The following is a 288,358-nucleotide window of genomic DNA, read 5'->3' as shown; positions in this document are numbered from 1 at the left end:
AATTTTTGCCAAGGCTCTTCCTAGAGCTCCCCATTTCAAAGTAAAAGCCATGTTCTTGCAATAGCCTACAAAGACTAGAAGTCTCTCTTTATTTCTCTAATCTCACTCTGCCTCCAACCACTCCAGCCACTCTGGTCTCCTTTCTGTCCCTCTAACAGCCAACCTTGCTTTCCTCGGGACATTTGCACTGGCTATTCCCTCTTCCTGTTGTGCTCTTTCCTCAGATAGCTGCACAGATACATGTTCACCTCTTCCACATCCCAGCTCAAGTATCATCTTCTTAATAAGCCCTGACCACTATGCGTGAAATTCTAACACTTCACCTTTATAGCCTGCTTGATTTTCATCCAGAGAATAAAATAAAGATCACCTTCTAATCTTTTAAGCATATGTTCAGTTTATCACTTCTCTTCTTCCACTAGAAAGTAATGTCCATAAAAGCAGGGATTTTTGTCTTTTTTTATTAGCTCCCATATCTTCAGCAACTAGCACAGTGCAAGTACTTGGCATACTGGAAGCACTCAATAAATATATAATGATTGATTGAACAAGTGACTGACAGTTTCACGTATATACAGAATCCAAACAAGGCTAAAATGGTGCTAGTCTAATCTAGTGTATGTTGGTGAAACAGGCAGTCAGTTTTATTACCTCATTTGTCTCCCAGAATCCTCTGGCCTAGAGCTGCCATCTGCCCCGCAGCCTTCCAGGACCTGAAGATACTACCAAGATTCCCAGGACGCAGTGGTTTCATGCTGCCCTCCCTGCCTGAGAGTCCCAGTACTAGATTTGATTCCTGTGGATGCTGGTGCTCTGGACCAGCCTGCCTTGCCCCCAGCACAGATTTTCATCATTGCCAAGATGCTTGTGCTAAGTTACAGTCTTATACAAGATGACAAAGTGTGTAAAATTACTCTCTAGGAGCCTAGGATATCATTTCTTGGCATAGCTACCCTTTCAGAGTTCCTCCACTTTCTTTCTTATCCTCCTTCAAAACTCATTCAGAAATACTCTAATAATTATGTGCATTTTACATGCAAGAATTGATCTAGGCACTGCAGGTGAAGTAGAGATTAATAAGACACTATTCCTAGACTTATGGGTTGTCAACACAGTGAGTAGCATAAGACAAGCATAGATACGTTGGCACTATTTAGTAAGTCGGGGCACAGCAATGGCCATGGGAGTTCCATGATGAGATGATCACATCCAGCTGGGAGAGCCAGAAAGATGTAGTGAAGAAAGTAAAACCTGAAGTTGACCTTGAAGATACCTATCTTGGCTGGAAATGGGGAATGGGTGAAATGTGGAGGAAACAATTTGAGGAAAGCCACGTAGGCTGGAAAGCAAAGGGAATCTTTGAGAGGAGTGAGTGTTCTGGTTAACTAGTGGGTACATGAAAGTAAAAGTGTATCGTAATATAGTGTATGATAATACAGTGTATATTACATAACACAGTGTATCAAATATGCTATTAATATTGTATTATGAATATACATAATTCAGTGTATCATAATATACACTGAAAAGCAAGATGAGTTTGATCTGAATTTAATAAGCAGTGGGGAACATTAAAGTTTTCAAACTGGAGAATGATATGATTGAAGCTGAGCTTTAGGAAGAGTAACGTGCAGTGGGGAGCGGTGCTGGGCATTGTGAGTAAGAAGCTCTTTTGGCAGTCTAGGGAGGAAAAGTGCAGGTCTGCATGAAACACGGGGCCTCTGAATGAGAGCCCTTTCAAGTGTGAGGTATCGCTGAGTTGGAATCCTCAGGATATAATCACTGACTGCGGGGAAGAGAAGAAGGAAAGATACCTCTGACGTTACTACTTGAGTGACGTTACTACTACTGTGTGGCTAAGTAAACCCATAACAAATGAGAAGCAGATATGAAGAGAATAGCATGTGTTGGTTCTGGGTATTTTGAGGATGAAGTGTAGACAGGGATGTCCACTTGTTAGCTGAATATTCCATTCTAGGTGTGGACATAATATGAGAGCAAATTACAAAAATTTGTGATTATTTCAATAAACATCTCTTAGGACTTCAAAAAATTATTGAAGACATTTCAGAGAATTAAACAGTAAAGGGTTTGGGTCAGCATCTTGAAGAATCTGATAAATGCATTTGTTCAGAGATGGAAAAAAACCATTTTGGGCTTAATGTGTGACTTCTTTCAGGAATGTCTGTATTTAATAGTATACAAAGACCCTTTTGGCTAAAATGTAAAATAAAAAATTTGAGAAGTGATGGTGGAGTTTGGGTAGCAGGCAGTCTCTTCTAACTGCCCCGATATCATGACACAGAAGTAGTTATGTGCTGGGCTTCCTCATGTGGTTGCATTTACTTATTTGCCATCACAGGTGGAAAGTGATTTGATATTTCATAAATAATCCTGCAATAATTCCTGAAAAGATGTAAATCATTGACAATGAACTTGGAGTGTTATCTCTCTCAGGGACATTTGTATGTTAATAGGAGTCTCATAATGCTATAAAAACTTTAATCAAAGCAATTAATAACTAATGACATGATTTCAGATGTAATACAAGTATTATTTCTGAATGGAAATCACTATATATTTATATATGTTTGTATATATATATAGAGAGAGTCCCTTGCTCAAGGTACTATTTTGGAAAACCTATATTAGTAAATAGGTAGGAGTGGTTTACAGTAAACATATCAATCCTTTTTTAATTGAAAAATAATTAGAGTTAAGGTGTCACTCTGTTGCCCAGGCTAGAATGCAATAGAGTGATCAAAACTCACTGCAGCTTTGAACTCCTTGGCTCAAGCAGTCCTCCCGCCTCAACCTCCTAAGTTGCTGGGACTACACACACACAAACCACAACTCCTGGCTGTTTTTTTATTTTTTTGTAAAGATGGAGGTCTTGCTTTGTTTCCCAGGCTGGTCTCAAACTCCTGGATTCCAGTGATCCTCCCGCTCCCAAAGTGCTGGTCCAAAGTGCTGGGATTACAGGTATGAGCCACCACACCTGGCCCTGGCCCATACCAATTATTTGTAAAGAGATGTCATTCTAACATCCTTGGTAACTTTTTCAATTAAAATTTTTCAGTTGAAATACTTTTAATGCTATTAATATTGTATTAGCTAAAAGAGTATGGTAGCCTGCTGGGCACTGTGGCTCACACCTGTAATCCCAATACTTTAGGAAGCCAAGGCGGGGGAATTGCTTCAGTTCAGGAGTTCAAGACCAACCTGGGCAAAATAGTGAGACTCCCCTCTCTATATTAGGAACAATAATAGTAATAATAAAAAGAGTGTGGCAATCATGTGTACATCAACCTCAATATTCATCCCAAGTCTTCAGGGAGAATATGGGTCCTAAGTTAGGCATGAAACTTGGATGGGACCTGGATAACCAGAGGGGAGGAGGAAGAGAACCTTCTTGTGGGTTAAGGAATAACATTCATGAGTTCCACAGGTAAGAGAACAGAATGCTCCAGGCATGAGGGCACTGGATGAGTCAAAGCCAACTTTAAAAATAGTTATATTAAGGAAGATGGCATTGCTATTGGAGGAAAAACATAGAAAGTGGAAGGAAGTTATTTAAGCAAAAGATGGCAAAAGAGTGTGTGGGGTATGTATGTGTATTGGAGGTGGGGGAGTTCAAACTTTTTACACAATGAACTGAGATAGTAAGTAAATAAGAAAAATGGTGACACATCTATCTTCTGGGAGTATTACCTTTCTTTGTTCCCTTTTCCTTTTCTTCTTCCAAGAAGAATGTTCCTCATTTATCCTCTTCCTTCCTTTGGCAGTAAGGGTCTGTACAGTTTTTTGTTGACCAGAAACCTAAACACATGGGTCCGCATGGTGCCAGAACACAAATTCAGAAGTATGAATGACTGAAGAAGTCGAGTATTTCATCCAAAACCTGAAGGCAGATTTTGGTGAGGCCTGGGAGAGGCTGTGCAGGGCTGTGTGAGGGCCCCCACAGCTGGACAGCAGAGTGTACCCCAGCTTACACCTAAATATAACTGGCCATGCAACAGGAGGAGGTTCCAAAAATCATATTAGGGTCAATCTGTTAAAAAAAAAATAGGGCAGGCACAGTGGCTCACGCCTGTAATCCCAGCACTTTGGGAGGCCAAGGCAGGCAGATGACGAGGTCAGGAGATCAAGACCATTCTGGCTAACACAGTGAAACTCCATCTCTACTAAAAATACAAAAAATTAGCCGGGCATGGAGGTGGGCGCCTGTAGACCCAGCTACTCTGGAGGCTGAGGCAGGAGAATGGTGTGAACCTGGGAGGCGGAGCTTGCAGTGAACCAAGATCATGCCACTGCACTCCAGTCTGGGCGACACAGCAAGACTTTGTCTCAAAAAAAAAAAAAAAAAAAAAAAAAAAATATATATATATATATATATATATATATATGCGCTGTGTTCATCCATTTGTGTTATGAAGGGATACCTGTGACTGGGTAATTTATGAAGAAGAGAGGTTTATTTGGCTCACAGTTCTGCAGGCTGTACAAGAAGCATAGTGCCAGCATCTGCTTCTGGTGATGGACTCAGGGAGCTTACAATCATGGTGGAAGGCAAAGGAGGAGACTGTATCACATAGAGAGAAAGGAAACAAGAGAGAGGGGAGGGGTGCCACGCTGTTTTCAATAACTAGCTCTCACACGAATTCACAGACTGAGAACTCACTCATTACCATGAGGATGGCACCAGATTCATGAGGAATCTGTCCCATTCCCAACAATGAGAGTCACATTTCATCTTAAGATTCAGAGGGACATATTCGAACCATATCATAAGCCAAAGAAAACAAGAGCCAAAAAACGGGCAGTCTGGAGAGAAACTGAAGCTACTTATAATCTGATTTGAAGAGTCCTTTCCTTCTCTATTTGCCCCTTCTGCACATTGTTATAAAAAAGATAGGCTAAATATTTTATGAAGCTTAATATTCGTTCATGGGTTATATTCATGATACTGCAATGTCATCACAATCAAGGAGCATTTATTAAGTGACTAATAGTCACACTGGCACATAGAGAATTAATCCAACATGGTTTTCTCAGGAACTGGAGGATTTGTAGATATTGGAGTATTTTCTCAAGCTTACTCTTCACCTTATTTTTTAAAATTTGTAATTATTTTTTAGAGATAGGGTCTCACTGTGTCACCTGGGCTGGAATGTAATGGTGGGATCATAGCTCATGTAACCTTAAACTCCTGGTCTCAAGTAATCCTACCTCCTTGGACTCCCAAGGAATTGGGATTACAGATGTGAGCCACTGCACCTGGCCCCTTCACTTTATACATATGGAATTTCTAAAAGTCTTTTCATCTTAGTGTATAGCTAGTCTATTTTGTTTTTAGCATTTTTAAAAGATTATAAAAACCTCAAAGAAAAGTTTTGGTAATTGACAAGGGCAAGGATATATTCCAATTAAGTAAACATATGAGCTATATAAGAAAGTATAGAGATTTAAGTGTGGCACTAATTATATGTATTAAATATAATTAAATTTATTTTAGGTAGTGTGCTTTTTCTTGACTAAAATAATTATTACTTGGTTTAAGTGAAATGTGTGTACTTGTCACAAGCATTGATTTTCCTAGGTCAAACATTTTACAATAGGGAACTGGGGTAAGTAAGCCAGTATTATGAAGGCATAAATTCCTAATTAGGATGAATATATAAGGGAAACAGCATTTGCTCATCATTCTTCCTATTTGTAGGCATTAGCCTGGACTTGGTTTAGAGTTTTTTGATATAACATCCATGTTTAGAATGCATGTAGAGTAAACTGACTGTATCAATAACTAGTGTCAGGAGAGGGGAACTAAGGAATCATGTTCTGGCAGAGAAATACCTGGAGACAAATTAATTTTTGAACATTTCATTTTATATTACTACTTTCTGTGTAGTATAAAATGTGTAGGCATATCAAAGTTTGTAACAAAAACTGCTTATACCATCAGGAAGATGTATTTATTTTCAACAATGTAAAGGGAAAAGCATACAATTGGGGTGGGAGAGGGACAGAGAGAGAAAGAGAGAGAAAGACAACCTGCAGCAGACATCACCTGAGCGGGAAATTACACATCCTGCACACACAGGCAAGCTCTGCACACACATGCACAGAATTCATCTCTGACAATTTAATTGTTTAATGGTAGGACTAACAAGGAATCCTTTCTAAAGTAATGGCATATAAAGGCTTCCTAGTGAAGTTAATATTCCTGCTGCATTTGATGGGTGTTTCCCATTTGTGCAGTTCTGCCCCACCAGACTCCTGGTGTTTGATGGTGGGGAGACAGGAGGGGCGGTAGTGTCTGTATTCAATAGCAGAATCTGGAGAATGCCTTAGCTTGTGACCTTAGCCATTAAAGCAATAAATCCAAGGCCACGATAGGCACCAGAGCAATTGCTCGCATCGGTTGTAATGTCTTGGCTTGCACTCCTAGGATCTGGGCTTCCTGAACTGGAGAATATTCTGAGTACAAAGTCCTGCTTGCCTCGCTGTCTGTTTTCTCTTAGTTCACTAGAATGGAGATTTGGCAGCCATTTGTGCTGAGGCTGCAGGACCTCAGTTTGACCAGCCTTCTAGATAATGCATGCATGATGCCTCTGATGCTATGGTTTACACTTTCATCCTGAGCTGAAGTCTCTTATCATATTTCCTTATGGTTCACCTTGCTCATATCTGTGTTTTAATTGAATCAAATAACTAAGAATAACTATCTTAAGAACCATAAAGTTCTCAGAGCAAAGCCTAATGTGTTCTCATTTTGTAGTTTCCATTCTAAAATCAATACATTTTACATTTTTTACTCAGGTTACCAGGCTTTGGGGAGAAAAGTTTCATTGCCTACATCAGAGAAACCCAGGGGACGTGGTTTGACCACAATAGAAACTTGCTTTGCTCGGGAGTACGGTTTTCCTTGGGTTGTGGATTGACTCCCGCCATGCTGTGTTGGCTCAGCTCGTGGAAGCACGATCTGTGTCTTTCAGTCTAGGAAAAGGCTTAGTAGGCAGAGTGGAAAATGACAGACTATTTTTAACAGAAGCTTTCTATCCCACAGTTCTTGGTCTTACTTCTATTATCATTACTTATTCATAGACTTTCATTCCCAAATATCATTACCCTTTACAGTAATAAGATCAGCAAAGCAACCACTTAAAACAAAACAAACAAATGCAGGAATCCAAGTCCTGTACACAGAAACATTTTCTCCACTCTTGCCAGCTCGCTGCCTCTCCCTGATTACCTGGGGGAGAAGCGGTTCTTATCAGTCACTAAGAAACTCAGCTGCTTGACAAATGCCAGAGTAACAAAAGGGCTTGGCAGTGGGGAATGGTATGAAGGCACCAGCCACTGAGAGAGCAGGGAAGAGGTAATGAAATCCCAGAACAAACAAGGGAGAAAGTAGGGAGTGGAGGAAGCTGGGAAGCGGGAAGAAAACTAAGGAGAAATATCCACAATGTGTATTCCTGCAGCAGAAAGCCCTTCTAAAACACACTCTATTTAATTTACAGTGCCATGTAACTATTATGATACCATGTAATAGAATGATTACAGGGTCATATAATTATTCCCTGCTTAATAACAATAGCTACAATGTGTTGAGGACCTACTATGTGCCAGATGCTTTCGATATGTTACTTGATTTGCACAACTTTTGATAATAGGTACGAATTATCCCCATTTTATAGCTAAGGAGATTGAGGCTTAGAAAGGCCTTAGTGTCTTGTCGAAAATGGCATGCCTTCATTCAGTGGACCTGGAATGTAAATTTAGACCTTATGAGTCCAAAAACTGTGTTTATAACCACACTTTTTTTTGTACTGTTTCCCACTGTTACACTGCCTTTTTGTTTTCAGTTATTTGTATCTTCACTCATACACCACCTTGTTCCAGAAATGATTTCAGATGGTAAAAGTGCCTTGGAGTTACACACATATCTAAGCAGTTTGCATACGGTTGCAGCACTCTACATTGCATATTTGTTGATTGATTGAGCCAGAGAACCTCATTTGTCAAGAGTTCAGAATTCTTTCACTGTGGAGTCCCTTTCCCTTTCTATATTTATTATTATTATTATTTTGAGACAGAGTCTCACTGTCACCCAGGCTGGAGTGCAGTGGCTCAATCACAGCTCACTGCAACCTTGACCTCCTGGGCTCAGGTCATCCTCCCACTTCAGTCTCCTGAGTATGTAGGACTACAGTTGCACTCCACCTCACCCGGCTAATTTTTGTATTTTTTGTAGAGACAGAGTTTCACTATGTTACCCACACTGGTCTCAAACTCCTGGGCTCAAGTGATCTGCCTGCCTCAGCCTCCCAAAGTGTTAGGATTACAGGCATGAGCTACCACGCCCAGCCACTTTCTATCTTTAAAAATAGGCCTACCACAAACTTATCTGTGCAGGATGGCTCGAATACAGGGACAAGAGACTGGACCACTTAATCTGTCAAAATCTCTTCTAGATCTATGATTCTGTAAAGGACGAAGTTATCATGTATAGTAAGAATTATTTTCTCTTTAGTAGTTAATTACAGAAAAGTGAATTTGCAGGGGATCCAGACAAACACTACCTCAGTCACTTGATCATCAACAGTGATAACTTAAGGTCATCATTCTTAAGTTGATAGCTTGTACCCTTGATATGCGGTCTTGAAAATGAAACCTTACTTCTGTGATAGTCCTCCCCAAAACCCATAACTTCAGTCTAATCATGACAAAAATATCACACCAATCCCAATTGAGAGACATTCTACAAAATACCTGACCAGTCCTCCTTCAAACAGTCAAGGTCAACAGAAACAAGGAAAATCTGAGAAACTGTCACAGTCAAGAAAAGTCTAAGAGTAGAAGTCTAAGGAGGCAGGATGACAGTAATGTAGCATCCCTGGGACAGGAAAAAGACATGGAGTGAAAACTAAAAAATCTGGATAAAGTATGGACTTTAATTAAAATGTATAAATATTATATCATTAAGTGTAACAAATGTACCATACTAATGTAAGATATTAATAATAAGAAAAATTGAGTTTAGGGGGTACGAGAACCCTCTGTACTATCTTCTCAATTTTTCTGTAAACTTACAACTGTTCTAAAAACATAAAGTCTGTAAAAATATTTTGGCACACACACACAAAAGGGAATGGGCCAAGATTACTGAGAGAACCAGGGGAATGGCAAGATGTAAGCTACGTGTTCCTGTCTTGAAACTCAATCCAATCAAGATGAATAGCTTTTTCTTGAATTAATGCCATTTTGTTTCCCATTGATCTCTGGATTTTTTATGACTGGCTTTCGAATATCAGCAGATAGGACCAAGTTGCTGAGGAAGTGTCCACTCAGTTCCTGGTTCCCAGAAGGTAATTGTTGAATGAATGAATGTCATTGCAATTTAACTTATAGAGCTTTCCTGGCTCTGGGATGCATATAACTCAGATTGGGTTTTAGACCTTTCGGTGACAGCACCCCTCTGCCCCTACACCTGGTTTAATGTCGAGCTACTCCAAGGTGTTAGTTTCATTCATAAGAACCCAACAACTGATTAAATAACTATCTCGGCCAGGGGCAGTGGCTTACACCTGTAATCCCAGCACTTTGGGAGGCCAAGGCAGGGGTATCACCTGAGGCCAGGAGTTCGAGACCAGCCTGGCCAACATGGTGAAACCCTGTTTCTATTAAAAATACAAAAATTAGCTGGGCATGGTGGCACATGCCTGTAATCCCAGCTACTCTGGAGGCGGAGGCAGGAGAATCGCTTGAACCTGGGAGGTTGAGGCTGCAGTGAGCCGAGATTGCGCCACTGCACTCCAGCCTGGGCAACAGAGTGAGACTCTGTCTCAAAAAAATTAGTTAGTTAATTAATTAAATAATTATCTGAATTCAAAACTCTAATGCCACATCCTGTTTGGATTACTGGTTATCGATAACTCCCAATGTCTTGTATGCAGCAATATCAGTGACTTTGTTACCAACAGAAATCACAGTTATTTGCATGTTACAATTGTTGTAAATACCTTGAATTATTGTTTATACTTGTCATTACTTTGAAATTATGACATTTATTAGATTTACTACTGTATCTTGATATTTAGTGTGTTAATAAAGAGGCACACGTACTACAGTGTCACAAATTTTAAGATATTTTGAAAATTACATTTTAATATAATTGGTTTTCTTTATAAACCTATGATGTTTTAGAAATACATTTGAAAACATTTTTCTAAGAAGGTGTTCAAATGCTTCTGCCAATTCCTAAGGAGGTTCATGGCACATAAAAGGCTAAGCACCCCTGAAATACAGCCTGGTCAACAAAGTGAGACCCCATGTCTACAAAAATCTAATTTTAAAAAATTAACCAGGAGTGGTGATATGTGCCTGTAGTCCCAGCTAGGAGGCTGAGGTAGGAGCATCGCTTAAGCCCAGAAGGCTGAGGCTGCAATGAATTTTGATGGCACCACTGCACTCCCTGTCTCAAAAACAGAAACAAAACAAAACAAAAAAACAAAGAACCTTGAAGCAGTGGAAGGAACACTGAACTATGACCCATGAGTTCTAAATTTTGTAATCTCCATCAAATCCCTTGATGGAGACATCTCACCAGTGTCAACCCTGTAAGTGTAAGAAATCATTGTTATTATATTTGTTACGTTTGGCCATTAGATAAAAATGACTTTTTTACCAGAGTTTTAAATGCAGTTCATTGCTAACAATATTTTTCACTCAATGATTTAGACCATGCTTACATGAGCAAAGTGAAATGGAAAATTGAGCCAACTCTCTGGATAATAATTCATGCTAATAGGTTCCTACATTTGCCTGCAACATCCAGATAATCAAAGAAAATGTGTTTTTAACTTGAATTATCAGCATAGCTGTATCACGATTCTCAACTCTACTATGAATGCATAGATTAAAGTGCCAGAATTGAAGTTCTTAATAAGATGAAGAACAATAGGACTTTTTCAGGTCCTTATTCTAGAGATACTCCCAATGTGCACATTGAAATAGCATGTATCTTCTGGGGACATTTGTGTTTAATTGTGCATCAAGATATATACACACCACTGATTAAAACATCTGTGTTAGATAAAAATTGTCAGTTCTATTTGTTTTTACAGATCCCTAAACCAATTGAACTTCTGTGTAATACATAGGTTTTAGGACAGTGTTGTCTAGTTCAGACCCTCAGTAGTTTGCCAGCAGGGAACAATGTATTTTTCTTCTTATTTTTCGAGACAGTCTCACTCTGTTGCCCAGGTTGGAGTATAGTGGCATGATCTCAACTCACTGCAATCTCTGCCTCCCAGGTTCAAGTGATTCTCATGCCTCAGCCTCCCAAGTAGCTGGGATCACAGGTGAGCACCACCACACCTGGCTAATTTCTGTATTTTTCATAGAAGCAAGGTTTCACCATGTTGGCCAGGCTGGTCTCGAACTCCTGGTCTCAAGTAATCGCCAACCTCAGCCTCCCAAAGTGCTGTGATTACAGGCATGAGCCACTGTGTCCTGCTGCAAGGAATGTTATAAATGGAAACGTTCTTGCCTTACAGTATATAGATCCTAAGCAACGTAAATACAACTATGTGCATTCACTCATCTTTTAAGAAAACATACAAACCAAATCTAAACTGAAAGGACTTGAATTAGTTAGAAAATCAAATAAGGAATGCAACTGGAAAGTGTTACTCTGATCCCTTCCACCCTCTGACAGAAAAGTAAATGTATTTATTCAGTCTAAAGAAATAAATAATCACATTTTCTTTCTCTGCTATCTCCCCCAACAACTTTTCATTCATAACTATACAAATGTAGCTCAAAAGAAGAATTTAATTCAATTGATGATATAAATATGTTGAGAAGATATTTATAAGTATATTGACTCTCTGGATAATATTTACAACAAAAAGAAAATCTGGGGACCAGACCACCACTTAATAGAAAAAGCACATTAAACACTGTATTAGTTTTCTGGGGTTGCTATAATGAAATACTACAAACTGGGTGGCTTCAATAACAGAAATGTTTCACATTGTTTCATAGTTCTGGAGGCTAGAAGCCTGAGATCAGGGTGTAGGCAAGGTTGGTTTCTTTCCAGAGCTGTGAGGAAGAGGCTGTTCCCTACCATCCCCTTAGTATCTGGTAGTTTGTAGGCGATCCCTGGTGTTCCTTGGCTTGTAGAAGCATCATCCCCATCTCTGCCTTCATCTTTGCCTTCATCTTTCAATGGCATTGTCTGTGTGTGTGTGTCCAAATTTTCCTTTTTTGTAAAGACACCAGTATTATTGAATTAGGGTCCATCATGAAGATTTCATCTTAACTATATGTGCTGCGAACTTATTTCTAAAGAAGGTCGCATTCTGAGATGCTGGGGGTTGGCACTTTAACATATAAATATTGGGGGAACACGATTCAACCCATAACATATACATTAAGTGTTCCATTCATACTTGAAGAACCGAATGGGAAGGTAATATACCTGTGAAAAGCTAGAGGGGCTTGCACTTCTTGAGAGGAAACAACATCTGAAAAGCCCTGATGTCAGTGTAACCATTAACTTAGCATCAAAATTAATCCAAATTTCTTTCCTTCTTTAAAGCTCCACTGTCTTCCATAACATAGATATGTTTTCTTTTCTTTTTCCTTTTTTTTTTTTTTTTTTTTGACAGGGTCTCACTCTGTTGCCCAGGCTGGAGTGCAGTGGCACGATCATGGCTCGCTGCAGCCTCGACCTCCCCAGGCTCAAGCAATCCTCCCACCTTAACCTCTGCAGTAGCTGGGACTACAGGTGTGCACCACCACTCCCAGCTAATTTTTGGTTTTCTTTTGTTTGTGTGTTTGTTTCGGTAGAGACAGGGTTTCAACAGGTTGGCCAAGCTAGTCTTGAACTCCTGGGCTCAAGCGATCCATCCACCTCAACCTCCCAAAATGCTGGGATTACAGGCATGCACCACAGTGCCTGGCCTGATATGTTTTCTAAGACAAGAAAAGAAGCTTTCTGCGATTACCCTTGGATAAAATTGACTCTCTCCTCTAGAGGTAGGCCATGCTTACACTGTAGTTTCTCACGCCCCCTGGCACACTGTGGTTTTGCACCTCATGTAATTTGAGGGGAGCATCCTTATTGCCAAAGACTTTATGCTTCTGAGAATATGTCCAAAGCAGGGAATTATGCCCTGGAACCAACTTTTAATTGAAATAAATTGAAGAAATGTGTTTAATGCAGACCTACGTTCCAATTCAAACTTAAGAAATAAATTCTGTTTTGATTTTTCCTCAATTTTTATTGAAGATATCCATATGCATAGTTAAAAATGTTTAAATTCTATAATTCTTATAACTTAAACCAACAATTTCCATCCCACTTCACCTTACCCTCAATTACTGCTATCCAGAAACAACCGCTTAGGATACATTTTGGTCTTTCATTTGGTAGTCACCTTCATATTTTTAATAACATTTTCGTAATGTTGCTTTCTTACATTTTTACATGTTGGTTATCATCTGTTATTGCCTTCCTGCTAGGTAAGATGAGGCTTCCGTTCTTTTATACCTCCTGATTCTTCACCTATTCTCACTTCATCTTCCTAATATAGTTGTACCATGATTTTTGATCAGTTGAATATTCATTGAATTTTGAACACTGTGTAAATATTTTTCACAACTAGACATGTAGTGAACTACAATTATATATATTTTTTGTAAAACCTTTTTTTCTCTCTGGGATTAATAATTGTCAGTTTCTTGTTCACTTAATTTTCTAGGTATCTATCATTAAGACACTGATAGAGCATAAAACTCCTTTCAATGTATTCAAACATATTCTCTTTTCTTTTCTTCCTTTTTTTATTTCTCCTGCTCTTTTTCTCCCTCCTCCTCCCTACTCCATTTCTTCCTTCTACACACACACACACACACACACACACACACACACACACACACACAGTCTCTTTTGAGTCATCCCTCCTGGAATCATCTCTTTTCTTGCTCCAGTCAGAGATACTGGTTGCTCACTAGTCCTGCTGTATCCACTGTCATCCTGGATCTTCCATTGTCATCATCCTGGGATTCACTTTTCCTCGTTCTTGGGATCAGTCCTCTATCTCTTGTTTCTTGGATCTCATATATTATTCTTTCCTAGTTTGCTTCCTTTTGGTGGATCATTTTTGAGTCACTTTCCAGGGAAAGGCACAAAGGAAGCAGATTTTTCTGAGACTTTGTGTGCCAGTTATTAATTTATTGCATCTCAGCTCTATTGTGCTTCTTTATGATACTGGAGCTGGACCCAATAAACATTTCTTCTTTGCCAGCTGGAGCAATGGTAGGCTTTGTCAATAGAGGGCCCTGGAAAAACACCGCACAGCATGGCAGACAAAAGGGCTTTTCTTCCAAGTTCTCATGTGCAGTTGTCAACAGATGTGCAGGGGGCTCAGTGGCACTTGCCTTCAAACAAGTTTCTCCACTCAACTTCCAGTAAGTTCCTCCAACTCTCCAGCAAGCAACTTCTCATGAGCCAGCCCTAGCTTGCTCTAGCGGGTGACCTCCTGCCCACTGGCTCTGGTTGGCACACCCCAGTGGACAGCTTCTGTCCACAGTACCCCAGTGAACTTCTCCACTATTACATGGGCCTCAGTCACACCCTCTACAATGAGGTCTGAATCTCAGCCTTTGCAGGTCCTTCTGAGCTTATTTCTTTCTTGATTATGGATACTCTGTCTCCGCCTTAAAGGAAGTAGTCGTTCCCTACAGTTGGTATTCCTGTCTTCTTTGGGCTTTCTTTTACATCTTTTAGTAATTAATCATCTTTTACTAGCTGAGCATGGTGATTCATGCCTGTAATTCCAGCACTTTGGGAGGCCAAGCGGGAGGATCACTTGAGCTCAGAAGTTTGAGGCCAGTCTGCCCAACATAGGGAGATCCCATCTTGACAAAAAATAAAAAAATTAGTCAGGTGCATTGGCTTATGACTGTAGTCCCAGCTACTTGGGAGGATGGGGTGAGAAGATCACTTGAGCCCGGGAGGTCAAGGCCGCAGTGACCTGTGATCCCACCACTGCATTCCAGCTTGGGCAACAGAGTGAGACCCTCTCTCAAAAAAATCATATTTTTTTACTAACTAATAATTCTTCATATTAAATTTTCCCTGTATCAGAATACTAACTGGAATCTCACCGATACACTTTGCACATCTGGAAATGTCTTTATCCTTTTGTTTAATTGAATGCTTGGCCAGATAGATAATTCTGGGTTGAATATAATTTCCTTCTGATTTTTGAATACTGTTAAATTTTTTTTAGTTTCCATTGTTAGGTATTGAGTAATTTGATGCTAATCGGAGTTCTAATCCATTGTACATGATATTTGGAAAAAAATTTCAAGGCTTTTAAGGTCTTTATTTTAGGGGTTCCAAAATTTCATGATGTGTCTTGGCATGGTTTTCATATGTGTCTTGGTGTCGTGCTGGGCATAATCTGAAAACTTATGTCATCGGGTTTAGGACATTCCCTTGAATTATTTATTTTAAAACACCCTCCCTTCATTTTCCTGACTCATTCTTTCTGGAATTCCTATTATATGGATAGTCTACAGTGGTCCTCTAATTTTCTAAATTTTATCTCCCATTTTCTGTCTCTGTCTTTTTCCCCCCTAGGAGATTAACTTAATTTTATTTCACAATTTTTCTCCATTATTGCATATTTAATTTCAGAGTGAGGCACTAAAAAGTTGGATGGAACATTTGTGTGAGTGGTGGGGGCTTTTGGAATGATGACCACCATCACAGGGTGGCTGGGCTGGACAGTGTCATAGTGTCCTCCGACGTGAGTTGTCTGTGAGTGTCTGTGAGTCTTTCCTCTTGCATTGGTCAACTGACCCAGAGAGAAATCTTCCAATCCACTTGGAGGTATCAAAGCAGTTTGTTGTCTGGGAAAATACCCGAGGTTCATCGTCTCACGTCGAGAGGATTAACGACAGGGACACACACACATGGAGTGGGTTAAGGAGCGGAAAGTTTAACAGGCGGGAAAGAAGAGAACAGCTCCCCTGTGCAGAGGAAGGGCTCTGAATGGAAAACCCGCCCTTGGCAGGAAGCAGTAGGTTATATAGGGAGGCTTGAGGAGGTGGTATCTGATTTACATAGGGCCCAGGGGATTGGTTTGACCAGGTGTGTCATTTACATAGCCCAAGAAGAACCTGGCCATCTCACCTTAATCTTTTATTATGTAAATTTTTATTACGTGGCCGGCTCCATGACATGCACACGCATGGCGACCAAGAAAAGGGAGGGGGAATTGCCATACTGTGTGAACCTGGCTTTTAGTACAGCTGCTGGCACTCATCTATCCCTGCTTCCAGCTTGCTTATTTATGCTTGCAGCTTGACTTTTCAGGCTGCTTTCTGTTAGAAAAGAAATGGTTTTGGGGCTGCTTTTTATTGAGAGAAAAGACTTACTGAGGACTCCTGTACCCTCACTATCTGCCTAAATAATTTATTTTTATTTTTATTTTTATTTTTATTTTATTTTATTTTATTTTTTGAGACGGAGTCTCGCTCTGTCCCCTAGACTGGAGAGCAGTGGCGCGAACACGGCTCACTGCAAGCTCCGCCTCCCGGGTTCACGTGTTAGCCAGAATGGTCTCCATCTCCTGACCTCGTGATCCGCCCGCCTCGGCCTCCCAAAGTGCTGGGATTACAGGCCGGAGCCACCGCGCCCGGCCAATAATTTATTTTTAACTCCTATATTAGTATCAGCCTGCATGCCAGCATTCTTAGGAGCTATGTCAAAAAGCGCAATGCGATTCTCACCTTTCACGTGTAGATTTTCATTTTTAGTACGGTATCCCTGTCTCCCACTTCCTGATGTCCTATGACCTGAGCCATTATGGTGCAGCTTGTTCAGAGAGTCATCCAGTCTTACACCGGGTGGGAAAAGGGTAGTCATTATTTGGGGTGAAAGAGGGGATCTGGGGATTCTATTTCCTATACAGATTTACCCTATCCTGTTTGTATTTATTTATTTATTTATTTTGAGACAGAGTCTCACTCTGTCGCCCAGGCTGGAGTACTGTGGTGTGATCTCGGCTCACTACAACCTCTGCCTCCCAGGTTCAAGCCATTCTTCTGCCTCAGTCTCCTGAGTAGCTGGGACTACAGGTGCACACCACTATGCCTGGCTAATTTTTTGTAGTTTTAGTAGAGGTGGGGTTTCACCATGTTGCTCAGGCTGGTCTCCATCTCCTGAGCTCAGGCAATCTGCCCGCCTCGGTCTCCTAAAAAGGTAGGATTACAGGCATGAACAACCGTGCCTGGCCTCGCCCAGCTAATTTTTGTATTTTTAGTAGAGGTGAGGTTTCACCATGTTGGCCAGAGTGGTCTCAAACTCTTGACCTGAGGTGATCTGCCTGCCTTGGCTTCCCAAAGTGCTAGGATTACAGGCGTGAGCCACTGCACCCGGCCCTGCCCTTCTGTTTTTAGGCCCACCCGATCAGCACCTTGAGATATGTGATACCTATGATTTTTTAGCTTTTCTGGGGTTCTGTAAAATCAATTGTCTTGTTTCTAGACCACCTCCCTTTTCCTTATGGTCAGCTTAAAGTTTCAGCTTTCTCTTACCTAGTAACTTCCCACTCATGTATGTATCTATACGTTCTATCGTGCTGTAGTGTCATCTCTTCTTTCTTTGTCATTGCCTTTATGGGTTTATGTCTTTTAGGTAATCTTTTTACTTTCATGTTAGTGAGGTTGTGGAAGGAAATGGAGGCAAACATGTGTATTCAATCTGTCATATTTAATCAGAAGCCCCCCCACCTTTTTTTGCTTCTTAAAATTTCATTGTAAGAGGTATGAGAGGAAATAATTTCTTCCACTAGGCCTGTAGGGTAGATCTAGATGGAAATGCAACGTTTTCCAAATGCAAAGCTTCAGCTAGAGCACACATTCCTCCTCCTGTGTGTGGGGCAGATCCCTCTCTAGAATGGGGTCTTATGACCTATAGTCAAACAAGGTAGGTTGGATAATTTCTTTGTGGCCAGTCTTTACACAGAAAGATGGAGGGAAAATTGAGTAATATATTTAGGTTTTGTGGCTACCTTTGGGGAAGAGGGGTTCTGGTTTCTATGACCTGCCTTGGGGAAGAGGGATTCCAGCTTTATGGCTAGGCTCAGGGGAGAATGGAACTGAGAGACAACAGGACAAGAGAAAATCAAAGGAAAACTTGCTTCTGAGGCTTTTATTTTGGGGTACTTGGAGTGTGATAGATTAATGTCCCTGTACCTGGAGAGGAGTGGATGGCACTTGGACAGCTGACACATGGAGGAGGGGAAGGAGGAAGATTCCAGAGGTGCAAGATTAGGGTGAAGACATCCCTAGATCCTTGAGAAAGGCCCCAGCAGACCTTCTCTACCTGGTTAATGGTAGGCCTCATTACCTTATTAGGGGAAACCAGATCTACCCACCTTCATTGTGTTTTTATAATGTTAGATTTTCATTGATGTTATTTTAATTAGAAAAGTCACCAGTTACATGGAGTTTCTAAGAAGGCAATTTTTTTAGTACTTTTCATTCATCCAGTAGTCAGAGCTGTGGGCACACAGGCTCAAGCCACTCTGAAAGTCAGTCAGTTTTAGAAACCACACATAGTAGTACACTGAATCAATATAGAAATGTTATAGGTTTGGCCGGGCACCGTGGCCCACGTCTGTAATCTCAGCACTTTGGGAGGCAGAGGTGGGCGGATCGCTTGACTTCAGGAATTTGAGACCACCCTGGGCAACATGGCAAAACCCTGTCTCTACCAAAAAAAGAAATGTTACAGATGTAATCTTTTACAAATAAAGTAACTTTTAGTATCAAGAGAAAAGATAGGAAAAAGGGTTAACAAACTAGTCTAAGGAGAGTGATGAAGGCTGATAAAAGAAAAACTTCAGCTGAATTAAATTTAAAAGAGTTTAATCGAGCCATGAACATCAGGAATCGGGCAGCCCCCAGAATCACAGCAGATTCACAGTGATTTCAGCATCCAGCATGGCCACGTGGTGGAAGAAGATTAATAGACAAAAAAAGGGAAATGACATACAGAAATCGGAAGTGAGGTACAGAACGGCTAGATTGTCACAGCTCGGCGTTTACCTTATTTGAACACAGTGTGAACACTCAGTAGTGAATGAATGGTTGAAGTATGGCCGCTGGGATTGGCCAAGATTAGCTCTTGTGACAGGCACATACTCCTAATTTAGGTTTTCAATTTTGTCTGTTAAGCTAGGTTACAGTTCCTCCAAAAGGACTCAAATATAGAGGTACGGAGTCCTTCTCAGGCCATATTTAGTTTGCTTTAACAAGACAAAAAGAATCTCCTGGGCTAGGCCAGGGAGGTCTGTCGGTTTTGTAATGAAGGGTCTTTGATGTGGCACAGCCTTCAGCCTTTGGCTCAGTAGATGCCAAACTCTTTTTTTTCTTTTTTTTAAATCATGAGTGACAGTAAGTTTTTATGACCATTGAGTCCCCTGGTGAGGACTGATAGTGGAAGAGTATGTTTGTTTATGTTCTTGTCTTGTTGGGTATAGTCTTTGTTATTTGTTTATTAAGCAAAACGTCTTATTCTTGTTGGCAAAGTGTCCGACGAAATGTAAAATGGAGTCTTTTTCTAAGGGAGTTATTTCAAGGATGCACTATACAGTAGTGGTGTACATGTGACATCATAGACAGCCCCAGAGAAACTCCGGATGGGTTGAAGGAGACTCTGATAATATCTAGGCTTGCACTTTGGGTTGTAAAGGATAAAGATCAATCTCTCTCTTTCCGGTTGAGGGTAAATAAGAACTACCCATGCAAATTCGTGGCACCTTGCTGTTTTGCCTTCTATTTTAAAAACTGCTATTTTAAATAATAATAGTTCATTTAAAAATTATTGTTATGGGCCTGGCACTATGCTAAGTACTTTACATAAATTATCTCTGTTTTTTCACACTGTCCTATGAGAGACACTATTTCACAGAGAGGTAATAGACATTAAAAGAAGATTAATATCTGCTCACTTGACCTGTTAGTAAGTGGTAGAGCCAGCATAGGAACCAAGATCTGGCTATCCAAGTTCTTAATGTCTCTGCAAGGCTGCCTCGCCCCTCTGTCCTTCCATTTTCCTCCCACACTCACTCCAGTCCCTTCTACTATCCTTGTCTTCTCCCTGAGCCCTGCGGAGTAAACTCTATAACTAACCATTTATATTAGTTTAAAGAGAGAATAATTGTAGCATACTTGAAGTTCATTCACACTACACTGTTACCTCAGCCAGGCACTTGAATTTTAAAAATTTTATTGAGGTATAATTTACATATCATAAAATTCACCCATTTAAAGAATACAGTTCAATGACTTTTCATGTTTATTGAGTTGTGGCAACCATCCCCATAATCCAGTTTTAGAATATTTTCCTCAACTCAGTAAATTCCCTCATGCTGAGTTACAGTATTTCATGTTCCCACCTTCAGCCCCAGACAACTACTAATCTACTTTTTGTCTCTATAGACTTTTCTTTCTTTTTTTCTTCTTCTTTTCTTTTCTTTTTCTTTCTTTCTTTCTTTTGTTTCTCTTTCTCTTCTTTTTTCTTCTTTCCTCTTTCTTTCTTGCTTTCTTTTCTTCTTTCTTTCCTCTTTTTTCTTACTTTCTTTTCTTTTTTCTTCTTTCTTTCCTCTTTCTTTCTTTCTTTTTCTTTCTTTTTTCTTTCTCCTTTCTCTCTCCCTCCTTCCTTCGTTCCTTCCTTCCTTCCTTCCTTTTTTCATTCCTCCCTCCCTCCTTCTCTCCCTCTGTCTCTCTCTCTCTTGCTTGCTTGCTTCAGGGTCTCATTCTGTCACCCAAACTGGAGTACAGGGACAGGATCACAGTTCATTACAGCCTTGACCTTCCTGGGTTCAGGTGATCCCCCCACCTCAGCCTCCTGAGTAGTTGGGACTACAGGTGCATAACACCACCATGCCTGGCTAATTTTTCTATTTTTTTGTGGAGACAAGTTTTACCGTGTTGCCCAGGCTGCTCTCAAACTCATGGCAATCCACCTGCCTGGATCTCCAAAAGTGCTGGGATTACAGACGTGGGCCACCATTTCTGGCCTAGATTTGTCTTTTTAGGATACATGAAATCATACAGTATGTAACATTTTGCATCTGGCTTCTTTCACTTAGCACAATTATTCCTGAGATGTTGTAGCAGTTTCTGCTCATTCCTTTTAAGTGCTGAATAGTATTCTGTTGTGGATATACCACATTTCATCTGTCCAAATGATAAACAAAATGATATTTGGGTTGCTTCCACTTTTTGACTATTACAAATAATGCTGCTATGAACATTGGTGTGTGAGTCTTTGTGTGGGCACATATTTTCGTTTTTTTCTTAAATAAATATCCAGGAGTGGATACTGGGTCATATGGTAAGTTTATGTTCAACTTTTTAACAAACAGTCTCATTGCATTTAAACCTCATATCTGAATGTGAATTTAAAGTCTTTTTCCTCAACTAAGCAAGCATCAGTAAGCAATGGAGAGGTTCATAAAGTTGGAAGAAATTTTATGGGGACTATGAGTTCTTTCTTAAACGGCATTCGTAAAGTTTCTCTGTGTATTAGTCTGTTTTCACACTGCTATAAAGAATTACCTGAGACTGGGTAATTTGTAAAGAAAAAAGGTTTAATTGACTCACAGTTTCACATGGCTGGGGAGGCCTCAGGAAACCTACAATCATGGTGGAAGGCACAGGTGAGCCAAGCATGTCTTACACGACAGCAGAAGAGAGAGCGAAGAGGGAAGTGCCATCCTTTTAAACCATCAGATGTCATGAGAACTCACTAACATGAGAACAGCAAGGGGGAAGCCTGTCCCCACGATCCAGTCACCTACCCCCAGGGTCCTCTTCTGGCATAGACAAGGGGATTACATTTCTTTTTTCTCTCTCTCTTTATTTATTTATTTTTGAGACAGAGTCTCGCTCTGTCACCCAGACTGGAGTACAGTGGCACAATCTCATCTCACTGCAACCTCTGCATCCTGGGTTCAAGCAATTCTCCTGGCTCAGCCTCCTGAGTAGCTGGGACTACAGGCACGTGCCACCATGCTCCGCTTTTTTTTTTTTTTCTTTTTAGTAGACACAGGGTTTCACCATGTTGGCCAGGCTGGTCTTGAACTCCTGACCTCAGGTGATCCACCCGCCTCGGCCTCCCAAAGTGCTGGGATTGCAGGGGTGAGCCGTCGCACACAGCCCACAAAGTTTTAAAGATTAAATTGGAATGTTTATAGGTTGGTCATGCATTCTCCATTTTACCCACGTTTCCCCCACTTGCTATTGACAAACATAACAAAGTTAGAGGATTCACACTATCTGACTTCAAAACTTACTGTCAAGTCACAGCAATTAAGGCAGTGGTACTGGCCGGGCGCGGTGGCTCATGCCTGTAATCTTAGAACTTTGGGAGGCTGAGGCAGGGGGATCACAAGGTCAGAAGATCAAGACCATCCTGGCTAACACGGTGAAACCCCGTCTCTACTAAAAATACAAAAAATTAGCCAGTCGTGGTGGCAGGCACCTATAGTCCCAGCTACTTGGGAGGCTGAGGCAGAAGAATAGTGTGAACCCGGGAAGCAGAGATTGCAGCGAGCTGAGATGGCACCACTGCACTCTAGCCTGGGCGACAGAGTGAGACTCCATCTCAAAAAAAAAAAAAAAAAAAAAAAAGACAGTGTGGTATTTGGTGAACATGTAGATCAATGGAAATGAATAGAGAGACCAGAAACAGACCCATTCTTATGTGGTCATTTGTATTTTGATGGCAGTGCAAAGGCAATTTAACAGAGAAATAACAGTCTTTTCAAGGAATGGTATGAGAACTATTGGACACTCATATGCAAAAAACTTTACAGAAACACTGCTCTTCATAAACACTGTTGAGGAAAGGAAAAGAAATCCATAGTCTGGAATTAAATATTTGCAAAACACATATCTCCTAAAGAACTGGTAACCACATTACGTATCGAAAGAATTCTTTTAAAAAACCTTCAATAATAAAGAAACAAATAGGCTGGATGTGGCAGCCCATGCCTGTAATCCCAGCACTTTGGGAAGCGAGGCAAGTGGATTACTTGAGGTCAGGAGTTCAAGACCAGGCTGGCCAACATGGTTAAACCCCATCTCTACTAAAAATACTTTTAAAAAAATTAGCTGGGCATCATGGCGAGTGTCTGTAATCCCAGCTGCTGTGGAGGCTGAGGCAGGAGAATCATTTGAACCCCGGAGGCGGAGGTTGCAGTGAACCAAGATCACGCCACTGCACTCCAGCCTGGGCGACGGAGTGAGAATCTGTCAAAAAAGGAAAGAAACAAATAACCCAATAAGAAAATGGCAAAAATTTGAACATACACTACACCAAAGATCATATACAGATGGTAAATAAGCACATTAAAAGATGCTAAGCATTATTGGACATTAAGGAAATGCAAATTAAAATCATAATGTGTTACCACTGCATCTATTAGAATGGCTTACTTTTAAAAAACAACAAAAACAACTTTCCATATCAAGTGCTGATGAAAATGCAAAGCAACTTAAGGTTTTATGTATTTGGTGGGAATGCAAAATGTTATAGCCCCTTTGGAAAACAGTTTGGAATTTTCTAATAAAGTTAAACATAAGTTACCATATAACCCAGAAATCCCACTCTTAGATATTTATCCAAGAGAAATAAAAACTTATGTTAATACAGAAAATTGTACATCAATGTTTCTAGTTGTTTTATTCATAATCACCAAAAACTGGAAACAAAACCAATGTCTGTCAGTTGCTGAGTGGGTATATTAACTGGGGATGCTACTCAGCAATAAAAAGGAACAGATTGGCCGGGTGCTGTGGCTCACTCCTATAGTCCCAGAACTTTGGGAGGCCAAAGTGGGTGGATCACGAGGTCAAGAGATCGAGATCATCCTAGCCAACATGGTGAAACTCCATCTCCACTAAAAATATAAAAATTAGCTGGGAATGGTGGCGTGCAACTGTAGTCCCAGCTACTCGGGAGGCTGAGGCAGGAGAATCTCTTGAATCTGGGAGGCAGAGGTTGCAGTGAGCCGAGATCACACCACTGCACTCCAGACTAGCGACAGAGTGACATTCTGTCTCAAAAAAAAAAAAAAAAAAGGAACAGATTTACTAATAAACATAAATAGATGAATCACAAACGCATTATGCAAAGTGAAAGAACCCAGAGCCAAAAGGTTACGTATTGTTTTATTCCATTTATATGACATTCTCAAAAAGGCAAAACCAAAGAAAAAAGACTGATGGTTACTGGGGATTAAAAGCAGGGCAAGAAGTTGAAAACCAAGGCGCATGAGACTTTTGGGTAGAGAAAGCTGTTCCATATCCTGATTGTAGTGATGGTTATGACTGTATGCATTGAAACTCATAGGATTTTACACTGAAAATGAACTCATGTGCAAATTATATCTCAATGAGCCTGAAAGAAAAGCCAATAGGGCCACTCTTGACATTAGCACTTATGAGATAGTAATCTAAGCTAACCTAAAAATATGGAGAAAGTTTCTCTTTCTTTGGATAATTATTAAGGATTCAATATGGGAAAAGGCAGTTCACCAAATTTAGCTTGTATAGAAGACGCTCAAAATTGTGGAGTATTCCTTTAGCACAAATCTAAATAAAGCTTTTCTGGTCATATTTATAGGCATGCTCACATTTTTACCTCTCTAATATAGCTGTTAAGAATGTGATATCTTTTCAGTTTCCACTTCAACTATAAGCATTTTTCGTTTACGTTTTCTGGTGTGCATACAGTATAAATTCTGTTACATCACTTTACACCTTTTGTTGTTTCTGACTGCAGCACTTGCAAATCATGTTTAATTTTGTTTGCCCAGAATAACGATGAAATGCTAAAATATATATATATTCTATTCACACTTCACACTCTTACAGTAACAGAAGAGTCTTAATGCACTTCTGTCCTCTGAGGTAGCTTGTGGTAAAACAGGAGAAACATTATGAATAATTAAAAATATGATATTTACTCCAGGAGAAAGATAAATCTTTGAAAAATCTCTGCCGGCAGAAAGCTTCACAATCAGGTACCATATTCTTATAAATAAATTGCCAGTCTTTTCAGGTGTCAAGGGATTTCACAGTCAGATGTTAATGAGATAAAGATGCTCAACTTGATCATGAAGGGTGGGAAGAATGAGGATTGAGTTGCTTCTCGTTAATTCTTATCATTCTTCATTGTTAGGTAACAAGTAGGTAGCAGATGCCAGTACTGTGCCAAACCTACAGCTGTAAAAGGGTAAGGCAGATCCTAGACAGAAGAGTTTATTCTGAAATATTTGATTTCAAAATATTCAGACTTTAGGCAATTAACTTAGTTTTTCCTCATCATAGAGACAGGACTCTATGTCTTTTATGTAATTGGCCATTTGACCTATTTTTGTTTTTCATGTTATTACAGAAAAACTCAGTTCTCTAAGTGAGGAATTAAGGTCAACTGAAAAAAAAAAATAAATAAAAAAAAGAAGTGGTCTGTTAGTCAATCTGTCCAATCAATGGATATGGTGTTTGGCTGGGATTCAGTAGACCTGGGTCCCAGCTCCACTGTGACATTAACTAGTGTGACTCTGGATAAGTCCACCTGCCTGGGGCCTCAGTTTTCTTATGTGTACAACGATGCATTTGAATTTGATAATCTCTAAAATCAACTACAGCTCTAAAACCATTGCTGATTCTTAATGCACCATCAATTTTTAAATTACTTGAAAACAATGTCTAAATCTATATTACATATAATTAAATCCTTGATAATTTCAGAATGCATTTCAAAACACTGCATACTTTATAGAGTCATTACTGTGAACAGCCTAGCAAAGTTCTGGTTAAATAGAAGTTTCAGGCTAATGGAATCCTCATTAGATTCGCTTTTACAACTGTTTTTCACAAATATAAAATTCTAATTGTAAAGAAAAATTTACCTTCATTTTAACAAAATAAAACCCAATTCTGCAATTAAGCAGGAAATAAAGAGATGTAACTCACTTATACATGGGTTGAGGTCGTTCACACAGAGCATTCTGGCATTGTCAACAAGCCCAGACTCTTTCACTAATATGCAATGCAGACTATCCACTGGAGTTTATAAAAAATTTGGACAAGAGAGGATATTCGAGTACAGGGGTGCAATTTCAGCTCACTGCAACCTCCGCCTCCTGGGTTCAAGCAATTCTTCTGCCTTAGCCTCCCAAGTAGCTGGAACTACAGATGTGCACCACCATGCCCTGCTAATTTTTGTATTTTTGTGTAGAGATAGGGTTTTGCCATGTTACCCAGGCTGGTCTCAAACTCTTTGGCCTCCCAAAGTGCAGGGATTACAGGAGTGAGCTACCATGCCCAGTCTTCAGACTTTTAATACAGTCAATTGATTTAGAAGCCAACAAATTAATTTTTACAAACAGTGAATACAGTTAACCATCTTTAACATGATTATGTGAATTGGAATTTGTGCTATTTGAATAAGGACAACATAAGGAGAACCCAGATCTACAAAAAATAAAAAAATAATTAGCCAGGCACGGTGGCACGTGCCTGTAGTCTTAGCTATTCGAGAGGCTGAGGTGGGAGGATCCCTTGAGCCTGGGAGGTCCAGGCTGCCGGCAGCGGTGAGTGCACCATTGCCTTTCAGGCTAAGCAGCAGAGCAAGACTTTATCAAAAAATAATAATAACGTGACAATTTAGTGATAAAGATGTATACAAATGTTACTAGAGGAGAATTGACTTACACACACACATACACATACACACAAGTTTGTGTAAAATGACCATTCCATATCAAATTTCAAATAAAGCCTTTGAACAATTCGTAAGCATTTTGAAGCACTAGGTTTACATATAAATAGCATCATAACTCAGTTGTTATTGAAAGCAGGTATGAGAATGTATACTTTTTAAAATCCCTATGCTTTTATAGTTGCCATTAGTAGGAGAAATGGGAAAGAAGCAAAACAACGTCTGAAAACTATTTTAGATGGAATGGTCATCTGGTTTTGGTGAAAATGAAGAGAGGAGGCTTTTTTCACATATCCTGGCTAAGGGTAGAAATTAGAGCAACCTTTCTGGAGGGCATTATAGCATGATTTGTCAGAAGGCTTAGAGATGTACATACTTGGATCTAGCAAATTTAACAAAAAAACAAAACAAAACAAAACAAAAAAAACTGAGGAAGAAAGATTCAGCTTTGAGTGCATACACGTTTTGGACTATTATGTCTTTTGGGTGAATTGGCCCTTTTATCATTACGTAATATCCTGATTTATTCCCAAGCACTGTGGACAGGAGTAATATTCTGAAAGTCAGTTAATGGAGGAACACAAATAAATGAAACACCTGTGATAAGAAGTGGAAATCTAGAAAATATATTCATTAACTTATTATTGGAAACAGTTTATTGGATTCTGCTTGGGCCTGAGCAGGTACATGTTAGTGATTACATGTATTTGTAGACTTGGCTTTCTATTGTTAATAGTCTGAGATACATGACCTCTAATTAGGCATGAAACAAACAATAGTAAACTTTACACATTTTTCATGATCATATTAGGGGTTTATTGCCATATAAATTGTTTATGTAAAATCTATATGATTTATTACATAATCCCATTAGATACATTTTATTGCTTTCCTGTGGTTTTGTGCTTTGCCTTAATATTATATTTGAGCACCCCTTGGAGTTTATATTAGAGCATTTAAAAATCATCAGTACTAAATAACCAAGGAGAATGCCTAATACAAGAGAGAAACAAAGCTACATTGCCGTCTTTAGACCAAGTCTTCCTTACCTGATTATCTGGATATTGTGATGAGAATTAATTGAGCTCAAGGTTGTGCTGACACCTTGTGTCTAAATATATTTGAGAGAAATTTTGCAAAGTTGAAAGAATTCAAATATAAAACCGAATGGGTAGCTCTATCTACTTCACCATTCCTATGGTTTAAATTATTTTCTTGATTATGCTTGATCACCCATTTCACTTTCCATTTGCTACCATACTATGTGCTGTTGTTTGGTGTTGCAATATAAAAAAATATTTATGTCCCGTCGGGCGCGGTGGCTCATGCCTGGAATCCTAGCACTTTGGGAAGTCGAGGCAGGTGGATCACCTGAGGTCAGGAGTTCGAGACCAGCCTGGCCAACATGGTGGAACCCTGTCTCTACTAAAAATACAAAAATTAGCTGGGCGTGTTGGCGGGCACCTGTAATCCCAGCTACGCAGACTGCTGAGGCAGGAGAATCACTTGAATCCAGGAAGCAGAGGTTGCAGTGAGCCAAGATTGCACCACTGCACTCCAACCTGGGAGACAGAGCAAGACTCCATCTCAAAAAAAAAAAAAAAAAAAAAAAAAAAGTCCCAAGTAATGTAATCATATTATAATAGTAGATTTTTCTTTTGAAAATCAATATCCCTTCGTCTTAGTAAGAAGGTCTCTTTAAAACAAAAGGTGTTACTTTTGTGTGTGTGTGTGTGTGTGTTTTCTGTCTCTCTTTAATTCATTAACTATTTAGGAAATAACCATTTTAAATGTTTATCTGTTGGTTTAGAAAATCATTGAAAGTAGAAACCACATCTTTTATTGTAATTATTTACAAAATTTAGCAAAGTTTTACATGTACATAGTTACTTTCGTAAAAAGGACTTTTTAAAAAGCTAATATTTGCTGAACACTTACCATATGCCAGATGCTCGTCCATGTATTTTGCACACTTTATCCATAGTAAACAAGATTAATAACACATAGAACCATCATGTGCAGGTTCCACTCATCAATCCTCTGTCAGGTACCAGAACCTGTATGTACCTTTCTGCCATTTTGAGCCAGCCCAGAAGGATCAACGAGGTCTGACCCATCTCTGTTTGAGGTCTTTGACACCGCCTAAATCTTTGATGAGGACTCTATTCTCTAAATATTCTTGAAAATTCTTAAGAGTAAATGTATATATATATGTATCTGCAACTTGTACTTATCTGCATGTAGAGGGAGAATGACTGGGTCCTTCTGGAAGTTTAACTTTATACATATTACTTACCTGATGCCCTCTTCCAAGATCATTGGTTATTGGCCGAATTCAGTAGAACCCTGTCAATGTCTTTGCGTCATTGAATTCATTGATCACGTGGTCATCAATAGCTGATGTGATGAAAACTAGAATACTCTCTGTTTTGTTATTCTGAGACAGTTTCCTACAGCAAAGTGGCTTCTGTGCTGAAGAATAAGTCTTTAATGATACAGATCTTTCAGTTCATAATTACATAGATACATTTGCCCCAAGATGGGATCAAGCATCAAGCAAAATTGGTTTGGGATGAATTCCTTTGCCAGCTGTAGGAAACAAAGCCCTTCCATTAAACTTTAGGTCTAGGAGCTGAGTCTGCCTTGTGGGTTCAAACAAAACTCTACTAGTCAAATGCAGAAAACAGAACTTACTGTTGCTATTGAGTGCTTGAAAAAAACTCTAGGCTAGTTTAGGAATGACTACTAAATCCACCACAAACTTGCTGCCATTGGACCACCAGCCTCTGCCCTGGTCTAGAAATTGTAGAATCAGGAATCTTTTGTGCTACATTTTTTGACTCTAGAATCACTCTGCATTGTGACAATCAAGAAGCTACCAGCCAAACTGCAATGCTGCCTGTATTAGTTTTCTATTGCTATTTACTATGGTCTGAATGTTTTTAATCTCTTCAAAATTTATATATTGAAACTTTATCCTCAATGTGATAGTATGAGAAGCCTTCTGGGAGGTGATTAGCTCATGAAGGCTCTCCCTGCATGAATGGGACTAGTGCCCTTATAAAAGAGACCCCAGAGAGCTAGTTGGCTCCTTCTACCATGTAAGGATGCAGTGAGAAGTTGCCATCCTTGAGGACACAGGCGCTCACCAAATGTCCCCAGTACCTTGATTTGGATTTCCCAGTCTCCAGAACTGTGAGAAATAAATTTCTGTTGTCTATAAGTTACCCAGGCTAAGATATTTTGTTATAGTAGCTTGAACAGACTAAAACACTATTTAGCAAAGTATCACAAACTTAGTGGCTTAAAACAACAGCCATTTGTTTTCTTACAGTTCTGCAGATCAGAAGTCAAGGCACAGATCAACTGGGTTCTCTGGTCAGGGTCTCGCCAGGCTGAAATCAAGGTGTCATCTGGGACAATAATCTCCTCTGAGGCTTGAGGTCCTCTTCCAAGCTCCCTGGCTGTTGGCAGAGTTCAACTCCTTGCAGTTGTAGGATCAAGGTTCCTGCTTGATTATTGGCTGTCAACCTGAGCTGTTCTCAGCTCTAGAGGCTGCCTGCCATTCTCTGTCACAACAAGGCAGTTTGTTCCTTCAAGGTCAGCAGGAGAGTGTCTCTTTGACTTCTTTTAGGGACTCACTTGATTATCATGTCAGGCTCACACAGGATAATATCCATAACTTAAAGGCAACTGAAGAAGGACTTCAATTGCTTCTGCAAAACTCTTCACAGCAGCACCTAGATTAGTGTCTTATTCAATAACTGGGATATGGTGTGTAAGGGAAAGGGGATCTTAGAGGTCATCTTAGAATTCTGCCTACCACTGCATAGCACTAAAATAGCATACTGCTGTTTTAGATGCAAACTGTATAACCTCTGTCTCTCTCTGCAATATTGTATACCAGAAAAGGAGAGGCCCATGCCTTGTCTCTCCACTTACTAAAGTTGGTTCACACCTCTAAACCCAACTGCAAGAGAGTGGAAGAAATAAAGCTTTTAGCTTTAGGTTAAAGAAGCTTTAGGTTAAAAGAACCTTTCTAACCTCTGCAGTAATAAAATGAAGTTGAAATGGATGTGGAGCAAACTAATTCTTGCTATCTACAATACTCTTTATAATTAATTAAAGATGGTTGCAAATTCTTTGCTACTTCTCTCATTAAGAGATGAAGTCTAATTTTACTCCCTTTGAATCTGGGCCGGCTATGGTAACTTGCCCGACAAATAGAATGTGGCAGAAGTGACAGTCTAGGACTTCTGAAGCTAAATTATAAGAAGTTTTGCAGCTTCTGCCCAGGCCCCTGGTTACACTCATTCTTGGAGCTCTGAGCTACCAATTTAAAGTCTAACAACATTGAGGACCTGTTGTGGGAAGTCAGGGACCCCAAATGGAAGGACTGGCTGGAGCCATGGTGGGGGAACATGAATTATGAAAATTTCATGGACATTTACCAGTTCCCAAATAATACTTTTATAATTTCTTATGCCTGTCTTTACTTTAATCTCTTAATCCTGTTATCTTCATAAGCTGAGAATGTATATCACCTCAGGATCACTGTGATAATTGAGTTAACTGTACAAATTGATTGTAAAACATGTGTGTTTGAACAATATGAAATTAGTGCACCTTGAAAAAGAACAGAATAACAGCGATTTTTAGGGAACAAGGGAAGACAACCATAAGGTCTTACTGCCTGCATGGTTGGGCAAAAAGAGCCATATTTTTCTTCTTGCAGAGAGCCTATAAATGGACATGCAAGTAGGAGAGATATCACTAAATTCTTTTCCTAGCAAGGAATATTAATAATTAATACCCTGGGAAAGGAATGCATTCCTGGGGGTAGGTCTATAAATGGCCGCTCTGGGAGTGTCTGTCTTATGCGGTTGAGATAAGGACTGAGATACGCCCTGGTCTCCTGCAGTACCCTCAGGCTTATTAGGGTGGGGAAAAACTCTGCCCTGGTAAATTTGTGGCCAGACCGGTTCTCTGCTCTCAGACCCTGTTTTCTGTTTTCAAAGATGTTTTTCAAGACAATACGTGCACAACTGAACATAGACCCTTATCAGTAGTTCTGTTTTGCCTTTTGTTCTGTTCCCTCAGAAGCATGTGATCTTTGTTCTGCTTTTTGCCCTTTGAAGCATGTGATCTTTGTACCTACTCCCTGTTTTACACCCCCTCCCCTTTTGAAACCCTTAATAAAAATTTGCTGTCTGAGACTCAGGCGGGCATCACAGTCCTACTGATATGTGATGTCACCCCTGACAGCCCACCTGTAAAAGTCCTCTCTTGGTACTCTTTCTCTTTATTTCTCAGCTGGCTGACACTTATGGAAAATAGAAAGAACCTATGTTGAAATATTGGGGGTGGGCTCCCCCAATAAGGACCATACTATTAGAAACCTCAATATAGCTAATTTCCTGTTCTAGCACCAAGTCATTCAAGTCATAACAGTTGAGGCCCCAGACATTACGGGGCAAAGGTGAACTGTCTCCATTGTGCAATGCCTGAATTCCAGATTCATGGATTTGTGAGGAAAAAAAAAGTTGTTTTGAGTAGTTATTTACACAGGGTAGATAACTGGAACATAATTTGGTGCCAAGAGTGGGGTGCTACCTTAAGAAAATTTAAAACATATGATATTGGTTTGGGGACTAGGTAGCAGGTGGAAACTGGGCCTTAAGAAGACTGTATGTGAAATCTGTAATGGCCTTATGAGTGACGCCTTACAGGACAGTGAAGAAATAGAGACTGGAAGAAAGGGTATTGTCACAGACGTCCATTTGAAGAGACCAACAAACAGGCTTTGTGTGAGCAACAAGGCTGTTTATTTCACCTGGGTGCTGCCCAGCTGAGTCCAAAAAGAGAGTCAGCAAAGGGTGGTGGGATTATCATTAGTTCTTATAGGTTTGGGATAGGCGTACAAAGTACCTTCTTAAGGGCAGGGGAGAATATATGTGTCAGTTAGGGTGGGACAGGAAGAGATCACAATGGTGGAATGTCATCAGTTAAGGCTGTTTTCACTTCTTTTTTGATCTTCGATTGTTTCAGGCCATCTGGATGTATATGTGCAGGTCACAGGGGATTTGATGGCTTAGCTTGGGCTCAGAGGCCTGACAGGCATGTGAGATATGTCCTAGCAGAACAGTTAGCCAAATTGTTGCTTGGTGTAATGAGGTAAAGAAAGATCTTGAGGATCTTGCTAAACAGATTTTCAGGCAGAATGCTGAAAGTGCTACTTAGCTTTTTCTAATAATTTTATTATTTCTACAATAAAATACGGGAAGTGAGGAAAAAATTAAAGATGGAACTGTTCACTTTTTGAGAATTTATAGGATATATTAAGAATAAAGAAATTGTTGCTTTTGAAAATAAAAGTCCTTACCTCCATCTCTTTCAGAAAAATATTATCAAGGTAAGAAATGGCTTCAGAGCAAAGGAACTATTGATATGGGTCTGGTTGGGTTTCATAACTATTATAGACTAGTGGCTGCTCTGAACCTTTGATTCTGTCCTCCTCTTTTTTGAATGACTGTGTTGACTGCAGTAACCCTATCCCTGTGTCACTACTGGATATTGGGTTTATAGACAAGGAAGATAACTTACATCTTCATTTCATGGTCTTCAGATCAAGAGGAATTCTCCTCAAGGAACTACATTGAGAAACCTCATCCCAATTTACATAATGAGATGCTGGCCTTTGGACTAGTGCTGAAATGGGATGAGACTTTTGGGAGCCTTGGGAGGGAGTATGTGTATTTTGCATGTAGGATGAATGTAAATTATTGGTGGGCAGAGAATGAACTGGAAGGAAGGACAAACAAAGAAAGACTGAAGATGGCTGCAAATTTGTTGCTATTCCTCCCCCTGATAGGTGGAGTCTAATTTTCTTTCCCTTGAATCTGGCTGGTCTTAATGACATATTTGACCAATAGGATGTGGCAGAATTGATGTTCTGGATTTCTGAGGCTAGGTCATAAGAGGCTTGCAGCTTTCACCCAGGCCTCATAGAGCACTCATTCTTAGAGCCCTGACTGCCATACAAAATGTCTGACAATGGTAAGACTGCCATGTTTTGAGGATGCTCAAGCTAGCCATGTAGATAGGCTGTGTGTGAGAGAGAAGGGTTTGGGGTGGCTGGGTAGCTTCAGGTGTTCCAGCATTGAAATGTTGAGACCATCCCATCTGAGACCCCAGATATCACAGAGCATGGGTAAGCTGTTCTCTTCTCACCTATCTCGATTCCTGACTCACAGATTAATGAGCAAAATAAATTATTGTTTTCGTTTTAAGCCACTTAGTTTGGAAGTGTTTATTATTTATCAGTAAATAATTCAATCTTCCCTCTTCCGTCTTAGGGATCTTGTTGCCATATCCTGGGATCCAGACTTGGTTTGATCCTATTCCAGTTCATCAGAAATGTTATTTTGTTAAACCTCACTGGATGGTAGAATCATATTCTCACCCCTTCTTCTGTTAAAGGGGGTCTCTTCAGTCCATTTGCAAATGAGTAGATGCAAAATGATACAATGGAAGTTAAACTGACTGAACCCACACTTTAGAATCTCTGAACTTCAACTCAGCCCAAAGCAAATTCTAGCAATGCCAAGGGTAAAGAGAAGTTCCTGTGCAAATAAAATGTCTTGTTATCCAACTATATTCAATGAACACAGGAATTACTGAAGCAACTTTTAAACAATAGTCAATGCATACTAAATATATTTGGGGTTGTAATAAACATTAAAGCCATACAACAGTTTTTTTTTGTTTTGTTTTTGTTTGTTTGTTTTTTGAGATGGAGTTTTGCTCTTGTTGCCCAGGCTAGAGTGCAATGGTATGACCTCGGCTCACCGCAACCTCTGCCTTCTGGGTTCAAGGGATTCTCCTGCCTCAGCCTCTGGAAAGTAGCTGGGATTATAGGCATGTGCCACCATGCCTGGCCAATTTTCTTGTATTTTTAGTAGAGACGGGGTTTCTCCGTGTTGGTCAGGCTGGTCTTGAACTCCCAACCTCAGGTGATCCACCTGCCTTGGTCTCCCAAAGTGCTGAGATTACAGGTGTGACACTGCATTCAGCCAACATAACAGTTTTTAGACCTCCAGGGCCACACATTCATTCGAAGTCTGAAGATGTTTTAGAGTAGATTCTGCACCTTAAGTTTCTACGTGACATTGGTATTTGGCCCCAAGTGTAGGTTATTTCAGAAGAAACATGTAGAGTGGCATTTTCAGAGGAGGGAACCAGGGGTATTTCTGTAATGTTGAGAAAAACTGATATATATATCCAGTCATGAGTTACTCAGTGGGCCATAGGGGTAAATCTAATTGATATTTGGGGTGCCTTAGAATGCATCTGTGAGGATAAGGCCTGAAAAATATGTATTTGTACTATGCTTCCCTCCCCAGATAATTCCTAAACATCTGGAAGTTTGAGAACCACCAATATGAGAACAGGGAAGCATGAGTCCTTTTCCTTTCTCTTCATTCACCCCCCAACTTCCCAAATGCTATTTGAGACATTTCACTCTGTTTCTATCAACAACAAAATCAAATTCAAAGAGAGAATCAGAAATAGCTTTATTGAGAACAAAGAATGTATATAGTGGCAATGAGAAGGCAATGATGACTATCCACTAATGGGTTTCAAGAAAAAGACTAAAGATCTTGTACTATCCAAATGATAGTTTTGTCTGTTTTGTACCTCAAGACCTAGGCACATTTCTCTCATTTCTATTGCACCTGGCATTACTTTAGTTAGTATTTTATTTTCATACCATGAACTACCATTTGACATCTTGAAATATAGCTCTGTAACTCATGTATTGCTTCACCCAAAGGTTTTTATGAAATATGCAGTTTTCACTTAATATTAATATTGCTGCATTCAGAGCTCCTCCAATCAATCCAATTTGGCAGGCATTTTATTTTAATACTACCATATGGAGAAATTTCCCCTTCAAGTCATTTCACTCTGTGGCTGTCAAAGAAAGATCCATTTAGAAAAAAATCAAAATTAAGAGGGAATCAGCATAACTTTACTGGGAAAAAAGTGATTGTGTTTGTAGTGGGAACGAGAAGGCCAGATGGCCATCCATTCATGGATTCCAAGAAAAAAGACTAAAATCTTTGAATAATATGAATAATCAAGTCCATTTTCACCTTTTAAGATTTCCTATGGACTACTGAAAATTTATACCCTGTGAAAGAATGTTTCTTAACTAGAAAATGTTCCCAATAACAAAATAGAGTCAACTAAAGTTCAATGACAAGAGAAGAGCATTTGACTTTGAAGAATAGGTTAATGTTTAAAGCTAGGAGGGAAGGCCAGGAGTGGTGGCTCACTCCTGTAATCCCAGCACTTTGGGAGGCTGAGGTGGGTGGATCACCTGAGGTCAGGAGTTCGAGACCAGCCTGGGCAACATGGCAAAATCCTGTCTCTAATAAAAATACAAAAATTAGCCAGGTGTGGTGGCCCACGCCTGTAATCCCAGCTACTCAAGGGGCTGAGGCAAAAGAATGGCTTGAACCCAGGAGGCAGAGGTTGCAGTGAGCCGAGATTGTGCCACTGCACTCCAGCCTTGGTGACAGAATGAGACTCCATCTCAAAAACAAAAAACAAACAAACAAACCCAAGATAAAGCTAATAAAGCTAGGAGGGGAGGCTGAGGATGCCTCACGTGATATAAATAGGAAAAAATTCTTCTGCCATTTTTTTCTTTAAAATCATACTTAAATTATCTTCTAAAAAAAGAGCTATCTATGAATCTTTCTATGATTATATTTGCAAATGCAGTATTCAAAATGTTATGTTTCCTTCCTTCTGTAATTGGAGTACAGTGACACTGGATGGTGGTGAGGCCCTGATAATGGCCACATGGTCCCAGCCAAAGGCTGTCATTCTAGGCATGTTTATTTGACATGCAATTGTGCAATTTTTCTTTTAATATCTATTTTAAAAGTTGAACCTGTTACTGACATGATTTAAAATGTTATACCTATATAGTAAGCATGTAAAGAGACATCTAAGTAAAACCTGCTATTTTATCACTAATACATAACTCATCACTTAGAAATCACCTTTGAGTGGGAAGGTTTTTAGTGACTCACTCTCCTTCTCTTACATTGAAGTCAAAAGCCCGATTCAGGCTGAGTGCAAGCTGCCTGGGTATTTACCTCCCTGTGCTCATTTTTATTCTAAAGCCTTGTGCCATGCACTCTTAGCAAATAAGATTATCCTTTTCCAACTGGTCCCAACCAATGAGATTAAATGATCATGACTGACATTTATATATATATATGGTTTTTTTGGTTTTTTTTTGTTTTTCTTTTTTGCCTTTCCCCCTATAAATGGCGGTAGTGGGGCAGTGGTGTGACAAGAATGTATATACTCAGTAATTGATAGTTTATTTATAGTTAGAAGGTTTCAAAAGAAACATCTTTCCATATCTATGGAATATTCCTGATACAATTGGGTACAATTGAGTGTCTCAAATATAGCAGGGAAGATTATATATTAAATATTTCTCAGGGGATTTCATTGTTTGTTTTTTTGAGACAGGATCTCACTATGTCACCCAGGCTGGAGTGCAGTGGTGCGATCCTGGATCACTGAAGTCTCAACTTCCTGGGCTAAAATGATTCTCCCATCTCAGCCTCCTTAGTAGCTGGGACCATAGGCATGCACCATCACGCTGGGCTAAGTTTTGTAGTTTTGGTAGAGATGGGATTTTCCCATGTTTCCCAGGTTGGTCTTGAACTCCTGAGTTCAAGTGATCTGCCTGTCTCGGCCTCCCAAAGTGCTGGGATTACAGGAATGAGTCACTGCACGTGGCCTAGGGGTTTTCTTAAAAGTCTGTGTCAATTCTGGCCTCCTTTGGATACAGGGTTTAGCAAAAGAGATCCTTAGGACCAACTTTTAAAAGATAACTTGAAATAATTAGGCATACAATTAGATTGCTATATGCCCTTAAGTTATATTCACAAAAAATATATAGGAGTTAATTTTCTTCATAGAAATGTGCTAGTGGGAAAAGAAGAATCAGGCATGTTAATAATTGACAATACCAAAGGTCTCATAATATTTTATAAGATTGTTGTCAGGTGTTGAAGAGCTTGAGAAATTAGTCTATCTTTTGCCAGCTAAATTTAATTCTCCTTGATAGTGATAATCTAATGGTTGTAGTTTACAGTCAGAGTGTGCAATGCATTCAACTACAAGTATAAATCATCTGTGATAAAGGGCTGATAATTAGAATTGCACATAGATTCAAACAGTACTTGCAATGATGATGGTTCTGTTGATTTTAAAAACTCTTTTGGAATTGAAAGCCTCCATGCGTTCTCAATATCTCAATCATGAATAATCATGAATAATCAAGTCAATCATGGCACCTTAAAAATGGGTTTTATCATCAGAAATATAAAAACATTGTTTGGAATCTAGACTTATAAATAAGATACAGGTTTGGAATGTAGACTTATAAATAAGATACAGGTTAAACCTAAGTAATAGCAACAGGACTATGGCAGATTTCATTTCTCTAAGATGGCCACCACCTTATATCACGTCTCCTATATTCCCTCTACTTGTACTTAGGCAGATCTTTGTGACTGTGTCAATCAACCAAGAATGGAGGAAGCTTCACTATGAGACTTACGAGGCTGGGTCGTACAGATGCCACACACTTCTGTCTTATTCTTTTGGGATGCTTGTTCCTGGAATCCAGCACGGTGCTGCAAGGAGACTAACCAGGAGAGTTCATGCCTCGGTGTCCCAGATGGCAACCTTTGTTGACTCCCAGACAGGTAAGTGAGCCTTCCGATGACTTCAAAGCCTAACTGTGGAGTCATTTCCAGCCTGTGAATTATTTCAGTTGATGCTGCATTGAGCAGAGATGAGGTGTCTCTGTCAAGCTCTGCCCAATTGCAGATTCGTGAGTAAAATAAATGACTTGGTGTTTTAAGCCATTAAGTGTGGGGTGATTTGTCACTCAGAAACAGAGAACTGGAACAGATTTTGGTACCTGGAGATGGGGTAATGCCAAAACAAAAACCTAAAACATGTGGCATTGGCTTTGGGACTGGATAGTAGGTGAAGTTGGAAGGGCCTTGAGGAGACAAGGTGTTAGCAGGGGCTTAAAGGATCTTGAGGAGGATGTCAGTGAGTACCAAAGAGAAAGTAAGGAAAATGTTATTGGAAGCTGCAGGGGAAAGAGACCTTCATTTTATAGTGGTGGAGAATTGTCCCTGAAGTCCCCTGCAGTAATATGGAAAAGAGGCAATGTCCTGAATGCAGACAATAATCTAGTTAAGAAGATTTTCAGGTAGAATATTGAAAATGTCACCTGACTTCTCACTGGCAATGCATTAGAAGAGAGATAAGAGAACGGACAGTTAAATATAAGGAGCCAGGACTTGCTGGGTACGAAAATTACATGGTTTCTCATTTCCAGCCTCTCCAGATGGTAAATGATGCCTGAGTTAAGAAATGGCTTATAGCAAATCAATGGTGTTGCAGAAATATGTCCACATATAAGCCAAGGGCATGACTGGAAATCCTTTTGTTAAGACCTCAGAAAGACTTAAAGTGGTGTTAAAAAATGTGGGTTTTTTGTTTTTTTGTTGTTGTTGTTGTTGTTTTTTGAGACAGTGTCTCACTCTGTTGCCCAGGCTGGAGTGCAGTGGTACAACTATGGTTCACTGTAGCCTCAGCCTCCCAGGCTCAAGGAAGTAGCTGAGACTATAGTTGCATGTCACCAGGACCAGCTAATTAAAAAAATTTTTTTTGTAGAGACGGGGTCTCACTGTTGCCAAGGCTGGTCTTGAACTCCTGAGCTCAAGCCATCCATCTGCCTTGGCCTCCCAAAGTACTGGGATTACAGGCGTGAGCCACTGTGCCTGGCCATAAGGTGGTATTTTATATGCCTTTTCAGATAGACAGAAGTTCTTCTAAGGATCTTAAGGAAATGCCTCACAGATCTTCCCTGCTAAACAATGGGGCATCTAAAGATTTTAAAAGAGTTGTCCCATAGCAATCTCATAGATATTTCTAGGTAGAGTAGGACTTCTCTTGAAGAGATTGTGGGTATGGCTTTTCTCTAATAGGGTGGATTGGAAATTAATACACATAAAGCTCACAAGGTTTAAAGAAAAAGTAGATTGCCTGGACTGAAAGGAACAAAGACAGTACAAAAATAAAAGAGTTCATTGGATCCACAAACTTCTGCAGCAGAGAGTAGTCTGATAAAATGTATTAGTTGCAAACATGAGCTACATTTTATCAAAAGGAAGAAATCCCAGGGAGTGGACATGTTTTTGAGCAGTAGGGCTTACAGTGGTTATCCTCTGCCTGTTCCCCTGTTGTCTGTTGGGTGTGTCTCAAGCATGTAACTTCTCTCTTTGGTTCACAACTCTTCAGAATGCTACTGAAGGAACTGAATGCAGAAGCTGCTCCCAAGGAGTCTCATCCATACTCAGACCTAAATGACATGAGGAGATCCTGGACTGTGTGCTATTACCATAATGGTAAGTGACTTAGGGCTCTTGGAAGACAGAGTTGAGTGTATTTTGTATGTGGGAAAGATGTGAACTCTTGTGGCCAGAAGGGAGACTATGGCAGACAGCGTTATCCAAAGATGGCCACAACAACATGTGTTATCCCATGTGTTCTTAGAATGTGACATTGACAACCCTCTCACCAAGTCGTGGAGTCTCTGCTCTATTCCTCTGAACCTGGATAGAACTCTGTGACTGTGTTGGCGAATAGAGTACAAAGAAAGTGATGCTTTGTGGCTTCTTAAGATAGGTTATAAAAATGCCACCTACAATTGCCTTGCTCTCTTGAGATCTTATTCTTGGAGCCCAGCTTCCAGACTGTGAGGAATGCAAGCAGCCATGTGCAGAGGCTCCAGCTAAGGTTCCAGCTGACAGCCAGCATCCACCACCAGGTACATGAGTGAGTCTTTGGATGATTCCTGTCTCTGACCATCAAGTCACCTTCAGCCTTTGTGCCACCCTGGGGGTGACATGCAGAACGGAGAAAAGCTGCCCCTGCTATGCCATGCACAAAGTGCTGATTCATGAGCAAAATATATGATTGCCAGTTTTTCAAAGCCACTTAGTTTGGGATAGTTTGTGGTGCAGCAATAGAAAACTGGGACAAGGAGAATGGAAAACAAATTGTGGTATACACACACAATGAAACTCAGCCATATAAAGGAATGAAGTATTGGTAAATGCAACAACATGGATGAATCTAAAGATCCTATGCTTAGCAAAAGAAGCTGGGAACAAAGAGTACATATGTTTCCATTTATTTGAAGTTCTAGAATAAGCAAAGTTAATCTAAATGAATACATGGACCCATGATTGCCTTTGGGTGCAAACGACTAGTAAATAATATAATGAAACATTCTTGGTAGATGAAAATGGTCTATAACAGAGGTGACGGTTACAAAGGTGCATCTGTTTGTCAATATTGTGCAAGGTAACATTTGTGGATTTCAATCTAAGGTACATGAAAGTATAAAAAATTTACCTTAAAACTTTTTGAAAGTAATAAAAATTAAGTGGGGATGGGGAGTACATGAAGCTATAGATCATACAAGAATGACAAAATGTTAGTTAACTACTCAAGCTCGGTGAGTAGTACATGAAAGTTCATTATTCTATTCTGTTTATTTTGTAGATGTTTTAAATTTCCCATAATAAAAAGTTTAAAAAGAAAAAAGTACTGATTTTTGTCAAAAATGAGTTTTGACTACAAATCATTGGAATGTTTTTCTTACATGACTGCTAGATGGGCTCTGAAAATAATACCAAAAGAATATGTTTCTAAAATGTTTTGAATTAGGCACTATTGTTTAAATAGATGAATAGCATACCATGTTTTAAGACCACCAAAGTACAACATTCATTGCAATGTATAAATATTTGTTTCTAAAATCAGTTTTATTGTTTGATATGGTTCAAGCTTTCCCTTTAAGCAGTGCATACATTTTTTTTTTTTTTTTTGATACCGAGTCTCACTCTGTTGCCCAGGCTGGAATGCAGTGGCGCCATCTTGGCTCACTGCAAGCTCCACCTCCTGGGTTCATGCGATTCTCCTGCCTCAGCCTCCTGAGTAGCTGGGACTATAGGCACCCACCACCACGCCTGGCTAATTTTTTGTATTTTTAGTAGAGATGGGGTTTCACCATGTTAGCCAGGATGGTCTCGATCTCCTGACCTTATGATCCACCCGCCTTGGCCTCCCAAAGTGCTGGGATTACAGGCGTGAGCCACTGTGCCCAGCCACATTTTTCATTATTTATTTAGTAGTTACTATCCATCCAAGATTCGTGAAACATCAGTGGTAGAAACTAGTTACAAAAACAAGAACAAAAAAACAAACAAAGAAAAAGAACCACTTCCCAATAATGATTAAATTGCTGTTTAATAATTCTTAAACAGCAACTAGAGTAAGCATAACATTCATTATGGTGGCTCTTTACATTCTATTTATTTATTTGAAATCTCTTCTAATTATTTTATAATAGTCCTTGTTAATGAGTGGTAGGAGTGCTAGAGTCTAATATGCCATCTTCCCATTGGGTTTAGCATTACCTAAATGATTTTTTAAATGTTCATCTACATAACATATATTGGTTAAACTATATGCCATCAATCAGCATATAACAAATCCCATTTATGTAGACTCCAACCGATTTGAAATTTGATAAATTCTAAATCCATACGTTTCATTCAGGTTTTTCTTCTGAGCTTCGGACCTGCATATGCAACAACCTATTAGAAATCTTTGGGGGATCACCACAGGGAAACTGATTCAGTATCTCTTCCTTCAGAGAGTCTCACTTTATTCTTCCCTCTTAGTAGACAGCAACATCCTCTATTCCACTGTCCAAGCCAGAAACAGTGTCTTCCTAGACATCTCCCTCTGTCTAATCCTCCACAACTAGTCAGTCATCAAGGCCTGTTTAGTCTTCTTCCTTTTTTTTTTTTTTTCCTGAGATAGAGTCTTGTTCTGTGGCCCAGGCTAGAGTGCAATGGCTCGATCTCAGCTCACTGCAGCCTCTGCCTCCTGGGTTCAAGCGATTCTCCTGCCTTGGCCTCCTGAGTAGCTGGGACTACAGGCGTGAGCCACCACGCCTGGCTAATCTTTGTATTTTTAGCAGAGACAGGGTTTCACCATGTTGGCCAGGCTGGTCTCAAACTCCGTATCTTAAGTGATCTATCTGCCTTGGCCGTCCTGAAGTGCTGGGACTACAAGCATGAGCCACCGTGCCTGGCCTCCTTGAGTATTTTTTCTTTCTCCTTTTCTATATTCCCTCTGCTACTACCTTAGTTTGAGCCCTCACACATTTCTCACCTAGATGACTGCAATGGCCTCTTTATAGGCCATATGCTTTCAGTTTTTCCTTTTGCTCCAGCCTATCTTCCAAATTGCTGCAAGAATAGTCTTAATAAAATGAAAATCTCATCATGTCACTGTCTGGCTTAAAACTCTTCAGGGGTTCTCTGTTGTCTACTGATAAATGTGAGATTCTTTGCAAGGCAAACAAAGCTCCCTCTGCTCTGTTCTCTGCCTGTGTCTACAGCATTATCTTTCATGCTACTGTCCTCACATACTATGCTCCAGCCATGACTAATGACTTGCGGTACTCATCAAGAAGCACTCGGCCTTGTATCTCCATTCCTGTGTTCATGTGCTATTTCCCTCATCCCAGTTCACTAGAAAGTATGTACAGTCCTCCTTTTTCTACACCATATTCAGGTATTAACTTCTCGTTGAATACTTTTTGATGCAACCCCCTACCCCAAAGAAGAACCAACCCCATGATATTTGTGAGCCCTTGGACTATTTGCAAACTTGTATCATTGAATATTTACACTTTTGTTGGCCTTGTTTTGTTTTCAGGTCTGTCTTCCTCTACTAGATCACAGGCTTCATTTGGGAAAAAACTATATCTCATTTGTATTTACAGCTCTAAGCCAAATAAGTCTTGAACACATAGTAGTCATTGAAAACTCTTTGCTAAGTAAATTGAAGCCCAAGCAAAAGTGGTTTTGTTTAATATTTTACTCTTATAGAAGAGGCAAAATTTTTTTTTTTTTTTTTTTTTTGAGACGGAGTCTCGCTCTGTCGCCCAGGCTGGAGTGCAGTGGCGCAATCTCGGCTCACTGCAAGCTCCGCCTCCCGGGTTCACGCCATTCTCCTGCCTCAGCCTCCCGAGTAGCTGGGACTACAGGCGCCCACAACCGCGCCCGGCTAATTTTTTGTATTTTTAGTAGAGACGGGGTTTCACCGTGGTCTCGATCTCCTGACCTTGTGATCCGCCCACCTCGGCCTCCCAAAGTGCTGGGATTACAGGCGTGAGCCACCGCGCCCGGCAGAAGAGGCAAAATTTTTAAAAATCACAAAATTGATAGTATAAATGTTTAAAATCTTCTGAAAAGTATGAAGATTTCTACAAAGATTTTACACACAAACACAATTTAATTTGAAATCCAATTACCTGTAAGCTTGAAAAAAATTGACATTCATAATAAAGATAGAATACTGTTTCTGATTCATTTAAAAAATATGTTCACTGAAGTTTAACATATTTTTTCTTGCTTTCAAAATCTCTGGATATCTATATGCATGTATGGTATGTAACATATGGTAACATCCTATAAAGACTGAAACTATCTTGGGTGAACAAAAATCATCTGTATTGTACAGTTTAAGAGCTACTGTAGCAAAATATTGCCCAGTGGTTAAAAATAATTATCAAAGTAATACAGGGTGAATAAGTTTTGACAGTTTACAAATAATTAAAATAGAATCCTTATACTTGTGTTGTGACTAAAAAATAAAAAACAAGTAAGTGGTATAAAATGTAAAACCATATTGTAAGTCTTCATTGTGTTTGAACCCCTGATAAATAAGTGAATAGAGGCTCAGATTTCATGGATTAAGGGATGTCAAGCTAGTTAGAAAGGATCTAGAGAATAGAAAATCTGGAAAATAAAATTTATTAAAGGTATTAATATTATTTAGAAAAATGATAGTTGATTTAGTAATGCCCCCCAAGCATATGAAGTGACTATTTGTGCCAAAGATAATGAGTGTACTTTCATTAATCACGAAAAGATGAAAATAAAACTACATGAACACTTATTAAGTGTTGGATAACTTGCCTCAGTCAACCCATTTAAAACTCATAACTCTATGCTGAGCGGAGTAATATTTCCAGATGGGAAAATAGGTTTGTAAACCAAAAACATCAGAGAAATCCCAATTAAGGGACAGTCTACAAAATACCTGTTCTGTCCTCCTCAAAACTGTCAAAGTCATCAAAAACAAGGAGCGTTTGAGAAACTGTCATAGTCATGAGAAGCCTAAGGAGACTTATAAATAAATGCAGTGTAAGATCCTAAACAGGATCCTGGAACAGCGAAAGGATATTAGATAAGCAAGGAGAGAGGACTAAGAAAATCTGATTAAACCAGCGATTTCATTTAATTATAATGAAGCAAATTGGATATTAGTTGTAAAAAATGTACCAGTGTAAGATATTATTAATAGGGGGAACTGGGTGTGTGGGAACTCTCTGTAGTATCAACCGAATTTTTCTGTAAATCTACAACTGTCCTAAAATGAAGTTTATTGAAAAAAAAAAGCTTGGTGTTAGCTTAGTATTATTTTCCTATTAACAGTTATAGCTACGTCAGAAATAGAGGTTTTTTAAAAAATCAACTAATGAACCAGAAATGATAGAGGACATGGGGTTTCATAAATCAGTTTCTTTTTGTTGAACAAGTATTCTTTTCATCTCAGGTATTATTGAATATATTTCTCAAATGTATTTGTATATTTTTATTGCCTTGGCAAATAATGTACATTAACATAATCTAACCATTCTTGGCTGATTCTATTCAATTAAAACACACAAATAGCTGCCTAAAAAGACACCCCCCCAAAAACCTCTCAAGCCCCCTCAAACTTCCCAATGTCCCAACGTCCATCAGAAATAAAGATTCATTAAATACTCATTCACTTTATGCCCTAGATACTGCTCAGGCACTGGGAACACAGTTGTGAAAAGTTTCTGCCATTGGGGAACGTATATTCTAATGAGAGGATGTCAGCTCTTGATTCCTGTGACTTGGTCATTCCAGTGCTTTGCACGACTGCACTGAATTGGTCATCAATTCCCAGAATTCACATGATATAGGATACAGGATATATTCACATGATATCGATTACTAGTATTACCTTATATCTAATCACTTATGATTTTAAACATCTGAATTTAAAAAAATAGCTTCCAGCCAGGCGCGTTAGCTCACACCTGTAGTCTTAGCACTTTGGGAGGCCGAGGCAGGCAGATACCTAAGGTCAGGAGTTTGAGACCGGCCTGGCCGATATGCTGAAAAACCCCATCTCTACTAAAAATACAAAAATTAGCCATGTGTGGTGGTATGTACTTGTCATCCAGCTACTTGGGAGGCTGAGGCAGGAGAATCACTTGAACCCTGGAGGCAGAGGTTGCAGTGAGCCGAGATTGTGCCATTGCACTCCAGCCTGGGCGACAGAGTGAGACCCCGTCTTAAATAAATAAATAAATTTTTTTTTAAAACAGCTTCCAACGGACCTCTTTCTGATTCTTATCCCCTATTAAACTTGCCTTCTTAAAATCACTCTTCTACTCTAAACCTTATGGGGTTAGCTATACAAGTCTCTCATCTGGATTCAAGGGTTTTGACCACCTGGTTTTCATTTGCCCCTCATGACGTTTCTGGTGTCCTTGCCTTAACTCTGGTTCACTGCTTGGGTTCTTTCTCTATTCACCCTACAAATGTGTTCCTCCAACATTCTTATTGCTTCAGTTATGTCTCTAGGTTTGACGCTCAGGTTTTAGTTGTTCCTCTGGCTTTCCACCTATCACTTCATTTCATCCCTTGGGTCACAGTTAAATTCATTTCTTGTAGTTTGGTGAAGTTGGAGAGTCATGCATTTTTAATCTTTACAAAAACCTTACAATCAATTCCTAAAATAACTCCTTCCAGTACTGCTGGCAGGCAATGTTCTGGAGACTTACCTTATTATTTGGTTTTTGCCCCCAACAATTAAGTGTTAGACCTTGTCTTTCCGAATATTGTTTGGAACTTTTATTTTGCTACAGTGCTATCTAGTTTTTCCTCAGTTGCTGTGAGTTTACTTATCAGTCTATGCTAGTGCTGCAGGGATAAAATAGACCCCAAATGAGTAACAGCTCAAATACACAGTGGAAGTTTTTTTTCTCATGTAACACTAGATGACCTTCAAGCAGTGAATCAAGGACCCAGGCTCCTTTCATCTGTGGCTTCACCATCCCTTAGCATACTAGCCATCTTCTGTAACCAGCTAATGCATGGGGAGAGAGACCATGAAGGCACTGGGCCTAGAAATGGTACATATCACTTCCACTCACATTCCAGTTGACTAGGACTCAGTCACATAGCCACAGATACTTGCAAGAGAGGCTGGGAAGTATAGTTTAGCGTGTGTCCAGGAACAGAACAGAACTTTAGTTAAATAGCTTACTTTCTCCCTAAGGAAGACCACCTCAAGTCCCATCCAGTTATTGCAGTCTTCTCCAAGTCCTCTATCTCTGGTGATACACTCTCCTTTCCATCAAGTCCAGTGACCTGGGAATTTAAAGATATCTGCCCCCGCAACTTCCACCAAATACATAATGCGGAGCAGGAAGAAGATAACTGCCATTAAAATTTCCATCTGAAAGAGGGAAGAATGAGAAACATATAGCAGTCATTGATTCATAGCAGTGAAACCCCGGCTCCCAATTCTCTCAGCAGAGGCAGTTTTTAAATGTTTATTTTTGTTTCCTGTTTTTTAGAGACAGGGTCTTGCTCTGTCGACCACGCTGGAGTGCAAGAGTGCAGTGAAATGATCATAGCTCACTGCAGCTTCGAACTCCTAGGTTGAAGTGATCCTCCCAGTTCAACCTCCTGAGTAGCTGGGAGTATACCATGCCCAACTTATTTATTGGTAGAGATTGGGTCTCCCTGTGTTGCCCAGGCTAGTCTCTAACTCCTGGCATCCTTCTGCCCCAGCCTCCCAAAGTGTTGGGATTATAGGTGTGAGCTGCCACGCCTGACCTAGGGGCAGTTTTTTATTTGGCTCCATCTGTTTTCTAAGAGGAATTCTCTTATTCATTGTTCTCAGTGGTCCACTGCTCTGACTTCTGAGGAGTTAGAAGACTGTTACATGCTATGGTTTCATCTGAAGTAGATATTGAGAATTGTTTCCTTCTTGGAGGCCACACAACTTTCATAGCTTGCTTCATGAGGATGAAAGTTTGCCTGGAGTTCCTCTGATACAGGAGGGAACACTAAAACAATTCTGATATTTGCCATGAGGTTGAGTCCCTGTGTTTGGTTGAGCAGTCTCAATGGACTTTTCTTATTCAACACTTTTTTCAATTTTCTATCTTAATACTTGGGATCTAGAAGCGGTAGACTTTTCCATCTCCAAGGCAGTTAATCTCAGGGCTCTTTTCCATTCCCTTCAATCTCTCCGTGAAAGCCATGGAACTCCTGCTTGAGTTTACTGCTTTCTTTTAATATATTTTAGCAAGGAACATCTCAAACACACCGCTACTCTGGCTCTTTCCATCCATTTCCCCTGAACTACAGTTTTAGCAGTCACACTGACCACCTTCATTATACAGGCAACTGGTTTATTTGTGCTTTGCCACAGCAAAATACGGCTACAGGTTTCCAGGCTGCTGTATCTATTTCCTCACCACTGGCTGCTTGACTGCTAAGTTAATGTAAAGTATTTTAGGTTTTCATTCTCACAGAACCCCACTGGAAGGTTATCAATAGTTTTTTAGTTTTGGTTGTTTACAGTAACAAATGTACTCCAAAATAAGTAATGGCTCAAATATAATAGAAGTTTTTTTTCCTTATTTATGCTGTCATTCCAAGGCATGCATACCTGGTTGTCTGTTTTCTGTGAGGTGACTCAGTGACCCAGAATCTCTCCAACTTGGGGCTTTGCCATTCCTGAAAGCTTTGTTTTCTCTGTATCCAGCCAGTGGAAACTGAAAAGAACGCACGGAAAAGGCACATTTGATTCTTTTTTTTTTTTTTTGAGACAGGAACTCCCTTTGTTGCCTAGGCTGGAGTGCAATGGCACAATCTCGGCTCATTGCAACCTCCACATCCTGGGTTCAAATGATCCTCCTGCCTCAGCCTCCCATGTAACTGGGGCTACAGGTATGTGCCACCATGCCTGGCCATATTTGATTCTTAAAAAGCCTCCTGGGCTGGGTGTGGTGGCTCACACCTGTAATCCCAGCACTTTGGGAGACCCACGCAGGCAGAGAGCTTGAGCCTACGAGTTCAGGACCAGCCTGGGCACCACAGTGAGACCTTGTCTCTACAAAAAAAATAAAAATATAAGCCGAGTGTGGCAGCATGCACCTGTAGTCCCAGCTACTGGGGAGGCTGAAGTGGGAGGATTTCTTGAGTTTGGGACATCAAAGCTGCAGTGAACTATGATCGTGCCGCTGCACCCCAGCCTGGGCAAAAGAACAAGACTCTGTCTCAAAAAAAAAAAAAAAAAAAAAAAAAAAAAGAACCTCCTAGAAATTGGTACACATCATCTCTGGTTGTATTCAATTGGCTAGAACTCAGTCACATGGCCATGCCTAATTTCAAGGGAAGGCGAGAAACATAAGCTAGCCATATGACCAAGAAAAAGAGAAATACATGGGTTTTGGCGAAGAATTGGCAGTTTCTACCACATATTAAAAGTATTCTTTGGAAGGTTTTCCTTTAGATATATTTTCTTCATGCTGAGTAGATGTTTTCATTTTTTCTCTTACTAATCAATATAAGTTTATGAGATCCTCACATAATTTGCCCCATTTATTTGGTACTTAATTTCATAAAAACAAGTATTATATTTTAATAATTCATTATAAATTACTAATAAAATATTCCATATATACCTTTACTGAGACCATTTATTTTAAAATTGGGAATGACTTTATTTTCAAATGGGAAACATCACGAAATATTTTGATATCTATGGAAAGAAAAAGTTGATTTAAATATTATTTTGCATACTGGAGATCAAAGGAGTTATAATCAATTTGCAATTAAAATATAATGTTTGGTGAGGTTTTGGCTTAAAAAAGAGAGAAACAAACAAAAAACATACCTTAAATATAGTAACCTGTTATAATGAATAACTACTAAATCCATTTTATAACAATAGAAAATGACAATTTCATGATTTGTTAGCAAGAATGCAGATGTGCCAACTTTTTGCTGGAATTTCACTTTATATTAATTGTAATTCTCTGAAAGACCCAAACAAAAATAATTTTTTTTCAAAGTATTAAATAATAAATTATCCCTAAGTAAGATATTGCTTACAATTCAGAAAAAAAATTTTGTCAACACTCAAGCAAATCTGTTACTTTTGGCTTAATCTTAAATGTCTTTTTTTTTTTTTCTGAGACAGAGTCTTGCTTTGTCACCCAGGCTGCAGTGCAGTGGCGTGATCTCGGCTCACTGCAACCTCCGCCTGCCAGGTTCAAGTGATTCTCCTGCCTCAGCCTCCACAGTAGCTGGGATTACAGACGCACACCACCACACCCAGCTAATTTTTTTATTTTTAGTAGAGATGGGGTTTCACCATGTTGGCCAGGCTGATCTTGAACTCCTGACCTTGTGATCAGCGTCTCAGTCTACCAAAGTGCTGGGATTACAGGCATGAGCCACTGTGCCCAGCCTAAATGTCTTAATAACAGAAGCTCAAAATGTTTGAGAGTGGGGGAAGAATTCAGCAGTGAGTACTGGGAAAAAATACAAATTCCTTAAATTATAGTTTGAAGATTACATTATGAATCCATTTATTCTGAGCAGAAGATGTGTTTCATGTTTTCATTATATTTCAGTAGAGACGACTTTACAAAAAGGAAAGAAAAAAAACTCAACCAGACCAATTGGGCACTGGCGTTCCCCTCTTTAAATAATGTTAAAAAAGGCTCTGGATAATTTATGGAACTCAGGATTCAGAGACAATCAGAGATTAGATGATGCAGCAACTTTAATTTCTTTCAGTTTTAGAGCACCAAACGTTTAAATTCTTTTTCATATGCAAAATAGTACTTGTTAAGTCTGTTGTTATAAATCTTTGTTGCTGGAAGTAAAATGGACAAGGTAATGAAATATGAAAAATATCTAAACTCAAGGTCTTTGGGAAACAATACAACTATCTAATGAAAAAGAATGAAAAATCAACAAACTACTATTGGCAAAGAGAAAATTATTTTGTTAAACAGAATAGCAATACTGATATGAATGACAACAAATTCACATTAAGTGAAAGAACAAACTAGATAACAGTTCATATTCCAGCTGAAGATAGTGAGACCATTTTAAAGCTATTTAGTTTATTTGTGATTTATATGAACTTTAAAGGAGAATATTTTTAAATGTTTGAATTTGTAAGTCTATTTTCTTTGGAAGCCAGATTTGACTTACAATTAAAGAAAATAATATGACCCAAACCTTTTGAGAGCAGTATTTTATAGCGCATTTAGATGAGATTCCTTTCAAACCCAAGATCTAAGCAACATGTACATATATCCGTTCGATATTTCCTTATGTAATTGACATTATTTTATTTTGTGTAACAGTCATATTAACATTTGTCAATGACAAGAATTAGGACTGATGTTTATGTATCATCATCAATGAAGTCGGATGTTTACCCATTCCATGTGAGTACTAAAATGTGAACAGATTTCTTACATAAAGGTGAAGAAAAATAACTTTTAACCCACACAAAATTTATTCTCTGGAAAATTAAACTGCCATTAAAATCTCATTGGAATAATAATTTTAACATTTTTTACACTGTTTTCACAGAGGTCAGCAATTTCTGTATGTAATACAATTATACAAAAGGAAAAAGGCACCGAGACAATCGGTGTATACATAGTAGAAAAGTCGACATGAGAATAAAATGCAACACACAGCACATTTCCAATTACGTGAAAGTGATTACATATATGCTCACTCTATAAAAGACTGCTTCACACACGCATCTGTTTACATTTTTGACCAAAAATGTAAATAAATGTGACAATAATACAACACTGTTGATAACCACACAGACACTTGTTTATATTAATAAGATCCATTAATGGTTTAGAGTCACTAGCAAATATGCTGGAGACAATTCAAGACCAAGGAAAAGGTTAATAGCAGTGCATTTCTTCAGTTGTTTGATAAGAGTTTTGCTCACAGAGCATTTAAACTTTATCACACTGTTATATCCATTATTAGAAAAATAAGTAAGAAAGCTCTGTAGAAACTATATTATTAAGGAAGCTTCTTGCCTCAAAAATGAAAGAACTAGGAAGGAAGGAGGGAGAGAGGGAAGGAAAGAAAGAAGGAAGGAAGAAAGAAGAGTAAGGGAATATTGAATAAAAGATTCCACTAATTGAGCTTTTCCATAAAAATTTCATTATTTTGAGAAATAAAATACAATGCAAGAGTATTGATCAGTGAGGAACCTCATGAGTTTTAGGATAGGTCCCAACATTTATCAAGATCCTTAAAACTCATATAATAACTGTTCTTCCTCAAGACTAATTTAACTGAAAACATATTTATACACTTTCTTATTTCAAAATTCTAGTAAAAATCTAGCCAAAGTTTGGCCATCTCTTCCAAACAGCTTTAAAGATTCCTCAAAATTGTTGCCACTGTATTATATTCACCACAAAAACAAAAGCAATCTCAATAAAATTATACAGAAACATAATAAATCAATTAATTTTATAATGCAAGCTACTACTGGAATTTTTCTCTTGATAAACTTAAAGTAATATTTATAACATCAAAATGCTGTTAGAAGTATCACCATTAATTTCTAGCTCTGCTTCAAACAACTGTTTAAATATGTTTACATATTAAGAGAGTCAATTTATGTGCAACAGCTACTCTGGTCTCCCCTCACACAACAAATGTCACATAATTACAGAATACTATAAATATTCTCAATATTTATCCAAAAAGACTTCCCAAAACCAAAACAAGCACGATTCCTCCCTTTTCCTTCTCCCCACTCCCCACACTACAAAAAAAAAAAAAAAAAAAAAAAAAAGGCCACAAAAAAACAAAAAAACCAAAAACAAAAAAAACAAAAAAGCCCCCAAACTTCTTATGACTCCATGGTACGTACTTCAGTTTTCTGGTTTGGGAAATCGCCTGGTTAAAGCAACATGTGAAATTTTAAAAACCAGGTTTTTAAAAGAAGTCTTCCTGTAAAATTTAAAATAAAAAGAATGTGCAAGCTAGAGGGAGAAGGGAGGAGACCAAAAAGAGAGAATATGACATAATGATCTCAAATCCTCACTTCAAGAAGCTGGCTTCTACTCCATTAGAATTGCAATGACATTTGGGTACTGAAGTGGCCGTCCTATTTCAGGGTTCTGGGATACTGATCCTTTATGGGCCTTTTCGCCTACTGGTGCTTACGGATTACTTCCATTCACACTAATGGGGGTTAAGAACAGGAATCACTATGAGGACCAACCCCTGAGGGAATAAATGGTTTGATTATTACCGAAAATTAAACTGTCAGGAGGAGGTTGGCACATCCAGAAACTGACAAATGAAGTGACGTTATGAAGTTCACAACCATCCACCTTCAACCAGATGTGAATGGCAAAGAGAAGCAGTAAGTCTCAGAGATAAGGAAAAATTCCTATTTTCTCATTAAACAAAATAGTCATATTTAACATGAACTGCTAGCAATAACTGAATATATAAACAAAGTTTGAAAAATCATTTTTTCAGTATATAATGGAGTGTTATATTTTATCTATTAATTCATTTTAAACACATCGTCATACATATTTTTAAACATAAAGATGCTATGGCTTTTCTTTTTAAAATAGTCTTGGATATTTAAAAGACAAACTCAAAAGTCTAACAGTACAAACTGGATTTACTGATAATCAGAATAATAAAGGAGAGAGGGAAGAAGGGTCCTAATAAGACAGTTTATAACACAGACTATCAAACTGACATAGAAATAATGTCAAACATCTTGCACAACTATCGCCACCGCAGTGACTTTGTTCTTATAATTAATTAGAAATTTTCATGTCATAAGTTGTTGAAATTTTACAATAAAATTATGCCAAACTTTTGTTAGACGAAGAATCAGTTTCCTTCCTGCTCCCAGCCCACACAACACAATTTTAGGGTACTTCACACTATTCAAGGTAAGTATACAACCACCACAACCACCACTGAAACAGCAACAACAAACATGCTATGATTAAAGAGTATTACGCTTTGCTCTTTCTGTAGTCCCCAAGAAAGCCTATCTGGTCCTCCCTACAGTCCAGTACAGGTGATTAAGAGAAAAAAGTCAGGGTACCACTTTTTGATAGGTATTATTCAGCTTTGATGAACTAACTCTGGTATCTAGTTTGAGTGTACATGAATAAGAGTGGGAAAAAAGGCAGGGAAGAGAAAGGGAATATTTTTAAAAAGGCACATACTAGTCTAAACAGGGAGAGAAAAGAGCAATATTTTTACATTCATTTTTTGATAATAAACTAGTAATTCCAGTCTATCAAGCTGATTACCTCAAGATTATATTAACCAGGCCTCAAGCTATCACCAAATCAAACACAGTGATAATCTGCAGTCACAAAACAGTCTAATTCAATGACAACATTATTTCCCATATTCAAATAAGCTCATTTTTCAGTGGGATAACCACAGATCTTCGTGGGGGAAAAGAAAACTTCAAAATGTAAAACGTGTTCACACAAAATATTACATCAGAGAAGAAAATATGGCTACATTTGAAATGAGGGGAAATGGAAACACAGATGTACCTTATCCACAGCGTTCATTTTGAGAGAAAGAGAAGGTCCTGAGGCTGCTGTATTCACTCGCTATTTGAAACAAAGGATCCTAAGAACAAAACAATCAAGGAACTAGAGTTTAGAGCAGCAGTCACAGAAACACTGCTTTTAGAGAAGAATCCAGTACTGCAGTTCATCTGATGACTGTGATGACAATGAAGTCATTTAGATGATGATAAAGGGAAGCAAGAAATCACTTACTGTATACAAAAGCAAAAATGCCAGCACCTATGGCTGCTACTATACATTTACTCAAAGGTCAGTCTTATTTCATTTACGATACTGATAGAGAAATTACTAGATAAATACCTCCCCATTCTTTGCTTTATATCCATCATTGTAAAGATAACTTGGAAGGAAATATTTGAACAATAATGGAAAGGAATTTTTGGAAGCCATAAAATCAACATATTTATTATACCAAGAAACACTTTGAAAAATGTATGTTGAGTGTAAATGTACAGAAACTCATTATTTTTTTTTCATTAAATATTTTCCTTTGTAAGGAAGCACAAGATGAATAACATCAATCCAAGTCTTAATCTGCTTCTTACTATCACTATCACTATCGCACTTAAAGGTCTGATCTACAGGCACTGAAACATTTCATGAATAATGCTATGGAATACACTTGATATTCTATATCAATAGATCTCAGACAGAATTTCCTGGAGAGCTTAATAAAATGTGGATTATTGGGCTCCCTTCCAGGCCAAATGAAGTAGAATCTCTGGAGGTGGAGTTTTGGAATACAAGTTAAATTTTCCTCCCTTCTTTCCCTTCTCCTTCATACTTTCCCTTCTCCTCCTTCCTTTCCTTCTCCTCCTCCCTTCCTCCCTCTCTCCCTCCTTTCTTTCTTCCTTTCTACAAGGTCTTGCTCTGTCACCCAGGCTGAAGTGCAGTGGCGCTATCTTGGCTCACTCCAGCCTTGACTTGCCAGGCTCCAGCGATTCTCCCACCTAAGCCTCCTGAGTAGCTGGGACCACAGGCATGCACCATCACACTCAGCTAATTTTTAAATTTTTGGTAGAGATGGGGTTTCGCTATGTTGCCCAGGCTGGTCTTAAACTCCTGAGCTCAAGTAATCCACCTATCTCAGCCTCCCAAAGTGTTGGGATTACAGGCGTAAGCTACCACGCCTGGCCCAAGTTAAATTTTCAAAATAATTCTTAAGGATACTATAGTTTAGAAATCATTATTTTACATTTTGTTCTTGGAAAGAACATGTATCCTCAAGTTTGATGGGAGTCTAACATGTATTTGTTCTTTAAGACCCAACTCGAGGATTACCTTCTCCAGGAAGAATTTTTTGAATTCCATGTTGCATTCTTCTACTAAATCCCATGGTACTCTATGCATGCCTCTATCTTAATGCTTCATTATACTAGACTGAAATTATCCATTCTGTGGCCATCTTCCTACCTTAGAATGTAGGCCCCATGAGGGCAAAGACTTTGACCAATTTACTATCTCTGCATCTGTAGCACTTGGAACAACAACACATGGCACATATCTAGTACTCTTAAATATATAGTGACTGAAGGGATAAATAAATCCATGCATAACACAAGATTCATAAAAACTAAGACTCATGTAATAGTGTGACTGGTTTCTTCCACAGGGAATTTAGTTCAATATTTATTGTCTGCCTACTATGAGCAAAGGGGTACAGAAAGATACTAACAAGGCATTGACTACTTACCTAGGGCGAAAGAGAGACATACGTAATAAAAAACTAGCTATAATTCCTGACAAATCTTAACAAAATTGAGAATAAAAGAAACATAAATAAATTGCAATGAGAGGGCAGAGGAAGACAAATCTTTTGTCTCACCACTGATAAGAGTGAGATATGGGCTAGACACAGGGTATGCCCTTCATAGAGTAGTAAGGGGGTCATGTAACAATTAAAACACCTTGGATTCCCAAAAGTGGTCAAGGAGCAGAACTGATTAATATGCTTTCAGAAGATAGGCTAAACTGGCAGGATAAATCAATTCCAAATCTCTGCAAATCAAAGTCATCTACAAAATGACACAAAAGTACCACCATTTGTGTCCTGAAAAGAAAAAAAACGTCTGATCTTTTCTTCTTTGTCTTTTCTCTTTCCCCAGCTGTTTTTTCCCCCTTAGTTTTGCCATTCAATCAAGGTGAGTGGGATTATTGATAAATACAATGTCCTAAGTAGTTTTTTTTTTTTTTCAAACAGGGAGGCAGATGCAACATGCATAGCATAGGTTTTAGAGTAATTTACATCTGGGTTCCAATCCCAGTTCTACTACTTACTTACTGAATGACCTTGGGAAAGTCTGCTTAACCTCTTCATGGTGCAGTGTCTTTATCAATAAAATGTTGATAACATTACTTACCTCATAGTATTGTTTGGAGAATCAAGCAAATAATAAGTTATTGTGCTAGATCTTAGAAAATTATAGCTGTTACCATCACTTTGGAGGGCAGAGACGATGTTTTAAAATTAACGTTAGAAAATGCTTTGCAGCATGCTTAAACTTGTATTCAATATTATTTGGTTAGTAATAATAATAGCGACAGCTACCTTGAATGTAGGCCACAGATGAACTGGGGACAGTGAATGGAAAAAAAATTAGAAATAAAAACTATCAAGGTGAAATTACTGATAACTAAAATAACTATATACATAATATAGTAACTGTCAGTGTGAAAAATCTCTATGAATTGTCTAGTCTATGTAGGCAAATGGCAATTTTATGCAAACGAATTTGTGTCCTTTCTATTCATATTTGGATAGGGATATTGAAAAATATTTGTTGGTGACTACTGTTCTTACTCCATCAAAAATTTACATCTCCCATAGCCTACTTTTTCTTCCATTGGGAAGACTATGATATCATTCAGTATCCCCACTCATCTTCATATTGACAAACACTCAATTCTTTTACCCCTTTCCCCTATTGGTACTATCTTAATTTGCAGTTATTGATTATGCTTCTGATTCACTTGATAAGTGAAATGAAAATGATGACGGTATCAAGCAAATCATTTAACAAACAGCCCTGGACATCTTCACTAGGTTGGATGAAATGCCTAACCAGGCCCTACATTTAAACATGTGTATATTAATCAGGTAGTTTAGATATTTTCTCATTGGGTTTTCTTTCTTTTAATTGTGGTCCAATTTATTATTCTTGTCAGCAAATACAACATTATTGAGAATTCACTAATAAGATAATATGCAAATGGATTTCAAACAAAATGTGGATTGTTCTGAAGACACAAGAATACAGAAGAAAGCTTCTGAAAGATAAGGCAATATTATAGTAAACAAATTCTTTACTGATTTGACATACATTTTGTTTACTGGGCAGCAATAACTATCTTTTGCAGCTCATTTGGGAGACAAATAAACCCCAGAACTCCAGGTTTAGAGGCTCCCATAAATGCTGGCCAATTGTCATATTTGGACTATACCATTTTATTAGAAAACTTATGGGATTTTAATAGAATATGAAAGTGGGTTGTCTTTTTCAGGTTTCTGAGCCAACACCTGCTCCCTACCAGTGGGTCCCTATTTGCTATAATTACTGAGATAGAAGATTTTGCTATTAAGCTTTCATGCAAATTTAAGCACACAAAAAAGCAGTCGTACTGTCTCGTACATTAGATTCAGTAGAGTGAAGTGGGTCCCCTGAGCCTTATTTAATCCTTTTCTAGAAGAATAGACAACTTTTTGGGAGTAATTACTATAGTTGTGTCAATCTACAGAAACAAATGTATACTTTGCTGTGTGTAAAGGAGAATAGCAGCAGAAAGCACCCAAACCAAATATAATATCTAGTAAATACACAGAGGAGAAAAATAATCCTAAATTTATGAAATGTTTCTCTATTCAGTTATCTGAAAAAGCCAGGGCACCTTTGCCTTTACAAATGAATATACATATACATATTTATGTTGTATGTGTGTAAGTGCATGTGTTTATACAGATACACACACTCATATATATAATCTTTGAGGACTTGGCAGCTAGGGTGGAGGTAGGGTCTTTCCAGAAATATTAAAAAACTGTTTATTAATTCTTAGGCCATGAAGGATTTGATACTTATACCAGATAAATCCCTAGGGATGTATCAAATCTCACACACACAATTCTGGGAATAGTCTGAAAACAGGTAGATTTAACAAATAACAATTAGTTAGGTCTTTTTCTAAGAGTGAAAGCACCAAACTGGTCTTACTAATGTGTTTCACTAAGCTCTGTTCCAGTTACAAATAAGACTGATAACTCTTTTTATTAGGAAGATAACAGTTGTTAGCAATGCAATCAGTTGTTTCAAAGTCAGAAAAGATCACTGTTGGACAAATGCCTAAGTCTAATTTCTCAGTAAAATCTACATCCACTCTTCAAGTCTTTTTTCATACTGTTGCTGAAAACACTTAAATGAGATATTTTGCCATTTGATTCAGGTTCTAACTCTTACTCATTTATTTAAAAAATCCTGGAAAAAGCTCATTGATATAACAATAAAAGATGGATTTTTCCCTTTAATGCAGCCCTGTAACAAACATTCTCAAACCTCATGTCATCCAATATAGCATTTGTATTTTTTCTTATAATTCATGTGCATGGATGCATAGAGCTGCCATTTTTTAAACTAAAAATTACAGAAGTTCATGGTCTTTTTGGATTTCTTTTAAGGCCTTTCAGTACAGCCAAGCTGAAGTAATATCTATGCATTGTTTTGTTATTATGGTAATAACAAGTTCTAGTTTACAATAATATATAGTACTTAGTTGGGACTAGAAGCAATGATATACTGCTTTTTAGTAACTGGTAAATAGTAGATTTTTGTCTATTTTAACTAGAAATGAAAAGGAGAAAAAAGAAACTATTTTTAATATATATAAAACATACTCCAATAAAGTATATGCATAAAATGATATATTAGGTAAGAAGTAAAATTAAAAAGAGAACAGCTTCTAATATTCCTGATTAGAGTTCCTAAATATAAAAACAAATGAAAGTGCCTTGACATTAAAACAATTAGCACATTATACAACTTTTACATACTTCAGAGGAAATAAAGATGTTGCGACACTGTTCTGAGGAATCTTTACATTTATAAAAATTGAAGGCTTAATTTTGCAAATACAACTTTCAAGCTGTATGAGCAAATTTAACTTACATGAAAGGCACAAGATGACATCACGTTGAAGAACTTTATCTGTAAATTTCATAAAGTCTAGTCACAAGTTACTAGAAACTTCATAAGGAATCTCATAACTGTTTTTAACATGATGTTCCAATTCAAACTGAGAACTGGATAGTCTTTACATCACAAATATAAATTGAAGTAAGAGTGAAGATTTAGAGAGAGAACAGTTTCTTATTTTGGATGCTACCTGCTTTATGCAGTGTTGGTTACTAAATACTCAGAGCAGAAAATTAATATTGAATTGTTTTCCATTTTCAACAGCTTATCTACTGTATTTTGTTTGTAAAAAACGTATTTTCACACTACTGCAATTCTGAAGAGTCAATCACTGAAAGAAATTTTAAAGTAAAGTCCTGCTCTATTAGCTTCCTACATTGGAATACAAGAATACAGGAAGTGCTTTCAACAGAAAGTTACGTAGTTCTACAGTACAACCTGTCTAGAAGACTTGCAAGGGACCAGTACAGTGACTTGGTCTCTTTGGATCAGGCAAAAGCGGAGGCAAATGAAAAATGAGCTTTTAAAAAAATAACATATTAAAAAATTCCTGTATGAAAATGAATACTTGTTTGCACTTAGATTTAGTGCTATTGAGAGGAAGTGAGGCACAATGAAACTAAGTGCACAAAGGGAACATGTCTGAAATAAAACAATTTTCAATGTGACTGAAACCCTTCACCATTAGATATGACTTATGATAGAGTTGGAGAACTACTTTTTCATATTAAAGAACATTACAAACACCAGGGACTGGCCAGTCAAACTATGTTTTATAAATAATATGTAGGGTGATATTAAAATTGCATCGCAACTAAAATTCTGGTTTTCAAAATCACTTATAATTTTGATTTTTCATAAAATGACTGGCTCTTTTGCTAAATTAAAATTAACTTCAAATAAAAAACATCTTATTAAATTTCTGGAGGGCTGTTAGTTTAGCAATGATAATGTACATTTCTCAGTTTCCCAAACAAGCTCTACTAGATACACATATTTTCTTCATTTATGTCAGTATGAGATGTTCTTTCCATAAAACTTAAAGCATTTTGATAGAAAGTTGAATATGATTCTTCAAAGAACAGTTCTTCTAATGGTGACTTGGTAGAAACAATAATGTTGGAATTGGAAATATGCTGCCTTGGATGATAACTGTTTGCTTATTCTATTCATCATGACTCTAGCAACGCATGCCATCTACATACTTGCTGTCCTTTTGACTCTTTCATTTCAGTCCAGTGATTGAGTTCTTCTTCTCCAGAGCTGTTTAGACCTAAAGAAATCCAGCCTATCATCTCTTTTCTTTTCATGCTGCGTTTGTTATACACAGACAGTATGAGTGTCACATCAGAAAGCTGAAATAGGGCCACTTGAAAAACAAAAGTTTCCTTGTATACTGGATTTGGCTGCCCTCTGCGAATGGATGTCTTGCATTTGGACATCTCTTGACCCATGGAATTCAGTAGAGTTAACTTAACATATGTATCTAAAGAAGAAAAAAACAACATATCACAAATATCATTTGAAACAAACTCAAAACAATTTTCTTATAGGTTAAGAAAATTAAGTATTTATACTTTATAAGGATATGGTGTATACCATGTTTAATGGAAATTCAACCAATTCCATTTTGATGTAGATGCTTATAATATGTGACAAATACAGAGAATGCTAAGTAGGCCAAAGATATTTTGGGAGTAATAATATCTTCACTTTACTATTTCTATGTAATAGTTAGAATTTAAAGGTATACCTCATAATCCTTCCTCCACCCTCCCACCCCATTCTTGACCTCCCACTACCCTCCCCTGCCCATTCCCCTTCCCATTTAGCTTCACTAAGCAGGACATCATAGCATTAATAAACACTTAGCAAGCTCAATTAGCCACAACACTGTAAAGCATTCCACTGTTTTCAGAGAATAAGAATAAACAAACAAATAGAAATGAAGGCAAATGGTGAAGAGGAAAAGAAGACAAGAATGCAAAGATGACATCAAAACAGCTTAGGATGAAATGTCAAAAAAAATCTCTGCATGGATGTGGTTTTTAAATATACTTTAAAAACATTTAAGGGCAAAAATGAAGCCAAATGCATTAAGGGTTCAAAGTTTAGCAAACCAAGTAAAACTTTCGCCTGGTTGCATGCAAGAGTACATTTAATGTGCTTTCAGGATAGTTAAAATACAATAGGATTGTTTTTTGGCACAAATTTAATGTAAAATTTTAAGAATGATATCTGAACTATTTTTATGAATTACAAAAAAAATTGATGTGATGTTTAGTGTACGAAGTGAAACGTAACAGTTCATTGCCTGATTATTTGGGAGACAAATCCTCTCTTTATAAGACTGTGTTTTCAAGTTTTTTAGACTCATGCAAATGATCTTCAGCATGGTGATCCATCATGTGTACTTCATATCAAAATTTCAATTAATTTTAAAGAAAATTACAATATTTATCAGGAAATATCTATTTCTGTTGTATGAATCAAAGTACAAATGAATGAAAAAATAACAATTTTTATTTTAAAAAGTTTTGCTTATTTCATATATGCTCTGAATACCATCATCCATAATCAGAGATAAATTCTAAGTTAGTTTTATTTAAAGTACCACAGATAATAAATGTGCATTGTTTTGGAAACCAACATGGTGGACAGCTTCACTGCTGGCAAGTTTTAGGGTATTTTGGTTTTGCATGAAAAGACAACATCCAATTAGCCTCTACAGGAACTCACCTCGGATTATATAAACCTGTCCACCTATCAAGTGTTTTAGACAACAGAACAGTCCATCTGACAACAGGGGGTGGAAAGCAGTAAAAGAAATAATGACCAGATGTCAATCGTTGGGTGAAAGAGGGTCAAAGGTTAGAATTAAAGAGGAAACACTGTTCACTGGAGTGGAAGAACACAAAACTTTAGCATTTTAATTCAGATAGAGGACTGAACAAAAGGGATGTTGGGCAAATTTCATGGGATGAGAATTTTTAAGGTTATTGTGTAATCTTAAACAAAAATTACACTTTTTTAAAGGGGGACATATTTTTAATGATATCCTCTTGGTCTAAAGCACATTGAACATAGAATCATGCACATTATCAAACTATAAAAGACTGAATAAGAGTAATTATAAGGATCATCAGGATTATTATTATGCTTATTATTGCTAAATTTAAAATGTATCAATTTAATATTTCAAATACTTTTACTACTCCCAATATATATAAATTAATTATGCAAAACAAAATAGGACTATTGAAATTTTTGCTCTTGAATATTGCTCTTTCTTTGGAAAAATGGGGATTATTCAGTCTATAACATAGTTCAAAGTTTATAACCTAGGTATATATGAGGGGCTATAATCTTATATAATATATACTGTTTAGGACAAACTGATAAAACTGTTTTACCTTTTACTTTATAAATATTCCACTTTCATAAAATGGCTTTAAATTGACTTATACTTACTTTCTAGTTACCTCCCACCTAACACCATGAATTATCCTTATACTGAAGGTCTAATGGTAAAATAACGGCAATTGCTATAACCTACTCTGTAACCTGAAACATTGACTCTATGTTGCAGATGTTAATCTTTTGTCATCTGTTTATTATCCATCCCTGCACTTGGCCAGACCTCCCTTTTAGTTGTGATCCTTGTTGCTCTGTTTCTATCAGAGTTGACTACAGTAAGGATAGAAAGGCAAACGTATCATTTCATTCTATTTTTTAGTATCTCCAGCTAAATATTTGTGAAAAAATGTAGTAAATTATTAGTTAAAGCACAAGTGGCAAATTGATAACTGGGGGCTCAATGTGACCCTAAACAATGCTCTATTTATCCAGTACAGTGCTAACAATCTGTGAATCTCAAAGTCTTCTGGCAGCGTGTGCACTCTCGTGTTTGTCACAGGCCTCACCTCTCCCCATCTTTCACCTATGAGTTTTACTTATTTCATTATCCCCCAGGCCTTTTGAGTTTGCATTCTAAGTGTATACTAATGAAGATGATCAAGTCACACTACCAAATCTGTTTATTCTAGAAATTGTTTCTTTTTTCCCCACTCAATTTCTCCTTCTGAAATGAGAAAGGGGACAATAATAATTCCATCCTTCTTTTATGCACCTTTCTCTGATTTGAGTCTCACAATTACCCTGTGAGATACATGACCTTAATTTTACCTACAAATAAACAGACTTAAGGGAGTGAGGTCAACTGTCCAAGGGTAGCAATATGAATTTAAGCCTTCAGACTTTTAATTCAGGGATAGATACCTTCTATGATATATGTACGAAGCAAACTTTCCAATATTATTTCCAAAATTGTTTTCCAGTATTATAATATATTATAATAACTTTTTACTTCCATTGAATAAATAATTTTTATGACAACTAGAAACAGTTAATTTAATTCAAGGGTAAAAAAGTTACTCCTCCTTTATTTTTAAAATTTTAATTAATTAATTGATTATTATTATTTTTTTAGATGGAGTCTTGCTCTGTCACCAGGCTGGAATGCAGTGGCGCGATCTCAGCTCACTGCAACCTCCACCACCTGGGTTCAAGTGATTCCCCTGCCTCAGCCTCCCAAGTAACTGGGATTACAGGCGTGCGCCACCATGCCCAGCTAATTTCTTGTATTTTAGTAGAGGCGGGGTTTCACCATGTTGGCCAAGATGGTCTCGATCTCCTAACCTCGTGATCTGCCCGCCTCGGCCTCCCAAAGTGCTGGGATTACAGGCGTGAGCCACCGCACCTGGCCAATTTTTTTTTGTTGTTTAAGACAGGGTCTTGCTCTGTCACCCAGGCTGGTGTGCAGTGGTGCAATCTTGGCTCACTGCAGCCTTGATCTCCCAGGCTCAAGCGATCCTTCCACCTCACTGTCCTGAGTAGCTGGCACTACAGGCTCAAGCCACCACGCCTGGCTAATTTTTAAATTTTTTGTAGAGTCAGGGTCTCACTTTGTTGCCCAGGCTGGTCTTGAAATCCTGGGCTCAAGTGATCCTCCCGCCTCAGACTCCTAAAGTGTTGGAATTACAGGCATGAGATACTGTTCCTGGCCCTACTCCTATACTAATTACTTGCTTCTTGGAATAAAACATGGCATTAAGTCTGTGAGAATTATTTTAAGAAAATTTAAGGTGGCATTATTATTTCAGATTTCTTTTCAAGTTTTTAGTTTACGGCATTAACAGCTTTAATTTTAGCTAAGTATAAAGAAGCTGGGCCGGGTGCGGTGGCTCACGCCTGTAATCCCAGCACTTTGGGAGGCCGAGGCAGATGGATCACCTGAGGTCAGGAGCTTGAGATCAGCTTGATCAACATGGTGAAACCCGTCTCTACTAAAAATACAAAATAATAGCTGGGTATGGTGGTGGGTGCCTGGAGTCCCAGCTACTCAGGAGGCTGAGGCAGGAGAACTGCTTGAACCTGGGAGGCGGAGGTTGCAGTGAGCTGAGATTGTGCCATCGCACTCCAGCCTGGGCGACAAGAACAGAACTCTGTCTCCCAAAAAAAAAAAGCTGCCACTTTCCCAGTTTACCTCTTACAGGTACCAACAATTTAGAGGTATATTGGGTGACAATTTCACTATCCTCCCATAACCTACCCTGGCCCTGTTGAACTGGGAGAGAGATCTGGAGAGAGAACAGTAACAGGTATAACATGCATACAGTCAGGGCAGAGGTATGCCATCTAGCTTTTCTTTCTTAGTATCCAGGGTAAACTGCAAACTGTTCCTTATTCTGTTTGTCCTGGTAAGAGCAAAGCCCATTCCATCTAAAAAAAGTCTCTACTGGCAGTACTGGGTTATAATTTTAAAGGAGAAAAAATGTGAAGTAATAGTTTCTTCTTAAATTGTTAAGGGAGAAAGAAGGAAAATATAGAAGTAAATAAAATAGTTCATAGTACTGCATGCAGATAGAAAACACATTATTCTTCAGTTAACAATAGCTATACACATTCCTGTTCATATTTGTGAACATTACTCACTTTTAAAGGCCCTGTAACCTTTTTTGGCATTAAAAGATGATAGAGATAATTTATTTTGCAGACACTATGAAAAATTAAAAGTTCTGTCACCTTACTATTAATACTTTGAATTTCAAATTTTTCTACTTCCCAAATGACTGGAAATAGAAAACATGAAACAGATTAGCTGATGATTACACCATTTCATTTTGATTGGTTAAGACTAAATGATAGGACTGAAGTCCCTAGTACTGAGAGTCCCAAAAGTAAAGAAAACATTAGAATTTAAAAAGTTATTTTTCACTCACTGGGTGGTCTATTTGCTGCCAAATTTTTGAAGTGGCTGCCTTTTATCACTTCTGCTGATAGTCTTCCAGTTGTGGCATTATAAAGCAGGCCAATAAGAATTTCTGGAACTGAGCCGTGTTCAAGAGACTGACATGAGGATGTACTTTCACTACATGACATTTCTGACACGCTCATTTGGGAGTCACAGCCCTGTAATCAATAATAAAATTTTTATAGTATTTTGCAAGAGAGATATATTGTTATGCCATGTTTATTTGGATTAGGTAAGTAAATCGCAATAAAGATGAGTTGCAAACCAAACCAAACACCAGATTAGAATTATCGTCCTTAGCATATTTTAGCCCCTGGATTTCTTTTCATTATATAAAAGCCAAAGAAGTAATAGGAAATGAGAAGACTTCACAAATCCCTGCATATTTATATACAAATCAGATAAATGTTTCTTAAACTTATAGATGTTAATAAACTGTTTTCTGAATATGAGAAATTATTGTTTAAAGACTATCAACCTTAAACGACTGACAAAGATTTAGACTCAATACATCAAATGTCCTAACTGTGCCTTTAAATAAACAAAACAGAACTACCTGCTATTTATAAGCCAACATCTAAAACACAGAAATATAGAAAAGTTGAACAATATGTGAAAAATTAATCATGTAAAAAATAATCAAACAAATTGATGTGTTACATTAGTATCAGTCAGGGTTGGCTTTAAGGCAATAATCACCACTAGAGATGAAGAAGTATATGAAATAATGATAAAACACTGAAATTACTAAAAAGTAAAATAACCCCAAATTTGGATGCATTTAATAACATGGACTCAAAATACAGAAAGCAAAAATGGCCAGAACTAGAAAGAGAAATACAGAAATCCATAATCACTGGGGACATAAGCACACTTCCCTCAGTAACTGACCAAATGGGCGGACAAATAAGTACCATAAGGATGTAGAAGATCTGAACATCACAATAAGCAAAATTGACCTAACAGTCACATGCAGAATATTACACCTAATAACTACAAAATATAATTTTCCCCAGTACACAGAATTTTTAAATTAAAGCAAATAATAATTTCAAATGAAAATTATTCATAATGTTTTTGACTGATTAGAAACCCAAACTCTGTTCTAGAGGAGAATAAAATATCTATATTTTTTGGAAATTAAAGGTATACTTTTAGTAACTAAATAATAGAAATAGGTGATTTGAAAGACTAATAAAATGAATAAACTTCTGGAAAGTCCAATTAAGAAAAAAAGAAGGGACAAATAACAATGATCAGGAATGAAGAAGGAGACATCACTATGTATTCTACAGACCATGAAAAAAATAAGAGGATAGGATGAACAAGTTTCTTCTAGTAAATTTGAAATTTGAATGAAATATACCAGCGATCTCCAACCTTTTTGGCACCAGCGACCAGTTTCCTGGAAGACAGTTTTTCCATGGACAGGGTGTAGAGGGTAATCTAATGCTGCCACTGATCTCACAGGAGGCTGAGCTCAGGCTGTAATGTTCACTAGCCCACTGCTGCTCACCTCCTGCTGTGTGGCACCCATTCCCAACAGGCCATGGACTAGTACTGGTCTGTGTCCAGGGGGTTGGAGACCTCTGAAATAGACATCTTTCTAGAAAGTTATTAACAACCAAAAGACACGGTGGAAGACTGTTCAGAAACAGTCTTACTAAAGAAATTTAATTTGTAATTAAAAGCCTTTCCAAAATACACATACAAAACAAAATAAGAAACTTTGGCCTAGATGGCTTCACTAGTGAATTCTAATTAATAATGCTAGCCTTACACAAACTCTTTCAGATAGTAGAGAAAGAGAAACCACTCCTCAACTTCCTTTAAGAATTTAGCAAAATAATAAAACCAAAATCTAATAAGGGCATTATAAAAAAGAAAAAGTTTCTCATTCATGAATCTAGATGAAAAAATCCTAAATATACTATTAGCAAACCAAATCTAGCAACATGCAACATCATACGTAATAGCAAAAAATGTTAATGTTTCCCCTTTGAAACTACCAACTATTACTACTTTTAGTCAACACTGTAGTGGAGATACCAGCTAGTGAAGAAGACAATAAAATGAAATAAAAAGTATAATGATTTGGAAGGGGACTAGATTTTTTTAAAAAGCCCTTATGTGCAGATTACATAATTATGTACACAGGAATAAATCTACAGATGAACTGCAGTTGTATACAAAGGTAAAATGTAGAAATCCATACATTACTATATATCAGAAGCAAATAGAAAATAAAATGTATTAAAATAGCATTTATTATGGCATTTAAATATAAAATATGTAGGAATAAATGTAACAAATGATATGCAAGGCCTTGATACAGAAAACTATGAACATTACTGAGAGAAATCAAAAAGTACTATATAAACTGTTACTGTACTAGAAAGCTCAATTTTGTAACATTCTCTCCAAATTAATCAATAGATTAAATTCAATTCTAATAAAAATATCAGCAGGTTTCTTTGAATTGTTTGACTTCATCAGTAATCAGGGGAATGGAAATGAAAACTACAAGGTAACACTACACAACAAACAGATGAGCTAAAAGGATACCAAGTGTGGTGAGGACAAAGCACTGAGAACTATCATAGTTCTCTTGTAGAAATGTGAAGTGATACCAATTTTTTAAATGTTATAAATACACATACGCTATGAGCTGGCAGTTCCACTCCTACATACATACCCATCAGAAATATGTGCAATGTTTATCAAGAGACATATGAAAGAATGTTCATAGCAGCATTATTCATATTGGATTCAAGCAATAGAATGGATAAATAATTTGTACTGAGTTCATAACAGCATACTATACAGCAATGAAAACCAATTATAACTACATTTACAAATGTGATTGTAAGTAAAACATGTTGGGCCCAAAAGGATACCTAGCTGCATAATTCCATTTATGTAAAGTAACAAAAACAAACAAAAAATCAAACAACCCAAAAACCAAAACCTCAAACCAAGCAGAACTAAACCATTATGTTCCTGATGTATTAATAGGTGGTAACATTACAAAGAAAAGCAAAAAAGTAATTAACATAAAGTAAAAATTGTAGTTAACTCTGGAGGTGGGAGAGAAGAACAGTGATTGGGAAGGGCAGGATGGGAGTTTCTGGGGTTACTGAGACACTGTTTCTTTCCTTGACCTGGATGGTAATTACATGGGTTTTGCTTTGTGATAAATGGGTTGTACATTTGCATTTTTTACCCTTTTCTAATGTGTGTTGGGTTTTGCAAGAAAGATTTAAGAAAAGAATTACATGATGAAAAGACACAGTATACACAAATGAATATACAATGATAAAAATAAATATACAGAACTTTCTTTGAAGATTCCCAAAGAGATCCAGTCCATGAATTAAAAAGGAAAGAAAAAAGACACTAACACTATTCCGTATAACAATGTAGTTAAAAAAAATTTAAATGTTTTATAAGAATCTTCGAGTTTAAACCTACTACTGGCTGTAGAAGTAATGAAGGAGAATGAATACATACCTGGAGCCTGAACAAATTTGTTGGACTAATATACTAAGGCTAAAATCTCATATTTTTAACTCTAGACTGCAGAGTGGAAGCCAAAAGGAATACACATTTTATATTCTTAAATCATGGGTACACAAAACACATAGTTTGGTATGTTTTCATGACAGTTGGAGACGAAAACAATTTTAGTAAGTTTCAATTAGGATATATCATCACTTATGAAAATAGTGTCAAAAACATGCTTGAGCACATTTGGTGCATTTGTTACATTAGGCTATTATACTAGCAGCATCTGTTAGAATATTGTTAGATACATTTTTCACAATATAGTATTTTCCACATTAACCTACTGTCAGATAAGATGTGAACCTAATAGCTGCTTATACACAGAAGTCATACTGCCACTTTTGAGAAAAAAAGCAATGCCCAAAGAAAGCGATGGAAAGTCCTTTCTCGATCCTAAGGAAAACACTCCCCACTTCACTGCTGTGAAAATCATTACCTTCAAGTCCAACCAAAAAGCAAGAGCATTAAGATCCTTGTTAATCACATTCTATTTTAGTAAGCCCTGCTGAAATATAGTGGTGTTTAAATAACACAAGAAACTATTACCTAGAAGAGTTCATTATGAATTTACACCCTAGAAAAAGTGCTAATCTCATGTCCCTTCCACTGACATTAGTGTAACTGCCCATTCAATATTGGTAGAGTTGTGGCACTCCAAGGAGATCACTCAGTACAAGAAAAGCAGTAAAAAATAGCTAAACAGAATCACTGTAGTAAAAAAAAAAAAAAAAAAAAAAAGTTACGGGCATTCGCCTATAATTTCAGCTACTTGGGAGGCTGACAGAGGAGAATCACTTGACCCCAGGAGTTCTAGACCAGCCTGGGCAACATAGCGAGATGTGTCTCAAAAACAACCAACCTCAAATTAAATATCGACACTATCTGCCCAAATGGCATCTTTCCTCAGACTACTCCTCAGGGCATGCTGCTCCATTCAGTGTATATTCAGGAATCTCCATCTACTCCCTCTGCAGATCTCATCACTAATTTATAACTGGGGCTTGCCTAGGTAGCAGTAGCTGCAGGTGATTAATGCAAAGTCAAACAAATTCCAATCATAACTAGGTCTACTTAAAGGAATAGTCCCACAGGCTTCCCAAAGTAAAACTTCTTCCCATCTTGCATAATATTTTACTTCTTTTTAATACTTCCCCTCCTTCCCCCTGAGTCTTCTGCCCTAGGGTAAAGGATTACAAGTAATTCTGTGAAAGTGAAGTATATGTAATTTTTAGAGGAATGAATATATGCTATATGTTTACCATAACCAGAATTAGTGGTTAAGGTAGCCATTACATTTCCTTAATGGTGTGAACAGGTTAAAATCAGGTGGAAGCTTGTAAATACATAGAGAAAAAACAATATGATTAAAAATACAATATAATTCCTATTAAGTAAACATACTAGGCTTTTTATTAATATTAAATTACTGCCAGCTTACTTGTAACTACTTATGCTCAATATTTTTTAAGGTGAAACCACTGAACTGTACAATGATCATTACTATAATTGAATTACCTATTGAATAGTGTCTGTGGAACTTAATTCTCACTGTGTCTGGAAGATAGCATTCAGTTTTTATTTATATGTGAAATGCTTCCATCATACTTTTCTGAAAATGGGGCGATCACAGAGGGTGCTGAAGTTAAAACAAGGGAAGTCACCTGCTGCAAAGTCAGAGCTGCCACTAATGATGAACTTCATCTCTAGCCGCAAGGATTCCTCCTCAGGGCCCTCTCCTAGCCCCAGGGAACTAGGTAAGGAGGAGATCACCAGAGGCAATTTCAGGAGAGAGGAAGAAAGAGCGTAATTGCTCCAAATCCCACCTCCTTTCCATCCTCCACACTGTTAGTCTAGCGTAAAGGAGAGCCAGGCTGGGTTTTAGTAGGGTTTGTAAAAACACCGAGTGTATCAAAAGGACAGTCTACTGGAGTGAACAGTGGCTTTGTACAGTTTGTACACAGGTAGCTTCTGGCACTCATTGATCCAGGCCTCAACCCATGTCACTAGGAACCAGTTCTCCTTTATCCATTTCTCAGGTTTGTTTCCCAAATTTGGCTTCATTCTCTGGCACACTTTTCCCTCCTAGTTGCCAGCAGCTCTGAGTGTCATGGGAAAGAGGAAGACAGCATCCTACTTGCTCAAATCCAAATCCTGGAACTTGCTGCTTAGAGCCCATGAGATTTAATTCTAGGGCTTTGGAATAAAGTCTGCTTCAGCAGAACACAGGGGCAGGTTAGTCTCCCAACCAAAATCTGGGTACGGTGTGCATAAGAAAGATATGAATGCTAGGCAGAAAAAACAGACGTCAACTACAGAGCCCATTCAACTGAGTTGTCTGTCCCTGCTTTTTCCCCCTTGGTCTTCAGTGAGGACTGTTATCCACATTACTGGAGAGCAGGTGATGTTGTTGCTGTTGCTCCAATTGTAAGTACCCTCCACAGGCTCTTGCTGTGCAGTTATTAGCCTTGCAGGAGCCGAGGAGGATGAAAAGATGGTTCAATGAAACGGAATCATGATGCTACTACACTCATGGAGCACGGCTCTGACATTCAGGTTAGGTAAGGAAGAGCCACAATAAAAGCAGAAAATGATCACTTTTTCTTTCATAAGCCCTACATATTAACACTAAAAATTAACATATCTGATAAGATTTAAGAAAAGAAAAATGAATCATAGAACATTCACATAAATAACCATAATAACAGAATACTTTATCAGCGTTTGACCATAGCATCATGTGGAAATGGTCATAAAAATCCCTACTATGATCTGCTGTGTGCAGTGGCTCACACCTGTAATCCCAGCACTTTGGGAGGCTGAGGCAGACAGATCACTTGAGGTCACGAGATTGAGACCAGCCTGGCCAATATGGTGAAACATTGTCACTACTAAAAATACAAAAATTAGTCAGGTGTGGTGGCAGGCGCCTGTAATCCCAGCTACTCGGGAGGTTGAGGCACGAGAATTGCTTGAACCTGCGAGGTGGATGTTGCAGTGAGCCGAGATCATGCCATTGTACTCCAGCCTGGTCGACAGAGTGAGACTCCATCTCAAAAAAAAAAAATTCCTGCTATAATCAAAATTTATGTATATATATGTATATATACATATGCACTTTTTTGCTCTATTCAATATGAACATATTTAATTAGCATTTCTGCTTATGAGATTGGTTTATAAAGTTTGTAAGTTTCTTTTCTCATGGTCTCCTGAAACAATACCTATTTGAAGAATATATATGTATAAATATAGGCATATGTGTATATTTTTTGCTGAATTATTTTAAAATGCTTAATTTAGGGTTTCTGCATATATGTTTATAAATGAGATTGGTTTATAATTTTCTCATGTTATTCTTGTCTAGTTGGTGTCAAAATTATACAAGCCTCGAAAGAGAAGTTAGATACCTTTCCTTTTCATTCTCTGAAATAGCTTATATAACAGAAGTTATTTGTTCACTGAAGCTGGGTAAAACTTGCTTCTGAAACTTGACCATCTTTTTTTCCTCTTTCTTTTAAGAGGACTCTGGCTACTGGCTGAATTTCTTTAATGATAATCAGTCTTTTCATGTTTTCTATTACTCTTAAATCACTTTTTAGACATTTGTATGTTTCAAGAAAAGTGCACATTTTATTTGTTTTCAAATTTATTTTCCTAGAGTCATTCTCTTAAAATTCTGAGATCTCCACTGAATTGGTGGTTATGTCCTCCTTTTAATTTGACATATTTTTCTTTCTTTCTTGTTCAACATCTCCAGGGGTGTTATCTATTTTTATTAGTAATTTCAAAGAACCAGATTTTGTTTATGTTAAACTTCTTTACAATTTTTCTTTAATTTCTACTCTGTTTCCCCTTTCTAACTTCTTGAGTTGAAGAATGCTTATAGCTGATCAATTTGCCTCATTCTTATGTTCTTAGAAATAAATTTAAGGCTAGACATTTCCTTATAATACTGATAGGGGCTGAAATCCACAAATTTAGGTATTTTCATTTGTGTTTGTGCCTAAATATTTCCAATTTTAATTATGCTTTAGTCTCTGACGCTGAGTTGACTTAGAAAGTTTTTTTTTGGTTTGAGTATTGAAAAATATAGATTTTGGGGGGTTGGAGTGAGAGGGTTGCCTCTTTTACTCTCTAACCTCCTATTACTTTACTCCTCAGTCATAGAGTTCTAGCTAAATGCACTTCTTGCTATTCCTTGAACACAACACACGCACTCTGGGCTCAGGATAGGCTGTTCCATCCGCTCGCGGTGTTCTTTCCTCAGATTTGTACATGGTTAACTCCCTCACCTCTTTCAAGTCTTTGCTCATATATCACATTCCCAATGAGCCTTATACCTTGACCCTTATTTAATATTACACCTCCTTTCTCACTAGCACTCTTAATTCTGCTCACCCTGTTTCTCCCTCCACCCCCCAGTACTTACCTCTTTCTCACATACCCTATACTTATTGTATGTATTACGTTTATCTCTCTTCTCTACCTAGAATTAAGTTTCATGCAAGCCAAAATTTATATGTTTTTCATTAATGTATACTGAATACCTAGAACAACACCTAGCATGTAGTATATTATACTACTGCACTGCCTTCTGGCCTTTGTTGTAGCTGTTGAGAAGTCTGCTGTTGGTCACACTGTTGTTCCCTTGTATCTTATCTGGTTGCTTTTATCATTTTGTCTGGTATTTTATCCTTTCACTGTAATTTTTATGGGTGTGGACTCAGTTTTAATAATCCTGTGTAAAACTTCTAATTTCTCAATCTGATGATCTATGTATTTTAAATATTATCTTTCGTTTTTTCTAGTCTCACATTCTGGAGTCCTTATTAGAAAATATGCTTAACATTCCTATTCCACTCTCCAAAACTTTTTCATATTTTTCATTGAGTCTATTTTTAACGACTTTTTTCATTCTAGAAGTTCAATATGGCCCTTATTTAAATTAACCTCTTTTCCCACATTGTCTTATTCTTTTTTTTTGTAGTTTCTATTACTTCTTTTATTTCTTTATTCTATTAAAGCATATTTATTTTATAACCTCTTTCACAGAGCCCTATTAGTTCTAGAGCTGCCAACACATCTTTCTCTTGCGTCTACTGTCATTCATGGTGGACTAATTCTTCCTGCTCATACTTTTTAAAATGTGAGTTCATCTTCATTGGAAATTATTTTTTTCTGTGGGAATTGTATGTGGGAAATGTATATGTATACATATAGTATGTATGTAGTATATATACTACATATGTATGTCATACATACATATATAGGCCATGCATACTACATATAGTATATATGTAGTATATACATACTTCCTTGATTTCTTACCAGTCTATCACATTTCTGAAAATTTCAAAAACCTTCTTTCTCTGAGATAATCTGAGTCACTGCTCACACATATTGGGTTGCTAAATAGTAAAGCCTGTATCCCAGGAATGCTCTCACATTTATACCTGGGGCAGAAAACCAACAGTATCCATTATACTCTAGTACCTAATATACTGTTTACATTGTGTTTAATAGTTTTTAGAAACACTCATATTCATCTTATAATCCTAATTCATTTTATTTGTGACCAGACTTCAGGCCAGTTGCAAAAAGTAATAAATAGGCCATATACTGTTTTTTTTTTTTTTTTTTGAGACCAAGTCTCACTCTGTTGCCCAGGCTGGAGTGCAGTGGCGTGATCTCACTGCAACCTCTGCCTCCTGCATTCAGGTGATTCTCCTGCCTCAGCCTCCTAAGTGGCTGGGACTACAGGCATGAGCCAACATGCCTGGTTAATTTTTGTATTTTTAGTAGAGATGGGGTTTCATCGCGTTGGCCAGGCTGGTCTTGAACTCCCGACCTCAGGTGATCTGCCCACCTCAGCCTCCCAAAGTGCTGGGATTACAGATGTGAGCCACCATGCCCGGCCATACTGTTTTTTATTTTACTGAAGGAAACAGAATAGACTAGAAATAAAGTTGTTATTTGGAGACTCAGCAGTAGAAAAGTATATTCAATGTCTGTTCTGCACAAGCACTGTACTAGGGAATAGATGAACTGATTTCAAGGCAGACTATGAAAAACTGCCTTTAGAGATTTTATGGGAGAAAATATGTGGATGTGATCAACTCTGGATAACAGAAACAATATTCCAGAGTTACCTGAAGTTGGTCCTAATAGGATTTCAGCAGGCATAGGGAAGGGCATTTCACACAAAGAAAGTATGAGCTAAGCCCCAAAAGTGGGTATCACATTTGCTAAATGTAAATGGATCTGGAGTGGCATGTGTTTATGGGGAGGGAGTGGAAAATGTAGATGGAAAGGAAGGATGAAGCCAAATTTTATTCACCCAGCACTGTATGAATATTTCTATTAGAGACTTTCTGTCCTGTAACTGTTGCTTTGTCTGTCTTTCCCACTAGACTGTGAGTCCCTTGAGGGCAGAACTTTTGTTTTATTCATCTTTGTATGTCCTCAAATTAGTACAGTGCCTATCATTCAGCAGGCACTTAATAAATATTGCTGAATGAAAATAATGAATCATGAAAGACACGAAATGCGGTGGTAAGAAAAGTTGGACCTACTCTACAAGTAGTGGAAGCAAGAGAGGCATTTTGAACTGGGAAGTAACATGCTCAGATAGACCTCTTCAAAAAATAAGGCCAAATATGCTGCATGACTGAATGCTTGAGCAGGGATCACAACTTACTTAGCTGTGCTAGTGACAGATATGTCTTTACTTGAGATAACAGTTGCTTTGTGCGCATTTTATATCCCGAGCAAAAAATTGCAATTTTTTACCCTGTAGCAAAACATAGACTTAAAAATATCTGTTTTATTATAATCAATCTTAGTGATCTAGACACATTATAGTTGGAGTAATCATATAAGATTTTTCTAACCTAACAGCTTTAGCACATACTAAGAACTATAAATTTTGCTTCAAAATTAATGTAGCTGACTTCCTTGATTTCTTCCTAGTCTATCACATTTCTGAAAATTTCAAAAATCTCTTTCTCTGAGATATCTGAATCACTGCTGACACATATTGGGTTGCTAAATAGTAAAGACTCTATATCCCAGAAATGCTCTCACATTTACACCTGGGGGAAGTGTGAGCTTTTTAAATTGGTCACTCAGCACATAGAGTGTTAGAATCAGTTATTCCTATGCAAGTTGATATATCCAATTATATGTTCCCTTTAATTAATTTATTTTAAATGAGATGATTTGAATCTGTTTTTAATATAAATATGTTTTTATTATTGGAAAACTAAATATAAATAAATTAAATTATTAATATAACAGCCCCAAATAATTTCTAAATGTCTTCTATATTTTGGATTATAATTATCCATAGACTACTGGTTTTCCAACAGTGGTTAGTGAAATCTATTGAATTTCATTTTTAAAATACAATTTTAACTATTTAAAAATTAAAATAAAAACAATACAAGTACATAAATGAGTAATAAAATAGAGGCAATACAGTGTACTCAGAAGGAAAGGAAACTTTGCAGCCAGATTTACTGGGGTCTGTTACAGGACTGTGACTTTAGTAAGGTATTTAGCATCTCCATACTTCAGTTATCTAAAAAATGTGAAATAACTATCTACTTCCTTAATAGTTACACCACTTGTTAACATATTAGGGAACACATTGTATTGCAAATAAATTTAATGTATTATTTTCTGTATCTTGGACTAAAGATTTACCTGTCATTTCTGTTTAATTGAGAATATTTGAAGTTTAAAGAGCAAGCTGTCAAAAAAAGTTATCATTTGTAACTCCTTATCTATACGAATCAGAATTTTCTCTAAAATGCATAATTAAAATAAAAGAAATATGTTGCACTGGATTTCAGAGCTGCAGCAAGATGAAAACGTATTAGCAGCAATTGCATAATTGTAGGTGCCTGTGCTTTGGACAGAGTAAGACAGTTGAATTTATGAATAAGCTCTAACTTTTTGCCATCTGTGTGACATTGGACATGTTTTAAAAGTTCCTTGAGACTCGATTTCCTCATCTATAAAAATAATATAGTAATAGTACTTTCTAGAAAATTTCATTCTCAATTTTTTGTTCATCAAAACCACCCTATCATTTTCAGCATTAGATGTTACAAGTAAATATTATAAAATAAGATTTCTGTTAGTAAAATACCACTTTTCTCTGCCTTACACGTTTGAGTTATAAATAATATTTCATTTGAAATAAAGGGTTTGAATGCTTGAAAAGCCATGAACTATACTACCTTTATATCCTATTTCTGAACGGTCATTCAAATGACCACATTTTACACATTGTAAGATTGTGCTGCCCCCTGCTGACCCAGTTTCTCCAAAATATTTTGAGTCTTCAGTTAAGTCAAAACTTACAGGATTACAGTTAAGTAATTCTCTAGCAGGCTGAGGACGTAATAATATAGATGGTAAAATATTGAATATAGCACTAAATAATATATGACATTTTTCAAGATATTAAAGTATAAACTATTGATGGTGGGAGCAAATGAATATAATATACTCCCAAATGTGTAATATTTAACAAATGTAGATACCCAAGTAACTATTATAATTGCCATTGTTTACAGTGCTGCTGACACCTGGAGAAAAATTAGCAAAATATACACATTTGTGGCTAAAATTAAGTATTCAGTAATTATTTCCCTGTTTCTTCCACTGAATTAATAGCAACTTGATCTTCATTTCCCTACATTAGAATGGCATTTGTTTTTGGCTAGCTGCAATGTTTTAAAATTACACTTTTAATGCATTACCTTTTCCAACTTTTGGGCATCTTCTCTTTTTTAATCTCACATGACCAACCAGATAAACACTGGTGATTTTTCCTCCAGATAGTATCTCAAAATAGGCTCTTCCTTACTACTAAAACTCCTCTAATAGAGTGTTATTATCTAATAGTGCAAAAAGTACTTGACAAATCAAAAGAACTAGGAGCAGTTCTACCTGTTTCTAGCCCTAAGCCTTGGAGGTAATTGATCTACTGAAAGTCTCATTTTTCTCCATTACAAAACAGAGATTCATGTTCATGTCCTCTCAAGTGATAAGATTACGTGAGCAAACACACAAGTGTTTTAAAAATAGATCACTATATTTCTATAATGCAATTTCATCTTAGTTATCTTTTCCCCATTCTGGTGCTTCTTGTACACTATTTGAGTTATAAATAATATTTCATTTGAAATAAAGGGTTTGAATGCTTGAAAAGTTTTTAAACATTATCTGTGTAGTGGATGCAGACAGTGGGAAATAGGGGAGGAAGGGGTGCAGAGAGCAGGCACAGGAGAGGTCTCCTATGCTCAGTCAGGTCATCCTTCATGTCAGCTCAATCTGTTACTTACTTTTAAATCTTTGAACTTTTGGCCTTGTAACTTTCTTCTGGTAATGTTCCTAGTTTTCCTTAACTGAACGGCCATTTTGGATCAGTTCATCACTACAGTTCACCAATCTCCATGCCAGCATATGGACATCAGACACTGGTAAACTAGACTTCCATACACCTGGCTTTTGTGGTGACACACCTCTATTCAAAAACCGTTACAGGCAGAATGGTGAAGTAAGGACCTCTGAAAGTTGCTCCTCTATAAAAGCAACATGAACACTGGCAAACATGGTCAAAAAAAAAAAACTTTTTCAGAAATCTGAACTAACTAAAGGCCTGCAATATTCCAAGGAGTGTTTATTCAAGAAAAATGGCTGAATACTGTGAGAAATACAAGGTTTGTGGCATTTTAAATGTACCCTATTCCCATTACCCTCTCCCCAGTTCGCTGGTAGTGTTGAAAGCCAACACTTGCAACTGTGAAATCCAACAGCAATCAGTGGCAATTGTTTAACACTGCAGCCACCAAAGAAGCAGTTCTGGCCAATGAAAAAATAAGAGCAAAATCTAGGGAATGAAAAGTTAATAGGGATCTCTGAAAAGTTCTAACGCATTTCTGGAAATCTAGCAGTCCATGCACATGTGCAAAGCTATGTGCATGCCCAGAAAAAAACTTGAGAAGGTCGTAGTCTCATAACTCTAGCTGATCTTGTTGCTCTGTGCATGCAGAAAGTGAAAGATAAGGCACAGTTGTAAACTGACTCCAGGAGTATTGAAGGCATGGCTCAATACACGCAGAACCCCTCAGCAAAGACTTAATGAAATCTCTGTCCAGTTGTTAGCTGGCCACTAATGTTAACTGGGATGCACATGGCAATAATATAGACTTTACAAAATCCAAGAAAGTCATCAAACAAAGAGGAATGACAACAACAAACAGCAACAATAAACCGTGGGAGCGACTAGTCTAGGAGAATGTCTTTGTCAAGGCATTCAGATTGGAAGTGAAGAATTAAAACTACCTCTATTCACAGATGACATGATCTCCTATGCAGTAAATCCTAACATACACACGAAGAAAATAACTACTAGAACTAATGAATATGCTCAGCAAAGCTTCAGGATTTGTGATCAATATACAAAAATCAATTTTATCTCTTTACACTAGAAATGAACAATGAAAAAACAAAATTAAGAAAACACAATAGCATCAACATGAATAGAATACTTAGGAATGTATTTAACAAAACTGTAAAACCTGTATTACATTGAAAGTTACAAAACATTTTTGAAAGAAATCAAAGAAGTCCCAAATAAATGAAAAGACATCTCATGCTAATGGATTGGAAGACTTAAATTGTTAAGATGGTAATACAGCCCAAAGTACCGATCAAACAGATTCGAAGCAATCCCTATCAAAATTGCAATGGCCTTCCTTTTTTTTTTTTTGCAGAAACAAAGAATTCAATCCTAAAATTTACATGTCCTAAAAATTCATATGTAAACGCAAGGGACCCAGAATAGCCAAAACAATCTTGAAAAACAGTAACAAAGTTGGAGGACTCACATTTCCCAATTTTAAAACTTACTATAAAGCTTTAATAATCAAGACGGTGTGGTACTGGCAGAAGGATAGACAAATAGATCAAGAGACTATAATTGACAGTCCAGAAATAAAAACTTACATTTATGGGCAATTCATTTTCAACAAGGGTGCCAACACAAATAAATGAAAAAAGAATTTTTTTTAACAAATGGTGTTGGGACAACTGGATATTCACATGTAAAAGAATTAATTTGGACCTCTCCCCTCACACCGTATAAAAAATCTAAAGAGCTAAAACCATAAAACTACTAGAAGAAAACATAGTAGTAAATCTTTATCTTATATTAGGCAATGGTTTCATAGATAAGACACTAACAGCACAAGCAACAAAAGGAAAAATCAATGAGCTGAATTCTCAAAATTAAGAACTTTGTACTTCATAGAACATCATCAAGTAAAAAGACAGGCAGAATGGGAGGAAATATTATCAAATCACTTATCTTATAAAGGACTTATTTCCAGAATATGTAAAGAACTCTTAATTCTCAAAAATAAAGAGACAAATAAGCCAATTTAAAAAATAGGCAAAGGATTTTAATAGAAATTTATCCAAAGAAGATAAATGAATGGTCAATAAGCACATGAAAAGATGCTCAACATCATTAGTCATTAGGGAAATACAAATCAAAACCATAATAAGATACTACTTTATATCCAGTAGGATAGCTTACATAAAAAGATAATAACAAGTGTTGAAGAGAATGTGGAGAAACTGAAACTCTCATACATTGCTGGTGGGACAGTAAAATGGTGCACCTACTTTGAAAAACTGTTTGGTAGTTCCTAGAAATGTTAAGAATAAATACAGCTCTAGAACTAGATATATACTCAAGAGAAATGAAACTATATGTCTACACAACTTGTACACAAATGTTCATAGCATTATTCATAAAGCCAAAAATGGAAACAACCCAAATGTCAATGAATGGAAAGACAAACAAAATGTGGTATATCCATACAAAGAATATTATTAAGTCCCCAAAAAACAATGAAGTATGGATATGTGATAAAACATGAATAAGCCTTGAAAACGTCATGCTAAGTAAAAGTCATCAAACACAAAAAGCCACATATTGTATGATTCGATTCATATAAAATGTGCAGAAGAGGCAAAACCATAGGACAAAAAATTGGTTAGTGGTTGCCAGGAGGTGTAACTGCTAATGGCTACAGAGTTTTGGTTGGGGGGGGGGATAATAAAAATATTGTGAAATTAAATCATGGTGATGGCTGCACAACTATATGAATATTCTAAAAATCATGACTTTTATACTATAAAAGGGTGAATTTTATGATCTGTGAATCATGTCTCAATAGTTATGAAAAATTACAGGATCCCTATTTCAGAATAATATAATCTTAGAATCTCAAAGATAATTTAATCTAGTGGTTTTCAAAGAGTTGTAGTAAAAGTACCCTTTTGTTCAGACATGGTGGCTCACACCTGTAATCCTAGCAGGAGTTCGAGACCAACCTGGGGAACATGGCAAAACCCCAACTCCACTAAAAATACAAAAAAAGAAAATTAGCCAGGCGTGGTGGTGCACGTATGTAGTCCCAGTTACTCGGGAGGCTAAGGCATGAGAATTGTTTAAACCCGGGGGGTGGAGGTTACAGTGAGCTGAGATTGCACCACTGCACTCCAGCCTGGGTGACAGAGCAAGACTCTGTCTCAAAAAAAAAAAAAAAAAAAAAGTACTATTAAAAGAAATAAAATATTATTCTAATTCCACATTCAAATACATGAAACAGGTAAGTATAGCATTGTATTAGTATATGTTTATTACCGAGTCAAATTTATAATAGGTTGTTTGAATAAAAAATGAAATTTGATATTTAGGTTTGTAGGTAACAGTTTTGGCATCCAGTGTTTGTGTTTTATTTTATGTATATCAATAAAGAGCTGATAAGTTGTGAATTACCTTGCCTTGCAATGTCAGAATATTAATTGATTGAACTGACCAAGAAAATTGAAAGATAAAGTTAGGGAACATTACATAAACTTTTTAAGTTAAACCATTACTATAATGATTGTTTATAATTAAAGAAAATTACCCTGATTTTATGCAAATAATTAAAACTACCTGATTTTTTTAAATATAGAAAAAGCACTGACTGTGATGCATGTATAATTTTTATGGCAGACATATATAGGACTAAATTAAACAATATATAGTGATTAAACAATATATCAACACCAAGCTATAATATTCCCAAGTCACAATTATAAGAATTTCAAATATATAGAGAGATATGGGAGAAGTGGCTTTATTAGTAAATCTATAGAAGAAAAAAAGAGTAGATAGTGAGTGATACGGTTTGGCTGTGTCCCCACCCAAATCTCATCTTGAACTGTAGCTCCCATAATCCCCACATGTTATGGGAGGGAACCGGTGGGAGATAATTGAATCATGGGGATGGGTTTTTCCTGTGCTGTTCTCTTGGTATTAAATAAGTCTCAAGAGATCTGATGGTTTTATAAAGGGCAGTTCCCCTGCATAGGCTCTCTTGCTTGTCACCATGTAAGATGTGACTTTGCTCCTCATTTGCCTCCACCATGATTGTGAGACTTCCCCAGTCATGTGCAACGATGAGTCCATTAAACTTCTTTTTCTTTATAAATTACGCAGCCTCAGTATGTCTTTATTAGCAGTGTGAGAATGGACTAATACAGTGAGTTAACATGTAAACAGTTTCCAATATATTAAAATTTAATACACATGTGTTTATAATTTTGATTTTTTTTTTTTTTTTTTTTTTTTTTTACAATTTTAAACTATAATTTTAAAAACAAGTTGGGAGCAGTGGCTCACGCCTGTAATCCCAGCATGTTGGGAGGCCAACGTGGGCAGATCACAAAGTCAGGAGTTTAAGACCAGCTTGACCAACATGGTGAAACCCCGTCTCTACTAAAAATACAAAAATTAGTCAGGCATGGTAGCACGTACCTGTAATTCCATCTACTCAGGAAGCGGAGGCAGGAGAATCGCTTGAACCCCGGGGGCGGAGGTTGCAGTGAGGCAAGATCGCGCCACCACACTCCAGCCTGGGCAACAAGAGCAAAACTCCATTTCAAAAAAAAAAAAAAAAAGAAATTTGAAGCAAACATTTCCCAGAGCATTTCTGGAGAACATGGTTCAAATCTACCTATTTTACCTAACATATTTACCTTAGAAATGAGAAAAATAAGGCCTGGAGAGGTTAAATACCTTTCTGAAAGTTTTAACATATCTAGTTGTTCTGGAGAAAATGGACTAGGACTCAGGATTCTGGACTCTTAATTCGAATGGTCTTTTTACTAAGAAGTCTAAATCCCTTATTCTGTTTTTGAGGATCTTTATAATCTGGCTTCATCCTCATATTCACTTTCATTATTTTTCCCTCTATAATTCACAAGAGTAGTGAGGTCCCCACATTTCTACCAAGGAAGAGCGCCAGTGGGATGGTGATGATTTTTGGTGGGGGTGTGGCAACTGCCCATCAAGAATGTGAGCATAGGAGGTGAAGGAGGCTGTGTCCTACGAGTTTACCTTTCAAATCTGGGGCCCACATCTGCCTCCTCTTCAGAGTTCCCGTTATTGTTTGGGCCTTCAGACGGAATTGATACAAATTACAAAACTGGGTAAGTCCCTTCAAATCTGCCCATACCCTGACAGAAATTCATTTGTATAAAATTTTGAAGCACATGTTACCAGGATCCATGAGACACTCTTGCAGATTGTGGTTCAGTCTGAAGCTCCTGCCATCTGACGGTACCATATTCTCCCTCTCAGCAATGTTTCAACTGCTAATCATCTAGTGAGGCCTGCTCCGTTAGTGAAGATTTCCACCTGGCTCACAGATTCCCCTGCACCCTAACGTCTCTCTGACTTAATGTGACTTAAGGTGAATTAAATTTCCACATGAATGATCCTTCTAACAGTCTGCACACTAAATTATTTGATTTTCTCTTCTCTAATGACTTCTCCCTCCCAGTCTCACATTATTTCTTGGGCCTCGGCATCACCAGAGGCTACGGTGAGGTCTTTGCCAAAACTACTAAGTAAAACAGGTGCTGACTACAGCCTCTTTTTTCTAACATAAGTTGCTCACTCAACTGCTCTCACAACTCCATGCTTTGACTGCACCTTCAGTCCTTGACACTATATTTTTTGTTCATCAGCCCCTTCTTGTCCTTACTTCTTCCTCCATCAAGCTGGCATTCCAAGCTGCCAAAACGCTAACCTTGGAAGAACCAATTAACTCCTTGATTGTACTAGGAAAAGCAACACAGTGGGATGAATTGGAACTTTGGCCATCATCTGGCTATACTTACAATCTAGTTATACTTCTCGGGTGAATTTATTTTTCCATTTTCCCAATTATTATAAATCTTCCATTTTCTAAAATCAGCTGACCCAGTTCCATTCTCCTAAAATCACTGACCCCGTTCCCTTTCTCCTTACTCATTCCTGCCTCCTGCTTCTCTCTCTCTCACACACACGCATGCATGCACACACACCTCTCAATATGTGGAAACTTCCTCAACTTCCTGTGAAAATATCTACAAACTTTCTGACATCTGGATTCTCTTCTTCTTTCTTACCATTGTAAGAGGAGGCATCCCTTGTATTTCAGACCAATTTCTCCACCTGCTATCTGGATCCTATTTTCTATAGGCTTCTTGTCTCACATCCTTAATATCATGCTTCAATGAATTTGTCTCAGCCATATTTAAATATACTTAAGTCTCACTCATAGTTTAAAAATTCATTTTGAATCCCAAACTACCTATGGCCAAGGAAAGAAGTACTGGAAGGAATCAAGCAGAACAATTCCCAGAACTCATATAGGCCTGAGAATAATTCACATTCTGAATAAAGTGTAGAAAACATAATATATGGGGCACTGAGTTGAGTACTTAGAAGGAAATTGCCTGAGTAGTGGGGTCAAATTTGCCCTAGAATAAATAATGTCTAGTTTTCTAAAGCAAAACTTAAAAGCAAGCCTCAAAAGGATCAAAATGTTTTCAAGTTGCCTGATTGCATCCAAAAAGCTCAAAAGTATGAGAAAACAAAATAATTTAGCACCCAACAATGTAAAATCTACAATATCCAGGATACATTAAAAATTATCAAGCATGCAAAGAAAAAGGAAAATAAAACCCATATTAAGGGAAAAAAGTCAATCGATAAAAACTGATCCAGAAACAAAACAGATGATAGAATTTGTAGACATGGACCTTAAAACAGCTATTATAAATATGTCCCATGGTTCAAGACAATAGAAGAAAACATGGTATTGTTAAGAAGAGACACAGACTATATAAAATAGACCCACATTTAACTTATAGAGACTGAAAAATATATCTGAGATGAGAAATACGCTGGACTGGATTACCAACATAGAAAATGCACAGGACAAGATCAATGAACCCAAAGACATAGCAATAGAAGATCTAAAATCAAACCACAGAGGAAAAAAAAGACAGGGAAGCCAGGTGCGGTGGCTCATGCCTGTAATCCCAGCACTTTGGGAGGGTGAGGCCAGTGGATCACTTGAGGCCAGGAGTTCAAGACCAACCTGGCCAACACGGCAAAACCCTGTCTCTACTAAAAATACAAAAAATTAGCCAGGTGTGGTGGTGCATGCCTGTAATCCTAGGTACGCAGGCAGCTGAGGTAGGAGAATCACTTGAACCTGGGAGGTGGAGGTTACAGTGAGCCGAGATTGCGCCACTGTATTCCAGCCTGGGTGACAGATTGAGACTCCATTTTTGGAAAAAAAAAAAAAAGGGAAAAAAATTAAGAACACAGCATTAGTGAGTTTTGGGACAACTTCAAAGGGTCTCATATGTATGTATCAGAGTTTCAGAAAGGGGTTATGTGGCCAGAATTAATATTTGAAGAAGTATTGGCAAAAGGTTCCCTTTAATTAAAACTGCAAATCCAAACCTCTGAGAAACTCAGTGAACCCAGATCGACAAGATGACATATGTATGATAAGGTTATGGCTCCTAGCTTTATCAACAATTTTACAGTGGTACTGTAAAATGATTTAGAAATGGAGGAGGAGGAAAAGCATGTTTAGAGGTAGAGGCAGAAAGGAGTTCAATATTGTATATGGTGAGTTTAAGGACTAAAAGTATGAAGCTTTAAAGGTATACTGTGTGTGAAAACATGCTGTAAACAGTTGAAGTGTTTTACAAATTATTTAAGTATGTGTTCAACTAAGGCAAGAAACTCAGGGCTCCATTTCATTAATACTAATGAAAACTGTAAAACTTAGGTACAGATGTTCGAATAAATAAGAGTAAGGCATAGTTAAGAATAAGATAATCAAAACGGGGTGTGGTGGCTCACACCTGTAATCCCAGCACTTTGGGAGGCTGAAGTGGGTGGATCGCTTGAGCCCAGGAGTTCAAGACGAGCCCTGGAAACATAGTGAGACTCCTGTCTCTACCAAAAAAAAAAAAAAAAAAAAAAAAAAATTAAAAATTAGCTGGGTGTGGTGGCATGCACCTGTGGTCTCAGCTACGCAGGAGGCTGAGGTGGGAGGATCGCTTGAGCCTGGGAGGTTGAGGCTGCAGTGAGCCATGACTGCACCACTGCCCTCCAGCCTGGGTGACAGAGCAAGACCTTATCTCCAGCCTGGGTGACAGAACAAGATTCCGTCTCAAACAAAACAAAACAAAAAACAAAACCCAAAAAAACAAAACCACAACAACAAAACCTAACCAACCAAATTGTTGTAACTATGTGCCAACCTTATATGAATAATGTTGTAATCCTGTCAAAAGTGCCTCTGTCTCTGCCTATACAAATGAAACTTTAACTTCCCTACTTTGGAGTGCCACCTCCATTTCTATGGAGTTGGTGTTTCTGAGTGGTCCATCCCCACACTTTACACTTGAACAAGCTCTCCAAAAAAAAAAAAAAAAAAAGAAAGAGTAAATAAGACAATCAGATGTGAATAAGGTATCTTTTGGGCTAGGTTCTCAAAAATAAACAACCAGACAGTTGCCAAAAAAAGTCAAAATTAGCACTCGGCTCTAGGATTCTTAGAAATTTTTATTTGCCTCTACCTTCCACAAGAAGCAAAAGGAATACTTCAGGAAATACAGAGATTTTGATCTTCCTGTCAGTTCACTTGGGAATGGATAAGTGAATATATTAATAAAATATGGAAGGCAAGAGAAAATACTAACTAATACACTGGACACCACTATCAGATTCACCGTTACTGGCACCACTATTGGCTAACTCCAGCTACTCAATCAGATTTAAGCATTTACTGGTGTACTCTGCTATCAAATGAAATAAACCTGTTTGCTATACAATATCTATTAACTCATTTCTTATTATACTTTCAGTAAATATGAAGAGCAGGATGTGAATCTGAGGACTTCTCCAGTGAAAACAGCTTCTGGTATAAATCTGAGATTATCACAAAAGCTGCACCTATCATATTATAGGAATAATAAGTGTTGAAGAACCTATATCCCAGTGGAATACAGCAAAAGTCATTGCCTCCCAAACTGAGTCTGATTCTCCAGAGAACTTGACCTGAGATCAACTGCTAAGATGCTTCGCTAGAAATACACGTGCACTTTCAGAAAGTTCTCCTCCTAGAAAGGGGTATAACTGCAACATTAGGACTGTAACATATGAACATGTCTATTAATTAAAAGAAGGTACAATCTTTTGAAGTTAGTTATCCTCCAGCTGGCTTATGGAAAGGTCCTCTGACCATTGTGGGAAAATAAAAAGATCAGAGTAAGATATAATAAATTCAGGGAATGGTGTACAGATTTACAAAAGCTCCTACCCAGTCAAAGTGTGGGAATGAAGTCAGGTTTTACAAGGCTTTAGAAAAAAAATCTCAGAAAAAAGTAAGAGGTATAGTTAGATCTGTAAATGGCGGATTTAAGGCAGCTACACAAGAATCCAGAAGAGACGCCAGGGACTTGTCAGTACCAGGGATAGTTCCACCACTCAGTTTCTGTCTTTAATCTCAGAAGGCCAAAAATTACATCTAGTTGCAATACTCTGAAGATTATACTTGGTGGCCATTTCATAGACATCTGGAAAAGGGAAATATCTGAATTATCTGAAACATAAAATATGGCCACATCTGTATAATGGTCAATATAAGTTAGTGGCTATCATTGTGTGTGTGTGTGTGTGTGTATATACATCTGTGTACACATCTGTATACACACACCCACACCCATATATATATATATAAAATCATCATCTTAGACTTTATAGAGGGACTGTCCAGGGGTCATTAACTTACAAAACCAATTAAGGGTGATGAAATAATCTGTACAATAAACCCCTATGATACAAGCTTACCTATAAAACAAACCTGCACATGTACCCCTGAGCTTAAAATAAATGTTAAAAAAATCGGGGGCGTGCCCAAGATGGCTGAATACGAACAGCTCCAGCCTCCAGCTCCCAGCGTGAGTCACACGGAAGATGGAGGATTTCTGCATTTTCAACTGAGGTACCGGGTTCATCTCACTGGGGCGTGTCGGACAGTTGGTGTTAGTCCGCGGGTGCAGAGCGATCAGCGAGAGCTGAAGCAGGGCAAGGCATCGCCTCACTTGGGAAGGGCAAGGGGGAAGGGAATTCCTTTTCCTAGCCAAAGGAAAACCTAGAAAATCGGGTAACTCCCACCCTAATACTGCGCTTTACCAAGGGTCTTAGCAAACTGCACACCAGGAAATTATATCCCACACCTGGCCTGGAGGGTCCCACGCCCATGGAGCCTCCCTTATTGCTAGCACAGCAGTCTGAGATCTAACTGCAAGGCAGCTGCGAGGCTGGGGAGGGGTGCCCGCCATTGCTGAGGCTTAAGTAGGTAAACGAAGCTGCTGGGAAGATCGAATTGGGTGGAGCCCACCACAGCTCAAGGAGGCCTGCCTGCCTCTGTAGAATCCTCCTCTGGGGACAGGGCATAGCTAAACAAAAAGCAGCAGGAACCTCGGCAGAGGTAAATGTCCCTGTCTGACAGCTTTGAAGACAGCAGTGGATCTCCCAGCACGGAGGTTGAGATCTGAGAACGGACAGACTGCCTGCTCAAGTGGGTCCCTGACCCCTGAGTAGTCTAACTGGGAGACATCCCCCACTAGGTGCAGACTGACACCCCACACCTCACAGGGCTGGGTACACCCATGAGACGAAGCTGCCAGAGCAAGAATCAGACAGCAAGACTTGCTGTTCAGCAATATTCTATCTTCTGCAGCTTCTGCTGCTGATACCCAGGCAAACAGGGTCTGGAGTGGACCTCAAGCAAACTCCAACAGACCTGCAGCTGAGGGTCCTGACTGTTAGAAGGAAAACTAACAAACAGAAAGGACACCCACACCAAAACCCCATTAGTACGTCACCATCATCAAAGACCACAGGCAGATAAAACCACAAAGATGGGGAAAAAGCAGTGCAGAAAAGCTGGAAATTCAAAAAATCAGAGTGCATCTCCCCCTCCAAAGGAATGCAGCTCATTGCCAGCAACGCAACAAAGCTGGACGGAGAACGACTTTGACGAGAAGAAGGCTTTGGTCGATCAAACTTCTCAGAGATAAAGGAGGAACTATGTAACCAGCGCAAAGAAACTAAAAACCTTGAAAAAAGATTTGATGAATGGCTAACTAGAATAACCAATGTACAGAAGTCCTTAAAAGAACTAACAGAAATGAAAACCATAACACGAGAACTACGTGACAAATGTACAAGCTTCAGTAATCAACTTGATCAACTGGAAGAAACAGTATCAGTGATTGAATATCAAATGAATGAAATGAAACAAGAAGAGAAGTGTAGAGAAAAAAGAGTAAAAAGAAATGGACAAAGCCTCCAAGAAATATGGGATTATGTGAAAAGACCAAATCTGCATCTGAAAGTGATGAATGTGCCTGAAAGTGATGGGGAAAATGGAACCAATTTGGAAGACACTCTGCAGGATATCATCCAGGAGAACTTCCCCAACCTAGTAAGGCAGGCCAACATTCAAATTCAGGAAATACAGAGAACGCCAAAAGATATTCCTCGAGAAGAGCAACTCCAAGACACATAATTGTCAGATTCACCAAAGTTGAAATGAAGGAAAAAATGTTAAGGGCAGCCAGAGAGAAAGGTCGGATTACACACAAAGGGAAGCCCATCAGACTAACAGCAGATCTCTCAGCAGAAACTCTCCAAGCCAGAAGAGAGTGGGGGCCAATATTTAACATTCTTAAAGAAAAGAATTTTCAACCCAGAATTTCATATCCAGCCAAACTAAGTTTCATAAGTGAAGGAGAAATAAAATCCTTTACAGACAAGCAAATGCTAAGAGATTTTGTCACCACCAGGCCTGCCGCACAAGAGATCCTGAAGGAAGCACTAAACATGGAAAGGAACAACAGGTACCAGCCGTTGCAAAAACATGTCAAAATGTAAAGGCCATCGATGCTAGGAAGAAACTGCATCAACTAGCAAGCAAAATAACCAGCTAATATCATAATGACATGATCAAGTTCACACATAACAATATTAACCTTAAATGTAAATGGACTAAAAGGTCCAATTAAAAGACACAGACTGGCAAATTGGATAAAGAGTCAAGACCCATCAGTTTGCTGTATTCAGGAGACCCATCTCACATGCAGAGACATACATAGGCTCAAAATAAATGGATGGAAGAAGATCTACCAAGCAAATGGAAAACAAAAAAAAGCAGGGGTTGCAATCCTAGTCTCTGATAAAACAGACTTTAAACCATCAAAGATCAAAAGAGACAAGACCATTACATAATGGTCAAGGGATCAATTCATCAGGAAGAGCTAACTATCCTAAATATATATGCACTCAATACAGGAGCACCCAGATTCATACAGCACGTCCTTGGAGACTTACAAAGAGACTTAGACTCCCATACAATAATAATGGGAGACTTTAACATCCCACTGTCAATATTAGACAGATCAATGAGACAGAAAGTTAACAACGACATCCAGGAACTGAACTCAACTCTGCACCAAGCAGACCTAATAGACATCTACAGAACTCTCCACACCAAAGCAACAGAATATACATTCTTCTCAGCACCACATCACACTTATTCCAAAATTGACCACATAGTTAGAAGTAAAGCACTCCTCAGCAAATGTACAAGAACAGAAATTATAACAAATTGTCTCTCAGACCACAGTGCAATCAAACTAGAACTCAGGACTAAGAAACTCAATCAAAACCGCTCAACTACATGGAAATTGAACAACCTGCTCCCGAATGACTACTGGGTACATAATGAAATGAAGGCAGAAATAAAGATATTCTTTGAAACCAATGAGAACAAAGATACAACATACCAGAATCTCTGGGACACATTTAAAGCAGTGTGTAGAGGGAAATTTATAGCACTAAATGCCCACAAAAGAAAGCAGGAAAGATCTAAAATTGACACCCTAACATCACAATTAAAAGAACTAGAGAAGCAAGAGCAAACACATTCAAAAGCTAGCAGAAGGCAAGAAATAACTAAGATCAGAGCAGAACTGAAGAAGATAGAGACACAAAAAACCCTCCAAAAAAATCAATGAATCTGGGAGCTGGTTTTCTGAAAAGATCAACAAAATTGATAGACAGCTAGCAAAACTAATAAAGAAGAAAAGAGAGAAGAATCAAATAGATGCAATAAAAAATGATAAAGGGGATATCACCACTGACCCCACAGAAATACAAACTACCATCAGGGAATACTCTAAACACCTCTATGCAAATAAACTAGAAAACCTAGAAGAAATGGATAATTTCCTGGACACTTACACTCTCCCAAGACTAAACCAGGAAGAAGTTGAATCCCTGAATAGACCAATTTCAGGCTCTGAAATTGAGGCAATAATTAATAGCCTACCAACCAAAAAAAGTCCAGGACCAGATGGATTCACAGCCGAATTCTACCAGAGGTACAAGGAGGAGTTGGTACCATTCCTTCTGAAACTATTCCAATCAATAGAAAAAGAGGGAATCCTCCCTAACTCATTTTATGAGGCCAACATCATCCTGATACCAAAGGCTGACAGAGATACAACAAAAAAAGAGAATTTTAGACCAATATCCCTGATGAACATCGATGCAAAAATCCTCAATAAAATACTGGCAAACCGGATCCAGCAGCACATCAAAAAGCTTATCCACCATGATCAAGTGGGCTTCATCCCTGGGATGCAAGGCTGGTTTAACATATGCAAATCAATAAACGTAATCCAGCATATAAACAGAACCAAAGACAAAAACCACATGATTATCTCAATAGATGCAGAAAAGGCCTTTGACAAAATTCAACAGCCCTTCATGCTAAAAACTCTCAATAAATTCGGTATTGATGGAACGTATCTCAAAATCATAAGAGCTATTTATGACAAACCCACAGCCAATATCATACAGAATGGGCAAAAACTGGAAGCATTCCCTTTGAAAACTGACACAAGACAGGGATGCCCTCTCTCAACACTCCTATTCAACATAGTGTTGGAAGTTCTGGCTACAGCAATCAGGCAAGAGAAAGAAATAAAGCGTATTCAGTTAGGAAAAGAAGAAGTCAAATTGTCCCTGTTTGCAGATGACATGATTGTATATTTAGAAATCCCCATTGTCTCAGTCCAAAATCACCTTAAGCTGATAAGCAACTTCAGCAAAGTCTCAGGATACAAAATCAATGTGCAAAAATCACAAGCATTCTTATACACCAGTAACAGACAAACAGAGAGCCAAATCATGAATGAACTCCCATTCACAATAGCTTCAAAGAGAATACAATACCTAGGAATCCAGCTTACAAGGGATGTAAAGGACCTCTTCAAGGAGAACTACAAACCACTGCTCGGTGAAATAAAAGAGGACACAAACAAATGGAAGAACATACCATGCTCATGGATAGGAAGAATCAATATTGTGAAAATGGCCATACCGCCCAAGGTAATTTATAGGTTCAATGCCATCCCCATTAAGCTAAGCTACCAATGACTTTCTTCACAGAATTGGAAAAAACTGCTTTAAAGTTCATATGGAACCAAAAAAGAGCCCGCATTGCCAAGACAATCCTAAGTCAAAAGAACAAAGCTGGAGGCATCATGCTACCTGACTTCAAACTATACTACAAGGCTACAGTAACTAAAACAGCAAGATACTGGTACCAAAACAGAGACATAGACCAATGGAACAGAATAGAGCCCTCAGAAATAATACCACACATCTGTAGCCATCTGATCTTTGACAAACCTGACAAAAACAAGAAATGGGGAAAGGATTCCCTATTTAATAAATGGTGCTGGGAAAATTGGCTAGCCATAAATAGAAAGCTGAAACTGGATCCTTTCCTTACTCCTTATATGAAAATTAATTCAAGATGGATTAGATACATAAATGTTAGACCTAAAACCATAAAAACCCTAGAAGAAAACCTAGGTAATACCATTCAGGACATAGGCATGACCAAGGACTTCATGTCTAAAACACCAAAAGCAATGGCAGCAAAAGCCAAAATTGACAAATGAGATCTAATTAAACTAAAGAGCTCCTGCACAGCAAAAGAAACTACCATCAGAGTGAACCGGTAACCTATAGAATGGGAGAAAATTTTTGCAGTCTACTCATCTGACAAAGGGCTAATATCCAGAACCTCCAAAGAACTCAATCAAATTTACAAGAAAAAAACCACCCCATCAAAAAGTGGGCAAAGGATATGAACAGACACTTCTGAAAAGAAAAGATTCATACAGCCAACAGACACATGAAAAAATGCTCATTATCACTTGCCATCAGAGAAATGCAAATCAAAACCACAATGAGATACCATCTCACACCAGTTAGAATGGCAATCAGTAAAAAAATCAGGAAACAACAGGTGCTGGAGAGGATATGGAGAAATAGGAACACTTTTACACTGTTGGTGGGACTGTAAACTAGTTCAACCATTGTGGAAAACAGTGTGGCGATTCCTGAAGGGTCTAGAACTAGAAATACCATTTGACCCAGCCATCCCATTACTGGGGATATACCCAAAGGATTATAAGTCATGCTGCTATAAAGACGCATGCACACATATGTTTATTGCGGCACTATTCACAATAGCAAAGACTTGGAATCAACCCAAATGTTCATCAGTGACAGACTGGATTAAGAAAATGTGGCACATATACACCATGGAATACTATGCGGCCATAAAAAAGGATGAGTTCGTGTCCTTTGTAGGGACATGGATGCAGCTGGAAACCATCATTCTCAGCAAACTATCACAAGAACAGAAAACCAAATACCACATGTTCTCACTCATAGGTGGGAAATGAACAATGAGATCACTTGGACACAGGAAGGGGATCATCACACACTGGGTCCTATTGTGGGGAGGGGGCAAGGGGGAGGGATGGCGTTAGGAGATATACCTAATGTAAATGACGAGTTTATGGGTGCAGCACATCAACATGGCACATGTATACATATGTAACAAACCTGCATGTTGTGTACATGTACCCTAGAAGTTAATATAAAAAAAAAAAAGTTAAAAAAAATCAATTATGTCCAAGCAGGGTGAGGAGGGTGTCCTCACAGAGGAATGGCACAACAGCAGGGTGAAGAGGATGTCCATGCCAGGGTGGGAAGAAAGATATGAAGAGGTGGACTTGGCATGGGGAGAGAGCCCAGATGGGCAGCCTGGTGGTGGCCATCAGATCCTGAGCAGAATAAGGAGAACATTTCCACAGAGGGATGGCCTTGCCTGGGGTGTAGAGCCTTGGTGGGGTAAAGAAGACATTCCACTGAGGGCAACATGTAGTAACACAGAATGGGCTGCCAGAACCTTTTGCAGGGTGAGAAGGGCACCCATTCAGAGGGGTGGGCCCGTTCAGGTGTCAGTTTCCAAGTATGGTAAGGACAGTGTTTCCATAGAAGAGTGGTCTAGTGTGGGATGTCAGAGCCCAAGGCTGGTGTCCTGCATCAGGGCCAGCCTGGTATGAGGCTTCAAAGCCATTGCACGGTGAGGAGAGCCTTTACTTGGTGTCAGAGGCCAAACATAATGAGGACTTCATGCAGGAGGAGAAAATAAACACAGGGAGTTAGAACCTGAGTCTGGGAATGAATGTTTATATGGAAGGTATGGCTGCAACAGAACACTGGCTACATTCAAAGAGATTGATCAAATGAGTTAATACATTAAGGATAACAGAAGCCATGCTTCTCACTATGGAAGAAGGTAGCTAACACATATAAAAAGGGAGAAAATTAGTATGAATCCTGTGGTGCTGAACTAAAATTGGTAGTCTCAATGTGAATGCATGGCTTTCAATATATAGGTATAGAAATAAATATAAATGTAAATATGTATATATATGTATACCTATATACAAATAGAATAATGATAAAAAAATAGAAGCATAATATTCCATAAGTTTTGCCTCCATGAAAAAGTGGCATAAGCCATGAAAGATATTTAGTATAGCATATACCAATTCTACCGTGCAATTAAGACTTTAAGAATTTACATTTTTTTCATATTTTATAACAACTTCTGCACGTATTAATAAGACTATCCCTGTAAAAGGGAGAAACTTTTTAAAAATTACTCATGCAAGATGTTCACAGGGACAAAATGGATTATGAAAACAACTGTCAATTCCAACTAAAAGGAAATCAAATTAAACTATGCTTATGAAAGAAGTGGCTAAAAGGTGACAGTCACAGTGGTGATGGTAGTAGAAACAGTAGTGATGATGATAATATTAACACAACTATTATTTACTGACTGTTTACTAAGTCCCAGGAACTGTGCTAACCACTTCATATGAATTAAAATCTTAAACACACTCTCACTAAGGAATTAGGACAAAGATGATTTCAGTTTAAATTTATGAATACCTTGAGTTTCAAATTTCCTTTCTTAAACGTTAAAATGGTAATAACAATTCTTTTATGCCACAAAACAGACTGTTTGAAGATTAGTTCTGATTCAAATTTCAAGTGTTATGAGTAAGTTACTGACAAATATAATGGCAAAATATGATTTACATGCTCATTAAAATAGGAATAAAGAAGGATATTTCTGAGAGACCAACTTCATCATGAATTCTCTAGCTACCTGAGTTATTATATATGATGTTATTACTGTTGTTTTTGTGTATATCCTCATAGAGTATTAAAAGCATTTCCCAGGAAATGAAATGTTAATAGCTATAGAAAGAGCAATGGTTTTTATTTCACTTTATCATGATGTGTTATTTTGGAACAAATCTTTTAATGTTATCTTCATTCCTTCTGTCATTTTACACTGTGAATTTCAGGACAGTCCAGGTGGGACTATACACCATAAGAATGGCCTTGAGGATAATTAATGGGCCACTTGGCATATTTTTCCAAATCAGTGTTCCCAAATGACCAATGAAGCCCAGGAAATGATGAATTTGTCAGTTTCTTAAAAATTTAGTTCTAACGTCTTCAGTTCCACAATAAACTTTGTTTAAATAAACTGAATCAAAAGGAAAATATAATCTATAATATTCTAGGTTACATACAATGAACACTGGAAATAAACCATTTTTTTTCTCATGGTCATGACTTTAATCCATTCTTAAAATGTTTTTTGTTTTTTTCTGCTCTCAAAATACACTAAAATTCTAATGAATCAAGGAGATAAATAATTTTAATATTTTACAGTATATATGAAAGAAGCCAAACGCAATGAAATGGTTAACATTTAATAGTGTGTATAAGTACCTCTTTCCATTCGTTTAGCTGGCTGCAGTTTGAGCAGTTTTGGAAAAAACAGTTTTATAATAGTTTTCTGAATTATATGGTTTGTTTCATGTTAAGTCTATGGTCAGACTCGACAGATATTTCAGAACTCGACAGTGACTCACTGCAGTCCTGGGGCTATCCAGAAAATGACAGTGAAGAAGATATGAAAGTCAGATAGATTCTATGGGGCAATAAAAACTGATGCAGTTTTGGTATTAGAGTCTCTTGCAGAGCATTTAGAAGATACAGATACTTAGGCCCCACAAATCAACAGGTCTAAGTGGGAGCCTGAGCATCTTGACTTTCAAGACTCTCCAACTCATTCTAGTGTAATCAAGATTGAGAATCATCATTTTCAGGGCTTATTTAGCTCATAGCCAATTAAGCATATTAGAAAGACACTGATTGTGTGTAACAGACCTCAAGTTTCCTAAAGACAATGTGCAGAAAATTCTGCCTAATTCTGATGTAGCATCAAACGGATTAAAATAGGATTTCATGTATATTATGTCCAATCACTAAAGGTTTAGTGAACATTATTATCAAGAAAGTTTAAATAAACATTATATTAGACATTAGTTGTTCATCTCCCGAGCATCCATTCATCACTTCCTTTTAGTGGTGGTACCTCCTTTCTAACTCTTATCTAATGTGATTTAGAAGGTGACCGACCACCCAGCTCCAGGGCATAAGCTAATCAGTGCGGCCCATCCCTGTAGCCACTGTGATTGGTTCTGGAATGGGCACATAACTCAGTGAGACACAAGGAGTTTCAAGAGGGCCCCTATGTGAAACCTGATTATGCAGCTGATGCATGGAAGGCAGGGTCAGGGAAGAGAGTAGAGAGAGAAACCAGTACCTTGGTAATATTATTTCAGTCATGCCTGAATAAAGGCCTACTCTCTAGGTCTTTGTTATTCTTAAGCCATTTTGAGTTGGTGTGCATTCACTTGAAACTGACAGAATCTTAACTGATGCAAGTAATTATTCAGTGTAATCTCTGGCTCTTTATATGATTAAATGATGGTAGGGGATTTCTAAAATGGAAACTTTTCTTAACATTTTTACTATAATTTCATTTATACTTCTCTATAATTCTACTCCTGAAGCTATTTTTTTGATACCTAAGGAACATACATTGCTAAATATTTGAAAAGGAAAACAAAGGCAGTAAAAGATGGAAAAATTTGATGAAACACAAAAAAACAGACAAAAATATGTCCTCAGAACTTATTCCAAAATATATACTTCAATTCACTCATATCCACAATGTTCTTTGGGAAAACAATTTATATATCAGTGGCTCTGATATTTCGGTGTATGCTACTATCACTTGGGCAATTTGTTTGAAATAGATGCCTAGGCTGCTTTCCAGTGATTCTGATTTAGTGGATCTAGTGTTGAGTCCCCGAAATAGACACTGTTGGTATTCCATAAGATTCTGATGCAAATGACTGGCAGAGCTTACTCAGAAATTCTGTAGGACAGAAGAGGGTAGTGGATCTGTTTCAGTACAAACACTTCAGCTATTAATTTTGTATTTTAAATATTGATTTTTTAAAGAGTGGTATTTCTAATGTAATATAAAAGTGAAAAATATTTTCCAAAGCTAAACAAGCCTAAGTTCTTATTAAAAGAAGATGAAAGGAAAAAGAAATATTGCATGAGTTGTGAACTTTTGTTTGCATTTACAATATAAGATAGCTGTTCACTAGTGAAGAGCTACATATATAAATCTTTTTTTTTTTTTTTTTTTTTTTTGAGACAGGGTCTTGCTCTGTCACCCAGGCTAGAGTACAATGGTGCAACCGTGGCTCACTACAGCCTCACTCTCCCAGCCTCAAGCAATCCTCCCACCTCAGCCTCCCCAGTAGCTGGGACCACAGGCATGCGTCACCACAATTAATTTTTTAAAACATTTTTTGTAGAGACTGGGTCTCCCTGTGTTGTCCAGGTTGGTCTCGAACTTCTGACCTCAAGTGATCCTCCTGCCTTGGCCCTCCAAAGTGCTGGGATTATAGGCATGAGCTACCACACCTCAAGGGAGATTTCAAATCTCCCTTGAAAATAATTAATAGTCATAGATCTAATCATCCTATTTTATTTTATTGAGATGGAGTTTCACTTTTTGTCCAGGCTGGAGTAAATGGCACGATCCTGGGCATGATCTGCAGCCTCCGCCTCCCGGGTTCAAGCAATTCTCCTACCTCAGCCTCCCGAGTAGCTCGGACTACAGGTGCCCGCCCCCACGCCCAGCTAATTTTTGGTATTTTTAGTAGAGACGAGGTTTCACCATGTTGGCCAGGCTGGTCTTGAACTACTGACCTCAGGTGATCCACTCACCTCAGCCTCTCAAAGTGCTGGGATTACAGGAGTGAGCCACCGTGCCCTGCCCTGATCATCCAATTTTAAAAATAAAATATTGTATACTTGGAAAGAGGGGAGAAACTTAAAGGAGAAATTATTCATTTTAGGTTCGTCCAAAAGATAGTTCCATATTAAAGCATAAATTTGAAGACCGCTACCAAAATCCTCGGTTATAACACTGTTGGTTGCCTGCTCAACAGCCACTGCCAACCTCTTTATTTCTTGTTGGAAGGGCTCTCCTCCTACTTCAAAGACTAAAAATGCCAGCAGTTGTATTTCCAGTCTTTCTGGTAGATGCCATGGGTATGTGACCAAATCCTAGCCAATGGAATCTAAGAGGAAGTTTGCTGAGGGCATTTGCTGTAGCCATCACCAACACAGCCATACTTTTATACTGTCACCTCCCCTGCCAGAGTCCTCAATGGAGGGTCTCCTTAGCAATCCCTGAGGATGTCCACTTATAGATTGCTCAAGTCACTGCCCTGGAAGTGAGGGTGAGAATGGGAAATACATCTACCTCATTATCCAATGAAAATAAAGTCTAAGTGGTACTTATGTTCTCCTAGAATCTTTAGTGCTTTTATAATAATCAGCCTTAGTTCAAACTTCCGAACACTGTCTACATGCTGACTTGCAAATGAACTTTTAACTTATAAATGAGTATGGGACCACAACATATTCATTAGGTAGGGACTACCTGTGAAAGCACATTTTACCATTTTTCCTATTTTAAATATCCAAGCCCCTGCCCACTCAAAGCCATAGAACCCCATCCACCAAGGAACATAACATTATCAAAAGCCTCTGCTTCTTTCTCTATATGTCACTCACACAATTTAGTAAACTGTTAAATTGATCAGAGCTATGAAATTTTAAGTGAGTTAACATATTTCATGATACATTCTAGGGTACAGAACCATAAAAGATTCAGAGGAAAATGGTGAGAAACATCCAAAAGGACCAAAATTTAAAAAGAAATGGCAAGCATCCACAAAGAGAGAATTCAGCACTTTTTCATAAAATTATTTTGGTCATAATATATTTTCAGCAGCACACCACTACTGATGATGAAAAGAGTACTTTTAGTTCTCATTTCTGGATCTACTTTACATTGTATTTTTGTCCTAAAAATCACAATCTTGACATTTTAAGGATTCTGATTTTCACATCTAATAAAAAACAAATTACATGGGAATAAAGACATGTTTATACTTTACACTTGGTTCTATCAACAATCCCAGACAAATCTAACCCCCTTTCAGGTCCAATTTAGTGTTACAAAGATATAATGATAAAGTATAGAATAGCTAAAAGAACAGACTGTGGAGACAGATGAATTTAAATCCTCACTCTGCCTCTTACTAAGCATATGACTTTGGGCAATTCAGTTAACCTTTCTATGCCTTTTTTTCTTTTTTTGCCATAAATTAAGGATAATAGTAGCTATCTCGGGGGTAAATGTGTTAATATATATCATGCTTAAAATTGCACCCAGTACACGGAAGCACTATTCAAGCTGAAGAAAGTAAGTGGACGTTGCCTTTCTTTTTTTTTCTTGAGACGGAGTCTCACTCTGTTGCCAGGCTGGAGTGCAGTGGAGGGATCTCAGCTCACAGTAGCCTCTGACTCCCTGGTGCAAGCAATTCCCCTCCCTCAGCCTCCTGAGTAGCTGGGATTACAGGTGTGCACCACCATGCCCAGCTAATTTTGTATTTTTAGTAGAGACAGGGTTTCACTATGTTGGCCAGGATGATGTCGATCTCCTGACCTCCTGATCCGCTCGCCTCGGCCTCCCAAAGTGCTGGTATTACAGGCATGATCCACTGCGCCCAGCTGGATGTTGCCTTTCTTTACCTCTTTCCACTAATGTAATTATTCTTAGATATTATATGTTAAAAAACCATTTTAACTAGAATCAAACCCTGGTTATGACGGGCAGTGTTTTAATATAGCATGGACTGCCTAGATACAAATTTTAAAATCTGAAAACCTCTTATTCTATCATTAATATTAAACTTCTGTGAACTACATCAGTCAGGAATCAGTGAAGGAAACAGAAATCACTTTGGGTATTTTAAGAAAGAGATTTAATTCAGAAAATTAGGGGCTTTACAAAATTGTTAGAAGAGCTGGAGTAGCAAGGTTTAGGCTAGTTCTGCAGAAATGACTCCTAGAACATTTTTGAAAAGCTGATCCCCCAAAGGAGTTACTATGTAGTGGGGAGGCAGGAAGATATGACTTAAAAAACACACTATATTAGTTTGATCAAGAGATCAGGAAGTCTTCACGGCCATTGCAATTACCTCTTAGTGTACATGAAGCTGTAAACTAGCCACTATACACCATGGAATACCATGCAGCCCTAAAAAAACAATGAAATCATATCCTTTGCAGCAACACAGATGCAGCTGGAGGCCATTATCCTAAGAGAATTAGCGCAGAAACAGAAAATCAAATCCACATGTTCTCACTTGGAAGTGGGAACTAAATAATGGGTACACATAGGCATAAAGATGGAAACAGACCCTGGGAATTTCAAAAGCGGGGAGGGTGGGATGGGGGTAAGGACTGAGAAACTACTCATTGGGTACTATGCTAACCATTTGGGTGATGGGTTCAATAGAAGCTCAAACTCCAGCATCATGCAATATATCCTTGTAACAAACATGGACACCTACCCCTTGAATCTAAAAAAAAGAAAAAGAATGTTACTGGAGGAGGAAAAGCATCTTTCCTTGAACTTGCCTATCTGAAGCAGTAAGAAAATGGCCTCTGCCTTCACTTTAACTTCACAAATCATGCACAAATGTGTTTAACTGCTGGAACCTGATTAGCATCCAGAACGCCACAGAATCTCAAACATATTTCTCTTGAAGTACAGGAAAAAAAAAAAAAAAAAAAACTAGAAAGGGCTGGGAATATTTGTAGTTTGCCAAGTAATCAAATGTAACACAGTGACTTTGGGATACTCAAAGTCACAAAAGTACAGTTTTATCATCGGGATTAAATAATGACACCTACCCATAATAGTGTTGTGTTTAGAATTTAACGAGATTATATATACAAAACACTTAATATAGTGAAAATCATGTATCTTTACCATTTTGAAGCCTTAGCTTAACTGTCTTGCAGCATCTAGTTTTGCAGTTGAAAAGTTTGATGCCCCTCCGATCTTTCTAATTTTTATGTCATCTGGGGGTCTTTTCGGATTTTCTTTCACCCCTGGTGTTCTAAAATTTCACAATGCTGTGTCTAGGTCTGGACTTTTTCATTTATTGTTCAGATCCTTTATTTGGAGACAAGCTCTTCAGCTTTGGCACATTGCCTTGTATTTTTAATACAACTTCCTCCCCTCTGTTTTCTTTCTTTATGAATCACCTGTTAGTCATATGTTAAATCCTCCTGGATTGTCTAAGTCTCTAATCCTTTTTTAAATCTTTCCATCTGTTTCTTTTCTACTCCATTTTCCTTTTATATTTCCTGGAGTTTTTTTTTTTTTTTTCATTTCTATTTTCTAATTAATGGGTTAGCAAACATTTTCTGTAAAGGGCCAGAGAGTAAATTTTTTGGTTTCATGAGCATACGATCTCTGTCATAACTACTCACTCTGCTGTTGTAGCATGAAAGCAGCCATAGACAATATGTAAACAAATAGGCAGCGCTGGGTTCCTGTATACCTTTCTTTACAAAAACAGGTGGAAGGCTATAGTTTGCCAGTCCTCGTACTGATCCTTCTACTATTTGCTTTGTTTTGGCGATCATACTTGTAATTTAGAAGAGCCCCCTTTTTCTATGACTGTTCTTTTTCTGAGCATTTTTTCTCTTCTAAAAAAAATCTGTCTTCTTAAATCTTTCTGAAAACACTAATTAAAATTAGTTTTTAGTTTTCTTGTCATCTTTCCATTATGGACTCTTTCTGTTGCATAATTTTATTTTCTGTTTATCCTGGATTTTCTTTCCTGGTGGAGGCTTTCCCTTAGTGTCTCCTCAGCCATGATTGCCTGTTTATATTTAAGAATACATTCCCCAAAAAACTCTAAACGTTTAAATGCAGCTTGTTCACTGAAGGTATAAACATGATTAGATGGAGATAAGACAATTTCCCTGGGGACTCCTAAATGTCAGTATGGGGCAATCTTTGCTTGGAATCTTGAGTTTTTCCAGAGAAGAAACTTATGATATTGACTGCCCAAGGGCTAGATGCAAGCCTGACACTATTCTTCACGCTGGATGGAAATACTACTATACATCTTACAGGCTTTTAGTGATTATCTTGCTTTTAATCCCCAGATTCATGCTACCCATGCTGTACCTGGTAGTATTCATGGTTCTGTGATCAGATTAGTTCTCCCCTTCTATGTGTACTTTATGCTCGGTTATCTCCATTCTTTCTAAAGAGTCAGTTACCAGCCTCCATCCACAATGTCTTCAGAGGGTGGTATGTCTCATCTGCTGATGCCCTCTTTCCAGTTATTTGGACCTTATGGGTATAAATGTGAATGTGTATATATATGTATTTATTTTTGTAAACTATGATACTATCATTTCAGTGGAGATTACAGGAAGAATAAATAATTATATGTGCCTAATCCGCCATCTTTAACTGTAAAAATAAACTCTTTCTTGCATTTTCTTTCGGCAGTGCCAGTCTAGGCCAACTTATTTAACACATACTACGACTTGTCAGATATTTAAGTATTTCATATTCAATAATATTTTTATAAATTAGCACTTGGATTCAGAAACTGTGATAACTGGACACAGTTGAGTATTTAGGAAAGGCTTTGTTACGCAACTCTATTATTTAAGTAAGATGTAAAAGAGAATGTTGTTCCAAGAGAGCAAATTCATGTACTATAAAAGCACAAATTTATAAACTACTGATATGCAAACCACAATGTGAATATACAGATTACATTAATCTTACAATTCACTGTATGGAATATTGTTTACAGTTATTCACTGCCCCTCACTGTTGATACCAGGCTTGGCTGTAAGACTTGCTTTTAGATCAGAAGTAAGCAAACTACAGGCTGCAAACTGAATGTGGCATGTGGTCTGCTTTTTGTTCAGCCAGCATGCTAAGAAAGGTTTTACATTTTTAAAAAGAATTGTTAAAAAAAAAAAAAAAAAAGCGACAGAGACCATATGTAGAACCTAAAAAAAAGAAAAAAAAAAATGAACTCTCTGGCACTTTACAGAAAAAGTTTGCCAACCCCTGCTTTAGACAATGAAATGTAAATGGAAGTGGCATGTGTCAATTTTAGGCAAAAGCTTTCAGAGATAAGGATTAGTTTGCTATGCTCTCTGCCATGACAACCAACAAAGTTTCAGAAAGAACCTGCCCAATCAGTCTGGAACTTACAGTGAAGAAAACATGGAATAGAGCCATAATTGACCCATAATAAACACGTAGCATAAGTAAAAAAGAAACCGTTGTTGTGGGCATTTAAAAGTCACAGGATTTGTTACCTCAGAATAGCCTAGTTTAAGCTGCTTGCTATGTGTCAATGTAATATGAGTTCCTACATATGCCTGAAAATAATAAAACTGCATTTAAAGAATATTTATAATTGTCTTCTTAATAATTACTCAGAATATATTTCTAAAAGTTATATCTCAAAAACATTTGAGGCTTAAATTATATTTAGTTCCTGAAAATAGTTATTACTAGCTACTTCCGTTGTTGTAATAATAGTACTTTTACCCTCTTCTTTTCCAGTTTACCCTCTTCTTTTCCAGTTTGGTATGTTCCTTCTGATTTTGAAACTTGAAAAAATACAATGCAATGATTTTTTACTTGCGGAGTAGTATCTAACTAAGGTAACCACAAAATTAGAACATTAAATTTATTCACACATGGATAAGATCAAATAAAAATAGTTAGCATTTATCAAGTTCCCACTCTTTACCAGCTGCTGTTCTAAGGACTCCACATGGACTATCTCCTTTATTCCTCACAAAAATTTTATGAGGTGGCTATTATCATTACTATCTCTTTTTACAAATGAAAAAAATGAGGCACAGAGAGGCTGAATATTCAACTAAGGACACACAGTTGGGATGGGGTGGGATCCATGACGTGAATCCAGAGACTGCAGATGCTCCCAACTTTATACCAACCCTCCTAAATGCAAACATAAACTTGGTCTTGAATATCTAACAATTTTGGCATTAAAATGGCAGATTTCTCCTATCTAGCAATTCTTTAATATTTTGTGACAAATCACAAATGAGCTGGTATAAAAATTTTTCTTAACTTGAACACAGCTTAAGGACAGTGCTAATTTTCATTTTAGGGAGAAATATACCATTGAAAGTAAACTGACTAACGAAAAATGTACTTCTAATATGCTGTTTTCCATAAACTAAAAAAATCTTATTCTCTTTAGATATAACTTTTATTATACAAATTATAGTCACTTAATGACACAGGTGTGGTCTGAGAAATGCATTGTTTGGCAATTTCGTCATTGTGGGAACATCATAGAGTGTACTTATACAAACCCAGATGGTATAGCCTATTGCTCCCAGGCTACAAACCTGTACAGCATGTTACCGTACTGAACACTGTAGGCAACTGTAACACAATGGTTAAGTATTTGTGTATCTAAGCATATTTAAACATATAAAAGGTACAGTAGCTACTCGGGAGGCTGATGAGCCCAGGAGGTCAAGGTTGCAGTGAACCTTGATTGTGCTACTGCACTCCAGCTAAGAGAGCAACCCTATCTCAAACAAAACAAAACACAACAAAAACACCAAAAAAAGTACAGTAATAAGACTGTGTAATAATCTTCTGGGATCACAATCAATTATGTGATCTGTTTTTGACTGAAATGTTATGTGTGGTGCATGACTGTATATAATTTGATTATAATATCAGGTAATTCCAAAATATAACAAAACTATGTGCACCAAACTTAAGTTTTCAGTTTCTATTAGTTCTGTTAGCTTTTTCCACTAGAAAAAAAATGTAATTTAGTACCATTCTAATCATTAGTTGCCCCAAAAGTGACTGACTATAAAAAGGACATGGTAAATAGCTAAGGTATAGCCTATAAAAACAATTCTAACAGATATAGGAAAGAAAATAATGTATACCTTTTGTAAGATCAGAGAATATCGTTACAAAAAATGGTAGAATTACTCAAATTAAATTAAGGACACCTGTTTTATCTCAAGAGAAGCAGCTAATGTTTGTTAGTTCAAAGGTTTTCACATACTTTTACCTCATTTAATCTTCACAACCTTGTGAAGTACCCAGGTAAGCTGGCACTACTATTTCAATTCTAACATGTGTAGTATGGAGAATTAGCCTTTTTACCAGAACACCTTTCCATAATCAACACCTAAAAATGTGTATTTTACTCTAATAAGAGCTCCTGGAATACAAACACGTGGTATTTGCAGGAGCATGTTCATTTTCAGTGATGGAAATTTACATCTATTTGCTTAAAATAAACATCAGGAAATTTATATACTGGCTTATCATGAACAATAATTTTATGACCAGAATTATTCTTTTCCCTGCATAAAATTCAATGTAACTTTCAAATAGACATCTTTCTGACTCATTACAGTCTCTACCGAATCCACAGCACAAATGTGATTATGAGACTGGAAACCTGCTAATAAACAATTTCATTCAAGTTAAAATATTTATTGCTATATGCCAAGTATTTTACGGTGCTTTGTGCATATTAACTCAATCTCCATGATAACACTCATAAGTCGTTTGTTAAAAATTATTCTGATGGGGGAACCAAGGCACAGATAAATAATTTGCCCAATTTGCCAACATAGTTTTGGCGAAGGCAGGCATTGAACCAAGGTAGTAAACTCTGGAAGCCGTATTTCTAACCTTCATATGGTTAAGAACTTTTATCTTCAGGCGAGATGATCCCTATCCTACTTCTGAGTTAGTTCTCTGATCTTGAAAATATCCTCATGAATTTTTCTTCCTCTCATGTATTTTACAAGCAAATCATTATATTGAAATAAAGTAAAACATACTCAAAAAAAAAAAATAAAAAAAAATAAATAAAATTAAGTTCCTTTGTCCTAGGAATGCATTCAGTATTTCTTAAGTTCTATTCTAAGAACATAAATACATCAAGGATAAAAACTGCCTCTTTTCTAAATTAAATCTCAAGTTTTCTGGAGAGAAAAACATTTTTGCAATTAGTATTTTCCAGTTTTCTTTAAATTCTCACCATCTGCCTAAATGGACACTACTTTGGAAAAGTAGCATTAAATCCTGTCTACCTCGAAATAACTGTCTCAGCAGATATATCCATAACTCTTGGAAGAAATATCCTCACTAGTGCTAAATTCAGAGGAAAGACTACAAGCAATGTAATTACTAGTAGTTAGCTTATAAAATATATTCTGATAAAATACATATTCATATCTATCATTAAAAATAGTATTAAACATTTTTCAAATGAAGCACCTACTATTTTAAATCATCTGTCAAGATTTTGAATACAAAAATATGAGAATTAAGGATTTTGGTTTTAAAATATATTTGCCCATTGTATACTTTCTTGTTATTTTAGATTAGCATGATGGGGAAAATGATTCAAGAAAATAATAAAACATTGCTTCCGTTTGTTATTTCTTTCATTTATAAAGGGTAGGCCTCAAGAACAACCTCATTCAATGTTACTGTTCATTTAATTATCATCCATCCACCAAATGGTAAGATAATAAATAAGAAACACAGTGGATATGACTACTCTATTATTATTAAACAATTAGCCGAGGCGGACTGATCACCTGAGGTCAGTAGTTCAAGACCAGCCTGGCCAACATGACGAAACCTCGTCTCTACTAAAAATACAAAAATATTAGCCAGGCATGGTGGCACGTGCCTGTTATCCCAGCTACTCGGGAGGCTGAAGCAGGAGAATCACTTGAACTGGGAGGTGGAGGTTGCAGTGAGCCGAGAACATGCCATTGCACTCCAGCCTGGGTGACAAAAGCAAGACTCCATCTCAAAAAACAAAAACAAAAAATCAACACAAAAGGGAACTTACTTGGGAACACTGTAATGTAATAAAAATGCTTCCTTAAAGTAAAATATATATCATTTCATAGATGTTGATGATAATGAAGAAGGCATGTTTTCGGGATGGCCATAATCTAGATACTCCCCAAAGAAATAATTTTTGAAATAACGGATAATATTTAGAATTTGAATGTGTCTCCCTATGATGTTTTTATATGAAACACTATTTTATCGCCTCTTTCTCAATTTAATAAATTTTACAGTGTACTTAATTATAGAATATGCTGCTTGTTTGGACCCATTTATCTGTTATAATCTACCATAAAATGGTCAAGTAGTGTTCTCTTTCCATAAAACATTTGTTAATCTCTCTCATTAGCATTGCAACAACTAAAGTTGGTATCTTGAAGAAATAAATTGCTTAAAATAAAATAAGAGCAGCAAAGGAAAACAATACCTGCGCTTTAAGCTTATTTGTTAATTTTCTGGCTCATTTTTGAAAAACATAATACACACTTGTTGGTATGCTGACAGTGAAGGGATTAGCATTTGGATGGTTCAACAAAATGAATCCCAATTTATTTGCTTGATGTTCTTTATTCTCTATATTAAATACTTTAAAAAGCAGTTTTACATATTGAAATTTCAGTTTTTCTCACTCAATTTTCCTGCATGTTCAAAATTTCTTGAGACTTGACCTTTAAACTTGAATTTTTTCCTACAAAACTAAAAATCTGACTTAAACAAAAGGCTTCTTTTATGACCTGTTTTAGTTTCTTCCTTTCACTAAAAGATTTATCTGATAACAATTCTTTGTGTGAGACTGCAGTTATTCCTCTCAACTAATAATATATGCTCATTTACTTTCTCTGTGAATAACTGTCTCTAAATAGGTCTATAATCATTGAATTTTATACTAAAGTGAGCCATGACTCATTACTGTTGTTGTCTAGGGAACTAAAACATATGTAACTTTCTCCTTCATGTAGCAATTTTCAACTGTGATTATTAGTTTATCATGAAGTATTTATTACAAATTGTTTTACAAAGAAGAAGAGTAATCTCCATTCAGAAAATGTAGATTTTTGCTGACAATGGTAGTTGTGAATTATAGTGAATATGAAAATGGATGAAGCTAAGTTTTGAAAGTATTTCCTAATCATATAAAGTATGATTCTTATAGGGACACATAACTGAATGATAGAGTATCAGCAATAATTTACCTCTTAAAAATGAAAATAACAGTATAAACATCAAACTGAATTGATTTAAATTGATTTAATCCATTAACATAAAAGATAGGCTATTTCTGACACATAGGAATTTTAGAAATTAAAGGTTGAAATTACAACTATCTACAAGTTCATCATTGTAGTAAGTCATAAAGTAGCTCACTTTTAAGAGTCTGTGGCATTATGTTCTTGACTGAGAAATGCACATATATCCCTAATTAATCAATTATTATTTAAAAATAAAACAACTCCTGATATGTTTAAATACCCTGAGATGCATGCTTATTGTATCCCAGGTTATAAAAGATTCTTAGTAGGGCCAGGATACTGACACCTCTCAAGAAATAATATTACATTATATGAAACTGAATAAGAATTTAAGAATGATCAGATTTACTTGAACATGTTGATGAATAAATTTAATAAGTGTTCATTGAACACCTGTGTTTTAGATGCTATGAAAACTACCATATAAATAAAACAGTCTCTCTTCTCCAAGTGTTTAAAATCTAGATGAAGATACAAAACAATGAGTTCAGGCCGGGCACGGTGGCTCATGCCTGTAATCCCAACACTTTGGGAGGCCAAGGTGGGCAGATCACTTGAAGTCAGGAGTTTGAGACCAGCCTGGCCAACATGGTGAAACTCCACCTCTACCAAAAATACAAAAATTAGCCAGACATGGTGGCACACACCTGTGGTCCTGGCTGCTTGGGAGGGTGAGGCAGGAAAATCACTTGAAACCAGGAACCTGGGAGGTGGAGGTTGCAGTGAGCTGAGATTGTCCCACTGCACTTCAGCCTGGCAACAGAGCGAGACTCTATCTCAAAACAAAACAAAACCAAGTTCAATAATATAAGATTAGCTGCAAAATGAGACCAGAGGCAATAAACTCAGAGATAATATACATATCCTATGAACTTATTTACCCATCCATTCATTCAACATTTATACAGCAATAATTAGTGTCAGGCCTCTGGGCCCAAGCCTGCACATATACATCCAGATGGCCTGAAGTAACTGAAGAATGTCAAAAGTAAGTGAAAATGGTCAGTTCCTGCCTTAACTGATGACATTACCTTGTGAAATTCCTTCTCCGGGCTCAGAAGCTCCCCCACTGAGTACCTTGTGACCCCCCCCCACCCCGCCCACCAGAGAACAACCCCCTCTAACTGTAATTTTCCACTACCCACCCAAATCCTATAAAACAGCCCCACCCCTATCTCCCTTCGCTGACTCTCTTTTTGGACTCAGCCTGCCTGCACCCAGGTGATTAAAAAGCTTTATTGCCACACGAAGCCTGTTTGGTGGTCTCTTCACACAGACACATATGAAAATTAGTACTGGATTTTGGTTTTACAAAGATAGATAAATTAAATGGTTTATGTTAATGTGGTGGCTCAAACCTCCAATCCCAGCACTTTGGGAGGCTGAGGCGGACAGGTCACCTGAGGTTGGGAGTTCGAGACCAGCCTGACCAACATGGAGAAACTCCATCTTTACTAAAAATACAAAGTTAGCTGGGCATGGTGGCGTATGCCTGTAATCCCAGCTACTCGGGAGGCTGAGACATGAGAATCGCTCGAACCCAGAAGGCGGAGGTTGTGGTGAGCCGAGATTGCGCCACTGCACTCTAGTCTGGGCAACAAGAGTGAAACTCCGTCTCAAAAAAGAATAATAATATTAACAATCTAATACATTTCTATAAAGGTATGATTTAAATTGGACTTAAAGTGAAATGTGAGATTTAAATAGAATCAAATTATGACTGAGATTGACATTTTAGTATAATCCTTTACTATGTCTCCTTGGTACTCCTGACATATGATAAACTCTTCTAGAACTTTAGTCTTTGCTTTGGACTCCCAACACCTTGTTTAATTGAAATGGAATTCTTCCCTGAGGATACTTCATTCCCTCTTGACTTTTCAATCTGGTTATTCCCTCATATCCCAAGTGACTCAAGATCAGGAAGCAAAGTTCTCTGCTGCTTCTTAAGCACTGCTCCTTTAAAAGTTGAGGAAAAGAACAACTATTTTCCTTTAAAGTTTGTATCATCCTGTCCTCCTATTTTGTCCTCCTGGATATTTCATCTTCATTCCTTGAACATTTCTTCTTTATTCCTTGAGGAAATGGTCCTTGATTCAACCTTTTGAAAAAATTTTTTTATTATACTTTAAATTCTGGGATACATGTGCAGAATGTGCAGGTTACATAGGTATACATGTGCCATGATGGTTTACTGCAACCATCAACCCACCATCTACATTAGGTATTTCTCCTAATGTTATCCCTCCCCTAGCCCCCAACCCCCTCACAGGCCTCAGTGTGTGATGTTGCCCTCCCTGTGTCCATGTGCTCTCACTGTTCAACTCCCACTTGTGAGTGAGAACATGCAGTGTTTGGTTTTCTGTTCCTGTGTTAGTTTGCTGAGAATAATGGTTTCCAGCTTCATCCATGTCCCTGCAAAGGACATGAACTCATCCTTTTTAATGGCTGCATAGTATTCCATGGTGTGTATATGCCACATTTTCTTTTTTTTTTTTTTTTGAGACGGAGTCTCGCTCTGTCGCCCAGGCTGGAGTGCAGTGGCGCGATCTCGGCTCACTGCAAGCTCCGCCTCCCGGGTTCACGCCATTCTCCTGCCTCAGCCTCCTGAGTAGCTGGGACTACAGGCGCCCACAACCACGCCCGGCTAATTTTTTGTATTTTTTAGTAGAGACGGGGTTTCACCGTGGTCTCGATCTCCTGACCTTGTGATCCGCCCGCCTCGGCCTCCCAAAGTGCTGGGATTACAGGCGTGAGCCACCGCGCCCGGCTCACATTTTCTTTATCCAGTCTATCATTGATGGGCATTTGGATTAGTACCAAGTTTTGCTATTGTGAACACTGCTGCAATAAACATACACGTGTACGTATCTATAGTAGAATGATTTATAATCCTTTGGGTATATACCCAGTAATGGGACTGCTGGGCAAAATGGGATTTCTAGTTCTAGGTTCTTGAGGAATCACCACATTGTCTTCCACAATGGTTGAACTAATCTACCCTCCCACCAACAGTGTAAAAGCATTCTTATTTCTCTGGCATTTGTTGTTTCCTGACTTTTGTTGCTGTTTTGTTTTTGTTTTTTGTTTTTGAGATGGAGTCTTGCTCTGTTGCCAAGCTGGAATGCTGTGGTGCAATCTCAGCTCACTGCAACCTCCACCTCCCAGGTTTAAGCGATTCCCCTGCCTCAGCCTCCTGAGTAGCTGGGACTACAGGTGTGCGTGTACCAAAAGCCCGGCTAATTTTTGGTATTTTAGTAGAGACGGGATTTTACCATGTTGGCCAGGATGGTTTCAACCTCCTGACCTCATGATCTACCCACCTCAGCCTCCCAAAGTGCTGGGATTACAGGTGTGAGCCACCGTGCCCGGCCTGTTTTCTACCTTTTTAGTGATCACCATTCTAACTGGAGATGTTATCTCATTGTGGTTTTGATTTGCATTTCTCTAATACCCAGTGATGATGAGCTTTTTTTCATATGTTTGTTGGCTGCATAAATGTCTTCTTTTGAGAAGTGTCTGTTCATATCCTTTGCCCACTTCTTGATGGAGTTGTTTTTTTCTTAAAAATTTGATTCTGAATTCAACCTTTTTTTACACTTCAACTTTGTCATCATCTTTTGTAAATTCCGTGTCCACTCAGCCTATCTAAGAAACCAGCCCTCTTGACAAGTATCCCTCTCCAGTAATTGTACCTTTTACTCTATCTCAGATGCCCACTTCCACCATCACACTCTGGACCCTTCTCCTTCCACTTCAAATGAACTGAAAACATTCCCCTTTCAACCACAGTCTGCCATCCTTCAACACTTCTTGCTTAGCTACTCCCCTCACATCTCTTTCTTGATATCCTTGGGACTTTCAGTTCACTAACCTTTCTACTTCTCCTGCCCATAATCCCCTTTCTGGCTTCACTTCTCTCTTTATTCATTTCATGATCTACCATTTAAATAAATCTCTTGAAAATACTCTAACACTTTTGCCTCTCTGTTTATCCCAAACACATTGATTAATGGCTCTCTTCAGTTATTTGTCCTTTTTTAAAATCAAATCATTTGCATTAATATTTAAACATGCCCAAGGCTCTCCTCAGCTCAAAAACATTCTCCCTGAACCCTCGCTTTCCAAATACTGTCCTCTTTTCCTTCCTACTGTTATAGCCAGATTAGGTGAAAAAAAAAGTCTAAATGACTGCCACTCTCGTTTGGATTCTAGCCCCTTCACAGTATCAAAATTAGCCCCTGAAAAGCTATCTATGATTTCCATATCCTAAATCCAACACACAGTTTTTAATATTCAGATTATTCTTTCCATCAGCAACATCTGACAAAGCTGATTATTCCTTCCTTCATGAATTTCATTCTTCGCTTTCATGATCTCTTACTGCCTCTTTCTTCCTACTTTACCTCTCTTTTCTCCGATTTTTAAATCTAGGAATTCCTGAAGATCTTCTCTTCTCACCCAATACAATCATCTACTCTCATGTCTACTTCCAGAACTGCTTTGTGTCCACATAGAAGTGTAAGCGAGAGTCAGATTTAATGAAATACACACATCTAAGAAAATATTAAGTGCCCTCTATCATTAGAACTTAAGAAAATTTAAGTTTTCACTATGGTCCTGTCTTTTCTCCCATCCTTTCACCTGTCTTAAAGAATCCAGCAAGAAACTTATCTACTTATTTATCCCCACCAAACTGACCAGGGTCCAAATTCCGTGGCCCTTTCTGACTCTCCATTTTTTAACTGACAAATGATTATCATAAATAATTAAACAAAGACAGAAATAAAGATAGAAGTAAAAAAATCACCATAAACCTAAACCATTCATAAATTGCTATTAGGTAAACATCCTGCAGGCATCATTCTATGAATATATACTAACAGAAAAAGGAATAGAAATACTTTTATAAAAATTGGATCACACTATAGCTATTTTATTTAAAAATCCATTTTACCTTACATAAATTTAATAGAAAAAATGAAATAAAATAAATAGTTGAACTTTACATAAATATTTCTTCCTTGCTGATTATTTTCTAAATAATCCTTCTCTAAGTTAAATAGGAAAGGGTTAGTCATTTTTCTTAACTACATTAGCATATTAGCACTCTTACATTTCTCTCCATCTGCTCTATGTCTGCCTTTCAGTTAAAAAAAATCAAATACAGTATTATTTTTTATACTGTCCAGATTTATAGCTCTGACAGACACTGTGATACACTGTCAATGGAATGTCAATATGGTTTTGTTTTGAATTGTGAGGACATAAGATTTGGGAGGGGCCAAAGGTGGAATGATACAGTTTGGCTGCTTCCCCACCCAAGTCTCACCTTGAATTGTAGCTGACAATTGTAATTGTCAATAGATAATTCCCTATCTATCTACGAAGAGACTGTTGCCCTAGCTGTTGGTAGGGCTGTTGGAAGACAGCCTTCAATGTCAGTCCCTTCAGGAACTGACTCAACTGTAAAGAACTGCCTCACCCAAGGTCACCCTTTCAGGGGTGCCCAAGGCTGTGGGAGCCCTTCTCTTGCATCAGCATGACCTGGATGTGAGACATGGAGTCAAAGCAGATCATTTTGGAATGTTAATATTTAATGACTGCTCTATTGGATTTTGGATTTGGCATGGGGCCTGTAGCCCCTTTGTTTTGACCAATTTCTCCCACTTGGAACGGGTGTATTTACTCAATGCCTGTACCCCCACTTCATCCAAGAAGTAACTAACTTGCTTTTTATTTTACAGGCTCATAGGTGGAAGGGCCTTGCCTTGTCTCAGATGAGATTTTGGACTTGGACTTTTGACTTAATGCTGGTATGAGTTAAGACTTTGGGGGACTGTTGGGAAGGCAGGATTTTGTTTTGAAATGTGAGGACATGAGATTTGGTGGGGGGGGGGGGCCAGGGGCGGAATGATATGGTTTGGCGGTTTCCCCACCCATAATTCCTCACAATTCCTCACCCATTGAATTGTAGTTCCCATAATCCTGCTTCCATGGGAGGAACCCTGTGGGACATAATTTAATCATGGGGGCAGTTACCCTCATGCTGTTCTCATAACAGTGAGTGAGTTCTCATGAGATCTGATTGTTTTATAAGGGGCTTTTCCCCCTTTTCCTTGGCACTTCTCCTTGTTGCTGCCATGTGGAGAAGGACATGTTTGCTTCCCCTTCTGCCATGATTTTAAGTTTCAAGATGCCTCTCCAGCCCTGTGGAACTGTGAGTCAATTACACCTCTTTCCTTTATAAATTACCCAGTCTTGGGTATGTCTTTATTAGCGTCATGAGAATGGACTAATACAAGGGGCAACCAGTATCCAATGACTGACTGATGGGAGTATAAAGGCCTAGCCATCTCAGCCCAAATGAGGACAACTCTAAAGGACTATTTTAGTTCCAGAGTTCCCTGGGGGTTGGCTAAGACTGTCATTGGGCGTGCACTGCAGCTTGACTTCTCTCTGCCCAATCCTGCTTCCATCTCCTCTCTTACAAGTATGAATTCCAAGAGCACTCCTTAACAAACATTTGGCACTCTAAACTCCCTCTCAGAGTCTGCTTCCCAGGTAATCGAATCTGGAACACATATGGTGCCTTAGATTCTTTCAGAAGAAGGCAACTGCATTAGTCAATTCCCTGCTGTTATTAAGACGTACCTGGGCAATTTAAAGAAAAGAGGTTGAATTGGCTCACAGTTCTGCAGGCTGTACAAGCATGGTGCAGCAATCTGCTCAGCTTCTGGGGAGGTCACTGGGAGCTTTTACTCTCAGCAGAAGGCAAAAATGAAAGCAGGCATGTTACATGAAGAGAGCAAGAGTGAGAGAGGGAGAGGGGGAGACGCTACAGACCTTTAAACAATCAGATCTCATGACAAATAATTTACTATCGTGAGGACAGCAGCAAGAGGATGGTGCTAAAATAAACCATTTGTGAGAAATCTGCCCCCAGGATCCAATCACCTCCCACCAGGCCCCGCCTCCAACATTGGGGATTACATTTCAACATGTTCAACATGAGATTTGGAGGGGACATCCAAACTATATTACCTGCTTCATCTGATTCTCTTCCCACAGGGGTTAATGTACTCCTTAGTCAGAAGAGCAAATGTTTTATCAGCCAGTGCAGATTATGCTATAGTAACAGAGAACTCCAAATTCTCAGCAGTTTAATTCAACAATGGTTTACTTCCTCCTTATACAACATATGGATTTTGGACTGGCAACAGAGGCTTCCTTCAAAGCTCAAAGAGGCTCCATTTCCACACATGCTTCCATAATAGTGAAAGCATTATTCTGATTCTTAAAGGTTATGAGCAAAAGATAAAAGCAAGTCATGTGGCCACACCTGAGTTGAACAGAGTGGTAATCTATGCTGCTTTTGCAGAGAGGAGCAACAGACCTTACCAAAGCAGGCTACATGCCAGAGTTGACTCACAAGTCATAGTTTGCAAACCCTGGTCAAAAGCAGTGATTCACAAACTTTAATGTATATCAGAATAATGTACAGTGCTTGTTAAAATACAGATTGCTGGGCCCTACCCTCACATTTTTTTTTTAATTCAGACAGTTTCAGAGAGGGACTGAGAATCTGCACTTCTATCAAGTTCCTATGTGATGATGTTATTGGTCCAGGAATCACACTTTGAGAACCATTTGTCTACAGAAAAAAAACTTAATAGGTACGCCTGCAGCTCATCTATTAATGTAGAGAACCTTATTTCAAGATGAAATACAACACAGCTTTGTCAAATATCAGTTTTCCTAAAAGGCAACTCACCAAAAACCATACATATTATTTAAAGTAAACCAATGATTTAATAAAGATTCCTATATTATGAGAACTATCCAATGTGTAGGTAGCCTCACTATTATTATCGCTAGCCACTCCGAAGAGATCAGGCTAATTAAGTACTGTTTGTACAGGAAGGGTTGTGTGTATGTTTGTGAGAGAAAGAATAAAGTTTCATTATTAATCAATCAAATATAATAACATTAACAAATCTAATAAGCTGCAATTAGACGTAAAACCAGGATGAGGAAAAAGGGAAAGGCTGCTTTATGCAACTGTTACAGAGAGTAATATAGTACCAAAAATCCAAGTGAAGAAATTAATTGGGGTTATATGCTAAGAAAGAGTGCCATCTGAACAAAGCTGAGTATGTAAGAAGAGTTCAAATTATGAGAGGGATATATACCATGGTAGGAAGGATAACTGACAACGTTCTAGCTACTGAGTTTGGCATAAGACAGTACTAAAGCAAGTTAATAGTAAACCATATGGCTATTTCACGATTCTTATTTGAAAACAACAGAAGCTAACTGACTCATTAAGTGGAATAGTAATTTATTAAAGGAATAGGGATGAATAAAGAACCAAGTTAATGGTTAAGCTTCTCAAGAATGAAGTCTAAAAATCATACTACAGAATTGGTTGGGTGAGGAGAACCTGCTGCTGTTCTCACTGGATTCTTTTCTGCCAAGGACTTTTCTCTATTGCAACTGTTAGTGGCCCAGCACCAATACCATTTCTGCATCAGCAGAGCTATTTTATAACAGAGTTACTATTGCCTCTGAAAACCAGATACCTCCACCATCAACTTCATGGAAACATGATCTGAGTGCAGTGCCTGCTTCTTTGTTCAGTCTGTATTGAGGTTTCCTGAAAATGAATATGAGTGGCAGAGTCTAGGTCACACAGCTCCTGCCGTACCTACCAGTGAGACTGGGAAAGTCAACTTATGGCTTACCTTAGGGAGGTAGACATAGTTATTCCCAGATAGTTACTGAAAAGGTGGAAGAGTGAGAAAACATAATACATGTCTGCCACAAAATGTCATATCAAGCATACAAACCCATCTAAAATTCACCAATTTCTGTTCCTACCTAACTCCTTCCCCAACATAAACTAGCATAATTAGATAATATCAGAGATGGATAGGCTTTTAGAGATCACTTGGTCTAATCCTCTCATTTCACTAATGAGAAACCTGATACCCAAAATGATCAGATGATTTACTTAGTTTACATGGCTAGTCAGTAGAAAGAAATTATGCTTTTTAATTCTTAGTATATTTTCTATCATGCAATGATCAAGAAGGAACACTTCAAATGGTATTTTAATTTTTTTTTTTTTTTTTTTTTTGAGATGGAGTCTTGCTCTGTCACCCAGGCTGGAGTGCAGTGGCGCGATCTTGGCTCACTGCAAGCTCCGCCTCCTGAGTTCACACCATTCTTCTGCCTCAGCTTCCCGCGTAGCTGGGACTACAGGCGCACACCACCACGCCCGGCTAATTTTTTGTATTTTTAGTAGAGATGGGGTTTCACCGTGTTAGCTAGGATGGTCTCAATCTCCTGACCTGTGATCCACCTGCCTCGGCCTCCCAAAGTGCTGGGATTACAGGCATGAGCCACTGCGCCCCGGCCTTAATGTTAAACTTTAATCTTATTCTCAGGGAAACCTACTGTTTAGTCCTCAGAAAGTCATTTTGGTGACATTGGTCTTTTTTTCTCTCAATCAGTTCCTGCAAAACTAGCTATAAAACTAAATTTTATATGCAAAATTCTATGTTCCTATTATCTATGAAAAAAAACTGTAAGCTTAAATGTGTTTTAATGGTAGTTTGCAAGTTCTTTGGCTGGATTAAAATTTTCCTGGCCAAAAGGCTAATACCCTCACAACAAAAATGACAACAATAATAAGTAAGTATTCAAAAGCTACCAGAAGGCCTGGAATGGTGCCTCAAGCCTGTAATCCCAGCATTTTGGGAGACTGATGTGGGAGAATCGCTTCAGGCCAGGAGTTCAAGACCAGCCTGGACAACATAGCAAGACCCTATCTCTAAAAAAAAAAATTAGCCAGGCCTGGTGGTGTGCACCTGTAGTCCTAACTATTTGAGATGCTGAGGTGGGAGGATCGCTTAAGCCCAGGAGTTTCAGGCCACAGTCAGCCATGATTGCACTACTACACCCCAGCCTGGGTGACCCTGACTTTTCCCAGAGTGAGACCCTGACTCTGGGGGAAAAAAAAGCAACCAGAACAAATGTTTAATTATGAGTATATCTCTTACAGATATATTACTACATCTTACAAAAATTAGAGCCAAACTCACCCAAGTAAACTGTAATCACAAGATCTCCCCACAAAGTTAATATTAAAACTTAAGCAAAGAGAACATTAATACTATAGTATATATAGAATATATACATTCTATTGGTATATTTTAACAACTAAATAACTGATAGCACAGAAGCCAAAAGGAACCAATGAGATTTGAGAAGGTGGAGAAAGAAGGAAAGTAATAAAGAAGAATAATTAAATATAGGGTACTAAATTTGAGAAGCATGTCAACACAGAGAAAACATTCTCTAAGGGCAGAAGATGGATAGTTTTATTCAAATACAAATGTTACATCTTTAGAGAGGAACAACAGACAATGGGGCCTATCAGAGGGTGGTGGGTGGGAGAAGATAGAGGATCAGGAAAATTAACTATTAGGTCCTGGGCTTTATACCTGGGTGATGAAATAATCTGTAAAACAAACCCCCATGACACAAGTTTACCTATATAACAAACCTGCACATGTACCCCTGAACTTAAAATAAAAGTTAATAAAAAAGAAATGTTATGTCTTACAAGCTATTTATTTAGCACTTTTTCCTCAGAAATTATTGTACTGGTTGGCAGAAAAAGATTATAGAATCAATGACCCGAAGCTAACACATGTAATGTAGGTCCATTAAAAAATTGCTTAGTTTGAACAGAGATAAGACAGTATTATTTTCTATGACTTCATTCTCTTTGTGAAATGAATGTAATTGAAACACAATTGGGAACAGATAAATTACATACCTCTTGATGACAGAGTCTTTCTCTGCTAATTTAAATACGTTATTTCTAGATAAGGGTGTATTTTCCACAGAATAACTAGTGATCACCCAGACCAAATAATGAAAAAGTTTAGAAATCATATTAATAACTGTAGATTAAATTTTATGAAAAATTTGTTCTTTTCCCCCTGAAATATTGCCTGCACTCTTTTTTCTCCCCTCTTATAAGCTGCTGCTATTATTTTAAAAAGGCATTTCCTCAAAATGATAATTCTGAAAATTTAAAAGGATAGCAAGTTATCAATTTTCCCAAAATATATTAATTCTTATCCTAGAAACCCATATGAATATACTATATTTACCATCATCATTTGTACATAAAGACATTGAAATCATTTAGTTAAACTGGTATGGTGTGACTGTGAATGAAGTTCCTACACCATAAAATGTTGCCTGGTGTAAATGCAATGAGACCCTAAACTACTTGGACTGAAGCTTACACATTTAAAAGCTTAAAACAACACTAAAATAATATACCTTTATTTTAAAATATAAATATATTCTAAAATCTGTATATTTATATTTTAAAAATGCTTTGTTTTCAATATAACAGAGAGGAATAAATATAAACCGTAATGCACACTTATAGCATATCACAGATTTTTTCATAATCTAAATGTGGCATAATGTATCTCCCTGGTTTAAATAAACAGTGCAGACATTTCTCTCCTGTGATTTGCAATGCCTTGTGGGAATTTAGTTTAAAATATGAAGACAGAGAGAGAGATTTGTATGTGATTATCATCTGGAGGACAAAAAGAGAAAAGAGAGAACTAGCTCAAAGTACTAAGCTTAAGGGTTCTCTGGAAATACTTCACAATCTGTTTAAAAAGGGTGGAAAGTCTACTGAGGCCAGATTTATTTTGAAACTTTAAAATAATTTCACAGAAGTTCTGGAAACATATCCAGTCATGACCTAGGGAGCAGTACATATTCTGTAAGGGCAAATCCTTTCTGCCATATAGCAAATAATATATGGGGCTGATACTTCTGAATGCATTGCCTAATTTTAACCTGGAAAAAAAAATCTATAAGGAGTTTGGATGACTTCATAATCAAACATTTAATAAATGTTCAACAAAATAACAAACATGTAAAACCCTGGGCCAAAACTCTGTGAAGGATAAAATAAAAGACATAAATCACAAATTATCTTCAAGGGCAACTTTTTTAGGTAAGAAAAAGTATATCTATCTATCCAGGGCTTAGATATTTTTGAAAAGGCATGATTACTATGTTAAAAAATAGACTGACAAACTTGTTGGCTTGATTAAAGATTTTTAAAATTGTGCACACTATAAACCATGAACATAAACTATATTCAGGCCATTTGATGAGATACTCACAGAATGATTGTAAGAAGGTTCCAATATCACAGGCAATGACATTTTCCCTTGAAGATTCAATTTTGTTAAATAAAAAATCTTTTCCCCCACAATCTTTTCTTTTTTCATGCGATGTACACCATACAGTCTAAACCGAACTGCGTAATTTCCAATCATCTCAGATTCAACATGATTAAATTTAAATGTTTCTGTGAAGACAGGGCATGGTCCTCTCTGGATGCTGGTTTTTGCTCTCTGTTTCTTTATAGGTAGAAGAACAAGGTGTACTTGCCATGAGTTGCCACCTGTCCTGTTATATGTTGGGATGTCTGTGACAGCTGTCACTGTTACCAGAAGCTTCTGTTCTTGTGAGTCATAGTCAAAAGTCACATCCAGTGTGCCATATTTAGCTTCTGGCTCAGGATCAAAAGGTTTAGGAAGCTGTGATGATGATCCTTGAGCTGACATATCCTAAGCAAAGAAAATTTAAATGTTAGAGTTTTTAACTCAATTATTTAACCTAGCATGTCAATAAATACTTGGTATTTCTTTAGAAGGAAATACCATTCTAAACAGTCTCTCTGCTTTGTGATGTGAAAGCCTTGTGATGTGAAAACAATTCTGCCACAAAGAAAGTAATACGATAACAATTAACTGTCAACTACAACCAAAAGCAACCCTATAGGGCGAGATTACTATAAGCAGTAAGTTAAACTCAAAACTTATGATAATAAAGACACGTTTAGAATTTAATATTCACCATTACAATTCTGAGAAAGTGTGATGTATGTTTTTATAAATGATAATTTAAAATATATCCTTTAGCGGGTATATCTGCTCCTTTTGTAGAAAACTACTACATTTTACTTTCAATGTTATAAACAATGCCACTGACAGCACAGTATCAGGCTGCAGAGGAACAGAACATAAGTAAAAGTATAATGCTATTAAAAAATTTGGTTCCGTCTTCAGAGTTTGTTCTAAAACACCCCAATCTGTAATAAAATATAAAGATATTTAGACTTAAAAATCAATGGAAATGTGAAAGCATAAATAAAGGTCTCAAAATATTAGCAAATATTTACTTTCCGTAACATAGACTATATTTACTTCAATTTCTAACCACAATTAAAAACACATTATTTTCTAACATTAATGACTATTTAAAATGACAGAACACACATTTTAAAAGTTCATGAAAGGCTGAAATGGTACATTTTAACTATGAAATTAAAAGAAATTATAACCATTTTTCCTGTAATTGTCTCAAATTCCTTCCAGTCTATCTATCTAGAATGTAATAGGGGTTTTAGCTAGTTACCAACAATGTCAAACCTAGGTCTCTGACCTTTCAACTATACCACTCTGCGTCTTCAAGTATTTTAATAAATCTTAAATAATTCTCATTTCAAAATGTGGGCCAATTTAATAAATTTTTAAAATTTTCTAAACTTTGAGTGGCAGTGAATACTACTGAATCTCAGTCTTCTCTTTTTCCATTTACAAAACAAAATAAAACAAAACAAAATCCTCCTGAGTGTTAGCTAGAAATACTACCCGCAAGATTTGGGGAGCCGAGGTAGGCAGATCACTTGAGGTCAGGAGTTTGAGACCAGCCTGGCCAACATGGTGAAACCCCATCTCTACTAAAAATACAAAACTTAACTGGGTATGGGTGGTAGGTGCCTGTAGTCCCAGCTACTCAGGTGGGTGAGGCAGGAGAATCGCTCGAGCCAGGGAGGCAGAGGTTGCAGTGTGCCAAGATCATGCCAGTGGACTCCAGTCTCAGTGACAGAGTGAGACTTTGTGTAAAAAAAAAAAAAAAAGAAAAAACACTGTCCATAAGAGACTATATATACTTCAGTGCCTCTATTATAGCTCATACGACTACATGACTCAGCTTCGGCCAATGGGAGGCAAAAATAATTTATGTGTGAAACATCCAGATCAGGTTTATATAAGAAATTACTTGCTCTCCACTCTCTGTCTCACTCTTCTCACAAGCAGATATACAGTCAGGATGTGTGGGTCTGCTCAGACCATGTGGACTAGGACAACACCCTAGGGCAAGGCAGAGCAACAGAAGAGAAGGAACTGGGTCCCTGAATAATCTCATAGAGCAAAGCCCCCTGCTCACCATGCACTGTTGTTAAACAAAAGAGAAGTAAGTTTCTGTGTTCCTTAGCCATTGTATTTGGTGGGGGCTGAGGGGTCTTTTTGTTGTAGCAGCTTAACATGTACCGTAACTACTGTACCTACTATGTGCCAAGCCCTATTTTAGGTCGGGAGAGTGCTTCTTTCTGCAGAGAGAACTAAAAAGACATGAGTCCTTAATTTTTTTTTTTTTTTTTGACAGAGTCTTGCTTTGTCAACCAGGCTGGAGTGCAATGGCACAATCACAGCTCACTGCAGCCTTGGCCTCCCATGCTCAAGTAATCCTCCTGCCTCAGCCTCCTGAATAGCTGGTACCACAGGCACACACCACCACACCTGGCTAAATTTTTTGATTTTTAGTAGAGACAAAAGTCTTACTATGTTACCCAGGCTGGTTTCAAACTCTTGGGCTCAAGCAACCCTCCTGCCTCGGCTTCCCAAAGTGCTGGGATTACAGGTGTGGAGTCACCATGCCCAGTTAGTCTTTGGTCTTATAAATCTTACATGCTAGTTGGTATAATGTATGGGGGAAAAAAACAACAGAAGAACAATACTTGGGGGGAAGGAATAAATTCCCATAAGAGAATTCAGTTTTTAATATAGTATGAGAAAATCAAAACATATTCTTATTCTATTAAAAAAATTTACAGTTTAGAGCAAAATGTTTTAATGTATACTACTTTATAATTGGTAATTAAAGATTATTAATTATATGGTTTTGGTATTTCAATTAAAGATTTTCTAAAACAGCATCATGACAGCTAAGATTTTCAGGCAATAAAAATGTTTATCAGGTCCTAGATAGCTATTTTTCAATTTTGTTTCTCTTGGTGCCTCCCTGATTGTTTTTTCTTTTTTTTCCAAACATGCCAACAATTCTTGTGAAACCCAGTGTTGAAAGGGTAGAACATTTACAGATAAAAGACATTATTTGCATTCTGAAAATAGGCAATAAGCAAACAATTCTTCCTTTCAAGGTATCTGGACCAGTTTTAAAAAAACTTTATCTAGATAGCAATAGGTCATCAACAGCGTCTATAAACTCCTTCCCATGGAATTCTTCTGAACCTTCTCTCCTCTCTCAGTTTAATCATATATGTGGATAGGCTCTAAGATAACTACAGCCTGGATTAAACCAAGAGAAAAGTGAGAATTTTCTATCTGACACATAATATCTATTACAAGGATGCAAAATAAACTTGAAAAAACACAAAAGTGAATTTTATATTAGCATAGGCTATCAGCATTCACATCTAAATATTTCTGTAATGTGCATTTGCTACATAGTTTGAGCACATTCAATGCTACTACAGAAGACACAAAAATAAGCAGGATGGAGGAAATTCCAAAGAAGTGGTTACAGATAGCAAGTTAGCAGCTTCTGAAATACGGACAAAACTCACAGTGTGTGATAACTATAGAGAGTGAGTTAAGAAGCAGCTTGTGAGACATACGCAGAATTCATAAGATATTAAATACAAATAGTTAATAACTTACAACATATGCCAAAGAAAGATTAAATAGAAAATATGATGGATCAAATGAGTGTTACCTATAGAAAGGGATGAAATGCACAAGCCACGATCATGTAGCCTCTGGGCTGACAGCTCTGTCACCCATGTGCTCTACTTAAGAAATGCAGATAAAACCTACAACTGCCTAGCAGGCTAACTGACAAGTTTAAGTGATGGTCAGGAGTATAACTATATCTCTCCCACAAAACAAACAAGTGTATGCTGTTGGCTCTTGGTACCCTTGTTCAAATCTCAACTCTGGTCCTTGTTACATCATAAATAGGAATGCTGATGGAAAAGAGACAGTGAGATAGGATGTATGGGCACTGCATAAACCAGGACTCACACAGTGTGGTCTTGCTACCTATACCCACTTGCAGCTTATCCCTAGGTGTGTTAACGGATTTCTGATTTCATCTAGCTCCTCTTACTTCTTGCTTTGTATGTGAAATGGATTAAAACACACACACACACTCTCTCTCACACACACACACATACATAATTTGAGCATCTTACTTTGGTCCTTTAGTCCTCTGAGAGAGTTTGCCTGGTAATGTTGGAGGGTACCACTGAATCAAAGTAATTTCTCACACAACGTTTTGGATCAAAAAAGACAATATAATATAGTTGTTAAGAGCACCGTTTTGGCAGTCAGACAGACCCGGGTTTGAACTGTAGTTCCACTATTTAAGAGCTGCTTATACTTAGTCAAATTGTTTAGCTCTCTGACTCTTAATGTTTTCATTTATAAAATGGAGATAATAACTTCCTAAAGATGTGGTTGTTAGAATTAAATGAGCAGACTACATAAAGCTCATAGCAAAATTCCTGACACAGTGGTGATAGTATTTTGTTGTTGTTTATTAATCCCACAATCCAGACTTCACTGTTAACTTGTGAGCTGTATATGTAGTTTACAAAGCTACAAAACAGCTGTCTCAAATTTGTTTAGGTAATGGAACACAAAGAAACATACATCATGAAAAATAATAAAATAATGATATATTAAACTTAAAATATCAATGTATAATTTTCTTCTAGGTCAGATACTGTAATACTAGAAATACTAAAAAAAGCAATAACAGATACAAGGTATTTTTAACAATTATAAAAGAAAAGCTTAAAATTAAGGAAATTCTATCCATAGCTTAATTGTTCTGGGTATTAGGAAACTACATCTATTATTTAATTTTGGCAGCAGATCTGAAAATTCGTCTGGTAAGAATACGGACATATTTCGGTATTACTGAATGTTGTCTGGAACAAAAGCAGTAAAAACTTGCAATCTAAAACTTTTAAGTAGGCTGGGTGCAGTGGCTCATGCCTGCAAACCCAGCACTTTGGGAAGCTGAAGCAGGAAGACTGCTTGAGCCCAGGAATTTGAGACCAGCCTGGGCAACATAGTGAAACCCTGTCTCTACAAAAAAATTAAAAAATTTGTAGGTGTGGTGATACACACCTGTAGTATCAGTTACTTGGGAAGCTGAGGTGGGACGAAGCTGCAGTGAGCTGTGATTGCGCCACTGCACTCTGTTCTGAGTGACAGAGCGAGACCCTGTTTCAAAACAAAAACAAAAAAACTTGAAAGTAAATCTAAATACTAACTTATAAAACCACTAGATTGCCTTTTTTGTTTTCATTATGACAGAAACATTAAAACAACTTCTTTTTAGAATACAGTAATACTTCACAACGGCCACAAAATTATTTTTGTTGTCATTTTCACATTTTTGCTCCAAAACAGTAAGTAAACTTAAAGCCCAACCAACCAGCCACTCTGAATGCATGAAGCCATGGATTCAAATTTCATTAGTAAAGCTGATCATCATTTATCCCTTGTATTTTCTATGATATGAAAATACAATAAGATTATGAAAGACTTGTGAAACATTGAGTAACCTTCTCATAGTAAAAAAAAAATTCCAAAATAAAATAAAATAATACAAATAGTAGCCTCAAGATGAAATAAATGATAAAATCAATTATTCTAGAATGTTTTATACAAAGTGTTAAAAAAAAAAACATCTGTAGGTACCCATCTTCCTTTGGTGGTGGGGCTTGGGGTTGGGGAGTGGGGGCAGTTGAAGACTAGTTGGGACATTCCTGGTAAGTTTGTTGGATAAAGATTAGATTAAGGATGGATACTGGTACTATAAGTTACAAAGGAATAAGATAGTGATAAAATCAATTCTTCTTACCAAGAGGAGAAGCACAGGATTATCCTCCTCCAAATAACATTCATTTTCAAACTTCTATGTGCTTTTACTTACTTCAGGGCTCAGGACTGCAGTGCTGTCACTTGGAACATCTTCTTCATATCCTTTATTATGAAAACTTTCTATTTCATGACCTGTGCTTCCTTCACTTGGGCACTTGTTATATGAGCATCTTGGACTGTTGCTGCAGTGGGAAAATTCACATTTACTGTCCCCAATTTCTGAGGGTGTACATGACAGATGGGGAGAACCACTGTCATCCTGATATGGTGGTGGCTGCAATTCATCCAGCGGGGGTGTTCTTCTCATTCTCTGAATGCAGTTTCCTGATAATGATTAAGAATCTGGTCACTGTTTCCAATTAGCCTCAACATGCAGTATAGTGTTACACACAATAACTGTAAATAACTTTTGAAAACTGGATCAAAAAATTGATGGCAACATAACTATTAGATTTACTAATGACCTCTTCTTCCCTAGTTCAGAGGCACAAATAAAATAATCTGGTTTCCCACTCCTCACCTCCTGCATAATAAGATTAGCAAAAATAAAAGTCATATATGAAGAAAGATCCTGTTACATATCATAAAAATGAGGGAGTGATAAGTATTAAACAGTGTATTTATTTGTCTGTCTCAAAACAATCCTGATGTATACATACTTCATCTGTTACCCTGTGATCTGTGGCCACCCTAGGGTCAAAGCAATACAAATATGGTTGGAAAAACAAACATAATACCTCTGCTTGTTCTTCAACTGTGTTCAACAAGAACTCACCTATGTTCTTCAGTTACTGAGATGAACTTAAACCAGCATTCAGCTGGCAGTGTCAGAAATGTTTTTCTATATCTGTTCTGGATCCAGAATCCTAAAATGAGGTGTACTGTGAATCAGGCCCATTCCCTGTTTGCTAACATCCATCAATCAGCAAAGATTGGAGGCTGTGTTCTGTCTCTTCTCCATTATAATGGCACTCTATCCCACTCTACAGCTGTGTCTGTATTCTTTGTAAATTATGACTCCATTTTGCCTATAGTAGGCATCTCTACCTCTAGCAGTTAACATGAAACCACATTTTCTTTCACTCTAAAATTCTCCTTTTAATTTTTACCTCAATTATTTATCTCAGGGATTGAGAATAAATGTATCTGTGAACAAGGACAGAGTTGGGGACAGGAGGGAAATAGAGCCCAGTACATAATTTAAGAACAGTTAAGTCTTTGTAGACAAATTCTGAATGCAATGCTAAACACTAAATGTAAACACTGATCTTTTTTTTTTCTTTTAATGAACTGTGCATCTCTTTTCTCAAGGGACCCTGAAACAGTAGTTTGTATTATCATTGATATGGAGTTCAGTTCAAACATTCAATAGTTCCTCTGTTCTTCCTAAGATAAAAAGTTACATAAGAACTATAAGCTTCATTTAAAAATTACCACAATGCTTGGTTCAAATGAAAAATAATAATTTGCACAAATGTAGCACAAATTTACATAGTTGCTCAGAGGCCCCAATTTTGGAAAAAAAGTAAAACTAAATGTCTTACCTAGTGAGTCTAATAGTCTATCCACAGAGTCATCTCTCAGCATATGTGGGGAACTGGTTCTAACCCCACTATTCCCTCTCAAATACCAAAACGCAAAAATGCTCAAGTACCTATTACAAAATGGTGTAGTATTTACATATAACCTAAGTACATCCTCCCACATACTTTAAATCATCTCGATGTTACTTACAATATCTAACACAAATGTGAATGCTATGTAAATGTTGTAATACTGTATTGTTTGGGAAATAATAAGAAAAAGTCTGATAGAAACCATACATTTTTTCAAATATTTTCCATCTGAGGTTGGTTGAATTCACAGATGTAGAATCCACATACATGGAGGGCCGGCTGTACTAACTTTAGTTTATAACATAAGCAAAAAGTAAAAAAGTGGCTGAATTAATATAGTTGAAGCTGAATTCAAGAAGACAGATTAGACATGTTGCAAGTCATAGCAAAATAACCCACAGAATTACAGAATAGTAAAGAGACAAGTGGTTTTAGGCGGTTAATTAGCTTGATCCATTTATGTGGGGTGGGTAACTATGTGTGGCTGCCACCGCTGGCAGACTGACTTGACTCCATCCATAACCTCTTTTTCTCCTAAGCAGCATTCCGATTAGGAGTGGCCGATCTAAGCAGATTTCAGAGTGAACCTTCCAGGAAAGTTTTGTTTTCCTGATAAAAGCAGCCAGACTCTACTGGCATGCCCCTTTGTCCCTTTGCCTTTCCCCTGCTTCCTTCTTGGAGGAGTAGCAGCTACCTTGTGACCATACAGTGGTAAGTACGAGAATGAAAGCTAGGAAGGCAGAAGCAGGAAAATGAAAAGTCCGGGTATCTGAAACATCACTAAATACCTACCGCCAAACTTGATGGCTGAGACAAATCCCTATTTGTTAAAGAAAAAGAAAAAACAGTATTTGGATTTTCTGCTGTTTCCAAATATATTCTCAAGTGATAGGACAAAGTTTATCAATCATTAAACTGACATCCTCTGCCCCTTTAAAAGTGCATATTTAATTAGCCACCGAATTAAAGGGTAATACCTAAATACTGTAACATGAAGTCAATTAAAAATTTTCCAACGTAAGTGGTTTTGGGAGTCAGCACACCATCTACTCCTTTACCTTTTTTCTTAGAAGACAGGTGATCTTTCCTAGAAGTCTTGAGCATATTGCCTCACAGATCTCAATGCACAGACCTGGGTCACATGTCTATTCCTAAACCCATCACTGGTAGAAGAAATGGGATGACCATAATTGTCTGAAATTAATCAGAAGCCATCAAAATTTGAAGCTGGGGATGGGGCCAGCTTCACTCTTCGTACCTATGTGGAAAAGAGTAGATGCCTAAACAATGTAGGATCCAGGAGGGAGGATGAAAGAGAAAGAATGTTGGTTACAAAACAAACATGATCCAGTTCATGATCCAGTGAACATGGCTCACTGCAGTCTTGACCTCCTAGGCTCAAGTGATCCCCCCTCCTCAGCCTCCCAAGTAGCTGGAACTATAGGCATGTGCCACCATGCCTGGCTAATTTTAAAAACTGTTTGTAGAGACAGGGTCTTCCCATGTTGCCCAGGCTGATCCTGAATTCCTGGGCTCAAGCAATCTGCCTCAGCATCCCAAGGTGTTGATTACAGGTATAAGGCACTGTGCCAGGCCTGTTTTCTTGATCAGAGTATTTTTTTTCCTCAATATAACAATCCTTTTCTGAGGTTCCTTTTGATATGCCAGCACAGGATAATTTCAGTCTGGTAATAATGTTATACCTTATTTCCTTTGGTTTGCTTTTTTATATTAGGTCCCTGCCTAGCTGTGGGCCAACTAAGTGAATTATCACAGCTGAGCTCCAGGCATCTGGTGCTACTTTAGATTTAGTGTAACTCTTGCTCCAGAGACCAAGGCACAAGTTACACAAAATGGGTTTGTGATATATAAAGATGTTAAGTGGGCTCAATGGGTAGACTTCACTACTGTTTTCTGGATTTGAGAGAAACAACATTAAAGCTGTGAATACATAAAATTTATTTTAGCCACACCATATCCTTCAAGTTTTGAAAATAGTAACACCACACTTTTATCTTTACTTTTCACTTTATTTTTGCATTTTATTTTTTAAAGTGTAGAACACACAAATGTAGGTGGAATAAAAATTTCATTAAAAAATATAGCTCTGAAGATCCCTCCTTTTCAAATGTTTGCAATCTCTTTTTAGTCTACATAGTGTACTGAGTTGGCTTAAATGTAATTGATATAAGAAAAATTTTTAAATAATTTTATAAAGCAACAAAATTTATATTATTATTGTTAAATTACACTGTAAACATCAACCTTAAGAAGAAATTTCTATGGAACTATCAAACACCACGTGATGATGCCCTCCTATTACTTTAGTTCTTGCTTTATTACCTAATTTCATACCCCTATTTCTATATAAATAACATATCTATAAAAGGATTTAGGCATGGATATATTTTAAGCATTTTAATTTACCATCTGCATATTGCATAGCACCTGCAAAACAAGATGAAGTATTTTCTTACCATAGAAAAAATAGCATGTGTGCACACACGGCATATGACCTGTGGTTCTTTTAAAACAGTGGTGAGAACCACAGCTCTAAAAAAAAAGATGTATATTCAACAACTGCAGAATTCTTTTTTTTTTCAAGTGCCTGTGGAAATCTGCCAAAATTGATTATATGCTGGGCAATAAATTAAGTCTCAATACATTTCACAAATTGGAAGCATGAAGAGGATGTTTTCTAAACGAGGCAGGAGAATAAAGTCTGAAGGCAGGAAACCTAAGGCCATGCTGACTTCCTAGAACTGAATCAAAAGTAAAACCCCAGCTCTCCATACCCAAGTAACAAAAGGATCAGAGGCTACTCCCTTTGCACTGTGTGGCAGATGAAAAATGGGAAGTACCTCTGATTGGTCCCCTCCCACAGTCAGACTGGTGACCAGCCAAGTCTTCACGGGTAACTCTGTAACTTCACTTTAGCCTCTGTTGGTCACCTCCTCCAACCAATCAGGCTGGTCACAGGTCAGTCCTTCATTACATAGGAGGTAGCCAAGTAACCAATGGGAAACCGCTAGAGGGTTTTTAAACCACAGAAAATTCTGTAGCCAGTCCTCTTGGGCTGCTCTGTGGAGTGTAATTTTGTTTCACTATGCTTAAATCTATGTTAGCATAAATCTATGAGTTCATTGCTTCATTTTTTTTGTTGCTTTGTTTGTGCATTTTATCCAATTCTTTGTTCAAAACACCAAGAATCTGGACGACTCATAGTCAAGACATCCACTGGTGACATGACCACTACAGAATTAAACTAGAAATCAGAAACAAAACTGTAACTAGAAAATGTACAGAAATGTAAATGAAAATAACTAGAGATTAAAACATACTTCAAAATAATCCATGGATCAAAGAAGAAATCACAATATAAATTAGAAATATCCTGAAGATAGTGGTCATTAAAAAGTCAGAAAACAACAGACGCTGGAGAGGTTGTGGAAAAATAGGTGTGCTTTTACACTGTTGGTGGGAGTGTAAATTAGTTCAACCATTGTGGAAGACAGTGTGGCGATTCCTCAAGGATCTAGAACCAGAAATACCATTTGACCCAGCAATCCCATTACAGGGTATACAGCCAAAGGATTACAAATCATTCTACTATAAAGACACATGCACACGTATGGTTATTGCAGCACTGTTCACAACCCAAATGCCCATCAGTTGAACCAACCCAAATGCCCATCAGTGATAGACTGGATTAAGAAAATGTGGCACAAATACACCATGGAATACTATGCAGCCATAGAAAAGGATGAGTTCATGTCCTTTGCAGGGACATGGATGAAGCTGGAAACCATCATTCTCAGCAAACTAACACAGGAACAGAAAATCAAACACCGTATGTTCTCACTCACAAGTGGGAGTTGAACAGTGAGAACACATGGACACAGGGAGGGGAACATCACACACAGGCATGTCCGGGGGTGGGGAGCTAGGGGAGGGATAGCATTAGGAGAAATACCTAATGTAGATGATGGGTTGATGGTTGCAGTAAACCATCATGGCACGTGTATACCTATGTAACAAACCTGCACATTCTGCACATGTATCCCAGAACTTAAAGTATAATAAAAAAATAAAAAAGAAATATCCTGAAGAGAATGATAATGAAAATGATCTACACAACCACTTGTAGAATGTGGTTAATCTGTGCTTAGAAGGAAATGTACAGGTCTGAGCATAAAATATTGGGGAGAGGTGGGAGGCTAAAAAACAACGGTCTAAGAATCCACTTCAAGAAGTTAACAAAAATAAGAATGATAGTTTCCAGCTTCATCCATATCCACACAAAGGACATGAACTCATTCTTTTTTATGGCTGCATAGTATTCCATGGTGTATATGTGCCACATTTTCTTTATCCAGTCTATCATTGATGGGCATTTGGGTTGGTTCCAAGTCTTTGCTATTGTGAATAGTGCTGCAATAAACACACGTGTGCATGTGTCTTTATAGTAGAATGATTTACAATCCTTTGAAACCATCATTCTCAGCAAGCTAACACAGGAACAGAAAACCAAACACCTCATGTTCTCACTCGTAAGTGGGAGTTGAACAATGAGAACATATGGGCACAGGGAGGGGAACATCACACACCGGGGCCTGTCGGCGGGTGGGAAGCTGGGGAGGGATAGCATTAGGAGAAATACGTAATGTAGATGACGGGTTGTTGGGTGCAGCAAACCAGCTGGCACGTGTATACCTATGTAACAAACTTGCACATTCTGCACATGTATCCCAGAACTCAAAGTATAATTTAAAAAAAAAACTCATTGTAAAAAAAAGAAGTTAATAAAAATAGCAAATTAAATCCAAAGAAAGTAGAAGGGATGAAATAATAGAGCAGAAATTAAATAAAAAACCAAGCATATAACAAAGCATCAAAATAAAATTCATTGTAAACACAAATAAAATTGATAAACTACTAGAAGAGATGAGTCCAGGAAAAAAGAGATTACATAAACTATGAATACCAGGAATAAAAAGAGGACATCATTTCAAATCCCATAGACATTAAAAAGACAGAAATTCCCCCTTTGTTCTTCTCTTTCTGAAAATTTCAGCCCTAAAGCCACTGAGTGGGACAGAGGAAGGCAGAGGGCTGCACTGATGGTGGCAAAGGAAGTCACAGCGGTACAGAGCCACATGTTAGAGCCCAAGTGGGAAGATGTCCAGCCCAGTGTGGTATCTTGGGGCCTGGGCCCCAGTGAGATGAAAGAAGGGTGTCCATGTCCATACTGGGGAGTGGAGTCAGTCAAACATACAGTGTCAGAACCCAAGGGCAGGTGAGAAGGGTTTTCAATTCAGAAAGTGACAAGACTGAGGTGTAAAGTAGGGTAAAGACAGCACACATACATGGGGGCAGTCCTACAGAGCATGCTGAAGCCCAAGCAGGTGAGAAAGTCCCAGTGAGGGAAGTCAGAGCCATGGCAGGATAAGGAAGCTCCTCATGGGAGGGCAGCCTGTCCTGGAGCAACAGAGCCCAAACAAGATAAGGAGTGTGTTCGCATTGAGGAAGAAGAGCAACCTAATGTGAAGTCAGAGAATGAGAAGTATCAGGGCCATAGAGCCAGGTGACTGGGGTGGACTGTGAAAACCCAGGAGGGTGAGGAGGGTGCCACACACAGGGGTATCTGGTGAAGAACATCAGAGCACTAGCAGGGTAAGGCGCGCATCTGTACAGACAGGTGGCCTATCAGGAAACTACAGCCTAAGCAGCGTGGACATGGTGTCCAGTGTGAGGGTGGCGAAGTGGGGTGAAGAGGGCAACTATGTGGAGTAAGGGGGAGTCCTGGACCATGGTGCTAAAACTCAAGCAGGAAGTCAGGGTCTAGAAAGGACGATGAGGGCACCCAATGTGGGGCAAGCTGACCTCGGGTATCAGAGCCCATGCTCAGCTGGTCATGAGGACACCCACAAGTGTGAAAGGCAGCACGAGATATCAGAACTCAAACAGAGTGAAGGGGGCATGTGTGCAGAGAGATGGGAGGACATGTGTGCAGACTAATCAGATAACAAATATATTAAGGTTAATGGCAGCCAGGTTTCTTACTGATGGAAAAGGGAGTTACAAATATGAAAAAGGAAAAAACTGAAACAAATTCTGTGGCGTTGCATTGGAATTGGACAATCCACATAAACTCATAGTTTAAAAATACATAGATAGAAGTTATTAGTGCAAATGTGCATATATGTGTGCACATATTTGCACATACACCCATACATAAATATCCTAGCTTTGCTCACTGAGGAGGTTTGTGACCACCACCACCTCGACAGCAGTGAGTCCACTGAGTGCCTGGGTCTTGGCTTCTAAATCTGTTATCCACTAAAAGGAACCAGGATTATTTAAAGAAATGGCTAATTCCAGGGTGAGGCCAGGTAAAGTACATGATGAGCCTAGAAAAGTTTGTGTATTGAAAGTGAGGAGATGTTCAAAGACTGATGGGGATATGTCAAAAGGACGAAGAAATCAGCTTGACAGTGATCCCACTGACCACTAACCATCTGAGCTCAAAATAAATACAGTAACTGATTATTGCTCATAGAATAAATGAGAAAACTATGAGTCCATATAGATATAAATAAATATATGAATAAATGAAAAATTTTTTGAGGAATAGGATATGTACATAATTACAAAGTATCTTCCTACAAAATACTTTTTTAATTACAAAGGGTAACTTTACAGTGGAGAAGCCTGTAGATACCAGCTTAAACTAGAGATCAAAGTGAACATTATGAGAAACAGGACAAATCAAAATTGTACCCCACCTGATAAAATGCAATGAGGAATATCTCTAACAAAATAGAGAGGATACTGCTACAAAATAACTCCACAATCTATCAAAATGAACCCACGAAGAAATAGGAAATTATATAATCTTTTATCTATTACAGAAATTGAATCCTTATTTTAAAACCTCCACAATAAAGAAAATTCCAGGCCCAGAGAGAGTGTCACTGGTGAATTTATTATTTAAAGAAGGGAAAAACACCAATTTTACATAAAATTTTTCAGATGATACAAAAAAGAGGGAATACTTCTTACTTTATAAGGCCATAATAACCTTGACATCAGGACCCAAAAAGTATCTTACAAGAAAGAATAAGTATAAACCAATCTCTCCTGTGAACATAGATACAAAAAATCTATACAAAATATTAGCAAATCTAACCCAGAGTTATGTAAACAGGGTACCATATCACAATCAATTTGGAATGCAGTTATTCTGTACATTCAAGATAGATGTAACATTTAAGAACTAATCAATCTAATATACTGCACTGAAAGAACAAATATAAAAAGTAATATGATAATTGTAAGACTTACTAAAAACATTTGATAAAATTCATTATCCATTCATGATAAAATCTCTCAGCACACTAGGAATAGAAGGCAATTTCCTTGATCTCCTAAAGGGTATCCATGAAAGTCCTAAAGCAAACATCATATTTAATGGTGAAATGTTGAAAGTTTGACTTCTGAGATCAGGAATGACAAGGATGCCTGTTATCACCACTTCTATTCAACAATGAATTAAAGGTCCTAGCCAGGGCAATAAGCTGAGAAAAAGAAGATATAAAATGATTGGAAAGAGAAAAACAACGGTCATTACTCTCATATGATGACTGTGATACAGAAAACCCAAAATAATTTAGAGATAATCTATTAAGAGTTGGTAAATTTAGCAAGGTCACTGGCTATGTGATCAATATTTTAAAAAATGAATTGAATTTCTACACTCAATGATCAATTAGAAAGCAAAAATTTAAAAAATCTCACATATAATAGCATTAGATAACATTAAATACCTAAGGATAATGCTAAGAAATGACATTGTTATTTTTCTAGTTCTTGGGCTTATAATTAGAATGTATATTCTTAGCAATTGGTGGAATCCAAACTTTGGCATTCCAGGCAGTGCCTATATGGTACAGGAAAGGACAGCTGAAAACCAACAGAGCTTCCTTTCTCCATTAACACAGCATCTCAAAAGAAAGGCAGAGACTAGTCTACCATCGGAGATGGTAGAGAATTGCAGGTTTGACAAATGCTTTCACTAGTTTGTCTACTGCAAAAATTAGTAGGCTTGAAAAATGATGGCAGATTATCATAAACTTAATTAGAAGATGACTTCAACTGCAGTTGCCGCTCCAGATGGAGTCTTCTTATTGAGCAAATTAAGACAGCCCTGGTATCTGATATGCAGCTTTAACCTACAAATGCTCTTTTCCTTTGTATTTATCCAGAAAGAACAAAAGTTAACAGGTTGTCTTCACCTGGCAAGGATAGGAATACATCTACTGACCTGCTTTCAGAATTCTTGTTCTATGCCACGATCTACTCTGCAGAAACCTCGGCTGCCTCAATATTCCATACTACTTTTCCTTGAAGGATCAGGTTTGCTCTGATGACAGCAAGCTATTATGACCAGGAGAGTAGAAGAGTTGAGAGATGAAGTGCCTTGGTAAGATATACATGTGAGACAGAATCAAGAACTAAATCCTACAAAAATACATGGGCTTGCCATGTCAATAATGTTCCCAAGGATCCATGCATATGATAAGAATATTCCTCCCAAAGTCAAAGAGAATTTATATTCCTTGTCTGTTTCCTGATAAGGAGACAAAAAGCTTTATTGGCCTCTTTACACTTTGAAAGCAGCACATTCCACATTTTAATATATACCTCTTATCCATTTATAAGGTAAACTAAAAAGCTAATAGCTTTGAGTAGCATGCAGAGCAAGATAAGTCTCTCCAGATGATTGAGGATACCATAGAGGAAGCTCTATGCCTGACCTTTGAGACCCAGCAAACCAAGTGGTGCTAAAATGTCTGTTGTAGGTAATGGCGCTAAAAAATACCATTGGGAAGCCCTGATGGTAAAATTGCTGTGGAGGCCTACAGATTTTTAAAAATTATCTTCTAGTCCAGGCATGGTGACTCACATCTGTAATCCCAACATTTTAGGAGGCCAAGGTGGGAGGATTGCTTGAGACCAAGAGTTCTAGACCAGCTTGGGGAACATAGTGAGATTCTGTCTCTATAAAAAAAATTAAAAATTTGACCAGGTGCAATGGCTCACACTTGTAATTCCAGAACTTTGAGAGGCCAAGCTGGACTGACAGCTTGAGCCCTAGAGTTCAAAACTAGCCTGTGCAATATGGCGAAAGTTCATCTCTACAAAAAAATACAAAATTAGCCAGGGGTAGTGATGTGTGTCTATGGTCCCAGCTACTCAGGAGGCTGAGGTGGGAGGATCACTTGAGCCCAGGAGATCAAGACAGCAGTGAGCCGTGATCACACCACTGCACTCCAGCCTGGGCGACAGAGTGAGACCCTGTCTCAAGAAAAAAAATAAAAAAAATTAGCTGAGCATTGTGGCATATGCCTGTTAACTGCAGCTACTAAAAAAGGATCATTTGAGCCCAGGAGATTGAGGCTGCAGTGAGCTATGATTGTGCCACTGCACTCCAGCCTGAGCCACAGAGCGTGACCCTGTTATAAAATAAATATATACATAATCTTCCTTTGTACCTTCAGATACATTTTATTAGAAAACAAAGTTCAGATTATTTTTGTGTCATGCCTTGAAAGTCTAATCTTTGATTAGTTTATTTTCCTGTTGATTTGAAATAATCCATTACTCAGCTGGGCATGGTGTGATTCCAGCACTTTGGGAGGCCGAGGTGGGTGGATCACTTGAGGTTAGGAGTTTGAGACCAGCCTGGCCAACACAGTGAGGCACTATCTCTACTAAAAATACAAAAAAAAAACAAACCCAAAATTAGCTGGGCATGGTAGCACACGCCTATAATTCCAACTACTTGGGGAGGGGTGAAGTGGGAAGATCTCTTGAACCCAGTAGGTGGAAGTTGCAGTCAGGCGAGATCATGCCACTGCACTCCAGTTTGGGTGACTGAGTGAGAATCCATCTCAAAAAAAGAAAGAAAGAAAGAAAAAAGAAATAACCCATTATTCAAACCAGACTGCACGCATAGCTACCAACTTTCTACCAGTACAATCTTATTCAGTACATCTATTTCTCTAGTGAAAAATCAACTCACTGCCTCTCATTTCTTGACCCTTAGAGCTCTAAAACAAGATCATACTCACATCAGCAAGTAAAGTGAAAAGCATTTCTGTTTTGAGAAACAGCTCTTGGTCTACTATTAGTATCAAACAGAGGCTATATGGAAGACCAAGGAACACCAGGTAGCAATGTGTTCCAACTTGTCCAGTATGAAACAGATGACATGTGATCTCTTAGCTATAAAGTTGAGGATGTCAGCTGCAAACCATCTTTAAGGAAAGTTGGCATATATTGGATGATAATTATCAGACTAAGTAGGCTCTAAGGGATAGGTAGGTATTATAGTTATGCCTGTTTTCTCTTGCTTACCTACACTCATAGCCTCATGGGGAATATATCATGATTAGCTAACTGAGTAAAACAATTGTATCTAGTGATACACCAACACCAACAGAAGCAAAATGTTCTGGTATTCCAGTACTTTTCAGAGGTGGCCCTGGAAGATAATAGAGAAGGAAAACCTCAGTGGATAGAATTCCTAGTAGTCTATTTGGTTTTCAAGTTTGCTTAGAATAAGGGTTGGTCTCCATTAATTCCTAGCTACCAATGGTTTGGTTCAATGTATAGACTTGGGAGGAGAAAGACTGGAAGACTGATGTCACCCAGGATGGCTCTATGGCTTGAAAATGTTTACATTTCCAATACAATTTAAAACTCAAATATGCACCGAACATCATGATTTCTAAAATTTAACCCCACATATTCCAAGTGTAATTCTTTCTCACATGGAAAACACTTCTAAATATTCTAACAACTACATTTACTCAACTGCTTTGCTTTGCTCCTTAAACTGAATTTCTGCTGCTGTCAAATAGAAACTGAAAATCTTAACATTTAACGTTAACTTTTCTCTCTACAAATAGCATCAAGGAATTTCCACAATTGAGTTCAGTATGAGTTTTTTCCAAATGAATCTCTAATTCTTATGCTTAATCATATTCATCTTTAATCAAAACTTTCGAGATGTTTCACTATCATATGCTTGCCAGGTTTTAATTCAAACTTCCTACAAACTATAGTGCTATTATGATTATAGGATTACTACGATATTGTTTATTTTGTTTTACGAAGTGCTTTGGAACTAGGTGTAATTAAGTGCAGGTTAATATAGTTGGGTAGTTCATGACGCTCATGAGGCTGAGGCCATAGGTTTATCTCTCCAGTTGTGATTATTCTATATCACATTAAAAATCACAGACATATCATGTTTTATTGTGCTTTGCTTTATTGTGCTTCAAAGACACAGCAGTCAAACTGAAGGTCTGTGGCAACTCTACATCAAGCAAGTCTACTGGAACCATTTTCCCAACAGCATGTGCTCATTTTTGTAGCAATGAAGTATTAATTAAGGTATGTAAATTGTTTTTGGCATAATACTATTGCACACTTAATATACTACAGTATTGTATAAACATAACATTTATATGCACTAGGAAACCAAAAATATCATGGGACTTGCTTTATTGCAAAATTTACTTTATTGCAATAGTTTGGAACTGCACCTGCAGTATCTCTCAGGTATGCCTGTACATCCTTAACTATACCCCAAAGCAGACTTAGCCTTGCTCAGGTTCCAGGGACAAAATGTTTTGTTCTTATAGTATTATAGTTCTTCAGAGCTGGTTCTATACTCTTTAAAGGTCTACACATTACTTTCAAGACAATATCCTAAATGTTTTTTACCCCTGAATCCAGTCACAGCCATACACTGGCAATTTCCTCAATGCATTATGGTCTTTTATGCTCTCTTTGGTACGTGCCCTTCCCTTGGCCTGTGATATCCTTCACTTCCTCCTCCTTTTCACTTGGGTAAGTTCACATATTATCCTGCAAGAATCAGCTTAGTTGTCACCTGTTTGAAGAATTTCAAAGATTCACCCTCTCCTATCCTTCCCAGTTGCATTTGTCACCCTATCCCCAAACATAACCACCCTCTCCCCAAATACATCCACCTATGTATGCATGTTGGGTTAAGCGGTCCTAAGTACTGACTTCTACAGCACACGTTGCTTCCATCATTTACAGTGTATTGCACTATGTTAACATTTAACATTAACTTTTCTATCTCTGTTTAGATGTTCATGTGAGCTCCCTGAAAGACCAGGAACTGTCTCTTATCTTTGTACCTGCAGTGCCCAGCAACTTGCTTGAAATGCAGTTGCTAAATCACAATTTTTAAACAGTTTGTTGAATAAAGGGCAAAATAATTGTTGCAGAGGTATTCAATGTGACCCAATCATGACTGGCAGGGCAGTGAAACCTCTGGATTCCCATGTCATGAACTCACACTATATTTTTTGTTGTAACATTAAGGAAATAAAAGAGTACATGATATCAAGAGGTGTGACTATTCAAAGTTATAAAACTCTTCTAAATGAAACATGTCACAGCAATACCAGGCTGTTAGAAAAAAAGCCAAGAAAACAATTATTTAAAAAATTTCCTTCTAATCTGACTACAAGATATTATGAATCTAAATTATGATTCTGAAAATGACTTCAGATTTCTTTTAGGGGACACTGAAGGGTGTTTTATTCACAAAATTGCCTAAACAATTAAATGAAATGACAAGTGTTCCTGCTAAAAGGCTGATCTGGTTTAAAATATACACAGTAGATATTTCAAATCCATTGCTTTAAATTCACTGAATTATCCTAAATAATGCAGCAATTTTTGAGGACAAAATTAAAAAGATAGTTGGTATTCCTCAGAAAACTTCACAAAACCAAACTAGATAAATCTAGAATTAAATTTAACAATATATATTTTATCGCCTTTAAAATAATATGAGGACAACTCAATATCAACAATGACCAGCATTTCTTTTTACTTTGTTCAACTATGCTGAAACTATAAGATTCTTGATAAATAATTCCCTATTAAATTTTGAAAGGAAGATTGTCCAAAATTACAATATTAATTTCAATCAATATTTTTGGAGACTGCCAGATTCCATTTTGGTTTTCCCTCCTTGCACTGCAGCCTCAAAATTGTCTCTAAGTAATAAGCTGGGCCTTCATAGGTATTTCCTCATTCATTTGCTTTCTCTCATGGATCATATCCCTGCCCTGCCTACTGTCCAATGACTCAAAATAGTTTTTCCTTACTTTTTTTTTTTGAGTATTCTAATTATTTATGGCAGGAAAGCAAGTCCTTTAGCAGTTACTTCTTCATGGGCTGTGGTAGAAATTCCAAGTCTTCTAATTTTAAACAAAATAGGAATAAGCTAGATCATGCATTCTCAACTCAGACAATGTCATGCCCCAGTGAACTACAATTGGTTTTTGGAGTGATGGGAAAAAATATCTTCACTATTATGTTTTATGGCTTACCAAAACATAACCCTACCTGACAAAAACTTATTCCTTCGTATTTATCTTCTCTTGTTAGGTAGAATATTTTTAAGACTCAGGGGTACATGTGCAGGTTTGTCACATGGATATAACTGTAACCATTATAGTTATATAATTGTTATATTGAGTGACGGTGAGGTTTGGGCTTCTATTGAACCCATCACACAAATAGTGAACATAGTATCCTATTATGTAGAGATTATTTTCAAATTAATTTAATTGATTTATTTAAATTAAATTGAAATGATCTCTGTAGGGAAGCAATAATGAAAAAAGGTTGAGAAACAATGACCTAGATAGTTTTACAAAGCATCTACTCAGGCTAAAAAAAACAATGATTAAAAAATTATTATAATACCATAGCTTTAAAGGATTCACACATGCTGGGCACAGAGGCTCACGCCTATAATCCCAGCACTTAGAGGCCAAGACGGGCTGATCGCTTGAGCTCATGTGTCCAAGACTAGCCTGAGAAACACGGTGAAATGCCATTTCTACAAAAAGATTGAAAAAAAAAAATAGCCAGGCATAGTGGCACATAACCCTGTAGTCCCAGTTACTGGGGAAGCTGAGGTGGGAGAATCACTTGAGCCTGAGAAGTCGAGGCTACAGTGAGCCATGATAACATCACTGCACTCCCGTCTGGGCGACAGAGAGAGACCCTGTCTCAAAAAAAAAAAAAAAAATACATGTATCATATTATTCACAGACAGTCAATGAAAATGTTTTCTGACATACTTGATATTTCTACAGTACACACTAGGGTAACGTGCTGTGTTAGGCTGTTTTAAGTGTTTCATGTCTTTTTTGTCTTTCAATGTGTACTCTAGACCTGTGAATTTCAAACTCTTGAACCAGGACCCACACCATAAATACAATTTAAAAGTATATGTCTTAAATTATGGGGGTAAAAGAGTAATTAAGTAATATCCTTAGTATGTGCAATAACCATATTTTATAAGAAATACAATTTGTTTTTCCTAAGTATTCTTCATGGCAAATCACTTTTTTAGTGTTTGTGAAGACCTACTAAACTGATTTCATGATCCACATGCAATTATCAAATCACTGTACCAACCCTGTCAGGCCATTTACAGTTCCCTGAAATAGACGCATATTTTCATGCTTCAGTGGCGTTTGCTATAATGTTCTTTGTTTCCAGCATCAACATGGAGATATCCTTTGTTTTCAATGTCCAAGACTTCAGTTCTAGTATAAAACCTTTTCTGGTCTAACAATCCCTTCCTCTGCGGCACTGTTCTGCATCTAGTTTCCACAGCAGTTAACACAGTATTTAATTCTTTATTTTAAAACATTTCCCCCAAATCACAGTCAGATACCACTTTATACCCCATTAAAATATCTATGATAAGAATATAGACAATAGTAAGTATTGGAAGGTATGAAAAAACAGGAATTTTCATAAATTGCAGATAGAAATGTATAATGGTACAACCATTTCAAAAAACACTTATCAGAAGTCTAAAAATAGTTACAATATGACCCAGCAATTTGACTTGTACATTTGCATTTACTCAAAAGAAATAAAAAATGTATCCACATAATGATTTTTTTGTACACATATTCACATAAGCATTACTCATATAGTAGCCAAAAGGTAGAAAGAACCCAAATGACCATGAAGTGATGAACTGATGAACAAAATGTGGTACATCTATACAATATAATACTATTTGGCAATTGATATGGTTTGGATATTTGCCCCCACCTAATCTCATGCTAAGATGCAATCCCCAATGTTGGAGGTGGGGCCTGGTAGCAGACGTTTGGGTGATGGGGTGGATCCTTCATGGCTCGGGGCTGTCTGTGTCACAGTGAGTGAGTACTCCTGAAATCTGGTTGTTTTAAGTGTGTGGCACCTCCCCCCGACAGACTCTCTCTTGCTCCCGCTTGAGAGCATGTAAAGTGCTGGTTCCCACTTTGCCTTCCACCATGAGTAAAAGCTCCCTGAAGCCTCCCCAGAAGCTGAGAAGATGCTGGCATCATGGTTATTGGAACTGCAGATCTGTAAGGTAATTAAACCTCATTTCTTTATAAATTACCCAGTCTCAGGTATTTCCTTATGGCAACACAAGAATGGCCTAACACAGCAATAAAAAGAAATTCTACAACAAGGAAGAACCTTCAAAACACTAGACTAAGTGAAAGAAACCAGTAACAAAAAGCCACTGATATGGTTTGGCTGTGTCCCCACCCAAATCTCATGTTGATTTGTAATCCTCAGTGTTGGAGAAGGGATCTGAATCATGGGGGTAGAGTTCTCATGAATGAGTTAGCACCATCCCCTTGGTGGTGTTCTCGTGAGAGTGAGTGAGTTATCGTGAGATTTGGTTGTTTAGAAGTGTGTAGCACCTGCCCACTCTCTCTCTTCCTCCTGCTCCAGCCATGTGAAGTGCTGGCTCCCTATATTTCCTCTGCCATGATTGTATAAGTTTCCTGAGGCCTCCCCAGAAGCAGAAGCTGCTATACTTCCTGTACAGCCTACAGAACCATGAGCCAATTAAACCTCTTTTCTTTATAAACAACAGTCTTGGGTATTTCTTCATAGCAGCATGAGAATGGACTAATACAGCCACCTTTTATATTGTTCCATTTATATGAAAGATGAGAAACAGGCAAATATAAAGAGACAGAAAGTAGATGAGTAGTAGTTACTTAGATGCTGGTGCTGGGGAGTGACTGCTCATACATACAAGATTTATTTTTTAGGTGATGAGAATGTTCTAAAACTAAATTATTGTGATGGTTGTAAAACTCTTGAATTATATACTGTGAGTGAATTTTTTGACCTGATACTGCTCTTACCAAAAGTCATTCAGGAATATACACCATGCCATCTATATTAGTAACAGCAGCTGAAATTTCAGCTTTTTTGGGGGTTCCACTTAGTAACCAATATTAATCATGACCCAAAATTATCATCAAAGATTCAATTAAGCCAAGTATCTCAATAAAACTCTCCTACTTGTGTCTGAGATTCTAGTGGAGAAAATGGCTTTTACTATTCCCAAAGTCTACAGAGTAATATCTCAATGGATAAATGAAGTAGCAAATCTGTTAGTTGAAGGCAACGTAAAACCAGTAAGATAGAATGCTGCTATCAAAAAGTTTAAAGTTTTTTGCTTAAGGGATAAGCCTACGGGAAATAAAATTATATAAAACATAATACTCAATATTTAAAAAATACACCCATCATGCAGGTACTATTTAACACAAATTTAAGTCCCTTATTAATAGCAAAGATATACCTTTGGTAACAGAAAATCTATACAAGGGAACTATTGATACGGAAGAAGGGCAGGGAAGTGCTGGGAACGGAAGGATGGGTCTCTGGCAAGGGCTTTAACCCCCAGGCCTGTGCCCACAGACCTAGGTGAGGACAGGTACTCCTGACTTTGCGCCCAAATGTTGCATTTCCCAAGACTACCCTGGCCAGCCACGCCCCCATCCTGTGCCTATAAAAACCCTCAGGACCGGCCAGGGGCGGTGGCTCAGGCCTGTAATCCCAGCACTCTGGGAGGCCGAGGCAGGCAGATAACGAGGTTAGGAGTTCGAGACCATCCTGGCCAACATGGTGAAACCCCGTCTCTACTAAAAATACAAAAATTAGCTGAGTGTGGTTGCGCTTGCCTGTAGTCCCAGCTACTCAGGAGGCTGAGACAGGAGAATTGCTTGAACCCAGAACGCGGAGGTTGTGGTGAGCTGAGATCCTGCCATTGCACTCCAGCCTAGGAGACAGAGGGAGACTCTGTCTCAAACAAACAAACAAAAACAAAAAACAAAAAAAAACCCTAGCAGGCAAGCATACAAGCGGCTAGACGTCGAGAAGAACACATCAGCACAAGACACAAATGGCTGGACAGTGAGAGGACATCGAGGGGAGCACGCCGGCAGAAGCACACACGTCAGCCGGCCGCACTGACAGGCCATAGACTGGCCAGATGAGGCCAAGTTTGGCTGGGGCAGTCAGAGGAGAGCCAGGCCGCTGAGTGGTCGGACTCCAGGGGAAAACCATTTCCCTTCTAGGCGGCCATCCTATCTGCTAAGAGCTACTTCCACTCAATAAAACCTTGTATTCATTCTCCAAACCCACATGTGATCCAATTCTTCTAGCACACTAAGGCAAGAACCCTGGGACACAGAAAGCCCTCTGTCCTTGTGATAAAGGCAGGGGTCTAATTGAGCTGACTAACACAAGCCGCCTATGGATGGCCAAACTAGAAGAGCACCCTGTAACACATGCTTACTGGGGCTTCAGTTGTAAACATTCATCCCTAGACACTGCCATGGGGTCAGAGCCCCACAGCCTGCCAGTCTGTATGCTCCCCTACAGGTTTAAGTAGCAGGGCACTGAAGAAGTGATCCACACCACCATCACAGGCCCTGCAAGGGGGCCAAGGGAACTTTTCCCATTTCACTATTATGGAGAGTTGGGAAAAAATGTATTGCTTTCTGAAGGCATTTTCTTCTGACAGTAAAGAATTTATAGAATTGGGATTATAGTCACCTGAGAACATCCTAACAGAAATTTTTTACGTGACGTATACCTCTTCCAACATTATGAATAAACAATGTAAAGTTTAAGGCAGCAGTTGGCTGACAGAGTGCCTATATTTGTATCAATACCTTAAGCTCATATAATAATTTGTGGTCTATACAGTACTTAACAGGAGCTAAGAATGTGGGTTTTAAACTACCCGGTTCTAATTCTACCTCTTCCATTCACTAGCTGTGTGACTGTGGACAACTTATTTACATCTCTGATGACTTTATTTGCTCATCTGTAAATCAGGAATCATAGTAGCATCAACCTTATTGTAATTTCTGAAGATTAACTCAGTTAATGTTTTAAGTGCTTTGCACAGTGCTTCATAGTGTCGGTAAATTTAATTGTTATTATAGTTATCATATTAGCATTAATCAATACAGTAACCCCCTGAGGTAGGTGAGGCTCAGAAAGGATAAATAAATTAGATCTGTATTTTTCATTTTTTATTTAGTGTTCCTGAGAAAAGGCCATGGAACTTATAAATTTGTTTTCAGATTAATTTTGGACACAGTCTACCCTGTTAAACCATACAAAATGTTATGTTTTTACATCTGAGTTTTTATTAAACTCAATCAGTAACTTGAAATGATAAATTTCATCTTTGTTTTCTTGGTATACCAAATTAAAACTTTGTGATAGTATACGCAAATAACATAGTGTAATTGATACTATAACACATACCAAAGATTTTATTTTAGATTCAGCTTAAGGCCTGTTGAATGTGTATATACATAACAGAATACATTTTTTGCTATGTATAAATTGGTGATTAGTTTTTATATTTGTTTTAGGAAGTAGAAAAGAACCAATGATTTTAGAGAGGCAAAAAAAAAAAAAAAAAAAAAACAAAAAAACCCAAAACCCAAAACATAACTCCATTCTGGCTTGTAAAACATATATGGACTTATATTGGATGATATTAACAGTACGGTTTGTTGGGGAGTATATATCAATAAAGGCAAGAATGAGAACTAATTAGCTTTTACTTATGACATAAAATGGGGATGTGATATCAATTCTTTGAAGATAAAACAATAAGGAAGTTTCATTCCCATTTTGTGTTAAAAGACTTCAGGCATTCTGAGGATTTTTTTTATTTTTTCATTTTTATAATACCATATAACCAGACACTTCAAAAATAGATGGTTGAAATAGTAGCGATTTAGGATTATGAAGCAGTTAAGTGCTTCACAATGTTGATGTAATACAGCAATTATAGACCTTTGTAATTTAGCTAAAATGCTTTGTTTTGTTATTCATATTGAAACTACACAATAAGAATACCTCCTTATTTTCAAAGAAAAGGGCTTAAATTTTAAAAAATCTTTGCATTAATGTTTTGACCATTGTTATGAACTTACCACTGAAATTTATTATTTTGTAACTAAAAACAAAATGAAATACTAAGGGGGAAAAGGTTGTATAATGTTAGAATTTTGATTAGCAATCACAGCTGCACCAGAATTAGTTTCTATAGCAACAGGAAGAAATAATGTGTTGAATTGCAATGCAATACAAGATTTTTTTTTTTTTTTTTTTTTTTTTACAGATTGCAATTCAAAAGGAAATCTTTAAAGAATTTTGTCTTAAAAGAGTTATTAATCTTTTATCCATCATAATTCTCTAATGGAAAATACTTAATTATTCTTGTCTACTTTTCCTGAAGCCTGTTTTAGCTAATTTAAATTTAATATGTCCCAAAAAAGACAGAAAATTTAATATACCTGAACAATAAGAATTTTAGTTACTGTATCATTTGCATTTTAAAACAAAAATGCATGGAATAATATTCTGTATGTTGTTTAGACAGAAAGTAAATCTCAGGGGTAGTTTAGAACCTACAAGGAAAAGTCTAAGAAGTGCTTTTCTGAATAAATTATGTTGTAGGACTAAAATTAAAAATGATAAGCAAATACTATATTTTTATCAGTATGAAACTAAGTCTTCTCTTCTACGAATGTATTACTCCTGTACTCCCATGTCCAAATTGTGATTAAGAAACTACTACTATGAGTATTCAGAATGTACATCTCCCTTACTTTAGTAGAAAAAGATAATAGTATGGGAAGCATTTAAAATTTAACGCTGCCCATACTATTTCTATCAGTGAAAAATATTTCACTGCATCCTCTCCAGTTCTAGCTATTTTTGGCAACTAATTAAAAGCATATGCCTGAACCTTTTATGTATTTTGCCCTTATAATGAGATCTATTACTATGGCTCACTCTATGCCTCTGAGTTCCAAAGTATCTTTGGAGTTACCATGGATACCAGTGACAAGTATTCTCCCATAACTGCTCTATGTGTCTCATCAAACACAAGAAAACTGACATGGCAGGAATCAAGCCATCAAGACATTATGAATCTCTAATTGTTCATGCTTTTAAAAAATAGTGTGTGTGTGTGTGTGTGTGTGTGTGTGTGTGTATATATTTAATTAAACCAGCTAATTATTTTTAAAAATCTGAATAGACATCAAATTATTGGATAGAAAATGAGTTATTTTTAAAAAGGTATAAACATTAAAATAAGCCAATATGACAATCTGTGATTCAAAGTAAAACCTGAATCCAAAAGTAAACTTGAGTTTTGAGTTCTTCAGTAATAAAAATTTCTAATTATATGAAAGACAATATCTCATAGGAACATTCATATTATGTAGCCCATAATAAAAAATTTCAGAAGAGGTCATTTATGAGAACATGCAGATTGTTCAAGGTTAAGTGCTAAACTGTAACAAAAACATCATTGCAAAATGGAATCGAAGCTTTTTTTTACCAGTAAAAATTATTCAGATTATGTCAGAAATCATCTCATTCTACCTATACTTTCTTCTTTCTTAGTGTAGCAATCAAATCTTTCTTCACTATTTAATATCTTTTACTACATAAGAGATCTTTTTAAAAAATCAGGAATTGAATATCAAACTCAGCTCCTACAAAAAATATTTTCAACAACTCCTTTTGTGACTTCTTTTAAAAATAGTATAAATATGTATGAAGCAGTTAAACAGACTTCTTGTCAGAGAGATACAATTTTACTTTATAAGACAAAGGTACCCACATAAATAATAAGAAACTTCACATGACATAACAATTCACAGGAATTGTATCATTCAATGTGGGTAGGTATGTCCTTTTAGTGAATGTTTATTTTAAATTTTATGATTAAGATACGTATTACAATGTAGAAACACGTATTACTCCTTCTATAAGGACTTGTGACTTAGAGATCATAGAGTGAATAAACATAAATATTTTTATTAGCTAATATATAAATATAGTACTTACTAAAGGGAAGCTCTTTAATTATAAGAAATACATATCTATACAAATTCAGTCTGATGCACGGAATTTCACACAGAGGTTCCAACTCAACACTCACAATGCCTCAATTTTTCCATCTTTAGAGGGGGAAGGCATCTTTTGTTGTTTTGGAAAGATTATGAAACGTTTCTAAATATAAACCATAAAAATAGTAAAAAAAAAAAATGGTATTACTAGGCTTATATGAGAATTAGCTTAAGGGAAAATATTATAACACATGTCTGAAATTTTTATCAAGACTCACAGGGAATGTTTTTCCTCATCACAAAGGACTGTTTTTCCTCATCACAAAGGACTGTAGCAAAAGTCTAGGCAAAAAAATAAAAAATAAAAAAATAAAAAAAAAATTATACCCAACTATCTTTGTTGAACTAAGCTGACTAGCAGAGAAAATATATCCATATAAACCAGCTTCTCTCATGATTGCTTCTGGAGACAATCCCATGTTCTGTTAAGAGTGGTTTGGAGAAAAGCAGCCGACCCTATACCAAGAAACACTCAGCTGATTTCAGTGTGCCTCTTCTGAGCCCACAGACAACGAAGCGCAAGCCACTAAAAACTCCAAGACTCCAAGTGTACCTGTATTTCCCAGTAAAAGGTAAACAACAGGCATTTATTTTAGGACCTATTTTGTGCCAGGCATTATGCAAGTTACTAAATTCCATAGGCCTTGAGAAGAAAACCTAATTTGTCAAGCTTTTATAACAGGGAAAGGGGAAATCAATAAAGAACACTGAACAGGGAGAGCAGAAACCTGAGTTTGAACCCATGGTCTGCTACTAAAAAGCAAAGTAGTATTTAAACTCTCTGGGCTTTTGTCCATAAACCGAAGAGAACGAGCCAGATCACTAAGATCTGTGTAATTTTAATTACAATGAATCCATAACACTTAACAGTTCCATTTTGAAAGTGGAATAGAATAAGGGATTAATTTTCTAAAAGTGAAAACTGCTATTGCTGCAATGGATTATAAAAGGGAACTAGAAAATTTCATTTCTTCAAAGTCTAGTTAACTCTAACAGAGTTCTACCTTTTCATATTTGAGATCCAGGCCTTCCTGCAAGACTACATAAGCTCTCAAGATCTTTAAATATATGGTGACGGCACAATGAAGGAAGAGAGAGAGAGTGGGACGAGAGAAATTGTATGCAAAGGTTAAAACACGAAAAGAATAAAAACATTTTTTCCTCCTCAGAATAAAATGTTTATGTTAAGTGATGTTTAAGTAACCACTATATTTTGCAGACATTTTACATTAATATGCGAGGATCTCATTAGTAAACTCAACTTTAATGTGAACAATGTTTTGCTTCAATGTTTCTAAATTCCTAAAGCTGTTCATAATGTGATCTTTCCTGAGGTTATTTCCAGAGACAGATGCCATCAAATGCAGAAACCATCAAAAAATTTTCCACACTATCATGTTCCTAAGTCACATCATGACAAAGGCAAAAAAAAAAAAAAAAAAAAGGTATAACACAGAGGAAAAAAAAGCATAGAAAAAGTGGGGTAAATATAAGAAAATAATATAGCAAAAACAAATTCAAATAAGAGAATAATTATAAAAAGTACTGCAAAAAATACATAGGAAGTAAACATTTACAATATACACTTATAACTCAGAATAAAGAAAGGTTGAATATTAAAGCATAAAAAGATATACTTAACAAAAATCAATTTTTAAAAGCTGTGTAAGCATATTATAACAAATAAAATAGTTTTTGAGCCCTCTCTGAAGAGACATAAATATAAATATATAAAGAAGGTTATTACCACAAAATTATATATGGGATGATCCACCAGAAAGATGAATTTGTAAACATGTAAGTCCCTTATAACATAACGTTAAAATAATTAAAGAAAAACAGAATTCCAAGGAAAAAGCTGACAAAATCTACAATCATAGTGGAAGATATTATATATCTCTCCTACTGATTAAAAGGCAAAGCAGAAAGAATATTTAGGAAGGATACAGCAGATGAGTTGAACTCAATAAGCTCAACTAAAAGACATTCACAGAAACTTACAACCAAGAATTAGAGAATGCGTACTCTTTTGTTGGATACAATAGACATTAATCCCCTTGACACACACACACGAATACACCAGCCACATAAAGCAAGTCTTAACAAATAGCAAAGTTGGTATTGCATAGATTTTGATAGCTGATCACAACACACTTAACTGAGAACTCAGAAACATGAAGAGATTTCTTTTAGCTTAAATATTTGGAATCTTAAATCCAAACCCAGCAACTGAAAAAAATCATAATAGGAATTAGAAAAATTATAAAAACAAATAAAAATGAAGATATTGCATATTAAAATGTGTTGGATACAATTGAAATGGTATTTTAAAAGGAATGTATAGTCTTAAATCCACATGTTAGAAACCAAAAAAGACTGAAAAACAATGAAGTAAGCATCCAGCTCAAGAAGTTAAAGTATAAATCTAAATAAAAGAAAAAAGAAGGTAGATAGAATCAATAAAATTTTTAAAAAACCAATTCTATAGAGAGGATTAACAAAACCAAAACGTTTCCTTGAAAGAATTAACGAATTATTTTTTAAAAATCCTGTAAGAATTAAGTAAGGAAAATAATGCTATTAACAACTTTACAATCATAATTCTGAAAATGTATACAATAAAAAATTTTTGGAAAAATATAATTTACCAAAACTGACTCATGAAGAAATAGAGAATCCAATGACACCTACATTTAAGTATTAAATCAATAAAAAATCTATCTTCAAAAAAACTCATAAGATACACAAGTAGTTTCATAGGTTGATTCTACCAGAGAACAGATACTCTTAATCTTATATAATGGTCTAGAGAAATGAAAAAGAGCAAATAATCCAAAACTTGCCTTACAATTTCATAAAACCTTGATGCTAAGACTCAAACAAAGATAGTAAGAGAAAAAATGGTGTATAATAAGCTTATTTGGGAAACCCTAAAGGGAACACAACAGGTAATCAAAATACAGCATGACAAATTGGGTTTTATTTCAGGAACACAAGGTTAGTTTAGCAAACGGATATCTTTTAATGTAATTCACAACATGAACAGATTAAAAGATAAAATCCATGTGATTTCCAAAGATTAAAAAGAGAAAATAATAAAATTAAACATCAATTAATGGTTATAGTTTTAGCAAACTAGGAACAAAAGGGAATTTCCTTAATTCAATAAGTGATATCTTCCAAATAACCAGAACAAACATCATAAAAGGCAAACATTAGAAGCATTCTCTTTAAAACAGAAACAAGAGGCACATTCACTGGTATTAAACATTGTATGTGAGTTCCTAGCCAGAGCTAGAGACAAATTATTATAACTTATCAGAAATAATGAACAAGATTGTTGAATAAGATACCTTTCCTAATAATATGCCTGTAGAATCTCTTTCCTCTTCTAGATAGACAACCATATCATTTCCAAGCAATGCCTGTTTTATTTCTCCCTTTTCAATCTTTACATCTCACATTTCTATATTATCAGCTTTTCCTAGGAACTCCACAAAAATGTGAAATACCACCTATCAGATTGCCAAAAATGCAAAAATCTAGCAAATGTAAGCATTGATGAGGACATAAAAGATCAGTAAGAAGGCTGTTAATGGGAGGGTAAATTTTTAAAATATGTATAAGATGCATAAATACCAAATTCTAGAATATGGTGATATATAGAGAGAGGTCTTCAAATCTATATAATGTTTCATGTCCTAAAAAATTCTTAGAATATAGTAGTATGAAATTCAAACACATGATACAACATGAATAACCTATTAAAACATCTGAAAACTGAAAAACACTGTTGAAAGAAATTAAAGAAGACATGAATAACTGGACAAACATCTCAAGTTCATGAGTTAGAAGACTTAATATTAAGATGGCAATATCCTCCAAAGTAATCTACAGATTCAACACAATCCCCATAAGAAGAGGAATTATTTGTAAAAATTGTCAAGTTGATTCTAAAATTCATATGGAATTGCAAGGATAACCAGAATAGCTAAAACAATAAAGAAAAGAAGAATAGAGTAGGAAGACTCACACTTTATGATTTCAAGCTTAGTAAAAGCAACTGTAATCAAGAGAGTGTGGTACTGGCAAGAGGACAGACATGTAGATCAATGATATACACTTGACAGTCAGGAAATAAAACCGTATGTGTGTGGTCAACTGACAAGGGTGCCAAGACCATTCAATGGGTAAAGAACAGTCTTCAACAAATAGTGCTGAGGTAAGTGGTTATTTACATGCAAAAGAATGAAGTCAGACCCTTATCTTATACTATATAGAGAAATTAGCTCAAAATTAAATACCTAAATGAGAGCTTAAACTATAAAACTCTTAGAAGAAAATGAAAAATTTTTTATGACATCAGTTTTGGGAATTATTTCTTGGATACTACAAACAAAATACAGGCAACAAAAGGAACAAGAAATAAATTGAAATTCATCAAACACTTTTCACTGAGCACTGTATTAGTCCATTCTTACGCTGCTAATAAAGACATACCTGAGACTGGGTAATTTATAAAGGAAAAAGGTTTAACTGACTCACAGTTCAGTACAGCTGGGGAGGCCTCAGGAAACTCACAAACATGGCAGAAGGGGGAAGCAAACACATCCTTCTTTACATGGAAGCAGCAAGGAGAAGTGCCAAGCAAAAGGGAGAAAAGCCCCTTATAAAACCATCAGATCTCATGAGAATCCACTCACTATCACAAGAACAGAATGAGGGGTAACCACCCCTGTGATTAAATTACCTCCCACTGAGTTCCTCCCATGACACGTGGGGATTACAGGAAGTACAATTCAAGATGAAATTTAGGTGGGGACACAGCCAAACTGTATCAAGCACTTTTGTGTATCAAAGCACACTACCAAGACAGTGAAAAGATAGCTCACAGAATGGAAGAAAATATGAAACAACTCAAAACAACCCAATTCAAAAATGGGCAAAGGACCTGAATATACACTTCACAGAAGAAGATAAACAAATGGCTAGTAAGCACATCAAAAGATGCCTAACACCATTAGTCATTAAGGAAATGCAAATCAAAACCATAATGAGATACTAGTTTTTACCCACTAGAATGGCTACCACTAAAAACAAAACCAACAAAGGAATAACAAGTGTTGGCGAGGATGTGGAAGAATTGGAACCCTCATGCATTGCTGCTGGAGTGTAAAAGGGTTCAGCCACTGCAGAAAAAAACAGTTTGGCAGTTCTGAGGAAAGTCAAACACAGAATTAGCATGTGACCCTACAATTCTATTCCTAGGTATACACCCAAAATAAATGAAAGCAGCAGCTCAATCAGACACTTGCACATCAATGTTTACAGCAGTATTATTCACAATAGCCAAAAGGTAGAAGCAACTCAAGAATCCATCAGAGGATGAATGGATAGGCAAAATGTGGTATATATGTACAACAGAATATTATTCAGCCACAAAAAGAAATGAAGTTCTGATACCTGGTACAATATGGATGAACCTTGGAGACATTATGCTAAATGAAATAAACCAAACACAGAAGGACAAATATTGTATGATTCCATTTACATGGGTTATTTACAACATGCAAATTCATAAAGACAGAACATAGAAGAGTGGTTACCAAGGACTAAGGGGAAGAGGAAATGAGGAGTTATTTTTTAATAGGCAGGGTTTCTATTCGGGAAGATGAAAAAGTTCTGGAAATAGATAATGGTGATGGTTGCATAACACTGTGAATGTACTCAGTGTCAAAGACCTGCACACTTAAAAATGGTAAAGATGGTAAATTTTATTTTTACATATTTTACCACAATTAAAAGAAATATATAACAGATTTTTAAAAGAATGAAATTCTGATACATGCCATAACATAAATGAACTTTGAAAACTATGCTAAGTGAAATAAGTCAGACACAAAAAGGCATATATTATTATTTAAGTTATATGAGATCCCACTTATATGGGATAAATTGTATGCTATGTATATATTTTACCACAATAAAAAACTAAATAGAAAAAATTCACTAGTGTGAGATAATTAAAAGTCAGCTTTCAAGTGATTTGGAAAAATGGATCGTGAAAATATGAAAGCATTGTCAGCCAGCCTTCTAAAGAGATATATAAGAAACGGAAAGAGGGTGTTAAGAGTAATTAAAAAGATTAGAAGGCTGTTATATCTCAAGTTGATTTTTTAAAAAACACTAAAAAAATTAAGATTAGAGGGAGGATACTCTTCATATAGGAAAACCTAGGAGTGTTTAAGAATAGAAGAAAGTGAATCATAGAGAAAAAAGAAGGCCATCACACAATAAAAAAGAATAAGTGATTGCTGATAACCAATTCCAGCTGTGGCCAAATGAAGACAGCAGTTAAGACATAAGTATCTGGCCTCTAGAATACAACATAGAAATGATGAATAAAAACAACAGAATATTGGAAAGGAGGGGCATCAAAAAACTTCACAATGGTAATTAAATTCTGCATTAAAAGTAATCAAGAAACACTCAACATAAATTCAATGTGATCTCATTCAAAATAGCACCAGAATTATTCTAAAGTTCAGCCAAAAAGATTATTGAATAAGAATAACCATAAAAGATTTGACAAAGAATATGATGTTATAGCATTAGACACTGTAGTAGAGAAATTAATTGGAACACAATAAAGTTCAGAAATAGATACAAGTCCAAAAAGGAATTTAACGTAGGATAAAAGCAGTATTTCAAACCAGTGATTAATAAATTAGATTTTCCAGCAAAAAACACAGCGATGAATGGCAGCAATTTGGAAAAGAAGAATGCTAGATCTCCACTTCAGTTCTTGCAACAAAAATCAAAGCTAGATCAAAGATTTACAGGTAAAAGATGAACCCATAAAAATACTAGAAGAAAACATGAACACAATTTTCCAAATCTCAAAACAGGAAAGGTCTTTCTGAATGTGACATATAATCCAGAAGCTATAAATGAAAAAAAAAAAAACAAAAAATCTGAGATAACATAAAAATTTTGGGTCAGCAAAATCACCACCAATGTTACCAAAAAAAAAAAAAAAAAAAACTAGAAAAAATGTTACATGCAACAAAGGCTAATATTCTTAATATCCATGAATTATGAATCAAGAAGAAAAATACCATCAACGCAAAAGAAAAATGGGTTAAATTTACCAACATGCACAAATATACATGCATACACACAGCATATATAATACAAGCACATAAACTATAATACAAACTAAAACATTTAATATTAAACTTTAGAAATTTTCAAAATCAAAGAACGATAACATTAGGAAAAATGTATAGTTGGAAATGTAAATTAAAATATAAGTGTCAAAGATACAGATTGTAGTTAGAACAAACTGTTTTCTACCAATTTGAAATGGGAGTGAAAGGTACAGGATTTCATGAGAATAGAATGTCAAATTTCATTTGTAAACTACAACGTTTAGTTGTACCCACTGCAATTCTAGAATTCAAAATGGATGTGTTGATGGCAAAGTGGTATAACTAGCATCAAATCTTCCTGCCTATTTATTGAAAAATATGTTAGAAACAGCATGGCTGAGCAATCAACTAATAATCTGTGCAAGGTAATCCTTATTCATTTGCACATTATTGTGCTTTTGTTTTCTACTGTCAAAAGTTTGACAAATTAGAAAAAAAAAATCATTGACCCAGTATACTTATCAGACACTACCTTTTATATTTGTAGAATACAAAACAAGTTATTGTATTTGCAGTCAACCATTTGCAGAGATCATCCCTATATAGTTTTACACTGTAAGAATCAAATTTCCAAATATGCACTTGGTTATTAGTTCTATTTTTAACCTGCCACTCATATACTGTCATGTACTTAAAATTCAGAACATGTTTACATTATCCATCCAGCAGGCTAATGCAACTGCACACCAGACAGTCATGCATAATTCAAATCAATATCCTCAGGCTTGGAACTCTAAGTCAAAGCTGCCTTTAAAAAAGCTAGGGTGTGACTTTAACATGAATAAAGTATATCTAATTTTTCTTTTTATGTGACAAATTGATACTTTCTGCAATGGAATGCCAAAAATGCAAAGCCACTGTATAATAGATCTTTACACTATTGAAAAAAAGAGATAATTGAAAAAATAAGGTAACTACAGCAGTCTTAGAAAATTAACTCTAAATACTGAAAGAGACAAAGTTGAGTAAGATTCAAATAGCAAAGCTCACAATGTAACAATACATTATATGAAGTTTAGCCAACAAACAACACATACATAAAATTACAAAATCAAAACTCTAAGTTATATTGTGAATTGGGAATTCTTTTAATACTTAAATTCAGATTACTATTTTTGTATCAATAAAGTTAGTTTCATTTAAACCCCTTAAGTATAAACCCCACTACAAAATTTCTATAACTAGTTACATGTCTAGAAGTGACCCTCATCTGGAAAAGCTCAAGTCTATCAAACTTAAATTGAGTTTTCTTAGTTAAGCATGTCAAGATACAGCATTGAATATCCATTATACCAGACACTAGTTTATGTCACCTTTACTGTGGATATTTGCTTTTAAAACGAATAAGGAAAAAAAGATAACTGAGTCTTAGTCTATAAACATCTATTTTTGAGGCTACTGAGAACATAAATGTTTACCAATAACTTGAAATGTAACACATAATTGATTAGCCTCTGATTTAAAATTTGCATAAGCAAGAATAAATGCATATATTTTGATAATTTTTCTTCCCAGAAGCTTCAAATTTGACTCATCATTTAAAGAAACCCTCCAGATATGAACATCATTGCTCGTGCAACCCAACTCAATTATGAAAATTTCATATTAGTCCTATTCAATATTATAGACATACCAAACATAATATCCTCTACAATGACAGTCCATTAATGTCAAGGTGTAGTAATATGAAGGATGAAATTAATGGGATAGAGAAAAAGGATTCAATGGTATCTGAGATAATGAAAAAAAAGATTAAATGGCAGGCCTTTGGGAAATACAATAAAGGCATGGAAGTCCTTTCAGTGAAGACAGGGAATCTAGTTCAGGTACACAAAACGTATCTTTTCAGTTTTCTTATAGAGATAAAAAACTTAAATAATGATGACACAGTAGATAAATCAAAGATGTCTTAATTGATGAAGCCCTGAATTTAATTAGGAGTTTGTAGATAACACTGACCAGATCTATTCACTAAGTATTCCGTAAGAAAATAGCAGAAAAACATGTTTTATAGCAAATCAACTACCAATTAAAGCTGGAGAAAATGATGCATAGAAATTCAAAATCGTAATAGCAACGGCAAATGGAAAATTGCCCTAAAAAAGGACATCTGATCTCACCCAGCAATAATAGCAGCACGGCCCATGAATTGAATATATATTTTTTTCCTTTCTGTAGAGGGCTGTTTCCCTTTAAATTTCCATATTTTTGCCCACAAGTACAACCAATGAATATTTTAAACCTCTCTAAAGGTAAATATGTTATTGGCTCAGAGTTTTCTTCCTTTACAAACCTACTCTGGAATATTTGTAATACAGCACCAAAGTTCAAAGCACATAGAATTCTCACGTTAATCTTGACATAGAGACAAACTATAAATTTTAGAAAAGTAGCTATACAAAAGAACTAAAAGAAAGATTACAGGATATAAACTGCATACATAGTTTATTTTTTGAAGTTAACTTTACATATTATGCTGGAAATTATAAAGGCAATAAAATGCAATTTTAGTAGCTCTACTTAGGAACATAGGAACTCAAAATATGAGAAGTGGAAGGAACCTTAGATCACATTGCCTAACCTTAACATTTGTGCAAAAGGAAACGAGGGCCTGTGACATTCCTAAAGTAATAGTTTATACAAAGGGTAAGATTAGAAACCACATCTGCCATTTACAAGTCTCCTGAGTACAGACCTATACAAGCATACCCATTGGCTCTAACTACTTCTAAGTATGCTTAAGAATTCACAATAGCAAAGACTTGGAACCAACCCAAATGTCCATCAATGATAGACTGGGTTAAGAATTTGTGGCACATATACACCATGGAATACTATGCAGCCATAAAAAAAGGATGAGTTCATGTCCTTTGTAAGGACATGGATGAAGCTGGAAACCATCATTCTCAGCAAACTATCATAAGGACAAAAAAACCAAACACCACATGTTCTCATTCATAGGTGGGAAATGAACAATTAGAACACTTGGACACAGGAAGGGGAACATCACATACCAGGGCCTGTCGTGGGGTGACGGGGGGAGGAGGGATAGTATTAGGAGATATACCTAATGTAAATGATGAGTTGATGGGTGCAGCACACCAACATGGCACATGTATACATATGTAATAAACCTGCATGCTGTGCACATGTACCCTAGAACTTAAAGTATATATATAAAAAAAGAAAAAAGAAAAAAGAAATGAGGTTGCATACAATTCCAAAGCTGAAACAGATGTAGCAAGGACCAACGCTAGACTAGAGCTGAGATGCAGATACTTCTCATACAATGGAATTAGATGGCATCCATATCCTTCAATTTCCCACCTCCCAGTTCCCATCCCATTTCCTCATTCTCCACCTACTGTAGATAAACTTGCATCCACTGATTTACATGGGAGGGTGAGATGCCTTCAGAAAAAGCATCTTAAACTAAGACTATATATAAACATGTCTTGCAAATTAGAGGGTAAAGTGAATGTGACAATCCAAATTTCTGAAAAGTGCAATGAGACTCTTGAATACTCACAATAAGAAAAGGGGGTATCTTTCACAGAAAGCCATAGCAGGCTATTTGGCCTGAGATCAGAGAAGAGTATGGACCCCTAGTGCAACGTGGTGGCTAGTAAATTATTTTATCCTGCCAATTCTGGCAATGCATTCACACCCTGGGAAGAAAACACGCAGTGCATGAACTGAAACAACAGCCTCTTTACATCCTAGGGCCCACAACTCCGACAGTAATTATTTTAGTTCCCATTATTTTGGAAATAATGTTAATGTAATCCCATTCATGTCTCTCTCTCTCTCTCTCTCTCTCTCTCTCTCTCTCTATATATATATATATATATATATATATATATATATTCTTTCTTGTCATCATACATATACATGTATATATATATAATTTATCTCATGCAGGTTGAGTAAGAGAATTTGTCAGCTCTTAGCCACCAAATTCATTCCCAAATTAGTATGGGAATTTAGCATGTGAAATTCCTGGGAATTTTTTCCGTGGGAAATTTTTATTCTAATCCTTATGTTTTAATTGTATGATAGTGAATTTCTCTCATCCTGCCCTTAATTTGAGTTCATTCATTACCAGTTACTTTCTGTTAGTAAAGAATCTCAAGCTAGTAGAATTTAAAATTCCATTCCCAGGTCTAACTTAATTTCCTCTCTATATCTAAGTTTCTAACTTGTAAAACAGAGGTAATAATAGTTCATAGTTCACAGTGCTGTCAAAACATTAAATGAGCTAATATAAGCAAAGGGCTTAAAACAGTGCCTGTTACATCGCAAGCACTATATATGTATTTGCTTTTGTTACTCCTTTCCTCTGATGCCAGCTAAGCTTCTGTTCATGGAACTTTTGAGTGGGAGACAAAGTGAGGTCTGCACTTTTAATCCTCCTTACTCCATCCAGCACCTTGAATGACTTCATTCTGGAACATCTTTCCCTCTCTTCCACCTCTAATTACTCTGATGTATTGGGGTAAGGAACAGGAATGGCAGAAATTGCTGAAATTGCCTTACTGGCTGCATGCAGGTAGTAGAAAGGTACCCTAAACCTCACTCTAGCACTGGTTGGCTATAGTAGCTTCTGCTGATATGGTGGTTTCTTCATAAATTATGCAGATAATTCATTTGGGTGATACTCAGCTTCATCTCAGCCTCTGCAGTCACAGAGGAACTACTCAGAGGAGAGCAGCCAAGTCTTCCCCTGTGGTCAGAAGTCCATACTCCTAATCTCCTAATTAGGTAGCAAATTCCCTGGTTTGCTGGTTGCCTGACTAGCCCTATAACTCTTATCTCTTCTACTTTCCATGCTTCTCCAAAGGGAGCCTCAAAAATATCTCCATGTTCTTCACAAATCTCAAGTGCCCACTGAAAAATGGGATGAGGTAGAAGAGCTGTAACCACAGTACCTCCCAACTTTCAAACTCCAACTCTCTTTCTCCCCCTACCTCATCTCCTGCTTATTTGACATGGGGTGGGAGTGGGAGCACAGCAGTTAGATTAATATTTGGGAGTAATAAAACTAGTTTGGACTACCTCATAATAAACATGTAGGGAAGTCTCTGACCCAGAATGCCAATAGCTGTTAGCTCAAGATTTTAGATAGAGATGAATTACTATTACCTCCTTATTCCAGCTTTCAGTCCCTAGTCACCTATTCCAGAATAACAAAAGCCTCAAGAAAAATCTCATTAAACATTCTGATACAAATACAATTAAAATAGGGACAAACAATCTTTCTTATACATCACTATAATCTGTGGTAGGTATAGACCTAAATGCACAACCTAATCAAATGCCTATGTAAGAACACACAGGGAGAGAAAGTTTATGTGTTCTGTATATTCTGAGAGATGGTCCTCTTTAACCCCAAATAGTCACAAGAAATCTGCATATGGAAGGAGTATTCTGTTGTCAGGCTATAGGGAAGTAGGAGTATAGCTAGCTGTCAAACATGAATGATTTATTATTTCATTTTGTGGGCAAATCAAGATGAATGCAAAATGAAAGAGATCATAAAGAATGTTAAAGAATCAAACTCAAGAAACTCAAGAAGTCCAAATATATAAATCATTAACAAAATAGGCTAATGGTAATAAGGGCAAGAGAGGTTTTAATTAGAAAAATCAACCTCATAACTTTGTTCCACTTAAATAAAAAAATTATTGATTTATTAAATTTGCATCCAGCAAGCACTATGTGAGATACTGGGAACTCACACCGAAGTGAAGTGAAACAAGTTACTGTACATAACAAAAGAATATCCAAAGCAACCGAGGTCTATAGAAATTCTGAAAATAGAAAGATTAATCTGTGAGAGTGTTGGCAAGAAAACTTCATGGCAGGAGTTGGCCTTAACTTTGGCCTTGAAATGCAGTGCTAAATAGGCTGAAAGAGGGTGCTGTTTTTCAAACTGGGGTACAATATTAACAAAGGTACAAAGTCAGGCATGATGACCAAATTACCTCTGCAAAGAACTGGCCAACTAGAGAAGGTTTTAAACAATGGGAGAACAAGGAAAGGTTAATTTAGATATTTATACTACCTCATGTTTGGGTTTGTCTCCAATCTTGTGATTTCAAATATCAATATCAACTGGGGTCGGGCGTGGTGGCTCATGCCTGTAATCCCTGCACTTTGGGAGGCCAAGGAGGGCAGATTACTTGAGGTCAGGAGTTCCAGATCAACCTGGCCAACATGGCAAAACGCCATCTCTACTAAAAGTACAAAAATTAGCCCAATGTGGTGGTAGGTGCCTGTAATCCCAGCTACTTGGGAGGCTGAGACAGGAGAAGTGCTTCAGCCTGGGAGGTAGAAGTTGCAGTGAGCCGATATTGCAGCTGCTACGCTCCAGCCTGGGTGACAGAGCAAGACTCAGTCTCAAAAAAAAAAATAAAAATAAAAATAAATAAATAAATAAATAAATAAAAGTATCAACTGGAAGCTTTCAAAAAAACTTTTTTGTTGTTGTTGTTGTTTTTTGAGACGGAGTCTCACTCTGTCGCCCAGGCTGGAGTGCAGTGGCACAATCTCGGGTCACTGCAACCTCTACCTCTCGGGTTCAAGTGATTCTCCTGCCTCAGCCTCCTGAGTAGCTGGGACTACAGGCGCATGGCACCACACCGGGCTAATTTTTTTTTTTTTTTTTTTTTAGTAGAGACAGGATTTCACCATGTTAGCCAGGATGGTCTCGATCTCCTGACCTCATGATCTGTCTGCTTTTGCCTCCCAAAGTGCTGAGATTACAGGCGTGAGCCACCAGGCCCAGGCCCAGCCCCAGAAAAACTTTTTAGTTATAGAACCTTTTGTTCAAATAAAATCTAATCTATTTAAACCAATAAAAGAAGAAATAAGGAGCTTGAGCTCTGTCTCCTCATTCTGATTCCCTGACTCTCATTTTATCTTACTCCTAGAACAAACCCCTACCAAGGATCCACAGAACCCCTTAATGAAAAACATGTTTAAAACTGTTGTGGAGTATTTTTTTGGTGAGGGTTGAGGTCTCAATTACCTTTTAGTTGGCTCAATTCTCAACTAGTTGCATGCCCTATAGATTTCTTCACCCACAGTTTCACTGAAAGCTCTTGAGAGACAACAGCTCCATAAGGATAAATGTTGGAAATATTTAGGTGAGTACAGCTTTTATAATACGATGTCATCAAATTTACTTTAAAGAACATAAACTTATAAAGGTAAGTTTCATATTGGGCGTTAATTTATATTAATTTTTAAAGTGAATTTAAAATAAACAAACTTTGCCTCTAACTGTATAATTACAGAGTTTTAAATCTGAAATGAGGATTAGTCTTAGGCAAAACAGCACTTTTTAAAAACAGCATCAAAAATCTTATTTACATGATGTTTCTAAATGTTCTGTGAGAAGTCTCTTTAGAGAAGAGACTTCTAAATGGTTAAAGGTGAATTGGAGACGGTAAGTGAGAAATCACTTTGACTTAAATTTTAGTTGATATATAACCAAAACTATAACAAATTAACTTTTTATATGGGAGACAATCTTTTTTTTTTTTTTTTTTTTTTTTTTTTGAGACAGGGTTGGAGTTCAGTGGTACAATCATAGCTCACTGTAGCCTTGAGCTCCTGGGCTTAAGTGATCCTCCTGCCTTAGCCTCCCAAGTATCTGGAATTATAGGTGCACGCCACCACACCCAGCTAATTTTTTGGTTTTTGGTTTTTTTTGTAGAGATGGGGTTTCATTATGTTGACCAGGCTGGTCTCGAACTCCTGGCTTCAAGTAATCCTCTTGACTTAGCCTCCCAAAGTGTTGGGAATATAGGCATGAGCCACCGTGTCTGGCCAACAATTCTATTTTTAAGACATTCTAATAGGAAAAAAACATATTTTTCCCTCTCAACCAATAAAATATCGATTAAAAACTAGCTGTTCCCATTTTTTAGACAGTTTGAAGTTCATGCACTTTTATTTTTTTCAACAAATTATCAATGGGCATACCTATTTAATTTTATACATAAAGACATTTCATATATACAAATATGTTAATAGCTACCATTTATTCAGAACCATTATATCCCAAGACATGTAGTATTTCTAGTCCTCACACTAACTCTTTAGGGCAAGTATTTTTGATAATTTACATTTAAGAAAAGACTCAGAAAAGTTTATTATATCACATAGATAATAATCACTGAAGACAGGATCGGAATTAAGTTTTTCCACAGCTTATTCATCTCCTGACTCATGTGAAAATCAGAATGTGATGAGAAACAAGCCAGTTCACTCCACAGAGCTCCAGAAAGGCTCAGGAATTGAAGGCATTAGTACCTTGGAAGGTAGTGGGTGAGAAGTATGCTAAAACAAGAGCAGGCAGATGAAAGCTTGCACAGTAAGCAATAACAACACTCCCACCATAAATTGTGTCCTCTATAATAAGTATCCAAGAATCCAATTAAGGAACATCAGGCATAACAGGAAACAGGGAGAAGCATTCCCCCTCTGAAAACAGAGAATTAAGTGAAAATCTGACGAACAGTTCAATGCTCAGCTACCTTTTATTACTCAGTTCCAAGAGTGCTGCAGCCAAGCATTATATCACACTTCTCACCAAAAACAGGATGAGGATAATGGAGGATTATTCCAAAAAATTAAGTGGACTAAAAGACTACAGTTATAAACACTGACATGTGGGAGTCTCAAATGAAATGGTCATATTCCTTCCCAATAAACTAGCACTGAAGTCACTGATAACAAACCAGTCCAAGCACACAGTTTCTGATCTGCTTTTCTACATATCACTGTTAAATATGACAATCTCTACATATGTGAGAAAACCTCCAATATGAAAGACAAGAGACTTAAAAAAAAAAAAGGAAACGTAATATAGGAACAAGAAAAGGGCTTAAGATGGAAGAAAAGAATATCCTTAGTGATGAAAAGATATCACAATCATAAAATAAGAACAATTACTTTAAGTAAGAAACCATCAGAGACTGAGAAACAACTCTTGATATTTTAAAATGTGATAGCAGAAAGTTACAGTATGGGAGGAAATTAGGCTTCTCAAAATCAGACTAATAATCTTGCCAGAAACAAAGGAGAAAATGGAAGGAACTATGAAATAAATGATTCCTTTTTTTTTTTCACATCTTAAGAAATGAATATTCAGACTGAAAGCGCCTGCCAAGTGCCTGACATCAACAATGAAAGTTGTACCCAAGGTACAATGTTAAAACTTGCAGAGAAAATAAAATATCTAAAAATAAATGAGAACCAAAATAGCAAGACTATTAGTGAGAAGACAATAGAGCAATGACTTCAAAATTCTATAGGAAAATGATTTCTAAACTGGCATTCTATACCTGGCCAAACCATTAATCAATTACAAGTTAGAATAAAGAGATTTTCAAATGTGCAGCATCTCAAAAAGCTCACTTGCTATATACTGTTTCTCTGGAAGCTACTGGAAGATAGGCTTTATACCAAAATGAGACAGTAAACAAAAAAAAAGACTGTTGAGTTTTTAATATACTTACATACGTAAATTACTTTAACAGAAAATTAAAGGTGCTGTGATAAGACCAGAGTTAGGATAACAGTTAAGGGCTCTAGATTTCAATAAGATTGGTACCAGAAGTTGAACACATAAGCACTCAAACTATAGATACAATCCACAAAATTACCTAATGAATGCTAGGAATTGTTACATTTAGCTATTTGACAAGTTTCGTATTACTGTTCAACTAAATCAACAATTTTCCTGCCTCAACAGTTAACTAGTCTTCCTACCTCTCATTTCCCACATCTCCAATTCATTCTTCTTAGACTTAATAGTGTTATCTACCTAAAGCAAAAGTCAGGTCATGTAATGCTTTTAGTTTAAAATCTTCTAATGGCCTTCACTGCCTAAAAAAACAGTCCTAATTGCTTGACCCATCAGTTAAGACCCTAAATGATCTATACCAACTTTTCAGTCTTATGTTTTACCACTACTATTACTTCAGCACACAAACCACCTGTTGCTTCTCAACTTGGCAGAGAGAATTTTCTCTTAAACAGCTCTTTTTCTATCTCTGTGCATAGCATAGCAGGCATTCAAAAATAAAATTACAGTGGCATAAATTAGTGATTCACTGTAATAAAAAACCAAAGGAGATTCTACTACAATATAATTCTACCTTCTATGCATGAACATAATAAGTTAAAGTTAAATTAAAATGTTGATCTATATTGACATTGTATGGATCAACACAAAATTTCCATGTTCTGGTATAATTTGCCCTTCTTTGATCTGGGCTTTGTCCTTATGTATAAATAAAGGAAAGAAAATTTGTAGTCATGTAGGATATTGTATAAAATTATAATACTAGTAGCAGTCATAAGAAAATGTAGAGAATACGGCAGAATGATCTTGACATTTAATACCACATCTAAAACTTAAAGGTAACATTGAAGGTGAATTAAATTTCAATAAAAGGAAAATAAACTTATAATAGGTATGTGGAGCTATTTTTTATTTTAAAAATTTAATAATACACCTCAATAATTTCCTGTTAGCAACCTATTAAATGGACTCCTAAGTATTTACAATGCTTTCTGCCTGTCAAATCTTTAATATTTAATAAATTGCTTTAGAATGCCACTGTTCCTGTGCTTGGAGAGCTTTTTTTTTTTTTTTTTTTTTTTTTCGGTGAGATGGAGTTTCGCTCTTGTTGCCCAGGCTGGAGTGCAATGGTGCGATCTCAGCTCACCACAACCTCCAGCTCTGGGATCATGTGATTCTCCTGCCTCAGCCTCCTGAGTAGCTGGGATTACAGGCACCCGCCACCATGCCCAGCTAATTTTTGTATTTTTAGTAGAGACGGGGTTTCACCATGTTGGCCAGGCTTGTCTCAAACTCCTGACCTCAGATGATCCACCCACCTTGGCCTCCCAGGGTGCTGGGATTACAGGCATGAGCCACTGCACCGGGCCTGGAGAGCTTTTAAAACCTAAAATTTGCTCCAAAGAGTTTGTCATCGGGGAAAAAACTCAAAGAGCCAGAATATACTAAAAATTCTGTAATTAGAATCCAAATAACTTGCTCTTAAAGAGTACCTTAACCAAGAGCTTGAAAAGAATTTAACAAGTTATTGTTAACAATTTGTTTGACAACAGAGTGTTCCTGATTGATTTCAGTTCAGGATATAAACCAAGAAATTTGACTATACATATGCAAAAAAGGGTCCAAAAGTTAACATAAGTAGCAGGTAAGAAATCCAACAATATTCTAAAAACAACTAAGATTTGGTTAGCAGTCTCAATCATATTAAATGTAAAGGAAACAAAGTAACACAGATATGAGGCTAATTACTCTTTCAAAGAATCTGATATTAATATCCTATAAAAAATAGTCTGAAAGGTAGGTATTTCTCATGTACGTGGGATACTGGTTGAATATAAGCTAGGTACTTATTCAGAAGTATAACCAGCAGATGTAAAAAAAGAAGGAAGGCAATTTCTATGAATTCATATGGAGTGGTTTCCAAAATAAGTAACAAAAGAAAAATGCAAAAGAAAAAATACATATACACACATACACACATATATATAGTATTCTATATGAAGGGAAAATAACAAGACACACATAATTATGTTTTTTCAAAACAAAACATAGGAAGGATAAGCCAGAAACTAAAAATGTGGTTACCTACACAGGTGAGTGGGAATGAAGTAGAAGAAATAAAAAAGAAATGGGATTTATCTGAGTATATGTTTTAATTTAGCTTTTAATTTAGACTAATGTTTTACATATTCAAAAACAATTAAATTGAAAAAGGAAAACTCAACATCGAATGAAACAAAAAGTATGAAGTGAACTATATTCACAGCAAACAGTAACCACAAAAAAGAATTAATGCAGATAACTTTTGAACACAGTATATTGTACAACCTTATTGATATATTCCGAGGACAAACATTATGTAACCAAAATTCTTGAATTTTATGTAATAGATTTATTATTGGCAGTGGTATTTAAGTACCAATACCTAAACTATTTTTTATGTATTGTAGGACTGAGCAAATGAATAAATACAAAAAATTTTGCTAGGAACCACAGTTCTATGGGTGAAGAGAGATACAAATACAGAAAAGAGAAAGAAGAGGAATAACTCTGGTACTGGATTGAATGCGTCATATCAAAATAAACTGTTCACTGAAAGAACCTAGAAGAAATGATACCCAGCAGTAACAAGCACACCTAGATCTTCATTTCTAAATGTCCTTCCTCACAAAAGGATCCAGGCCTCCTTAAAAAACAACAAAACAAAACAAAACAAACAAACAAACAAGATAGGAATGCAACTTTCTCTGCCAAAAAAAAGGATTAAAAGGAAGAAAGGACTCAAGACCTGATGGGACTTATATGGTTTGGCTGCATCCCCACCCAAATCTCATCTTGAAGGGTAACTCCCACAATTCCTAAGTGTCATGGGAGGAACTCAGTGGAGGTGACTGAATTATGGGGGTGGGTCTTTCCTGCACTGTTCTCATGAGTCTCACAAGATCTGATGGTTTTAAAAGGGGAGTTTCCCTGCATAAGCTCTCTTCTCCTGTCTGCCACCATGTGAGACATGCCTTTCACCTTCTGCAATGATCGTGAGGCCTCCCAAATGATGTGATACTCTCTATACATTACTAATGTAACATATTAGTCCATGTATTAATGGACTAATACAGTAAATTGTTACCAGTAGAGTGGGGTCCTGCTGAAAAGATAACCGAAAATGTGGAAGCAACTTTAGAACTGGGTAACAGGCAGAGGTTGGAAATAGTTTGGAGGGCTCAGAAGAAGACAGGAAAATGTGGGAAAGTTTGGAACTTCCTAGAGACTTGTTGAATGGTTTGCCCAAAATGCTGATAGTGATATGGACAATAAGATCCAAGCTGAGGTGGTCTCCAGTGATGAGGAACTTGTTGGGAAACGGAGCAAAGGTGACTCTTGTTATGTTTTAGAAAAGAGACTGGTGGCATTTTGCCCCTGCCCTAGAGATCTGTGGAAATTTAAACTTGAGAGAGATGATTTAGGGTATCTGACAGAAGAAATTTCTAAGCAGAAAAGCATTCAAGAGGTGACTCTGTGCTGTTAAAGGCAGTTTTAGAAGGGAAACAGAGCATAAAAGTTTGGAAAATTTGCAGCCTGATAATGAGACAGAAAAGAAAATCCCATTTTCTGAGGTGAAATTCAAACTGGCTGCAGAAATTTACATGAGTAATGAGGAGCCAAATGTTAAAATCAAGACAATGGGGAAAATGTCTCCAGGGCATATTAGAGGTCTTCACCACAGCCCTTACCAACATGAGCCAGTAGGTCAAGGAAGAAAAAGTGGTTTTGTGGGCCAGGCATCACAGCTGCTCCAGCAGTGGCTGAAAGGGGCCACCACAGAGCTCGGGCTGTGGCTTCAGAGGGTGTAAGCCACAAGCCTTGGCACCTTCCACATGGTGTTAAGCCTGTGAGTACACAGAAGTCAAGAACTGGTGTTTGGGCAGGAACAGAAAACCAAACACAGCATGTCTCACTCATAAGTGGGTGTTGAACAATGAGAACTTATGGGCACAGGGAGGGGAACATCACACACTGGGGCCTGTTGGAGGGTGGGAGGCAAGGGGAAGGATAGCATTAGGAGAAATACCTAATGTAGATGACAAGTTGATGGATATAGCAAACCACCATGGCACATGTATACCTATGTAACAAACCTGCACTTTCTGCACATGTATCCCAGGACTTAAAAGTATAGTTAAAAAAAAAAAGAAAAGAAAAAAAATCCATATAAAAGATTAAAGAAGAAAAAAAAAATTGGTATTTGGGAACTTCCACCTATATTTCAGATGTATGGATATGCCTGGATGTCCAGGCAGAAGTTTGCCACAGGGGTGGGGCTCTTATGGAGATCCTCTGCCAGGGCAGTGGAGAAGGAAAATGTGGGGTCAAAGCCCCCACACAGAGTCCCTACTGGGGCACTGCCTAGTGGAGCTGTGAGAAAAGGGTCATGGTCCTTCAGACCCCAGAATGGTAGATCCACCAATGGCTTGCACAGTGTGCCTGGAAAAGCTGCAGACACTCAATACCATCCTGTGAAAGCAGCTGGGAGGGAGGCTGTACCCTGCAGAGCCACAGGGGCAGAACTGCCCAAGACCATGGGAACCCACCCCTTGCATCAGTATGACCCAGATGTGAGACATGGAGTCAGAGGAAATCATTTCAGAGCTTTAAGATTTGACTGCCCTGCTGGATTATAAACTTGCATGGGGCCTGTAGCCCCTTTGTTTTGGCCAATTTCTCCCATTTGGAAAAGCTGTATTTACCTAATGCCTGTACCCCCATTGTATCTAGGAAGTTACTAACTTGCTTTTGATTTTACAGCCTCATAGGCAGAGGGGACTTGTCTTGTGTCAGATGAGATGCCGGACTGTGGACTTCTGAGTTAATGCTGAAATGAGTTAAGACTTTGGGGGACCACTGGGAGAGTATGATTGGTTTTGAAATGTGAGGATATGAGATTTAGGAGGGGCCAGGGGCGAAATGATACGGTTTGGCTGTGTCCCCACCCAAATCTCATCTTGAATTTTAACTCCCACAATTTCCATGTATCATGGGAGGAACCCAATGGGAGATGATTGAATTATGGGGGTGCATCTTTCCTACACTGTCCTCGTAATAGTGAATGAGTCTCACTCACAAGATCTGATGGTTTTAAAAGGGGGGGGGGGCTTTCTCACACCAGCTCTCTTCTCTTGTCTGTCACCATGTAAGATGTGCCTTTCACCTTCCACCATGATTATGAGGCCTCCCCAGCCATGTGGAACTGTAAGTCCAATAAACATTTCTTTTGTAAATTGCCCAGTCTTGGGTATGTATTTATCAGTGGTGTGAAAACGGACTAATACAGGGACACACACAGGTCAAAAAGATGTGGGAGTCAGTTTGAGTGAACAATTGATAGCCCAATTTGAGACAATTCGGGGATCCAAATAAAAAATGACAGGAGTGGATAACACTGAATAGAAAAAGAATCTCTGAGTATTAATACTAAAGAAAAAGGTAATAATTGATTTAGTCAAGAATCATCAATGAATGTTAAAACCACTAGGTATTGGGGAACAGGATATTCACAGTCTCAAAGTACCAATCCAGAAATTATTTACTCCTGAAAAAGTGGAAAAAGGTCTTCCAAAATGGAGCAATCTAGTGGACACCACACCACTTAAATCAAACAAGCAAAGTTAGTAGCACCAGTAACATCCGAGATCATGTGGTCCCTGATGTAACACACTGAAGACATTTCACTGATATAGTATTCCTGCCAAAAATCAACCTGAAAAAAGCAGACATCTTTTTTATTCATATTTTGCATAACACATAACTTGGATTCCCAATTCTTGAGCTATACTCAACCCATGTTTGTCAATTATAGTATCTTAAAACATTTGTAGTAGTCTTAGGATATTTAATCAGAAACGCATTGAAAATATAATCTACATTAAATTCAGCAAGGCCGGGCATGATGGCTCACGCCTGTAATCCCAGCACTTTGGGTGGCCGAGGCAGGCAGATTACGAGGTCAGGAGTTCGAGACCAGCCTGCCCAACATGGTGAAACTCCGTCTCTACTAAAGATACAAAAAATTAGCCAGGCGTGGTGGCAGGTGCCTGTAATCTTAGTTACTTAGGAAGCTGAGGCAGGAGAATCACTTGAGCCTGGAAGGCAGAGGTTGCAGTGAGCCGAGACTGCACCATTGTACTCCAGCTCAACTGACAGTGTAAGACTCCATCTCAATAATAAAATAAAATAAATAAATAAATAAATTCTTCAAATTAGGATATACAGGAAAACGATAAATAATGAAAAAAACTATACCTAAGCAACAGAAAAATCCAAGTAATCTTTTAGTTTTTGGCTATATTAATTCAATAAACATTTATTGTCTACCTTTCTATGTGCCATACTCTTTGAGAGGTGCTAGATAGAGAAGGATGAATAAGGCAAAGTACTTGCCACCTTTATCCTTTTCATAAAAATTTCTAATAATAAATCTAACGATAAAGTAATATTTACCTAAATTCTGGTTTAAAAGGATTATATAATGGTGGAGCTAAGTTAATTAGAATAATTATACCAATCAATATGATAGATCTAAGTTAATTAGAATAATTATTTATATCAATCAATATGATAAACACACATTAATATCAAATAAATTAATTAATTATAGAATTAAAAACAGGGGATCTGGAATCAAACTGGTTTGATTCCTGGGTCCGTCACTTAGTAGCTATATGATGTTAATACAATTTTACAGTTTCCTCTTTTATAGAATGGGGATGATAATACTATTTAACTCTGGAGATGTTGTGAAGATTAAAGGTGTTAATATACACAAAGATTTTAGAATACTTACAAGCAACCACACAAAGACTTGCAAGTGAATCTTCATAGCAGCATTATTCCTAATAGTAAAAAACTGGAAATGCCCTAAATGTTCATCAGTGGCTAAGTGGATAGACAATATGTGGTATATTCACACAATGAAGTACTATTCAGTAATAAAAAGGAACTACTGACCCATGCTAAGTCAACACATGAACCTCAAAAACACGATGCTAAGTGAAAGAAGCCGGACACAAGAGACTTCACATTGTATGATCCCAATTATATAAAATGTCCAGAATAGGCGAATTTATATAAAGTAGATGAGTGGTTGCCTGATACTGAGGGTGAGAGTAGGGATTAACTGTGAATAGGCATGACAAATCTGAATGGCTAATGGAAACATTCCAAAAATAATTTATGGTAATAGTTATACCATTCAGTAAAGTTACTAAAAAAAAAATCACTGACTTGTACACTTAAAATGAGCAAATTTTGTTTGTCTGTTTGTTTTCTACTTGAGACTGAGTCTTGTTTTGTCACCCAGGCTGAAGTGCAGTGGTGTGATCTTGGCTCAATGCAACCTCTGCATCCTGGGTTCAAGTGATTCTCCTGCCTCAGCCTCTCAAGTAGCTGGGGTTACAGGTGCCCACCACCATGCCCAGCTAATTTTTGTACTTTTAGTAGAGACAGGATCTCACCTAAATGTTGGGCAGACTGGTCTCGAACTCCTGACCTCAAGTGATCCTCCTGCCTCACACCCTCCCAAAGTGCTGGAATTATAGCTGTGAGCCACGATACCCAGTCATGAGTAAATTTTAAAGAAAAAAACATAACTCCATAAAGCAATTTTAAAATACTTAGTGAAAAATGTGTTCAATGTATTAGCAATTATTAAGATAAAATAATTTTCTTTGTACTACATGATTTATATTATCAAATATAATCAAGATATGAAAATAATATATTTTCTAAGGACAAACAGAACATATGATAAAATTGTTAAATTTCTGAGAATTAATGAAAATATACAATAATTTCCTGAAGATTGAGAAGTTCTAAAGTGACATAAAAATATTATACCTAGAATAGAAATAGAAATTTTCCCTACAGACTTAAAAATAGTTTAACATGATTTTACTCATTACTAATATTTCATTTGCTTTTATATAGTCTCCTATTTATTACTGATAAATATACCTCCAAACGTTATTCTAAACAAAAGTACAGAAAGATAAGAAGTTGCATTTTCATCTGGTTAAAGTCCTTCTTATTTATTAATGTAACTATACTATTAATTCAGAGATAAGAAATGGCTGGAGGAGGCTTTTTTCAATGCCTTCATCTTATAGGAAAGAGTATTCCTTCAAAACTGCTAGTAGCATTATTCTGTATTTAAAGTTAATTTTATCTGAATGCAAAAACAAAACAAAACAAAAGAGTATGTCCTCCATAAAAGTGTACTAAAACTTATAAATTTTTAAGTGTGTTCATTTGAAATGTAAGGGTCTGAAATAAATGAACTACAAATTAACTACATTCAAAGCATCTCATATGTTTTTTACAGAAATCTAATTAATTTTGGGGAAGCATTTACTTTGTATTTAGCACTATTATGAATAAACAGATCTTAGTTTGACAAGGTTTCACAATGCATTAAGAAAATATTTTGTTGACTAATTTACACTGATGAATTAATTTCTACATTTTAAACTGAACTAAATGTGTATAGCACTGAATGAAATGAGTCTATTCAAGTCTAAACACATGGAAAATTTATAAATATTCTGAAAGTAGATGTATTATTATTATTAAAGAGAATCATGACATGATTTGGAGGTCTGTCCCCCTCAAATCTCATATTGAAAAGTGATTCCCAGTGGTGGAGGTGGGGCCTAATGCAAGGTGACTGCATCATGGGGGCAGATCCTTCATGAATGGTTTAGTACCATCCCCTTGGTAATAAAAGTCTGGGACATCCCTGCCAACTCACTCTCTCGCTCCCGTTCTCACCATATGACATGCCTGCTCCCACTTCATGTTCCACCATAAGTAGAAGCTCCCTGAGGCCTCAGCAGAAGCTGAGCAGATGTTGGTGCCATGCTTGCACAGCCTGCAGAGCTGTGAGCCAACTAAACTTCTTTTCTTTATAAATTACCTACTCTCAGGCATTCCTTTATAGTAATGCGAGAAGAGCCTAATACAAATCATTATCTGGAAATTCCAAGAAAAGAGAACTCTTTAGAGATACTTTCATTCTTGGAAGAAAAATGTGTAAGGAGCGAGATGTCTTTAATATCAAAACTACAAGATCCAGAAAGAACATATCTATCACATTGTCTGGCAGAAGCACCCTAATAAGTTTCGATGCTGAAACAAGATTCCTATGGCTTTGATTCATTAAAAGACTGTTTCAAATAAGCTTTCCACAAAAGGAAAGATGCCAGCAGTGGCTTAAAATGGAGTAAAAAGTTGAAGTGAAATTTCTAGAGATTTCAAAACATTATCTAAACTTATTATGAGCTCTGGGTAGTAAAACACAAGGATCTTTACATTTATTTCTGTATTAGTAAAACTAAATAAAACAAAACCAACTTGAACTAGAATTTTAAGCCAAAGAAAATAAAAGTGCGAGAAAAATGGAAGGTGTACCATGCAATCCAGGAAATGATTAAAAAACTAAGCCTCAAAAAGTGCTTGAACCAAGACTTCTCTAGGGATCCAAAAGTAGATGTTTATGCACCTTCTATTTACAACATTGGCCCATCAGCCAACTACAGCTGTGGAGATAAGGTCATGAAATACAGACATAACTTCTGGGACCCACTGCTAGAAATCAGAGATCATTCCTAAAGAATGGGGAACTGCTTTAAATTGAGAAACCAATACAAAAGTATATTTTAAACGATTTCTGAAAAAATACACTCCATGCCCATATTACAGAAATTCACTTTCTCAATATGATCCTAATAAAAAATCTGGAATAATCCATGAGACAGATTCGACTGCAGTGGAGTATGTAACAAAAATAGAGTACCTGGTTTTAAATATCTCATATATGGTGATGATAATTAGATTCCTATCTCCAGCTCAGACCTTCCCTCTGAGTAAACAGACTCACACTGAACTGCCAACTTCATATCCTATGTGAGTATCTCAAAGTCCTAACATGCCCAGAAAATCCTTATTCCTACCCTAGTCTTTCCCATACTATGTTTGTTGCTCAAATAAAAACCCAGGAATCTATCCTGGATTTGTCAATTTCTGTCAGCCCCCATATTGCATCCAAACTTGTTAATTCTGGTTCCAAAATATATTTCAAATTCTTACTTATATTCCCACGGTTACCACGGCAGTAGAGACAGCTATATGCCATTTGGATTACCATAACTACATTTTCCAATTAACCCAACTTCCAGTTATTTGTTTTTTACAGCCATAAACACATATTTTACTTTTTTTTTTTTTTTTTTTTTTTTTTTTTTTTTTTTTTTTTTAGTAAAACAAAGATTCCAAAACTTTTTAAAAGAAAGTTAGAACTAGTGAGTTAGAGTAGAAATATATCTATCTGGTAGGTTTTTATTAGAAAACTAAGATTTTCTGTTAGAAATTGGAACGGACACTAGGCTGTTTCCACGGTTACCTTCTGATGCCTTTTTCCTTTAATGGAAAAGTATCATTTCTGTACACACCACATGTAGCTTCATGCTTTGTATTGGATCAAATCCTTTGAAAGCAGAATAAAAGAAATGAATTCAAAAAGGTTCTACAATCTGGCCCTGCAGAGAGCCAAATCATGAATGAACTCCCATTCACAATTGCTACAAAGAGAATAAAATACCTAGGAATACAACTTACAAGGGATGTGAAGGACCTCTTCAAGGAGAGCTACAAACCACTACTCAAGGAAGTAAGAGAGGACACAAATAAATTGAAAAACATTCCATGCTCATGGATAGGAAGAATCAATATCGTGAAAATGGCCATACTGCCCAAAGTAATTGATAGATTCAATGCTATCCTCATCAAGCTACCATTGACTTTCTTCACAGAATTAGGAAAAACTACTTAAATTTCATATGGAACCAAAAAAGAGCCCGTATATCCAAGACAATCCTAAGCAAAAAGAACAAAGCTGGAGGCATCATGCTACCTGACTTCAAACTATTCTACAAGGCTACAGTAACCAAAACTGCATGGTACTGGTACCAAAACAGATACATAGACCAATGGAACAGAATGGAGGCCTTAGAAATCATGCCATACATCTACAACCATCTATCTTTGACAAACCTGACAAAAACAAGCAACAGGGAAAGGATTCCCTATTTAATAAATGGTGTTTGGAAAACTGGCTAGCCATAAGCAGAAAACTGAAACTGTATCCCTTCCTTATACCTTATACAAAAATTAACTCTATAATAAAAAAATTAATTCAAAATGGATTAAAGACTTAAATGTAAGACCTAAAACCATAAAAACGATAGAAGAAAACCTAGGCAATACCATTCAGGACATGGGCATGGATAAAGACTTCATGACTAAAACACCAAAACAATGGCAACAAAAGCCAAATTGGCAAATGGGATCTAATTAAACTAAAGAGCTTCTGCACAGCAAAAGAAGCTTCCACTTATTTTTTAACTAAACATCCTTCTCTGTATGGTTAAACTAATTCAAGACATGGTTAAGCTCATTTGTTTCATTGTGCTTTTGGTTTTAGGAAATGTGTTTGCAAATTTAATTTCACTTTGTTGCTATGTAAACAAGGTTTGTCACAGAGTCTAGTTTCTATCCCTGTCCCTGCAGAAGGACAGGTCCCCAGATGGCTTTGGTCCACTCAGCCCTTCCCCTGCCTCTCCTGATTGCAGTTGTGAGAATAACTCAATAAATGCACTCAGAATGCAACATCCTGAGGTAAGAAACTGTCCAGAACAACCAAGGCTCATCATTCCTCCTATCACTAAGCAACACTTGGCTCAGTGATCCCAGTAATGCTGGCGTATAAAACCCAGAGCAGAGTGCTTTTGGGGTCCCTCAGTTGTGCTGCAAGAAGAGGCATACACAGACAAGACTCTATCTACCTTGGGCAGCTTTTGTAAACCCTGGGGGACTAGCTCATCATGGATCCCTGGCTTCTGTTTATCTTGCTGCCTATCTGTGAGTAATAAAGTTGCTTTGTCTAACTTGTAAGAGTATTCTGTCTCACCAGACCCAAGTAGTAGGGTCTCTGTTATCTCCTCTATCTTGTTTCCTCCCTCATAAGTAACTATTTTTAAGTTTATGATTTCTTCTACTGTTTTCAAGAATAAGAAATACAAACATATTCCACCTTTCTAGATAAAAGGTATTATAGCATAAGAATTGTTCTATGCTTTGCTTTTTTCACTTACAGTATGCTATACATCTCCCAGTAGCAGTTATCAATATTAAGCATTAATGTACTGCATATATTCACCCCTGCATCCCACATGCATGCTTCCTTTAGAAAAGAATTTTTTGTAAATTATAGGGCTTCACCTATTTTAATAATAATCAAATTAAAACCAGTGATCAACTCAGGGCTGACATTCAGCCACACAGTACCAGTATAGCTTTGACTTCCCCATTTGGAAACCTTCTTTCAGGCTGTTTGGTGCCCAAGCAAGTAGCCACCACAAGTCCCACCTGCTGAACACCACAAAGACTCAAGAGGGTTGACCTAAAGCCTCCTTTCTTGCTCCCTCAGGAGCCCTGGGTAGGGGCTGCTGTTAAACTCACCAGTTCTGTAGGCCCTATCCTTACATGTTTTCCCAACACCAGAGGAGACATCCTTGGCACTGGTATCCCAGTGGGCAAATGTTCAATGTCCATCTGTCCTACCCAGGTTGAGGCCATCTGCTGACTGCCCACATTTCCTTGGTTTAACTCCTTATGATAACCATAGCCTTTACTTACTCTGAAAAAAAGTAAAGGTGGCAATGGAAGTCACCACAGGCACCATATTGGTGTTGCACTGCAGGCCACTCCCACAAAAGAACAGAGGAAGCCCAGCTATTCGAGGCTGGAGAGAGGCCCTAAATAGAGAATCCCTTTATTTATTTATTTATTTATTTATTTATTTATTTATTTATTTGCATTGACAGTTTATTTTTATTTTTAAAAGACTAAATAGTCTTCAAACTTTAGAATTATTACACAGTTACATACACAAACCCATTTAGGAATTTTCAAAGATCATTTTGACTACAGGGGATTCCTGACTAAATGACTTTAGGAACCAATGCTGCTGGAAGATGTATATCATAAAGACATAGAATTAATTCTTACTAAGTTCAGAAGCTCCTATAGTTATATACGTTAGATTTTAAAGCCTGATCCTAAGTCCATTTATTTATAAGGACAATGTAACATGTATATGAACAATGTATAAACATCTATGTAGAGTTAACATCACTTTGGTTTCTTTTTTTTTTAAAATTATACCTTAAGTTCTAGGATACATGTGCAGAACGTGAAGGTTACATAGGTTTACACATGCCATGGCGGTTTGCTGCACCCATCAACCCGTCTTCTACATTAGGTATTTCTCCTAATGCTATCCCTCCCCTAGCCCCTCACCCCCCAACAGGCCCCAGTGTGTGATGTTCCCCTCCCTGTGTCCATGTGCTCTCACTGTTCAACTCCCACTTATGAGTGAGAACATGCTGTGTTTGGTTTTCTGTTCCTGTGTTAGTTTGCTGAGAATGATGGTTTCCAGATTCATCAATGTCCCTGCAAAGGACATGAACTCATCCTTTTTTATGGCTGCATAGTATTCCATGGTGTATATGTGCCATGTTTTCTTAATCCAGTCTATCATTGGTGGGCATCTGGGTTGGTTCCAAGTCTTTGCTATTGTGAACAGTGCTGCAATAAACATACGTGTGCATGTGTCTTTATAGTAGAATGATTTATAATCCTTTGAGTATTCACCCAGGAATGGGATTACTGAGTGTAATGGTATTTCTGGTTCTACATCCTTGAGGAATCACCACACTGTCTTCTACAATGTTTGAACTAATTTACACTCCCACCAACAGTGTAAAAGTGTTCCTATTTCTCCACATCCTCTCTAGCATCTGTTGTTTGCTGACTTCTCAATGATCACCATTCTAACTGGCATGAGATAGTATCTCATTGTGGTTTTGATTTGCATTTCTCTAATAACCAATGATGATGAGCTTTTTTTCATATGTTTCTTGGCCACATAAATGTCTTCTTTTGAGAAGTGTCTGTTCATATCCTTCACCCAGTTTTTGATGAAGTTGTTTTCTTCTTGCAAATTTAAGCTCTTTGTAGGTTCTGGATATTAGCCCTTTGTCAGATGGACAGATTGCAAAAATTTTCTCCCATCCTGTAGGGTGCCTGTTCACTCTGATGACAGTTTCTTTTGCTGTGTAGAAGCTCTTTAGTTTAATTAGATCCCATTTGTCAATTTTGGCTTTTGTTGCCATTGCTTTTGGTGTTTTCGTCATGAAATCTTTGCCCATGCCTATGTCCTGAATGGTATTTCCTAGGTTTTCTTCTAGGGTTTTTATGGTTTTAGGTCTTACATTTAAGTCTTTAATCCATCTTGATTGGGGCTGAGGCAGGAGATTCTGCACTACAGCTATTTTGGCAGTGAGCCTAAGGGCAGGCATCTTTTACAGCTATTGGCTACATTGCAGGCTAGACAGCAGTGTCTCATCAATCTCAATGTCCCAAGAGTCTGGGAGAAGTGAAAAATTCATTGAAGGAATTATAAAACACAGTTGAAAGCTTTAAAAACAGACTAGATCAAGGAGAAGAAAGAATCTCAGAGCTTGAAGACAGGTCTTTTGAATTAATCCAGTCAGACAAAAATAAATAAAAAGAATTTAAAACATGAACAAAGCCTCTGAGAAGTATCAAGTTATGTAAAACACCAGAACCTAGGAGTCATAGGCATTCCTGAGGGAGAAGAAAAAGTAAAAAGTTTGGAAAACCTATTTGAGGATATAATTGAGGAAAACTTCACTAGAGATTCAGACATCCAGATACAACAGACTTGGAGAACTCTAGAAAACACACTGCAAGGACTTCACCAAGACAAACAGTCATCAGACTAAAGTCAACATGAAGGAAAAATTCCTAGTGTCAGGAGGAAAATAGCATCTAAACACCTATAAAATCCCAACAGACTAAAAGCAGACTTCCCAGCAGAAACTGTACAAGCAAGGAGACAGTGGGGTCCCATTTTCAGACTTAAAAACAAAACCTGTCAACCATGAATTTGTTATCATACTAGTATAAGCTTCATAAATGAAAAAGAATAGTCTTTCCCAAACAGGAAAGTGCTAAGGGAATTCATCACCACTAGACCAGTCCTACAAGAAATACTCTAGGGAATTCTAAATATGGAAATGAAAGATTGATAATCACCATCATAAAAACACACAAAAGTATAAAACTCATAGATCTTACAAAACAATTACACAAATGAGACTGCAAAACAACTAGGTAACCGTAAACATTATGACAAGATGAAATCCTACATATCAGTATTAATCTTGACCATAAATGCCTTAAACACTCCACTTAAAAGATAAACATTGGTACAACAGATTTGTAAAAAACATGACACAACCAGATGCTACTTACAAGAAACCCACCTAACTGGAAAGGACACCAAGGCTGAAGGTGAAGGAGTGGAAAAAGATACTCCATTCAAACGGAAGCCAAAAGTAAGTAGGAATAGCTACATTTATATCAGATAAAACAGATTTTAAAATCAACAACAATAAAAGAAGACAAAGAAAGGCATTATATAATGATAAAGTGATCAATTCAACAAGATGTAACAATCTGAAATTTATATGCACCCAGATTCATAAAACAAATATGACTAGATCTAGGAAGAGAGAGACAGCAATACAATAATAGTGGGGGACTGCAACATCCCACTGACAGCATGAGACAGATCAAGAGAGAAAATCAACAAAGAAAAACACTGAACTTAAATTAGACTTTAGACTAAATGGACCTAACAGAAATTTACAGAATATTCTACCCAACAACCACAGAATATACATTCTTCTCATCAGTGCATGGAATATTCTCCAACACAGACCACATAGTAGGCCACAAAACAAGTCTCAATAAATTTTTTAAAAAATAAAAATCATATAAAATATCTTCCTGGATCAGAATGGAATAAAACTAGAAATCGATTCCAGGAAGAAAGCTCAAAACTATACAAATACATGGAAATTAAACAAACTGCTCCTGAATGATCTTTGAATCAATGACAAAATTAAAACAGAAATTTAAAATATTTCTGAAATGAATGAAAATGAAGACACAACATACCAAAACCTCTGAGATACAGCAAAAGCAATGCTAAGAGGGAGTCTATAGTACTATGTGCCTTTATTAATAACAACAATAACAATTTTTAAAAGCCAGAAAAATAACAAATCACCAACCTAATGTTGCACTTTAAGGAATGAGAAAACCAAACCCAAAATTACTGGAGGAAAAGAAATAACAAAGGTCAGAGCAGAACTAAACAAAATGGAGACCAAAAAATTACAAAGGATCAACCAAATGAAAGGTGGTTCTTTGAAAAGATAAACAAAATTGATAGGCTGCTACCAAGACAAACAAATAAAAGAGGAAAGAAGATTCAAATATGCACAATCAGAAATTTTAAACAGGAGACATTACAAGTGACAACACAGAAATACAAAGGATTATCAGAGACTACATGAACATCTCTACACTTAAATACTAGAAAACCTAGAGGAAATGGATATATTCTTAGAAACATACAATCAACCAAGATTGAACCAGGAAGAAACAGAAATTCTGAACAGACCAATAATGAGTAGTGAGACTGAACAAATAATAACAAATCTTCCAACAACAACAAAAAAGCCCAGAACCAGAAAAATTCACAGCCAAATGTTATGAGACATACAAAGAACTGATACCGATCCTACTGAAACTGTTTCAAAAAAAATCAAGAAAAAAGGAATTCTCCCCAACTCATTCTACAAAGCCAATATCACCCTTACACCAAAGCCAGCCAAAGACATAACCAAAATAGAAAACTGCGGATCCATATCCCTAATGACCATAGATGCAAAAATCCTCAACAAATTACTAGCAAACTGAACCCAGCAGTACATCACAAATATGATACACCATGATCAAGTGGGATTTATTCCAGGGATACAAGGATGGTTCAACATATGCAAATAAATAAATGAGATTCACCACATAAACAGAATTAAAAACAAAAACTATATTATCATCTCAACAGATGCCGAAAAAGCATTTGATAAAATTCAGCATCTCTTCATGATAAAATCTCTCAACAAACCAGATATAGAAGGAACATATCTCAAAATAATAAAAGCCATAAGCGACACACTCACAGCCAGCATCATACTGAATGGGCAAAAGAAAGCATTCCCCCTTAAGAACTGGAACAAGACAAGGATGCTCACTTTTTCCACTCTTATTCCTAGTACTAGGAAGTCCTAGGCAGAGCAATCATGCAAGAGAAAGAAAGGTCATCCAAACTGGAAAATATAAGTCAAATTATCTCCGTTTGCTGATGATATAATCTTATGCCTAAAATAATCATCTCTCTAAAGACACCTCCTAAAGACTCCTCCAAAAGACTTCAAGGTTTGATAAATTCAGTAAAGTTTCAGGATACAAAATCAATGTGCAGGAATCAGCAGCATTTCTATACACCAACAATAAGCTGAGATCCAAATCAGGACAGCAATTCCATTTATAATAAGCTACAAAAATAAAAAAAATAAAATACCTAGGACTACATTCAACCAAGAAGGTGAAAGATTTCTACAAGGAAAACTACCAAACGCTGACAAAAGAAACTGTCAATGATACCAACAAATGGAGAGACAACTCATGCTCAGGGATCGGAAGAATTGATACTACTAAAATGACTATACTACACAAAGTGATCTATAGATTCAATGGAATCCCTATCAAAATATCAATATTATTTTTCACAGAATTAGAAAAAACAACCCCCAAATTCAGACAGAACCAACAAAGAGCCCAAATAGCCAAAATAATCTTAAGCAAAAAGAACAAAGCTGGAACCACTACATGACCTGACTTCAAATTATACTATAAGGCTGTAATAACCAAAACAGCATGGTATTGGTATAAAAATAGACTTACAGATGAATGGAACAGAATAGAGAACCCAGAAATAACTGATCTTTAACAAAGTCAACCAAAACATACACCGGGGAAATGACATGTTATTCCATAAATGGTGCTAGGAAAATTGGATTTCCATTCCTCTACTATATGCAGAAAAATGACACTGGACCCCTATCTCTCACCACATACAAAAATTATCTCAAGATGGATTAAATACTTAAATACAAGTCTGGAAACTTTAAAAGCCCTAGAAGAAAATCTAAGAAAAACTCCTCTGGGCATTGGCCTAGACAAAGAATTCATGACTAAGACATCAAAAGCAAAAACAACAAAAACAAAAATAGACAAACGGGACTATATAAACTAAAAGGCATCTGCACAGCAAAAAACAATCAACACAGTCAACAGACAACTTGAAAAATGGGAGAAAATATTTCCAAACTATGCCTCTGATAGAGGAGTAATAATATCCAGAATCTATGAGGAATGCAAACAACTCAACCAAAATCCCCCAAATAACCCTATGAAAAAGTGGGCAAAGGAAATGAACAGACATTTTGCAAAAGAAGGCATACAATTTTGCAAATGGTCAACAAGCATATGACACCAGTCAGAACGGCTGTTACTAAGAAGTCAAAAAATAACATGTTGGCGAGGATGTGGAGAAAAGGGTATGCTTATATACTGTTGCTGAGAATGTAAATTAGTACAGCCTCTAAGGAAAACGGTATGGAGATTTCTGAAAGAATTAAAAGTAGATCTACCATTCGATCCAGCAATCCCAATACTGGGGTATGTACCTAAAGGAAAAGAAATCATTATATCAGAAAAGATACCTGCACTTACATGTTTATCACAGCACTATTCACAGTAGCAAAATATGGAATCAACCTAAGTGTTCAACAGAGGACTGAATAAAGAAAATGTGGTTTACACATACCATGGAATACTACTCAGTCATAAAAAATTGAAATCATGTCTTTTGCAGCAACACGGATGGAACTGGAGGTCATTATCTTAAGTAAAATAACTCGGAAGCATAAAGTCATATACTGCATGATCCCACTTACAAGTGGAAGCTAGGTAATATTTACACGTGGACATAGAGAGTGGAATAATAGAAACTGAAGATTCAGAAAAGTGAGAGGGAAAGTGGGTGGGTGAGGGATGAGAATTACCTAATGAGTACAATGTACCCTATTTGGGTAATGGTTACACTAAAAGCCCAGGCTTCACCACTATGCAATATATCTATGCAACAACACTGTACTTATACCCCTTACATCTACTTAAAAAAAAAAAGAAAAATATATATATAAAAATTTTAACTTCTGATTTTTCTATAATGAACATGTATTACTTACACAATAAAAATAAAACAGCAATAAAGATTTACTTGGGTGTAACAGTTATACAAAAAAAATTTTCTCATATTATGTTATCTAAGTTATTTCAGTGGAGGAGTTTGGTGCATTAGCTCTGAGGGCAGACACAGCGTATTTAAATTTTGGCCCTGCCGTATACTTGCTATTAACCTTAGACCTAAGTTCCTTAACCTCATTGTGTTTCAGTTTCTTCATCTTCAAAATATGGACACTAATAAAACTTGTCCCTTATGGTTATTTTGAAGATTAAATGAGTTAACTTATGTAAAATGTTTACAGTATTATTTACCACATAATCATTAATAAAGTATAGCTATTGTTATTTGCAGAACTTTTTATTAATGTACTAAAAATACAGATTTTCCAGACTTCCAAAATATTGTAATCCATCATCTTTAAAAAGCTGTTCACTATGAAATTATAAAAAAATTTAAGGGTATATTCATTCTTTGAGAAATAAGTAAAAATGTTTAAGGGTATAAATATTTTCCTTATAAAGTGTTATGCTTTATTAAATTTATACTTAATTAAAGAAGCATTTTCAAAGTTACCAATGACCAAAATCCCATGATATGTTTTTCAGTTACCTACTAAAATCAAGGCACAACGACTAAAAGATTGGTTAAATTATAAAAAGCCAAATGCTTTTTTCATAACTATCTGAATAGTAAATAACTGCCTTACTAAGATTCAAAATCCATTTAAATGATCTTACTTTTGATGGATGGAATTTCAGCAACTCAGACTTAAATATAATCTGATCTTCTAGGAAAATCTTTACCCTTATGAGTACACATCAAGCAAAATGAAAGAGATATTCTAAGGCATCAAAACACCTCTTATATTCTCAAGGTAATTTTTGACTCGCACATCAAAGATTTCAATGTAATTTATTTTCTCAAAGGTAGGAAATCTCAAAAAGAGAGCTCCACATTAAGATTGCTTAGATGAAAGATTTTTCAGAATTATGCATTAAAATAAACAGAATCTCAATTCTATTTCACCCAAAACTAATGATATTCAGTTGATATTTACCTCTTTAAAATGGCTCTGTAATTATTTAACATGAATGAAGCCAGAGAAACACATTACCATAAAGTATAATGTATATATTTATATCTTTAGCTCAACTCTCACAGTCTACCCCTATGGTCCAATAAAAGTTTGCATTCAGTCAGGTCTCTTTTCTTTAGGCTTTTCAAAACTCAAACCCTGATTAATATCTGCCTCAAGAGAGGACAGACGGGACATGTTCTTCTGACATTATCATCTGAACATTTCAATGTATGTTTTCACTATTATAACTGACTTCTACTTTTTTTGTCTCCCCTAATTCTTATTCTAGTTTGTACTATAGCAGTAACTGGAAAGAAAGGATATTTAAATGATCCTGTCCCATATTAAAACTCAGTTTTAAGACAAAAAAAAAAAAAAATTGAACATGCAATAATTTGGGGAGTACTATGAACAAATTTAGAGAGTACATAAATAAATAGTGCAAATGTATAGGTAAGCTTCTACCACTAACAATTAGTAGAATGGAAAACATGGAAGAGTAAACTAGGAGAACAGTATAGCTAAATTAATCAGCTTCTAATTATTGTCTTCATAGTAAGTATTTAAATAAAAAACCAACAGAATTGATATATTCTTCTCTTACCGTATTTATTTGTAACTATTAATATTTACACTCTACTTCCCATGATGGGGTTTTTTTACTGGGTACTACAGTCAGAGTCACTCATACAAAAAATGAAAGAAGCGGGTATGAGGAGTTAATATCATAAACAAACAAGTATGATTTCACATGGTTTAATACTCTAACTGAAGCTAGGTTTTCCTCTGCTCCCCCTTTTTACTTCCATTTTTAGAAAGGAAATAAACAATAACTTGGAAACTTCTAGTGGTAAAGAATCTTTCTACTGGTAAGAGAGGAAAACATGATTTGAGAAGAAGAGATACTTGGTGTGGGACAAACCTGATGAAGTGCTTAGGGCAACCTAAAGGTAAAAGATGGTGATAAAAAGGTAATACAAAAGACAAAAGCAGGAAGAACTGGTAGAAAACACTGCTTACTTAATTATTTCAGAAGCAACTGGTATGCTATTGAAATTCAGCTGCATTGATACCATTCTGTTTTGTCGGTACTATACAAAAATATCTGAGTTAGAGGTAAATGACGGCAGTGTACTTAATCTTTCTTAATCTAGCATCTTCAGCTGATTCCAATGACATCCTTCTCTGGAAAATAAAAAAAAAAAAAAAAAGACCATAGGAAGAAGAGAAAAAAGGAAGATACTTAACTCTGCCATGACATTTAAATGCTCCACCAGGTATTACTTTCCTGTTCTACTTCCGGGCATAGTCATTCTCTGCTAGTTGTCCCTTATTTGTCCTGAAAATGCTAAAGTGCACAGTAGTCCACAGCAAAGAGGGAAAGAATAAATTTCTCTCCTTCTTGTTACCTTCTTTTAGAAAAAATGCCTAAACAACAATAGGTGGGCATTACGGGATTTATTAAAACAGGTTTTTGAGGTCTTACAATGGCCTCCTTGCTCTTTTCAAAACTCAGGCATGAATCAGGTAAAAGCTATAACAGGAAAACAACCTGAGAAACAGATAGCAATCTCCACCACCACTGGCCACACTGATATTAAAGGATAACAAAGGAATATTATAAACAACATCTATGCCTACAAATTTGATGACCTAAGTGAAATAAACCAATTCCTCAAAACACACAGTATTCCAAAACTCACACAAGAAGAAACAGACAACCAGAATAGGTATATACCTATTTAAAAATTGAATCAATTATTAATAACTTTCCAAAGTAGAAATTTTGGATTCAGTGGTAAATTCTACCAAGCATTTATGGGAGAAATTATACCAATTCTGTACACTCTCTTTCAGAAGACAGAAGTAGAGTGAATATTTCCTAACTCATCCTACAAGGCCAGCATCACCCTAATACCAAAGCTATTACAAGAAAAGAAAACTACAGACCAGTATCTCCATGAAGAAAGATTCAAAAATCCCAAACAAATCATTAGCAAATCAAGTCCAATAATGAATAAAAACCACAACCAACTGAGTTTTATTCCAGGTACGCCAGGCTGGTTCAACATTTGAAAATGAAAGAATGTAATCCATCCATCACATATGGCTGAAGAAGAAAAACCATACGATACTATCAACAGATACAGATAGCAAGCTATATTTAAAACTGCCCCATCCTGGGCAACATGGAGAAACCCCCATCTCTACCAAAAAAAAAAAAAAAAAAAAGACAGGCATGGTGGTGCATGCCTATAGTCCTGGTTACTCAGGAGACCGAGGTGGAAGACTGCTTGAGCCCAGGAGGTCAAGGCTGCAGTGAGCCATCATTGTGCCACTGCACTCCAGCCTGGGCAAATGATTGAGAACCTGTCTTGACAAAATAAAACAAAACAAACAAAACACTGCCTTCCCATACTAATTAGTTTTATTACTGAGCCAGTTCACCATGTCTGGTTCCTAAACCTTTCTCAAGAAACTGTTCTTATAAGTGATCTTCTCTCACACTCTCATCCCTGTCCAACAGCGACGCACAGACATGCATGAATCCCAACAACAAAGAAAGTTGACATACTTTCCTAAAACACTCCTGACTTCATCATACTCAATGATAAAAGACAGAAACCTTACCCTCTAAGATCAAGAAAAAGTCAGGCATGCCTACTTTCACCACTTCAACTCAACATAGTACTGAAAGTCCTAGCCAGAGCAATTAGGCAAGAAAAAGAAATAAAAGGCATCCAAAGTGAAAAGGAAAAAAAATTATCTCTGCTCACAGATTATATGATCTTCTATGCAGAAAATCCTAAAGATTCCACCTTAGAAAAAACTGCTAGAACTAATAAACAAATCAGACCAGGTACAGTGGTTCACACCTGTAATCCCAGCACTTTGGGCAGCTGAGGCAGGCGGATCACTTGAGGTCAGTAGTTAAAGATCAGCCTGGCCAACATGGTGAAACTCCATCACTAGTGAAAATACAAAGATTAGCTGGGCATGGGCATGGTGGCAGGAAACTGTAATCCCAGCTACTTGGGAGGCTGAGGAAGGAAAATCACTTGAACTCAGGAAGCAGAGGTTGCAGTGAGCCAAGATCACACCACTGCACTCCAGCTTGGGCAACAGAGCGAGACTCCACTAAAAACAAACAAACAAACAAACAAAAAACTAATAAACAAATCCAGCAAAGCAGCAGGATACAAAATCAACATTTAAAAAATCAGCTGCACCTATACACTAATAATGAACAATCTGAAAAGGAAATTTCTAAGAAAACAATTCCATTTGCGATTACATCAAAAAGAATAAAATACTTAGGAATAAACTTAACTAAGGAGGTGAAAGGCTTGTACAATGAAAACTAAAACATTTCCAAAAGAAAGTAAAGACATAAATAAATAAATGAGAAGACACACTATGTTAATGCTTAGAAAACTTAATATTAAGATGTCAATAATACCCAAAGTGATTTACAGATTTAACGCCACCTCCATAAAATTCCAATAACATTTCTTGCAGAAATAGAAAAACATCCTGAAATTCATATGGAATCCAATGAGATCCCAATTCTGAAAAAGAGAAACATAGCTGAAGGACTCAAACTTCTTGATTTCAAAATGTACTATAAAGCTACAGTAATCAAAACACTGTTGTACTGGCCAAAGACAAACATATAGGCCAATGGAATGAAACAGAAAGTCCTGAAATAAAACCTTGCATATACGGTCAAATGATTTTTGATAGGGGACCAACACCATGCAATGTAGAAGAGACTTTTCAACAAATGTTCTGGGAAAACTGGATACCCAAATGTAAAAGAATAAAACTGAACCCTTGCCTAATATCATATTTTAAAATTAACTCAAAATGGATCACATCATAACTATGACTTAAAACTACAAAACTCTTAGAAGAAAACGTAGGGAAAAAGCTTTACAACATTGGATTTGGCAGATTTCTTGGACATGACACCAAAGGCACAGACAACAACAAAAAATACACAAAGTGGATTTCATGAAAATTAAAACATTTTGTCTATCAAAAGATACTATCAACAGAGTAAAAAATGCCAGTCCAGAATGGGAAAAAATATTTGCAAACTGTGTGTCTGATAAGATATTAATATCCAAAATATATAGAGAATTCCTAAAACTCAACAACCAACCAACAAACAACGTGAATCCAAAATGGACAAAAGATTTGGACATTTCTCAAAAAAAAAAAAGATATACAAACAGCCAATAAGCACATGAAAAGATGTTCAGTATCACTAATAATTAAGGAGATGTAAATCAAAACTACAGTAAGATATCACCTCATACCTATTAGAATGGCTATTACTTTGAAAAAACAGACAATAATAAGTGTTGGTTAGGAGGTGGAGGAACTGGAACCTTTGTATGCTACTGGAGGAAATGTAAAATAGTATAGTCACTGTGGAAAATAGTATGGCAGTTCCTAAAAATATTAAAAATGGAATTACCATCGATCCACCAATTTCATTTCTGGGTCCATACTCAAAAGAACTGAAAGAAGAGTTTCAAAGAGATATTTGTACACCCATGTGCATAGCAGCATTATTCACAACAGCTAAAACACAGAAGCAATACAAGTGTTCACCAATGGATAAATGGTTAAGCAAAATATGGCACATGCACAAAACAGAGTGTTATTCAGCTTTAAAATGGAAGAATATTCTGATACATGCTGTAACACATATGAAACTGAGGACATTATGCTAAATGAAATAAGTTGGTCACAAAAAGACAAATAGGATATGATTCCATTTATATGAAGTACTTAGAGTAGTTAAAACCACAGAGGCAAAAAGTAGAATGGTGACTGCCAGGGTTGGGGGAAGGGGGAATGGAAAGTTGTTTAATGGGTATGGAGTTCAGCTTTGCAAGATGAAGAGTTCTAGAGATGGATAGTGGTGATGGTGCACAACAACTGGACTGAAAACTATTGAGCTGTACACTTAAAAATGGTTGAGATGGTAAATTTTATGTTATGTGTATTTTACCACTATTTTAAAATTGAAGAGAAAAAAGGAATAAACTTCTGATACATGCTGCAACGTGGATGAATCTTGATGACATCATGCTAACTGAAATAAGCGAGACAAAAAAAGGACAAATAGAGTATGATTCTACTTATATGAGCTACCCAGAGTAGTCACATTCAGAAGAGACAGAAAGTAGAATATTGGTTATTCGAGGCTGGGATGAGAGAATAAAAGACTTATTTTTTAATGGGTATAGAGTTTCCATTTAAGATGATGAAAAAATCCTAGAGATGGAATAGTGATGATGGTTCTTCAACAATGTGAATATACTTAATGACATTGAACCGTACATTTAAACATTATTAAAATGATAAGTTTTGTGCTATATATATTTTATCACAATAAGGAATAAAAAGAGAAAAATAAATACTGTAGATGTAAAAAATAAAATAAAATTCTACACTATTGGGAGGAATTAATCCCATCACATAAAAAGATATCCAAAACACCAAAGTTGCAGTAAAATAAGAGTCAAGATTATTTCCTCTTCAAATTGGCCATATTTTTAAAATATACACATGATAAAGAATTCCTTAGAGGAGAGATGTTCATACACAAAAATCTGAAATTAAGAAAAAAGTTTACCAAAAATCTAAATAAACATGTATGGTTGACCCTTGAACAACAGGAGTTTGAACTGTGTGAGTGTAGTTATAAATAGATTTTCATCCATCTCTGGCACCTGAGACAGCAAGACCAACCCCTCCTCTTCCTCCAGAGCCCACTCAACATGAAGATAAGAATGAAGACCTTTTTGATAATCCATGTCTACTTAATGAACAGTAAATATATTTTCTTTTCCTTATTTATTTTTTTTTTTGGAACAGGGTCTCACTCTGTTGCCTCGGCTGGAGTGTAGTGGCATGATCATAGTTCACTGCAACCTCAAACTCCTGGGCTTAAGTGGTCCTCCTGACTTGGCCTCCTGAGAAATTAAGGTTACAGGCATGGGCCACCAGGCTTGGCTAGTTTTTAAAAATTTTTTTGTAGAGACATTATAGGCATGAGCCACTGCGCCCAAGTCCCCTTATAATTTTCTTAATAACATTTTCTTTTTTCTAGCCTACTTTACTGTAATAATACAGTATATAATACAGATAAAATTTAAAATATGCATTAATTGACTGTTAATATTATCAATAAAGGCTTCCAGTCAACAGTTGGCTATCAGTAGTTAAGTTTTTGGTGAATCAAAAGTTATGGGGATCAGTGCCTCTAACTCCTAGGTTATTCAAAAGTCAAATGTAATATACCTAACTTTAACTATTCAAAGTCACTACACTATTTTTATATCAAAGAATTCTGGAAAATACAGAGAGAATTTTTAGTACTTTTCCACTTTGCAAAGAAATTATGAAAATTAATAAAAAAATTTTAATATAACAGTTAAAATGGACTTAAAGGAAATATAAACAATCTATTACTCTTAAATATTAAATTACTATAAGAGTAAAATATAAATAAAAGGAATAAATGAATATATTTTGGTAGTCCTAATTTTAAGGTAACATCAAAATTAATAGAATGAAGCTTGTGGTATAGCTATAACAGAAAGAGAATGACAAGTAGGGCTGTGTGTGTGTATGTGTGTGTGTAAGCTATACACCCTAAGACATAAGTGATGCTGAAAATTATTTTTCCATGGTGTTTTATATTAACTTGCCCCACAATAAATAATGTAAATTTAATAATACAGCTTTCCATAAGATATATCTATGTAATCTCTATGGGAAACTAATAATAAAAAGCTATCAATAACAGAAGACATTCTAGTAATTTTACACTGAACTTGATCTTCATATAGAATCATCTTGAATAAGCTTCTATCTAATATAAAAATAGAAAGTATTAATTAGCGTGAATGAAATTTCAGAGGTTGGTCTAGCTCATCAATTAAACAAGATACCCACAAACCATATTTTGACACTGACCTTTTTAAAACTAGAGTGGTTTATCAGAAAATGCCCTTAATTTTAAGCCCAACACAGTAAAAATAAATTAAAATTGGGAACAAAAGGATTTGATAAATTATTTTGATGTTTCTTTATTCTAGAAAAATTTCTTACAGATACCATCCTTTTTGTAGTTCCAAAAAAAAAAAAAAAAAAAGAAGATTAATATGGCCACCTAGAGGAGAAAACATGATCAACAAATATGCCATTACATTTTCTTACTTTTTCTAGAATATGTGTATTTCAGATTCATAACATATAACCTGCTCTAAAGGACCAACTGAAGGGGTTCATCTTGTATGAAATAGACTTAGGGGAAATATTAAAGTAGCAGTGATGACCTAATGAAAGCCAAATAACATTAATTTTGCTGTCGACTTGACAAGTATAGTTTTTATCTTGCTGTGTGACTTTGGGTTAAAAAAATAATCAAAGTCACTTCAATTCTGTAGAATCTTACCTACCACCATACATGGCAATGAAAATTAAATATGACAGCATAACAGAAACAGAGTGAGGCACATGGTAGGAACTCAATAAATGGCAGTCCTCGCTACCTGGTAAAATTTCTCTTGCACTGGTGTCTCCTAATACCTCTTCAGGTCCTCTCTAATCTTCTCTACTCCTGCAGATTTGTTTTCAAAATTGGCTGTTCCAAAGTTTCTCAACTGGAATTACTTAGGCTGTTGAGAAATAGACTAAAGGTTCCTTATTAGCATTAATGAGGTAAATATTATGCCATGTAAAAAAATGTATATTTTTAAATATTTTTCCTTCTACCTTGTGATTCCCTTTAGTTAACTCACATTAGTCAAGTTTAACCTTTATAAACTTGTGTGATGGTCACATGCAGACTACAGGATCACAGCAATAAGAAATGTAACTTACTCTATTCATCTCTTTATTTGTGTGTCATTTATTTTCTACTCACACAAGAAAATGAATGAAGTCCTACCAAGAGAACTGTACCCAGCAGTTCTCTTAGGTGGGTGATCAGCCACAAAGTAGCAGTTTCTGCAGAGGCAGCTTTGCCAAGGGGCAACCACCAGGTGGAGACGCAAATCCCCTTCTTTCCCAAACATATAACAGAGGGGAGTATCAGTGGGCGAGAGAAAGAAAGTGAACAGTTGGGTTACAAACAAAACCCCTCAACCACCTCTCTGACTCTCAGAGTTGATAAGGAGAGAATAGATGGTAAGAAAGCCTAGGCAGCAAATGTATACTTCCTTACCACTTATCCTCTCCTTAACAACACTCAATCTGACTTCCTTATTACTCTCCTAAAACTCTAATTGAAAATGATTGATCAACTTCTACTGGACAAACGGGTTTATCTGAATTATCACCCTCCCCAACCACGCTGCCTTCCTTCTTCTTCTAAAACTTTTCTTCCAAGGCTGATAAAATATAACATTTTCCTGAATCTCCTCTTTATCTCTTTTACTGTTTCTTTGTGTCTTTTCATGACACCCCTAATTCTCCTGTCAAAGGAAATGATTCTCTGATCTTTTCTCTCCACGCATTCTCCTTCATCAATTTAATTCATGCCCATAGCTTCTATTCTCTAAGCATATATGATCTGAAAACTTCTCCCTCAAATGCATTCATGATTACAAGCTTGATAGCCATTTCCAACTGCTTAAATATCCTGCCTCATCACTATGTAAAATCACTTATTATATCTCTTATCCACTGCACCCTTCCAACCAAACACAGGTCCCTCTCTGGATTTCATATTTACATTAATGACGTCATCATTCTCCTCACCATACATGATGGAAATTAGTCATCTCTGATGTTTCCTTTCTTTTTCCAAATGTTCCAAACACATTCAGATCCTAAATCCAGTAAATTCTACCTCAATAATCGCTCTCCTATCTTACTTTATTTCTATTGCCACTACTGTAATTCAAACTTCTATCATTTTCCACATATACTACCCTATAGATCTCTTTAATCGGTATCTTTTCTGACAGTCCGCTTGCTGCTAAATTAATCTTTCTGAAGCACAACCCTGATTATGATTCCTTAGTAAAAAACTCTTCAGCAAATTCTCACTGGCAAACAAATTAAACCCTATCTTCCTAGTCAGGGGGCACTCCAGGCCTTCAACCTCATCTCTCTTTTCAATTTTAACTCCTATTCCCTCAGATGTATGTGTATAGATGCAGCTATGCTGGAGTCAAGTGGATTTCTCTCCATCCCTGAAATATTCTCTACATTGTATCACACTCTCCTGCTTAAAAACTACTGAGCAAGGCATTCCCCTTCTTCGAACAAAGATCCCAAGTTAGAGGCGCTGAAATATACTTTCTTTTGGATTCATGATTGCATGAAAGCCCTATTCCATGCTTGTTGAAATAATTCTCACTCAAGTCCAGCTCACCTAGACCCCCATTAGACTTCCTGAGATTCCTATCTCCCAAAATCGAAATCACCTCCTACTCTGTGTATCTTTTATTATTTTTACTTTTTAAAGTTTTGTCAGCTGGGTGCAGTGGCTCATGCCTGCAATCCCAGCACTTTGGGAGGTCGAGGTGGGCAGATCAGAAGGTCAGGAGTTCGAGACCAGCCAGGTAAAGCCCCATGTCCATTAAAAGTACAAAAATTAGCTGGGCATGGTGGCACGTGCCTGTAATCCCAGCTAGTCGGGAGGCTGAGGAAGCAGAATCTCTTGAACCCAGGAGGCAGAGGTTACAGTGAGCCAAGATCATGCCACTGCACTCCAGCCTGGGCAACAGAGTGAGACTCCATCTCAAAACAGTTTTTCTTTTTTTTCCCTCTTCTATATTTCTACTGCACTTTGTTCATGTGACTAACAGACCTCTCATCATATTATATTACATATACACTCACTGATTTTCCTCCTCCAGTCAGTAGGCTTTTTTCTTTTTTTTTTTTTGAGACAGAGTCTTGCTCTGTCGCCCAGGCTGGGGTGCAGTGACGCGATCTCGGCTCACTGCAAGATCCACCTCCCGGGTTCATGCCATTCTCCTGCCTCAGCTTCCTGAGTAGCTGGGACTACAGCCACTGGCCACCACACCCAGCTGATTTTTGTTTAGTAAAAAATGATTTTTTTTACTAAGCTGATTTTTTCTATTTTTTTAGTAGTGACGGGGTTTCACCGTGTTAGCCAGGATGGTCTCGATCTCCTGACCTCATGATCCGCCCGCCTCAGCCTCCCAAAGTGCTGGGATTACAGGCGTGAGCTACCGTGCCCAGCCGTCAGTAGGCTTTTGAGAGAAACAAGCTTATGATCTTCATATCCACAGTATCTAGCAGTGTATGACTGCTAAAAAGTGTTCACAAAAGCTTTTCATGTTTACAAAATAAATAAATCTAATCTCGGAATGCCTAAAATTAAGTGTTTCATCAAATAATTTAGGGTAGGAATGTGTAAAAAAGTACAGGATAGCTCCTAAATATATGGGTAAACTAAAATGAGAAAGTGATTCTGGGACACTTGGACCACTTGCAGAGGTTAGGGCAAGAATAGTAAAAGCACCTAGGTTGTATCTCTCTCCTCACTGCTCTTTCCATAGTCTATAAAGTCAGGCTAGACTAACAGAACTACCAAGACATGCTCAAGACAGCAGAGGGGTGTTGGGGTGAGAGGAAAGAGAAATGAATAGAAAATAAATCCTAAATGTACACCTGCAAAAAGGGAATGCACACTCAGGGCTTGCTCATGACCATCACTGTTTTCACTACCATTATAATTAGCTACATTTACTTATCACTTACTTATGAGCTATCAGACACTATGCTAAAAACTGTACCACATCTATCATTTAATTTTCATGGCAACCCTACCAGTTCAGTATTACTCATATTTTACAGACAATGAAAGAAATCTAAAAACAATGAACTATATTGCCAAAGGTCTCACAGCTAATATGTTAAGAGATATGGCCAGAACGTTAATAAGGACCAGATCTCAAAACACATTCTCTTCCTGCTCTACTATTCTTGTACCAGAGGTGTACATAACTTGGGGACTGGTTTTACTGCTTTACATTATTTAATTAACTTAGTAAGCACATGTCTTCTTTTCCCTAGTACTAAACTGTATTTTTGAGGGTAGAGTACATGTCAAATATTTTTTATCTTTTCCCTTGAATCTCATAATGACCATATAGCAATCATTCAGTATTTGATTAATTTATTATTATATCTGTGTACTAACAGACATAAGAATTGAGGTGCACTAATCTTTAGTTGGCATGAAGCCAAATACAGTAATAGACGATTTATCCCCTTTGACAACTGTACATGTTGGGATAAGACTCAAAGTCATTAATAGTAATAGGCCCTAAAACATTAAGTCACAGCTACAAAATCAAGGATCGCTTGTGTTTATGTATACTGATAAAAATGATATCTAGGATATGTTATTCTTCCCTTCATATCTGGGTATAAAGATAATAATCATGATGAGCACCCATACAGTCTATTAAGCAAGTGAATAACTTATTTAAATGTGGAAATAAATATGCTTTAATTAATGGCAAAACCTGTCTTACTTATGTCACAGAAAGATGTAAAAACATGTATAAATGGACTGACATCTTCTATACAGGTTGAGTTTTAAAGTCAATTTCAGTACATAACACAAAATCAATTAGAGACAAATAATCCTTCAAATTACTGAAATCCTTGAAAATCCCTTAAATTGCCTTTAAAGCATGGTATAATATAGTACCAGCTCTCAATAAATTCATCTCAGACAGTTTTCCCTCCTGCACAAAACAGATTACCATTTCTTCCGCTGTGTGCCATGTGCAACATTTGGCTGGTGTTTAGGAGCCATATTGAATGAAACAGCATACATTTACACACTGGAATCATATTCAACACCGTGAGAGACTTAAACTCTATCAGTTCCTATAACAGGTATAGAGAACTGATTCCATCTGAGAGAACAGCAGATTCACATCTTCCATATCATGCTTGCTAAGCATATGTTCACTGTGAACTGAGAGCTACAATTATCACATCACGTAAATTATTTGGTTTTTGCTTTGGGGTGTTTTGGTATTGGTTTTGATTTTTGGCCTGAGGCCAAAGATATGAATTTGAATAAATTACATTTCCAGAAATGTGACTCTACCGTGTGAGCTCTCTTGTTTATTCTGCAACCACAGATTCCTAGAATTTCAGGCACAAGTAATCGAATACTATAGTGTGTCATGTAAAAAAATAAAACAGCCCATCTTACCTTCATCTATTGATGCTTCACTACTGTATCCATCATACTCTGCGGATAAAGGACTGTATTTCTGCCTTGTTTCCCAAGCATAGTTCTTTTGTCTAGAATCTGCCAGTGGTAGTCTGGAATTGTGTGTTCTGGATAAGGCCTCATGATATTTACCCAGTGCTTCATCTTCACTTTCAGAGGACGAACCATGCTCATCTTTGTCCATGTAGGAATTATCTATTTGGAATGACATGAAGAATAAACCGTAATTGAAAAAACATTTCCCTCCCCTCAACTGGCCCTGCTGGGCCTGTGAAATGAAAATTTTTATGCAATCAAATATGGAAAATTTGCTGAAGTTATACATATAAACACACACATATATACACAAATATATATATATACACACACATATATATACACAAATATATATATACACACACACACATATATACACATATATAACCTGAATTTTCAGATTTAAAGAAATAACAATTTTTTCACATAAGAAGCCCAAGCTTTGGAAAAAGATCAGCTTGTATATTCTATTATATAAATAATGTTTGTTAGTCACAGAGATTTTTCAACCATGTTATATATAAAGGAAATTATAATACTTACCATTTTACATTTTTTGAAGTATAAGTAACACATAAGTGAAGTTCTAAGTATTGCCAGTACTATGGATCTGATTCAAGTAATTCACATTAAAAGACACATTTCTGGTTCTCGTTTTGGTTGAAATTTTCAAAACTGATAATACTCAGTGCTAGCAGTAAAATACAGCAATGGACAGGTATACACTATTGGTGAAATTATAACTGATACTACTTTCCTAGACAGCAATTTGGCAAAATATATCAGACTTTTAAATCTGCATACTCTGATCCATTTCCAGGAATTTATCAATTCTATTTCTAAGAATTCAGCCTAAGAAATTAATTAACAGATGAGTAAAGATAGATTTTTGAAACAATTCACTGCATTGTATTTAATGGCAAAAGAGATAATCTAAATGTCCAACAGTGGGCTTTATTTAAATAAATATGATACATCTATTCAATGATATACTATGCAGTCATTAAAAATGAGGATGTGAACTTAAAAGAACTCTCAGGGAAAGAATAACTACAATATCATGTTATGAGAAAAAAGGAGGTTAAAAAGTAGAAGTTATAATTACATTCCCATTTGAAAAATATATATACACACACGTGGCATGTACACACACATAATGCAGTCTAGGTATGCACAGACAAAACTATCTGTAAGGATATACACCAAACTGTTAACACTTACTGCTTGTGAAAGGCAGAATTTCTAAGAAAATTTTACCTAAATATACCTAAATTTCAAAAAAAACTTTCAGGAAGTCTAAATTTTTTATTGTTCTAAAAAGCACTAGTTATTACCAGTTTTTTGAAAAGGTAACCACTTTGAAACTGCACAATGGTGCAACTTTCTTAGAATTATTAAACAATTCTAGAAAGATGAAGAGACTACAGTAGTTAAAATTCATTAGTTCAACAGGGTTATTTTTCTCTTTATAGTCAGTTAAGATAATCTGTAGTAAAGAAATCGAGGCTGAAATTTGAGTGGGAGTTACAGAATAAGTAATTTTTAAATACAGGACAGAAACTAAATGCTTAGAGTTAGAAAAAGGTTATATGTCATCTAGTCTAGTCCTAGTTTTTAAATCAGTAAAATAAAGCCATAAATGGGTAATGCTATCACCAATGTCACATATTGTGACAGTGCTTGCCCAATACATAGCCAATAGTCACATGTGGCTATTTAAACTAATTAAAATTAAACAGAAATTAAAACCCAGTTCCCCATGCTATTAGCCACGTTTGAAGTGCTCAACAGCCACATGCAGCTAGTGGTTATTGTATGGAACAATGCAGAGATGTAAGACTTTTTCATTGTTGCAGAAAATACTATTAGACAACAATGAGATGGCCGAGCCATAAGACCTCCGACTCCCAGTGCAGAGCTGTTAGCATTTTGTTGGATACCACGGTGGGGATCTTAAAGCAGCAAAAGGTTTTGAGTCTCTTGAGGAGGGTAATTAGTCTGTGGCCAAACTTCACCTATTAAAAAACATTACCTAACGTAACCTGCATTAGAAATAGAGAAGAAAACCCTTCCTTTTTCTTTTCTTTTGTTTGTTTGTTTTTTTGAGAAGTCTCACCCTGTTGCCAGTCTGGAGTATAGTGGCGTGATCTCGGCTCACTGCAACCTCCGCCTCCTGGGTTCAAGGAATTCTCCTGTCTCAGCCTCCTGAGTAGCTAGGATTACAAGCACCCACCACCATGCCCAGCTAATTTTTGTATTTTTAGTAGAGACGGGGTTTCACCATGTTGGCCAGGATGGTCTCGATCTCCTGACCTCGTGATCCGCCTGCCTCGGCCTCCCAAAGTGCTGGGATTACAAGCGTGAGCCACCGTGCCCGGCCTTCCTCCTTTTTCTATACCTTATAAACCCTGTGTCAGAATCTGGAACATAGGTACCAGTAATATTACCGTTCAGCTAAATGAAGGGTTAACCTATGGATCAAAAAGCTTTTGAAAATCATTTGGGAACATGCGTAAGTTTAGTACTGACTATATTGTGGAATATGTTAGAAATATTTGGTTTCTTTAGGTACTAGCATGCTTCTTAATGAAAACAAATTTAAAAAGTTAAAAACCCTACATGCTACTTGTAATGAATTTATTATGAGTGTCCATTCTACCATTATTTTCTGAATAAAATAATATGTAAACTATTTTACATTATTTTTTAATTTTTGCTACTTTAAGCAGTAAGTCTATCAGAACTAAACTGGGCCTACCAAAGATCACTAAATCTGACAATCAAAAAATTGCTAGAATGGACGGGCACAGTGGCTCATACCTGTAATCCTAGCACTTTGGGAGGCCAAGGCGGGCGGATCACGAGGACATTAAGAAGAGTTTTCAGTTCTGCTACGATTACATACATAATAGGGACATTAAGAAAAACTAGGGCTGCTGAAAAGTTGGCCAAATAATGCAGGGACCAGGGGCAATACTTAGCGGCACAAATAACATGAATGCTCTCAAAGTCATTTTAGAAAAAATACTGAATGGCTTTAAAAATGTTTCCCAGTAAAAGGATTCAAGAAAGTCTTAAATGTAGACACATGAATAGGAAAGCTGAGAAATTTGGATGATGTTTTACTAATTTAAAAAATCAAGAGAAAATTTAATCATTCACACCAACATTAGGAGACCTCACCTTTTTCTGGTATTAACTTAGAATATTTTTCATCTTTACTCTTTGCTGTTCCTTTCTTGGCAGAAATCGCCTCAGTTTTCTTCGGTTTTACGTCTTCTTTCACTTTACAGTATTTCTTTGAATTTATTTGTTCTTCAATTTTCCCAGATAACTTATCTTTAGAATTAGTTGGTGGTGCTGGATGTATGTCTTCTTTTATAATGGATTTCTGTGTCATATGTCTATTGCTTGTCAAAATACCTTTTAAAGAACATTCATTTCCTGAACATTCATTCCCTTTAGATGTTTTACTTTTAACACATTTTTCAGCTTTCTTTAAACGATCTGAATGCCCTAAATTGGGAAGATGTTTATATTTATTGAAATGCCCCATATTCTCTTGATCTCTTCCCAAATATACATGTTGAGATTTAGTATATTCTTCCTTTTCACGATTATCTGTACCAACGTATTTCTTTTGCTCATACAATTTGTTTATTCCATCGGCATTCTTCTGATTTCCTTTCATTTCTTGATATCTTACCTCCTTTAAATCATTCTTACCATTATTGGAAACTCCTAGTCCAATTGTTTTACATCTGTTGGTACTTTCAAGTTCTTGACAAATAGATCCAGCCCTTGTATTCTGTTTGATAACTGATATCCCACCATTATTCATGCAGCCTTTCAAAGAAGAATCACCAGTATTACCAGTATCTTGATATCCTGATAGAGTCTGTTGCCTATCATTAACATGTTTAGATACTCTTTCTTCATATATACCTTGATCTTGCTTTTGTGAAACTGAAGTTTTGCAAGTATTTATTTGCTTTGCTCTATGCTCTAAATTGGCTTGTGTTTTCTGACAATTAGTGTTTTTGGAGACTTCTGTTAACCCGGCATTTTTTTGGTTAGAAGTGTCTACAGCTTCTTCTGCTACAGAGCTTTCCTCTTCTGGGCGAAAGCCACTTATCATACTTGTTACCTGCTCAGCAACTGAGTCAGTTAAAGCATAGCTGACCTCCCCAACAGCAGTGGTCAAATCCTCTACAGCACTACTGATTGTGTCTACCAGAGAGGACACTGAAGGCAGATTCTGTTGGAAATTTCTGAAAAATGCCATTTTCTAATTCCTTGTTCCTAAAAGGTGCAGTAACAGAATTTTCTCTTCTCAAAATATCAACCACTTTGGAACTTGAATTTAACATTTACTTAAATGTTGCTATTCGTCAGCTCAATATTAGCAATTCACATTGTAGCTTTCAATCTTTCTGTAAATACATTATGCATTGAAAGAAATATGCTGAAGTAAAGATTCTTCCGAAAAACAAAAATCAAACCACTTGGTTTAAATGTTATGACATTTTTTCTCACTCCACAGCTATTGTAACAGCAGCAAGACAATATTTTTCCCTCAAATACTATTGGTTTTTATTCTATACCTGAAAGAAGAAGTATAAAAAGGATTTTTATTATGTACTTTTAGTTTGCTTATTAATAGTCTATGTAAGGGAACTACCCTATCTTACTAATAAACTACCCAGTATCATTTCAAATTAAGAAAAATATTAGAGGGAAATATCTAAACAATTTTGCCTAGTGGTAAGATTAGGGGAGAGGAGGTGTGGACATTTGCTGAGTGGCTACTATATGCAAGGCATTGTAATTGACACATTTTATCCCACTTGATCTTACAGTAATTCTAGGAGGTAAATATTATTATTCCTATTTAATAAGTGAAAGAAAAACAAGGCTCAGAAAAATAAAGTTCCCTGAGACATTTTCAAGGGATCCTCAAGGTCAAGACTAGTTTTACAATAACAGCAAGGGGGTACTTAACTTTTTCATTCTCATTGGCTCACAAGTGAACACGAGTTATCCAGAGGCTACATGCCAGATTGAATGTAGAGGCAGAAATGAGAATCCAGCTGTCTTCCATTATGCTAGTCATTAAAAAGATTTGCAAAAAGTGTAACAAAATCACTCTTCTCACCATTTTTCCCCATTTTCTTTTTGTTTTGGAAGATAGTTTTTTTTAATTTAAAGATGTTATTTATATTAATGTGTAATAGTCTTGTTTTTTTAAAAAATAAATATTTTAAATTTTCTCAGTTTTAACTCTAATATGGTACATATCAATAGATAAAATCCACATAAACAAAAAGCTCTTTGGGAGTACTTAATAAAATTTGTACAAAGTTGTCATTAAACAAAGGAAAAGCCAGAAACACTGAACCAGTGAATTACCAAAGGCCGGTAAAGAGATACTTTTAGCCAGTTCTTTCTGCACAAATGATCAAAAAGCAGGACTGGAGTGGATTATAAGAAGCATTGAACTTAACCAAATTAAAACTGTATAAAATACTATTTATAGTTTCTTAATGCAAAAGTCACAACATATAATTTAATAACTTACAGATTCTTGTAAGTAACAGGGCTATCACCTTTTAAGTTATCAGATGTAACAGAAAAGCATATCTCCAACACTTATCTCTGTACACAGATAAGTAAAGCAAGATTTCTCAGCTATTTTTCATCACATTCTTCTAAATTAACACTTTGCTTTTATAATTTCCAATTCGTTTCTGCTATCATTTATATAAACCAGTCTTTGGAAATAGAAAATTTTAAAAACTCTTGTAGTAATTAAAAAAAATTCCAAGGAAAATGTTTCCATAAGAGAAAGAATGGTATTTACAGCCCTCATCTTTCCTAGTATCCAGTAACGCTATAATATATGGTGCCAAGGGAGGGAGCAGAACACTATTTTTTATCATCACAATTTATATATAAATTAAGTTACTAAGTAGAACCACCTCCAACTCCTCCAAACAATAAAATTACCCATTAGCTGAAAATTAAATAGCAGGTAAAGAAAAAGGGTGAACACTTTCAAAAGTGTTCTAGGGATGTGGAGAAAAAAGTTCTCTAAAGAGCTTCTTGGACAATGGAAGTATGCTACATAAAGTAACAACATACTTCCTTCTTCCTCAAGCGCATCTGTTCCTATCATAGGCTCAAAAGTATATCTTACATATGAAAATTAAAATGTCATTTTGTGATAGTAGACAATTCACCTTTATGTACTAGCAATTCATGAACAACAGAAGGACACCTGAACATAATTTACTCAACAGATCTTTTACAGAACAGTAGCTCAAATATTAGTTTATTGTATGTCACAACCAACCTTTTTATTGCATATATTAAAATAAGTAAATAATAGTACAGATAAAGAGAACAAACAAGAGAAGCAGCAATATGATACTTACAAATTTTATCTTGTGAATTCTTCCTTGTACTGTATTCTGAACCAAGATCTGGAAACCCGCCAACATTTTCAAAACAGAACTTCTTATTAATATAGAGAAAAAGGAGCAGCATCAAGATAATAAACACCCCAACAGCTGACAAAAATCCAACTGCCTCTGGAGATACTAGAGAAAAAAAAGTCACAGCTGTAAGCATTTATTTTTCTTTAAGCTACAAATAAGAAGGAAACCCCAAACATAAGTTAGCTTACTACCTTATTTGAATCATATTTTTTAATTGTCATAGTTTAAAAATAGTTTCATTTATAAGAAAAACAAACTGCAAAGTTTGATGACAGTTGTTCAATCTATTCAGCAGCATTCATTCAAATTTTCTAAGTTTCCTTAAATATTCAGAGGAACAATCTTAAAGGACAGGCGTCAGCCAGGCACAGCGGCTCACACCTGTAATCCCTGTGGGAGGTGTGATTGTGGGAGGCCAAGTGGGTAGAATCTCTTGAGGCCAGGAGTTCAAGACGAGCCTGGCCAACATGGTGATACCCTGTCTCTACTAAAAATGCAAAACTTAGCCTGGCATGGTGGCACATGCCTGTAATCCCAGCTACTTGGATGGCTAAGGCATGAGAATCGCTTGAACCTGGGAGACAGAGGCCACAGTGAGCCAAGATTGTGCCATTGCATTCCAGCCTGGGCAACAGAACAAAACCCTGTCTTAAAAAAAAAAAAAAAAGACAGGAGTCTATAAAATAGGCAATCATCATATGTTTAATCCATCGAACAGCACTGCAAAAATTTGAAAATAAGAATTAGAAAAAAGGCCAGGTACGGTGGCTCATGCCTGTAATCCCAGCATTTTGGAAGGCCAAGGTGAGCAGATCACTTGAGGTCACGAGTTCAAGACCAGCCTGGCCAACATAGCGAAACCCTGTCTCTACTAAAGTACAAAAATTACCCAGGCATGGTGGCGGGCACCTGTAATCCCAGCTACTCAGGAGGCTGAGGCAGGAGACTCATTTAAACCTGAGAGGCAGAGGTTGCAGTGAGCCAAGATCACACCACTGCACTCCAGCCTGGGTGATACAGTGAGACTCCGTCTCAAAAAAAAAAAAAAAAAAAAAAGAATTAGAAAAAAGTTATATCCCATGCACGGATATATTACTTAACAAAATTTATGAGAACACATATCATTATTTTTATCTCTAAAAGCTTCAATCGCTCTTTCTTAGTAAACTTTGTATTCCCTAATGTGGCATTCAAAGCTCCAGCCTCCCTTTTCAATACTATACTCCAGTCAAATGTTGTACTCATTGCCTCAGAATCTGCAATATTCAATACCACACTCCTTGTTTTTATTGATCCTCTTCCCTTGCCTAGAACAACCAACGCCTCTCTACTATATCCTACTCATTCACTCAACCAACTTATATATTTGGAGCACCAACCATATACCAGGCATTGTTATATAAACAGTTCCTGAGTTCCTTGAACAATCTGGTGAAGACAGATACAACACAGCGTAATAAAGGCAATATAGTGTAATAAAGGCTATGATTGGGAAAGAACAGGGACTATGAGAACACAGGAACACTTATTCCAGTGCTGAAAGATCAAGAAAGGTTTTCTGGAAGTTATGGACTCTATGATTATATTTTAAGAATTAATAAGAATTACTTCAGGCAGAAATAACATGTGCAAAAGCCCAGAGACAGAGGATCATGTTATATTCCAGAAACTGAATGAAATTCTGTTATGATAAGCTACTAGATTTTCAAGAGAATTTGGTCTCAAGCAAATATATGAAATCACCTAGAGAGGTTTTATACAGTGGGAAAAGACAAAAGACAGCTTCTCCAGTCCTTGGCAATCTCTCTTTCAACTTTTTTATTTGTCACTATATCAGTCATTTGAAGTTAAACAGGAGCTAAGTTTTTGTATCCTCCATGTCTTACAGATAATATTCAAGTATTAGCTGAGAATGATTCTAAGTTTCAAACACCCCTACAAAGATCCCTGTATAATCTACTCTTCCTCCTCCATCATTCAAGCAGCAACTAAAATGTTGTTTTCTCTAAGATTCTTAAATCAGAGAGCAATGGCAAATAGTATCTTAACTCATTTGTTAAAAATGAAGTCACCAATTGGTCAATGATGAGTGCTTTGATTTCCTTTTTCATTATTTATAAAAGTTAGGCATACGAGGTATAGAACTGAATAAGACATTATATCTTTTCAAAGCGGGGTCAATGGTGTTACAGTAGAAGATGAAGCAGAGTAACACTGTAAGGCAGGGGCAATGGAAGTGAGAGGAGGAGTGAGAGTAGGAGGCAGCAGGAATGGTAGGAGTGCTAGCTGGATACCAGGCTGGTGCTGAAGGACAGATCTTGCTCCTAGAACCAGGAAATTATAGCCAGACATTAGCCTTGCCTGTCTTGTCCTCAGGCTGAAGCACAGCCAGGGAAGAAAACTATTTTAATAAAAGAAGCTAAGGTATATGACATAAAAACAGTGGTATGTATCAAGCCTGAGATATGGAGTAAAAATGAAAACAGAATAATTAAAATCAACATTTCAGATAGCCAGGAAAATCAGAAGCAGAACATAATCTGTTATGAAGAGGCAAAAAAGAGCAGTATTTCAATATTACACTGTAATAACAAATATATATAGGAGTTCCTCTTTTAGTCCAGGCTCAAAACAATCAGACATTTAATGCCTTAAGTGGCTACACAAGATTAGATATCATGCAGACTGAAAATCTCCCATGTCTTGGAAAACTAAATGAAAGAGAAAATGTAGCTCATGTCACTTAAGAAAGCTAGTTATCGATAACAAAAATAGCAACAAAAACATATAGCATATACTATATACCACTCACTGTTTTAAGCATTTTATATATATTAACCCATTTAATCTTCACAAAGATCCTATTATCATCCCAATTGTAAATTGAGACAAAGAGATATTAAACTATGTGTACAAATAGTAAGTCAGGATTCAAACCCTGTCTGGCCCCAGTGTCTGCGTCTTAACTACTACTCATACTGCTTCTGTTTACCTTCTCTCCTCTTCTTGCCTCTTTCTATCCCTTGCCTCAATCCTTATTTCTATGTTCCTCTTTCATCTTTCTCTTGCCCATTTTAAAAATTCAACCTAGTAGGAGAGATCCACTATAAGCAAGTAAGTATAACATATAGTAAATACTATAATAGAGATATGAATATAAATTATTACCGGAACACAAAGAACCAGTACCTGAGAAAGTCACAAAATGCTTTAGAAGAGATGGCACTTGAATAGGGTATAAAAGATTAATAGAACCTCTATAAATAGTAAAAGTACATTTGAAATAGCATGGTTAAAGACACCTGGCATTTAATAAGACACCTGGTAAAATATACCTGGCATTCTATAAGCACTAATGGGCAATAATCACAGCTGTCATATTTATTTACCTCTGTATCTTCGAAGTACCTAGGACAGCACCACATAGCTGACATATAAACATCTGTGGACAAATGGATGGATGAATGAATGAATAAATATATGTGTATTCAGGAAAGATCAAGAATATACCAGAGGAGCTGTAACTGGAGATGAAAGCAAGGTCCATATTGTCAAAGAACCTTGAATATCATCCAAAAATTTTGTATTTGGGGAGTAACATGATTACAAGTATGCCTTGTAGAACTATATTGGTTTAAAAAAAAAACAACAACTAGAAAACTGAAATATGGTAGCAAGTCAACAGTGGTAAAATATCTTCAGTTCTTTAAGTGGTAGCAGTGGTAACAGAGAAGGGTGAAATCTAGTCTTTATTCAAAGAAAATTGATAATGATCCACTTATGTAAATTTAGAGAGTAAGAAAGAAGAAGAGTTGAGGTTAATTCTAAAGTTTCTGCTTTGAGTGACCAGGTAAATGGTAATGCACTAACCAGAATGAAGAATATGAGAAGAAAGGCATTTGGATTAGAGCATGGGAGGAAAGAGGAAAATAGAAGGAGAATGATAGATGATTAGTTTAGTTTTTGACATGCTACATTGGAAATGCCAACAGAATATTTCACAGAGGGAAATATGAGTATGATGTTCTGGTAAAGGTCAGGTTAGTTAACAAAATTTGAAAATTTTCCCTCTTTTTTGTTCCTCTTATTCCACATGAAACACTTCACTCGCTAAATAAAACCAAGCTGGCAAATGCAGGTGCCAGGCTTTATTAATGGTAAATATATTATGTTACATATCTTTAGATAAATACATACTGTGGCATCAGACAAATTTAAAAAAAAAAAAAAAAAAAAAAGCCGCTTGCTCCACTAGGAAAAGGTGAAAAAAGGTGAAATATGCCTGCTGTAAACATACTATTCACATAATTCCCTGACTGAATGCCTGTTTTTTACATTCATTAAAAATATTTTATCTATTTACAATTTTAAAACAGTAATATGGTCATAGACAAGAAATAAAATATCTTCTAATAAAAATATTTAAAATCTTCAAGCTCATTTTTCATCCTTAGCTGAGAACTAAACTAATATTTATTATTTCAAATATATTATAATGATACCAGAAGTTAGCCAGTAACAGTTCTGAGTATAAAACTCAGAACTGTACAGGTAAATCCCACCTGTACATAAAACTGCAATAGAAGACATACTGAAATTAAACTAAAGATATGAATACTGTAAACCATGCTTGTCCAACCCATGGCCTGCCGGCCTTATGCAGCCCAGGATGGCTTTGAATGCAGCCCAACACAAATTTGTAAACTTTGTTAAAATCTTATGAGTTGTTTTTTTTTTTTTTTTTCTTTTTTTTTGAGACGGAGTCTCGCTCTGTCGCCCAAGCTGGAGTGCAGTAGCGCCATCTCGGCTCACTGCAAGCTCTGCCTCCCGGGTTTACGCCATTCTCCTGCCTCAGCCTCCCAAGTAGCTGGGACTACAGGCACCCGCCACCTCGCCCGGCTAGCTTTTTTTCGTATTTTTAGTAGAGACGGGGTTTCACCTTGTTAGCCAGGATGGTCTCGATCTCCTGACCTCGTGATCCGCCTGTCTCGGCCTCCCAAAGTGCTGGGATTACAGGCTTGAGCCACCGCGCCCGGCCGAGTTTTTTTTACAATTTGTTTTTAGCTCATCAGCTACCGTTAGTGTATTTTATGTGTGGCCCAAGGAAGCCAAAAGATTCGACACCCCTGCTGTACACCATCAATTAAAAAATTACACAGATTTAGACCTCACTAATAAAAAATATATTCTCATTCATTATAGGAGTAGAATTTCCCCCTAAAATCTTTTTATACTATGAATCTGCTTACAAAGTCATTCTACATAAGTATTTCTAAAAATATGGTTAATTTATCTATACATGAAGCTACCTTCTTTCAAGCATTCTAGGCCATCCACTGCAGGAAAATAAATCTATTTAAATACATATGCCTCTTAAGGAGGATCTTCAAAATCTCCATTTATGCCAGGTGTGGTGGCTTACGCCTGTAATCCCGGCACTTTGGGAGGCTGAGGCAGGTGGATCACCTGAGGTCAGAAGTTCAAGACCAGCCTGGCCAACATGGCAAAACCCCATTTCTACTAAAATTACAAAAATTAGCCAGGTGTGGTGGTGGGCACCTGTAATCCCAGCTACCGAGGAGGCTGAGGCAGGAGAATTGCTTGAACCCAGGAGGCGGAGGTTGCAGTGAGCCAAAATCGCGCCACTGCACTCCAGCCTGAGTGAGAGTGAGACTCCATCTCAAAAAGAAAAAAAAAATTCTATTTAAAAGCACACAGTCAATAATTAGTTTAGGTTAATATTACACATCTGAAGAATTAAATTTGTTGAATATAGTCAATAACTCAAATTTCACTAATGCACTGTTTTCCCATCCAAATTTGCAAAGTTTTAATGTGGTAAACAACAAAACCAAGACCAACTAAAAACCTGAACAATATCAAACACTTAAAAAGTGCTTATTATTTAACAGGGACTATTTTAAGTGCTTTACAAGCATTATCTTACTTAATCCTCACTGCAACCGTATTTTACAGATATAGATACGGAGGTTCACAAAGAGTAAGTAAAATCTTCAAGATCTTAAAATTTTTATTCAGTGACACAATCTGGATTTGAACTTGGGCACACTGACTCCTGAACCCAAACTGTTAACTGCTAATCTCTTAGCTTCCCATTTGCCAGATATTGTTATAATTGCTTTCATTTTAAAATTTAATGCTGAAGACAATTTTATGATAAGTACTATAATATTATCTTAGGTTTTAGATTAGTAAATTGAAGTCCAGAGAATAATTAAGTTGTCCAAGTTCACAAATCTATGAAGTGGTAGAACCTGGATTTGAACCTAGACATTTTGATTCCAGAATCCATGATCTTAAACACCAATACCGCTCCTTGTACGCCAACCTGCATATAAAAGATAAGAAAACGCTACGTGACCAAAGTAACATAGCTTACTATATATATTATGTGCAAATGTTTTATTTATAGCTTTTATATATGTTAAAAAATAGCAAGCAATTTCAGCTTCCTCAAAGTAAATACATGAATTTTAAAACTGGAATCGTAACTTTTTTCTATTCAAGTTACTATTCAAAATATTTTAGAATTTAGAATTAAGTTTAAAAACCAAAATATGCAGTACATCCTTGTATGCCACATTTGAAAAGCTAATAAAACACATATGAATTAAAAAACTAAAGGTACTCTGTAAAAAATAAGCTTGATATTCATTAGTAGTGCTCAATAAAGAATATTAACTGCTCTCTGTGAGCTATATCATCCGCTATATGAATTACCTAAAGATCATACTGCAAAGTGAGAAGGGGCACTAGGTACAATATCTCACCAGAAAATGTAGAAAGTTTAGTCCTTTCAAGACTAATGATTATTTGTGTTATGTATACTGAACTGGCTCTGGCAGTTATCTTTATATTTAGAAATAAATGTATGTGTTTACAAAAATTAAACTTTAAAAATACCAATTTTTTTAAATTTTAAGCTTCAGTAACAGTGGTAAAATTCATTTTAATTTCTACAGATAAGTTGGTCATTAAAAAGATGATAAAATTACAATCTTACTAAAGTCAAAGCAAGAGCAAATACATTTCAACTTTGCAAGTATTGTAGATTTCACTTAAATTCTGCATCATATTTTGTTACGAAAGAACATTTTCTAGCTAAGAAAATTTTTTCTGAGAAAAATGCTAGGATATACATTAAAACAATTAAACATATGGGGGATATTTATCTACTAAACCAACACATTTTCAATTTTGATTTACTTGGACCACAATAATACTCTAAATAATACTTCTATCAAAACAAATTAATTATAACTTCTAATATAAATTTTGCAAGACTATTCTATTCATTATATCTTAAATGCAAAATTAAACAAAAAGTACCTCTGCTTCATCTAATTATTTTTTTAAAAAGATAAAAAGCAACAACTTACAATTTGCATTATAAGGGATGTATTGCTGATTTGTCCTGCTGGGCATGAAACACTAATCCTCTAACTCCATGTCATGGATACCTTAATAATTCATTTAATAGATGCAATTCTATCTCTTGACCAAAATGTGAACTATCAAAGGCAACTTTCATTGAAAAAGATATATGTGTTTTACATTTAATTAGCTCTAAATATTTTCCCCATATTTTAATCAGAAAACTGCTATAATTTATTTTGCTCTGGGTTTGGACATAGAGAATTATTCATAATTCTAAGAGATAATTTAGGAAAACAGAAGGTTAATATGTTTCAGTTTCCTTTTATAATATTTCAATTAGTTCACAAATAAAATTTCCCTCAAATTTTTATATTACATTATAAATGACACAAAACTGGAAAGAATATATGTAAATCAAAAAAAGAATGTAGCAATGCTAGCTGTTAACCCCAGATTTTATAAAAACCAATCATTACAAAGAGCATTTACTGACACAATTCACTGGTGAGTAACTTAAAGGGACAACGGATGAAGGCATAGATGGCAGTGATGTGAAAAACTAAGATCTTAGGGAAAAAAATGCCCTCTAAGAGAAACAGTTACCTACCTGGTCAGGTTGATAAAAGACATGCCACTCAACTTGTTTCAGAGTTTAAGCCATGAATAGATTGAACCTGTATTTCCTCTAAGTACAATGCAATAAATTGAAAATTCATTTGAATATCACAACAAAAAACCCTAAATCAATCTTGAAGAAACTGGAAAAAACAGAAAACCCAAACACTTATCAAGTATGGAAAACCAAATATAAAGTATATTTAAACCACATACTTCTTACTTAATAATACTTAATGTACTTCATATATTTAAACCAAATCTTAATATAAAACTGTGTCAATCTCTGGCAGAGACTTTTCTTCAAGGACAGTCTTGATTGAGGCTTTAGAATTATGATTCCAATGAAGTTTAGACTAAGAAAAACTTATTTTCCTGGCAAATCTCTCTATAGCAAAGCATAGTCATTCTTTTGAACAACAAACTAGGGTTGACTATGTCAAATTTGTTCATTACCTATTCAATGTGTATGGATTCCTTTAAAATTACCTGAATGAGAAATGGCATGGGCAATATCTAAGGTCACCGCTTCCCCTCCTTTACTTTTTCAATGATTCTTTGTTCTTTCTTTTCAATAAGATCTTCATTGCTGAGCTACTATGAGTAAGATTTTGAATTCAACACCAGCCCCAAGGGAATATTCTGGTTAAAGCCAATCTGTGATTTCAACCACAGTTTTAGATGTGCTTATTTCAAGATTTAGTTCAAACCCATCAAAATTCTGGTAAATACAAAGCAGTTTCATTCAAATCTCTCAGAGAGACACCATCTTCCTCTTAAATTTTAATATTAGGACACCTGGTTCTCTTCTTGAAATGATCAAAACATTGTTCGCTCACTCAAAAACCATCTTTCCCCTTACTAAGCCTGATCCATTCTGAAGAGAAGTAGCTTTTCCTGAAAACATTGAAGGGTTCAATAGATTTGCTGTGTACGAACACATAAATAGGCAATCAAAGGTTCATCTAACCTTACCAGCATATCATGTTTTCTTATCCACTAAATAAATGAGTCCAGCATACTTTAGTGATGACAAGAGCTCAATATCAACATCATACTGTGTTCCCACCCGAATATAGCAATTGGAATGTTCTACTCACTTGCATTCTCAACGCATATAGAATAAAAAATGTGTAGCTCCATTTGCAAAGTGATACCATTCTACCTCTTTGTTGATATATCTGTATCAGATATAGTAAAAGCAAAAATATTTGAAATTTTAAAGAAAAACTACTCTAAAAGCTTTGCAAAGAAGATACAATCCTTTAAGTTTAGGTACTGATAGAGTTCTGAGTAACCTCTGAACAAGCATCGCAGTTTTGGAGCAGAATCATGTGAGAAACAGTTTGAGTCTTTGTCCTTAAAGATTGAAATATAAATTTTAAGTAATTAAAATAAAGTAGGACCTACTTTCAATAAGTAAGGTATTATAAAGTAAGAAGTAGTGTTACAAGGGTCACCAGCAACCAAATCAACATTAACTGAAGAAAGAATTTGTCAATCAAAAAGAGAAAAGATAAGCAATGAAATGATGAAATTAAGAGATGTAAAATTTGGTGGTATACCATGACACGTCTTTCAGTGGTATCCATTTTAGTTAGATATTTTGGGAGATATATAAACCCGTGTTACTTAATACCTTTACCAATGACCTGAATAAAGGAATTGAGAATATGTTCATTAATTTTGTAGAAGGTCCTAGGAATACTAGGTAGGGCATGACTGCTAATTCGCTGAAAGAAATTAAGATACACTAAGGACCTCAATATATTAAAGAAATAACACATCAAAACAAAATGAAATTCAATATGGATAATTTCAAGGTTACTACTCCATTAGGAGCCAAACACTAATAAATGTTAATGAAAATGTTGGCTCAGCAAAACATGTCAGGAAAAAAATTAAAATAATATAATACAAGTCAAATAGAAATCAGCAGTATAATGTTTCTAACTGGTGAAAACTAATCATTCTATTATGCTATCTGATTCTGATGAAGCAATTATGGTCTCCAATTTCAAAGTAAAACTGAGAACATCTAGTAAAAATACATTTGAAGACTTTCACAATAAGGAAAAAAAAATTTTAAAGCAGAAGAAAACAAACAGAAACAGCATTTGTTAAAAAAAAAATTAAAAATCATTTGTGAATAAAATTAATGTGGGAAAAATATTAAAACCAGTATTTGTAAGGATTTTTCCAATATTCAATGCATTTTAAAAGGGAAACTGTTTCCTAATCCTGCTAAAGAATATAATGCAATGGCTTAAAGAGAGCAAGTTAAGAAGCATTGCCAGCAAGTGACTGGTCAGCAAGCTGCTTTCCAGAACAGTTTGATCTTTCCAGAACAGTTTGATCACAGTCTACTGTGTTATCCTCACTTTCAGAAGACCAAAAACTTGTCTTTTTTCAGGGCCTAGAGGGCCTATGTGAGGTAAAAAATGAATAGAGGTAAAGAATCTAGCATTTAGATCCTGTTACACAGTAGCCAAATAAACTCAAATGACAGAGGATATATGAACAACTTAAAATTTACACTGGAGAAAACTCCATTAGAATAACAGAAATGTTAACAGAATGTCAAACCAGGACACACACATCTTCCTGGTATTAGAGTACCTGAAAAGCTGAAACAGTAATTAAAAGGTTTCTTGGCAGGCACAGAATGAAAACTAAAGGGAAGAAACTCTACCAGATACCAATAATTATTTTAAAAGTAGAATAATTAAAACCAGATGATATTGGCACAGGAATAGATAACATACCAAAAAGCCAGACATAGACACTTGCACACATAGATTCTGATGTATGACAAAGTTGGCTGCAGAGCAGTGGGTGAGTGGGGGATCATGTTTTCAATGCATTGTGTTTGGAAAATCGAGAATATAACGGAAAAATGAATTTACATACAAACCAATTCTAGATAGATTATAGATCTAAGTGTGAAATGTGTTAGCCAATCAATATTGCAGAAAAAAATACAAATACTTTTCTTCATGATCCCAAGGCAAAGGATTTCTTACTAAACAAGACATAAAAATCATAAATCACAAGAGAATACTGATAAATTTTATTACATTAAAATTTAAAATTTCTGATCATCAAAAGATATCATATAATGACTAGGGAAGCCAAATAATATATTGTATGGAATAATGTATTTGCAACACATAATCAGGAGGAGAAGGCTCATATCTAAATATATTAAAAATGTGTAAAAACATTTTTTTTAAGACAGCACAAAAAAAATGGGCAAAGTCCTGATCAGGGTTATCACGAAGGATAAAATAAAAATGGCCAATAAATGTATGAAAAGGTATTCAACTTTGTTATGTATCAGAAAACTTCAAATTACATCATAAAGCAATATCATTATTCCAGAATGGCCAAAATTTAGAACCTGTAATATGAAGTATTCGTGAGGAAGTGGCGCAATTGGAAATCTTTCAGACGATAAAAATCTGAGACTCAACAGTGGAGAAAAAAATTCATGGATATATACTCATACACTAGAAAATTATGTAGCCATAAAAATGAATGAATAATAGTTATATGCAAAAAACTGAAACTTGGAAACATGAGGTTAAGCAAAAGAAGCAAGGCAGAAGGGGCAAGATTCCAATATAAAGTTCAAAACAGGCAAAACTAATCTTTCAAGGATGTGTACTTAGGTGGTAAAACTTAAAGCAAGCAAAATTAATGTCCATAAAAGTAAGCAGAAAAGACATAATACTAAGGAAGAGTGCATGGGGGCTTTTGAAGAAATGGCAGCATTCTACTTCTCTACCCGGGTTCTAGTTACACAGGTGCTTGCTTTTAAATATTATTCTTCATTTTGTTTCAAAATTTAAAAAGAACTTAAAAAATGTATAGTTCTTATGGGCAGTTTATCTTGGTTATGGTGATACGTGGTGAATCATTCCAGTCTGCAAGAGCTGCTATCTGAATGACCCACTTACAATTTTGTCCCTCTCAGTCTAATCTTACCACAGTGTCCAGAATGAGCCCTTCAAAATATAAATCAGGACTGTCCTCTGGTCAAAACCTTCCAATGGCTCCTCATTTCCTGCATGATCTGGCTCTCTATGACTACTCTGACCTCATTTCCTACCACTTCCCTACTAGCTCATTCCACAGTCTGCCTTGATGTTTCTCAAGTATTAGCCAGGTTGTTTTTCCCTGGATGTTCCCCCTCTGCTTTGATGGCATTTTCCCAGATATTCACATAGCTGATTCTTTCACCTCCTTTGAGTCTTTGCTTAAACATAACCTTCTTAGTGAGAACAACTCTGTCAACAATATTTAAAAGTGCAACCCATTAACACCCATACCTCACCTTTTCCCTGGCTTATTTTTTGTATCTCTTATCTTCTAAAATACCAAATAATTTATTACTTTTTACATCAGTTGTTATCTGTCTTCCCGTACTAGCATGTATGCTTCAAAAAGGCAGGAAGCCAGCTGACTCTCAGATCTATGAAAATAAATGCTTATTTTTATTTGTCACTGATATTTGGGATAGATTGCTAGGCAATAATTATGAACATAAATGTAATTTAAAATGATGAATATAAATGTAAAATATAAATACTAAAACCCAAATCCAGAAATACATGGAGAAATACATCCAGACAGTTAGATTTATCCCCACTATGTAAAAATAATGTAACATTAGAAAATCAACTGATATAATTCATCACACAAACAAGTTAAAGGAGTCAAGACACCCTTTCAACAGGGCAGAAAAAAAAAGTTATTAAGAAACCTCAACAGCAACCTATAATTTTAAAAAGAAAAAAATTAGTAAGTTTGAACTGGAAGGTAACTTACTTAGCCTGATAAAAGAAATCAGCCAAAATAATATAGCAAAAAAAATTCATGAGAATATATTACAATTCAAAAGTATTCACTTTAAAATCAGGAACACAGCAAAGCTGCTTGCTTTTTTTTTCAGCACTAAAGCAGAGGTTTTAGGTTGCCCTGGATTCAAAACAACATTCAATTTCTAGCCTCCATGAACCTCAGTGAAAACAAGAGTCCTTTATTATTCTAACAATAAAACTTCATTCTTAAGAGGTTAATGAAAAACATAATTCAGTCTTAAAATGTGTTTTTAATCACAAAAGGATGAAAACTACGAGGCACACAGAAACAAGTTTTAAAAAGAAGGCATCCCAGCACTTTGGGAGGCCCAGGTGGGTGGATCACGAGGTCAGGAGACCAAGATCGGCCTGGCCAAGATGATGAAACCCTGTCTCTACTAAAAAAACAAAAAATTAGCCTGGCGCGGTGGCGGACACCTGTAATCCCAGGTACTAGGGAGGCTGAGGCAGGAGAATCTCTGGAACTCAGAGGGCAGAGGTTGCAGTGAGCCAAGATCACGCCACTGCACTCCAGCCTGGGTGACAGAGACTCTGCCTCAAGAAAAAAAAGAAAAGAAGGCATAAAATAGCCCTAAAGAAAGTAGGAGGACATAAAAACAGCAAAAAATTAAATTCAATAAAAGCAACAGAAGTATCTAAGAACATTTTCTTAGATTGTGTGTGTGTGTGTGTGTGTGTATGTGCGTATGTATGTGTGTACGCACACGCATGAGGACGGAGGACTAAAATAAGATGAACATACTTTGGCAAGTCTAATAAAAATTACAACAAAAGTAATTCAAGGCTTCCTCTGCATCATGCACTATCCCACGTATTTTACACGTATAATTTCATTCAAGTTTCACAACAACTCTACTACCCTTGCAGAAAAGGAAACCAAAACATGTGATGAAATAATTTGTCCAAATTCACAAAACCATTAAGTGGCAGAGTCAGGATTCAACTGTCTGGACAAATACAATACTTACAAATATAGAATACCGTACATGAAAATAGGGAGATAACCATAAATATATACGTATACAATTTTAAAGCAAATACTTGACATACCACGTAAAAAATGTATTTGTATACATTTGCAAATATCTGTAAAATAAAAATAAAATCAAAACTTTAAAAACATTTTTATTAATACATAATTTTTGCACATATTCATGGGGTACATCTGGTATTTTGTTACAAGAATAGAATGACCAACTTGGAGTACTTCAAGGTATCCATCACCTCCAGTATTTATTATTTCCATGTGTTGGAAACATTTCAAGTCCTCTCTTCTAGATTTTGAAATACACAATATATTGTTGTTACCTAGTCGCCCTGCTCTGCTACTGAACATTAGAACTTATTCCTTCTATTTAACTATGTTCATATGCATTAATCAACCTCTTATTCCCCTATCCTTACCACACACACCATTCTGAGCCTCTGATATTTACTATTCTACTCTCTACCTCTATGAGATCCACTTTTTTAGCTCCCACATATGAGTGAGTACATGCAATGTCTTTCTGTGCCTGGCTTATTTCATTCACCATAATGACCTCTAGTTTCTTTCACGTTGCTGCAAATGACAAGGTTTCACTCTTTTTATGGCTGAATAGTATTCCACTGTGTAAATTTACCACATTTTCTTATCAATTCATCTGAAAATGGACACTTACATTGATTTCATATCTGTGCTATTGTCAATAGTGCTGCAAGAAACTATGGATGCAGGTATCCCACTGATAAAAACTAATTTCTTCCCCCTTAGATAAATACCTAGTAGAAGGATTTCTGGATTGTATGGTAGTTCTATTTTTACTTTTTTGAGATATCTCCGTTTCCCATAGTGGCTGTACTAATTTACATTCCCTCCAACCGTGTATAAGAATTCCCATTTTTCTGCATCCTTGACAACATCTGTCATTTTTAATCTTTTTGATAATAGCCATTTTAACTGGTGTAAGATGATATCTCATTGTCACTTTGGTTTGCATTTCCTTAATGATCAGTGATATCAAACTGTCTTTTCAGAAATGTCTATTCATCTCCTTTGCCCACTTTTTAATAGGATTATTTATTTTTCTACCACTGAGTTTCTTGTAAATTCTGAATATAAGTTCCTTGTCAGATAAAGTCTGCTAATATTTTATATTTTCTCCCATTCAACATGTTGTCTTTTTGCTCTGTTGTTTCCTTTGCTGTGCAGAAGCTTTTTAGCTTAATATAGTTCCATTTGTCTATTTTGGGGGTTTTAGTTTGTGCTTTTGAGGTCTTAGCCATAAAATCTTGCCTAACCCAATGTCCTGAAGTGTTTCTCCTTTTTTCTTTTAGTAGTTTTATAGTTTCAGGTCTTACGTTTAAGTCTTCAATCAGTCTTGAGTTCATGTATGTATATGGTGAGAGATAGGAATACTGTTTCATTTTTCTGCATATGAATACCCAGATTTTCCAACACCATTTATTGAAGAGGCTATTCTTTCCACAAAATATGTTCTTGGGACTTTTGTCAAAATCAGTTGGATATAAATATGTAGATTTATTTCTGGGTTCTCTATTCTATTCCATTGGTTTATAAGTCTGCTTTAATATCAACATCATGCTGTTTTGGTTACTACGGCCTTGTATTTTGAAGTCAGAGAGTATGCTGCGTCCAGCTTTATCCTTTTTGCTCAGGATTGTTTTGGCTATTTGGGCTATTTTTTTAGTTCTATACAAATTTTAGAGTTGTTTTCTCTATTTCTGTTAAAAATGACACGGATATTCTGACAGGGATTGCACTGAATGTGTAGACTGCTTTGTGTAATATGGTCATTTTAATAATACTAACTCTTCCAATCCATGAGTAGGGGATGGCTTTCCATTTGTTTGGGTCCTCTTCAATTTCTTTTATCAGTGTTTCACAGTTTTCCTCATAGACGTCTTTCACCTTCATGGCTAACTTTATTATTTTATTTTGTTTTCCATACCTCTGGTAAAAGTGATTGCCTTCTTGGCCTTTTTCAGCTACTCATTATTGGTGTATAGAAATGCTATATAAAATTAAACAAAAAAAATCCTAGAAATAAAAATGATTAATACTTTTTTCCTATGTACAAATATGAGAACTGTCTTAAAAACAATCAAAATTCAAAGTTAAACAAAAAAGAGGGCAAAATTTAACATATGGTTTTAAAAATTACTCAAAAAAGCCTTTAATTTTTTAAATAAAGAGCATTAATAAATCTTCAAGAATAATTTCCATGGAATCGTCACTAAAGAGGAATGTTTATTTCTTAAAAGTTAAATCACTCTTAAAATTGAAAAAATATCCAACTTCAGAGTAATAAAGCAATTTTAAATAATAATTTTTTTTACTTTCAACTTTTATTTTAGATACTGGGGGGTACATGTACAGACCTGTTACATGGTGATTTATATTGCATCCAGGTAGTGAGCACATACCCAATAGGTAGTTTTACAACCCATGCCCCCATGCCCTCTCTAGTAGTGTGCAGTGTCCACTGTTCTCATATTTATGTCCCTGGGTATCCAATGTTCCATATGAAATTTAGAATGGCCTTTTTTTCTAATTCTGTGAAGAATTACATTGGTAGTTTAATAGAGATAGCATTGAATCTGTAGATTGCACTGGGTAGTGTGGCCATTTTAACAATATTGATTCTTCCAATCCATGAGAACAGTGTTTTCTTATTTATTTGTGTCATCTCCAATTTCTTTCAGTAGTGTTTTTTAATTTTCCTTATAGAGATCTTTCATTTCACTTCCTTGGTTAGATGTATTCCCAGGCATTTCATTTTTTGTGTGGTTATTATGAATGGGATTGTGTTCTTAATTTGATTCTCAGTCTGGGCATTATGGTGTATAGAAATGCTACTGATTTTTGTACATTGATTTCGTATCCTGAAACCTTGCTAAAATTGTTTATCAGTTCTTGCAGCCTTTTGGTGGAGTCTTTAGGATTTTCTACATGTAGAATCATATCAGCAGCAAAAAGAAGCTATTTGACTTTTTTTTTTTCCTATCTGGATGCCTTTTATTTTTCTCTTGCCTGATTGCTCTGGCTAGGACTTCCAGTGCTGTGTTGAATAAGAGTGGTAACAGTAGACATTCTTGTCTTGTTCCAGTTCTCACGGAGAAAGGTTCTAGCTTTTGCCCATTCAGTATGATGTTGGCTATGAGTCTGGCATAGATGACTCTTATTATTTTGAGGTATGTTCCTTTGATGCCTAGTTTGGTGAGGGTTTTTGTCATGAAGGGATATTGGATTTTATCAAAAGCTTTTTCTGTGTCAATTGAGATGATCACGTGGATTTTGCTTTTGATTCTGTTCAGGCAGTGAAGCATTTTTGATTTATGTATGTTGGAACAACCTTGCATCCCAGGAATGAAAGATACTTAATCATCACAAATTAACTTTTTGATATGCTGCTGAATTTGATTTGTTAGTATTTTGCTGAGGGTTTTTGTGCCTATGTTCATCAGGGATACTGGCCTGAAGTTTTCTTTTTTTGTTGTTGTTGTGTCTTTGCCAGGTTTTGGTATTAGGGTGATACTGGCTTTGTAGAATGAGTTAGGGAGGAGTCCCTCCTCCTTGATTTCCTGGAATAGTTTTCAGTAGGATTGGCATCAGTTTTTCTTTGTGTGTCTGTTAGAATTTGGCTGTGAATCCATCTGGTCCAGGGCTTTTTTGGTTGGTAGGGTTTTTATTATTGATTCAGATTCAGATCTCGATATTGATCTGTTCAGGATTTCAATCTCTTTCTTATTGAGTCTTGGAAGACTGCATGTTTCCAGAATTTTATACACTTCCTCTAGATTTTCTAATTTGCATGCATAGAGTTGTTCACATTATTCTCTGAGGATCTTTTGTATTACTGTGGGATCACTTACACGCCATCTTTGTCATTTCCAACTGTATTTGTTAATCTAGCTGTCTATGAGTCTTGTTTAATTTTTCAAGGAACCAACTCTTTATTTCATTGATCTTTTGTATGGATTTCTGCAGCTCAATTTCATTAAACTCTTCTCTAATTTTAGTTATTTCTTTTCTTCTGCTAGCTTTGGGCTGGTATTTTTTCTTCTTTTTTAGTTCCTTTGGGGCAAGGGTAGATTGTTCATTTGAGATCTTTCTAAATTTTTGATGAAGGCATTTAGGGTTATAAACTGTTCTCTTAACACTGGTTTAGCTGTATCCCAGAGATTCTAGTAAGATGTGTCCCTATTTTCATTAAATACAAATAATGTATTTCTGCCTTAATTTCAACATTCTCCCAGGAGTTTCAAGAGTAAGTTGTTTAATTTCCATGTACTTGTGCAGTTTTGAGAGATCTTCCTTATGTTGATTTCTATTTTTACTGTATTGTGGTCTCAGAATGTGGCTGGTATGATTTTTCTTTTTAATTTACTGAGATTCGCTTTACGACTGACCATGTGCTGGCTCTTAGAATATGTTCAGTATGCATATGAGAACAACATATACTCTGTAGTTGTTGGGTGGAGTTTTCTGTAGATGTCTATGAGGTACAATTGGTCAAATGTTGAGTTTAAGGCTGAAGTTTCATTGTTAGTTTTCTGCCTTGATGATCTAACACTATCAGTGGGGTGTTGAAGTCTCACCCTATTATTGTGTGGTTGTCTGTCTTTTCGTAGGACAAGAAGAACTGGTTTTATGAATCCGGGTGCTCCAATGTTTGGTGCCTATGTATTTAGGATAATTAAGTCTTCTTGTTGGATTGTAGTTTTCATCATTTTGTAATGTCCTTCATTCTTCCTAATTTTTACTGGCTTAACATATGTTTTATCTGATATAAGAATAGTGACTTCTGCTCTTTTTTTGGTTCCTGTTTGCATATCTTTCTCCATCCCCTTCCTTTGTGCCTATGGGTGTCACGAGAGGTAAGATGGTTCTCTTGAAGACGACAGATGGTTGAGCCTTCTCTTTTTATCCACCTTGCCACTCTGTGTCTTTTAAGTGGGGTGTTTAGTGCCTTTACATTCAAGGTTAGTATTGATACACATGATTTTCATCTTGTCATCATCTTGTCAGCTGATTGTTATGTAGAACCGATTGCATAGTTGCTTTACAGTACCTGTGAGCTACCTGCTTAAGCGTGTTTTTGTGGTATCAGATGTTGTTCTTACGATTCCATGTTTAGCACTCCCTTAAAGACTTATTATATGGCTGGTCTAGTTGAAACAAATCTCCTCAGCATTTGCTTAAAATCTGATGAAGATTTTATTTCTCTTTCACTTATGAAGCTTAGTTTGGTAAGAGATGAAACAGTTGAAATTTCTTTTCTCTATGGATGTTGAAAACAGGCCCCCAATCTCATCTGGCTAGTAAGGTTTCTACTGAGAGGTCTGCTGCTAACCTGATGAGGTTCCCTCTGTATGTGACTTGACCCTTCTTTCTAGCTGTTTTTAAGATTTTTTTCTTTTGTGTTGACCTTGGTGAATCTGATGGCTATGTGCTTTGGTGATGGTTCCTGTCTATAGTATCTATCTGGTATTCTCTGTATTTATTGGATTAACATGTCAACCTCTAGCAAGATTAGGGAAATTTTCATGGACTACACCCTCAAGTATATTTTCCAAGTTATTTTTCTCTCTCCTTCTCTCTCAGGAATGCCAGAGTCTTAGATTTAATCACTTTACATAATCCCATATTTCTCAGAGTTTTTTTTTCAGTTTTAAAAAATTCTTTTTTCTTCATTTTTGTCAGAGTTGCCTTGAAGAAACAGTCTTCAAAGTCTAAGATTCTTTCCTAAGTTTGTTCTATTCTGCTGTTAATACTTCTGATTGTATTACAAAATTTTTGTCATGAGTTCTTCAGGTCTAGAAGTTCAGTTGGTTCCTTCTTAAAATGTTTATTTCCTCTTTCAGCTCTTGGATCATCTTACCAGATTCCTTAGATTGTGTTTCAACTATCTCCTGAATCTCAATGAGCGTCCCTGCTATCCAGATTCTGAATTCTATGACTGTTATTTTAGTCATTTCAAACTAGTTAAGAACCACTGCTGGGGAACTAGTGGATTCATTTGGAGGTAGAGGGACATTTTGGCTTTTTGAATTGCCAGAGTTCTAGCACTGACTCTCATCTTGGAGGGTTGGTGTTCTGCAGTGTTAACTGTATATAGTCAGTTAGCTTCGTTTCTGGGTGCTTTCAGAGGACTAGGGCTCTGTACAACATCTTTATGTGTAGGTAAACACTTGCACTTGGTTTCACAGGTGTATATATCAGCAGATTTTTGGTGCTGCAGTTTGGGCTAGAATCCAGTAGCTGGCACTTAAGAGTAATGGCCAGTAGCTAGGCTAATACCCAGCCACACAACTCTTGTACTTCCTCACTTTCACTGGTGTGCTCTGCAGTGGGGAGGTCAGGGACGGGGAGAGGGAGAGAAGAGATGGCCTCACCAGGTCCACTTTAGGGAACTCCCTCCAATCACGGGCGCCCACGCCCGAGTTTCTTTTGTTAGGTGTTCCAGGCTGCCAGGTCCCCCAGGCAGAGGCTGCAACAGGGAAATATGCCAAACCCCTTCTGGACAGGCCCTGTCTAAGGAGAAATGCATGTCTGGTTCCCACCCTGGTCCAGGAACCCATGTGTGTCACCCCTCTCAGTGTTCTAAGGGTACAGGCTCCTCCCCAGCTCATGTGCTGGCCATGATCTTGGCTGCAGGCTGCAGCTCTGGGGGTACCCAGATGTCAAGCTGTGTAGCATCTGCAGCCCAGCCTGAGTGCAATGTTTCACCTTATTTCTTTTCCCAGTGGCCCAGAAACACCTGCAATTCCTCAGCACAGCTGGAACCTGACCCCAAGCACTCAGGCTGGGCTGCTGATGCTACACAGTACACCTAGGCATAGGTCCAGGGAGAGGCAGTCGACAAGAGAGCTAGCACAACAGATGTGCCCTGTTCCATAGCGAAGCCAGCCCCACTCTCTTCTGGCTCAGAGGTCAGTTAGGGCTGGCACTTCCTGAAGGGAGATGGGGAGCCCTAGAGGAAAGGCATCCATGGCCACTCTCTGACGGAGCTACCCAGCCCACAAAAACTCCCAGGCTCTGCAACATCTGAAAATTAGTCTCTGCCTATCCCCAGCAAGATCTCTCTGCCAGCTCACATGTCCACAGGGGACTCGAGGCACCCTGTAACTAGGATCCTAGGGGTCAGTGGTGAAAGTGAGCTGTCCCTCAGGTCCTTCATTCGCCTCTTTCCCAGGAGCTCTTAGGGGCCAGGAACTAGTCCAGGGGTTCAGTTATCCTACACAGTGTTCCCAGCTTCCGCCCCCTTCATGCTCAGCTTCAGTGTTTCCATCCACTCTCAGCTTTTTCTCTTTGAAGATCTGCCCAAATTAAGGTGGTTTAGTCAATAATTTGGTCTCTCTCAGTGTGAATGCTACTTCCTCCCTGCATCTAGTAGGCCATCTTGTCCCTCCATCAGTTTTCTTAAGCAAGCATGGTTACATGTGCCTTTTATTTATTTGTTTTTTGTAAATTCAGGGGGGTTAAGTGCCATTTTGTTACAAAGATACATTGCATAGCAGTGTTTTTAGCGCAGCCATCACCAGAACAGTGTACGCTATACCCATTAAGTAATTTCCCATCCCCCATCCTTCTCTTACACTTCTATCCTACTGAGTCGCCAATGTCTATTATTACATTCTCTATGTCCATGTGTACACATTATTTATCTCCCACTTACCCATAAGAACATGCAGCATCTGACTTTGTTTTTTAGTTATTTCACTTAAAATAATGTCCTCCATTCCAGTTCCCACCATGTTGCTGCAAAAGACAAGATTTTATTCTTTTTTATAGCTGAATGAAATTCCATGGTTATATAAACCACATTTTTTAGCCAGGTATGGTGGTGTGCATCTGTAGTCCTAGCTACCTGGGAGGCTGAGAAAGGAGGATTACTTGAACCCAGGAGTTCAAGGATGAGTGAGCTATGATCGTGCCGCTATACTGCAGCCTGGGTGACAGAGCAAGACCCTGTCTCAAGCAAAAACAAACACACAAAAATAAATAAATAAACACATTTTTTTATCCAGTCATCTGTTGGTGGACACTTAGGTTGATTCTGTATCTTTGCCATTGCGAATAGTGCTGCAATAAACCTACAGGTGCAGGCATCTTTTTGACATAATGATTTCTTCTCCCTCAAGTCATGAGACTGCTAGGTCAAATGGTACTTCTGTTTTAAATTATTTGAGAAATCTCCAAACTGCTTTCTACAGTGGCTTAACTAATTTACATTCCCACCAACAGCATATAAGTGTTTCCATTTCTCTGCATCCCTGCCAATATCTGTTATTTGACTTTTTTTTTTCTCTCTCTCTCGAGACTGAGTCTCGCTTTATTGCACAGGCTGGAGTGCAGTGATGTGATCTTGGCTCACTGCAGTCTCTGCCTCCTGGGTTCAAGCGATTCTCATGCCTTAGCCTTCCGAGTAGCTGGGACCACAGGCATATGCCACCACACTCAGCTAATTTTTGTATTTTCAGTAGAGACGGGGTTTCACTATATTGGCCAGATTAGATGTTATTTGACTTTTAAATAATAGCTATTCTGATTGGTGTAAGACGGTATCTCCTTGTGTTTTTAATTTGCATTTCTCTGATGATTAGTGATGTTGAGCATTTTTTCAACATGCTTCTTAGCCATTTATATGTCTTCCTTTGTAAAATGTCTGTGCATTTCCTTTGCTCACTTTTTAATGGGGTTATTTGAGGGATTTTGGTTGAGTTGTTTGCATTCCTTGTAGATTCTGGACATTAGACCTAAAATCAGATGCAAAGTTGGCAAGATTTTCCCCCATTCTGCAGGTTGTCTGTTCACTGGGTTGATTATTTCTTTTGCTGTGCAGAAGCTTTTTAGTTTATATAATCCCATTTGTCTACTTTTGTTTTTGTTGCATTTGCTTTTGAAGGTCTTAGTCATGAATTCTTGGTCTAGGCCAATGTCTGGAGGAGTTTTTCCTAGATTTTCTTCTACAATTTTTGCAGTTTCAGGACTTACATTTAAGGCTTTAATCCATCTTGAGTTATTTTTTGTATATGGTGACAGTCAGGAGTCCAGTTTCATTTTGCATATGGCAATCCAATTTTCCTAGCACCACTTACTGAATAGGGTGTCCTTTCCCCAGTGTATAATTTTGTTGACTTTGTCAAAGATCAGTTTGCTGTAAGTATGTGGCTTTATTTCTGGGTTCTCTGTTCTATTCTACTGATCTGTGACTATTTTTATACCATGCTATTGTGGTTACTAACACCTTGCAATATAACCTGAAGTCAGGTAAAGTGAGACCTCCAACTTTGTAATAATACCAATTTGATAAAGTTTTTTTTAACCAGGAAATGACAAGAATGTAAAAGAAACAATGATTACTCTGTATTTACTAATTTTTAAAATTTTTGGGGGGTATATATATGTGTATATATTTACGGGGTACATTAGCTATTTTGATACAGGCATACAATGTGGAATAATCACATCAGCGTAAGTGGCATATTGCTAAATTTTTGATAAATATTATATGACAAGAAAAAGCAACAAATTTTATTTCATTAAAACAAGAAATATATACACACATACACACACACATACATATATATGAAATATTCCTTCATCTGTAAAAATGGAATTTAAGACGATTGCCAAAATGACATCTGAGGAACACTAGATCAACAAATCTGGATGTGAGATTTTTAAAAAAGGAAGGTAAGGGGTTCCACGGTGAAATGCATTCAGGAAATATTGGGCTAAATAAAGTTGAAAAGTTTTTCAGTGTGGGACTTCTAGAGCCATTGATATGCTAATTTTCTAAACTTAGCCATCTCCATCACACCCTGTGAGTGGCTCTAGAGAAGCCCTAACAATCTGGAACAGCACTTAAAAACCACCAATGTAGGCCGGGCGCGGTGGCTCACGCCTGTAATCCCAGCACTTTGGGAGGCCGAGGCGGGCGGATCACGAGGTCAGGAGATCGAGACCACCCTGGTGAACACGGTGAAACCCCATCTCTACTAAAAATACAAAAAAATTAGCCAGGCGTGGTGGCGGGCGCCTGTAGTCCCAGCTTCTAGGGAGGCTGAGGCAGAAGAATGGCGTGAACCAGGGAGGTGGCAGAGCTTGCAGTGAGCAGAGATCGGGTCACTGCACTCCAGCCTGGGTGACAGAGTGAGACTCTGTCTCAAAAAAAAAAAAAAAAAAAAATCACCAACCTAATACAACACTCTAACATTTTTTATATATTTTGTAAAATGTACAAAAACAGATGAAAGGTGGAAGGAAAATGAATTCTGTTTACAATAAAGCTGAGGTTCCATAAGGCATAATTTATAACTATATATTGGGTCACGTCTTAAGGAACCAGAACTAAAAGATAGCAAACAGGAGGTCTGTAACTTTGACTTGCTTATTAAAATTGATTTATATGCTAATTTTATATTGAATATATCGAATATACTTTAAATTGTGCTAATTGCAAGTATATGGCTTTAAACATGATGAAAAGTCAGACCAATATATAGCTGAATTTTAAAAACTATAAACTGAAATGAAAATATACATATATCTTAGAGTTTAAATAAAAACTGCACCTTGGACATCTAAAGCAACGATAATTTCATAGTAAAATTTCATATATACACACTAGGCAAAGACTGAAGTATTTACTAAATATATTTTCATATTAGCCATTAGATGGCACCATATATCTACTAGTTAACATAACTATACTAAACTAATTTCCCGACATGCTCAAAAAGTAATATAAAAATACTTAACTTTTACGTAAATATAATACACATTATCTTTTATCATTGTTAACTTTAAGTTTTAAAGTGAAGAAAGATGACATAAGCAACTACATTTACATCACCATTTCTGGAATGTTAAAACTTAATAAGTAATCTCATTCAGAAATCAAATGGAGTGTTCTAAGACAATGATTCAAAGGTTAAAGAGCAGACAGCTAGAGAATGCCTTTCCTTAAGGTAAATGTAAGATAAAACTAATTCTCTACCTTAATAAATTTTGTTTTTACTTTTTATTCATAAACTACGTTGTCCAATTTCCACTTCTTCTAAACAATCAAATTTCTGTCTCCTCTTAAATTTCACCGTATCTTGTTCTCTAATGCAGGACTCTCAGTTCCTGTGTAATTTCCCACTCCCTCCTGAAATCGCGGCTGCAGATTTTTATATAGTCTATTTAAACACCAAAAACGACCCCATTCTAATAATCACATTTTCTACTTCCAGCTAAGATAAAATAACATGGATCAGATTTATCCCACCACCTGAAAACACTAAAACAACGGACAGCATATGAAACAATGGCACTTAAGACACTGAAGATGGGCAATAAAGGAGTGATCATTTAGAGAAAGAAAAAAAAATGAGATCATGATATGAGATCATATTCAATGAGAATATGATATGATAATGATTTTCCAAGCTTACTACCTGGAGAAAGGGGACAGTAAGGTCACTGTACAATCAGGTGAGTGCTGAGGAGATAAACCTGGGAGTATGAAGAAGCTACGTGTGCTAAAGTTCATGTGGCTGAGTCCCAGAATAAAAAGCTGTGTAGACAGAGAACTCCAGATACCTGCACTGAGTCACTCGTAACATACAGTTCAGTACTTCTTAGCACATACATGTAAGGAAACAATGAGAGGCTGGGGAAAAAACTGCCTAACAGGATTAGAGGGAAGAGATGCCGAATCTTACACAGAGCACGAAATGGGGACTATTCTGAAGATCCAGAATTTTAAAATCTCAAACCTTATGATCCACTGATTAGACTGACATATCAAGGATTTTGCTTCAGAAAATTAATCTTACACTAAATGCAGGTTTTGCCCCTCCTAACAAAGGTGAAAAGCAAGACTGAAAGGAACAAACTGTTCTCAGGTAATTTAACCTATCTCAGAATAAAGCTCAAGAACTAATCACTATTAGATCTAACACTCAACAAGGGAAACTTCACAATGTTTGGCATCCAATAAAGAAATTATCAGGTATGCAAAGAAGCAAAAAGAAAAAAACCCAGGAGAAAAATTAATCAATCAAAACTGACTCAGAAAATTGATAACATTAGGAGACAGGGACACTAACAATTATTATGATATATTCCATGAGTTTGAAGAACCAGAGGAATGATCGAATGTGTTAAGAAGAGGCATGGAACTTTTCTTAAAAGCCTAAATCAAACTTCCAAACGTGAAAACTAAAATGTCTTTGATAAAAATACACTGAAAGAGACTGACAGCACATCAGATATTAAAAAGAAAATGTTAATGAACCTGAAGACATATCAACAGAAGGCATAAACACAAGAACAGAATGACTAAATAAATAAGCAAATAATCAGTAAATTGTGGGACAACTTCAAGTAGATAAATGTATGTGTAACTGACACCCACACAAAAGAGATGAGAAAAGAAGAAATCAAGAAAACATTTGAAGAAGTAATGGTCAAAATTGTTCCAAATTTAATGAAAACTATAACCAAAAGCAGCTCACTAAATTCAAAGAACAAGAAAAAAAATGAAAAAAAAGAAAAAAATGAAGAAAACTACACAAAGGAACATTATATTCAAATGCATTAAAGTTGTAAAGATAAAAACAGAAGTAGTCGGGCCGGGCGCGGTGGCTCACGCCTGTAATCCCAGCACTTTGGGAGGCCGAGGCGGGTGGATCACGAGGTCAGGAGATCGAGACCATCTTGGTTAACACGGTGAAACCCCGTCTCTACTAAAACTACAAAAAATTAGCCGGGCGTCATGGCGGGTGCCTGTAGTCCCAGCTACTCGGGAGGCTGAGGCAGGAGAATGGCGTGAACCCGGGAGGCGGAGCTTGCAGTGAGCCGAGATCACGCCACTGCACTCCAGCCTGGGCGACAGAGCGAGACTCCGTCTCAAAAAAAAAAAAAAAAAAAAACAGAAGTAGTCAGAAAAATTACACATTACCTAAAAAAAATAGAGGTAAGGCTGACAAGAGATTCATCAGAAATAATAAAAGACAGAACAAGTGGCACATTATCTTTAAGGTACTGAAAGAATAAAAGCCGCTAATCTAGAAGTCCTTGCCAGTTAAATGATCTTTGAAAAATAAAAGGTGAAAGTTTGCAAAACAATACAACATAACTTTGAGTCACAAAAAGGGATATAGTTTGGATATTTGTCTCCACCCAAATCTCATACTGAAATGTAATTATCAGTGTTGGAGGTGAGACCTAATGGGAGGTGTTTGGATCACGGTGGGAGGATCCTTTATAGCTTGGTGCTATCCTTGCAAGAGTGAGTACTCAGAAGATCTGATTGTTTAAGTGTGTAGCACCTCACCCACACCCTCTCTTGCTCCTGTTTTCACCATGTGAAGTGCTTGCTCCCACTTCATCTCCCACTATTAGTAAAAGCTCCCTGAGGCCTCTACAGAAGCTGAACAGATGCCAGTGCCATGCTTGTACAGCCTACAAAACTGTGAACCAATTAAACCTCTATAAATTATCCAGTCTCAGGTATTTCTTTATAGCAACACCAGAATGGCCTAATATAGAAAACTGATACCAAGGAGTGGGGCTCTGCTATAAAGATACCTGAAAATGTGAAAGCAACTTTGGAAGTGGGTAGCAGGCAGAGGTTAGAATAGTCTGGAGGGCTCAGAAGAAGACAGGAAGCTGAGGGAAAGTTTGGAACTGCTTAGAGATTAGTTAAATGGCTGTGACCAAAATGATGATGGTGATATGGACAATCAATCCAGGCTGCTGAGGTCTCAGATGGAAATGACAAACATACTGGGAACTGGAGCAAAGGTAACTCATATTATGCCTTAACAAAGAGCTTGGCTGCATTGTGCTCATGTCCTAGGGATCCGTGTAAGTTTAAAAATGAAGGATAATTGGGCCGGGCATGGTGGCTCACGCCTGTAATCCCTGCACTTTGGGAAGCCAAGGTGGGCGGATCACAAGGTTGGGAGTTCAAGACCAGCCTGACCAACATGGTGAAACCCTGTCTCTACGAAAAATACAAATATTAGCCGGGTGTGGTGGCGCATGCCTGTAATCCCAGCTACTCAGGAGGCTGAGGCAGGAGAATCATTTGAACCTGGGAGGCAAAGGTTGCAGTGAGCTGAGCTCACGCCACTACACTCTAGCCTGGGCAACACAGCGAGACTCTGTCTCAAAAAAGAAAAAAAAAGAAGGAAAGATAATTTAGGGTATCTGGCAGAAGAAATTTCTAAGTGGCAAAGCATTCAAGATGTGGTCTGGCTGCTTCTAACAGCCTATGTTCAGATCTGGGAACAAATAAATGACTAAAGTTGGAATTTATATTTAAAAGGGAAGCAGAGCATAAGTTTGGAAAATTTGCAGCCTGGCCATGTGGTAGAAAAGAAAGGCTCAATTTCAAGGGAGGAATTCAAGCAGGCTGCAGAGCAACCACTTCCTAGAGAAGTTTGCAAAATTAAAAAGGAGCCAAGTACTAATACCTAATACTATGGGACAAAGGTCTCAGAGACCTTCATGGAAGCCCTTCCAACCACAGGTCCTGAAGCCTAGGAGAACAGAATGGTTTTGTGGGCCAGGCCTACGGTCCTGCTATCCTGCATAGCCTTGGGAAATTGCTCCCGGTATCCTGGCCACTCTGGCTCCAACCAGCTCAAAGAAGCCCAGGTATACCTTGGGCCGCTGCTTCAGAGGGTGCAAGCTGTAAGCCTTGGAGGTTTCCACTTAGTGTTAAGTCTTTAGGCACCTGGAGTGCAAGAGCAGTGCAGGCTTGGCAGCCTCTGCCTAGATTTCAGGGATGTTTGGAAAAGCCTGAATGTCTAGGAAGAAGATTGCTGCAGGGATGAAGGCCTCACAGAGAACCTCTACTAGAGCAGTGCAGAGGGAAAATGTGAGGATGGAGGCCCCACACAGAGTCCTCACTGGGACATTCCCAGTGGAGCTGTGGGAAGAGGGCAACTGTCTTCCAGACTCCAGAGGGGCAGATCCACCAGCAGCTTTCACTGTGCACATGGAAAAACCACAAACACTCAACTCCATCCTGGAAGAGCAGCTTTGGGGGCTGACCGCCTACAAAGCCACAGAGGCAGAACGGCCGAAGGCTTTGGGAGCCCACCTCTTGAAGCAGTGTGCCCTGAATATAGGACGTGGAGTCAAAGAAGAGACTGATTTGGAGCTTTAAGATTTAATGACTGCCCTGCTGCATTTTGAACTTACATAGGGTCTGCAGCCCCTTTCTTTTGGCCAATTTCTCCCTTTTGGAATGGAAATGCTTACCCAATGTCTCTACCCACACTGTATCTTGGGAGTAAATAACTTGTCCCGTTTGATTTTGCAGGCTCCTAGACAGAAAGCAATTGCCTTGTCTCAGGTGAGACTTTGGACTTTTAGTGTTGCAACAAGTTAAAACTTTGGGGGACTATTGTAAAGGCCTGATTATATTTAGCAACATGAGAAGGACATGAGATTTGGTGGGGCCAGGGGCAGAATGATATAGCTTGTATATCTGTCCCCACCCATATCTCATGTTGAGATATAATTCCCAATGCTGGAGGTGGGGCCTGGTGGGAAGTGTTCAAGTATTGCGGGCAGAACTCTCATGGCTTACTGCTGTTCTTGAAATAGTGAGTACTCACAAGATCTAGTTGTTTAAGTGTGTGGCACCTCCCCACTGACTCTCTCTTGTTCCTGCTTTTGCCATGTGAAGTGCCTGCTCTCACTTTCCCCTCCAGCATGAGTAAAAGCTCCCTGAGCCCTCTCCAGAAGCTGAGAAGATGCCAGTGTCATGCTTATAGAGCCTGCAGAACCCTGAGCCAATTAACCTCTTTTCTATAATAAATTACCCAGTCTCAGGTATTTATAGCAACACAAGAATGGACTAATACATAAATGTTGAAAGACAACATCGCCAGCAAATCTGCCGTAAGAAATATTAAAGTTCTTCAAACAGAAAGAAAATGACAAAAGATGAAACCCAGATATACAACACAAAGAATACAGTGTACTAAAAAAATAGTTTTCATCTTATTATTTAAAATTTTTTAAAGATAAGAGAGAGTGACATCACAGAAAATGAGGGAGTAGGAAGCTTCAAGGGTACATACCTCCACTGAACCATTAAACAGGAAAAAAAATTGTCAAAATCAACTATTTCGAAACTCTGGAACCTTGTTGGCCAATTACAGCAATGATGGATGCGCTTGCTGAAAGGAGAGACTGCTGAAACTCAGTAAGAGAACAGTATGCACAAAACAGCCACCATCCCCCACCCTTCAGCCCCACCTTGGCAATGGGACATCAGCTCATATACCTGGACTGGCTAGCTGGTGCTAAAATCAGCAGTAAGGACCCTGACTTCCAAAAATTGTCAGTTGTGCATTTTGATCATTCTGGCATTTCCCTGAAGAACAGATGTAGATGCTTGCCTTTGTTTTGGCTGCCTCAGGCTGTAGTGGCTTTGCCAGCAGTGGCTATTTCAAGAAGGCACATACATCTTTGGTTGGGTTTTTGGATCCAGACATTTAGGAAAACCTGAGAGAGGTCCTTGTTTGACCACAGATATAATGAAAAAGAAATATCTCTGACCATATACAAGAAGGAATAAAGACTTTTCAAAAATAGTCTGGGGAGGTCACTAAACAGACAACTGCAGCATCTACTAACCAAAAATAAGAAATCCCTGAGGAGTAGGACAATCTCATTTCTACTTACCATAATAGAGTATTCAAAATGTTGTTTTCAACAAAAAGTTACAAAGCCTTCAAGGAAACAGGAAAGTATGACCCATTCTCAGGATAAAAGAATTTCACAGAAACAATTTCTGAGGAAGATCCAAAATTAGAATTACTAGTTAAGGATGTTTAATGAACACTCTTAAATAAGATTAATAAGCCAAAATAAACCAGGGACAAAAAAAAAAGAAAATCAGAAGAACATTGTATGAGTAGGGAGTATGAATAAAGGGACAGAAATTATAAAAAGAAACCAAATAGAAATTCTGACAGTGAAAAGTACACTAGATTAAATGAAAAGTTTACTAGAGAGGTTCAATGGCAGATTTGGCCAGGCAAATCAGAGACTCAGTAAACATTAAGATAAAACCATTGAAATGATCCAGTTTGAGGAGCAAGGGAAAAAAAAGAAGGCAGAAAAATGAACAGAATGTGAAAGCCTGTGAGATAGCATCAAACATACCAACACATGTATCATATGAGCACCAAAAGGAGAAGAGGAAAAAGGCAGAACAATATCAGAAGAAGTAACGGCCAAAAACGACTGTAAATATAACACCAAAAGCACAATCCATGAAAAACAATAGTTGATAAGCTGGATCTCAATTTAAAATTTAAAACTTCTGATCTGCAAAATACAATGTGAAGAAAATGAAAAGACAAGCTACAGATTAGAGGAAAATATTTGCAAAAGACAAACTTGATAACGGACTGTTTCAAAAATTATATATAAAGAACTCTTAAAACTCAACAATTAAAAAAAAAAACAAAACAAAAAAAAAACAGCCTGATGAATAAATGGGCCAAAGGCCTTAAAAGATACCTCACCAAAAACGATAAGCATATAGCAAATTAGCATGTAAAAACACACTCCACAACATCTGTCATCAGGGTAATGCAAATTAAAACAATAGAGACACCACCACATACCTATTAGAATGGCCAAAATCCAGAACACTGACAACTCCAAATGCTGATGAGGGTGTGGAGCAACAGGAACCCTCATTAACAGCTGCTGTAAATGCAACATGGCAAAGCGACTCTAAAAGACAGTTTGGCTGCTTCTCACAAAGCTAAATATACTCTTACCATATGATTCAGCAATTACATTCCTTGGTATTTACCGAAAAAGTTAAAAACTTACGTCTACACAAAAATGTGTACATTGATGCTTACAGCAGCTTTATTCATAATTGCCAAAACTTGGAAGCAACCAAGATGTCCCTCTGTAGGTGAATGGATAAATAAAACTACACAACATCCAGACAACGGAATACTATTCAGTGTTAAAAACAAATGAGCTATTACAGAAAACAAAATTTTCAAAACTTCAAAACCAGTGTTTTAAACTAACCCAGTCACAGAAAAACAAAGAAAAGAGAATTTTAAAACATGGTCTCATGCCTATAATCCCAGCACCTTGGGAGGCTGAGGCAGGTGGATTGCTTCAACTCAGGAATTTGAGACCAGACTAAGCAATATGGCGAAACCTTGTCTTCACGAAAAATACAAAAATTAGCCGGCCACGGTGGTACATGGCTGTAGTCCTGGCTACTCTGGGGGCTGAGGTGGGAGGATCACCTAAGACCAAAAGGTCAAGGCTGCAGTGAGCTGTGATGGCACCACTGCACTCCAGCTTGGGTTACAGAGTGAGACCCTATTTCAAATAACAATAATAATAATAATAATAATAAACAAAGTCTTTGAGAAATATGGGACTATGTAAAGTAACCAAACCTATGAATTACTGGCATTCTTGAGAAAAAGTAAACCTGGAAAACATAACTGAAGGAATAAATCAAGAAAATCTTCCTAATCTTGCAAGAGGGGTAGGCATCTAGATATAAGAAATCCAGGCAACACCTACAAGATACTATACAAAACAAACATCACCAATGCATACAGTCACCAGACTGTCCAAGGTCAATGCTAAAGAAAAAAATCTTAAAGGCAGCTAGAGAAAAAGGTGTCAGATCATGCACAAATGGAACCCCATGAGACTAAGAGCAGGCCTCTCAGCAGAAACCTTACAAAGTAGGAGAGAATAAGGGCCTATTTTCAGCTTTCTTGAAAAGAAGAAAGTCTGGGTCAGGCATAGTGGCTCACATCTGTAATCCCAACACTTTGAGATGGTGATGCAGAAGGCTTGCTTGAGCCCAGGAGTTTGACAGCAGCATGAAAAACATAGCAAGATGTCATCTCTCCAAAAAATAAACATTAAAAATTAGTCAGGTGTGGTGGTACACAACTGTAGTCCCAGCTACTCGGGAGGTTAAGGTGGGAGGATTGCCTAAACACAGAAGTTTGAGGTGCAGTGAGCTTCAGTCACAACACCACTCTCTAGCTTGGGCAACAGAGTGAGACCCGGCAAAAAAAAAAAAAAAGAGAAGAAGAGAAGAAGGAGGAGGAGGAGGAGGAGGAAAAGAAATTTCAACAAAGAATTTCATATTCCACCAAACTAAGCTTCATATGCAAAGAAAAAATAAAACATTTTTCCAACCAAGCAAGCACTAAGAAAATTCATTACCACCAGATCAACCTTACAAGAGATCCTTAATGGAATTCTAAACATGGAAATGAAAGAACAATACCTGCTACCACAAAAACATAATAAAGTACATAGCCCATAGACACTATACAGCTTCCACACAATAAAAATGACAGAGCAAAAAGCTAACAACTTCATATGGTTGAAACCTCACATATGAATACTAACCTTGAATATAAATGGTCTAAATGCCCCACTTGAAAGGCACAGAGTTGCAAGTTGCATTTTAAAAAAAAGAAGAAAGAACAGCTAACAAGGGAAGTGAAGGACTTCTTTGAGGAGAACTACAAACCACTGCTCAGTGAAATCAGAAATGACACAAACAAATGGAAAAACATTCCATGCTCATGGATAGGAAGAATCAATGCCATGAAAATCCATACTGCCCAAAGTAATTTATAGGTTGAATGCTATTCCCATTAAACTAACATTGACATTCTTTACAGAATTAGAAAAAAAACTATTTTAAAATTCATATGGACAAAAAAGAGCCCAAATAGTCAAGACAATCCTAAGCAAAAAGAACAAAGTTGGAGGCATCATGCTACCCGACTTCAAACTATACAAGGCTACAGTAGCCAAAACAGCCTGGTACTGGTACAAGAACAGACACATAGACCAATGGAACAGAATAGAAACTCAGAAATATGACTGCACACCTGCAACCATCTTATCTTCAACAAACCTGATAAAAACAAGCAATGGGATAAGGGCTCCCTATTTAATAAATGGTACTGGGAGAACTGACTAGCCATATGCAGAAAACTGAAACTGGACCCCTTCTTTACACTATATATAAAAATCAACTCGAGATAAATAAAGAATGAAATGTAAAACCCAAAACTATAAAAACCTTAGAAGAAAATCTAGGCAATACCTTTCAGGATATAGGCACCAGCAAAGATTTCATGACGAAAGTGCCAAAAGCAATTGCAACAAAAGCAAAAATTGACAAATGGGATCTAATTAAAAGGCTTCTGCACAGCAAAAGGAACTATCCATCAGAATGAACAAACAACCTAAAGAACGGGAGAAAATTTTGCAATCTATCCATCTCACAAAGGTCTAACACCCACCAACTACAAGGAACTTAAACAAATTTACAAGAAAAAAAAAACATTAAAAAGTAGGCAAAGAATATGAACAGACACTTCTCAAAAAAAGATACACACACAGCCAACATACATATGAAAAAAAGCTCGACATCACTGATCATCAGATTTATGTAAATCAAAACTACAATGAGATACCATCTCACACCAGTAAGAATAGCTATAATTAAAAAGTCAAAAAAAAAAATAACAGATGCTGGCATGGTTGTAGAGAAAAAGGAATGCTTTTACACTGTTGGCAAAGGTATAAGTTAAGTTCAACTATTGTGGAAGACAATGTGGTGATTCTTCAAAAACCTAGAGGCAGAAATACCATTTGACCCAGCAATCCTCCCATTACTGGGTATATACCCAAAGAAGTATAAATCATTCTATTATAAAGATATATGCATGTACTGTATACATATGTAACAAACCTGCATGTTGTGCACATGTACCCTAGAACTTAAAGTATGATAATAATAAAAAAAAGATATATGCATGCACACATTCATTGTAGCACTATTCACAATAGCAAAGACATGGAATCAATCTAAATGCCCATCAGTGATAGACTGGATAAAGAAAATGTGGTATATATACACCATGGAATACCATGCAGCCATAAAAAGAAACAAGATCATGTCCTCTGTAGGGACATGGATGGAGCCGCAAGCCATTATCTTCAGCAAACTAATCCAGGAACAGAAAACCAAATGCCACATGTTCTCTTACAAGTGGGAGGTGAATGATGAGAAGACATGGACACATAGCGGGGAACAACACACACTGGGGCCTGTTGGAGAGTTGGGGGGCAGGAAGAGGGAAAGCATCAAGACGAACAGCTAATGGATGCTGGGCTTAATACCTAGTTGATGGGATGATCTGTGCAGCAAGCCACCATGGCACATGTTACCTCTGTAACAAACTTTCACATCCTGCAAACGTACCCCTAAACTTAAAAGTTGGCAAAAAAAAAAGACCCATTTGTCTGCTGTCCTCAAGAAGTCCATCTCACATATAAATCCAAAGGCTCAAAGAAAAGGGTAGAAGAAAGATCTATCGTACAAACAGAAAAAAAAAAAGAGCTAGAGTCGCTCTTCTTATATCAGATAAAACATACTTTAAACCAAAAACAATAAAAAAGATAGAGAATTGTATTATATAATGAGAAAGCATCCAATTAAATAAGACTTAACTATCCTAAATACATACACACCCAACACTGAGGCACCCAAATTCATAAAACAAATTATTCTAGACCTATGAAAAGACTTAGACAACCACACAATAATAGTGAGGGACTTCGATACCCAACTGACAGCATGAGACAGATCATCAAGGCAGAAAATCAACAAAGAATTTCTGGACTTAAGTTCGATACTTGACCAACTGAACCTAATAACCATCTACGGAATATTGTACCCATCAACCACAGAATATACATTCTTCTCGTCTGCACATAGAACACACTCTAAGATAGACCACATGCTCAGCCATAAGGCAAGTCTCAGTAAATTCAAAAAAACTGAAATCATTCCAACCATACTTTCAGATCACAGTGAAATAAAAATAGAAATCAATAACAAGAAGATCTCTCAAAACCACACAATTTCATGGAAATTAAACAACTTGCTACCGAATGACTTTGCAGTAAACAATAAAACTAAGGCAGAAATTTTAAAAATATTTAAAATAAATGAAAACAGAGACACAACATACAAAAATCTCTGGGATGCAGCAAAAGCAGTATTAAGAGGAAAGTTCATAGTACTATACACCAACCTAAAATAGTTAGAAAAATCTTAATGATCTAATATCACACCTAGAAGAACTAGAAAAACAAGAACAAACTAACCTGAAAGTCAGTAAAATAAATAAATAAATAAATAAATAAATAAATAAAAATCAGAGTAGAACAGAAGGAAACTGAGACCCCAAATACATACCAAGAACAATGAAACCAAAAGTTGTTTCCTTGAAACGTTAAACAACTTTGATAGGCCACTAGTAAGATTAAAAAAGAAAAACAGTGAGATGATCCAGACATTACAACCAATTATATAGAAATATAAAAGATCTTCAGAGACTACTATGAATATCTGTATACCCATAAAACTAGAAAATCTAGAGGAAATGGATAAATTCCTGGAAACATATAACCTCCCAAGATTGTCTCAAGAAGAAACTGAAACCTTGAACAGACCAATATCAAGTTCCAAAATTGAATCAATAATAAAAACCCTACCAACCAAAAAAAGCCCTGGACCAGATGGACTCACAGCCAAATTCTAACAGATGCATAAAGAAGAACTGGTGCCAACCCTACTGAAACTATTCCAGAAAAACAAGGAGGAGGGACTCCTCCTTAACTCATTCTACAAAGCCAGCATCACCCTAATACTAAAACTTGGCAAAAATACAACAACAAAAAAAGAAAAGTTCAGGCCAATATCCCTGATGAATGTAGACACAAAAACTCTCAACAAAATACTAGCAAGTCAAATTCAGCAACATATCAAAAAGTTAATCTGCCATGATCAAGGAGCCTTCATTGCTGGGATGCAAGGTTGGTCCAACAGACACAAATCAATAAATGTGATTCACTGCATAAACTGAGTCAAGAACAAAAATCACATGATCATATCAATCAACATGGAAAAAGCTTTTGATAAAATCCAATATCCCTTTATGATAAAAACCCTCAACAAACCAGGCAGCAAAAGGAACATACCTCAAAATAATAAGACCCACCTATGATAAATTCATAGCCAAAATTATACTGAATGGACAAAAGCTGGAGCAATTCTCCTTGAGAACTGGAACAAGACAAGGATGTCTACTCTCACCACTCTTACTCAACATAATACTGGAAGACCTACCCAGAGCAATCAGGCAAGAGCAAGAAATGAAAGGTATCCTTATAGGACAAAAGGAAGTCAAACTGTCTCTTTTTAATGATGATATGATGCTATACCTAGAAAACCCTAAAGACTCCAGGAAAATGCTCCTGGAACTGATAAACGACTTCATAAAGTTTCAAGATAAAAATCGAAGTACAAAAATCAGTAGCATTTATATACACTAATAATGTTTAAGCTGAGAGCCAAGCCAAGAACAATCTCTTTCATAACAGCCACACAAGAAAAGAAATATCTAGGAATATATCTAATCAAAGAGGTGAATGATCTCCTCAAGGAGAGCTACCAAACACTGCTGAAAGAAATCATAGATAATACAAATGGAAAAACATTCCATGCTCATGGATTGGAGAGTATCATTAAAATGGCCATACTGCTCCGGGTGCAGTGGCTCACACCTGTAATCCCAACACTTTGGGAGGCTAAGGTGGGCGGATCACCTTATGTCAGGAGTTTGAGACCAGCCTGGTCAACATGGTGAAATCCCGTCTCTACTAAAAATACAAAAACTAGCTGGGCGTGGTGGCACATGCCTGTAATCCCAGGTACTTGGGAGGCTGAGGGCAGGAGAATGGCTTGAACCTGGGAGGTGGAGGTTGCAGTGAGCCGAGACTGCCATCGTACTCCAGCCTGGGTAAGAGTGAGACTCCGACACCAAAAAAAAAAGTCATACTGCCCAAAGCAATCTATAGATTCAATGCTATTCCTATCAAACTACCAATGTCAATTCTTCACAGAATTAGAAAACAAAAAAACCTCTAAAATTCATATGGAACCAAAAAAGAGCCCAAATAGTGAAAGCCATCCTAAGCAATAAGAATAAAGCTGGATGCATCACATTACCCAACTTTAAATGGTATAAGGCTATAGTAACCAGAACAGCATGGTACTGATACAAAAAAGGACACATAGACCAACGGGACAGAATAGACAACCCAGAAATAAAGTTACATACCTATAGCCAACTGACCTTCGACAAAGTTAACAAAAACATACACTGGGGAAAGGACACTCTATTCAATAAATAGTGCTGGAAAACTGGATTACTATATGCGGACTGAAACTGGATCCCTATCTCTCACTATATACAAAAATTAACTCAAGATGAATTAAGGACTTAAATGTAAATTCTGAAGCTATAAAAATTCTAAAAGAAAATACAGGAAAACCTCCTCTGCACATTTGTCTAGGCAAAGAATTCATGACTAAGACCCCCAAAGCAAATGCAACAAAAACAAAAATACACAAATGGGACTATATAAACTAAAAAGCTTCTGCACGGTAAAAGTAGTAATCCACACAACGAACAGCCAGCCTGCAGAATGGGGGAAAATATTCGCATATTTCAAACTATGTATCGACAAAGGTCTAATATCCAGAATCTATAAGGAATAAGCAAGTCAACAAACGAAAAACAACCCCATTAAAAAGTGAGCAAAGACACAAACAGACACTTCTCAAAAGAAGACATACAAGCAGCCAACAAACATGAAAAAATGGTCAATATCACTAATCATCAGAGAAATGAAAATCAAAACCACAATGAGGGCCAGGCATGGTGGTTCATGCCTGTAATCCCAGTACTTTGGGAGGCCAAGACGGGTGGATCACGAGGTCAGGAGATCAAGACCATCCTGGCTAACAGGGTGAAACCCCGTCTCTACTAAAAATACAAAAAATTAGCCAGGTGTGGTGGCGCATGCCTGTAGTCCAAGCTACTCGGGAGGCTGAGGCAGGAGAATCGCTTGAACCCAGGAGGCGGAGGTTGCAGTGAGCCGAGATCGCACCACTGCACTCCAGCCTGGGCAACAGAGCAAGATTCCATCTCAAAAAAAAAAAAAAAAAAGAAAAGAAAAAAAGAAAAGAAAAAACAACCCCACAATGAGATATCATTTCACAATAGTCAGAATGGCTATTATTAAAAAGTAAAAAATTAGCAGATGCTGGTGAGGCTGCAAAGAAAGGGGAACACTTAAACACTGTTGATGGTAAAGTAAATAAGTTTAGCCACTGTGGAAAGCAACTCTGAGATTTCTCAAATAACTTGAAACAGAGCTACCATTTGATGCAGCAATCCCATTACCAGATATATCTTCAAAACAAAATGTTTCTACCAAAAAAGACATATGCACACATATGTTCACCACAGCATTATTCACAATAGCAAAGACATGGAACCAACCCAGGTGCCCATCAACAGTGGATTGAATAAATACATAACCTAAAGAGGCCCATATATTTTTTTAAAAATTAAGTCTGCAGTTAAAAACCTTCCCATAAAGAAAATTTATGCCACCAAGGCCTATGTGGCTTCTCTGGTGAACTGTACCAAACATTTAAGAAAGAAATAATACCAACTATATATAACTCTCTCACAAAATTCAAGAGGAAGGAACTTCCCAATTCATTATCTCAGGCCAGTATCATCTTGATACTGAAACTAGAAAGAGGCATGAAAAGAAAAGAAAAGAAACCAGTATCCCTACTGATACACGAAAAGTCTTAACAAATTTTTAGCAAATTCAATCCAACAATATAGTAAAAGGATAATCCATCATGAACAAGTAGAATTTATCTCATAAATGTAAGATTGGTTTGACATGTGATTCATCATGTAAACAAACCAAAAAAAGTTTTAAAATCACATGATCATATCAGTAGATACAGAAAAAGCATTTTCTTGGAAAAATTCCAACAATCATTCCTTCTAAACTTTCTCAGAAAACTAGGAATAAAAAGGATGTTCCTCACCCAGGCAAAAACATCTAACATCATACTTACTGGTAAAAGATTGAATGGTCTTCCCTTGAGATCACCCAAAATGCTTTCCCTTGAGATCACCAACAAGGCAAAGATTCTCATTCTCACTACTTCTATTCAGTATTGTAAGTTCTAGTCAGTGAAATATAAGGCAGGAAAAAGAAATAAAAGGCATCCAGATTGGAAAGGAAGAAGTAAAACCGTCTTTATTCACAGACACGGTCATCTACATAAATATTTCTTTAGAATCTACAAAATAAGCTACTAGAACTAACGAGTGCATTTAGCAAGGTTGCAGCATACAAAATAATGTACAAAACATAACTGTATTCCTATATAATATCAATGAACCACTAAAAATTTAAATTTAAAATTTCTATTTACAACATTAAAAAATATGAAATGCTTAGGGATATATCTGATAAAATGTTTAAGACTTACACACTGAAAATTACAATTTATATCTAAAGAAAATTAAAGAAGAACTAAATAGAAATATACACTAGGTTCATGGATTAGTAGACTCAATAATATTAAAATGTCAATTTTCTTCAGCTTATCTACAGGTGTTTTTTTCTAACACAGTCCCATCCAAAATTCCACCAGGCTATTTTGTAGAAATTGATAAACTGAAGCTAAAATTCACATAGACATGCAAGAGATCTGGAAGAGCGAAGAATCTGAAAACAAATAAAATTCATAGACTTGCACTTCAAGAATGGTTATAAAGCTATAGTAATCAAGACACTTTGGTATTGGCAACAAGGCAGACAAATAATTCAATGGAACAGGATAAAGTTCAAAAAGAGGACGGGTGCGGTGGCTCATGCCTGTAATCTCAGCACTTTGGGAGGCCTAGGCAGGCGGATCATGAGATCAAGCGATCGAGACCATCCTGGCGAAGACAGTGAAACCCCATCTCTACTAAAAATACCAAAATTAGCTGGGTGTGGTGGGCACACACCTGTAGTCCCACCTACCTGGGAGGCTGAGGCAGGAGAATCGATTGAACCCAGGAGACGGAGGTTGCAGTGAGCCAAGATGGCGCCACTGCACTCCAGCCTGGCCCAAAGACCCCATCTCAAAAAAAAGAAAAAAAGAAAATTTCAAAAATAAACCAATAAATACATAATCTATTGATTTGATATAAAAGGACAAAGGCATTTCAGAGAGGTTTTTTTTTTTTTTCCAAAAAATGAGGCTGAAACAATTAGATATCCATACCAAGTGAACTTTGATATGTATCTCACATCATACATAAAAATTAACTCAAAATGTCTTCCTTAGGGAATGCTTACGGACTGTTGATGGGACTGTAGATTAGTTCAGTGCCTGTGGAAAGCAGTCTGGAGATTTCTCAAAGAACTAAAAATAGAACTACCACTCAACCCGGCAATCTCATTACTGGGTAAATGCCCAAAGGAAAACAAACTCTTCTACCAAAAAGATTCATGCACTTATATGTTTATCCCAGTGCTATTCACATAGCAAAGACATGGAATCAACTAGGTGCCCATCAACAATTGACTAGATAAAGAAAATGTGGTACATATATGTCATGGAACACTATGCAGCCACAAAAAAGATGAAATCATGTCCTTTGCAGCAATATGGATGTAGCCGGAGGCCATTATCCTAAGTGAATTAATGGAGAAACAGAAAATCAAGTATCACTTGTTCTCACTGAGTACACACAGACATAAAGATGGAAACAATAGACACGGGGAGTCTAAAAGAGAAGAGAGAGGGAGCGGGACAAGGGTTGAATAACTATTGAGTACTCTGTTTACTTTTTGGGTAATGGATCCAACAGAAGCCCAGATTTCAGCATCACACAATATATTAATATATCCATGTAACAAACATGAACATGGACCTCTTGAATCTAAAATTTTATTTTAAAATAGACTTCGTCAAAACATGCCTTACTTTGGCATTGACCTTCTGTACAGAAAAAAAAGTGAACATGGCAGACCTGAGACTGCTATCCTTAGAAAACCCTGCTTATAGGGTTGGCCCCTGGCTGGCATCTGGGAACTTGATCCTCAGAGTGGTACCAGTCAACATTAATTGATATGAGTAGTTTCTTGTACCTAGACTGTTTGTATAAATACTATGGTTTATGCTGAACTCCTATATTTCTTTTGGAAATCTGCAATTTTTTTGCAAGCTAGGAAGAGGGTACTTACATGGCAAGCCCTCAATGAAAACCTTGGGCTCTGAGTCTCTAATGAACTTTCCTAGGCATGAAGATGGTATACATGTTACTGCATTTTCATTGCTGAGGGAGGTGTGCTCTGTGTGACCCCTCATGACAGGGAGAAAGCACAAGGAAACTCAATTGTATTAGGATTATTTCTGGGAAAAAGGATTCCTTTGAAATATAAATTGTAAAAAAGCATACTTTACTTCAAAGTTCACTGAAAAATAAACATAAGGGAATAACCGGAAAATGTTTAAAATGAACATTAATGCAAGAAACCCTTTTCTACTAGGTAACAAAAGCCTCACTAATAAAAGCAGAGTAATAGTGGTTCCAGAAAACACATACAGATGAATAGAAAGAAAAAAAACTTAACTACAGAAACTGACTATATTAGTCTACACTGCTATAAAGAACTGCCCGAGACTGGGTAATTTATAAAGATAGGAAGTTTAATTGACTCACAGTTCCATATGGCTGGGGAGGCCTCAAGAAACTTACAATCATTGCAGAAGGGGAAGCAGGCACATCTTACACAGCAGCAGGTGGGAGAGAAGAGGAACTGCTGAACTCTTAAAAACCATCAGCTCTTGTGAGAACTCACTAACACGAGAACAGCATGGGGGAACCTGCCGCCATGATCCAATCACCTCCCACCTGGTGCCTCCCTTGACATGTGGGAATAATGGGGATTACAATTCAAGATGAGATTCAGGTGGGGACACAGAGCCAAACCATATCACTGACCCAAGCGTGTATAACAACTTAGTACATGAAAACAGTAGTACTGCAAGTTGTCAGGGAAAGAATGAATTATCCAATAACTGGTATTGTATAAGTGGCTGATCAGTTAGAGATTAACGTAAAGCTGGATCCTTCCCTCACACCTCTGACTGAAATAAACTACAAGTGGATGTAAACACATGTTTACAGAAGCCCATATTTTACAGTAATTAGAGACTCACTGATGTGAACAACCAATTCTTTGAGGAAATAATCACCAAATCTGTCATTTCATCAGATTAATCACTCTCATTTTGTAGATATATTTCTTAAAGGTTTGTTTGTGTTTACCTAACTTCTGGTGTTGAAATGTAGAAAAGATGAGTCATACTTCATTTGATGTATGAAAACTGTCCTCTGTAGATATTTTTCCTCCTCATGAAAATGATGACAGGCCAGAATAAATAATCAGAAAATTAAATTTATTGATCAAAAGATCCCAACCATACATATTTTTACATATATAATTCATTTAGGTAAAATAAGTACATAAGCCAAAATTACTTAGTATATATCCCATTTGTCTGCCTAAGTCGTAGGATGAAATAGGTTGATAAAACAAGAAAATTTCCCTCTCTTTCTTCCAATGGAAAAGACCCTAGGAGAGAGAAATCTAAACTAAATTGACAATGGGACATTTTTTATAATACCTGGACCCTTACTAAAGAGACTATAGTGGATGGTATGTATGACACCCATTCTGTCAGGATCATCTCAGCAATCCATCTCTATTCCTCGTCTCTCAAGAATAAAAAAAGATTTTTTTTTTTACACACACCCTGGACATCTCAACTACAATGTCTATTCTGAGTAAAAGAATGCCTAGACCACTTCCCTTGAACCAAGCGCCGGGCAGATAAACAACATTCTTGTCTTTCTGTTCTGGTAGCAATAAATGAACTTCTGTTCCGTTTCAATGTGATTTATTAAAGAGTCCATAACTCAATTGAATAATGCAGACGGGTTAGGAAAAACTGAAATAGGCTTTACATTTCTGAGGTTGGTACACAGACATCATTCTGTAAACACCTTAGTTTTACACTCATAAAACTCCAACTCATACAGCCATTACAGAAAGAAATAAGGGAAGAAGAAAATGACACTTTTAGATGGGTATTTCAGAGAAAGGTAGAACTTAGTGAGGTACAGGATGGGTTCTCATAGCCTTCATCACCCATTTGCTCTCCATTTTTATTTGGATTACTCTAGATTCTTATACTCCTATGACCTCCATAATAAAATGTTTCCCCTCAGGAATGAATAAAATCATTCCCCTTCAAAGACTGGGGGTCTGCTTTACTCTTAGCGTATATGTTAATTTATGGCAGCCTGAATTTGGAACATAAAACTAAAAATAACAAGCATGAGTCAATGCAGTAGGCTCCCTCCCTCTGGGTGCACACAAACCTCTCATTAAGAAGTTCAAAGAAGCCGAGAATGAATCAAAGAAAATACAGCTCCATGATCTCTACCTTCTATTAAATTGTAAATGAAACTGTCATTTTAATTATAGTAGCTAAAGCCCTATTCTCTGCTACTACTGAGGCTCTATAAATTCACAACCTAATTGAAATTTCTTGCACCAGGTTAAAAAAAAAAAAGCACTCCGTCTCAAAAAAATAAAAACAAAAAAACAAACAAACAAAAAAAGCTTAAAATGTACAACAGGGCAGTTACAAAAATCTATTGGCCTCTTCAATTCAAGGATATCTCTTAATAGTAGTGTCTAGAAGTCACTGAGCTATATCAAAAGGAAACATATCTACCCTAAGAACCAGAAAAAATGAAAATGGCATAAATAAAAGAATTATATTATGACTAGATATTTTTTAAAATAATGAAAACTAAATTATACACTGAGAAAAAGAGTACTTGATTCATTACATACTGTTTAGTCACAAGAAAGAAAGAAAAGACAATTACAATTTTTACATAATTTTTAGAATTTTTCATTTGCATGTTGATCTAATAGGAGAAAAAGTATTTTACTGGATCTGCATAGAAATTGAAGATGGAGGTCTGCTTATATGCCAACACCCAAAGATTTGTGGTCAGAATTTTTCATACTAGGAGCCACTTCCTTGTTCAGAGATCAGCAAACTGTTTCCTACAGACATATGCCATTATTAAATGAATTATTGAAACATTTTAGAAGGCTAACATTAGTGACTCAGTAGGTAGGTCTCATAAATTCAAAGCTCTGAGTGTCAAACCACTGAAAGAATAAACAATGAAACAATCGGGTCATGCCTTCCAGAATTCATACAAAAAAATTCATTCATCTCCAATAAGAGTCTACAAGTTCCAAGACTGTCCCTACCTTCTTCAGCAAGATAACAATAATATGTACATACCAATTTACTGACTACAAAGGGTTTCATACACTTTGCTTTACTTGATCCTCACAGAAGCCTTGTGAGATTAGTATAGATAGCCTTAATAATGTCACCATTTTACAGAGGGGGAAACTGAGACTCAAAGAATTTAATGACTTTAGTTACCTAGCCTGGATGAAGCAAATTGGGAAATTTAATCCATATCTCTTTATTTCATAATCATGTTCTCTTTCTACTAAATACTAGCTCTAATAAATACACAAAAAAAGAAAAGTTACTTTATTGTTCTACTACTCTGGACAATTAGAGCTATAAAAGGCTTGAAAGTCAAGTTTGGTCACTAAGCAAGAAATCTGTACCTATCCCAGCCCCTAAAAAGTCAGAATATAGTTCTACACCTTCACGAATTCTACATGAAAAATTGTCACCTACAGTTCAGACATTTTTCTACTATGTTCCCAAAAGAAATAACTAAAACACCACCAAAAGAGGGAAGAGCCCACGATGCACTTCAGGGGAAAGAGAAAGAAATAATAAATCTGTCTACCCAGCAAAAAGGGAGAATCCAAGGCTGTAGACAGTAAAATATAAACACCTAACTGGATTTCCATTTGTCCACAAAGCGATATCAGCCAACTCAAAGGAAAAGAATAGCACATGCAAAAACATTCCCTTGATTGCCAGAGGTTTGGAAAAGCAGCATCAAGTTCAGCCTCTCCCCTAGCTCTAGTAACTGTAATCTACCTATTGTCTCCAAATTTTCATCTCTCACACCTTATACTCTCTTATAAGTGTATCACTCTAAAACAGTTGTGTATTAGGACAAGAAACTATCAGAATTGAACAGATATAGGATATCTATTGTAGCCCCATAATTTGTAAACCTACCACTACCATGCACATCCTATGTCAACAATCATACAAGGCTTTGCCCTCAGATGAGTTACAACTACTCACCTTAAGATGTTAATTGATGAGGTTTAAGTTATTATTTCGGATCATATTTGAAAGAAATTGTAAAGGCCACCTAGACTAGTGATGAGCAGCATTCAAAAAACCACATGTGGCCAACCTGGCTTCAAGACAGTCTTTGATTCAAATGGGAGAAAAGACTGGAAAGTTGTTTTTTGCTACTATTTCTCAAGTATGCTCAGATATTTATATTTTAGTGGTTTAAATAAGTGACTTCCTTCTAGTCAAGGAAAAACATTGAAGGTAATAAATTTAAATATTCTATACATCTTCCCAATTGACTCAGTAATTTTTATTTTCAATGTTTAAAAAAAGGCATATATTTATTTTTCCTAAATTGAAAAAACAAAGTTAACCACTGATCATCTCCTATTCTCTAATCACTACAGAGACTTTTTTCTACAATTTCCAAAAACAGATTGTCATTCATACTGGGATATTACATGTTGATTTGTGAATATCCAATAAAGTAATGCCATAAAGATAGATTTAGTATATAAAAATACTAACAGGCCAGGACAATAGAGAGTCCTGTGCCATAAAACTACAAACTACCCTCCAGGTTAATATGACTTGAACATATTAACATACATTAGTATATACATTCACCTGTCTCAGGCATATCATTATTTTAATTTAGGTTCATAAAGACATAAAAAATCTAAAGTAGTAAATATCAAAGGAATAGAATTTCAGGTAATGGAAACTTTTGCATAAAAAGAGGAGCTGGTAAGAATAAAACACGCTATGTAAGCAGATGCTTTTTTTTATTGAGATAAAACACATATGCCACAAAATTCACCAAAGTGCATAATTCAGTGTTCTGTAATATATTCATAGAGTTGTGCAATCACTATCTAATTTCAGAATATTTTCATCACTCCCCAGAAAAACCCATACCTATTAGTAGTAGCTCCCTATTCTCCCCTCCCCTAGCCCTGGCAACTACTAATCTATATTCTGTCTCTATAGATTTGTCTATTCTGGACATTTCATATGAATGAAAGCCTATACATATGATATGTGGCTTTCTGTGTCTGGTTTCTTTCACTGTTTGCAAGGTTCATCAATGCTGTAGCTTGTATCAATAATTCATTTCTTCTGGTGGATGAATAATATTCCATTGTGCCAATATGCCACATTTATTTAACTCATTCATCAGTTGATAGATATTTAGGTTGTTTCCCTTTCTTTTTGGCTATTAAGAATACAGTTGCTAGGCCAGGTGTGGTGGCTCATGCCTGTAATCTCAGCACTTTGGGAGGCCAAGGCAGGAAGATCAAGAGATCAAGCGATCGAGACCAGCCTGGCCAATGTGGTGAAACCCCGTCTCTACTAAAAATACAAAAAATTAGCTGGGTGTGGTGGCACACACCTGTAGTACCAGCTACTCAGAAGGTTGAGGCATGAGAATCGCTTCAACCCAGGAGGCGGAGGTTGCAGTGAGCTGAGATCATGCCACTGCACTCCTGCCTGGGCGACAGAATGAGACTCTGTCTCAAAGAAAAAAAATTTAAAAAAAGAATAACCTCGCTATGAATATTCATCTACAAATTTTTGTATAAACATATGTTTTCAATTTTCTTGGGTATAGGCCTGGGTTATATGGTAACTCTATGTCTTTTTTTTTTTTTTTTTTAGGAACTTTGTAATTGTTTTCTAACGTTGCTGTACCATTTTACATTCCCAGCTATAGATGGGAGTTTCAATTCCTCCACATCCTTGCCAACACTTGTTATTGTCCATTTTTAAGATCATGCTTAGTCAAGCAGTTGGAAGAGGAATATAGAGTATCCTTTTAGTTCTATTTTGTTTATTTTCCCGAAGAAGCTGCCAAAGAAATAAAAAGTATAACTAGAAAAGATTAAAAAACTGTTATTATTTGCAGATGATATGTTTACTGAGAAAACCCAAAATATCTATGGAAATAGTTAAATAGTTTAGCAATATGGCCACATATAACACTAATTTAGAGAAGTTTATTGCATTTTTATTAACAAATTTCATTTACTATAGCAACAAATAATATATCTAAACATAAATCTAAAAAAATGCAAGATCATTACAGATGAATTTTCAAAACCTTACTGAAAGGTATTAAACAAATGTAAAGATACACCATGTTCAAGAATAAGATATCTCAGTATTTTAAAGATATCATCTCCACATAGATCTAGAGATTCAATGTAATCCCTATTAAAATTCCAAAAAGGCTTTTTAAAGAACTTGACAAGCTGATTCTAAACTTTATATGGAAAATCAAAGGCCCAGAAATAGTTATTACATTACTGAAGAAGAAAAGTAAGAAGAATTTGTACTACTAGATAACAAGAATCACAACACTTTAATAATTAAGATAGTGACGTACTGTTAGGGAATAGGTAAACTGATTAACAGAACAGAAACAGACCAATTTGATAAAAACTCGACAGAGGTAGCAGAGGTGGCACTGCAGATCAGTGGGAAATGTTTGGAATACTTAGTAAATTATGCTGGAACTACTACTTAACCAATAAAAACTGAAATTAGGTTCTTAACCATATAAAAATCAATTTCAGATGGATTAATAACAAATATAAAAAGCAAGACTAAACCTCTTAAAGTAATAGAATTGCTATCATCTTAGGGGTAAGGAAGGATTTCCCCACAACATCTCAAAAAGCACTAGAAAGACAGAGAGAAAGAAGGAAGGAGGGGGAGAAAGAGAAAAGAATGAAAAGAAAAAATATTAAGAAGTTAGACTAAATTAACATTAAAATTTTTGTTCATGAACATACCATCAACACTTTCGAGTATTTGAAAAAAATGGAATCTGCCTAATTCCATGCCTCCCAGTTTTACCTCCCCCAAACTGTACAAAACAAGAAAGAAAAAGTAAATCTACAGGCTGGGCGGGGTGGCTCACGCCTGTAATCCCAGCACATTGGGAGGCTGAAGTGGGTGAACCACCTGAGGTAAGGAGTTCAAGACAAGCCTGGCCAACATGGTGAAACCCAGTCTCTACTACAAATACAAAAATTAGCTGGGCATGGTGGTGCATGCCTGTAATCCCAGTTGCTTGGGAGGCTGAGGCAGGAGAATCGCCTGAACCCAGGAGGTGGAGACTGAGATCGCGCCATTGCACTCCAGCCTGGGTGACAAGAGCAAGACTCTGTCTCACATATAAAAACTATATCCTCAGAATCATCTGAATACAGAGAATGCTAATATCTCAAAATAAACGCGAGTAAAAACAGAAAACTTACCAAATCATAAGGTGCAATCTCTCATGATCCCACCCCACCCAAACAAAACAGAAAGGTTTTGGTGTAGACAAAGGAAGAGAAAAACTATCAGGAAGACAGAAGAAAGAAGACAGCAATGGGGGGCTAAAGTTAGAAAGGAAAGTCCATGTTAAATCTGAAAATACTAACAGCAGCAATAACAAAACTGAGTAGATGACAGCACAGCCTACAGGCAAGGAACTCTAAAAGTACATGTGAGTTACTTTCAGCATAACTTAGCATAAGTTACTTTCGAGCATAACTTAACGGGGTAGTTGGGCAGTCTTTGTACATAGCTTCTGCAGGAGGAAAAAAGGCAGAAGGGAAAAGGCCCTTCAGCAACTGGGTGGTGAAGGGAAAATGAAAAAAAAAGGGGGTAGGGTCCTAAGAGACAAAAGACAATCACAAAATCAGAGGATTCACAATCCCTTCCCTTCCAAAACAAAATACAACAAAACAAAACAACCCTATTACATATTTCCATATCAATCTCCCCTTCTACTTAGCCTTAAATTTTCTCACTGAAGTAACACCTTTAAGTTATATACCTACCTCTAGAAGAAATTTATCCACATGGTCACCATTAGCATATATAGAGCATGTAAGACTATGGCAAGGTGAGCACTTTATATTAGGGTAGATTAATTGATAAAGGGCAGAATATAGGTTGCTGTACTTCTTGGGCTCACTGACTCACTAACATTTCCCAGCCTGTTTTGAAGTTACTATAGATGTAGCCCTGTGACTGAATTATTGACATGGGAATCTTAAAGAATGTACTTTGCTTCCAGGCCTATCCCACAAAAATCTCGTACACACGATCTTCCTTTCCCCTTTTTTCCCCCACACACTCCCTGCTTAATGAAGATGAATTCACTAACCTCCAAAGCCATGTGCCAGAGCCACAAGCTAGGATCCTGGATCCCTGAATCACTGCTGAAGGAGTGCTATGTGGCAACTAGAAATACCCGATATAAACTTCACGAGAGAGAAATAAACCTCTATCCTGTTTGAGTCATTATTTGTTTGGGGTTTGTTTGGCGCAGCAGCTAACAGTACCTTGAGTAATACAATATGTTGACTATTTCCTAGGGAAGCAGAAAAATCTTCTATAGGGATATACGATACAGAAGATGTATACTTCAACACAGGGGGAAGAGTGGTAGCAGAAGAAAAATAAGAATGACAGAGAAATCAGAGTGGATTCTGAACCATGGTTAATGAGGAGTTGAGACAGGTGCTTACAATTTGAAAGAAGGGATATTTTTAAGATGAAAACTATATAAAAGGGAAATATAATTATTATATAATATGGCTTTACTGCAAACAATATTGATCATAAAAAAGTAAGTTCTGAAAACTGACTTAATCAAAATTGAAATACAACTTAGGGAAATGAGATTTGAAGAAATGCATGAGAGGGTAAGTTGGTTTCTATTTTCACAGGTCCAAAGATAGAAAGGAATTTTGAACCACAATGGATTACACCCAGAGTCTCACCCATACATTATGTAAGTGATTTAGATAATGAGACTTTTGAACTGATGATATTCAGATGACATTTCGGGCTCCGAGTTGATACTATAATGTCTTTGTAGATCAGGGTAAGATACTTTTATTTGAAGTATAATAAGAATCCACAGAAAAATTTCAACAAGCAAAGTGGTTGGCCTGATTTACATTTTTGAAAATCACTAATACTTACTGAAAGGAGATAAAAATGCAAGTAGGGAAACCAGTTAGAAAACCATGACAGTGATCTAGGCAAAAAAAGACAGAGAACTAGACTACAATGACAGCAGCAGGATGAAAAAAAAAGAGGATAAATTTAAAAATACACTTTGCAGGTAGAACTGATTGAACTTACTAATAAATTAAATGTGGACAATAATAATGAGGGAAATATAGGATGATTCCTAAGTTAGGAGTTGAGTAACTGGGTAGATGGTGCTATTTATTAGCTGAGATGGAGAAAACTGAGGAAGGTATAGGCTCAGGTAAGAAAATCAAGACTTGCATTTTAAACGTGTCAAGTTGTTGTTATAACAGATATCCAGATAGAAATATCAAGTAACTCATTTGATAAAAGATGAGGGAGCTCAGACAGCCAAGAGCTGGATTTACAAATTTATGTGGTATTTAAAGCAACAGAACTAGATAAAATCAAACAGAGTAAAAGATAGAAAAATGAAGTAAGCCCAGGACCAAACCCCTGGTATATGATATAATCAGAGGTCTGACGGGGAGAGAGGCTAGCAAAAGAGACAGAAACAGCCAAAGAGGTAAAAAGAAGTTGTGATGTCTGGCCGAGTGCGGTGGCTCACACCTGTAATCCCAGAATTTGGGGAGGCCGAGGTGGGCAGATCATTTGAGGTCACGAGTTCAAGGTCAGCCTGGCCAACATGGTAAAACCCCACCTCTACTAAAAATAGAAAAATTAGCCGGGCATGGTGGTGTACGCCTGTAATCCCAGCTACTTGGGAGGCTGAGGCATGAGAATAGCTTGAACCCAGGAGGCAAAGGGTGCAGTGGGCCAAGATCATACCACTGCATTCCAGCCTGGGAGACAGAGTGAAAATCTGTCTTTAAAAAAGAAAAAGAAAAAAGGAGGTTGTGATGTCAGAGATGTCATTTCATCAGAATAATCACTGATACTAATTATAATTACTCTTCACAACTTTCATATGATCTACTCTATGGAAGTCTAGCATAAAACGCAAAAAGCTTTAGCCCAGAGCATTAATTCTAAAAATATTCAAATACTTATGAAAAATTTACTGTACTGAATGTTCAGAGGATAAACAGAGATTCAGATATTTTTCCATGTCATGGCTATGGTGTGAATAAATTTTTTTAATGCAGAATTAAATTTCTATAGATAATGGAAGACAGAGAAAAAGCTAGACTAATATAGAGAAATCTGGGCAAAGCATACTTTGAGAACTACCTGAACAGGAATAGAGACAGCAATAAAGAACAACAACCAAAAAAGCCATGATAAAAAAAGATATATTCACACTATCCACTATCCTTATCTAATTTTCTCCATTGTAGCTTTCTGTTCCCTTTGTAGCCACAAAAGACCCTCTAAACCTTTTCATTTTCTTACTTCTAGCTGTCTCTATTCTTGTCTTGATTCTCTTTTCACCTGACCACACCTTTAATAGCTTTTGATTCCAACTGATCTTTACTGTCTTTTGCTATCCCATCAAATTAAAAGTTTTAAAAAGTTTTCGTGGGACTGGATAATAACTATAAAATTATTTTAAACATTTTTAGGAATTCTGGATTTATATAAATAGCAGAAGACTACAAATGTTTATGTGGAGAAATAAAACAATGCATAAATTTGTCTATCCCCTACCTCCACTTTAGTAAGAAGCACAAATCAACAATGGTTATAGCATGAGAATCACAATCCTAAATTTGAGATTTCACGAAACTGACTTAAATTTCCTCCTTTGTGGTACCAGAGGAAAGGTATACGGAAAAACTGTATTTTAATAAAGAAAGAAGATTTTTAAATGAACAGCAATTGCATGCAATGACTCACAGATAAACTAGTACGACCATGTCAATAATAGTGACATAAATTCACCTAAAAAGGATTAAAATGTTTTTAAAGTCTAAAGAACTTGAGGCCTTTCAGAGCTGTTGAAGACTTACTGAAAATATGCTGACATTTTCCTGCCATGCCTCTAATACCCAGGTATGAGTGTCAAATAATGACACTGCTCCAAACTTCCTTAAAGTGAAATATTAGGGATGGGAGGAGTGCTGTTAGTTGGCTAGACTCAGGAGGGCCAAGTGAGTTTGAAGAGAGATGCAAGAAAAGAAAGTGCCCCAAGTTTAAAAAGAGCCAAGAGTAGTAAATTTATGAGGATTTCTTCCCCTGACCTCCCCAGGAATATCTTTTCTTCATACCATTTCACAGATTTGTGATTACTTATAAGAAGTTGTGAGGACTCCCAAGGTTCTCCTGATTCTTCCAAATCTAGAGAATACCTGATTCCTTGCCTCCCACCTAGTAACTGAATTACCTTTCCTGGGGCCACTTTGTTGAACCACCCAGTTGTCAGGTGGCTCCTTCTAAGGAAGCATAGACAGTTGTTGGTGTCAAAGGATGTTGTGGTCTTTGGATATGTTCCCGATTTGAATTTCAACCAACTCCTCACATCTCTCTGATGGGGTACAGTAATAGAACAGAAGTCAATGGGAGATCAGCATGCACTCAGATTCCAGATTCTGAAAGGGAACAAAAATCAAACCCTCCATTCTTTGCCTCTTCACCATGTCTAATAACCAATATGCTAGAAACCAGGCAGGCTCTATCAGCCCATCAAAACTAAATATAAAGCAACAACTCTCAATAATCACATAATAAGTAATATGCACTTTATGAATGCTTAAGTCTATAAGACAAATGTTAATATTTACTAAAATTTACACTTTATAAATACAAATTATACGCCATCCTACTAAAATCTATTATACACTTTGAAAGTATTCAGTTAGTATTTAAACAGCCATGCAGAGCAGTGACTTACCTTTTCTAATACAGATAAGTTCATGTACTCCACAGGTTCTCTCTCCACCTGTTAAAAAAAGTTTATGGGAAGTTAAGAACAAAGAAAGTAGCGTGAATTTGACTGTTACAAAGAATCATTTTAAATTAGCACCTAAAAGTGACCTCAGAAAAAGTTTCCCTAACTCGTCTCTTTATACTTAACTAAATGAATATGATAGCCTGATAACAGAATTTTCTGGAACAACCCAGAAATTAGGTCTTAGGAAGTCTCGGAATGAAGACACTTCATTCAAGTATGTGATTCTGAATGGCAAGCTTCCCAACCGCAGAAATCACACCACCATTTCCCAAGCATCTCTTCACATCGTCTAGAAGGAAACACTCTAAGAGAGGACCCACTTTTGTATCTGAGCCTTAACATACACAAGTAAATTACTGAAAGGTCAATCCTCTAAAGTTACTATTTATATTTTATCATATATGCTCATATTATATATTCTCCAACAACCCACTATTATAAATTTGTAAAACAAATTTAACAGTATGATGATAAAAACAAATTTAACTTTAAAAATTACTTTGATTATTCTTTTTTGGAAAGAGTCTTTTGTAATGTTTCTTTTTTAAAAAATCTCTACTTATTGGGCCAAAAACCAAAAATACAGAAAAGTGCACAAATGTATAAAACTTTCATGTAATTATCACAAAGTAAGCACCTGAGTTGCTACAAACCAAGTCAAGAACCAGAACTTTGCTGGCATTCCAGGAGCCCCTTTAACTCATCTTCCTAGGCACTACTTTGTGCCCCAGAAGTACCTAATCTTCTCAGTGCTATCACCACAGCTTGGTTTTGTCTGCTTAGAAAATTTAAACAAGTGGAATTGTTAAGTGGGCATTTTTGAGTCCTACTTCTTTGAATATTGGGTTTGTAAGATCAAACTATTTTATTGCTTGTAGTTGTGGCTCATTCCTTTTCATTTCTGTATATAATTCCATTGTGTATAAATATACATATATACACATATATTCATGCATACATACGTATAAATTTCAATTCTACCATTCATAAACATTTGAATTGATTTGGGTTTGCTGTGACTCATTTTGCTATGAACCTTTTTATATAATACATGTCTCTTTGTTTCCCACACGCATGCTGTGCGTGCGTGTCTTCTAAATGTATTTCGAGGAGAACAGCTGGGTTTATGGGGCAAATGTATGTTTAACTTTAGAAGATAATGGCAAATGGTGGAAATAGATAAAGAAAATGTGGTAAATATATGCGGTGGAATACTATGCAGTCTAAAAGAACAAGGAAATTCTGTCATGTGCAACAATATGGATGAACCCAGAGGACATTATGCCAAGTGAAAGAAAGCAGACACGGAAGGACAAATACTGCATGATCTCACTTGTATGTAGAATCTACAAAAGTCAAATTCACAGATGTAGAGAAGAATGGTAGTTACCAGAGGTGGGAGAGAGAAGGGAATGGAGAGGGGCAGGACAGGAAATGGGGAGATACTGCAAAGGGTACAAAGTTTCAGATAGACGAGGAGTTCTAGAGATCTACCGCATAGCATGGTCACTACAGTCATTAATAATGTGTTGTATATGTCAAAATTTCTAAAAGAATAGACCTTAAATGTTCTCACTACAAAAAAGGTGAAGTGACTGATATGTTAATTAGCTTGATTTAATCATTCCACAATGTATACATATATCAAAACATCACACTGTACCCCATAAACACATACTTTGAATATTCTAATTTATTATAAGAGTAATTTTATCTATTAGTTACTACTATATAGATCTATTTCCTTCACTCAGAAGCATGTCACCACTTTAATGTAAGCTGAATAAAACTTTGTAGTGTTCTGTATATGTATGACCTTATAATTATTGTGAATTACTTTTAGTCTTTCCATAATGAAACTATTAAATAATTTAATCATTTCAGTTTAGCACAGAAGCTTTTAAAAACAACGGTGAAACCCCGTCTCTACTAAAAAATACAAAAAACTAGCCGGGCGAGGTGGCGGGCGCCTGTAGTCCCAGCTACTCGGGAGGCTGAGGCAGGAGAATGGTGTAAACCCGGGAGGCGGAGCTTGCAGTGAGCCGAGATCGCGCCACTGCACTCCAGCCTGGGTGACAGAGCCAGACTCCGTCTCAAAAAAAAAAAAAAAAAAAGAAACAGAAATATCCTACAGCAATAACATGAGAAGTAAAAACCATGATATCCACTAAAAAAAGTAGGTCGTCTGAGAAGCAAGCTAAAAAAACTAGAAAATAGTATTTCTATCACCAAAGTAGGTTAGATCTTCATTCTGACTTGGTTGTAACAATGGCATTGCTTCTTTATTATTAAAAATACAGAATAATCACTGATTATCAGGAAGATAGGCTTTGCAAGAAGAAACACCTAACTTAAAGCTATGGGGTTATAAAGGAATTATTCAGCAAAACCCCAGTGCAAAAAATAGAGTGTTAATTGGAATATTACCAGTGAACACAGATTACCTGCTGAAAGGCTGGAATGAAATATACCTACGTACTACAGTTCTTTCCAATTGAGGAGATGCTAGTCCAATGACTGGCTATTTACCGAATTATAACAAAAAGCTATTTTTGAAACATCAGAAGGGTCATGTAATAAAAATAACATAATTATAATGTATTAATATATTGAGGCCTATGATGTTTTCAGAGGTTACTTAGAAATATTCTCCATGCACATTAAGGCTTATTCTCTAGAAGTTACACACATAACTTAGTTTGAGTTACATAGTTAATTCATGTAAAAACGCTGTACTTTTTAAGGCCTGTAATTAGAACTAAACTCTCCCATGTATTTAATATATTGGGATGATTGATTAGGTTTTACCACATACACCTAATCTTAACTGTACCAGCATTATTTTTACAAGGCTTAGTATGTACAGTAACAATAAAAACTACTACATTCTAAGACATTTCTCAAAACTGCAGAATGACAATGAAAGCCAATTCCCACTTTTAAAAGCATTCCATTTATCTATATCAAAGAACCTCATAAATTTTTCAAGTTACTCAAATAATCACTATATTTCATATTTACAGTCAATTAGCTGCCAAATTTGTCAAAGTACCCACAAAAGTCAAATAAGCAAATAAGACTATGCACGACCTTTCTTGATATTTGTCCCCTAAATTCTAACCAACAAATAAGACTTCACTGATGTACATGTGGAACTCAAAAGAAATCACTATTCTTATGAAAATGAACAGTGAACAGAAATACTAAGGATACATAATTTCCAGACAATAAAATAAAATTCAAGAAAACCCTGCTTTTAGAAATACAAAAGAAGAAATACAAAAAAGTCATATAAATTTATTACATTATTGGAAACTGAAATTCAGTGTCCCTTTTTTTTTTTTTTTTTTTTTTTTTTTGAGATGGAGTCTCACTCTGTCACCAGGCTGGAGTACAGTGGCGCAATCTCAGCTCACTGCAACCTCCGCCTCCCAGGTTCAAGCAATTCTCCTGCCTCAGCCTCCCAAGTAGCTGGGACTACAGGCACGTGCAAATGGTGCCTAATTTTTGTATTTTAAGTAGAGACAGGATTTCACTATGTTGCCCAGGATGGTCTTGATCTCTTGACCTCATGATCCACCTGCCTCGGCCTCCCAAAGTGCTGGGATTACAGGCGTGAGCCACCATGCCCAGCCTAGTGTTCCCTTTATCCCCAATCCTTCCTAAGACTGGGAGGAGTGTAAGGAAAAAATATGAATTCTCTAGGTTAAATGTAAATTTTTTAATGTATATGTCTGTTTGGAAGTCAAAGGCTTAAATACTTTTTCAGTTAGAGATAAGTTGAACTTTGTACAAATTTTATGTTTTATTTTGTCTTGAAAAGTAAATCTGAAAAGTTTCCAAAAGAAATGTTAAATTTGTAAGCAGGAGGCAAGAAAGACACTGTAGACATATCTTGATTTAGATGTGGTGGTAATCCAAAAAGTGGTATACTGCTTTTAACAGTGTAATGCACAAGAGGGAATGCTTATTTAGTCACTTAGCCCGTATCTTTGGAAAGAGATTAATCTTCCACTAAAAAAATCACCCCAAAAATGAACTCCTGTATAAATACAATTTTCCACACATCAAATTTAATTCAAGAAAATGAGTACTGAGACAACAGAACATAAGACACTAGAACTCAGAAACACATTTGTCTAGTTCATAATTTTATAGATAAATGGAGACCCCAAAAGTTAAAGTTGTTCAAGGTCACTAGTTAATTGTCAGGGGGAAAAAAAAAAGAACATTATGTTTAATGCATTTTGGAAAGTTAATATTGATTTTTCTTCATTTTTATGAAAAAACTGAAAGTTATGAAATTGTTTTCCAATCCTTTAAGGTAATTTAAATAGAACTGCATAAAAACTATACTTGGAGATAATAGTAGCACTGCTTTTGAAATAATCATCTCAGCAACATGGAAAGGAGAAACAGATAGAAAATGACAAGCTTAGTCAAAGTTACCATCTTTTCCCTCAGGCAAACCCATGTAGGAGCAAAATGTAAACTGGCATAATCCTCTACAATTGGAATAAGGGGTATAAGAGAAAATAGATGTGTGTGGGCACACACGTATGCTGTGATTGTGTGCATGTGTTTGTGTACGAATATACATGTGAGTGTCACTGGAAACTGGAATTTTAAAAAAATAAACAAAAGGATCATTACAACATATGTACTTGCCCACATGTTTACAGAAGGAAAATATGTAGTTATATGACAGCCCCATCGAAATACATCCAGGTACAGGCATACCTCAGAGATATCAATGGGTTTGACTTCCAATCACTGCAATAAAGTGTATATCGCAATAAAACAAGTCACATAAACTTTTTGGTTTCCCAGTGCAAACAAAAGTTATGTTTACACTAGACTGTAGTCTATTAAGTGTGCAATATCATTGTGTCTTAAAAAATGTATGACCTTAATTTAAAAATAATTTATTGCAAAAAAAAAAAATAGTAATGATTGTCTAAACCTTCAGCAAGTCCTATCTTTTTGCTGGTGAAGGGTTTTGCCTTGATGTTGATGATTGTGGACCAATCAGGATGATGGCTGATGAAGGTTGGGGTGGTTGTAGCAATTTCTTAAAATTAGACAGTGAAGCTTACCACACCGATGGAGTCTTCCTTTCATGGAAGATTTCTCTGTAGCATGCAATGCTGTTTGATAGCATTTTACCCACAATAGAACTTAAAAAACTGGAGTCAATCCTCTCAAACCCTACTGCTTTTTTTTTATCAACTATGTGTATATAATATTCTAAACCCTTTGTCATTTCAACAATGTTCATAGCAGCTTCACCAGTAGATTTCATCTCAGGAAACCACTCTGTTCATCCATATAAGCACCTCCTCATCCATTCAAGTTTTATCATGAGATTTCAGGAATTTAGTCACATATTCAGGCTCCACTTCTAATTCTAGTTCTCTTGCTAGTTTCACCTCATCTGTAGTGGCTTCCCCTACTTAAGTCTTGAGCCTCTCAAACTCATCCATGATAGTTGGAATCAACTTCTTCCAAACTCCTATTAATGTTGATATTTTGGCCTCCGCAAACGAATCACAAATGTTCCTAATGGCATCTAGAATGATTAATCCTTTCCAGAAAGTTTTCAATTTACTTTGCCAGGTCCATCAAAGGAATCACTATCTATGGCAGCTATAGCCTTACACAATATATTTCCTAAATAATAAAGCTTGAAAGTCTTAACTAATCCTTGATTCATGAGCTACAGAATAAATATTATATTAGCAGGCATGAAAACAACATTCATCTCCTTGTACGCCTCCATTAGAGCTCCTGGGTGAGCAGATGCCTTGTCAAAGAGCAGTAACATTTTGAAAGGAATCTTTTTTCTGAGCAGTAGGACTCAACAGCAGACTCAAAATATTCAATAAACCATGCTGTAAACAGATGTTCTGTCATCTAAAACCCCAAAAATTTAGGCTTTGTTGTTCTACTTGTAGAGCACACAGAATACATTTAGCATCCTTCTTAAGACCCCAAGGACTTTCAGAATCGTCAATGGGCACTGGCTTCCACTTAAAGTCACCAGATGCATCAGCCCCTAACAAGAGAGTCAGCCTGTCCTTTGAAGCTTTGAAGCCAGGCACTGACTTCTCCTCTCTAGCTATGAAACTCTTAGATGGCATCCTCTTCTAATAGAAGGCTGTTTCACCTACAATGAAAATCTGTTGTTTAGTGTAGCCACCTTCATCAATGATCTCAGCTAGATCTTATAGATAACCTGCTACAGCTTCTCCATCAGCACTTGCTGCTTCACTTCATACTTCTATGTTATGGAGATAGCTTCTTTCTAAACCTTATGAACTAACCTCTGCTGGCTTCCAACTTTTCTTCTGCAGCTTCTTCACTTTCTCAGCATTCACAGAATTGAAGAGAGTGAGGGCCTTACTCTGAATTAGGCTTTGGCTTTAGGGAATATTGTGGCTGGTTTGATCTATCATCCAGACCACTCAAACTTCTCCATATCAGCAATAAGCCTGTTAAGTCTTCCTGTCACTCATGTGTTCACTACAGCAGGTAGCACTGTTAATTTCCTTCAAGAACTTTTTCTTTGCATTCACAACTTCACCTACTGGCACAAAAGGCCTAGCTTTTGGCCAGTCTCAGCTTTTAACATGCCTTTCTCACTGGGATTAATCATTTCTAGCTTTTGATTTAAAGTGAGAGACATGTGACTCGTCCTTTCACTCAACATTTGTAGGGTTATTAATTGTTGTGTCTCAGGGAATAGGGAAGCCTGAGGAAAGGAAGAGAGACTGAGGGAATAACTGGTTGGAGGAACAATCAGAACACACACAACATTTATCAACTAAGTTTGCCATCTTATATTGGCATGGCTCGTAGCGCCCAAAACAATTACAACAGTAGCATCAAAGATCACTGATCACAGATCACCATAACAAATATAATAATAATGAAAAAGTTTCAAATATTACAAGAATTACCAAAATGTGACACAGAGACACAAGGTGAGCACATGCTGTTGAAAAAATTGTGCCAATAGATTCGTTCAACACAGAGTTGCCACAAACTTTCAATTTGTAAAAAATGCAAATTTGTGAATTTACAATAAAATGAAGCGCAATTTTGTATACCTGCACACAAACATGGAATTAAACCCCCAAATTTAGTTCCTTTAAAATGGATCTAAGAGTCCTTTTCAAAATCAACTATTTTGTCTACCATGTTTATTCTGACCATTAGCCTAAATCACCACAATTTACAGGTTCTACTTATTTCTTCTTGGTCAAACACTGAAAGGCTACCTTAGAAATATTTTAAATTCTATCTCATCTAAAGATTCTTCTCCAAAGCACATGCATCAGTCAGAGCCTTTAAATGATCACCTAACTTACAATTATAAACTCTTTTATAGCTAATCCTTATGCAGACACCTATACTGCACATCATAAGCATGAAACTACTAATGTTACCAACCCCCAACCAACTTAATCCACTTAGACCATAGTCACTAACCTCTAGACATCTTTTAGTTTTGTCCCTAATTAGACCATTCAAGGAATAATACCAATTTTGGTCACCAATTTAAAACACAGGGTTACATAAAGATCATTGCTTCTGAATTGAGTCAGACTTCAATTCTAAAGTCAGCATCACCTAGTACTGTCTTTGCAAACCTGTGCTTGTTACTTAATCTTTGGAGTAAGCAAAAATAATAGCTAAAGTAATTTATAAAATAGTAATAATAACCTCAGGACAGAAAATAGCTTTCATCTTGTATACTAATTCTGATGGATTGGTAGTAGCTGCTAGAGTAGGGGTGGAGGGTAGTGTTGCCAAGGATTCGGAAACCAAGTCCACAACTGGCAGGAAAAAAGATGTCTTAATAAAAGAGATGTCTGCTGCAGACAACAGAGGGAGAAGTGGTGCTATTCATGACTGAGAAAATGAATATATGTTGCCTGGCCCGTGGCAAGCACCCAAAGAAAGGTAATTCCCTTGCGTTCTTCACCAAGTAGAATATAAAAATCAAAGAAATTCAGGCTCTGGAGATGTTTTCTTCTTTTCTACAGTTATCATTGAATGTCAGACATTCTCCCATGTAAATATTCCAAAATAAATGTTAACTTTCTCATACTTCTTAACCTGTCCTCTTTTTTGAATTTTTTCTTTAAAAAAGAGGGGGAAAAAACCTTCAGCCTTCCAACCCTCTGGGAGTTATCCTCCCAAATTGGAATTCCTTTACTTTTTGCTGTTGCTATGTAACTACTGTAGAGTTAAAATAGTCTGAAAAAGTCAAGTCCTTTCTATACTTTTACAAACTCATTTTATCTATGATACTCCTATTAAATAGCAGCCTACACTTTGAGACACATACTACCCCTCAAGCATCACATAAAATAAACTAGATCTTATTCACAACAATATCTTAGAGCACTTTATAATTTACAAAGCATGCTAAATATGGTATCTCATTTGATCCATGTAAGTTCCTATGAATTTATTCAACAGTCTTTTCTAAGAGGTATAAATTTTATCCTATAAAATTAAATTTACTGTTCACAAATTAATCCATTTTTCCAACTTCTGAGCTACTTTTTAATCCAATTCATTTGGTCAATTATGCTTTTGACTGCTAGATACTCATTAACATAACACAATAAAACCTTAAGTATGTGCTCACAAAAAATTCTACTTAAGTGTATTTTCTAGTCAACAGAGAATAAAACTTTTTTTTTTACTTCTGCACCAAATCATTTTTTAAAGCTACTCATATGCATTACCGCATTAAGTTCAGAATACTGAAGATAATTTAATATTCATTAAAACTTCTACCTCATGATGGCTCAAAATAATATCTTGAATACCAATTCTAACATAGTCCTAAAAATGTGAAAATAAGAAATTGTTCTGAATACATGTGTGGCTCTTCGAAATTTGTTCGTAAATGCCCAATAACAGCTTCCTGAGTTGTCACTATTTCCCCCTTCTAAAAAAATGGTAAATCAAGTGTTCTAATTTGATAGGGTCCAATTAAGATACTACTATATAGACATACAAAATATGCATATAATCATTTTACTTAAAAGCGTGAAATGTTTTATTTATAGTAGTTTGTTCAGTCTTACATTATTCATATATAGGCACTTTCATATTAGGTAGTAATCGACTAGGATTTGGGGAAAAGAATAAAAGGATAAAGTCAGCTAAATGGAAATAAAATTCATGAAAACAATCTATTATACTACCACATATATACTATGCGCGAACATAATATTTGCAAATAAACTGATAATGCAAATAGTATTACTCAAATAACAAACTGTATAAATTAAGCCAGTGTATGGTTCTCTCTGCTTTCCCCATTGGCATGCACTGCTGCATTCTCCTTTTTTTTTTTTTTTTTGAGACAGAATCTCACTCTGTTGCCCAGGTTGGAGTGCAGGGGCACGATCTTGGCTCACTGCAACCTCCGTCTCCAGGGTTTAGGTGATTCTCCTGCCTCGGCCTCCCCAGCAGCTGGGACTACAGGCGTGAGCCACTATACCCAGCTAAGTTTTGTATTTTCAGTAGAGACAAGGTTTCACCATGTTGGCCAGGCTGGTCTCAAACTCCTGACTTCAACTGATCCACCCACCTCGGCCTACCAAAGTGCACTGCTGCAACACAACCTTAAAACAACAAAAAATAAAATACCACTGTGTCTCTAATGTTCCCTAAGTGTTTCTAATTTTCTTAGGTGAGTTAGAAAAGTAACCTTGAATAAACTGTAAATTATTCAAAGTAAATCTACTGGGTTTTTTAACTGAGTATTTCAAATGGCTTTTGAAAGTCTAAATTTTGCCTTAGAAATCTTAGAGCCAAAAGAAACCTTAAAGAACATCTCAGTATTCTTCTCATTATTTTAAAAATACAATATATGTATGTAGCAAACTATAAGGTACATTATTAATAAAAAGCAAATGCACTATATACACTCACACATATATATACACACACACATAGATTCTCGCTAGTTTAACCTTATTCTACATTTTTAAAAAATGTTACCCAGAGAAGTTAAGTAGTTAAAGTTAGTATAGCAATGTAACAAGTGTTTATTTTTTACTTTGGCAAAACAGTTTGCAGAGTCTTCTGATATTCTTATGGAAGAGAAAGAAAAATGTCAACTGGATGAAGGAAGGAAGTTAGATCATTAAAGACCAGCCTTATCTTGAGGTTTTAAGAAACTCAGATTTGCATTTTATAATACGAAGATAACTAGCACTACTTTGGAAAATGAATTGGAAGGAAACTTAACACTGGAAATAAGACTACTTAGGAAATTAATGCAAGTCTCTTAATGAGCGATATGGGCATAAACTAAAGTGAAGACACCAAGCAGCACAAACTGATTTGAATTGTAGACTTGGCAGGACTTCGTTATCAACAGGATGTGGGAGGTGAGCTGTAATACAGGGTTGGTGTCCAGGTTTTTAACTCAGATTCCTGGTTACTTAAAAATGCCACTCAGATGGTAAATCTGCACAGAGTGGGGGTAAATTTTGATGGAGGCTGGATTTGGTGGCTGTGATGACAACTTTGGGACATTCTGAATATACCAAGCTAAACATTTTGGATTGCTGAGGACAACCATGTGAAAGCATCTAGCTACTATTTGGAAATATAAGTCAGGAAAATTCTGTGTTAGAAATACGCTTCTGGGTAATGGCATAATTTATGATGACAATGTTCAGAATTCCATGAAACAATGCATAGAAACTTGGTTTCAGTTCATACAAAATACAATTGGCCCCCCATATCCACAGGTTCAGCACCTACGGATTTAACTAACCGTGCGTGGAAAACATAGTTAGGCCTACAGTGGTTGTAAGTGTACTGAATATGTACAGACTTTTTTTCTTGTCATTATCCCCTAAAGAACTATTTACATAGCATTTACATTACAGTAGGTAACAAGTAGACTGGAGATGATTTAAAGTATATGAGAGGATGTGCATAAGTTAGATGCAAATATTATGCCATACGATATAAAGACCTTGAGCATTCTCAAATTTTGGTATCTCCAGGGCACCTGGAACCAATCTCCCCCACAGTTACCAAGGGGAAACTGTATTCAGGTACCATACAAAACCTAAGGGGTACAAATGAATAAGACATTAACCTCTAGAAATTTACAGTCAGACAGGAAAAACAAACTTGTAAATAAGTGATTACAAAATTGTTCAATGTGTGCAATTACGGCAATGTGTATAAAGCAGACAATGGCAACAGGGTCAAGAATGGAAGCCACTAGAACATTAGGTCAGGTAGATTAAGAGAAGACTGAGAAATATGTAATCAAGAGAGGAGGAAATTTCAAATACAACAAAAAAGAGTCAACACTATCAGATTAACAGAGGCCAACACTAGAAGAATGAATATGCTGGATAGCAATTACATCACTTCATTGGCTAGGCTACAACAATGATTCCCAATCTGGTATTGCCAGACCACTGGGCCAACAGTAAGGATGTATAACTATTCTCAATATTTCAAAATGCCTTTTAAAAATTGTAACTTTACCTAATATAGCCTAACTTCTTTACCGCTGACTGGAATTATGTTAGCTCAGTGTAGTAACTCTAGCATCTTTTATTTGTCTCTTTTTATTAGTAGTCACACATCTGACTGATGAAAGGAGGAAATTAATGATTACTTAGTAGAAATAATTTTGTGTTATAAAATAGCAGGTTTACACAGAGAAGGAAATAAAAAACAATCCTTAGTACTTAAAAGTCTAGACTCAAGGGCTAAAACACTGGGCCATAGCTAATAAGAGTATGCTTAACAGATATTAATGAACTGTTCAGTTCAAAACATTGGTTAGCTAAGTGAAGGGTTGCAGGCACATGCCTTGAGAGTAGTCCAGCTAAAAGAGACTGTGGTTTTAGTTGATTACAGCCTTGCTCTGTGCCAACATGAAGCTCCAAAAAACCTATTCTAATGTTAAACTATATTAATAGGATTACACACAAGTGAAGGAGTGGTATAACAGTTTTAATGTATGCTATTCAATAGTATAACTGGAATGAAATGGCCCACTACGATATTCTAAATTTTAAAACATACAACTACAGATCATCCAGAGAAGGGAAGTGGATAATTTTATCTAGAAAACACTCTAGAGCTGTCTTCAAATGGCAGAAGGGATATCACAGAGAGAGAGAATAGTGGGCTTTTCATTGCTACAGAAAGCAAAACTAGGATGGGTAGACAGACATTACAGAATGTCAGATATTCGGCCAAATACAAAGACCTTATGAATATAAGAATTACTGCCAAAAATCGTGTTAGACCCATCATCATTGAATGTTTTTTTACAAAGGAAAGATGATCCATCTCTTAGCATTCACACTACACTGTAATTGCATGTTTAAAATTATCTGTCTCTCCGAATAGAACATGAACTCTTTGAGGGAAGAGTTATAGTCTTATTTATGTTTTGGCCTCATGGAATCCAGGAATGAACACTGTATACGGCTACTGTACAAAAAAAAAAAAAAAAAGTCTATTGAATTAATAGGTGAATGAAGAAATTGAATGTTTTAAGAAACACTTCATTGAAAAAATGAGATGCCCTTTTGGGCCCCTAAATTTTTAAGATTTCCTTAGCACAGAGTCTCATGCAGAACTCATTCTACTCCATAACACAGCCTAGGGAGGGTGTGCATAATGAATCTATTTTACTATGTGATAAGGAGCACAGTTAGGCTAATTCGAACTGCCATCTTTATCTGAAGTGCTAATATTAATTACAGTTTCTTTGCCAAACTAGAAAAGATATAATTCCTGATCTTTGTATTATGAAACCTTAAGCAAATGCTTCAGTATGAAAATATTTATGAGAGTATCTCAAACACAGAGGAATCTCTAGAATGTGAGGATTCAAAAAATCTTATTCTTTAAACATGTTAAGTAGTAGGCAGAGCAAAATCCCATCAGGTGACACGGAAAATTAACCAGTAACACTTAACCGCCAGAAGAAAGAAAGGAAGAACTAAGAAAAAAAGGAAAAAACTGAAAAGATTTTAAGAAATTACAAGTTATAGCATCATATCTGAATGGCATCTGGCTGAAGGATTTTCCTCATGTTCTGCTAAACCTTTCTACCTTCACAGCTTCACAAGAAACTCTACCACAAACTAGTTGGGAAAATAAAGTACACAACATAAATCAGTGGGTTTGGTTTCTTGATTTTTAACCTTTGGTGAAAGGACAGCCAGGGAAACAAACGTTGAAAGTACTGCTCCAGATAACAGGAATATCATAAATTATAGGTAGATCTTATTCCCACCATTTTAACTAAAGTAGACATTTGAAACTGTCTGAATGCGTGTCTTGCATATAATAGTACTCCCTCGCTTAAATAAATAAGATAAACGTAAACACATGGCTAAACTCTATTTTGGAGTCCACACGATCTGACAAAAAGCAGTCCCCAGAGATGCATACTACCAGTGATTGGTCACTTAGAAGGGAAACGCTTTAAAAAGTTTTACTTAGGAACACACATTCAATGTAGACAAATAATGATACAGCTATAGGCACCTTGCACAGCTGTACAGATTAATATACACGCACAGGGAAAATTTACAAATTACTTTCACTGTTTGAGTTAATCTAAGAGACAGGGTCTGGAAGATGTAATCTTTCACATAAACATCCTAGACGTGTGAAATTAATTTTCACAATATCTTCCTTAAAAACAAGGCAAAATATAGACACTGGGTCCCAGTTACATGTTTCTGGAACAAGAGAAAAATACACTTTCGTGTCAACTACCTTATCCAGGAACTTAATTTTTATTAAGCTGCTGTTCGAAATATGAGCATTGTTGGCACTGTAACACTTCATAGACTGATATTTGCAGGATTCTAAGAATGTGTGCTTGTTGTAAAGACGTATTTACTTCTTTTCACGGAGAAAAACAATTTTGAGTGTTGGGGAGGAACAAAACCACTTGAAGAGAAAATTAACCTAACCCCAAATTTCCTGGACACCCTACAACGGCAAACAGAAGGGGAATGACAGAGAGTGTAACCCAGCATCAGCCTGAGTGGGGACAGGGAAGGGTTAGAAAGGGAACAAAAAACTGGACTCTCAGTTTGGCAGAAAGGCGGGTATTGTGAAAGGATGGTTTGCCGCGGCGGGAGCCAGAGAAGAAGGTGCAGCCTGAGCCCCCCGTGGCCCCTCGCTCCTGCCAGCCCGTCCCGCGGGGTCTGTAGGGCCTCAGCCCGACCCCCACACCGCGCGGCCGGCAAGAGGCAGCGGCCCGGACGCTGTACCTGCCCGCCAGTCCGCTCTGCCACGCGTGCGGCCGCCTGGAGGCCGGTGAAACTGCGAAGGCCGGGGCGAGCGAGCCAGTGGAGCCCGGCGTCCCAGCGGCGCCGCTCCGCCCACCTGCCTCCCGAGACGCGGCCGGGACCCCCGCGCCTCCTCAGCCGGCTCCAGCCCTCAGGAGACGGCCCCGTCAGCGCCTCGGCCTGCCGGCGCGCCTCCGAGCCCCCCGCCAGCTGGGCGGTCCCCATCCTCGCTCCCCGCTGTCAGCCTCCACTTACCTTCAATCGCCATGATGTGCTCGCCATGGACCGCACCAACTAGATGGCGGGGGCAGCGGGCGCGAGGGCGGGCGGAGGACACGCCGAGTCCGCCAGCGAGAGGGGCGGGGCCCGGCCCGGAGTCGCCCGGCTGCGCGGCCGCAAGGGGCGCCGCGGGCGGGGCGAGGGAGGGGCCCCGAGCACCGCGAGTGCGGGCCGCTGAAGAAATGGAACCTTCCCGGGGCCGCCGCCGCCGCCGCCGGCGGCACGTGACGCCACCCCGCCCCCACCCCCACCCCATCCCACCCCACCCCACCGCCCCCACCGCGCCTCGCGCCTGGATTCGAAACAGGTGCCCGGCCCAGAGAGCCACGGGCCCGCGCCCGAGACCCGCCCGAGGCGCGCCGAGCACTTGTGGGGGCCCGGGCCCGAGCTTCCTGGAGCCGGGCGCCCGCCGGTTCCGTACTTGTAGCAAACGGAGTCGATGAAGGAGGCGAGTGGCAAATGATGTGGTCAGGACCAAGGACAGGTCTCCTTGGTTGAAAAGGATTCCACCCACTAACTCAGATTTGGTGATAGGAAGGTCTGTTTTGGTTTCGTTTGGTTTTGTTTTGTTTTGTTTTGCCCGAATCAGCCACATACTTGTCTCAGATCTCCGCTGTGAAGTGGAGGAACAGCTAGTTCGCAAAAAGCAAAGAAGAGAGAGGAATCTTGAGCACAGCAGTTGTCTCTCTCTCTCGCTCTCTCACACACACACACACTCACCTGCACGCACCCACTTCACCCCTTAGCCTCGCTCTTGATAAGCCTTGCTGGCACACAGAGCTTGGTTTACCTCTTGGAACTAAGAGTTGGAATTTGTCTACATACAGCAAACGCACATTTGAAGCCACACAAAAGTAGGGGTCAGACAGACGTTCTGACAAAGGACCTGGAAAGCATGTCACATGCAGGTTTTTAAAATTTGTAAACCTGTGAGCATTGTCAACAGTCCCAGGCCAACCCTGAGCACAACAACAATTGGCCACTTAGTTTTTACTTAAGATACTTGAACCGCTCAACCATTTACCCAACTCTCAACTTCGTTTAGTAATTTGAGGACCTGGACAATCAACAGCATAAACAACATTGAGAAATAGGGAGTTTAGTGATTCTCCCTTGTGGAGGAAATGCTAATTCCTAGAGCAAAATAGCTATATAGGGACTGACACAAAGAAGAAATATTTTACACTTATGTAAGTGAGGTTGGACTGTAAATCTAGAGCAGAAACTGTCTTCCATTGCTTTTATATAACCTCTCCCTCAGTCGCAGTTTATGCTCAATAGACATTCATCCTTTACCATTTTCGTTAGTTCAGTGAATATCTGTGGAGCCGGCACTGTGCTGAAATCTGGCTACAAGCAAGAATTGTTATTGAGGGATCAAACAAAATACTGTTTTACTCAGAAAACATTAAAATGCCTATACTTTAGGAAAGCTTCATGAGAGAGTTTATGATAGATATCTAGAGGATTCAGGTAAAATGTTTAATGACATTTTCCCCAGGCAGCCTCCCTTAAAATAATCTTGAACTCCAAGACATTGATCTGAACTTGACACCACAATTCTGAGTCTGTGGTTTCTGGCTAGCTCTGAGTAATCCAATTTTTCAAACTTTTAAAGAATTTCATATTGAAAGCCCCAAAAATTTAATCATCCTTTCCTCACCAATTACACAGTTATTAAGTAAATAACCAGATTATGTGAGTTTCCATAACCTAGATTAACATCGCTATTATTTGTTCAGGAGACTTATTTGTGTGTGTATGTGTGGTGAACTTGAATTTCAAACTTGTTGAATACAGGACTTTAGGCCAAGGCCACTGGGTATTGATGACCTTTCCCTCTGGATTAGAATGCAGAATTCTCCCTACCAACATTGCTTTTAAAAAAAAGAAACTATGTTTTCCAAATACTAACTGGAAAATTTCTGAGACTGATGTTGGAAAATATCATATGGATTTCCTCACCCAAGATTTCATATAGATGCTGAGTTTGCTTAGCAGCCACTTGGAATCAGATTTTTAATTTAGTGTCTTACATATTCTTATTTATAAAGTATGTTGTGGGTTTGATACTTTTAGGGATTGTCAATTATTTATAATTTGAATGTTTTACATTTTGTTAATTACACATCCTGCCTAATAACAAAAATTGTTCCTAATCTTCACCTTACACTTCCAAAACTGTCTTTAGTCTGTATACCTTTATGTACTTGGGAATGCACAAGAGATTCTTCATTTTTCATTCTTCATTCTTCTTTATAATAAATTATTTGCAAAACAGTTTCCAAACATATAATTCAAGCAATTACCATCATGTGATGTGGAGATAGTTAGGAGCTCAGTTAGGAAAAGTAGAATAAAAGAAGTCAAGCTGGGCTTAGTGGCTCATGCCTATAACCCCAGCACTTTGGGAGGCTGAAGCAGGCTTGAGCCCAGGAGTCAAGACCAGCCTGGACAACATGGTGAAACCCTGTCTCTACTAAAACTACAAAAAATTAGCCGGGTATGGTGGCACTTGCCTATAGTCCCAGCTACTCAGGAGGCTGAGGTGGAAGGATCACCTTAACGAGAAGTCAAGGCTGCAGTAAACAGTGATTGCACTAGTGCACTCCAGCTTAGGCAACGCAAGTTAGTCATACTAATTTCCTTTCTTATGTTATAAAATGGAAATGTTTCTGGTATTTTCAGTTTCCAATTAGTTTTTCATAGAGCTATTTTTTTCAATGAGAGTTTTATTTCCAGGAGAACCACAAAGCTTATTACCTAGTGATGTGGCTGAAACATCAGTGGAAAAATTGAGCACGGAAGATGAATCATGTGGGAAGAACAACTCAAAAGGGAAGTGAAGAGTAATTTCACCTATATTAGTTAAGTAGTTTTCATGTACCACACAAAATAACCACTATTGATAACAATATCATCTGGATGGGAAAGTATGTTCCAAGTTACAAAAATTCCCAATGTGCTTTTAAGAAACAACTCATGTTTAAAATTGGACCTTTCCTTTATTTAATTTAAGCTGTTCAACTGAAAAAGACTAAACCACTAGAAGAATGAAAAAAAAAATACTAACCAGCAATTATATAGTTGCATATATAGAAGTGGAGATTTAACAAGTATCTATACAAAAAAATATGTATTTTGAAAAATTTTAGTAGATCTTATATTATTCAGGCATTTGAGTATTTGAGTTAAGGGAGACTTTTTCTTCAGACAGGGTCTCTCTCTTGTCATCCAGGCTTGAGTGCAGTGGCGTGAACATGACTCACTGCAGCCTCGACCTCCTAAGCTCAAGCAATCCTCCTGCCTCAACCTCCTGTGTAGCTGGGACCACAGGTATGCACCACCACACCTGGCTAACGTTTTTATTTTTTATTTTGTGGAGAGGCAGGGTCTCACTTTGTTGCCTAGGCTGGTGTCAAACTTCTGGGCTCAAGCGATCCTCCTGCCTCGGCCTCCCAAGCTGCTGGGATTACAGGCATGAGCCACTGTGCCCGACCTGAGACAATGTGCCCAGCCAACACTTTTAAACTTTAAGTTTTGTTACCAGTTGTAATTATCTGAAAAGAGGTGGCTGGATTATACAAACCTGGTGAAAAACCAAGTTAAAACCATTAATATTTCTTTTTCTTCATGAATCACAGTGCCATGAAAAGTTACGCTATTAGTTATTCTGATATCTTCATCTGTTTTTCTAGCACTCATGAAGTTAAACAAAATATGGCAAGTTGTCTTTATAAAATAATACTGTCTTTTTGCAATTATAAATTAGTTTGTTTAAAATAAATATAATTACCAGAGCTTTGTTGATGTATGTAATTGACTTATTTTGTTTATATTTGTTACATTACAAATTTGAATTATACTTGCCTCTCTAAATCCATACATTCCAACAAGCTAGTGTCTTCAATTAATTGTACATTAGTTAATACTTTTTTGGTTGCAAATGAGAGCAACTCAATTTGAATTAGCTTAAGAAAAGTGGAAAGTTAGTTATAAAGGTGTAAGTACAGAAATGAACCTTGGCCTCACAGTCAGCTAGACTTGGAAACCCCAATGCCAGCACCATACCTTCTACCTCTTATCTCTACTTTTGTGCATGTTAGCTTCATTTTGCTTGCTCACCACAGGCTAACTTTGTGCCTATGGCAGAAAACATGACACTTGAAAGATGTCGAGCTTTATAGCTCACAGTTTCTGGCAACTTTCTGGGCCCCAGCTTCATAAAGTCCCCATAAAGTAAAGCATCATTACTCAACTTAAATGAAATACTCTGTTTCCTACCAATCAGGAGGCCAAGTACAAAAATTAGCCCTAGCTTGAGTCAAGTGAATGCCCCTGAACAAAACCTCTGTGGCCATAATGGCAGGGTCATGGAATAATATAGCAGCCCCCATGAGACTCATAAAGATGAACTGGGGAAGAAGGAAGATTGTTCCCAGAAGGAGGTTGTTGGGACAGAAAGAAATTTATGCCTAGTGTTCCATTATCGGAACGCTAAGCATGTGGGAGTTATTTATGTCCTACTGCTCAAGGACATCGCCAAGGTCTGATTGCAAAAATTCTAAAAATTGTAACTTCAGGCATAAATGGGTTAAGTAGTAACTACAAAGGTACTGTACTGTCTAGACATCCACCTCATGTCTACCTTCTAACTCTTTTGCAAGCACTTGCCTTTCATCATACTTCCCTGCAGTTCCCTTACAGCAGAGCTATCCAAAACAATTGTCTGCAACAGTTAAAACACTCTATATTTGTGCTGTCCAATACAGTGGCCCCTAGCCACCTGTGCTACTGAGCACTTGAAATGTAGGGAGTGCAACTGAGGAACTGAATTTTTAGTTTTATTTAATTTTATTCAATTTAAAGTTTAAAAAGCCACATATGGCTATTGTCTGCCATATCAAACAGCATAGACTTAGAGCTACAGAAATGGCATGGTAATGTTCAGGCAGGAAGTAAGAAAGAAGATTATTTAATGAGCACTTGGTGAGATAAACTGTAATGTCTATAGTGGGAAAAGGATAGCAGCAATTTCCCATGTTTGGCAATTCTACCTAATGACCTGACACTGTAAGAAATATATCCATCATGCTATGTGGAGGTAGTTAAAGACGGTGATGGAAAAAAGTAACCAGAAATCAGAATAATTTTGTTTTCTCTTCCATTTCCTCCAGCAAATATTTTCCTCAAGAGTTGTCATTTACTCTACTATAGATAGCACAGTTATAACAGGGAAAAACTAACATGAAAAATTCTAGAATTATTTTTGTTCACTTAGATCAAATGGTAGTTTTTTTCCTGCCACCTAAAGCTTTAGAAGTAACACAAGCTCTAGCAAAGAAAAGGAACAAAAGAGCAAATAGCATGGACACTAATTTATTATCCTGGGCTTTCCTTCCGTTGTGTCTTCTAAGCCTTTCATTCAGACAGAAGGGCCAACCATACTTTGCTTCCTTTTCCTCTGTAAATATGATATTCTTCCTGTATAATCTGCTATAATTTTCTTATTGCTCACTGAAGTTATTGCTATTGGCTAGCTGCATAGAGCAGTATGCAGAGGTTTTTCAAAAGAATAATAACACAGCACGATACTGGCCTGTCCAGCTCGTAGGAGTGAACAGAACTTTTAAACATATAGACCAATTTAACACAAAATGATCAACAAGTACATGCTTAGTAGGATACAGGCTACTGTAACTAAGTGTTCTTATTCACAACAAAGAAGCGTATTATTTTGTTCTAGGTAGGAGTACTGGACTATATTTAAAACCTTTCTTCATGACTGAGTGTTTCCATGATAATGACAAGTGACATTTGTATGATGACTTTCACTCAGAGGTCAAAAAGTGTGCCACAAACCTTTTACATGACATAAATATGTCACCCACCAGTAAATGCAGCCACCTATCATGTGGAAAATGGAAGCAACTTTTAGAAGCCCTAAAGAATATACATATACAGGAAAGAAATTGAATTTTACACCTAAAATAAATCGATAATCTGAGTTAGATGAGAAAATGGTCTTCTGCTGCAAAAACATTATTCAAATCTTCTTGGTTTATATAATTGCAAATTTGAACAGGGTAATGATGTGTGGAATAGAGTAGAGGAAGGAGAGTCAAAGCAGAAAGATAGTTTAGGATAATCTGGAAAAGAGATGATTAGGGCATCAGTTAGGAAAAGGAGGTGAAATAATGGGCTTGATCAGAGCAGAGAATCTATGACGGTCACTAAGAGCTTTTATTGCTTACGCTCTTCAAATACAATGCTATCAAACATTATTCTTTGTATAAAAGTAGGTGCTCAATGAAATTTTGTTAAATGAATAAATTGTAACAGGCTTAGAGTCATGTGTCCTTTATGATTATAGTTCTTAAACTCTGATGCATACATCTACACAAAAATCAGATTAAATAGCCATTGATGATTGTGATAAAGAGAAGCTAAAAATTGATTATCGAAAACCCTTTATGTAAAATAGTATTTCTCATTATCATCTTCCTAATCATCATTTCCTAATACAGAATTTCTCTTTGCTTAAGTATTTACTTACTGTTATTAAGGAAAGGGAAAAAATTTGTAGAGTTTAACGTGGTACGACACGCCATAATCTGACAATTAGAAAGTTTATTAGTGTTTTCTATTTTAACATGGAACAATTTACTAAAGGAATTATGGAACATTTTTTAAGGATTCAGAAAGATAGGCTACAAAATCAATCATAGAATGACTTGTAAGAGTACAATTTTGAATTGAAAATGATATGTTAAGGACTGGAAGTAAATTGTGAGACTCCAGTGATCTCGGCTCACTGCAACCTCCACCTCCCAGATTCAAGCAATTCTCCTGTCTCAGCCTCCTGAGCAGCTAGGATTATAGGCATGCACTCTGCTAATTTTGTGTTTTTAGTAGAGGTGGGGCTTCACGATGTTGGCCAGGCTGATCTCAAACTCCTGACCTCAAGTGATCCACCTGCCTTGGCCTCCCAAAATGCTGGGATTACAGGTGTGAGCCACCGCACCTGACGTTGCTTAGCTTTCAGTAGAAAAGATAATATAGATAATATTAGATAAAACATTTAGGGTACCTGCTACTTCTACTAGTTTCCGTTCACTGCATCTGATTGTTACAAATTTACAGAGGGGAACTGTACTCCTTTGCTATATGCTAAGCCATGTTATTTTTCTTCTCCATCCAGACTTCTCAGCCAACCAAACTACACTTGATTGAGTTTATGTCTATTTATTAAGTATTAATTCAGCTGAATTCACCATTGTTCAAGAGGCTTCTAAATTTCAAACTCTCAATCTAAAACGTAACAAATATATTATCCTTTGTAATGTTTGCATAAAATTTCCACTGGGATCCATTTCTAAACCTTTTAAATATCAGAGTATTACTTTTAGTTGCCTACTGGTAATTTCCACCTGTTACGCTCAACCTACTTCTTAATCAAACTCACTACATTCTCTTTTTTAAAAAAAAAAAATTATTCCTTTTCCTTTATTCACCACCTAAGTTATTGATACCACAATCCACTAAGTAATCCAAATTAGAATGACTTAGAATTATTTGTATCCCTCACTCTCAAAAAGTCATCAAATCTGTAGATTCCACCATACATATATAATCAAAACCTTACTTTTCCTAATGGATGCCCTGATCATCTCTTTTCCAGATTTTTACAATAAATTCCTAAATTATCTTCCTGCTTTGACTGTCTTTCCTTTATTCCACATATCATTACCTTGCCCAAATTTATCTTCTTCAATTCTATCAATATTATACACTGCATTTCCAAAATACATACCTGAACATTTTATTCTTATGTTTAAATCTTCAGATAATAGTGGTAAAAGGGAGATGCATGTGCGTTAGTTGATCACAGACTTTTAACAGCTTTCTAGAGGGAAAACTTCAGCTGCAATGGATATATCAATGGAGGGAAATGTCAGCCCAGAACTCATAGAAGAATTCCAGAGCAATGATGAAAGCTGTCTTTCCCAATAAAGCACCAGAGACCTCGGGCTTGAAGTGGATATAAATGAAGTGGAAAAGCAGATTCTAGGGTAAGAACTAAGGGAACTTAATTAAAAGCCTATCAGTGGGCCGGGCGCAGTGGCTCATGCCTGTAATCCTAGCACTTTGGGAGGCCCAGGCAGGTGGATCATGAGGTCAAGAGATCGAGACCATTCTGGCCAACATGGTAAAACACCGTCTCTACTAAAAATACAAAAATTAGCCGGACATGGTGGCATGCACCTGTAGTCCCAGCTACTCAGGAGGCCGATGCAGGAGAATTGCTTGAACCCGGGAGGCGGAGGTTGCAGTGAGCCGAGATCATGGCACTGCACTCCAGCCTGGGCAACAGAGCGAGACTCTGTCTCAAAACAAACAAACAAACAAAAAGCAAACAAACAAACAAAAAGTCTATCAATGGATAGCTGGTTCAATACAGCCTCCCCTATTTTTCCCAAACCCACGTGTGTAGGTAACTGCCAGAAAGAAGTGAAATTTGTAGGATAGAATCAGAGAATTGTAAATAAATTGAACATCTGTCTAGAAAGAGGTAAGGCTCCTAGTGTTGGCACCCTGACATAAAGCCCTCTATATTTTGATATACTAACTACATGTATTATTCAATCTGGTCCCTTATTTTAAAATATAAGTTCTTAAATAAAGGATCTTTAGACATTTGTGAAAGACCTAGGAGAGGCTGGGTGCACTGGCTCACACCTGTAATCCCATCACTGTGGAAGGCTGAGGCAGGTGGATTGCTTGAGCTCAGGAGTTTGCGACCAGCCTGGTCAACATAGTGAAACCCTGACTTTACCACAAGAAATACAAAAGATTAGCAGGGTGTGTTGGCATGTGCCTGTGGTCCCAGCTATTCAGGAGGCTGAAGTGGGAGGATGGCTTGAGCCTGGGAGGCAGAAGCTGCAGTGAGCCGTGATCACACCACTGCCCTCCAGCCTGGGCAACAAAGTGAGACCCTGTCCCAAAAAAAAAAAAAACAAAAAACAAAAAACAAAAAACAAAAACAAAAAAAAAAACCCTAGGTGAACAATTGGACAAATGAACCCAAGGGGAACTCAGAGAGCTTCAATAAGACATTACGAGCCTTTAAACAAAGACTGCTATTGTGAAAATATGATTGTTGAAACAAAATACTCATTAGAAAAGGTGAAAAAGTTGGAAAACAGCCTGTCAGTCTCATTAAAAGTTAAACATAGAGCTACTACATGATCTAGTTATTTTTCTAGATACTTATCCAAGAGTAAAGAAAGCATGGCCAGGCATGGTGGCTCACGCCTGTAATCCCAGCACTTGGGAAGGTCGAGGTGGGCAAATCATCTGAGGGCAGGAGTTCGAGTCTAGCCAACGTAGTGAAACCCTGTCTCTACTAAAAATACAAGTTACCTGGGTGTGTGGCATGCACCTGTAGTCCCAGCTACTCCGGAAGCTGAGGCAGGAGAATCGTTTGAACCTGGGAGGTGGAGGTTGCAGTGAGCCAAGATCGTGCCACTGCACTCCATCCTGGGCGACAGAGCACAATTCCATCTCAAAAAAAAAAAAAAAAAAAGGGAAGAAAGCATACGTCCAAACAAAGACTTGTACCTGAGTGTTCATAGCAGCATTATTTGAAGTTGCCAAAAACTTGAGACAACCCAAAAGTTCATCATAAGTGAATGAATAAACAAACCGTGGCATATCCATATAATGAAGTAATAACCAGTAATTAGAAGGAATAAACTGTCGATGCACACAACATCGTGGATGAACCTCAGAATAATTATGCTGAATGAAAGAAGCCAGGGAGAAAAATGAATACATACTCTATGATTCCATTCAGATAAAAATCTAAAATATACGAACTACATAATGTATAGTGACAGGCAGTAAATCAGCGGTTGCCTGGGAGGAAAGAGATAAGGTGGTCTAGGAAGGGGCAAGAGGGAGAGATTACAAAGAGACAGAAGGGAGTTTTGGGGGCTGACTGATGTGTTATCTTGATTGTGGTAATGGTGTCATGAGTGTATTTCTATGTCAAAACTGATCAATTCATATACTTAAAACATATGCAACTTATTGTTTATCAATTATGCTTCAAAAAATCTGGTTGAGAAAGGAAAAAGAAAAAACTAGACGATACAAAAGATAGGTTAATGGAAAAGAGGAGAAAAAAATAAAATTCCTTGAAGATCAATTCTGAAAGTCTAGAGTTTAACCGATAAGAGTTCCAGAGGGAAAGAAGAAAGGATCTGGAGCACAAATGGTTAAAGAAACAATGCAAAACAATTTCTGTGATCTAAAGAAAGGCCCTGGACTTTAGATGGAAAGAACCCTGCAAGAACCAAGCAAGATGAATGAATGAAAACGCACATTGAGACACATCTCATGGAATTTTAGAATATCAAGAATAATGAAAATTCTTAAGGCAGAGATTTTTTAAAAGAAAAGGAAAAAGAAGAAGTAAAATAAATAACTTAACTCTGAAAAACTGAGGTTCAAATTGGGATCAGAGATTTCAATGACAAAGTGGGTATTAGAAAAGAAGGGAGCAGCCGGATGTGGTGGCTAATGCCTATAGTCCCAGCACTTTGGGAGGCTGTAGTGGGCGGATCACTTGAGGTCAGGAGTTCAAGACCAGCCTGGCCAATATGGTGAAACCACATCTCTATGAAGAATAAAAAAAATAGCCAGATGTGGTGGCGTGCACCTGTAGTCTCAGTTACTTGGGAGGCTGAGGCAGGGGAATCACTTGAACCCAAGAAGCGGAGGTTACAGTGAGCTGAGATCATGCTGTTGCACTCCAGCCTGGGTGTTGCAGCGAGACTCCATCTGGAAAAAAAAAAAAAAAAAAGCAGCAATGACTGTGGAGTCTTGAAGAAAGAATGATTATGAACTTCAAATTCTATGTCAAGCCTGACTCAATCAGGAATGAGGACAGAGTAAAGCATTTCAGGCATTCATAAATTTTTTAAAAATCTACTGTTGTTCACATTTTTAAAATTTTTAACTTAATGATATAGCCCAACGAAATAATAATCCAAGGAAGAAGTTATAGATCCAAGAAACCATGAAACTAACCTATGAGTATGATGAAAAGAAATAGGATGACAATGAACCTGAAAATCAACAAATTTAAATTATAAAGGGAAGTCTGAAGAAAATGTTCAGAAAGAAAATTGTCATTCAACAACTAATATACTACAATGCTGAAAGAGCTTATTGTCATGAAAAAGACATACATTTTTTCTCTCAGTAGAAAAAAGAAGAGCAATTAGATGCTCTAGGGTGGAAAAGCCATATGGCCCACATATGAAGCAAATTAAATATGGCTTGAGTTTGAGTCATTGTTAAAGTTGTTAGAGAAAATCTAGTTGACCTTGGCACTTGGAATATTCTCTTTTGAGCAGCACAGATTTAGCAACGTAGCACCACATTTTCCAATTTAAAATTGTAATCATACAACTTGAAACATAGTAAATAATATTTCTTTAATAATAACATATAGACACTGTTTATTAATTCAAAGATACTATGAAAGGCACAGAATACTTCACAGAACCAGACATAAATGTTATCAATATTGACAATATCAAAATAAGAATATAGCCATCAGAGGCTGAGAAGTAAAGCAGAGAAATGAGGGATGGAGAACAAGGACAGTAATTTCTCCCAGCCTACATAAGAGAGAATTAAAGTTACTTTTTAAAATGTATGGAAAATAAGGACAAATTTTATTATATTTTAAAATTGATATAAATGAGCAATAGAACACACATATATATACATACATATATATGTATTATATATATATTCTTTTTTTTTTTTTGAGACAAAGTCTCTCTCTGTTGCCCAGACTGGAGTACAGTGGCATGATCTCACCTCACTGCAACCTCCACCTCCCAGGTTCAAGCAATTCTCCTGCCTCAGCCTCCTGAGTAGCTGGAATTACAGGTGTGTGCCACCACACCGAACTAATTCTTGTATTTTTAGTAGAGACGGGGTTTCACCATGTTGGCCAGGCTGGTCTCGAACTCCTGACCTCAAGTGATCCGGCTGCCTCAGCCTCCCAAAGTGCCGGGATTACAGGCATGAGGCACCTCGCCTGGCCTATATATTCTTACATTGTATCTTCTATATATACGTTCAGAAAAAGAGGAAGGGAGAAGGTGGGAAACAGTGTATAGTCATCCCTCAGTATCCTCAGAAAATTGGTTCCAAGACACTCCTCCCCATTCCAAAGTCCATGAATGCTTAAGTTCTTTGTATAAAATGATGGATAATTTGCATATATCCTAACCGCATCCTCCTGTATA

At 36.9% G+C, this 288,358-nt stretch overlaps 1 protein-coding gene across 5 annotated transcripts; it reads right to left on the bottom strand.

The window, feature by feature from the left end:
* Positions 1–51,486: 51,486 nt before the first annotated feature.
* On the bottom strand, positions 51,487–276,048 carry SYT14 (synaptotagmin 14). Of its 5 annotated transcripts, XM_077937123.1 has the most exons (10): positions 276,006–276,048; positions 261,347–261,417; positions 248,230–248,327; positions 207,263–207,427; positions 200,772–200,987; positions 128,346–128,617; positions 122,429–122,878; positions 66,247–66,436; positions 62,705–62,761; positions 59,215–61,451 (listed from the first exon to the last, which is right to left on the bottom strand). In XM_077937123.1, exons 1-10 carry the CDS (start codon positions 276,030–276,032, stop codon positions 61,138–61,140), a joined length of 1,860 nt encoding a protein of 619 aa, XP_077793249.1. In that variant the 5' UTR covers positions 276,033–276,048; the 3' UTR covers positions 59,215–61,137. The 5 variants fall into 5 exon arrangements, with proteins under 5 accessions (XP_001108818.2, XP_002801977.1, XP_077793249.1 ...); XM_001108818.5 differs by lacking the exon at positions 248,230–248,327 and having other exon boundaries at positions 51,487–61,451; positions 261,370–261,417; XM_077937130.1 differs by lacking the exon at positions 62,705–62,761.
* Positions 276,049–288,358: the final 12,310 nt, after the last annotated feature.

This window comes from Macaca mulatta, chromosome 1, assembly GCF_049350105.2.
Source record: "Macaca mulatta isolate MMU2019108-1 chromosome 1, T2T-MMU8v2.0, whole genome shotgun sequence".
Taxonomy (NCBI): Eukaryota; Metazoa; Chordata; class Mammalia; order Primates; family Cercopithecidae; genus Macaca; species Macaca mulatta.
The sequence above is the reverse complement of the archived record's forward strand: the minus strand, read 5'-3'. Positions and strand labels throughout refer to the sequence as shown.

What these genes read in the sequence shown, in the direction of transcription:
- SYT14 (XM_015117578.3), bottom strand. Translation starts at nt 205,113, where the DNA reads ATGGCATTTTTCAGAAATTTCCAACAGAATCTGCCTTCAGTGTCCTCT. An exon ending in CTGCAGTCCTGAGCCCTGAA is followed by an intron (nt 122,879 to 128,345) that starts GTAAGTAAAAGC and finishes TTCTTTGCTTAG; the next exon opens with GATATGTCAGCTCAAGGATC. An exon ending in AACCTTCTTACAATCATTCT is followed by an intron (nt 66,437 to 122,428) that starts GTGAGTATCTCA and finishes TATTGATTACAG; the next exon opens with GGCTGTGACTCCCAAATGAG.